The 288358-nt window shown below is 35.4% G+C and overlaps 4 protein-coding genes across 6 annotated transcripts; 3 read left to right on the top strand and 1 right to left on the bottom strand.

The window, feature by feature from the left end:
- The first annotated feature begins 76938 nt into the window (after nt 1-76938).
- LOC127550684 (E3 ubiquitin-protein ligase SIAH1-like) lies at nt 76939-83290 on the top strand. The gene is made up of 2 exons (XM_051979803.1): nt 76939-77657; nt 81364-83290. The coding sequence occupies exons 1-2, from the start codon at nt 77567-77569 to the stop codon at nt 82212-82214; spliced, it is 942 nt and encodes a 313-aa protein (XP_051835763.1). The 5' UTR covers nt 76939-77566; the 3' UTR covers nt 82215-83290.
- SIAH1 (siah E3 ubiquitin protein ligase 1) lies at nt 81366-82214 on the top strand. Its single transcript, XM_051973766.1, has one exon. The coding sequence runs from the start codon at nt 81366-81368 to the stop codon at nt 82212-82214; it is 849 nt and encodes a 282-aa protein (XP_051829726.1).
- A 7906-nt stretch (nt 83291-91196) lies between the features above and the next one.
- LONP2 (lon peptidase 2, peroxisomal) lies at nt 91197-205915 on the bottom strand. Its single transcript, XM_051979802.1, has 15 exons — nt 205504-205915; nt 196126-196360; nt 188448-188579; nt 187479-187601; nt 184560-184723; nt 182774-182868; nt 175437-175695; nt 162052-162193; nt 151622-151772; nt 148699-148825; nt 144297-144430; nt 103759-103901; nt 97728-97935; nt 97002-97192; nt 91197-91643 (listed from the first exon to the last, which is right to left on the bottom strand). The coding sequence occupies exons 1-15, from the start codon at nt 205734-205736 to the stop codon at nt 91422-91424; spliced, it is 2559 nt and encodes an 852-aa protein (XP_051835762.1). The 5' UTR covers nt 205737-205915; the 3' UTR covers nt 91197-91421.
- Nucleotides 200101-283671, top strand: ABCC11 (ATP binding cassette subfamily C member 11). Of its 3 annotated transcripts, XM_051979799.1 has the most exons (31): nt 200101-202806; nt 209522-209650; nt 211591-211718; nt 213979-214137; nt 215319-215466; nt 216104-216337; nt 220953-221126; nt 223343-223490; nt 223647-223795; nt 229090-229197; nt 230188-230454; nt 233898-233969; nt 244518-244642; nt 246206-246278; nt 251741-251944; nt 253129-253263; nt 253373-253457; nt 254699-254788; nt 255762-255865; nt 258051-258251; nt 261493-261719; nt 265917-266054; nt 268122-268308; nt 275724-275813; nt 276171-276215; nt 276399-276588; nt 278597-278756; nt 279185-279263; nt 279507-279620; nt 282772-282936; nt 283227-283671. In XM_051979799.1, exons 2-31 carry the CDS (start codon nt 209552-209554, stop codon nt 283326-283328), a joined length of 4200 nt encoding a protein of 1399 aa, XP_051835759.1. In that variant the 5' UTR covers nt 200101-202806; nt 209522-209551; the 3' UTR covers nt 283329-283671. The 3 variants fall into 3 exon arrangements, with proteins under 3 accessions (XP_051835759.1, XP_051835760.1, XP_051835761.1); XM_051979800.1 differs by lacking the exon at nt 276171-276215 and having other exon boundaries at nt 200103-202806; XM_051979801.1 differs by lacking the exons at nt 200101-202806; nt 211591-211718 and having other exon boundaries at nt 209540-209650.
- The last annotated feature ends 4687 nt before the right edge of the window (nt 283672-288358 follow it).

Raw genomic sequence — 288358 nt, 5'->3', positions numbered from 1 at the left:
GAAGATATTCAGTGTTCATAGCTAGACCTTGCCAATATAATAAAAATGACAATATTACAAAAATCATATACCAAGAGGGTACCTTACCAAACTTCATAAAATTCATTCAGAAAAATGTAAGATCTCTAATATCAAGGGATATGATGAAAATAAGTATGAATGAAAGGGCAATAGCACTACCAGACCTCAAACTGTATTACAAGACAGCAATCATCAAAATAATCTAGAATTGGTTAATGACTAGAAAAATAAGTCAATGAAAAAGACTAAACAAGGAAGATTTAGAAACAATAGAACTAAATTACACAATCTTTTATAAAGTGGAAAACATAAGTTACTGAAGGAAATACTCCTTAATTGATAAAAACTGCTGAGAAAACTGGAAAATAGTTTGCAAGAAATTAGGTTTAGATTACCACCTTACACCACACACTCAATTGATGTGAGATTTTAATAAAAAATATTATTTGTGGTTGATGTCAATTAGTTGTATCTCACTTTTCATAATCCCATTTAGGTTTCCAGCAAAGATACTGGAGTTGGTCTTCCATTTCTTTATCCAGTTTATTTTATAGATGAGGAAACTAATTATTAAGTGACTTACCTAGGGTCACATTGCTGGAAAGTGTCTGAGGCTGGATGTGAACTCAGATCTTTCTGACTTCAGGCTCGCTACTCTCTCTATTCACTGAACCATCTATCTACTTCCTATTATTATAAATGTCAAACGGAATTCAAATGAGATATGAGCAGACACCTCCAATTTACCCCTTTATGGAGATCTAAAAGTATTATACTTTGCACAAGTTTTTGAACTTTTTCAATGTATCTATCAGTATCAATTAGTTGTTTTGAACTTTTCTAAAAAATAAAAAGACTTTATCATATGGGTTGGTCCTTGAGGAAGGGGAGAGGGATGGATACATGGAATATCATGATGATTGAAAGAAACAGATAACATACATAAAAAATAAACAGAAAGAATGGGTGATAGAGTAAGGTTCTAAGAGTATCTTGACAGGCTAGAAAATTGGACTGGATTTAATCAAATAAAATCCAATTGAGTACAACCAAAAAATCAGTTTCACAAGTCCAGACTGAAGACGGTAACCTCCCACTTCCCTTTCCAGTTTCTTTGTACCTCCCAGGTATAGACTCAGCCACACATTGTTGTTCTTAGCTGGGTTATAAGTTATAGCTACTAATATGTTATTGATATCTTATATGTTAATTGAGAAAGTTTTCAAGAGTAATGCCTCCTGAGGGATTTTGCATTTAAAAGGAGACTCTTGAAAACGAATGATGAGGTTGATATTTGGGAGTATAGGGTGCTCTTGTAAGTTAGGTCTTAGATATCTAGAAAGAATTGATCTGCTTATATTCTCTACCTTACCTGTTTATTCTTCTCAGTGATTAGAAACCTAAGACTTAGGGGAACATTCCTCTTGAGTAGCTCCCAAATGCACTATCTCATGCCAAAATTTGCTTCTTTGGGATAACCTGTAGGCAGCCTCCCTTCTGCACACATGTATAGACATGCATGTATAGACATGCATGTTGAAGACAGAGAATTGCTATCTCCATCCTCATCACAAAGGAATGAGTAAATGAATATTTGGCAAGCCATCTCTGAAAGACTGCCAGTCTCTGCCCTAGAGCACCACTTTACTGCTAGTTATCAATCTGGTGGCCCAACATCTGGTGTTTTGTTATTTTTTCATCTTTCACAACCAACTTAAAATTGATTTCTTCACCATCATAACCAGTCTGGCAGAGTTAAAAAAAAAAAAAAGGTTTTAGACAGTCTCTACCACAGGGTAAAAGTTCCCTTCAGGGAAGTTTGCATTAAAAGAACTCTTAAGTTTGAATGTGTTATGGACTCCATTGAAAATCTGGTGAAGCCTATGGACCTCTTTCAGAATAACGTTGTGTTGCCTACATTCATATTTGAAGGAAATTCCAAGTTTCAGTTAGAGATTGGTAAAAATAAAAATGAAATATTTTCCCATCTAAATTCACAGACCCCTTAAAATTTACCCACCTTTATATAGAGGATTGTGATTTCAACCTCATACTTTGACTTTGGAAATCAGCCAAGACCACAATCAGGTCAACACATCAAAGATTCAGATGGAAAAATAGAGGAAAAAACCAATTGATTTTCAAATTGTTTTCAAATAACTTCAATAATAATAATAATAATAATCTTTTCTATAGCATGTTACAGCTCTCTAGGCACTTTTCTAACAAAAAATCTGGAAGATGAGAAATACAAGTAGCATTATTCCAGTTTGACAGATGAGAAAACTAAGACCCAAATGTATTAAGGGATGGTTCAGCTAGATAGATGTCAGAGCTGGAGCTAGAACCCAGGCTACTTGATTCCCAGTCTTGGGATCATTCTTCTACTTTCTAATACTTAAATACCCACCTCAATTCAACATTCATTGAGCATCTATCTGCATATGCAAGTTTCTGAGAGAAGCCCTGTTTTTTGTTGTTTCAGCAGCATGCTGGAGACACTGACACCTTGAGCAGAAGATTCCATATGATCTCAGAATAGAGTGTACATATACAAAGTCACCAAGTTACACCTGATAGTGACTTGAACCCTTCCCAGTTTTCTCCCCAAGAGAGAAGCTAGTTCATACAAATGAGCAGCAAAAACCAACTGGCTGCATACCAAGACACACAGATAACTGCTAATGGTGATCTTATTCCTCCCTACCAACTCATCAATAATTCCCTTCTTACCTTACTGGTCCAGTGGGGCCTCTCATTAACAATTACAAAGTGAGAAGCCAAAAAAAGGGAACAAATTACATGGTAACAATGGGACTTAATTTAGAACCACTTAAAGAATTGGCTTTATGAGACATTATTCCCTCTGTTATTTCTGAGTTATGCTACTGAGAATTTGAAGGTTCCACACAGTTAAGATTTTCAATTATAAGTAGGAATGACTTTCCAATTGGGAGATTTAGAGATGGGAGCAATTAGTTTGCCCATTAGAACTGAGGAGCTTAAGGCCACAGAGGCTCAACATCTCTTCCCCTGCTTGCTTATCATTTTCCTCCCTGAAAATGTGTCATGATTAAAACTCCAAGACAAGGGCACAAAAAAAGGATTGAACCTAACACAGAAGTTAGCAACAGGTGCCTGTAGAGATACCGTTAATGTGAGCTGGGAGAAATTACATATATGTCATCCGGAGGCTGGAAAGAATTAACCCCCAAAGCCCAGTACACACATGCACTTCCCAGGGGGCATGCTTGAAATCTCTCAAGATCTCTCTGTCTCTAACATTCTTACCTTTGTATTATATTATTATACTTATTGTCATTGTGGTTAATAATAATAATATTTCCTGGGGATAAGCAATTTTGCAAATATTTCCCAGCTAGCTCTAGCAGGTGCTAAGCTCCAGGCATATTTTTTAGGCTTCAGAGGTCAAACACACACTGCTTTTGCTTTGGGTGGTCTTGGGGGAAACAGTTGGTCAGAGACAAGTGGTATCTAGCTACTCTCCTTACAGCAAGCAGCTCTAATATAAATACAAGATCTTTCTGTTTAATTAAATAGAGAAATTCAAAGACTTGTTGTTCTATGATATACAACTGGGATTAATGGAGCCAAACCCTAAACCAGAAGTTGACTAAATTTGCAACAGGTCTTACTAAAGCTTTTAAGAAGGTGAAACCATTTAAGATCATATCACAGTATTCTCTCATTTTATCTTAATAAGGGGAATGAGCTCTAGACTAGGGAAATAATTTAAACAAATAGAAGGGCAGTAGGTGATGCAATTAAATGAGCACCAGTCCTGGAATTAGGAGAACATGGATTCAAATGTGACATTAGAAACTTGACACTTACTGGCTATGTGACTCTAGGCAAGAACCCCAATTGTCTTGCAAAAACTAAAACTAAAACCAACATAATTTGATGCATTGGTTGTGGACTCTGACTCCTGGCCTCAACTCCCACCTCTGACAACCACTGCCTATTCAACTTTGGATAAGACTTTGACTTGCTTTGGACCTCAGTTCCCTCATATGTAAAATAAAAGGGTCAGACTAGTTTCCAGGACCACACTTCCAGGGGAAGAACCAAGATTAGAACTCAAGGTTTTTAACTCCCAGCCAAATCAGGATTCTTCCCATGATACCATATTGTTCGTTTCCATAGAAGTTATACTGGTCCTGTGCAATCCAAGACCCATCCTTTGACCAGTTTTAATTGGACTGGTACCTTAGGAGCTATGTTTGGAATCTAAACTCTGTTCATAACATGGGAGGCAAAACAAACATCTGGCCAAGGGAACAGCCAGCTGCTAGAGAGGCAAAGGAAACAGGTTCACTTTGGGGGTGGTAGAAATATGCTATAATTTGGCACGAAAATGAAGCTATCTCTATATAGTTACAACACATCTGGATGAAAAAGGGGAAATTTAGTCATTTCCCTGGATATTTGTTTATAGAATACCCTAGTTCTGGACATTTGAAAATGTGTAAATACTCTGAATTGGTTTTTTTTTCACCTGACAGCCAAAGTAGAATTGAAGGCTTTAATTGGTTTTTGCATCATTTCACTACTACACTAATAATGAAGGCCAGGCACTTGCCAGGTTCCTGCATTTCCCAGATTATCAAGCCCAAGAGAGGAACATTTATTACAGAGAACCAGAACTGCTCCCATTTGAAAAAGTAGGCTTTCTATAAAAGGAGTGGACCTAGACTCCTTTTTTTTTTTAATTTAAATTTTATTTTATTTAATAATAACTTTGTATTGACAGAATCCATGCCAGGGTAATTTTTTACAACATTATCCCTTGCACTCGCTTATGTTTAGATTTTTTCCTCTCCCTCCCTCCACCCCCCCCCAAGATGGCAAGCAGTCCTATAAATGTTAAATATGTTGCAGTATATCCTAGAAACAATACATATTTGCAGAACCAAACAGTTCTCCTGTTGCACAGGGAGAATTGGATTCAGAAGGTAAAAATAACTCGGGAAGAAAATCAAAAATGCAAATAGTTCACATTCGTTTCCCAGTGTTCCTTCTTTGGGTGTAGCTGTTTCTGTCCATCATTTATCCATTGAAACTCAAGCCTCTTTGTCATAGAAATCAACTTCCATCAGAATACATCCTCATACAGTATCATTGTCGAAGTGTATAATGATCTCCTGTTTCTGCTCATCTCACTTAGCATCAATCCATGTAGGTCTCTCCAAGCCTCTCTGTATTCATCCTGCTGGTCATTTCTTACAGAACAATCATATTCCATAACATTCATATACCACAATTTACCCAGCCATTCTCCAATTGATGGGCATCCATTCATTTTCCAGTTTCTAGCCACTACAAATGGGGCTACTACAAACATTTTGGCACATACAGGTCCCTTTCCCTTCTTTAGTATTTCTTTGGGATATAAGCCCAATAGAAACACTGCTGGATCAAAGGGTATGCACAGTTTGATAACTTTTTGGGCATAATTCCAGATTGCTCTCCAGAATGGTTGGGTTCGTTCACAACTCCACCAACAATGCATCAGTGTCCCAGTTTTCCCGCATCCCCTCCAACATTCATCATTATTTTTTCCTGTCATCTTAGCCAATCTGACAGGTGTGTAGTGATATCTCAGAGTTGTCTTAATTTGCATTTCTCTGATCAATAGTGATTTGGAACACTCTTTCATGTGAGTGGTAATAGTTTCAATTTCATCATCTGAAAATTGTCTGTTCATATCCTTTGACCATTTATCAATTGGAGAATGGCTTGATTTCTTATAAATTTGAGTCAGTTCTCTATATATTTTGGAAATGAGGCCTTTATCAGAACCTTTAACTGTAAAGATGTTTTCCCAGTTTGTTGCTTCCCTACTAATCTTGTTTGCATTTGTTCTGTTTTTACAAAGGCTTTTTAATTTGATATAATCAAAATTTTCTATTTTGTGATCAGTAATGTGGACCTAGACTCCTAATGATCTCTTTAGGCAGCTTTTCTCAACACTTTTTCCTCTCCTTTAGTAACCAGGAAAAGATGGGAGGAGCCTTCAGCAACTACTCTTCTATTTATGGGAATATAAATTTTAAAAAATGGAGAGACAGCAGTACATAAACCTACACTTCCCAAAAAGCTCTGGCTGGAAAAGACCCAGCTGATAATGAAGCAGGAACAGCACCTCTGGATCTAGTAGCCCATGACTGAGAGATAAGATAGCTATTTGGGTCTAGGCTTGATTCTTAGTGTCATTAGTTTAGAAGCAGAAAGGATCTTATACATTATTTCATCCATCTTGTTCCTTTTCCAGTTGAGGAAATTGAAAGATTAAGTGAGTTATGCAGAGTCACATGAGCAGTAAATAGTAGAATCAGGATTCAAAGGCAGATCCAATACTTTTTCCTATTGTACCACAAGCTAGCTAGCTGAGTGCGTGGTGATTATGAACAAATGACTTCCTTTTTCTGAGCCACAGTTTCCCTCTTGCCCTCCATAAAAGAAAGAGTTTGGACTGCATAATATCTAAGATCTCTCCAGCTCTAGCATTCTGTGTGTTTGTTTACTACATATGTATAAGTGATCCCTATAGGAAAGGACAAGGAAAAAAAGGAATTGTTGTAGTTTTTGTTGTTCACTCCTGTGTGACTCTTCATGACCCCATTTGAAGTTTTCTTGGCAAAGATACTGAAGGAGTTTGCTATTCCTTCTCTAGCTCATTTTACAGATGAGGAAACTAAGGTAAATTGGTTAAAGTTAAGTTTCTGCAAGGTCACATAGCTAGGGTTTGAGGACAGTTTGGAACTCAGGAAGATCAGTCTTTCTGACTCTAAGACCAGCACTCTATCCCCAGTGCCATGCAGCTGCTTTAAAAAACATAAAGAAATGAGATTCTCATACTTGGGAATGGAAAGACGGGGGTGTATGCAGAAGAGAACAAGTGATAGATAATTTAGACCCTTCTACATGCAGTAGAATAGTCTCCAGAAAAAACACTCTGTGATGGCCAGGGAAGAAATTCTGCCACTATCATTGAAACAATGAGAATTTTATCTTATCTTCTGTGGTATTTTGTACTTTTCAAAGTTCTTTCACAGGCAATGAGTCATTTTCTCTTTGTATCGATATGTGGGGCAATAAGTTGTTATCCTTATTATCCTTAGGCGGGAAGATAGATGCAAAGTATTATATGAAATAATTAAGGGACTTACCCCAAATCATATTTAGAGTCAGAAGCAGTCTTTCATTCTAGTCCATACCAAAAGGAGAGAGTCCCCTACTACAAACAATCAATGGAGGGAACCCTTGTCACAAAAGTAAAATCACAATCATCACTGAGGGGGTGGAATGTTGAAGTCCCCAGGGAGTCCCAACTCCTTTCTCCACTCATCTAAGCACTCTCCATGGAGGACAGCTCTGTGTCTTTCAGGAGAGCCTATTCTACCATAGCCACCACCCACACCTGACATGCCATTGCTGTTGTCCTGACAAGAAATCAGTAGCATGAAGCAGTTTAGGTAAAGCTTAAGGCACTCAATGAGAGAGAAAGAGAGAGATTTGTTCTCAGTCCTGTCTGACTCTTCATGACTCCATGTGGGGTTTTCTCAGATAATTCTGGAGTGGTTTGCCATTTCCATCTCCAGTTCATTTTACAACTGAAGAAACTGAGGCAAACAAGGTTAAGTAACTTGCCTAGGGTCACATAATTGATAAATGTCTGAGGTCAAATTTGAACTCAGGACTAATTACAGGGCTGGCACTATGCCAAGAGAACAGAGCAGGAATTGTAGTCTTTGTCATTGGTTTCCATGGCAGGTGCCCCTCCATCCATTTCCTTGCTGCCTATGAACAGTGCCAAATGACTAATGGAGAGTTTGAAACACTATAGTCCTGTTTCCACTTGCAAGCTCATGTTAGAAAATAGGAATTCATGTGCAAACAACAATGTGTGTCTAAGTGGAGTGAAACAAATGCATACCCTGTGAAGGAGATTATTCTTCAACTGAGAGCTTGAGTGTATAGACCACTACAGTGAGTTAACTTTGTCAGAGTCCCCTGGCTAATATAAATGTGAGGCTGAATTAGACCCTGATGTAGCTTCATAAGTTCTCCTGCCAGGAAAAAGACTTCTCTTAAATTTCTCTACATTTAAACCAAGTGTACATTCTGCAGTCACTGCCCCAAGGAGTATTCTTCAAAACTCAATTCAAGTCCCACATTTCCCCCATAGTGTTCCCAGTGAACTCTCTGACCCCAGCATACTTATACACACATTAATTTGTCACTTGGGAGGTGGGACACCTCTCATATTGTTTCCATGTATTATTGTTGATCTATCACTCTGTTTTTTTAGCTCTTATTTTGACTCCTCTCCTTGCAATTTCTTGATAGGAATTGATTATATACTTTCCCCACTTATCTCAAGGCTATTGAGAAGAAAATGTCTTGTAAAACTTATAGTACTGAGTTTCTATAGAAACTATGGTTTATTATACAAGCTATGATTTCTTAATAGTATTTCTTAATAAGAATGATGATGATGATGATGGAATTTGCCTGACTTTTTAAAGCTTACAAAAACCCTATGAAAGAAATAATGTAAGTATCATTATCTCTATTTCACAAACAGGGCTCTGAAAGGTTAAGTGGACATTTCCAGAGTTGCCAAGTCCTAAAAGCCAGATATGAAGTTAGGTTTCTGGGCTCAAAGTCTAACCATCTATACACTTGGCAAAAAGTGCCTTTCAGTGCCTAGTACATAGTGAAGTTCATATGGTAGGTGCTCGATATTGTTTGTTGAATAAATAAGTGAATGTATTCTAGTGAGCATGAAATAGTGAGCATGAGTACCCCTCTGAATCACAAGCGTCCATCTAGGGAACAACTGCGAGAAGCTGCTCCCTTCTCTTCTCCCTTTTGGAAGTTCTCTGAAAAGCATCCAGGGTAATGCAGAGTTCAGTCCAGCATTCACAGTAGGAAACAGAAGACAAATACATGCATGTCTTTCCTAATTCTTAAGATTCAGTGAAAGGGGATTATGAGAAAAGGAGTTGTTATCTAGATGCTGAAGTAGGAAGGAGGTAGATTTAGATGAACCTAACTGAGGAAGAAAACAGTGACCTGTTTGTGTAAACTATATAAGTGTCACTGTGGCTATATGGATGAATGCTGAGAATTAGTACGTCTGGGTTCAAAATCAGCATCAGACACTTACTAGTTGTTCCATCAAGGAAAAAGTTGCTTACCCTCAAAAACCTCAATTTCCTTATCTACAAAATAGGGATAATAGGTATGACTCAAAAGTGAGCCAAGAAGTATTTTGCAAAACATATCTAATATTCAATTATCATTATTAAAGAAGTATTTTCATTGTGTGGAGGGTGGGGCTGTGAAGCCAAGGGGTAAAAGAAAAGGCTGAAATAGAGATACTTGAAATCCTGAAGCTGGGAAAAAACTATACCCCCAGCAGTGGTAATTGCTCTCAAGGGAACTAGTGTCTTGCTTTAGAACTGTTAGTTGAAGTGGAGCTAATAAGAACCATCTGCTAGAGGAGAGAAAGAGGCAAGAGCAAAGCAGAGTTGAGGATGGAAACGGTTACAATGTCAGCAGAAGATAGTGTTAGCAACAAGAGTCCCATAACTTTCTGGCTATCTCTACATCATTCTGCCTGACCCTCCATGATTATCATCATTTCCCCATTAAGAAAATGGTGGACTCCTCTCTTGAGATACTGGCTCTGATAGATAAGTTTTTTAAAATCACATTGACTTGGAGCCAGGCAGTCATTCTACTTCTTGGATTTAAGGGGCAAGCAAGGTACTCTGAGCAGAGACAGGGGTCAGTTTGTACCAAGCAAGTCAAATTATCACCACCTCCTATCCCTTAGATCTCAGGGGAGCTTGCCCAGGATCCTAAGTCCAAGAATCCTGGGAACAGCAACATCCCCTCACCTTTCCTTCTCAACAGTCCTGCTATAAACAGCCAGATGATGCCAAGATCCCCAAGAGGGACAGAACAGCCCAGACCATCCCTACTCCCAAGACGGGTCCAAAAACCAACACTCACAGAAACAATTTCATGAAGATGTATCCTGGTAATTGCTTCAGTAGGTGATTTGATCAAAGGAACATAGATTTAGAGATGGAAGGGGGCTTTCAGGTCATCTTGTAATTTTCTCTTTATTCAGTTTAGGAATATTAACTTGAAGCAGAGGAATATTAACTAAATTTTCTAATCAAAATCAGGAGTTGAATCCAGATTCTCCAAATCCAGCAATCTTTTTGTTGCACTAAACTGCCTCCCAAAGGCAAAGGAGGAAAAATGGCAGTATCAGAAAATCTCTTCCTCCACTTCCCCTTTTAACTGACTCCAAGACTGGGATAAAGTTAGGAAATTTTTTTTGTTCCCTGAAACTTTGGGTGGGGATCCTGGAAGAGTAACCTTTAATTTTGTAGAAAGAGGGGCAGTACAGTCTGATGGGAAAAGTATTGGACCTGAGGTCAGGGAACTTGGGTTTAATTTCCTCACTCTGACTTTTACTATCTGAATGATCTCTGACAATTACTCAGCTTTCCTAGGTCAAGTTTTTTCATCTATAAAATGAAGAGTTGAATCAGATGGATTCTCACTTTCTTCCTTCCAACTTTAAACCCATGATCTATTTTCCTTCAGACCTTCAAATCTAGGACCATGAATTTGGAAAAGACAAGGGGTTGTGATTTTAATCCTGAGAAGTGGGACTTCTGTTGTCTGGTATATTTGCCCAGCCTGACCCTGGCTCAGACTCAATATCTATTTCATATGCTGCATGATGGAAGCCACAAGAGCAGAATATCATGTACTTACCCCAGAAAAGACCAAAATCTCAACACTCTGTGCCCAACTGCTAGAAAGTTTCTGTTCATGAAGTGGAATGGTCTATGATCTCCAGATTGCAAGCTCTTTATCTCTTTCCCTCTGTAGCTAGATCCTAAGTAGCTAGATCAGGAGAACATGAGTGTCTTGGACCTGAAACAGAGGCACCCTGAGAATAGGAAGCAAAGAGGTGAAAAAGGTTGTCAACCAGTTCTCTCAAGTCCCTATCTGGTTCCTGCCATATTCTACCAGTTGAAGTAATGCATAGGGATTCAGTGTTAGTCTCATTTTGTTGACTTTAATTTGAACTTTGTTTTCATTGAAAATAATGTATGAATTTATTTGCAAGTTGTAATCAAAAATACCTAAAAACTTTGGCCCTTATTTTGTGCCTCTCTAAGAAAAGTGTTTTTAGCCATTTGATAACTTGATATATCCCACAATCTAGGACTATAGGGAAAGGAATAAACATTCATTAGTAACAAGTGTACATTAGGCAATGTTTTAAGCACTTTACAAATATTATCTCATTTGATTACAGGACCATCTATTTCAAGATAGAAGGGATCAGAGGTCATCTAATTCAATCCTCTCATTTTACAGATAAGGAAACTAAGGCCTAAGGAAATAGAATGATTTATCTAAGCTCACAATATGATAGAGGCTGGGATTTGAATCCAGACCCTCATATTTCAGAGTACTCTTGCATCTGTTTGGGATTCCCATTCTGCTTTGGGATTGATAGACCCCATTCTTATTCACTTTTCTCTATCTTTCATTTCTTTTCCAAAAAAACTGGCTGGCACATATTACATTTTTAAAAAATTAAGTAAATTTAAATTGCCTTTATTTTTGAACATTTTAAAGACTTCTCCTTCACATTCCTGAATTTTGTTAAAGATCCTCAACAGTGCTGCAAAACCACTGCTCCTAGCTAGGAATTCCCTACACCAAGCTAATATTAAAACAGGAACAAAGAACACCTTTTACATTTAAAGCCTTTTACTTTTTACATTTGGGAATTGATGACATTTCCTTATAAGTAAAGAACAATGTACCTGGAGAGCCCAGCATTTGACGCCCCAATGAAGATAGGTTCATGCATAATCATTTAGTGGGTGAGCTGCCTTCCTCTTATGTCTGCTTGACAAGGTGTAAAGTCCTCATTGCCCCACTTATAAGACCTTTGTCTTGGCACTGACCCAAGTTAATTAGTTCATATTCTTGGATTTGTCCTGAGAAAGGGAGATGTACAGTGACTAGAGAGGGTTAGAAAAGAATAGGTCAGATAAAGAGGGAATATATAAAGACATATTTCCTGAACAGAGATATGCCAACCATCAGTCCAACCCTAGACCCTCCAAAGGAACTGAATGGTTCCAGGAATGACCATGTGGATTTTAACACTTCATCTAGGAACTAGACATAGACTAAAGACATAAGAGGGAGAAAGTGTGTGTATCTGTGTGTATCCTGTGTGTATCTGTGTGTATCTGAGCATATCCATTACTGAAAAAACTCAATAAATAATGATAAGGGGATGATGAAGTGACAGCTACATGCTATGATCATTATTATCACATTTTCTTTTCTCATGAATTTTTTTTTTCCTGGAGTATCTTCCCAACATTTTTCTGTCTGTTCAAATCTATATGTGTAATTCAGTGTTCATGCTTCCTTAGTGAAGTTTTCTAATCCTTACTGCATTTAAAACACACAGCCTATATGCTTTCTTGTTTCTCTAATTGTTTCATGTTTATTTTAAAAGTAATAATAGTACATATTTTTTATTTTTTTTTAAGGTTTCCGAGGCATCTTCACAATGATCCTGTGAGGTAAGTAGCCCAGACCCCATAACAATACAATACCTTGCCCACAGTCACATAACCAGAGGCTAGATTCTAAAAGATGTCATCTCACTACAAGTTTTCAGCTCTTCTCCTTCTTTCCCTTCCACTTAGGTTTCTTTGATAAGGTTCTTGAAGTGTCTAGACTCTTTACAAGTTTTCACTTTCCAAAATGCCTCAAATCATTACCTTCATTGAAAAGATGAGGAAAATAAATCTCAGTGATAAAATGATTTGGCTAAGTCTCACAGATAAAAAAAAAAAATGTTGGTGTTGGAATTCAAACGAAGGGTTTCTGACTCAAAGTTCAAGACTCTTTCCACAAAAGAAACAGTGACTCTGACGCTGGAAGCCAGAGAATCTAGGTTCAAATCTAGTAACTGATGTTTACTGACTCTATTATGTTGGCAAGTCAATTAATCTCTATTGTCCCAATTTTCCTCATCTGTACACTATATATTTACATATATTATATAAGTAGGGGGTTAGACTAACTGACCTCTGAGATCCTGTCCAGCTTTTGCTCCATAATTCATTCTGCCTTTCTTAATGTCTTCAGAGGTTGGTTGAGCTTAAGAATCGGGTCTCTTACTTTTCTGGTTTTCCTGAGACAAGAGGATCAAAGGAATTAGAATAGCTAGAAGCAACACTAGGTCCAAAATCCTCATTTTAAAGTTGAGGAAAATGAGGCTTAGGAAGATTAAATGATTTGTCAAGAATTAGTTGTATAAAAGTTAGAGACAAGATTCACACCAACTTTTGTGATACTGTATCTCACACTGTGTGCATTCTAGCCTGCTGCTCTTATAGAACAGCTCAAAGATGTTTGTTAATTTCAGGAAAAGCTTCAGATCTGTGTTCAACACAGATGGAGGGGGAACAACAATAATGGTTTTTAAATTAATTGTTCCTATTCAATTGAAAGCAAATTACAATACTGCTAGTTCCAGGAATTTGTCCTTATTTCTAGAGTTTTGCCTTTAAACCAGGTTTTCTTAACTTTAATCTTAACTTTTGATGTCCAAGGACCCCTTATTTGTTTGGTGAAGTCCATGGACCCTTTGTCAAAATAATGTTTCTAAATACATAAAATAAAATACAAGGGATTACAAAAAACCCAACTGAATTCAGTTATGAGAATATCAAAAGTTCCAACTTCACAGATGCCTTGAAATCTATCTGCATTCCTCTTGGGGAATCTGTGGACCCCAGAATAAGAATCCTTGCTTCATACTCATAGTGAGTTTATAAAGTTTTATTAATTACTTATACTTTATAACTCAGGGGTCTTATTAAATTTACATTTGGCCCTCTGGCTATAGGTTTGGAACCTAAGAATAGTGGAGAAAGACATCTTAAATACAAAAAAGATTTTAAATAGATGGATTGACTTAAATATATAGCTGTATATTGAAAAGAGTCCTTATGTGATGAATTTACTACCCATAAAAAAGTCACTAAACCTCTCTGGGCCTCAGTTACTTTATTTACAAAATAAGGTGACAGAACTAGATGACCTTCTAAGTCTTAATCCTGTAAGTCAGACACAAAATTTGGCCCCAAACATCTTTGTTACTTCCACTCCCAGAACCTTTTATAACATGACTAACATGAGGAATCAATGAGACAACACATGTGGAAAAAACTTTGTACAGAACAGTGCCAATATGCAGTATTATTTTTTTATTATTAAATATTGAAGCCATCTGGCATAGTGATAGAGAATTAGAATTAGAGTCAATCAATAAACAATCATTAAGGACCAACTATTGGCCAGGTAATGTGCTAAGCATGGAGCACTGTCAAGAAGACCTTGTTTTAAGTCCTGTCTCTCATGCATATTAACTGTGTGACATGGGGAAGTCCCCTAATCTCTTAGTGTCCTCAAATCTCTAAGACTCTTACATTACAGATAAATAATTATCCATTTTATCAATGGATGTCCTGAAGAGCCTTTCTCTACTTAAAGTGCCTAGCCCCTAACCTTTTGGGGGTTATGGCCCACCAGGATGATACTGAAGTAGAAATTACCATCTTGAAAAGTTATGGATCAAATTTGTAAAAGCGAATAGGTACTTTTATGATTGTACTATCTACTGCAATTGCAAATGCAATCCTCTTTTTGAACAACTCCATTCCTGAGTGTAAAAAAAAAAAAGTATTAAACATGATTTATTGTAATCCTCTTTGCTTAAACATTGAGTTGAGATTTTTTTTGAAATACAATTGCTTGATGCTTCATAAATTTGCTAGTCAAAATGCAAAGTTTTTCCTTTTTTTTTCTAATTTTTTAATAAAGTTTGGACTTTCACTCTAAAATAACAATAGCTTCCATTAAAATCATTTTCAGTATATTAATTTTCAGCAGATTGATCATCCTATGATAATTGCCACCTCCTAATTTCACTGATGAAATAATAGCTTTAGGTTAATTATGGGAACTATTCCATCACAAGTGTACCCCTTAGATAACAACCACCTACATCTGAGGTCATTGGGGGTCAGAGACAACTCATGATTACTGAAAGGACCAGTCAAGAGCTAAGCATGTAAGCTTTGGACAATTAGCACTCAGAAAGGACTATCCTCAAGAGCTCAGGCTCATGATGCTTTGCTAGTTGGCACTCATAAATCTTCTAGAATGAAATGAAAAGGGCCTCACTTATAAGGACTGATAACAGAAGCAGAACTTTTCTTTTTAAACTATGAAAGTAAGAGCAATCCAGCCTCAAACCACACTGCTGCCAAAGAAGTCCTAGGACTTTTACATGGATATAGGTATCTGTAATATTGTAGAGAAGGTTCATCCAGTATTAAAATAAATTTTGTAGATTCAGAAGAGTGTATCTTTCATTTGAAAGTACCTAGTGGGGTTATGAGCAACACCAAGATCGGAACTGATATAATTAGCTCTATGAATTTTGAACATGAAGGCAGTTTCCATCAAGGAAGTTGATAAAATCACAAGTATGTACTCCCCAAAAATTAAGTGTAAAAATAATTATTATAGTATGAACATCTTCTTACATTTACTTCTTCCCGCCAATAATATTTCAATTTTCAACTACATTTAAAGATGGTTTTCAACATTCTTTTTTTTTTTCCCTGAGGTAATTGGGGTTATGACTTGCCTAGAGTCACATAGTTAGAAAGTATCAGTACATGAGGCCACATTTGAATTCAGGTCCTTCTGACTTCAGGGCTGATGCTTTCACCATTCATTTTTATAGAATTTTTGATTTCCAATTTTTCTTCCTCATTTCCTTATCTATTTTCTTCTTATGAAGACAGTAAGAATTACCTTTTAAGGTAATTGATGTTTTCAGCTAGCTAGCTAAAGATACACACACACACATACACACACACACACACACACACACACACATATATATTATATCTATCTATATGTATATAGATATAGATATATATTGCTGAAGCAATTGGGTTAAGTGACTTGCCCAGGGTCATATAGCTAAGCAGTGCTAAGTGTCTGAGACAGAGCCCTGAAGTCAGGGCTAGTGCTCTATCCACTGCGCCACCTAGCTGTCCCAACTAAATATATTTTAATAATTCTGAAGGTTTATTATTTCATCAGTGTGTTGGTAATCCAGCTTAGTGTGATCTTTGAGAACTTTCACACCATTGGCATTGCCTTCAAAACCCAAGGTCACCTATTCCAGTGTTAGGATTTAAAAATTTCCAATGTTAGGAAAAGTACTTTATTCACTAGTCAATTCTGCAGATGTTGTTTTCCTACTGAATATATTAAAATTTCTGTCTCTTCTATAGGGTTGTCAGAAATGGCTATCAGCAAAGTATTCTGCTTTCAGACAAACTCAGCCAGATTGTCCTGCCTAAATTACTATATCCTTAACTTTGTTTGCTTCCTTCCTGAAAGGTAAACAAGTACCTGAGTAAAAATGGGATAAGGTATGCTATCTGTATTTTTTCTTGTCCTGTTATGAAGTAGAAACATCACACCATAATTATCTCAAATATCAGTTAGGAGGTATTTGGGGGTTTTAACTGTAGTAGTTTTCTCCTTTAAGACATATTTAGGTTATATAACTTATTTCTTATTTTAAATGATGACTGTCCTTGTACCTGCACATTATATAGCTATGCATATTATGTGGCAAGACATATATTTATTTAGGAAGGTGGCTATTCAGATGACAGCTTTTGTTTGTTCACTGTCAGGGAATGTATTGTGTTAAAACTGAAATTGTGAGGCCCCTGTAACATATTTAATTTCTAGTCTGTTTTTTTTTAAATAATTTTTTATTGATAGAACGCATACCAGGGTAATTTTTTACAGCATTATCCCTTGCATTCACTTCTGTTCCGATTTTTCCCCTCCCTCCCTCCACCCCTTCCCCCAGATGGTAAGAGTCCTTTACATGTTGAATGGGTTGCAGTATATCCTGGATACAATATATGTGTGCAGAACCAAACAGTTTTCTTGTTGCACAGGGAGAATTGAATTCAGAAGGTATAAATAACCCGGGAAGAAAAACATAAATGCAAGCAGTTTATATTCATTTCCAGTGTTCTTTCTCTGGGTGTAGCTGCTTCTGTCCATCTTTGATCAATTAAGGCTCTCTTTATCAAAGAGGTCCTCTAGTCTGTTTTTTATGCCATATCCTGCCTGAAATAATTCAGAAAATAATTATTTTTATGAAGCTGAAGGGTAATTTTCTCTTGGAATCTCTAAAAACGAATTGCCTTTTTTAATGCTACCCTTAAAAACTGAGCTGATGTATTTCAAGTACTTTAAAAGGTTTTCATAGTCTAGGATCAGGGGTCCTCAAACTTTTTAAATAGGGGGGTCAGTTCACTGTCCCTCACACTCTTGGAGGGCTGGACTATAGTAAAAACAAAAACTTTGTTTTATGGGCCTTTAAATAAAGAAACTTCATAGCCCTGGGTGAGGGGGATAAACGTCCTCAGTTGCTGCATCTGGCCCATGGCCCTAGTTTGAGGACTCCTGGGTGTTTAGGTTTTACTGAGTTTTGACTCCCATGTATCAGTTCTATGAGTAACACACAGATCATCATTTTTTAAGTATGAGAACTGTATCTTATGAAGAAATCCATAAGCAATTGATATGCTGAAATTTCTAGACTCACAACATGGAAACTTTTAGAAGTAACAGTAGATATAATCTACTTTAATGCCTCTTTTTATAAAACAGAAAACTGATGTCTAAAAAAGGGAAGTGATTTATTCAAAGCCACATGGCTAATGTGAATTACTCAGTGTGTTCATTTCCCTTCTAATACTTGTAATAAATTTATGAACTTTGTAACTCTTTATAATCTTTACTAGAGGATGAGCAGGGATAGTGAAAGTGAAATCAGTTCATTTTGTGATTGATAAGCAGTAGATTTCCTGGAATAGGAAGAAGGAAACAAAAATTTTATAAAAGGAAACTATTCAATTATATGTGGATTTTACTTATTCATATTTTGCCTATTAAGAACTGACTCTTCCCATCTTTGATATAAACCACTAAGTCTGTTGTATGTGTCTACATGCAATGGTTTTCTAAGATATTCTGACTGAGTTTTTGGCTAAATGTACCATCAAAGTTTGTCTATGTATCAGTAGAAGCAGAATTATAAATAGCAAAATATTTGCACCTCAGGTAGCACAAACTAAGCATACCTTCAAATTTGTTTATCAAAGGTAAGGAGAGATGAAAGGTAGATTTATGGCAACCTTGAAAGCCAGGGATGCTTATGGCAACCTTGAAAGCCAAGGATGCACCCTTCTCCCACATACACATATACGAGAGCTGAAACCACCTGCTATAGTTTTCCATTACTCTCTGGTTCTAATAGTCCTAAGCAGGTTTTGTTGATTTATTTGAAATAGAATAATCACAATTTTTGTTGTTCATGGTTTTCAAATAGTCTGATAATTCTTAGATTATTTTGCTTTTGACTTACTTTCCAGGTAAGCTGCTTTTGATAATATATGCCTTACATTTCTTCTGTTGTATTACTTGTGGATTCATAGAATCATTGCTTTCTGACTGACTCATAGTTTTCTGGCTTATCATACTCTTTCTCTCATTCTTTCCTTCATAGATCTTATTTAATTTAATGTTATATTTTGAATGATTTCTTCCTGCCTCATGCTCTTGTATTTCTTACCTTCTTACTGAGTAGAGAAAGGGAAAAAAATCTATAATGGAAAATAAAATAAAATGGGAATATTTTTTTAATTGAAAAATTAAAGATGCAATATTATGCATAGAGTAAACACTAAAGAAATGTTTACTGAATTTAAAGGGGAAGAAAACCCAATAACTTATTGTTTGTGAGAAACATATTTGAAACATAAAGATTTATATAAAGTGGAAAAAAGGAACTGGAACAAAATTTGTTATGCTTCAGGAGATCCAGAAGATCTCAGTTAAGGTAATAATAAAAATAGACATTGCAGATTTGAACATTTCACAATCCCTTCACTCCTGGTCAATAAACCCCAGTGGTTCCTTATTGCCTTTATGATAAAATATGTCTCTCTTTTACTTGTAAAGTTCTCTATAAAGTATCTTCCCACCTTTTTAGAATTCTTATACTCTACATCCTGACTTGTACTCTGTGATATGATGATACTGGATTCCTTGTTTGTTCCTTCCACAATGACATTCTTTCTCCTGACTCTGGGCATTTTCACTGGCTATCCCCCAAGCCTAGAATTCTATTTTTCCTTATCTCTCCCTCCTGACTTCCTTTAAGTCTCAACTAAATTCCCACTTTCTACAAGAAGTTTATCCTAATCCTTCTTAATCTCAGTACCTTCCCTCTGAAACTACTCCCAATTTATCCTGTGTACATTTTGTTTGAACAGAGTTGTTTTCCTGTTGTCTATCCAACTAGGCTGTGAGTTTCTAACATGGTTTTTTTTGGCCATTTTTGTTTTTGTTTTTAAATTCCTAGTGCTTAGCACAGTGTCTGGCACATGATTAAGTGATTAATAAGTACTTGATTAATAAGACCAAATGACTGTCACCATGTTTGGGCTTTAATTGTACAGTTCTCAATGTGCTGCCTGAGAAAATAGAAATAGCACTAAAGAAATCTGATAGGAATTGCAACTAGACCAGATGACATACTCACACATATCCATCCTGGAGGCTATACAATTTGAATCACATTGAGGGGAGATTACAAAAGGTTTAGGAAAAAACCATAGGCCTTACTATCAATTTTTATAACTTTATATGCAAGTGAAGGATAAAATTGGGTGAGGGAATTAAAATTGAATTTTTAGTGTGAACATAAAGGCAAAGATTGAAAAAATGGTATTTGAACTCATAACAGTTCTTTCATGTTCTGCCCTGGAAGGACTGTGATATTTAAAAGTTCATCACACTTAATAAGTATTCATGGGTTAGAAAAACAATTAACTTAATGGCAAGGCAAGAATCAGCTATCTGAGAGAAAAAAACTACAAACACATGGAAGTAAAACCAATGCCTAGGATCACTGTACTTGCTCATACTGGATTATATTCATCAGAGATCTTCAGGGCAACAAGTTTCCTTATGTCAATATGAATTTTATCTATTCCATCAATAAGGGTGTGAAAAAGGCCTGACACAAGCCATAGTACAATCCAATAGGGAAGCGATGAGAAACTGAATGTTAGAGCTTTCTCTCTTGCTGGCTGTTTGGAAATGAAGGAAGATGGGGAAAGGTTACTATAGGAATTGTAAATCTTGCAGGTTGGAAATGCATGCACTGGCACATTGATGTAAATTTTGATGACATTTTTACCATTTTGAATACAGTCATACAGTACATTATTTTTAGTGACATTAAATGAAATATATATATAGCAGGTGAGTAATGAGAATGTCCAGAGAAATTTCTTTGAAGAATGTACTCATATTCTCTACATTTGACTAATATAATAATCCAATGCCACATAGGAAAAAGTGGAGTAAAGGAATGTATAATAAGTACCTGCATTAAAAATCTTAGAGAAATATGAGCAATTTAGAGGATACCCTCAAAAAACCTTCTAGTTCATATAACATATGAAAACATGTATAAGAAAATATAAATAACTATTCATCTGAATGTCTAGATTCTTATGTTTCCAAAATCTTTATAAGAATAATCTGCACAAATAACTGTTTGGACATGTATAATAATATTGTATTTAATTTATACTTTAACATATTTAATATGTATTGGTCAACCTGCCATCTGGGGGAGGGGGGAGGGAGAAGGAGGGGAAAAATTAGAACAAAAAGTTTGGCAATTGTCAATGCTGTAAAATTACCCATGCATATAACTTATAAATAAAAAGCTATAATTAAAAAAAAAGAATAATCTGCACATATTCTTAGGTATAATAATACCTCTTTGGTATAAGGAAAAAAAATAATTCTCTACAGTAGATCACATTGTTACAATTATACAACTACCCAAAAGTATAGAGAATACGTGACCCATCTAGGCTTACTGTTTGTTGTGACTATAAAAAGAACTTGATAAGTAGAGCAATATACCCTCTTTAAGATTTTCTTTCAACAATGTTTTACATTAAAATCATATGCAGCAATAGATATTTTCATTCTACAAATCTATGATTATTAACATAAAGCAAGCTAAAAAGTGAAGAGACATATTCAAGAAAGATGACGGTAATCATTATGAAGGAGGTAAAGAAAGGGTTTAAATGAAAAATAGTTTCTCTGTAGAAGTTGTGATCTTTCAGATGCTCTTGTTTGTGTATGACATTGTGTGTGCCTATAGCATTACAAAGACTCCAAAACTGGATCCCATAATCATTCAAAAGAAATTGATATTACCATGGACCTAGAAAAGGCAAGAGGATACAAAATATTTGTGATTTAGACTGTTAGGCACCTGTAATACATATATCTTAGGCTGATATTGCAGAAAGATAATAAAGGTCTGAACAAGAATAGAAGAGATTATCTAAATTGTCTTTGTGGTGTTTCATGGCACCTTTACTATGCGAGATCCCAAGCTTTTCCTTGAAACAAAAACTCATCTTTTTAGTAATACCATTCTTCTAGTTATGCTAATCGACTGAAAATACCAAGTTGCTGAAAAATTTATTGTTGGTCAGCTGACAATGAAGAAGTACATGGTTCATGGTATAAATATACTATAGTATATTGTGTCCAAAATTTAACTAAAAGAAATTAAAGATATAATCAGAAATCTTTTCTAATAGAAAAAACAAACCAGATATGTAGTGAGGGAGGGATAACTTATGTACTGGAAGGGTAGCTTAATGTCAAGAGATATAAAACAAGGTTATTAGAATCAGATGGGTAGATCCACAGTGAAGGATTTGTGAAGAAACATAGACAAAAGTCGCACAGAATGAAAAGACGTGGGTAGATTTTAATCTGTATCACTGGAGAAAGCAACTACATTGATGAGATCACAGATCCATCAAAATACTGAATCAGTAATTCAACTTGGTACTCAGAATGTTGAACATTCTTTGAAAGGTCTAGTAGAGAATCTGTTAGGCAGAATAACCTGAACTTTGTGGAATATGGGCAGAGTGTAAAACATTTTCTAAGGACCTAAAATGATAATTAAAATGGAAAATAACATTTTGTGTATTAATATAGATTTTGATTGCAAATATTAAGAACCTTAACTATTGTATAATAATGATTATACAAGAAAATAAGATCTATGGAGATATATTATCAGGAGAAAATGTATCATTTGGATGATAGATTTGTTCTAAGACATTTATACTCTCTTATTCAGTGACTTAATTAACAATCCAATGGATAGAAGTGTAGTCTAAAATGTTACTGACTTTTACAGAGGAGCAAACCTGGACCCCTTATCAAGTTTCAACCAGCTAAGCTAAATAACCATCAAAAATAAGTATCTAAATTGATTCCTCCTGACTAATTTGATTTTTGGCCTAATAGGGCCTACTTCTGACACATCTTGTTGTATGATTCTTTACAAGTCTCTCACACACATACACACACATATGTATGTAAAAACTACTTCTTTTCTAAGAATGACTTAAAATATAAATATTAAATATATGAGGGTATATTCTCATCCACAATAATAAGATTTTTTTTCATATCTCTAAATCCTTCCTTTAAAGAGGAATAACTTCCTTATAATTCCATTTTCCATCAGCTGTTCTGCTTGGCTTTGACTTTTCACTTGGCTTTGAAAGACTTAATATACCTTGTGCCAGGTACCCCTTTTCAACTTCCTTTTGTGTATTAAATTCTTATAGTAGATTGTAAACTCTTAGAGGTAAGGGACTGTTCTTTTCTTATCTCTATCCTCATTGCTTAGCACAGTATCAGGCACATAGCAGGAGGCTTAATAAATGTTTCTTAAATTAATTTGAATTGAATTCGTATGTTAGCTCTCAGAATTATGAAATGGGGGAGACAGTCTAATGCAGTTAAGAAAATAAAAGGCTGAAGATTCGGAGTCCTACTTCTGCTCCAACTAACTTTATGATTTTGGACAAGTCACTTAACTCCTCTGAGATTTAGCTTCCTCATTTGTAAAATAAGAGGTTGGAGTAGATATCATGGTCTCCTTTAATTCTCAAGTTCTTGGGTCTAGATTCTAAGATAGGCTACCTGATCTGAATTTCTGGAGAATATCTAGAGAAAAAATTGACTGATTAGGTTATACAATTTCTCTTTTTACCTCATCTGGATTTTTTTCAGTCTTTTTCAGTAGCAGAAATGACAGCAAAGTTTAAGGACTCATATTTGTAATGTGTGGGAGTTTAAAGTGATGTCACTTCATACCAAGCACTATCTACCTGCCAAGGAAGGGATTATATGAAGAAGGCAGTTTTCTCTCCAAACTGGAAAGGCAAAAGAAACTACATAGGCACAACTAGTTTCTCACAAATGTTGAGAATTACATCAGCACATCAGACCGGTGAGTACCCAGCTAGTGTTGATTGATCCAAACAGGTGGACACAAATGCTGACATAGAGAGGAGACTGGGAGAAGAAAAGGCATATGCAACCACCTTTTAGTCTCTTTCTGAACATTGCTCAAATTTACACAATATTACCTATAGCCTATTTATGATTTGTTGGTGCAAACTGGGCAATCAGATTATAAAACAGTTTCATTGAGTCATACAAGTGACAGATAAGCCTGCATTGCAGTACTGTCCACACTCTAGTATTATATTGCATTTTGGGAAGCACTTTGTATGAGAGGATCAGTTTAGAATATTTTATGCAATTCAAGAATTTATTTTCTTCATTTCAATAGCATAATGTGTTTTTTTAAAATCTGATCTTGCAAAAAAAAAAATTTCCTTATAGAAAAATATACAGAAAAAAATACAAAGTATTCTCCAGTTTGGAAAAACCTGAGTCAGAGGAAAATAAAACATTTGATATAAAAATAAAGGGCAGTATTAATATTACCTGCAAGGTTCTTTCTAGCTGTTACATTCTATGGTACTTGAGTATCAAGATATAGCCCTGTAAACTAAGAGTTAAAAAAGAAACACTAGCACTTTGGTTTTAGAATTCATCAAAGCCAAGAGATTAAGTTTGGAACTTTGATGAATCAATGTTCTAAAATTGGAAGATAGGTAAAGGATTCCTCCAATTCCTCTCTCTCCAAGCATGCATCTCCCGTGATTCCCCTTTTTGGCTAGGTGAAAGGGCAACATGTTTTCCAAGGCTAATTGGTTTCAAAAACTCTTAATGTCATTCAGTTAAACTGTTCAATTCAATTGTTTCTTTAACTGAATGGATTAGTTCAATTGTTATTTTTTGTTCCAATATGTAGCTGAGAAAAAAAAAATTTCATTATGAAAGGGTGCCCCTAGTTCCGGTTAGACTTGACTTTTTATTTTGGGTGGATAAAATAATTTCATATACGCCAAATCACAGTTACAAAAAACTACCTGGTGGCACATTGGATAGAGTGCTCATCTTTATAAGTTCAAATCCAGTCTCAGACACTGTCTAGCTGTTTGATTCTGGGTGCGTCACTTAATCCTATTTATCTCAGTTTCCTCATCTATCAAATGAGTTGGAAAAGGAAATGTCAAATCATCTAGTATCTTTACCAAGAATGAGATCAGATACGACTGAAATGACTGAACAATAACTACAAAATTTGCCCAATAGTTATTACAACTAATATACTATTTATTACTACTATTACAACAACAACAACTACTACTACAACTACTACTATTACTATTACTACTACTACTACAACTATTACTATTACTACTATTACCTACTATTACTACTATAACAACTACTATAACTACTACTATAATTACTACTACTATTACTACTATTACTACAACTGCAACTATTACTTCTACTACCACAACCACTACTACTACTACTACTACAACTACTATTACTACTACTATTACTACAACTACTACTATTACTTCTACTACTACAACTATTACTATTATTATTACTACTACAACTACTACTACTATTACTACTATAACTACTACTATTATTACTACAACAACAATAACTACTACTACTACTATAATATTAACAATAGCTGACATTTGTTTTAAGACACTTGTGCTGTAGAAAGTTTCATGACTCCAAATAGAAAAGATAGTTCCTACTGACGGCAAATCTTTCCATGTAGTCCCACTTATTAATGATCCTGACTTAATCAAATTCTGTATCAAATTGCCACCAGAATAATAGCCATTCAAAAAAAATTGCCTAGTCATCTGAATTTCAGCATGAGGATCCTCCTACAGATTGCCTGGCTGGCTCAGTTGATTAAAACAAAGGACTAATGAGACCAAGGTCAAGGGTTCAGCCTTTTCTGGGACAGTTGATCTTATTCTCTCAGTGTTACACCTATGGATTGCATCCCTAAAGCTAGATAAGTTCCCTGATTCACTAGCATCTGATAAAAGTATATAGGCGGATCAGTGCATTTCATCCCTCCTATTAATTAAAGTAAGTCAGATTTCACTACCTACTAATGATGAGTCTATATCATTACCCTCATGTTTAAAGGATGTTTTTTCTCCTGCAGTAGGAAAGAAAGATAAACCAATTAGTTCAAAGGAGTGGAGGGAGGAGTCAAATTAGTGACCTTGGCCTCCTGGTTCTAATCAAATATTTCTGGTAGGCTTATTGAGGGAACCAAGGTCTGCTGGTTTCTGGGTTTTAGGCCAATTCATAAATATTTCTGGCCTCTTTTTTTTTCCTCCTCCCACCTATTCTCCTGGTTATTAGAGAAGATCTTGTGGCAAATAATCATAAAAATACACAAGAGGAAGAGGTCATTTGTTGTTATTGTTTGTTGTTGCTATACAAGTGTATGAAAACAGAAGGAGCACAGAATACCAAATGAGCTTCCTTTTTTTTTTTCCTTGGAGTCAGCTATAAAATTGGTAATACCTTTGTGCTACAAAACTTAATATTGTTATGCTAATATGGGTTTTTTTTGTGCTACTGTTCAATGTTATGACAGTCTCTAAATAAAATCCCTTAGCCACATTACTGCTTTTTTTGTACCATACTGGAATACCATGAACAGGAACAAGATAAATGTGTGTCACCTGGGGCTATTCTGTTGTGTCCTAGGGGATCACTTCAGGATTGTTATATCTTTGCTGCTTCTTTGGGTTAAGAGATAGAAGCCAGAAGTGTTATATGGTAAAGATGGGAAACTTAAGAAAATGTAGGAATATAGAGCTGGAAGGATCCTTAAAGACTAGCCAGTCCCAAGGCATTTTAATTTTCAAAGGAATCTGAGGTCCAGGAAGAGGAAATTATTTGCTTAAACTAGTAGAACTGGGACTAAAATTCAAATTTTCAGACTCTAGCTTGGTTCTTTGGTGTAGATGAAGGACTAGAAAGGACTAGAAGGACCTCTGGCAATCTCTTCCAGTCTGAAGAAAATGTTACTTTGTGTTCTTCATCACTTACCCTACTGTCCAGCCACTCAAATGAGTGGCTCTATGAGATGCTATTGACTGGGGTTCTTTTCTTTGTCTGTAAAAGTGAAGGGAAGATTCCTGAGATCAAGTTCTAAAGACTGAGATGGTCAAATCTTACCCTTAAAAGTGTTTCTTAAGCTCCCCCTCAAGGCCTGCATTAATTAGTTTAATGGATACTTTTATATAACTCCAGTCACAGGAAACCAAAGTACAATATTTATTTGAATTTTGCATTTACTGATGATGTTTCACAAATGTTCATCCTTTTTTTTTTTTAATTTTTATTTAATAATTACTTTATATTGACACTCGTTTCTGTTCCGATTTTTTTTTTCCTCCCTCCCTTCACCCCCTCCCCTAGATGGCAAGCAGTCCTTTATATGTTGGATATGTTGCAGTATATCCTAGATACAATATATGTTTGCAGAACCGAACAGTTCTCTTGTTGCATAGGGAGAATTGGATTCAGAAGGTATAAATAACCCGGGAAGAAAAACAAACATGCAGATAGTTCACATTCATTTCCCAGTGTTCTTTCTTTGGGTGTAGCTGCTTTTGTCCGTCATTTATCAATTGAAACTCAGGTCTCTTTGTCAAAGAAATCCACTTCCATCAAAATATGTCCTCATACAATATCGTTGTCGAAGTGTATAATGATCTCCTGGTTCTGCTCATTTCACTTAGCATCAGTTCATGTAAGTCTCGCCAGTCCTCTCTGTATTCATCCTGCTGGTCATTTCTTACAGAACAATAATATTCCATAACATTCATATACCACAATTTACCCAGCCATTCTCCAATTGATGGGCATCCATTCATTTTCCAGTTTCTAGCCACTACAAACAGGGCTGCTACAAACATTTTGGCACATACAGGTCCCTTTCCCTTTGACTCTAAAGTCTTTATATCAGAAAATTTGTACTCCTGGCTATCTTCATTGCCATAGTAATAAGGCCCCAGCAGGTGTATAGATACATAATGTCCTGCTTTATCCCTGAGTACCCTGGGAAAAAATGTGATAGTCCCAAACTTTGTGTTTTCTCCAAGAGAAAAAAAAATACATAGCATAAAAGATAATAATTTGAAATCTGTTTGACTAAGCCTTTATCATTAATATAAAGCAGTATGTTGTGATGAGAAATACTAGACTGGGAGTCTGTCTTTACCTCAAAGTATGACTGAGGGTGGTAATTTTGCACAGTTCTAACTCACTTAAATCCAATTCACTTGCAAGTCAAGACATCATCTTCCAGATGTCTTTGGTCTTCTTTGATAATGAAGGATAAATAAGAACAATGACCTATACCCAAGTCATGTTTTCTTCTCTGGATTTCAGTTTCCCCATTTGCAAAATGGATTGATTGACAATGATTCCATTCAGTTCAAGACAATATGCCATATATGGGCTTTGGATAAACTCCAGGATCTCTTCTAGATTTAAAATTCTGAGAAAATGATCTCTCAATGCCCTCCCTGATCAACCATTTCATTTCCTAATCTAGGTACCCCTTATCTCAGTTTTCCAGATATAGGCAAAATACTCAGGAAGTTAGGAGAAAGTGACCTAAAATAACTTAAATGAAAGAGTACTTATTACTTTGACTCAAAAATGTCTCATTTCCTTATGCCATGAATTCAGGAATTCAATATGTACTGAATACCTGAACTCCATTGTCACTTATATATCTAAAGAATTCTGATTAAATAAGGTGACTTAATCATCATTAGTGCATATATTCCCCAATAGAACAGAGACTAGATACATTGCTTGGGAGCACATAATAGTTTTTCTCTATATAATTTATTCATTTATTTATTTATTTTATTAAAGCTTCTTATTTATAAAACATATGCATGGGTAATTTTTCAACATTGACCTTTACAAAAACTTTTGTTTTTCCCCTCCTTCTCCCCACTCTCTCTCCTAGCTGGCAGGTAGTCCAAAACATGTTAAATACATTGAAATACATATTAAATCCAATATACATATACATATTTATACAGTTATCTTGCTGCACAAGAAAAATCAGATCAAGAAGAAAAAAACTGAGAAAGAAAACAAAATGCAAGCAAACAACAACAGAAAAAGTGAGAATGCTATGTTGTGGTCCACACTCAGTTCCCATGGTCCTCTCTCTGGGTGTAGATATCTCTCTTCATCATTGAACAAGTGGCAATGGTTTGAATCATCACATTGTTGAAGAGAGCCATATACATTAGAATTGATCGTTGTATAATCTTATTGCTGTGTATAACGATCTCCTAGTTCTGCTTTTTTCACTTAGTATCAGTTCATGTATAAAGCTAACTCCAGACATCTCTGAAATCATTCTGGTGGTTGTTTCTTACAGAACAATAACATTCCATAACATTCTCTATATGAAAATTTAGAGGACAATTTAGAAAAGGCACATTTGACAAGAAAAGCTGAGAAATTTAGGTTTTGGAGCATAAAAATAATTAGAACTTTCCTAATCTTAAGGGTCATAAATGTCTTTAGGAAAGGCTATTTCTGATATTGCCTCTGATTTCTTACTGAAGTCCATCATTCACCTCTGAAAATTCATAAGAAAGTTGTAAACCCAGAGCATGAAATGGAAAAGTATAGTTTGAAAAGATTTCAGCAATCAGAGAGAACTGATATCTTCACCAAAGCATGGGGTATGTGTTTTGTTAAGTATGTATGTATGTATGGTGTACATATATAGAGCTTTGTTTGGAAAGTGAGTTGCACAAACAATACAAATAACAAATATACTAGGGTAAAGCTATAAAATATAGGGCTTTGCCCCAAGTTGGAAAATATAGAGGACTTCAATAGTATTGTCTTGAATTGGGTTTTTTTTCTAAGTACCAACTAGCCTTGGCTTTTTCTTTAGTACTGCAAATTCCTTCTTTTCTTTTTTCTTTTTTTCCTTAATATGTTCTTTTTCTAAATACATGTAAAGATAGTTTTCAACATTCACTTTTTTAAGATTTTGTGTTCCAAATTTTTTCTCTCTCTCTTCTTCCCCCCTACCCAAAATAGCAAGCAATCTGATATAGATGATACACATATAATACTTTTAAACATATTTCCATCTTTGTCATATTGGGCAAGAAAAAATTAGACCAAAGTGGGAAAAATCATGAGAAAGAAAAAGCAAGTAAACAAAATAAGATGAAAATACTATATTTCAATCTACATTCAAGCTCCATAGATCTCTCTCTGAATGTGGATCCCAAGTCTACTGGGACTGTCTCGGATCACCACGATTCTAAAAAGAGTTAAGTATGTTATGGTCAGTCATCACATAATCTTTCTGTTACTATGTATGATGTCCTCCTGGTTCAGCTTACTTCACTCAGCATCTGTTCATTTAAGCCTTTCCAGGCTTTTTTGAAATAGTCTAGTAGGTTCTTTCTTAAGTGGATTTTCTCTTCTGAGGTACACCATGGGTGCCTCCCTTTTCCAGATCTACTCCAGGTACAATAATTGATCTGGGGATCATGACAAAATTGAGTAGGGGAACCTTATGTATCCCTAATTATGATGTACTTTAATCTCACTGATAATAGTCATACTTCTCTATAATAATTAATTCACTAGGCACATATTAATCATTTGAAATGTACAAAATACTATGCTGACTGAATAAATGGTAAACTAATAAGTGCTATATAGATGAGTAATTATTATTACCAGGAAAGCAAAGAAGTTACAATTCTTGACCCTGAGGAATTTTTAATTTAGTTGCAGAAAAAGATATACAATTGTATAAAAGAGAGTCCTTGAGAAGTTAGGTCAAATTGTATACTGAGTATCAAGAAGCTGAAAAGTCAATAGGGTGATCAAGACTGGCTTGCCAAGTAGTCACTAAAAGCAAGTTTCCTGAAAGTAATCTCTGAGCTAGGTCTTAAGGTAACTGAATGACTTAGATTGTCTGGTGAAAGGCAGGATAAAAAGTTCTGGAAGATGAACATTATGATACAAATAGGAAGGGATAAAAATGTTGGGATATGTTAAAGACAGGTGAGGATGAAGAAAAATTAAAGATGAAGTTGGGGTATCCAGATGACCAATGATCCTACTTGAATACTAGGCTGAGAAGTTTAGATTATATTTGATAGGAAATATGGAACTATCATAAATTCCTCATCAGAGGAATGATCAAAAGATAATAAAGTTTAGATCTGGAAGGGACTTTATCATACACATATGGTGTTTAATATTAATTGGCAGCTATTGAACTGAAATAGAAAGATGGAGAAAGGAAAGGGGAAAGGGGAAAGTAAGGAAATCAACTAGGAAGCTTTGTAATAAGATGCAAAGTGGTAGTGGACATAAAGTTCAAATGTATGTAATAATATGTAGAAAGAAAAAAGCAGTCCTCTGTGACTGATTGACCTATGCAGAAAGAGATTCTTCTTTCCAGTACAACAGTTCCAGATAGCAAATGAGCAGAGAAGGGTTTTTTAATTCACATGTATTGAGGAAGTAAGAAAAGACCACATTGTAAAATTTGGCTCTTAGAGTTCAGCAGAGTTCTGAGGCTTATGGCTTCCTGTTGACATCTATCATGCCCTAAATCTTCACAGAAGAATAGAATTCTGATGCAATAGGCACTAGGTCCTAATCACAGACCACATTGTCATTTCTCTGAGGGAGACATTGCCATCTCTCTTTCAGGCAAGTTCTTCAAGTTCCTTCAAAGAAGTCGACTCTGCCTATATATAAGACCTGATAGCAGTTTACACTTCTCCAATTATCAGGTTTCATTAGCTAAGGAACAGATTAAACAACAGAAGCCCCTAATAACTTTAGTTATATATTGTTTTTCAGAGCCAATGAGTATCTTGCCAAAATAAAGGATGAGATACTGTGAATATCAGTTTCTTTTTCTCTGAGTGTGGTGTAGATAAATTGCTTGTAAATTGCTTTAAAAATGAAAAATATTGAGAATTATTGCTGTATAAAATAAATAAGAAAATAAAATATCACCTTAGGTTATTGGTACAGAAATAGTATAAACCAAGGTTATAGTTTCAGATTTTTCTGAGAAAGTTCACATTTTATATTATGTGGTGATATATACTCAGTTCCCACAGTTCTCTCTCTGGGTACAGATGGCTCTCTTCATCACAAGATCATTGGAACTGTTCTGACTCATCTCATTATTGAAGAGATCCATGTCCATCAGAATTGATCATCATATAGTCTTTCTATTGCTGTGTATAATGTTCATATAAGTCTCTTCAGGACTCTCTGAAATCATTCTGCTGATTATTTCTTATAGAACAATAATATTGTTAACTTATTCAGCCATAATAACCTTAACTTATTCAGCCATTCTCAAACTGATGAGCATCCACTGAGTTTCCAGTTTCTTGCCACTACGAAAAGGGTTGCCACAAATATTTTTGCACATGTGGGTCCCTTTCCCTTCTTTAAGATCTCTTTGGAATATAAGCCCAATAAAAACACTGCTGGATCAAAGAGTATGCACAGTTTGATAACTTTTTGAGCATAGTTCCAAATTGCTCTCTAGAATAGTTGGATCCATTCACAGTTCCACCAACAATGTATTAGTATCCTAGTTTTCCCATATCCCCTCCATCATCATTATCTTTTCCTGTCATTTTAGCCAATCTAAGAGGTATGAATGGTACTTCAGAGTTGTCTTAATTTGCATTACTCTGATCAATAGTGACTTAGAGCATCTTTTCATATGACTAGAAATGATTTTAATTTCTTTATCTGAGAATTATCTTCATATCCTTTGACCATTTATCAATTGGAGAATGACTTGAATTCTTATAAATTTGAGTCAGTTCTCTTTGCTTGCAGTTTGTTTTCTTTCTCATTTTTTTTCCCTTTTTGATGTGATTTTTTCTTGCATAGTATGATATTTGTGGAAATACGTATAGAAGAATTGCACATGTTTAACATATATTGGATTACTTGCCATCTAGGGGAGACATGGGGGGAAAGGAGGGAAAAAAATCCAGAACACAAAGTTTTGCAAGGGTGAATATTGAAAATTAGCAATGCATGTGTTTTGAAAATAAAAAAACTTTAATTAAAAAAAAAGAAAATTAAAAATACTAAACAAAAGCTAGTTAGTAATGCTATTGAGTTAAAAAAAGAAAGTTAACATTTTTATAAAACAAACCAAAAAACTAGATTATAATCTTCCTCCTCCACCAAAATTAAAAGTAATGCGTTCAAAATATATTCATACTGGACTATTAAGGAAGCTAAAAATACTGTTCCTTGATTAGGAAGCTAGAAAAGTATTGTTATTGACTATTTATTGGTAATCAAAAAAGAATCAATCACTTATATTTGCAGAGATGATGCCACTACAAAATTAGCAAACAGATATTTGATGACTTCCAATAGTAGCAAGAAAATAGAAGCCCATGAGATTAGAAAATAGAAGCCCATGAGATTAGATTTATGTAATCATGTAGTTCAACAAATCTACTCTTAGAAATGATCTAAAAAGACACATATAACTGTGCTTTAGAAATTTTACTATACATACCTTTTCAGTAAATTTGCACAGATACGTTCTCATTCTTTTTTCAGATGGTCTGTGGTGGGAAAGGAAAGAAAAGGGAAGTAGGAAAGAAAGCAGAAAGAAAGCAAAAAATGGGAGAAAGAAGGAAGGGATAGGAAGAAATTTAAAAAAAAAGGAGGGAAGAAAAAGAAAATAATTAAAGAATGAGAATCATCCTGGAATCTCACTATAATACCACTTACTATATTAAGCGTAAAGAAGATCTCTACTCCACTGTAGCCCTCAACTGATTTTTTTTCTCTCTGTCAGGGCATTGGAACATTACCAGAAAAAAGTTTCTGATTCTAATACTATAGATTAGAATGAAGTGTGTACTCCTTGGAAGCCAAAGACATTATATTATTAAATATATCAGAAGAACTTCCTTATAACACAACATTGGAGCTTTGTAGATGAAAAATAAAAAGGCTCATCAGCCAATGAGGAGGGAAATTTTATGAGTTTAAGAAAATAGGTAAAAGAAATTCTAATTAGATTCATCTGATAACCTAAAGCCCCATGAGAGTAGGAATAGTGTCTTACATATTTTTGTATAGTTGTATCCTATTATCCTACTCAGGACTTTGCACATATTGGTTGTTTAATAAATATTTAAGATAGGATGGGAGATGAGCAGGAAAAAAATGAATGAAAAAGAATTGGTTTTTGCACAAAACTGAGATAAGCACTCGGTATTATGTCCATGATAACATAGGAGTGGCACATAGAAAGTAATGTTCATGATCTGTCCAATGAACTTGATTGTGCTTATTTTTATTTGGGGCCCAGCACAAGGGAGTTACAGTCATCCTGTGCTTGAATGAAGCATAAACATCAGTATCCTCAATTAAAACAGAACAGTCCAAATAAGTCAAACTGGAAGTTCAGCAACTGACCAGACACAAAATAGACCTGGTAGTTTCCTGTGATGCTGTGCTTCAAGGCAAAAATTTTAGGACTTACATATATCATTATAGTATAGGCCCATAGAAAGACTTCTGGATTGGGAGTAAGAGAACTTGATTGCAAATCCTGATTCTGCCACTAATTTTGTATTTCACTGAGGAAGTTTCCAGCTTTAATTCTATAAACCTATGTGTTTTATATCTGACTCTTATATCAACTTCATTTAAAAAAAAAAAGTATATAAATCTCACAAGATACCAGACAAATCAGTGCCTGATTCTTATTCCATGTAGTAAATTCATGGCTGAAAAACCTGGTATTGCAACATTTAGCTTAGTGTCTAAAGAAACGGGTCTATTTACAAAGAATACAGTAGTTGAATGACATTTGAAAATCTGCCCACACAAATTGGTTCACATACTTATAACAGATACATTTCCAGACTGTTTGGATTTTCAGGAAACATTCAAAGAAGCCTAGATCCTAGTTTCGGTTTCACTGATCATACCTGAATGGTCATATAATATCTCAACTCCTTTTCCACAATGTTTAATAGAGTTGGTTATGTGGAGTATTCTACTTCATAAGCTAAAGAACATATGAAATTATAGTAAATAGATGGGTTTGAAAAAGAAAACATGTTGGAGATGTTTTCAGAGTGTCTAAAATGTAGGAACATGCCTTGCAGGTACCTCTTGTCTCAAAGCTCCTATACTAGTATTTAATTAGAAGATTATCCTAGGTCAAGAAGTGCTCTGTATTTGGCTAGCTGCAAAATTATCCTTGAGAGATGTTCTTGTAGCCATTCACCTACAGTGAATGCTTAATGGGTACTAATAGTCTAACATGGAAGGAATCTCAGAAGTTTTTTAAGCATTGAATGCCTAGTGATTGCTTGATAATGGTCTAGTTATAAGTAGATGAGTTAAAGGTTCTTTCTGATTTTGTGACCTGGTTTTATATCAGAAAAACAACATTATGGTTAGTTCAAGACACTAGAAACAAATAATAATCATCTGAATTGGTTTAACCAAGGTTGGCAATATTATTTTGGGATTTTTCATTTTGCTAATTCATTTTCGCTTGATAGACAATAGGACTTTGTACAGCAACCTCTCCTCTCTTCCCCTTTCTCTCCAACAATCCATAGATCAACCAATGCTTTAGAAATACTTAAGACTTTGCAAGTGATTCATCGAAAAACTATGGCCAAATGGAGGAAAAGACTAGAAATGAGTCTCCTAAAAATCCAAGGATTATACATAAAGTAGAAAATTACAATGTATATAATCAATTCAACACCATTAATGTGGGGGACAGGATAAATAAACTTATAGTCAAAAAAGAGATTGTAACCTTGTAATTGAGTTATGTCTAGATGATCAAGCATAATAAAACGAGACAAAGGTCATTTCAGACACAAGTTCTGATTATTGGGGAAGTTATATAATCATAGGCTGTCAGAGATAAACTGAGATTCATACAGTTTAAGAGACTTACCTAAGATCATACAGCTAATAAGTGAGTAGCAGAGTTGGAAATAAACCAGGTTTTCTGATTTTTAGTACAATCCTCTAATGTTTAAGGATTTGAAAAAAGTTTCATTATCTTTACATAGGAAGCAAATATGTACAGTTTATACTTTTGTGTATGCAGAATAATCTAGAAACATAGAATCCATAGGATTTTAATACAACCAGTTAACATACTGTCATCAGAGATCTAGACTAATTCAGGGAGATCATAGGATAATGAATTCTTCTGTTCTAGTAACTTGGTGAAGACATAACTAAAGTAGGATTGTAATTCACATGGGTTCAAGGAGTCATGATGCCAAGGAACATTATGGGTCCTTAAAGTATTAATTCAAGTACTGACTACATGACATTATATCAGTGGCAGAGAAAACTGAACCTTTGTCTATAAGGAACATATGAGTACAAACATTACACAGATCTAAATATGTCACTAAAAATCTGTATTATTGACCTATAAAGGTTATTAGCAAATCATATCTCTAAAACATTTTCTTAAAATATGGATTAATCAGTCTCATTCTGGGACTTAATCCTTTAAAATTCATGGAAAAAAAATCATTCAAATAAACCAAAATTAAATAAACCCTATTTGATCTCAGAAATTAAAAGTGTTGGTAAAAACAATTTATTACTATGTTAGCCTCAAGAAGTCTTATGCCCCTGAATACAATTTACAGAGCTTTGGATTAAGAACAAAAATCAAAACATAGTGGTATGTTATTCTAATGAAATGAGCTAATTGCACCATTTTCATGCTGTGTATCCAGCTTCTCTACCAACATTGTGTGTATCTTCCCAGACTTTCAATGTGAAAAATGGGAACTTCAAGTACTACTAAGAGTTGAAGGGAAAAAATTGTTTCCAAATGTAGAAAGTAATCTCCTAGAAGCCAGGGATTTATTTTATTTTATTTTTGGTCTTTCTTTTTGTGTTTTCAGGCCCTAGTATCTTGCTGATATTCAATGAAAGCTTGTTGTTTGTGATGGATTACAAAGAGCCTAACATTTATTTCTTTGCCTCTCAGGGATTAGTTTTGTCCTCCAGACCAAACAGAATAATTCTAATTTTTGTACCCTAATCTCTCCTCCTGGATTGAGATATTGGGATTGGAGCTTTGATTTCATTGGTATAGAGAATTTTGGTTTTGGGAAATTCCCCAAAGTGATTACAGATCCTTTTTACTGTATAGTTTAAGAGAATGGTCAAAGACACTAAGAGTCTGTGACTTGTACAGGGTCACAGCGGGGATGTGTCAAAGGAAGCACTTTAAATCCAGTTTTTGAAAAAAAGGGAGGGAAGAAAGCGAAGGAACCTGTCTGTTCATTCAATAAACAATAACCACTAAAAATGCCATGTGCTATGTTGTCAGGTGTGCCCTAAATTCACATACAAAAGGCATGTAGTTTCAACCGGATATAAGAAAGATATACTTCTAAGCTGAGATGTAGTTCTGGACAGTTTTCATGAACCTCCCACAAAAAGACAGTCTTGCACAATGCTCGAGACCAAATGATTGTACTTCTTGCTAAGGTACAAGTCTTGAACCTACTTGCAAAAGTCACTGGAGGTAGGCAAAGAGATCGAGATCTTGTAAATAGTTTTAAATGAAAAGGAAAAATTGCTTCAAATTTAGCCTCGAGATCCGAGGATTCGGAGAATAGCATTCAGCTCTCCTTACCTCTTTTCAAAATAAACTCTAAGGCCCTCGAAGTAGCTGACGATGGTGGAACTACGGTGAGGGGGGGGGGGGAAGGGGAGTCACATTTGGGTGTGGTTTCCCTTCAGCTTTAACCGACGCAGTTTTCGGTGTTTGTTTTTTTTAGGTGAACAAGAATGGGGAGGGGTTATTAAACGACGTGAACAAAAGCTAGTATAAAGACGGCGGAAGGAAAGGGGCAAGGGCTCCTCCTTGGGAAGACAGGGAAGTGGGACAGGAGGGTCGGGGAGTGACCCCCAAAACAAAACCCTTCCGTTTCGCAAGAATGCATCTCCATTGAGTGGGGAGGGAATTCCAGGGTGGGGTGATGGGCGGATGCCTCTGACAGGCCCTGGGTGGGGGAGGGGGACGGAAGCAGTCGCTTCTCCTTTGATGGGAGACGGTTGGTCCGAAGCGGGGAGGGCTCTGTTGTCTACGTGAGTCTGAGTGGGGAGCAACGGTCACCGAGGCAGCCGAGATACTAACCGCCACCTGTGGTGACCCGAAGCTCGGGCTGCCCAGACGGAGCCAGGGATTTCTGCGCCTGCGCATTCTTCTCTATCTCCCTCCTCCCCCCGCCGCGCGCTCTTCAGCTCCCTCCTCTCGGGGCCGCGCCTTCCTCTCCAGGGCCGCCGCCGCCGCAGTGTGTGGTATTTAGCGGGAACGCGCGACAGGCTCGAGCACGAGCGAAGCGGCGGCGGCTGGGGAAGCAAAAGGAGCCGCGGCGGCGGCGGTTGCAGGGCGCGCTCTCGAGAGGCGGCAGCTACAGCGGCGGCGGCGGCGGCGGCGGCAGCGGCAGCAGCGGCGGCAGCGGCAGCAGCAGTAGCGTGTTCCGTCGGGCGGCGCCGCGGCCTCTGTGTGAGGGGGAGGTGGAGGCGGCGGCGGCGGCAGCGGCGGCGGCGGCGGCGGCGGTGGCGGGGACTGGAGGCAGTGGCGGTGAGGTGGAGGAGGAGGAAGAAAAAACGGAGGAAGCCGCGCGTTTGAGACGGAGCGAGAAACGGGGCCCCGGTCGCGCTCTCCGCCCACCGGTAAGTGCGGCCCAGCCTGAGGGAGGAGCCGGGGGATCCAGAGCGGGGGGTGCTCGGTGGGGGGGAGGTGGCGCCGCGCCGCGCGGGGCTCGGGTCCGGCTAATGGCGGCGGCCTGGTTCTCCGAGGAGAAACCGCCGCCTCGCCGTGGAGGGAGGGAGGAAGGGAAGGAGGACAGAAGGGAGAGCAGGCCTTGCCCGGCGCAGCGAAGCCGCCCCCGCGGGCAGTCTACGGTCCCTGGCCTGTCTTTGTCTCCGGCCTCGAAGTGGGAGCGAGCCTGGGCCTCGCGGCCCAGTCGAGGCCGGCCCCGCCCCGCCCCCGGGGTCGGATTTCCCCAGTCGCCGGGGGCTTTCCTCGGCGCCTGGGACTTGAGCAGACTTGAGGTGGGAGTTGGGGAGGGAGGTTGGTCTGGAGAGCCCTGGCGTCCCCGAGCGAAGGAGAACTGAGAAACGCTTTGCCTCGGCCCGGGCTCCCGGGGAGGCGGGCCTCGGCTGAGGGGGAGGTGCCGGCCGGCCTCTGCTCGGCTTCCTCGTGCGGGGCTTTGTTGTGATGGGGCCGGTGTTTGTGGCCAACATGGCGGAGGTCAGCTGAGTCTTGTACCGTGAGCCACCGAGCCGTCCCTTACCTCCCTCCACCTGGCACCCTCCGACGCCCCCACTACTTCCCTCCTTCTGGGGTTATGGTCTTCATCTTGCTCTCTTCTTCCAGATGTCCCAAACATCCCTGTAACGTGGGACGTTCTTTCCTTTTCTTAATCCTGTGCTTTGTATTATTGTGCGGTGCAGAGAATGCAGTCCTTTCTTTAATCTTTTCTAGATCTGTGAATGAATGGATTGCTGAACTAAAAGATTTGGCCTTTTAATTTAAAGTCCAAAATATCCCTGTCTTCTGATCTTTTCTCGGCTAGAAGTTTGAAACAGTTGGCGGGAGGCATTTATTTTTATCCATGGCCATAATCCGAATGCCCTAATCTCTCAATTGTTAGCATGTATTTAAGGGCCCACTGGACATTTTAAACCCCCTCCTTCCCCCCCGCCTCCCCCCGCCAAGCCCACCCCGTGAGTAATGGAAGGATAGTTATCATTGATTAGACTTTTACTTTAATAGTAATTTTGAAAGTTGAATTTTTTAAAAAGTTGAATTGTATCTCTATGAGGTCTAGCACATGTTATTTTAATGAACTAGGATTGTAGATGTCTTAGTTGAACAAACTTTTGATAAACAACTGCAAGTGTGTATTTGCTGCTTAATATGCCGTGAGTGTATAAACTAGAATCTATAAATCAACATTTTAAAAGATTTCATTGAGTAGTAGGAAAGTAAGAAGCTGTGGTTGGAGAAGCTAAGACTTATGGGGGTGTATGATCTTGATATTTGACAATTTATTATAATTTTGATTTTTAAATTTATTTAAATAGACTCTACCAATTATACCTTGAAGGTGAAAGTCCAGTAGCCCAAAATTAAGGATTACTTACTTCACTTTGCAACTTTAGCCAAACTAATAATAAGCAAAGTAGGACAGGTATCATTTAGTGAAAAGAGCTGTAGTCTTAACCTGTTTTTTCAAGAAGGTACACAATACCATAATGTAGATTTGTGAAAATATGGTAATTTTGTTTTTGTAATAAAAGAAAGGAAGTAGGTTTAAGTTGTAGTAAAAGGATTTTTGATTAGATGTTAGAAAATAATTGTGATCCTAGGAGTTACAGGATGAAAAAAATCCATTGCTGAAGCTTACTGTGGAATTTCATTTTCTGGGAATTTGAAAAATGGAATAGGAATTATGCAGAACAGGTGTTTGGCAAATGAAGAATTCATTACACTGGGAAAAGGGGTTTTTTCTGTGTTTATGATTGGGGAATTTGCTTTCAAGAATTCATTCAATAAACATTTTTAAGAATCTGCTCTTAGAGCATTGGAGAGATACAAAGTTTAGATAAGTTGCCTTTTCTTGTGTGACTGATAGTCTGACAAATGATAAAAAGACAGGTACAATAGCCAGAATTTATATAGTACTTTAAGGTTTGAAAAGAAAAGTTCTTTATAGATAGCTCTTTTTATCCACTTAATTCTGAGAGGTAGGTGCTAATATGTAAAAATATAATAAAAATAAATAAAATTACAGTTAACTGTAAGTGTAATATGAAAACACTAATTTAAAGACCATGGGGGATTTTATATACATTGGAATTTTTGTTTACGTATACATATTTAAATATATGCACACATAGTTGTTTAGTTTTGCACTTTTATCTGTGCGATGAGTTATTGATGAATTCAAGTTTACAACTGTTCTGCAATTTATAGTTTGAAAGAATTGCCCTGGGACTTGAGAAGCTAGGTAACTTGTCCCAAATTATATAATAATTAACTCAGGTGGTCCTCATTCCAAGGGCAAAGTTAGGTTGGCTCTCTATTCCCAATGTTATTCTGCCTACTTTTTTACAGGAAAAGGAAGCCTAGTGCCTTCCTATTATGATTATTTAAAATTTAGCTTGTTTATAGCTTGATTGTACATAGTTGTTTGCATGTTGCTTCTCCCATTCGACTGTAAGCCCTTTGAGAGCAGGCACTGCCTTTTATTATTCTGTTTCTTTAGCAGATTTAGCACATTGCCTAGCAGATAGTACTTTATGTTTATTGATTGAAACTGGAATAATATTCCCAAAAGAAAGGAACTAGGCATTATTACTATGTGGAGGAACTGGGCTAAGGACTTTACATATTTCATTTGAATCTCACAACTTGGGGGGTTAATACTATTATCCTCATTTTACAGTTAAGGAAACTGAGGCGGACAGGTCAGTCAGCTACAGACTTACCAATTCTATACAGCTAGTGAGTTTGAATCTGATTTGAACTCAAGTCTATTCTGGATTTTATATATTCAGCTTCCAATGTAATATTTTAGTAGAGAAACAAATATTTCATTTTATCTAGTGATCATTTCCCAAAAACAATGATAAATTTAAGTGAAAAAGCAATATTTGTTAATAAATAAATGCAGGCAACTTCTTGGGTTCTAGAAACTGCCTAAATTAACCATGGAATATGTGCCAAAGTTTATTGTACCTGTAAGCAGGATTGTGTATTAAGAACAAGATTAGAGAACCTCAGGAGTTGGAAAGGACATCATAGGTATCTAGTCTAATTTATGCCTGAACAGGAGTCCTTCTCCAACATCCCTGACTAATGGTCCTTCTCTCATTGCTTAAACATTTTAATGAAAGAGAACCTATTTTTTGTTGTATGTTTTAAGAATCAGTGTAATGAATGTCATTGGGATAACGTACCATTGAGGGGCAAAAGTAAGTTTACATAAATATATTATTATTCAAGGGTGGTGATAGGTAGGATATTATATTTTGAAACACTTTGTTGGATTTTGGTATGTTTTTTCCTAAGGTTTGGACAGTATCTATTATAAAATCAAGATGATGTTTCTTCATTATTAAATTTATTTTTTCACATCCTCAATGATGGTGTTGCATGTATAATGGTATGTATCTCTCACTTAATCAAATACAGTCCATATTTTTATGGATTTACCATGAAAGATAAATATGGTTTTTATAATAAAGGAATTTTTTGACAATTCCTTGAACTTTTTAAAGCCATTAAAATAGAACTTAGTTTTCTATAACTTTTTAGGAAGACACTTGTGAAGAGGAACAAAATATTTCCTGTCCTAAAAGAGCTTACATTCTAAAGCAAAGTAAAATTGATTTAATGTATAGTCAAAAGTGTAGCATGTACAAATACTTATGGTAGTACAAGTTATGTTCTAAAAAAATCTTTAGTGCATTGAAACAATGCATAAATTTATAAATTGTTACTATTTATTTCTGCCTGTGATGATTGTGTATTCTGTAATATAGGCTAAAGTTATATCAAAATGTAGTTTTCTCCCTCCCCCTTTACAAACATTGACAAATTGGAATAGGGAGAGTAGAGTAGGCAACATGAAAGTAAGACAAAGTAGCAACTTAATTTAATGGAATCTTTCCTAATTAAAAGGTTATAATATAATTCTTTAATATAAAAGGTTCAGCTCACCCAATTACAAGGAATATGTTATTGAATGTATTTTAAAATATATTCAGGTTCTCTATTTTGGCCAATTGAGCTAATGGTCTAAGAGGAAAGACTTTCAAAGAAGTTTAACCTCTGACTCGGAACTGTGGGACCATAGACAAGTCATTTAAGTTCTCTGAGTTTGTTTTCTTGTCTGTACAATATGGGAGTTGAATTAGATGATTTCTAGTAATCATAAATAGAATTTAGGGAGAATGATGAATTTTCAGAATGATTCTGAAATCCTATTAAATACTTTTTGACCAAACTTTTGTTCTCTTTAAATACATTTCATAGTACTATTCTTAATTTTTCCTTTGAAACATGGACATTTATAGCTCCTTAACTATTTTATAAACGTTTAGGCGTTTTTACCCGAGTAGAATAATCAAGAAAGCCATTGGGGTGAAATTATTCTGGGGGTTGTATTACAGCAATTAAAGTAGTATTCTGGGGTAGGGTTCAACTGCAGACTGGAAGTTCCCACATTGCTATGTTATACAGTATTAATAAAAAATTTTTAATACCCATTTTTACAGTATCAGTTATATCCTAATATCCTTTTCCCATTGATCCTTCCTTGTTACCAAGAAAAGCATAAGCAGAATTGATCAATTTAGTAGCAATAGTGTATGCCACATTCCTTATCTTAATCAGGAGAGGGAATGTGTTATATTTTGTGAAAATATAGATTGTTGCAGTTAATATGGGCTCATTGACCTTTTTTTAGTGTTTCCATTTGTGCATTCATTTTAAACCAAACATTTTAATTAAGCGCATTACTAAGTGTTAGACTAAAGGAAAGCAAAAAGTAGTCTCTTCTCCCAACTGCTCACCCTAAGGATTTTCACTGATTGTCCCTCCTGCTTTCTGCCCCCAGTTCTTATTTCCTGTCTTCAAATCTCAGCTAAAATCTTACGTATAAGAAGCCTTCCTCCTGAGATTACTCTCCAATTTGTCTATTTCTGGTGTTTAGCATAGTATTTAAAAAACTTTTTTTTTCCGATTATATAATAAAAGTTTAATTATACATTTAAAAAAATTTCTCCATCTCCCCCCTCTCTTAAGACAGTAAGAAAATTGATAAAAAGTTATGAATGTATAATCAAGTAAAACATTTCTATATGATGTTATGAAAGAAGAAACAGGCCAAAAAAAGGCCTTGAAAAATCTAAAAAATGAAAATATTATTTAATTTGCATTCAGATTCTTTGAAATTTTGGATATGAATAACTTTTTTCATGAAGAGTTCTTTGGAATTGTCTTGGATCATTCTGTTGCTGAGAATAGTTAAGTCATTCACAGTTGATCACACAGTGTTACTGTATACAATGTTCTGGTTGTGATCACTTCATTTTGCTTCAGTTCATGCAAGGCTTTTCAGGTTTTTCTGAAAGTATACTGCTCATCATTTCTTATAGCACAATAGTAGTCCATTACACTCATGTCTCACATCTTAATTCAACTATTCCCCAATTGATAAGCATTCTTTTAATTTCCAATTCTTTGTTCCCACAAAAAGAGCTGCTATAAATATACAAATAGGTCCCCCTCCCTTTTTTTTCCTTAAATCTCTTGGGGATATAGATCTAGTAGATAATTGCTGGGTCAAAAGCATATGCAGTTTGATTGCTCTTTTTTAAAAATAGCTTTTTATTTTCAAAGTACATGCAAAGATTCATTTTTATAAAACCTTGTGTTCCAAATTTTTCTTTCTCCTTCCCTCCTCTCTAGACAACAAGTAATCCAATATAGGTTAAACGTACAGTTCTTCTAAACATTTTCCACATTTATCATGCTGCACAAGAAAAATCAGATCAAAAAGGGGAAAAAGTAAGAGAAGAAAATAGCAAACAACAAAAGTTAAAAGACTATACCCACGTAGTTACCATTCAGTATCCATAGTCTTCTTTTTGGATGCAGATGGCTCTTTTTATCACAAGTGTATTGGAATTGGCCTGAATCATCTCATTGCTGAAGAGAGTTCATCACAGTTGATCATCATACAGGCTTGTTGCTGTGTATGATGTTCTCTTGAGTCTACTCACTTCACTTAGCAACAGTTTATGCAAGTTTCTTTAGACCTTTCTGAAATTATCCTGCTGATCATTTCTAATAGAACAGTAATATTCTATTACATTCATATACTATAATTTATTCATCCATTCCTCAACTAATGGGTATCCACTCAGTTTCCAGTTCCTTGTCATTACAAAAAAGTCTGCTACAAACATTTTTCCACATGTAGAACCTTTCCCCATTTTTAATGATCTCTTTGGAATATAGATAGTGAAGGGTATGCACAGTTTGATAGCCCTTTGGGCGTATTTCCAAATTGCTCTCCAAAATGGTTGGATCAGTCCACAGTTCCATCAACAATGTATTAAGTGTTTCAGTTTTCCCATATCCCCTCCAACATTTATGTTTACCTGTCATTTTACTCAATCTGACAGCTGTGTAATGGTACTTTAGAGTTGTCTTAATTTGCATTTCTCCAGTCAGTAGTGATCTAGAGCATTTTTTCATATGACTTGACTAGAAATGGGTTTTAATTTCTTCACCTGAAAATTGTTCATATCCTTTGATCATTTATCAATAGGAATGCCTTGTATTCTTATACATTTGAGTCAACTCTCTATATATTTTAGAAATTTGGATTTCTTTATTCAGAGCTCTTGGATATAAAATTTTTTTCCCAGTTTACTGCTTCCTTTCCAATCTTGGATTTTGTTTATACAAAACCTTTTAAAATTTTTTTTTTTAAATAACTTTTTATTGATAGAACGCATGCCAGGGTAATTTTTTACAGCATTATCCCTTGCATTCACTTCTGTTCCGATTTTTCCCCTCCCTTCCTCCACCCCTCCCCCAGATGGCAAGCAGTCCTTTACATGTTGAATAGGTTACAGTATATCCTAGATACAATATATGTGTGCAGAAACGAACAGTTTTCTTGTTGCACAGGGAGAATTGAATTCAGAAGGTATAAATAATCTGGGAAGAAAAACAAAAATGCAAGCAGTTTATATTCATTTTCCAGTGTTCTTTCTTTGGGTGTAGTTGCTTCTGTCCATCTTTGATCACTTAAAACTCTTTTTATCGAAGAGATCCACTTCCATCAGAATACATCCTCAAACAGTATCGTTATTGAGGTATATAATGATCTCCTGCTTCTGCTCATTTCACTTAGCATCAGTTCATGTAAGTCTCGCCAGTCCTCTCTGTATGCATCCTGCTGATCATTCCTTACAGAACAATAATATTCCATAACATTCATATGCCACAATTTACTCAACCATTCTCCAATTGATGGGCATCCTTTCATTTTCCAGCTTCTAGCCACTACAAACAGGGCTGCTACAAACATTTTGGCACATACAGGTCCCTTTCCCTTCTTTAGTATCTCTTTGGGATATAAGCCCAGAAGTAGGGGGCTAGCAGTGGCTAGATCAAAGGGTATGCACAGTTTGATGACTTTTTGGGCATAATTCCAGATTGCTCTCCAGAATGGCTGGATGGGTTCACAACTCCACCAACAATGCATCAGTGTCCCAGTTTTCCCACATTCCCTCCAACATTCCACATTATCTTTCCCTGTCATTCTAGCCAATCTGACAGGTGTGTAGTGGTATCTCAGAGTTGTCTTAATTTGCATTTCTCTGATTAATAATGACTTGGAGCATATTTTCATATGTCTATAAATAGTTTCAATTTCTTCGTCTGAGAACTGTCCATATCCTTTGACCATTTATCAATTGGAGAATGGTTTGATTTCTTATAGATTAGAGTCAATTCTCTATATATTTTGGAAATGAGGCCTTTATCAGAACTTTTGATTGTAAAAATGTTTTCCCAGTTTATTGTTTCCCTTCTAATCTTGTCTGCATTTGTTTTGTTTGTACAAAAACTTTTCAATTTGATATAATCAAAATTTTCTATTTTGTGAAAACCTTTTTAAATTTAATGTAATCAATTAATTTTGCATTTCATAAATGTTCTCTAGTTCTTCTTTGGCCAAAAATTCCTTTCTTCATAGACTTTGGATTTAAACTGTTCCTTGTTCTCCTAATATGCTTATAATACCACTCTTTATGTCTAAATCATTAACCTATTTTGACCTTATCTTTGTATAGGGTGTTAGGTGTTGGTTAATGCTTAGTTTCTGCCATACTAATTTTACCAGCAATTTTTCTCAGTGAATTCTTAAGTTTGGTTTTCTTTTGATCATTGTTCCAAGTTGCTCTCTAAAATGGTCAGCTAAGTTTACAACTACAGCAACAATATTTTAATGTTCCAATGTTCCCAGTCCTCTCCCAACATTTGTAATTTTTCTTTTCTGTCATATTAGCCAATATGATAGGTGTGAGATGCTATCTCAGAGTCATTTTAATTTGCATTTCTCTAATCAATAGTAATTTGGAGAGTTTTTTCCCTCCCTAAGCCTATTGTTTGATTTCTTCATCTGAAAATTGCCTGACATATCCTTTATCAATGGGAGAATGACTTGTGTTCTTGTAAATTTGACTCAATTCCCTATATACTTGAGAAATGATGCCTTTATCACAGAAACAAGCTATAAAAATTGTTTTCCCTCTTTCTGCTTTCCTTTTAATCTTGGTTGCATTGGTTTTGTTTGTGCAAAATTTTTTCCCTGAGGCAATTGGGGTTGTGACTTGCCCAGGGTCACACAGAGCTAGAAGTATCACATGTCTAAGGTCAGAGTTGAACTCAGATCCTCCTGACTTCAGGGCTGGTGCTCTATCCATTGTGCTACCTAGCTGCCCCTTATGCAAAACTTTTAAAATCAAAAATTATTCAATTTACATCTTAAACTCTTTTAAATATTTTTCTTCTATAGATCTGACAGCTAAATTTGCTTATGATATTATTTCTGCTGTCTAAATTATGTATCCGTTTTGATCTTACCTTGGTATATGGTGTAAGATGTTAATTTATATCTAGTTTGTCATATTGTTTTCCAGTTTTACCAACAGTTTTTGTTAAATAGTGAATTCTTGTCCCTGTAAGTGGATTCATGATATTTATATCATTTCAGTAGATAGTCTGAAGGTGCCTCTGCATGTTTTTGTACAACTTGTGAGCGAAGAGTGGTTTTTTACCTTTTTAACTAAAAATTATATTTTAAAATGTACAAAAGCAAGCCTCTGGCCAGAATTGACTTGCAGGCCAACTGTAGTTTGCTGACCCATGTTTTATAAGTCTTTGTCCTTTCAAGTGGGATCCCTAAGTCAAAATGTAACTATACTGATATTCCAATGGGGCATCATTGGAGGAGAGAGACATGGTCTGTTTAGGATATTTTAGTATTTTCTTTTTTTTTTTTAAGTTTCAATTAATTTTACCAACTTGTTTATGTACTTTTACAGTAATTTCTTTTTTCAAACAGCATTTTATTAAGCTGAACTCTGTGCTTAGGTACTGGGAATACAAAGACAAAACTCAACAAAATAGCCCCCTAGAAGGAGTTTATATTACAGGTTTATATTATGTTTCATCCCTTCAAGGGAATAAAGGCTATTTTGATGCCAATTTCAAAGTCAATTAAAATATTAATGAAACTTTTTTATTGCAATGATCTGAAATTTTTTTTTATGTATACAAATTCAAGGTAATAAAAGATCTTTCCTTGTCCTTGATGAATTTATAAGATCAGGCCCATTTAATTTGCTTACCTTTGATTCTCATGCTATGTTAATTCTTTTGGGGGTAAAATAGTTTAATTCAGTTCTAGTAATTAGTCATATAATACATAGTTTTACATTCAGCATCATGGCGTTTACAAGAATTTTAGCTTTTTGAGGTAATCACAGTGTGTAAATACTGGTAAATTTGTACTTATGGATTATATATAATATAAAAATTGTTGAAGAGTTTGGATGTATATCATATGGCAAACCTTATTAATGGTCTTTTTTGGGGGGGGAGTAATTTTGGTAGGCACAGAACGTAATTTATTGTGCTTTAACTCTAGCATCTTATTTTGTATTTCTTGAGATACTACATATGATTACAATGATTTTTGGATCCCTTTAAGGAAGTTAGGAAATGGTGAGAAAAGGCATGCAGTCCTGCCTCAGACTCTAAGAAAGTCACTTAATGTCTGTGCTATAGTTTCCCCATGCAAAATAAGGTATTTATATTACTTTATTGGTTTGCCCAGAAGAAAGTATATTGACAGCATTCATAAATAAGATTTATTAGTAGAAACTGGAAAAGAGTTGCTTCTATTTCTAATTTAATATTAAAAGGTCTTTTGGATTTGTGAAGTGGGAAAATCATTTGTTTGGCATAGGGCTGTCAGAAACAAATTATTTAAACTCAAGATTTTCTGCTTAGTACAGAGATTGATTCTTATGCTATTTTTGTGTTATAGACTCCTTTGCAAAACTGGTGAACTCAAGGATCCCTTCTCAGAATAATATTTTGAATATATAAAGAATTACAAGGATTATATTGGTTCCATGCCTGGAATTCTTTCCTTCCTCTTTGCCTCTGCTTCCTGTCTTCCTGTGTGTGTGTTTTTTTTTTTTTTTTTTTTTTTTTTAAGTTTCAACTAAAATCTCCTGCAAGAAGTTTTTCTGGATTTCCTCTTAATGCTAGTTCATATCTTTGTGTTTGTCTCCAATTTATATTCTCTGTCTCTTTCTCATATATAGTTGTTTGAATGTCTTTTTCCTCACTAGATTATCTTTTTAAGAGCAGAGACAGTTTTTCACTTTTTGTACCTCCAGCATTTTGCCTGGTACTTTTAGGTAGATGTTTTAATTTGTGTTGACTTGGCTATTGAAATGCAGTTATCAAAAAAGTTTTTTAAAAGTTAATGGACTTTAATGGTTTAGAGATAAATCCAAAGGGCAGGATTTTCTTGGTTTATTGATAATCTCTCTGTCCCCAAAGGATCAAATGTATTTGAAAAGTGTTTAGCACATAGTAAGTCCTTAATAAATGCTTCTCTCTCTCCCCCCATAGTATTCAAGAAACAAAAAAGAAGATAACAGAAAATATAATTACAAATGTCAATGTTACAACAGTTTTAATCAGTTACAGGAATATTAATGTTTGGTGGAGAATGGAATTCCCTTGGGAATGATGTGACCTGAAAATCAGGATTAGGTGGTGGTCAACAATATTGATTGCCATTCATGATGAAAATGAACACAGTCCAATTTGGCTATTAAATAATGTTTAAGAAAATAACTTCAAATAATGACATTGGTGGTGAAACCCATACCACAGATGTTTGAGGAGTAGATGGATGGTGAGGAAATGGAAGATTGTTGTCACTGTTACATTATTAAGTGCCTACTGTGTGCCAGGCACTGCTAAATGCAGGGATTATGAAGACATAGATAGCATTCAGGTTTTTCAGAAAAAAGAAAAAAAAAAGTAGGGTTGGAAGGACTCTTAGAAGCCATCTAGTCTACCTTCTTCATTTTACAGATGAGGAACAACCCAGGGAGATTACCTGATTTGGCAGAGATTAGTCTGGTTAGGTAAGCATCAGAGGTGGGATAGCTTAATTGATAAATTTTTGCATATTTAGTTTTATTTTTGAAAAGAGGAGACTGGTTGAAGTTACTATTATAGAAGCAGCAATTACAGGAATTAAAATCCAAGGAAAGGGTACTACTCCTAGAGACGGTAAGGAAGAAACCTTTTTACACTTGGTTCCAATATAAAACTTGAATTTTAATTCTAGACAGATGAATATTCTTCAGTCTGCAGTGGCCTTGGGGAAATTTGGGGCTGCTGTGGAATTCAGGGCCAGACTGAGGAAGTTATGAATATGCAATTAAATATTTCCAGGTTCATATTTGAGATTTACTTGAGAATGATCCTATACTGTAGTATTACCTATCTCCCAAAGATCTCTTAGATTAGGTGTGGTGACTGAGGGGTGACACTATTGTGTAGGCTTACTTATAAAGCAGAATTAATTTCTGTCTTTGTTTAGTCCTGTATCTGAAGAAATCCCAGAAAATACCTGTGACCTTGAGAAGTGATTTAATCACTCTGGGTCCCATTTTTTCTTCATTTTTTGAAAAGGGGATTTGACTATATATTCTTTAAGTTCTTTCAGTTTTAAATCTTAGATTATCGGGTTGTAACTATGGATCAGCCCTGACCTATTTTTTAGAGATGAGGGAATAAATGTGTAAGCCCAGGATTCTAGATTCTACTTTGTGAGCTTCCTATGGGGAACAGTTGTTCTCCGCCCCACTTGCCATCCCACATAAGAGGGAAGAAATGAATAAACAGTTCTTAGGATGTTTTAATAGGGTGTTTTTTTTTTTTTAAAGCCATTTCCTTACTTTATGTTAAACTCTTAAAAACATGCTGAAAATTTCTACTTTAAAGTGGGAGATGACAATACATGCCATCCAATGAGCAATTAAGAAGAAAAGTCTGCTTTTTTTCCCTCCTGCCTCTGCCAACACTTGAGGGTTAAAAAAAGAAAGCCCCTTTTTTAAAACAAACTTATTAGAGGACTATAAAAATTAGAACCCATGAAGTTAAAAATTTTATGAATTCTGATTTTTTTTATGAATAACTTTTAATGTTAATATTCTTGTCATAAATGAAGGCTAAAATGTGATGTTTTTTGGAAGGAATAGTGAAACATCTCATTGAACAAAGATTTTTTTCTAAAAGAGTTTTTGCAAAATGCTTTCTGTTTTTAATGTGGAGGTAGATTATAGAGAGTTACTTTAAAGTGTGAACATCCTTGAAAAAAAGCTTGGTAAGATTTTAAACTATTTTCTTGTTACTGCTTGAATGTTTTACATTTTAAGGATACTGATTTTATAAAACCAAGTTAGCACAAATCACTTAGCACAAATATTCTGTTACAATCAAGTTTTTTATCAAGTGTTAAATAATACTTGAGATGAAAAGTCATTGTTTTGTAATTAGCTTTGAAAATGTCATTTCGGTACTTGTCAAAAGTTCACCTTTTAAAGTTTCTTTAGTGTTCTAGTCCTTCCTTCGTTAAATATGCTTAGTTAAAGGTATTGTGGAGAAAACATTGAATGTGGAGTTAGAAGACCTAAGTTCAATTTCTGACTTGTACTTTGAGTAACTTTCCTAAGTTATTTAACCTAACCAAGTCCCCAGACAAAGCACTTTTTAACTTTAAAGTGTCTATAAATGTCAGCCATTACAAATATCCTCTTTCTAGGAAAAGAGTGAAGTTATCTGAAAAGTAAAAAGCAATGGTTAAATCATTTTTTAACGTATCATAAAGCATTGTGATTTATTGTCATATATAAAGTCAGTAAGAATATCTATAAAGTATGCTTTATTTAACATGTAAAAGTTGTATTTTTTTCAGTGACCTATTCTTAATCTTTATATGAATGTAATCAAAATTTTTCAGTGACTTGGCCAAAAAATACTTTTGATTATGAAAATCTGCAATTACTGTGGGAGCATGGAATAACTCTGTTTTATATGGGACCAAGGGAAATTTTGAGCAAATAAAAGAAATTCAGCCTATATTAATATTTAGTAATTGTTTCAAGTAATAAGTATTAGTTCTCCATCCTACCTTTCACCTCATGTAAGAAGGAAGAAACAAATAGTTCTTATGATGGGACTCAAGGAGATAGAGCCCTAGTACTGTTTCCTTATAGATCTTAGAATAACAACTTTGTGTTCTGCCGTAATCATTTGGGTTTAGAGAATGATTTAATGCTATATATTCCTCTTCTCTATATATTAAGATCAGATGCTGTTTTGTTACACAGGAATATAGTTTTCTAAGTTTATCATCTTCTCTTTAAAGCTCTTTCCCTAAATTCTGCTATGTGGGAAAACTACTTATTATTCCCTTATCTCTGTTCCTGGAACAGTTTATCCTTTAGCCCCAGAACCTTCAATTCAGTATTCTGGACCTACTTTGTAAGTTCTTTAGATGCAAATGTGGGAATGAAATGAAATTCTGTTCTCAAGGTGTCAGTATAATAGAATAAGATATGTGTATAGAAAACTGCAATAAAGATCAAAACATAAATGACAAGAAGAGATAAAGATTAGGGAATGGAGAATATCATTTTTCTGGGAATGGATTGGGATGGATTCATGGAAATGATGGCAGCAGAGGTAATTTTTAAAAATTAAGAGAAAGATTTCAAAAAGCAGATGGTGATGAGGAGTAATTGTAGCAATGGGGACTACTGTGCTCTACTGTTAAATATAAAGGTAGGAAAATGAGCAATATGGAATCAAGAAATAGTTACTTGTGCCATTTTTCTATTTAAATAGCTAGGTTGATTGTTTATAAAACATAGCTATTAAAGCTGAAGATACACACACACACACACACACACACACACATTTCAGTGAGCCCATATTCTTATTGAAGTGAATATTCCTTTCATAAATGTTGAAGTGAGTATTCCTTTCATTGGTGGAGATTGCAACTCATGCATGCTTTTTCTTCTTGTGAAACTTGGCCATGTTTTTCCATAAATCTTTCACTGAGGTTCTGAAAAATTTGCTAGGAGCCTTTTTAAAATCTCTTATTACATGAATATCATTGCAAATATATAACCATTCTATCATTTATACCTTACTTTCATTATATGATTAATCTACTACCATTTCCAGTGATACATCCTTTTCTGCCTTCTTGACGCTTGCAGTTCAAAGTTTATAATGTGGTGCAGCCTATTTATGCCAACTCTAAGTCTCTGTTGCTTTTTGAGTGACCCTATTATTTTAATTCCATGGACATAATGATATTCCATGATTCATAGCCAAAATTACCAGCAGAGAACTCAGATACTCAATTGGATTTATAATCTCATTGTTGTATATGTTTTTTAGATCAAATACTATCTGTGTTTGCACACTCCTTTTGACTTTTGTCCATGTCCAGTCATAAATTTATCACAGGGCATCTACCCAATATTTAAAAATTTAAGATTCGATAGTACATAAAATGCTAATGTAGCCCATAAGCTGTGTCCATGGAATTTTCCTAAATTTTGCCATGTGACTTATCAGCCCATCTTTTTTGATTATACATGTCTTTGATGAAATCCTTTATTATAGCTATTCTTTGTTATGTACTGTTTTCTCATAAATGCATGTGAGAGCTTCTGTGAGAGAAAATATTGTAGAATGTAGTATGATATATGTATCCTAGGACTTGATGAATATAGTATCTCAGAATTTGTAACTATTAAAAAATATGGGCCTTAGTTCCTGAGAGTAGTTTGGGGTAATTTAAAGGATCTGTGATTTTTCTAAAGCCATTCAACTCATTCTCCTAGATTAATTTTGGGACCAACTTGTGGTGTGATAGATGAGCTTACTATGTTGTCCATTTCATTAATTGCATGTCATAGTCTGGATAATAGATATTATTTATCCACTTGATTTACGTGTGGTGAGAACTAACTTGAGTGGTTATATATTTTGTCCAGGAGACTTTGCAGTATTTATTTCAAGGCTTGATATTACCAGTATGATGTCATACATGGGAACATCTGAAAGACTTTACCTTCCATAGAGAATCCTTTTTTGACTAGTACTCTTCACTGTTCTTCTATGGCGTAGATCACCAGTTTGGTGAAAATACTGGAAGAACATTGGATTTTGTTTCAGGGAGAAGCATTAAAAACGCTGCTCCCAAATACATTGACACTGCAGAGAAATTATTAACCATTCTCTCAGTATTAACATGAGATGAAGCATAAAATGGTGAACACATAAAGGTCGCCAGTGGGTCATGGAAGGCATCTTAGTGCATTGAAGAATTCACTTCAGACTATTATGTCCTTTAGATCTAGATGAGGCAGCTTGGTGGTACAGTGGGCAGAGCATTGGATTAGGAATACCTGAGTTCAAATCCAGCCTTAGACCTTTTTGGTAGGTTTGTGACAAATAACTTGTTGACCTCTATTTGCCTAGTTTCCTCAACTGTAAAAAGGGTATGGTAGCACTTTTCTCCCAGTATTGTTGTGAGGATAAAAATGAATAATATTTTAAAGTGCTTATTAGCACAATGCTTAGTGTATAGTGAATACTATATTAATACCTATTATTAACAGTTATATCTTTACCTGTTTGTGGATGACATTGTGTTGGTTACATATATATATATCCCTATGTAACCTCCCAAATGATAACAAAAATCACTTGAGTTCAACTTAGTTATCACAGCAGGAAAATGAACAAATCACGTTTATATTCCAGTATAAGACATTTGAATGAATTTGGAGCACAGATATTGCTGATAAGTGATGAATTGATCCTAGAATATATCTTCAATTTAGTGTAAAATGGAGGTTTTATAAATTGGTCAATGTTATTTCTGTCTCCCATGATACAATATTTCTAAATGAAACAGGATTTTAGGGTTCAAAAGGCCATATATATATATACCTATTTGATTATCTTACATTGTCTTAACAGTGCTGATCAAATGTTGAGGAATATCTAACTGTATCCACCTCCTGACAAAAAAAGATTTGATTCAAGATGCAGAATGAGGCGGGTATTTCAGATATGACCAGTGTGGAACTTAGACTATGCGTATTTATTATAAGAGTTTTCATTTTCTTTCCTCTTCCTTCTCTCCTCTCTCCCTTTCCCTCCTTCCCTTCTTCTTAACTTTTTTCTCTCCTCTCCTCTCTTCTCTTCTCCCACTCCCCCAAGTCAGTTGGGGTTAAGTGCTTTAATCTCACTCCCCCAAGTCAGTTGGGGTTAAGTGCTTTAATCTAGTACTTGATCCACTGCCTATCTTGCTGTCTCCTACCTTTTTTTAATTAGGTAGAGAGGAGGGATCTGAGAGATGGAATTTCCTGTTTCCCTCTTCCCCTTTCTCTCCTTCAATGAGAAAAGGGTAGAGTCATTCTTAGGTAAGTAGGACAAATTGGAAAATTACATCTTGAATTTACTTAAAAAGAACAAACAAGTTGCATATAATGGGGATTGCCAGTTTGATGCACAATCCTCTCCTATTTTACTTTGTATATGGAAATGTTTATTTTATTTGATATTTAATTTAAAAAATGGCTGGGAGGGAGGGGAGATCTGGCAATCTGTCTACACTGAAAGCATGTAAAACTGATCTTACTTTGTAACACTGTATCTTTTTCCTAGCCATGCTTTTTTCTGCTTGAATTTGGGACTGTGATTTTGTTTGTTTGTTTGTTTACTTATTTATTTAAATTTTTTGCAGCATTATCCCTTGCATTCACTTCTATTCCGACTTTTTCCCTCCCTCCACCCCCTCCCCCAGATGGCAAGCAGTCCTTTACATGTTGAATAGATTACAGTATATCCTAGATACAATATATGTGTGCAGAACCGAACAGTTTTCTTGTTGCACAGGGAGAATTGAATTCAGACGATATAAATCACCCGGGAAGAAAAACAAAAATGCAAGCAGTTTATATTCATTTTCCAGTGTTCTTTCTTTGGGTGTAGCTGCTGCTGTACATCGTTGATCACTTAAAGCTCTCTTTTATCGAAGAGATCCACTTCCTTCAGAATACATCCTCAAACAGTTAATCCTTCTTTAAGTAGCCTAGATCTTAGGGTTTAATTGTCACTCTTTCTCTTCCTTCCATCCAGCCACCACTTTGTTTGAAGTGGCACAAGGGAGCCTTTAAGCTTACTCATGATCACTTCATTGTATTGCTAAAAGTCACTTTCACATGTTTTGGGAGATCTAGATCTGTGATTTTTTTTTTTTTTTCCAGTTTTGGGAACACTTCGAAATTTTCTTTACCAATGTATATCTGGGCCTGCTCTATGATTTATACTCTCATGAAGCTCTTATAAAGAACTTCTTGGAGTATTGAGAAACTGATTGAAGTGATACAATGAGGTATCATTGAATACCTCATATGAGGTAATATTTGAATCTTTATATGTCTTAATTTCTTTTTTGTAATTTATAAGATTAAAATTTTTGAATTTTTGTAAAATTTTATTATGAATTTTACAGATGAACATTTTCATATAAAAAAAGAGTAAAAGAATTATATGACTTGACTTTACTAGTTTCAAGAGAAACAGAGCCACATAATTGGCTAGTTAGGACAATGTATGTCTCATTTCGTACTGTTAGTCTATCACTCTGAAGCACAATTCATTGTCAGTCTTTTGGAGTAATAATTGATTACTCTGTTGATTAGAGTGAAGTCTTTATAGTTGTTTTTACAACATTGTATTGTTCTGATTTCTTCACTTCATCAGTTTACACAGTTCTTACGTTTCTTTGAAACTACCTCTTATAATTTTATGCAGCACAATAATGTATTTTGTATGTTATAATTTGTTCAACTATTCAATTGATGATGAGTACCCAGTTTGTTTCCAGTTCTTATGATAAAAATGCTCCTATACATTTTTTTTGTTCATATTGGTTCTTTTCCCTCTTTGATCTCTTTAGGTTTATGCTTAGTTATGATATTGCTACATCAAAGGATTTGCAGGCTTTGTGACTTTGGGGATGTGAACCAAATTACTTTAAAGAATGGTTAAGGCTCTTCACAGTTCCACAGTTTTTTTTTTTTTGGCGTGTATTTATGTGTTGTCTTCCCATTGCCCCTATAAACAATTATCATTTTCATTTTTTGTATTTTTGGTAGTTTTTGAATTTTATACACTTATATCAGAGCTCAACTCTATCTGCAACTCATTGCTACCCTTCTAATAACAAATTAATAAAAATATTTTTGTAAAGTTAAACCAGTGAACTAGTGAAACTAAGGAATAATTCTATGAAAATAGAATGAATATCTTGTAAATGAATCCCTTATTTTCAGGTTACAAAGCATAGTTTGAATCATATCTGCAAATATTTTAAGTCATTTGGCTCAGGAGCATGTTACTGACTGAAATTTCAAAGAACATAATGAAGTTGTCTATGGCTGTGGATGGATTTGTTAAGAGAGTGGAGCAGTGCTTATTGGGCCAAGTGAAGCTATGTCCTGGTGGTGATGTCTACAAAGAACACAGAGTTTATATTACAAGAGGAAGATTATATGCAAAAAAGTAAAAACAAAATAGATACAGTGTAGATAGAATATAATCCGATTAAGGAAGGCATTAACAGGTGAACTCCCTGGGAAATGCTCCCTCCCTTAAAGAGGTTCTTGAGCTGACTCTTGAATAAAGCCAAAGAAACTAAGAGGAAAAATGAGGAGACAGCATGGCACTTAATCAAACAAAACTGGAGATGTCATATTTGAAGAACTGTAAGTAGAAAAGTATTGTAAAATGCATGGAGGAGAATGTGAAGTGTAAGAAGACCAGAGGGGAAATAGGATGATGATAGGTTATAAAGAGTTTTAAATGCCCAACAAAGGAGTTTGTATTTTATCCTGGAAGCCCTTGGAGTTCTTTGAGTAGGACGGTGTCATGGTTAGATCTACGCTTTAGAAAATTCACTGGCAGCTGTGTTGAGATCTAGATCAGGGAAAATCAATTAAAGACTATTGCAGTAGTCCATGTGAGAAATGTAGAGGACTTGAACTAGAGTAATAACTGTGAGTGGAGTAGAGAGGAGGGAAAGAGATGTGTATGAGTAATGGCAATAGATTTGGCAATGTAGAGTGAACAAGAATAAGGAGTCGGGGGTGATGCCAAGATTAGGAACAAAGTTGGAGAAAGGTGAGACCCAAAAAAATCTTGGAAAATTTAAAGAGCGGAAAAATGTCACCAGCTGGGGCGATTATGGAATGTTCCTCAGATAAGAATTTTGAGAAATGGATGGGGCATTGTCTTTTTGAATGCATAGTAAGGAAACTTCATAAAGAGTGGAGAAAACAACCAATAAGTCAAATTTGGCAGGAACCGATTTTCTAATTAGTATTTTCCTGACTCCTAATATTATGTCTATACTTTTTTGTTTACTTACGTTATCCTTTTAGTGGAATGTAAGACTCTTGAAGCCAGGAAAAAATTTTTTTTTTGTTTTTATATTTTCAGTACCTTGAATAGTTTGTTGCAATAAATAATTACTGAATTGAATCAGTAACATAGGGGAACAGTTTTCAAAAGACTGAAAAGATATATTAGAGCCAAGATTATGGAAGGCTTTAAAGTATCTAGAACTTAGCTCAGCATCTGGCACATAGTAAGCATTTAATTAATGCTTATTGGCTAACTATCTCAAGAAGTTTATATTTTATCCCAGAAGTATTAGGGAATGTTTGAAGGTTTTTGAGAAAGGAAGTGATATTATCAGACTTGTGTCTTAGGAAGCATATTTTGTCAGTTGTGTAAACATTGTCTTTGTTAGTATTTCTTTATTTCATTTAAAAAGTGGAGGATTTATGAACCATAATGGTGACAAGGCATATAGACAGAGGTTGTGGAGCTTAAATTGGCAGGACTCAGTGACTAAATGACAAGGAATATTTTTAAGTGTAATATTGGCTAGTTGGAAGTCTAATTTTTGTTTCTGTAATCTGCAATTAAGACTTTTCTTTGGGTGCTCTTTCTTGGGTATGGATAGCTTCCTAAAGGATGTGCCAACAAAATAAATTATCTGGCATGTCTGGAATATTAGTGAATGACAGATAATTGTCCTTAGAGGATCAGCCTAAGTTCAGAAAGTTGGATAACAGATAATTAATTGATCAATTATTCATTCATTTATTGAAATTTTATTAAAATTACAAATTATCTCAAATTGAAATTATTCAATTAAATTATATTTATGATCTATACTGATATATTATGTTTACTTATAATTGTGTTATTTATAATTTACATTTTATCTTAAATTATTTAGAGATAACTTAATTTGAATTTAAATTAAATTTGATCAAAATAATTTTTGAAATTGTTCATTCTTGATGTCATGATGTCAAAAGAATGTTAGGAAAAGCCTCTGACCTAGCATGTAGCGTGGACCCACTGTTGCAAACTGTTGATGGTAGGGTGTGAAAAATATAGGCATACAGAATAGGCAAACATTAGTGTTTTGTTATCTGTATTGTAGAAAGGAATATCCACATTGATGGATCTTTGAATATGCCTAGGCAGGGTTGACAAATTAAAAAACTCACTCAGAAACCTGTAGGAAAAGTTTATCTTATTAAATATTGCATCTTGAGAAAATACTTATACCCCCAAATAAAGCCAGTGATATATATTATATGGTTTGATTTTTGAATCATAAAAGTATATAACTGACTTGTTACCATTACTCTTTTTGAATATTTTGTTGCACATGTGTGTGCCTGCACATGCATACGTGAATGGGCATATTATTAGTTGATATAACTTATGATCCAAAAGAAAATGTGGGTTTTATAAGGAAAATGTATTTTTTAAAAATAGACTTTATTGTTTATCTTCTGTCTTTGTATCACTTATACTTGTCATACACGCTTCTTTCTCTTTCTAATAGCCATTTCTTATAACAATGAGAAAGGGGAAAAAATAGTTTAGCAAAACTGAATTATCTAAAAACTGATCCATCTCTATAAGGGGAGAGAGATGTATTCTCATATCTCTCAGGCCAAATTTGGTCATTGAAATTTAATAGCATTCTGTTTCACTCATTTTTGTTATTACTGTTTCATTGTATTAGTTTTCTAGTTCTTTTGCTTTGCATCAATTGATGTGTTTTACTAACCTGTATTCATCATATTTTTCATTGTCTTTGAACACTGCACAGTAATCTTCAGTTACCTTCATCTGTTGCAGCTTACCCATTTCTCAATAAATGATCACCTATCACAATTTGTTTAGCTGCCCGTCACTTCATAAGCATCTGCTTTCTTTCCCGCTCTTTGATGTTTTAAATAATCTGATATATATGGGATCTTTCTTTTTTGTATTTGACCTCATTAGAAAATATTTCCTAGCAGTGGTAATCTGTGGGTCAAGGGGCATGGATATTTTAGTTCTTTATTTGCACCATTTCAAATTATTTTTCCTAGACTGGCTAAATCAATTCAGTGGCTAGTAGTGTGCCTTTCTTTTTATAGTCTATTCACACATTGACTATTATCTTCTTTCCATTTTTGTCAGTTTTCTGAGTGTGAGGTGTGAAATCTTAGAGTGAGTTGCTTTGATTTGCATTTGTCTTATTAGTGATTTGTAGCATTCTTTCATAGGATTATTATTAATTTTTATAAATTACCTATCTTGGAGATAATCTTTTATAAGTTACCTATCTGTTGGAGATACTGGATGCAAACTTTTTTTGCTTTGGTTTATGGCTTTCTTTCTTACTCTAATTACTTTGTCATTCATCTTTTCCTGGTTGCTCTCTTCTCTCTAGATTTTCATGACACTGATCTCATAAGTTCTCTTTTGATGACCCTTCTTAGTCTCTTTTGTGGCATTTCCACTAATCATGGATATATCCCAAACTCTGTCCTGAATCTTCTTTTTCTATATTCTCTGACTTGTTACTTTCATCAGCTTCCTTGAGCTCAGCGATCATCTTTATGCACATCTCAAGTTTATATATTTAGACTTAAACTCATTCCTGACCTCCATTTTCCTATTTCAAACTGTCTGTTGTATGTCTCTAACTGATGTCTCAAATTCAGCATGTCCAAACCTATCCTTGAATGTCTCCTCGATTTTTCTCTTTTGAACTTTCCCAGTATTACTGAGTGTTTCGCTATTCTCTGTTATCTAGATTCACACTTAAAAGAGCTTACTTAGGCCCACAACCTTTATTTCTTCGTTCTCAATTGCATGCGGTCTGTATCCCTACTACTCTAGTCTCCTCTTCCCCATCTATTATGTTGTCAGAAATTGTTGTTTCTACCTTTACTACATCTCTTATATTACCCCTTTCCTCTCCCCTCACCCTTGTTCAGGCCCTCAGCAACTCAGGCCTAGACAGTTGCAGTAGTTTTCTGTTGCCTCAAGTCTGTCCCCACTCTAGTCTATATTCCACTCAGCCCCCAAAATGATCTTCCTAAAGTGTAGGTCTGATCATGTCAACTCCACTTCCCCCAAAATCATTAAATTGCAGTGGTTCCCTATTGCCTTCAGGATCAAATATAAAATTCCCTGTTATCCTGTTAATAATAAGCCTTTTACACTCTGGCTTATTTCTACCCTTCCAGTCATAATTTATACCTGTGCTTGTGAGAATAAAAAATAATAATAAACCATTTCCTTCACTGGTCTTCCATCCTTTACAACCATCATCAGCCTTTACATTTCATATTCTTTGACCTACTTTCCACAGGACCATCACCATAGCTCTTGCATCTTTTATCTGAATTATGAAACAACTTTCTAATCTGGCTTTCTTTCCACTCTAGTTTATTCTCTATATAGTTACCAGTGACTTTCCTTTAAAAGTTAGAAATGATCATTTCTTTTACTCAATACATTCTAATAATTCCCTGTTACTGTCAGCTATCTATAATGTTCTTCCCTCTCTCACTCCTAACCAGTCTCACATTTCTATACTTATACATTGTTTCTCTTCATGCATACTATGTATGGTTTAGCCAACTTGGTATTCTTAAATGCTTTCATATATGGCACTGTGCCATGTCTGTTTTCTGTCTTCTTGATACCTTTTGTATTATCTGTCCCTTGATTCTTTAAAAGAATTTTACTTTTAGAAACCTTTGTTTCCACTAAGATTCACCTCAAAACATTGTCTTCTTCATAGTGTTTCCTGATCTCTTAATTGCTAACCCTTTCCTCCACCAATTTTGTATCTGTGTATTAGAAAAATATGTACATGTATTCTCTTAGTAGATTGTAAGTTCCTCTAGGGAAGGGTTTTTTTCACTTTTTTCTTTGTAGGTCTTGATACACTAGTTTAGTGCTTAACACATAGTAGAAACTGAATAAATGTTTCATAGTTGATCTTGTGATTGTTTTAAAGTATTTGAAAGGTTATCATGTAGAATAGGGAATCAGAATGCATACTTAAAAGCAGGGGAATGGATGCTGCAGAATTAGAAAGTAGAATTGATCATCTCAGAATATACTTACCCTAGGAAACCATCCTAAAAGAGGAGATGAGAAGACTTCATTCAGGAATATTGTGGAAGAGATATTGTTGAGGTAGGTATGTTTTGGGCCAGATGACTTAAGAAATCTCTTCTGATTTTGAAGTCCTTTTGAGTTTAGCTATTAAGTCAACTTTTCCTAAAATTCACAACATTGATTGTTTTTATTTCCCAATTGCTGGTAATTGCTCCCAATTACAATTGATTTTGTAAATTGAAATTGTCTTAGCATGACAAGAAATTATCTCTGTGATACGTCACACCTACCTCTCCTAAGTTCTAGTGTATACTTGGCAAAACATGTAGGCTAAGTAGAAGGAGCTTGAGTTGAAATGTCAACTAATATAGGAAATTAGTATGCTCATTTTATGTAAAAGTGTAATGTGGTCTAAGCAGAATTAAGTGAGTTGTCCACAGTTTTGAAATGGAAGAATGAATTGGCTTATTTGGGGATATTACCTAAAACTTGGCTTTCAGTAGCTTGGGATTCTGAAATAATGAATCAAAGAAAAGTTTTTCTGGTTTGGATTTCTTTCATTTATTATTTCCATTTATTTTTGTATTATGTAAATATTCCCCAATACATAATTAGGTATTGTAATATTGACAACATTTTTAATCTCCTAAAGATAATGATTATAAGACTGTTCATTGTTCCTCTGCTTAAGTTCTGTTGGCTCATTGTAGTTGGGAAGGTTGGAGAAGTATAAGTTTGACAGGTCCTAGTGTGTGTGTGTGTGTGTGTGTGTGTGTGTGTGTGTGTGTTGGACAGCTTATATATGGTACAGTGGGTAGAATGAAGTCAGAAAACCTGAATTCAGATCTGTCTTACTACATTAGCTTTGTGACCCACTTAAGTCTTCCTGCCTCTGTTTTCTTATCTGTAAATGAACAAGAGAAGGAAATGGCAAACCATTTTAGTGTCTTTGCCAAGAAAACCTCAAATGGGATCATGAAGGGTTGAACATGACTGAAAACACCTGAACAACAAATATGTCTATATCTCTTTCTATATATGTATGCTTATCATAGTGCCTGAGCTAGATTTTACATGTATCTTCCCAGTGTCCAGTAGTAGAGTTATTATTGCACATAATAGGGGCTTAATAAATGCCTTTTCAACAAAAGGATTTTTCTGGGTGATGTGGGAGAAGATGATGACTAATTTAGTGTCAATATCTTATTTATGTAGTGCTTTATGGTTTACAGATTGCTTTCTGAAAAATCTTGTGAAAGAGAATAAGTATTGTTATCCCCATTTTACGGATGGGTAGTTTCCAGAGAAGTGAGGTGATTTGTACAAGATCGCAAACTAATAAATGGTGGAACCAGTAATTGAATGCAGATTCCCTGATTATGTAATTATTCTACCTTATTAAAATAAAGATCCTTATTTTACACTCGCTTCTATTTTTAATAGTGGAGATAATTACACAACTAATTTGCAGTACACGGAAAAGTATATCATAGGAATCATTAATAAAGGTGTGGTCATTCAGAATAGAAAAGAATTTCATACTAGTTGATAGGATGACTTCATGGAAAAAGAGGTAGCATTTCAAAGGGTTTTTGAAAAGAGGAGTAAATATTTTTGGCAATTAAAAGTTAGAAAATGGTAAAAAAAAAGATTTTGGCTAGAGTATAGTATATGAAAAATAATAGCTTAAAATAAGAAGTAAAAGGTAGGTTGGAGCTGGATAGAGGGGCACTTTAAATTGCATATTAAAAACTTTGGATTTCATTTTGGTTGGTAAAATTTTAAAACAATGATAGAATGTGATAGATTTAATTGGGGAGGGGGAGTTGTCAGAAAATCATAGTAATAGTCTAGCTGAGAAGTAATTAATGTGAATCCAGAGTTATTGGAATTGGTATGGAAAAAATAAATTACATAAATCACTATGAATAAAGTGACTTAAAATTATCTAGTTAAGTGACTTGGAAAATATAATTTAGAGCATATGATTAGAGAACTGCTGTACTTAAGAGATCATTTGGAGGCTTTCTAAGATTGAATCGTTTTAGTACTAAGTGGTAACTTTTGTGGAAGCCAGCAGTCTTAATCCTATATGAGAATCAATGTATTTTTGATAGATTTAAAGTGATGTTGCTTATGGATTAGTTGTATCCTACTCTGTGTGACTCTGTTTGGGTTTCTATTTGGTAAAGATAGTGGAGTGGTTGTATTTTCTTTATCCAGTTCATTGTACAGATGGGGAAACAGAGACAAACAGAGTTAAATGAGTTGCCCAGAGTCACATAGCTACTAAGTATCTGAGGACAGATTAGAACTTGGGTTTTTTTGACTCCAGGACCAGTGCTTAACTGCCCAGATTTAATGTTAGAAGAGCTCAAAGGTAGGCTGGGTAGAACCACCTTTTTTTTTTTTTTTTTTTTTTTTAAATTATAGCTTTTTATTTACAAGATATATGCATGGGTAATTTTTCAGCATTGACACTTGCAAAACCTTTTGTTTCAATTTTTCCCCTCCTCCCCACCCTCTCCCCCAGATGGCAGGTAGAACAATACATATTAAATATGTTAAAGTATATGTTAAATAAAATATATGTATACATATCCAAACAGTTATTTTGTTGCACAAGAAGAATCAGACTTTGATATAGTGTACAATTAACCTGTGAAGGAAATCAAAAATACAGGCAGATAAAAATAGAGGGATTGGGAATTCTATGTAGTGGTTCACATTTATTTCTCAGAGTTTTCACTGGGTGTAGCTGGTTCAATTCATTACTGCTCTATTGGAACTGATTTGGTTCATCTCATTGATGGAAGAGGGCGATGTCCATCAGAATTGATCATCATGTAGTATTGTTGTTGAAGTATATAATGATCTGGTCCTGCTTATTTCACTCAGCATCAGTTCATGAAAGTCTGTCCAGGCCTTTCTGAAATCATCCTGCTGGCCATTTCTTACAGAACAGTAATATTCCATAACATTCATATATCACAGTTTATTCAGCCATTCTCCAATTGATGGGCATCCACTCAGTTTCCAGTTTCTGGCCACTACAAAGAGGGCTGCCACAAACATTCATGCACATACATGTCCCTTTGCCTTCTTTAAGGTCTCTTTGGGACACTGATGCATCAAAGGATATGCACAGTTTGATAACTTTTTGAGCATAGTTCCAAATTGCTCTCCAGAATGGCTGGATGTATTCACAATTCCACCAACAATGTATCAGTGTCCCAGTTTTCCCACATTACCTCCAACATATTCCACATTATCTTTCCCTGTCATTCTAGCCAATCTGACAGGTGTGTAGTGGTATCTCAGAGTTGTCTTAATTTGCATTTCTCTGATTAATAATGACTTGGAGCATCTTTTCATATGGCTAGAAATAGTTTCAATTTCTTCATCTGAGAATTGTCTGTTCATATCCTTTGACCATTTGTCAATTGGAGAATGGCTTGATTTCTTATAAATTAGAGTCAATTCTCTATATATTTTGGAAATGAGGCTTTTATCAGAACCTTTGACTATAAAAATGTTTTCCCAGTTTATTGCTTCCCTTCTAATCTTGACTGCATTAATTTTCTTTGTACAAAAACTGTTCAATTTGATATAATGAAAATTTTCTAATTTGTGATCAATAATCTCTAGTTCTTTGGTCATAAATATCTTCCTCCTCCACAGGTCTGAGAGGTAAACTATCCTATATTATTCTTATTTATTATCTCATTCTTTATGCCTAGGTCATGAACCCATTTTGATTTTATCTTGGTGTATGGTTTTAAGTATGGGTCAATGCCTAGTTTCTGCCATACTAATTTCCAATTTTCTCAGTAGTTTTTGTCAGAGTGAATTCTTATCCCAAAAATTGGGGTCTTACACTGATACTAGTCTATTTCTTAGCCAATACCAAATGATTTTGGTAACCTGCTTTATAATATAATTTTAGATCTGGTACAGCGAGGCCACCTTCATTTGATTTTTTTTTTTCCCCCATTAGTTCCCTTAATTCTTGACCTTTTCTTTTTCCATAGTAACTTTGTTGTTATTTTTTCTAGGTCATTAAAATAGCTTTTTGGGAGTCTGATCGGTACAGCACTAAATAAATAGATTAGTTTAGGTAGTATTGTCATCTTTATTATATTTGCTTTTCCTATCCAAGAGCATTTAATATTTTTCCAACTGGTTAGATCTGACTTTATTGGTGTGGAAAGTGTTTTGTAGTTTTGCTCATATAGTTCCTGATTTTACTTGGCAGATAGATTCCCAAATATTTTATACTACTGATAATTACTTTAAATGGAATTTCTCTTTGTAATTCTTAATTTAACTGTTGGATTTTGTTAGTGACATATAAGAATGCTGATGACTTATGTGGGTTTATTTTGTATCCTGCAACTTTGCTAAAGATGTGGAATCTTTTTAGTAGAATCTCTGGGGTTCTCTAAGTATACCATCATATCATCAGCAAAGAGTGATAATTTGGTTTCCTCATTACCTACTCTTAATTCCTTTAATCTCTTTCTCAACTTTTATTGCCGAAGCTAGCATTTCTAATACAATATTGAATAGTAACGGTGATAGTGGGCAACCTTGTTTCACTCCTAATCTTATTGGGAATAGTTCCAGTTTATCCCCATTACATATGATGCTTACTGATGGTTTTAAATAGGCGCTACTGATTATTTTAAGTGAAAGTCCATTTATTCCTATAATCTCAAGTGTTTTTAATAGGAATGGATGTTGGATTTATTTCTGCATCTATTGAGATCATATGGTTTTTGTTAATTTGGTTATTGATATGGTCAATTATACTAATAGTTTTACTAATAATGAACCAGCCCTGCATTCCTGGTATAAATCCTATTTGGTCATGGTGTATTATCCTGGGAATGATTTTCTGTAGTCTTTTTGCTAATATTTTATTTAAGATTTTTGCATCAATATTCATTAGGGAGATTGGTCTATAATTTTCTTTCTCTGTTTTCAACCTACTTGGTTTAGGTATCAGTACCATGTCTGTGTTATAAAAGGAATTTGGTAGGACTCCTTCATTCCCTATTTTTTCAAATAGTTTATATAGCATTGGGGTTAATTGTTCTTTAAATGTTTGGTAGAATTCACATGTAAATCCATCTAGTCCTGGGATTTTTTTCTTAGGGAGTTGATTAATAGCTTGTTCTATTTCTTTTTCTGAGATGGGACTATTTAAGAAATTTACTTCCTTCTCTTTTAATCTGGGAAGCCTATATTTTTGGAATGTAGTCATCCATTTCACTTAGGTTATCAAATTTATTGGTATAAAGTTGAATAAATCAAATTATTAGTCTTAAAAATGAAAAGGGAGTAAGTATTAAGTGTCTGAAGTTGGATTTGAACTCAATTCCTTCTGACTCCAGAGCTGGTGCTTTATTCACTGTGTTATTCAAAGCTGCTCTTTGAATATTTGTAGTAAGATAGGATCGTCTTTGCAAGTGTATCTTTATCACTGCAGCTATGCCTGACATGTACATGTGTACACATATGTATCCATGTGTTATTTATAGTTTAATATAAGTATATTACAAATTTAACCTCTCTTTAAATTCTGTGTAAATTCAGTGGTTTCATGTGAAAATTTTGTGTTAGTATTTTTGAATTTTTAGTTATAGATTTGTCCAAGAAATAATTTAAATTGTGAATAGCAGTAAAAGTCTCTGGTTCCTGAGCTATCCAGACTTCAAACAATTTCTTAAAGAAGCTAATTTAGCTCTGCTTATTAGTGGTTCTGTAGGCAGCCAAATTGGATGAGACTTGTGGAGACTGCAATCTACATATTTTGGAATAGTTGTTTTAGTTCCAGAGGAAAGAAGGAAGATCAGTGAGGAATTGTATTTTGATTTAGTGTAAAGAGGGATTTAAGAAGTAATTTTTGGGACAACTAGGTGGTACAGTGGATAGAGCACCAGCCCTGAAGTCAGGAGGACTTGAGTTCAAATTTGGCCTCAGACACTTGACATTTCCTAGCTGTGTGAATCTGGTCAAGTCACTTACCCCAATTGCCTCAGCAAAATAATAATAATAATAATAATAATTTTTATTTATATCCTTTGTTGTTAACTTCTTAATTTCCCATATCACTTTTCCACTGATTTCCCCAGTGAATCATCTTATAGGACAAAGATTATTGAGAAAGTGAAAAAATATCAGCAAAATCAGTGATATATGCCATCTCTACATTGGCAAATTTCTTTCACTCCCTTCTCCCCGTCCCTCCCAAAATAAAGGAGTTAATTAGGGATAGGTACCTTCTCATGGGGCCAAGATTGCTCTTTTTAATTTTTCTGTTGTTTGGTGGTGGTGGTTCTTACTGTTTGTATTTCACATGTGAGAATTCTTTGTGTGTTTGTATTGTGCATGTGGGTATTTTGGGGGTTCTTCTTTCCTCACCATATTAGTTGATATAAATCTTTTTATACTTCTGCATTTGTCATATTTATATATGCAGAATACATATATACATATGTATATAAATATATAGCAGAATAATATTCTATGACCTATTTTCCATTAAACATAACCCCCTCCCCAGGACACATATTTATATTTTGCCTAAATGTGACAAATACTGTGAGAACTAGGTACTGAATGTGATAATCTTAAAATAACTTTAAAAATGAAATAGACAAGAACACCTACTTGGTGGTAAGAGTGATTTCCGAATTTACACAGTCTTTGTATAGTTAGATTATTGAGTTGTTAAAACAAGGCTAAAAATCGATATAAATTTGGGAGAGAATAAAAATAAGATATCGAGTACAATTAAGACAATTCCAACATGACATATTTTGACAAGTTCTTGACAGCAAAAATGAGAATGAATTAAAAAAAACTGGTGTCTACACCAATTGTCAGTGTTTCTTAAGGAAGTTTTAACTATTGCATATCAGTTGTCACAAGATGATGAGAAGAACCTAGAAATCACTTAACCAGCAAAAACATAATCCTAGCCAAACAAGGTTGAGACATTGGTTTAGAGTATAAACTGGTTTGCAATTTTTTAATACAAAAAAAATAACCCCCCCCCCAAAAAAAAATCCACATCATTTCTGTGTATAAAGCACTATACAAAAGACTATTCATCATGAAACCATGAATCTACATTTCATACTGTTGTTTTTCTTTTTAAACCACTATGTAATAAATGGTATACATTGTCTTCCTCAGTAGCAAGAATACAAATGAGAAGATATGGATATATAATTGAATGTTCTCTAACCTAATTTAAATAGGCTGTTGATGCAAAGTAAGAAATGGTAAAGCAGACATTAATACAGAGTTAACATTTCAAGAAGTTGTTGCAACCTAATTAATATAAACAATTTAAAAGAGTGGGACAACTAGGTGGTACAGTGGATAGAGCACCAGCCCTGAAGTCAGGAGGCCCTGAGTTCAAATGTGGCCTCAGACACTTACCACTTCTAGCTGTGTGACCCTGGGAAAGTCACTTAAACCCAACTGCCTCAGCAAAAAATAAATAAATAAATAAATGAAGATGGTCAGTTCATAAGAATGTAGAAATCACTTCATTTACCTAGTAAACATTTTTATTTTCTTGTTATTGCCATAATTCTTTGCATGGCCACACCTGTTTAAAATATAATTTTTAAAATTAAATTTGACAAGATAATGGTAGAAGGTTATGAGTAGTCAAGGAAAAACACATTTTAAAGAAAAATTGGTAAGAGACCTAAACAAAATCACCCTGAGGATATTTAAGAATGAAAGTGGAACAACAGAATGAAAAATGGAAATGAATGATAAAAAGATTTTTAAATTTTTAAAAAAAATGTTGTGGATAAGTTTTTTTTTAATCATTTCCATTTCTGAACATATTCTTTCACTATCCTGAAAACCATGTCTTGCAAAAAAAAAAAAAATATAAATAAAGAATTGGTGAAGGAAAACATTCAGCAATACCAACCTACACTTTGATGGTATTTGATGATGCATGTGTATTTTCCCACATTCATATCCCTTCCCTTCCTTATCTCTCCCTTTCCCAATTCCCCCAAGAAAGTATATTTCTTTAACTTTTCTCTTGGGCCAAACTAGGTCATTATAATTACATAGCTCTCAATATCTTTTGGAGGGGCTGGTCTTTTAAATTTATATTGTAGTCATTTTGTGTAAGTAGTTTTTCTTGTCCAGCTTATTTGGCTTCACTTTCTATATGCCTTTTCATTCCTGTTGATTGTAAAGGTTTTTCGAATAAACTTTTTCATCACCAGAAAATGACTTTTGAATCCCCACAGCATTTGTATTTTTAATAGCATTGTCTCTAATACAGGAAGGGATATTTGTATTCAAAATGAATAAAAAGCTATCCTGCTGTTGTGACTTTATCTGCATTTTTTTTTTCGGCTGTGCACTTTTAATTTATTTTTCCTCCCTCCCTATATCCACCCCCTATTAAAAAGTTGTACCATTAGGTAGTGTGGCGTGTGTGTGTGTGTGTGTGTGTGTGTGTGTGTGTGTGTGTGTGTGTAAATACTATACATGTGTTTATCAATTCTTTCTCTGGAGGAGAATAGCATCTTCCTTTTAGTGTGAGAAACAATAAACCGTTATGTTCCCATGGCAGAAGAAAACCGGAAATAATTCAGAAAGAGCAGGAGAGCTCCTGAAACCAGTTGAAACTAGGTAAAACTGGACAAAACTAGTTGAGTAGTTAAAAAAAAAAAAAGCTGAGAGTAAGACAAAGTTCAGGGCTAAGCTAGAGTACAAAATAGATTTAGGAAAATTAATTTGGCAATTCTATGAGAAGGATGAAAAAGTTAAGGAAGGAAGAAACTTAAGGACTTTGTTTATAACTGATATATGCACAGCACACACTATTTTTTGAAAACCTTTAAGGTTGTGTTCTGCCTTACCAGTGTTTTGATAAAGAAAACTTAGATCTTGTATTCTCTTAGCCATTCAACTGCATGTCTATTTGAAATTCAACTTACAAAAAAATTTGAATAGGAAAATAGGAATTTATGTAAGTAATTAATATTCTGTGATTGGGAGGTGGGGAAGGAGGAAGGAAGACATGAGGTGATGGTAATAAAAGTTCAGTTCTTCCTCTCCTATTTGTTAACTTTAATGCATTTTCTTCTCCTTCTAGCAGGGTTATATGATCTCCATTTCCCAGTACATGCCCCTGCCTTTTGTCTTCCTCAGCCTTAATCACTGAATGGGTGTGGCTTCAGTCAAATTTAATCCTGTTCTGAGCTCTGTTGAAGACCTTAGCTTGAATGCCAATGCTTCCTATTGCATCCAGGGCCATCTTCAGTCATCCTGATCTGTATCTTGCCACAGGACCAGCATGGCTCTAGAGGGGAAAGTGAAACAGTGACCTTGCACAGCCCTCCCTTGCTTAAATCCAACTCACTTGCATGTCATGGCATCACCTTTCTGATGTGGTCTTCTTCAAGAATAAAGTACAAGGGGCAACTAGGTGGTACAGTGGATAGAGCACTAGCCCTGAAGTCAAGAGGACCTGAGTTCAAATCTGGCCTCAGACACTAATATTTATAGCTGTGTGATCCTGGGCAAGTCACTTAACCCCAATTGCCTCAGCCCAAAAAAAAAAAAAAAAAAAAAAGTGAAGGACAAACGCTAATCTCTGCAAAGGAGGAAAAGAGGTGTAGTTTCTCATTTCTTTTGCGCTTGGTTTCTTTCTGTTTCCTTTTTGCTCTTTGTTTTACATTATTGTAGTTGTTTTGTATATTGTTTTTCCTCATTCTGTATCAAAATAGTTTTGTCTTCTCATACATACTTGAATTTTTAATATTTTTTATGTGTAGTAATACATAGTAGTAGTCCATTACATTCATGTAGCATCATTTGTTTAACCATTCGTCCATTAATTGGAATCAACTGCTATTTTCTAAGCTACTCTAAAATATCACTATGAATATTTTGATTCATATGGAACTTTTCTAGAAAGGAAGATTCCCCCCCCCTTTTTGATACTTATTATTACAGTGGTGATTAATTATTGTGAGTCATGAATATAATAATTTCAAAATAATTAAAGTTGAGGGTCTTCCAAAGGTCAGTGAAAAAGTGAACAGTTGTGGGTATGAGTAGACTGTCTCAATATTTCTCGTGCAAATAAAGATGTAAGAAATACATGATCTGAAAAAAAAGGTCAGTCTATAATTGTGAAACCAAAGAACAGAACAGTCCAAATGTCCCATTCTTAACCATACATGTGAAGAAAACCTAAGGAACTTTTCAAAAGATAAGTCTTGGATGAATTGCAGCTGGTTCTATCTGAGAAAGAGAAAATTACAGATCCATCAAAGTAAAGGTCCAAGATAAAAATTTTAATAAAAATGTATCAGATAAATCATAATAGACTCCTATAAGTATAGAGAAGTAAATAGAAATTGGTCTTGATTAGTTTTAGTGAATATACTAGTTTTTTTTTTTTTCTCCTTGGGGAAGAGGAATATAATTTTTGGGACATTTTAATTAATTTAACTTGCTTAGTAGAACATAATCCTAGCGCTAGAATGCTGTCTGGCAAATAAAGTCCTTATGTAATAGGATCTTGCACTAAAAGATTTTCTTTTAGTAGATGTAGGAAAAGGCTGACAAAAAGACGTGTGTGTGTGTGTGTGTGTGTGTGTGTATGTATACATATATGTGCCTTAAAAAAAAAGCTCTTATGTTTGAACATACCTTATGACTCCTTAGGGGACTCCTCATCTTCTTTTTCACTAGAAGTCCCAGAGAACTCTTTAAGTTAAAAAGCAAAACAAAAATTAAAAATCATTTCGCCGCTCCTCCCTCCCCCCATTTATTTTCTTTCCTTCACACTCCCTTGCCCTCTTCATTTCCCACCCCCAACCCCTCCCCAAAAAGAAAAGAAAATTGTAACATGTATATAGTAAAGGAAAATAAATTTCTATGCTATATAAAAAATCTATCATTCTGTATCTTGAATCCATCTTTCAGGTGACTAGGATATTTCATTATTGGTACTCTGGGAATCATTCAGAATTGTATTCATCATAATTCTTAATATCTTTTACAGTAGTTTAAAGTTCTTAAAGTGTTACTGTATTAATTATTTCCTGTCTTCCTAGCTTTATCCTGCATCATAAAAGTCTTTAACAGAGTTCTCTAAAACTCTTTTATCATTTCTTATGGAACCAGTAGTATTCTATCACATTTGCCTTTATTCCCAACTCCAACATGGACCCCCTCCCATGTACCAGCAAAAGTCTTAATATAAGGACCAGGAAAACCTTATATGCATTATTCTCAAATACTTTGAAAAAGCCTCATACAGTTGATTCAGCACATTTCTTAAGTTACAAAGTCCCAGTCTTTGGATAGGGCCCAGAACTACTTTAGGTGGTAGGTGCAGAAATCACTCTCTCAAAAAAATTATACAAATTAAACTTCAGTTTCCACTATCTTAATTTACTGTTTTCTTTTCCTCTCTCTTTAAAAATTTTGAACTTGAAACACCAAAAAAAAAAAAAAATCTTCACAGCATAGTAATACAAAGAAGATTTTGTTTGAAACTGAATTTAATACCACTCGTATGGGGAGAGGGGATATGTAGTTCTATTATTTCAATATGATCTTGACTGCTTCTTTCTATGCATTAAAAAAGTTCCAAATTAAAATTTCATTGCCTTCAGTGGCTTGCAGTGGGGTGGGGTGGGAGAGCATCTTTTCTGCTTTGTTAAGGCATTGGAAATAGGGTTAGAAAAATCAGGCTTTGGCTGTTAATTTCCATACCTCATTTTATAATTGCATATCTGATGCCAGTTTTTAATGCAGATATTTCTCTTTCTGTTGGCCCATATCATTTAAGGAAGCAGTGCATCTGCTAATTTGTTTGATCCGTTATTGTAGGCATGTTGTAGTGTTTATTTTGGATTTTTGATGTTTATATATTAACATATATATGTATGTATGTATGTATGTATATATGAAAAAGTAATGGAATAATGTGGAATAACTTTTTTAAAAACTCAAATTAATACAATATTGCAAATGAGTTATAATAGCCAAGATGATGATGGCTAATTTGAAACATTTACTAGCTTTCTTACCCCCTTACCTCTTCTCCTTTTTGCAACATTTTGATTTGACTATTTGTAAAGAAAAAGTTGATGCATGAGGTATTATGAACAGAATAATAAAGATATTGTTTTAAAGAGCAGAGCAGTTTTCATGTATAAAATTGCTTGAAGAGTTAATCAGTGGCTCTTTTTGGAGGCATTTGGCAGAATAATGGAAAGAACCTTTGGCCCAAGAATCAGAGAAAAGACTTAAACATCGTTCACAGCTACTTTGGTATGGCCTTGGACAAGTTACAAGTCCCTGGGCCTGATTTGTAAAATGAAGAGATTGAACTAATGGCCTCTGAGAAAATTTACTTGCATTTTATTTCTTCATTTTTTCCTGATTTTTGTATAGCAAGATAATTGTATAAATATGTGTGCATAAAACAAACCAAAAAAAATTGCTTTTCTCTGGGCCTCAGATTTCTTATCCATAAAGTGAAAGAATTGATTTAAATAGCATTTTAGATACTTCTGCAATTTGGAGTGCAAATAATTTGAAATTTCAAATAATGAAAATATTGGAATGTAATGTAAAATTTTATTGATTATCTTTCTGGTTGTATTAAGATTGATCCTAACATTAATCTGTTTCATTCAACATATATACACCAATATTTAAAGGAGATATGGGAGTTGAGTGAGGTGGAGAATTCTTAGAACTTTAAAGATATGATTGAAATTTTGATTATTTAGCATTTTTAAAGTGGATAATCAAGAACTACTATGCCGGGTTCATTTTTTTTTATTTTTTATTTTAGATATATGTTAATGCGATGTTAGCCAGAGTGTTTTTTGATCTTTTTTCACAATAAATCCATTTAAAGAGTTTTATTATTACAGAAAGGATTCCTTATTTCATTCACAAAGGTGAGAATTCCATTGATGCAGATTGACTTAGTTACTAATTTTATTAATCTTGCTTTAAAATGAAAGTTGCTTGAGCATAAAATTAATTTGGATTTGGATTTTAGATCTCTAGGGCTCTGTGTCTGTCATGCCAATTTCTTCCCTTCTGTCCCCACTTTTCACTAAAACAAAAGCCAGGGGCAGTTAGGTTGCACAGTGGATACAGTACCAGCCCTGAAGTCAGGAGGACCTGACTTCAAATGTGATGTCAGACACTTAACACTGCCTAGCTGTGTGACCCTGGGCAAGTCACTTAACCCCAATTGCCTCGGCAAAAAACAAAAAAACATAAAATTGAGAATTGTAGAGAACCTAAAAATCAGCTAAATCAAAGTCCATTATTTAACAGATGGGTTAGCTCGATGTCACAGTGTTGGGCTTAGAATTAGGATGAGATTCATCTTCTTAAGTTCAAATCCAGCCTCAGATATGTAGTAGCTTTGTGATTTTGAGCAAGTCTTTTTCAGTTTCTTCATCTGTCAAATCAGCTGGAGAAAGAAAGGACAAACCACTCCAGTTTTTTGTTTTTTTGTTTTGCCAAGAAAACTAACTCCAAATGGGGTCATGGAGAGTTGGACACCAATGAAAACAATTGAACAACATAATTTTACAGATGAGAACATTGAGGGAAATGATTTAATTCCCTTAATAACTAGAATGTATCTTCTTTAAGGTTGAAAAAGTGTTTTTACAAGTATTTCATTTTGTCCTCATAACTGTGAAGGGTAGATGTCATTATTATCATAAAGTGACTTATTACCCAGTCACATAGCAAGTGTTGGATTTAAACTCAGGGCCTCCTGATTCGAAGTCCAATGATCTTATCCACTCACACTACCAGGTGCATAGCAGAGCTCCAGTTGCACCACACCACAGAATCCTCATTCTAGTTTAGCCCTCCATCTACCCCTAATCATTTTCACCTGTATCAAGTTTTCCTCTGCAAATGTGGTAATACTTAGAATTTCTGCCTTAATTTGTCTTTAGTAACTAAAAATTTCATATTACACCAGAAAATAGTGAATATGAAATTGAACCAGCAGTTTAACACTTCAACAATTTTTTTTTCTTTGAATCTGTTTGTCCTTTCTAATCCTATTACTCCAAGAGATGAACTTTTAGTAAAGTTTATATTTTTGGTATAAGGTGCTGATTAATTCAGGATAGCATTGTGTCAAATAATTAGAAGTTAAAATCCAGAGAAGCAAACTGCTAACGATCTAAAGACGTTAAAGGTTGCTCTGTTTTGACCTAAACTCCTCTCCATTGAACCTGCACGTTGGTTGCTCTTGTGAGTTGTTGGGATAGCCTTGCTATTAGGGCGGGCCAGATTTTCTGTACCGCCTGTACCTGGTTTGGCCTGTTTTTAGTCCGGACTGGCCAGCGTCTCTGGCTCGTAGGCTTCCTTCCACTTGCTGTTGATTTGCTTGGGTGGAGACCGAGCCTAAGGAAGAGGAACTTGCCTGGCACCTCCCATTCTTCACGTGATATTGCAGGCCTAGGTAGTGGGCAGCTGTGTGTCTAGCACACGCCCTTGTTTCTTTCTTCTTCTCGATTGGTTGTGAAACTTGGTTGGGAGGAGCTTGTAGCCAAGCTGGCCGTCGCCCTTGCTCTGCCTTGCTTGCTAAAGGCAGTTACCGCGGCGAGAGACCGATCCAGTATCTAGTAGATAGCTTGCTTTCTTTTTTTTCCCCCCCTCCTCTTTTTCTTTTTCAATTGATGATGGAGTAGGAATCCTCACAAAAATCTTTTTCGAGGTGTTTTATATGACAAAATTAAGGGAAGAGGAAAGAGATTTACAAGCCAAAGATGTCCCAGTGCTCGGAGAAGGCAGTACTGGAAGCTTTCAATCTGCATTGTGTAGGAGACTTCTGCAAATTCCAGTAAGCGCCAACTCGATACAAGTCTTTTGAGAGGAAAGTCGCCACTTTTCTGTTTGTACAGCAGGTGTCCTCTTTTGGGAGATGAAATTCATGAAGAATGACGAATATCCCTCATCTCTTAGGAATCTGATCCTTTCCGGGGATTGACGCTTCCATGTCTGGTTCCCGGAGGTATCCAAGAGGTGCCTCTGTTATGAGTTGTTTCCCTTTTTGCGGGGAGAAGGGGGTGAAGTCTTTGGCTTCTCATGACGGGGAAACCTACTCTTCGCTTTTTGTATTCGTGGAAGAGAGTTTTGCTCACATGTTTACCAGCATCTAGGACAAGAAAGAGAAAAGGTATCCAACTTTTGAATTTTTTTTTTAAGAGATGGGCTTTCTCTCCCTCTTCCCGTTTTTAAACAGTTAAAAAAACAACAACAACTGTTGCACTGCTTTAGAATCAATGGACTTTTAAAATTACTACTTTAACACTTTTATTTAAAGTTTAGAAATAGAATTTTTTTAGACTTTCCTTCTCAGGTATAATGGAAAGAATGCTGGAAAAGGAGTCAGAATAACCATCTTCATTACTTCAAATACTACTAACACTTAATCTAGCTCTATATGTGTGACATGTAATGTATGACAAGCTGCTTCACAGTTTCCCCAGTTTTATTTATCACCTCAGTGAAATGAAGAGTTCCTCATTAAATGGAGTCTAAGATTTCTGTTATTAAAAGTGCCAATCTGTTTTGTGCCTAGGTGTTTTATTGCCCATCTTTTTTGAGGCACTTCATCCTAGTTTGCCCCTCTTACGACTGTGGTGAAATATATCCGACTGCTCATATATTCTTTATGTATGTTAACTTTGTTCTTTAGATTAGCTGCAGACTTGAATATCTTTCCAGTATGTTTCAAGAAAATACTGTGCTATGTTTTCATTTTATCATCGGAATTAGAATCATGCTTTGTTATCTTACTTTAAAAAAATTTATGGAAAATAAGTATGGTAAAAAGACTATTGAAGTTGTAGGTTCTAATCTTGTAATAAATAATTTTTTTCTCATAAAAATTCAATTTTGTTTTTTAATATGCTGTCCTATGTGAAATTTGTGAAACATTGAGGTTAAGAAGCTGGTATAATTAGAACCTGTGTCTGACTAGGCATTTGTACTAAATATAAATTAACTACTTTTTGAGAATGGAAACATAGTTATATTTAGTTATTTATAGGGAAGATGATGAATTGATATAGTGCCTAAAAATCACTTTTCTTCTTGTCACTATTTACCAAAACACTTCTTAAAGATAGGTTTCTAATGGATGTGCAAATGATTTTTATAGGCTAGATGGTATAATGTTAACTCTGTTGTTGTATGACTTCTGACAAAATTGCTGTATATACAGTTAATGAAGAGACACAAACCTTACACAACAGAAAGTGACAGTCATTGTAGACATGACAAACTTTTTTGTCACTGGCACTTGCAACAAAACAAAACTCCAGTTATAATTGATTTTTGACATGTGTTGAGTTTTATGTGATGTTGAACCAAAATATAGCTCCATTCATATAGTAACAAACTTCTGTTTTACTTAGTTATGTTTTTTTTCTTCTCTTTATTTCAACTGTGGAAAATAATTTGTGCACAATTGGCTAGAGATCTACACTATAATATCAGAAGAATGGTGTGATAAGAAGACATAACTATTCTGTCCTATTGCAGTGGGGGAGTGGGTTTTTGGCTGATAGAAAAAGAGGCTTCTTTATGTTATAGTTTATGGCCTCTTGGCATCACTCTCCATTACTGTCAGTCTGGGAGAGGGAGAGGGAGGAAAGGGACAGGGACAAGGATAGGGAGAAGAGGGAGAGGGAGATGGAGAGGACAGGGTGAAAGGGGAGGGGGAAGAGAAAGAAAGAGGGAGAGGGAGGGGGAGGAAAGGGAGAGGGAGAAATGCAGAACAGTGGTAGAAGTCTTTCAAAAGTTATTAGTGATAAAAGGTGGTTAACTGAAGACCACACTCTAAAGGAACCTTAGGATGTAATGAATGTTTTGCTTAACATTTACCTCAGAGTCTATCAATAAGTCTCTGACCCTTCTTTCTCCTTTTTCTGACGCTTTTTTTTCCCCTATTCTCCCTTTGCTTTCATTTCTTTTTATTGTTCATAACATGAAATGAAAACTTAAAAAAAAACAAACCCTGTTTGTCTGTAATTTCATATTATACATATGCCTTCCACTTAAAATAAAAATGAAATGAGTTAAGAAAAAAATTAAAAGCTAAACCAGTATTAAACTATATATTTTTTCTGTTGATCATTGACCTACAATTCAACATTAATCTATGTTATGTGCAAAGCACCATTCAAGAAATAAGGTTCCCATCCGTGTGTGTTAAGTGTGTGTATATAAGAGACAGAAGCAAACAGATACACAGAAACAGAGGTGTAATTGACAGAATGAGGATGTTTTCCCCACATCAAACGAGGGCTAGTTAAGTATAATTCTTAGGAGCATTTTGTGATCACTTTTTGGCTACTTCCCAATAGTAACTCTGGCATTGTGTGTTACTGAGTCAGTTTGTAGGGAGGTAAGGGCATGGTAGAGCTTCTAGCCACCAAAGGCTGTAGTGGACTTCCTCAAAGGAAGGAATGTATAGTAGTGTTTGTTTCTCTGAAACAGTTTTTATTTTTTTACAATCTTAGGCTTTTGGAGCTATTTTGATCCTTGACAATCTAATTGAAACTCTCTATAGATGACAGTAAAGACCTGACATTTATATAGCTAATGGCAATGTTTGAGATAAAAAATAAAGTCCCTTGGCTAATGTACCATACAACTTTTTCTTTTTTGGGGGGGAGGGGACATTTAAATATGTAAACATTTTGTCTTTCAAGATGTATTTTTTTAAAAAATTATTTAAAAATTTTTTTTGTTGATTTTGATTTCTTTTGAGTTCTTCCAACCCTTTAAAGCCCCATTTTCTGTAAAGGCCAGAAATGATATTAATTACACATGTCAAATCATGCAAAACATATTAACCATGTTGCAACAATAATACAAGAAAATTATGCTTCTGTGTGCATTCACATTCCCTAGTTATCTCATGAAGTAGATAGAGCATTTTTCATCATAAGTCATTTGGAATTGTCTTGGAACATTATAGAGCATTTTTCATCATAAGTCATTTGGAATTGTCTTGGAACATTATATTGATCGGAATAGTTTTTAAGTCATTTACAGTTGCTCATATGTTATTGCTACTATCAAATACAATATTCTCCCAGTTCTGATTGCTTCACTTTGCATGAGTTCATATAAGTCTTCTCAGGTTTTTCTGAAAATAACTTTCTTATAGCATTAGTGATATTCCATCACAGTTATATATCACAGTTTGGTCAGTCATTTCCCTTTTGAGGGCATCTCCTCAATTTTCAATTCTTTGCCACCACAAAGAGCTGCTAAAATATTTTCATACATAAAAGTTCATTTCTTTTCCTTTTATTTCTTTGGGATACAGACCTAGTAGTGGTCTTGTAAGTTGTATTATCATTGGAACTTAAAACTCTTAGAGTTGTTAAGATAGTTCCAATATACTCACCTCTGAGTAATTTTTATAGCACACTGCATTTATTGGAATTATATTCAAGCCCCCGTTAAACACACACTTTCTCTTTTCTCTCCTTTCTTATACAAACCATTTCAGCTAAACATTTTAAAGAAACAAAATACTACATTTAAATGGGTAGTCTTTGGTTTAGGAGTATAAAACATAGTAACACTAATTGGAAAACATAGCAACACTAATTGGCAGAGTACTAACACTTTGAAATCATTTAGTTTCTGTGTACTATGAGTTTTAATGAAAAATAATTGTTTGCTTCTTAGAATTGGCTTTATTTCTTTTCAGTCAACTTGTGTGATTCTCAAACTTTTCAAAAGTTTTGTATAAAAAATAATAGGATTTCTAGATGTTCAGAAAACTTGTTCATTTTAAGGGGGGGGGGGGAATCCCATGGTAAATTCTTGTGTATGGTGACTTTTTCTTCATTCTATTACAGAAATGAGCCGCCAGACTGCTACAGCCCTCCCTACTGGTACTTCCAAGTGTACACCATCGCAGAGGGTGCCTGCATTGACTGGCACAACAGCATCAAACAATGACTTGGCTAGTCTATTTGAGTGTCCCGTCTGCTTTGACTATGTGTTACCCCCAATTCTTCAGTGTCAGAGCGGCCATCTTGTTTGTAGCAACTGTCGTCCAAAGCTCACATGTTGTCCAACTTGCCGAGGCCCGTTGGGTTCCATTCGCAACTTGGCTATGGAAAAAGTGGCCAATTCAGTACTATTTCCTTGTAAATATGCCTCTTCTGGATGTGAGATAACTTTGCCACACACAGAAAAAGCAGACCATGAAGAGCTGTGTGAGTTTAGACCTTATTCATGTCCGTGTCCCGGTGCTTCGTGTAAATGGCAAGGCTCTTTGGATGCTGTAATGCCACATTTGATGCATCAGCATAAGTCAATTACTACACTACAGGGAGAAGATATAGTTTTTCTTGCTACAGACATTAATCTTCCTGGTGCTGTTGACTGGGTTATGATGCAGTCTTGTTTTGGCTTTCACTTCATGTTAGTCTTAGAGAAACAGGAAAAATATGATGGTCACCAGCAGTTCTTCGCAATTGTACAGCTGATAGGAACACGTAAACAAGCAGAAAATTTTGCTTATCGACTTGAGCTAAATGGTCATAGACGGCGATTGACTTGGGAAGCTACTCCTCGATCTATTCATGAGGGAATTGCAACAGCTATTATGAATAGTGACTGTCTAGTTTTTGACACCAGCATTGCACAGCTTTTTGCAGAAAATGGCAATTTAGGCATCAATGTAACTATTTCCATGTGTTGAAATGGCAATCAAAAGTTTTCAGGCCAGTGTTTAAAACCTTTGCATCATTTAATTTCACAGAAGATAGGGTAACCATCTTTGACTGCCAAATATAAACTCTTTTGGTAGATGGAAGCTAGACATAATGAAGGTAAATAAAAGAAAAGGCTGTTAAATGCAGGAAGCAGTTGCATGTAATAACACTAATATATTTAAAAATAAGTCAACAGTAAACCACTGAAAATATATATACACCCAAAATGGGCATCTTTTGTATTAAGAAAGTTGATCCTACAAGAAATGTTGTAAAATAATTATAAACTTGTATTTGTAGATTGATTGTACTGTTGAAGAGAATACTGTTTTTTTGTGTTTTTTTATTTGACTGACAAGCCATGTTGAGCAGTTTCTGACTGCTGCTTTTTCCCCCCTTTGTAAGTCACTACATAGTATTGCTGCTGTTTGTGTATATTTTTTGTGTATTTGCTAATTTTTATTAACTTCTAGTTTTTCATTAAATTTGACTTTCTTTTCTGTAATTCAGGTTTTCTCACTTTTTTGTACCTTTTAAAAGTTAATTACAGGTGTCTTATCTTTTTTGATATGCATAATTGTTTATGGTAAAGTATATACATATGTATGTTTGAATTTTTCTTTTCCCTCACAGTAATCAGTTTGTTAGAAATATTGTTTTTAATTCAACTATTGTGAAGATCTGAACAGTAGAGAGAGCAATTAATTACATTGGAAGAATTGGTCAAAAGAATCTCCTAAAGCAGATGTAGATTTAAAAAAAAATTTTATTCATATCCTCAGATCAGTTTTGTTGGAGGGTCAGGGAAAAATTCTGATTAAAACATGTTAATGATCAGGCTTTTCTCTCTACCCTTTTACCCCCACTCCCAAAGAATTTAGAAAAAAAAATCAGACATTTTGTTCAAAAATTGTTCTTGTATTATTAGTTTTGGAGAAAAAAGGCATTGTCATACAGTATTTGTAACTAAAAGCAAATCATTTGTTTAAAAAGGCAGTCTGGGGGGAAAAAGATGTTTTTGGTCTTTTATAATTGTCATTAAAAATATCTGGCAAACTAAAAACTTGTGTGTTTTACTTTAGTGCAGTTTTTTAGTGTTATTGCATCCCCAAAGTTATCTTTCTCCTGTTTTTTAGGTTTTCTTTTTGAAGTAGCATAGTTATTGTAATGCACAACGAGAATGCAGTTTTTATTTTTTAATCATGTAGTTAACTCAGTTACTTAGAAACTTATCAGCCAGATTTCTTTGTTATTCTCCCTGCATCTGCCTATTTTTACTTAAATCAATTTCTTCCTGGTAATTCCACTGGGATGACTAAGGGAAAAGAGCACTTTCCCCTGGTATCCTATTAATAATGCAGCACTATAGTTAGTTAGAAATTTATGCTATCAATGACTGAAGTAAACTGAAAAATCCTGAAGTTCATCAGAATCAGAAAATAATGATCATTGGAGTTAGTCATTTTGTTCTAATTCTTTGAACATTGGTAATTTATAATGTGCATATAATAGTATATATATTCTTTGAACATTGGTAATTTATAATGTACATATAGTATATAGTAAGTATACATACATACACACACACACACACACTCACTCACACACACACACTCACTCTCTATTAACTAAAAGACCTATTCCTAGTCAGGCTGAGTAGCACGATTTTGTTACTTTGTTAAGTTGAACATACCCCCTTCTTCCTCCCTCCCCCCAAGTTGCTCAGCAGAAACTGAATAAAGTGAAGTTTTTTGGTTCATTTTGTTGCTGTCGTAGAGCAAATAAGGTTCATAGCTAGATTGCTTAGAAGTGTGATGGCTGTTTTGCTCTGAGACAATAAAGAAGGTGGCTGCATATTTAACAAATTTGTTGGTTTAATTTGATGTTAATGGACTGTGAAAGTCATTCATTTAAATTTTATTATGCATGCACCAAGTGGGGAAGTCTAGGCTACTGATATCATTTGTATAGGGAGATCTCCATAAGGAAATGCCCATCAATGAAGATCACCAACTTCTCTGCTACTTATGTTAGTTCTGTGGTACTATCAAGTGACTTTCCCAGGTTATACAACCAGAGGTTAAGACTTGAACATAATTCTTCCTGATTGCAAAGCTTGTTCTTTAACTATTATGGTGCTAAACTACCATGGTGTTGCCTCCAAACTTATATATTGTACAAAAAATTCAAAATTGGTCAAATAACTTAACTGGCTTATGAAGTATAGATCTTGAAGTACTTAAATTTATCATGCTAATATTGTATCCTTAATATTTCTTTCCCTCACTGATTTTAAATATACAATCTGGCTGGTATCAGGAGAGGAGAAAAATCACATCTCTCTTTTTTTTGGCTGTTACAAATCTTTGAATCACTATAAATGAATCACTATAAAATGTGGTTTACTATGGTCACAAGAGTATTTTCATATCCACACTCTCATTGGATTAGTGGCCTATCCTTTGGGATAGAGTAGGAATTATAGCCATTTAAAAGATGTGCAGATAGAAAACCAGAAGATAAGGGTATTTTGCTCAAAATGCCAACAATAAATGGTACTTGGGACTTGAACCAAGTTTTTTTTTTTGCCTATGTGTTATATTATACCATGGTACTGTTGACATACTCCAGTATTTACTTTTAGGAATCCTGTTTTGTATCTCTATCAAGTGATACTGTTTTTTAAAAAAATGTTCACATTCTGGTGTCCTAAGTAATCTTGAGATAGATATCGAGATCTCTGGTACTTAACTGCACTTATAATGTGTCTTAGTTTGTGTATAAATTTTTATTTTATTCAGTTTCCATAGTGGGTTGATGGACAGATGAAAATTATGATTAGGAAATCTATTGCTGTCAGTAATGCATTTGCTTGAAGACTAAATTGTTCATTTCAACTATTTACTGCAACATTTATGTTTTTATACTCCCAACACCCACAATTTTTTACCCCACTAATGCATAGCTAACTAACTTGCTACATTTGTAGTTGTTTAATTATGCCTTTGTTTTAAGCAAGTTAATGGACTATAGTAAATTGTTTCTATTTCTGTTGCTTCCCTTATTTTCAGTGAGTCCTGTGCTGGTGAAAATTAGCTTGACAGCAGTGAGGAAATAGATTCTGGTAGATCACCATAAAGGAAGTGACACAGTGGGCAGCATCAATGCCAGCTTTCTCCTCACATGGATTTCTTTGGATAAAAGTACTTCTAGGGGTAAGAGAAGAATTTGTTGACTCCGTCCTGTATAATGACTTTATCCTGCTAAAAGAAATGGGATGAAGACCACCAATTTGAGGAATTAAAATAAATGACAACAGCAACTTCATTGCCCTATAGACTTAAATTTGTAACAACTAAGTTAAATTATTTTTTTCATCTTGAGAGTATTGACTTCCTTTTCTTTGGCTTTTTGTGAAAGAAAGATTCTTTTGATTCTAATGAAAACTTAACAGGCTTTATTTTAATGTGCTAAAATCTCATTTCTGTTCAGGATGAAATCTTGACCAGTGTTTAATATTTGGTTATGAAATTCTGGCTTTAAGTCAGATATGTTGCTATAATCTCTGAATTGAATAAAAGGGAAGTAATTTAACAATATAACATAGCAGTGAAAAAGAGCATGATTTGGCAGAACTTATACCAATATTGGAGTCAGGACTTGAGTTCAAATCTATCCTCAGACATTTAACACTCAGTTGTATGATCCTGGGCAAGTCACTTAACCCCAGTTGCCTGGGAAAAACAACAAAAACCTACAAAAAGACAGTTGAAGTAACTGAGACAGAATTTAAAGTGGGAGTAATAATAGTTAACAGTGTTGGTATAAGGATCAAATGAGATATTTTAAAAGTGTGAAATGCCTGGCCTTAGAAAGTACTTAACATAATTTTTATCATGGTGCTACTACAGTGGAAATTAGAGCTGAATAGTTTTATTTTACATGAGGAAACGGGGACTATGAAACACTAAGACTTTACTAAGATTACAGTGGGCAATATGGCCCCAGTTATTGTTTGAGTTGATTATTCTCTGGGGCTTGGATGACCATAGGTTGTATATCATTGCTTGAGTAGGGAAACATCTAAAAATTCATCTGTAGTCCTCAAATGATTGTTGATTTCCTCCTTCTACCCTACCCTCCTCCCCCAATCCTTAAAACATTACTATAGTTTTCTCTCATTTGGCATGAAGAACTTGTCAGTATTGCCTTTTCATGGAAATGTTCATTTACAAAGTACAGAGCAAATACAGCAAGCACAGTGAGAGATTATGGAGAATATTTTTAATTTAAGTTCAGGAATGTGCTAATTAAATTTGATTTAATTTTTTCCTTTTAAGTCACAGGAACTTTGAATTTGGGTCTTCATGTTTGAAGAATTGAACACACTGATCTCTGCACAGTGCTAAAGGATGACAGTATACTTCTTGTCAGATAAAACCTGATTATTTTCTCATGATGCTTTTTGTTTTCAAAAGCCCCAAAGGCTTATTGTGTTAGCAAGAATATATAAATGCTTGGTAGGGATAAAAATACATGTTAAGGTCAGTGTAAACCACATTCCTTTTATTGTCTTTTTGTTATGGGTGAGACTGGGCTAAGGTAAGAGCATGGCAGTATAGTTGGTAAATTTAGGCATTTAATTTGTAGAATGTAAATTAAACTGATAGTGGATTGCTGAGTGCTCTCATAAGGGGTGAATAATCTTAAAGAGGAAAGAATATGTAGTAGATTTTTCATTGTTGCTGTAGCATATATGCACACCAGTGTTGCATGATCTGTAGTTTGCTTGTAACAATTAAGTAACAAGAGGATCATCCTCACAACTAGAGTTAAATTTGTGCTTTTGAATTTGCAGGACAAAATATCAATCAGCAAGTATTTAAGTGTCTACAATGTGTCAGCATGGCTAAAAGAAACTAAAGCAGGGTGTTCCGAAGAGAAGCTATGAGGTCAAGCCATAGTTTCTTATAAGCTATTCTGCCCCCAAAGAGCTTCCAGCAATTTGCTGCAATAATGATTGGGGGAAAAGAAGCTCAAGATAAATCCAGACTATAAAAAAAGTACCAAAATACCTACAAGCAAAGCCTTGAAGAAAAAGTTGCCTACAACATCAGTTAGAATTCCGAGAAGAAAATGATGTAAGAATTAAAAAATGCTATTATACGTGAAATGAGAGTGATAGAATTGGGGGTTGGGGGGAAGGAAAAGGCTTGAAAAGAACTAATATCTTTGCACAAGAAATATGAAACCTGTCCCAAGTAACAGACTGAAAATTAGAATGGACTAAATAAAAGTTAAAATTCAGTGAGAAAACAAATCAAATTTAAAAATCCAAGAAAATGTAAGGTAACATCAAAAACTGGAAACTGGGTCAGAGAAAACAGTATAAAAGTCATTGGTCTCTAGAATCCCATGATCAAAAAGAGAAACCAAATCACATGCATTTCAAAAAAATATATAAAGAAAATTTGCCTTAGTTAAAACTAGAAGGCAAGGTGAAAATAGAAAGAATCCACTGATTACCTCCTGAAAGAAATTCTAAAATTAAGATCAAGGCAAAAAATCCAGAGCTGCTGAGTAAAAGAAAAGGAATGCTGCAAAGTTAAGTACTCACATACTAGTTAAGATCCTGTAAAATATAGCAGGCACTTAAAGTTCTTAAAGAGTGAAGAATACAGAATGTGATATTTCAGAAGGCAAAGGCTTACAAGAATTTATCAATAAAACAGTATAATTTTGTAGGGGAAAATGATCCTTGGTGAAACACATCAAAGACTTAGAGAACTGAAATACAAACGTGAGTAAAAGAAAGCATAAAAAGGTTTACAAGTGAGTGATTGGAAAGACATAATGGGGGAGTGGAAGGTGATACAAACAACTTCTAACAATTTATTGCCAGCTGGGTTCAGAAAATTAAAAAAGATGGAGGTCCTGAGAGTGATCCGCTCATTTATTTGTTAAATGTTCTGATCTTAAAAGGAAAAAGGGAGGGGGAAGATAAAGAAAAAAGGAATTGGATAGGTATTTAACTCATATTAGAAATCTGCCATGAGTGCACTGGGAACAAATGTCACTTGAACATTGTTACACATTGATCAAGAATGAAGTAACTGACCACAACATACATTATACCAACAATGCTGTTTAAAAATTTTTTTAAAAAAAGATTTTAAACTCCTGTCAACATATTGATACTCAGTGATTTGGAATGTTTCTTGCTTACTGATAGAGAGGTGATTGACTAGAGAGTGAAATACATTTTAGGATAAAAAGTATTTTGAGTAAGTATATCTATGGCTGTGCTACTCTTTCCTTTTACATCTCCCTTCCTATCCACACAGACCTTCCGGGAAGGGAGAGGGGACGCTTAAATGGGGGGGGGGGGGGGGGGAAGGTTTAAAAAATGGCTTAAAAAAAAAAGATCCTATAAATTATATAGATTGAGGGGAATGGAAGGAGGGTGGAGGAAGGGGGGAGGGGAGAGGATAAGGGAGGGACTTGGGGGAAATGGGAGGGGTCTGGCTAGTGGAATAGAAATAAAGTAGTAAATTTTAGCATAGATAGGAAACTAGAGAAACACACACAACTAAACGGTAGAATTTATTGGGAAAAAGTAGGGATAGTAATCATCGATCTCAAAATCAAAAGTCAAAAAAGATAATGTGTCAGCCATATTAATAGTTTTTTATAACTATTCACAACAGATAAGTATAAGGTTGAAATAATGCAGGGGTATAAGAAATTGGTGGGCTTTAGAAAAATATGGGAAAATTTGGACCTACCGAGGTTGATAGCACTTTCAGAGAAACAGACAAGATGTCTATAATACAATATATACATCTATCTATATATATATATACATTAATATCTATGCTTAACTAGCCTGCTTGAGGGAGAAGAAGGGAAGAAAAGGAAATAAACTGCAGAGCAGAGAAGAAAACCTACAAGAAAGCAAACAGACAGTTCTGAATACAATGTGTTCTGTTATACTTTATTGAAATGGAAATTTTTTGAAAATAAAAACCGCAAATAAATTGATGGACCTCAAATTAAGAAACATTGTCCTAAAGGTTTTTATTCAGGATGTCTAATGAAGTCACTCTTAGCGACTATTCTGATTCTTTTTGCTCTTGTAAGAGAGCTGCAAAGATGCTCCTAGACTCGGGGGGGGGGGGGGGGGGGGGGGCGTGAGGGAGGAGAGGGGGGATAATTCTGGATAGTTCAAAAGACAGTATTTGTCCCCTTGGAGGACCTACCATTCATGCTTTGTATTTCTTGGAACGTGTTTTTTGATCCTTAGTAATTAAATGCTGTTGAATCCTCCTGCACCTGGACCAGGAAGCTGCAGTTCAAGGTTGACCAACAGAAGATCTCCTTAGCTGCTATCAGGAAAATATTCCCAAATAAGGTGTAGTTCGAGTGTCCTATTGTTTCTACACACTCACTTTCCAACTGAATCAAGCTGTTTAATTATACTGGGAGCTGGAAGGATTGAGATGGATTTACCTTTCATTTACTTGGTCTGCAACCAACCCTCCTCCCTTTCCTGCTCTCAGGGTACTTTTTTTGGTCTGTCAGTTTTCTTCTCAAGTACCAATGGAGAGAAGTCTCTGTACCACTCATAAGCCCTGTAATGAAACTACTTTTAAATATTACAGTAGTAAGTAATATTTAGTAAGTAATTTTCTCTCTTTGGATGGAAGATAGAAAAGCTGAGTAGCTATTAGTAATAATAAGAGTGAAGAAATAGTATAATCAAATATTTTGAGTTTGAATGAAAGGTATATCTTTAAAATAGTTTTAATTGCATAGTTTTATAATATGGAGTTCTTGGTAATTGTATTTCAATAAAATTGTTTATTGGGGGAGGGGGAGAGGGTGTGTGTGTGTGTGTGTGTGTGTGTGTGTGTGTGTGTGTGTGTGTGTTATTTTTTAAGGTGGTTTCAAAGTGATTTGCCCAGAGTCACACAGCTAGTGAATGTAATTGAAAGTCCAAGGCTGCATTTGAACTGAAGCCCTCCTGACTCCAGGGCCAGTGCTCTATCCACTGCACCATCTCTAACACCCCCCCTTCCATTAACCATGCCTAAAGTGGAAGCCAGCTATGTAGACCAAATGCTCACCAGCCCTACTTATCTTCATAGTGGATAAAGTCCATGAGAGTAGAAAATTATAGCCTGAAGGGCACAATTTAAAGAGCTGAATTTAGAAATTAAAAGATAATTTTTTTAAAAGCAATCTTATAAAGTGATGAGTCAAGTCTTTGAATACACACACACACACTTTTTAACATATTTAACCTGTATGGGACTACCACCTGCCCTCTAGGAGAGGGGGTGGAGGAGAGGAGAAAAATTGAAACAAGTTTTTGCAAGGGTTAATGTTGAAAAAATTACCCATACATATGTTTCGTAAATAAAAAGCTATAATTAAAAAAGTTTTATATATATATGTGTGTGTATATATATATGTGTGTGTATATGTATATACGCGCCACACTTTAGAAGAATATATCATATAAAATAATAAAACCAAATCGTTAAGTGAACCTTTTTAATGTGTAAAGTAATAGATCTTATGTTATCATTTAGGAATTATTAACTTTGGCCTTTTTTTGTATGCATTAAGAGATCCTGAATGAATCTCTTATGACTGATTCACTGAAGATTAGATATGACAGACATTACCTGAATAAGGGAAAATGACTTACTTAAACTTGTTTCATTGATCAAGGGAGTTCCATTCTACTGCTTGAGGCAACATCTTTACAACTTTAGAAAACTTAAAACACTGGAAAGGAATTTAAATGGGTCCTAAGATCTAGATTGTGTCAGAAGTAGGACTAAAACCTAGGTTCTTGCAGGCTCTTGATAGCAGTTCTATGCTGATTAAGCATAAATTTAAAAAAAAAAAAAAAACACCTAAAATTGGAAGTAAAATCATTCATGTTAATCTGTATAACAGTCTGATAGATTAATATGAGTTTATTAAATAACCATCTGCTTACATATATTAGCCAATACAATCAAAATCTCATTAATTTCTGTTTTAATTAAATATGGTCTATTGATTAGTAACCAGTCAATCAGCAAACAGTAATATACCCTCAAAAATGATTAGAAAGTTTAATTTTGGTACTTCATTCCTGTTTTTAAATTTCAAAAACTTGGAAGTTTGGATCAATTATCTGCTTAAAGTTTACTGTTTATGAGACCAAGCCTAGTTTTGATTGAAAAACCTCCATCAAAAGCTGCATTAAGAACTTCGTCTAGGCAGGTTGCTGTGATAAAGGTCAAATCCTGGCGCACGTTGCTTGGAATCTCTTCAAGATCTTTTTCGTTTCTCTGTGGAATGATGATTCGTTTCAGTCCAGCTCTATGTGCTGCTAGAACTTTATCTTTAATTCCACCCACCTAACAAAAATAAATGGAGAAAAGATAGTTGAGAGGCAATAAGGTAAACTTATCAATAACACATACCCAGCTCTCTGGAATTTTCAGATATATTTCAGAATATTTTGCAATATTCAGTTATATATATTTATATATAGTATTCTGTATAAATAATGGTTATGGGGTTAAGTGAGGAAACCACTTTGATTAATCATCTCCTAAGTGTTAGGCTATTCATTCTTTGTTCTAGAAGAGGACCAAGACATCAGGGAAGTGACATTGTAGTTTTAAGTGAAATAGGTTTTGCAAAGTCACCAGCCTCACTCTCTTCCAGAGTCTTCTGGGTCCAATGGCAAGATACAGACCAAAACGACTAGAGATGATCTTAGATGCATGTGAGAGACATGCCTTTTAAGCTAAAGTCTTAATTTCCCAGGTCTTAATTCGTCTGAAGTAATTAAGGCAAGGTAAGAAATGAGACAGAGAATGACTTTTTTTTTTTTTAATAGTAAAAAAAAAAATTCTTGCAGGGGAAGATCCTCATGGTTTTTAGCCAAAACTGAAATAGCTGCTGCTCAGGATCCATCAGAATCCAAATGTAGACCTTAAACATTCTACAATTCAGTGTTCTTACAAACAATGATGTGGAATGTGAAGGTCAGCGCTAGCATTCTGAATTGTACTTGTATGAGAATTCATGGTTAGTAAAATTGTAAAACTTGCAAAAACTTATGTAAATTCATTTTTAAAATGGCTGAAAAATAGTTTCATGTATTAAAAGATTCTTACGAGAAAAGAATTTGTAGAGGTATGGAAAACATCTGTCTTTAAAATATTTGAAGGTACACCAGTAAAGAATTATATTTATTTTGATTTGCCATTGAGGGCAGCACTAAGAACAATTAAGGTAAATTATTACGTCAAGCAAATTTAGCTGATCCCTTCAAAAAGCTATCCCTAAGTAAGTTGGACAACATCTTGATTGCCCATTGCCGGAAAGAAGGAATTCTTTCAAGTGTTGAACTAAGTATTTAGTCAAGTCTGAAATTCTGTAAATGTTTGTGAATTTATTTTTAAGTTTCAAGGTCATGGGATTTTAAAATGGAAATGACCTTAAATCATTTTTAGTTTAACTTCATTTAGCAGAAGAATAAACCAAGGAAGCCCAGAGATGTAAAGTAAATTAGGGTCTCAGGGATCCATATATGTAAAAATTTGAGAATTTTTTTTTGGGGAGAGGGGACAAGGCAACTGGAGTTAAGTGACTTATCCAAGGTCACACGAGTTTTTAAAAAAACACACCTTTTTTAAGATTTGCCTTTGAGATTTTAAAAGGATTGCAAATGAGAAGTACTGATGAGGTTATTCCCCGAGGCAAGCAGGGAAAGGCACAGATGGGAATCAGCTCAACATTACAGGGACATCCTTTGTAGAGGGAGTGGGTGAGACCTTATCCAATCATGTCAAGTCCCTGAGGTTAAATTTCCCCTATAAAATCTGCCTGTAGCCCACTCCATCTTTGCATGATCCTTTTGGGTCAGTCAGGCAAGTGTTCTGCCTCAAAGTGTATGTCTTCCTATCCCTCATCCTTATAGCTAAACTAATTTTTCTAGGTTGCTAAACTCCTTTATAGACTAAGTTTTCTTATTAGCCAATGTATATAGTTCCACCTCATGGAGTATTTCCTTTCTCCTGTGGGTTAACACTGAGGATCTTGTCTTTTCCATTGTTACTATGTATATTTATCATTTCTGATATCTATTTTACCTCTTACTTTATCAACCTTTTCTCATAAATAAACTATAAATAGGCCATTGTGAATTCATCACATGATTGAACTTCAATATTTGGTGCCAATCAATCATAACACACATAAATTTTAGCCTTTATCAGATTGCATGCTATCTTGGGGAGGGAGAAGGTAAGGGAAGAAAGGAGAGAGAAAAATTTGGAATAGAACAGTCTTACAAAAATGAATGTTTAAACTTTTTTTTCCTTGATTTTTTTTTTTTTTTATAAAAGCTTTTTCAAAACATGCACGGATAAATTTTTCAACATTGACCCTTGCGAAAACCTTGTGGTGTTCCAAATTTCTTCTCCCTTTCTCCGCACGCTCTCCCCTAGATAGCAAGCAATCCAATAAATATGAAACCTATCTATTTGGAAAAAATAAAATACAAGGCAAAAACAAGACACCTTTATGAGTAGTAGCAATTTGAAGATTAATATTGATTTATTCTTGGAGAGTCTACCCTACAATAGTCAGCCTAAAAGATTTTGTTTGTTTGGAGAAAAACTTTTATTTATCATTCCTAAATGTTTTTTTTCCTAATCTTGGAGACACAATCAGTAGGTGGCCAAATGACCCTTCCTACCATTTCTATATGTTTCTGCTTTCTCATCCCCATATCCCTCAGAGTTCTCTCCAGGATCCTCTCCAACTTTAGTCTCCCTTTAATTTTGACTTCATTTTATCATTATTACATTTTCCTTCATCTTAGACATTTTCCTTTAAGTAATTACTGCATATATCTTCTTTTGTACTATTATCACATGCTAGTAGTCCAGGAAAGAAAAAAAATGTGCTTTGCCTCATACTCATCAAAATCATTCAGCAGTATTTACTCTGTGGAGATTCCATCCATTACTTCAAACAAACCAAGACCTGGGAAAGAATTTAACTTAGGGTGAGGCCATCTGCTGCATCAAGTCATCTTGGCTTTTGTCTTGCCATCAGACTCCAATGAGTGGAGGAGAGAGTGAGGCTGATGACTTTGCTTGGCTCTACTTGACTTAAATCCAGTTCACGTGCAAGCCAAGGCATTACTGTAGTAACATCATTGATCCTTTTCGAGAACAAAAGGATGAATGCAAGCTTATATCTTCTCAAACCTTGACAATTCATCAATGTCCAACTCTCATGACCTGTAGTACCGAAACTCGGCTACACAAGGATATCCTCCTTCACTTACACTAGAGGCTCAGAGATCATCTGGGTTCAATGCCCCCATTTTATATGTCAGGAAAACAACGAAAAGGAGGCTAAATAATGTGTCCAAGGACATGAAAGAGTAAATAGAAGCAAAAATTTGAATCCATATCTCTGACTCCATAGTTGGCACTCTAATTTTGCATTCTACTTTCAAGATTAAAAATTAATATTCCTCTGACTGTAACAACGTAGCTTATATTTCTGCTTCAATCCTAAACCTACTCTTTTTCCTTTGTTGTTTGTTGCTTGTTTCAGTCATACCTGACACTTTGTCACTATGTTGTAGGGCTTTCCTGGCAGAGATACTGGTGTGTTTTGCCATTTCCTTCTCAATATCATTTTCCAGATAAGGAGCAGAGGCAACTAGGGTTAAGTGACTTGCCCGGGTCATACAGCCAATGTCTGAGGCTGGATTTGAACTCAGGTCTTCCTGACTCCAGGAAGGCCCCGTGCTCGATCAACTGAGCCACCTAGATCTTCCTATACTTTACCTTTACTTGTGATTTAGAATTATTGCAATACTCATCTAAGCTATTCTTCTTGTTCATTTTCCTAAAAAAAAACCATAAAAAAGCTTAAATAGTAAGATTTTCTTTTTCCACAATCTTGACCTTATTGTTAGTTAACAAGTTCAGTTGTCTACTATACCAACTGACAAAGCTCTAGCTCCCTTTTATCACTGCTCTTCCCTCTGCCAACCTCTGATCCTTAATTTTTTCATTCCTATTTATGCTGCTGAACAATGTTTGTTAGAAGCAATCACTTCTATTCTGTGATCTGATTTCCCCTAGGCTCTTAATAGTATTGCTTTTATTTTTAACTACTATTCTCCTGACACCTGTTGTGTCAAACCATATCTTATCAAATTTCCTATTCTCCTTCTCCTCAGCAAAGGTTCTTAATCTTCTACTTAAGAAAACATCTGTAAGCCCCCATTTCTATATCTCATCTTCTTGACCTCTCTCTTCCATTAGCTTGCTCCCTTGTTCCTCATTCCCCCTTCCTATCAACTAAAAAATGTTCAGCTCTCCCTTAATGAGTAAAAATAATTTTGACTTGGCCATTCAAATTATCTTCTCTGCTAAATTCAGAAAAATCAGTCTATCCTTATTTCACATTTCAGACTTCATCTATCTGGTTCTAAGGTTAATACTAATCTCTTAATTGCAAAACTTTATGGCTTTTTTATTCCTCATCCTTAATGACCCTGTTGTACCTTTTGACAGAGTCCATCCCCTCTTTCCTTCTAAATGGTCCTCCTATCCTTGATTTTTGACTGTTTTCTCCTGGTTCTCCTGTCCATTTCTTCTAAGTCTTCTTCAGGTCCAATTTTTTAACCATGAGTATCCACAGGTATTCTAAATCCTGCTGTTTTTTCAAATACTATGTCTATCCAAATGATTTATTCTTATAAGGATCACCATATTCATCTATAGTTTCCTGAGTACTGTATTACCATCTGTATATAATTCATAAGCAGGATGTCTTCTATAATAAGCCTTTCATATTAAATGTAAACACAAATGGTACTATATCCTCTTCCCCTCCTCAAATTCCTTATTTTTTGTCAAGGGTACCACTTCATTCACTCTGAATAAATCAAACCTGACAAATTGGAGAATCTATTTCTACAACATCTCGTATCATTCTTCTTTCCTACTCACATAACCACTTTCTTAAGTTCATGGCCTTATTATCTTTCATGTGGATTATTGCAATAGCGTTCTGATTGGTTTTCCTGATTCTAATCTTTTCCTTTCCATCTTCTAAAAAGTTACCAAATTGATATTCCTTAAACACAGACCTAACCGTGTAAATTCTCCTGCTTAAGAAACTCCATTGGTTTGCACATGCCTCTACAGGAGACTTTATTTGGTTTTTAAAGCACTTCATAATTTGACTCCAACCTATCTCTCCAGTTGATTTTACATTTTCCCCCTTCTCCCACTTTGTTCTAGTCAAATTAGTCTATTTATTGTTCTCATATACAACATTCCAAGAACTACTCTTCTTTCCCCATTGGTGCCCTTGCTTCTTCAAATTACTTCATTTTTTTCTTTATGCCTTTTGTATTCCCTATTCCCTATTTTGTATAGTTGTTTCTTTCTTGTAGAAAATAAGCTTCCTGAAGGATGAGACTATCTTTTGTCCTTTTTTTGGGGGGAGAGGAGGGAAGGTTAGGAAGGAAGATACCCAGTACTTCATACATCATGTCTGTTGAATTAATTATGTCAAAATTCTTATGACCTGACAGTGAAGGTAAAGATGACAAACCTGTTACCCTTGGATTAGGGGAAATTGAGGGAATTTTGGTGACTCAAACATGGAGAAATTGAGAAAAACTCTTAATTTGAATCAATGCAAATAGATTCCCTCTTGCTACTTACTGGAAGAACAAGACCTCTCAGTGTAATTTCTCCAGTCATGGCTACATCTGAACGCACCAACCGCCCACTAAAAAGTGAGGCAAGGCAGGTTACTATAGTAACTCCAGCAGATGGTCCATCTTTTGTGACAGCTCCAGCTGGGAAGTGCAGATGGATGTCTGTGTTGTCAAGCAGATCAAAACTTCCAGAAGCTATTATTAAAGAAGAAAAAAAAATTAAGTAGAAAATCAAAACCTGTATTTTTCTTGGTCTTTGTACTTGGGACTTTCCCTTTCCATTAGTCTTTTAGAATCATTTTAATATGTTGCTATATTGAGTCCAAAAGCTCTTTGAAACTTCAAATGAGCCAAAGTTGATAGTTATTTTTACAAATAACATTGTCTTCTGAATTTTCTAGCTGTTGTAATCCACATAAAAAATCTAAAGAAGGGGGATGAGAACTTAAACTTTGCATTCTTTTTGTTATCATGTTTCTATACTAAAAATAGGTTAATCAACTCATAAGTGTATGTGTATTTTTCAAAAGTATTTCTTACTAATCACTATCATTATAGGAAGAAATTAATATATAGATGATTTGAGAAGACAGTTCAGTTATAAGGGACTTATTTAATGTCATACAATAAAATAACTTATAAGATAATCTAAGAAAACATCTCATCTGGATGGCTCATATTATAAATCCAAAACTAAATTATATACCATTTCTGTTTAAGGGTCACATACCATTTGTCAGGTGATACTTCTTTGCATTGCTGCGTAGCCAACTGATTGCAAGATGTGCAGACTCCTTCATGACATCTCCCAACTGTCCAGTCAATGTTAACTGACCTTCACCATCCATTCGACTTGCTTCTACAAACATAATCTCTCCACCTAAAGGACTCCAGACTAAGCCTATTGCCACTCCTGGCTGACTCAAACGTTCAGATACCTTAAAAAAAAAAAAAAAATTACCAGGGCTGTACTTAACACTATTAACAATTCTTTCAACATTTCTTTTTTATCAACACTATTTCAGTAAAGCTTTATGCTCTCCCGTCTCACCCCGCCAAGAATTTTAACTACTAACATTTAACTCGAACTACTTACCTTTTGGCTTTCTACCAATAGTAACTTAACTTCCTTGTTGTAATTTGGCATACATTATCTTAAGTTTAAAGAAACTAAATATGAATAATTTTGGCTTTAAGGACTGCATGGGCCAGAGGTATTAACACCTGCCCTGCTTATCAAGGAACAAACCTACTGTTCTAGCTACTCAAGTGTCAATATTATCTTGCATATTCTCCTACTGTTACTCCAAAGCCTGTCTTATTTCATGTACACTGATTTCAAGAAGAGGAACAAATCCATTATATAACAAGAGTATTTAAGAGAAGTGTTCGTCTTGGATATTGTAGACCCTAAGCTCAATGATTGTAGACCCTAAGCTCAATGCAGTGTGAGCTAATGCAAAGCAAATCCTTTCTTCTCTGTAGTATAATCTAGAATTTCCTTTAGGTCTGATTTGAGGCCTATCTACAAGAAGGTATAGCACATCCTCTTTAAATTTCAATTTTCACATTTTCAGAAATAATAGCAGAGGAAAGCTGGGTAATAGCATCATAGATTTCTTCATTTGAAATGGAATGTCTATGGTTCCTTACCTTTTAAAACTTGAAAAGTCTTTTTTTTTTTTTTCCTACAGGAAGCACTTTTATTTGGATACTCAGGATATTGTGATCTTTTAGAGAAGAACCTAACAATTTAGCATTTACTTGGTCATATGCTTTCTTCACTAAAGATGTTCAAAAAGACAAGTAGCAACTCTTGCTTTTTTTTTTTGCTCCTCTTTGGTAGTTCTCTACTACAATCATTTTACACACAATAATTTATATCTAACAATAAACTTCCCCTAATAACTAGTGCAGATCAGTACCATCTCTGCGAGTTAGAGCATCAGAGAGGCCTCAAGGCCAAGGGTACTGAGAACTGAAGGTATTTGGGTCACACAGTTAGTATGTGGTAAAGGCAGGACTTTTTTTTTATCTGACTCAGTTCAGGAAGAGCTATCTTCTCTATTTCTTGCTGTCATGCATTATTTTATAATATTTCCTGCTAACTGACAAAATCTACTTATTTAAAAAATCTAGAGGCAGCTAGGTGGTGCAGTAGATAAAGCACCAGCCCTGAAGTCAGGAAGACCTGAGTTCAAATGTGGCCTCTGACTAATAACACTTCCTAGCTGTATGATTCTGGGCAAGTCACTTAAACCCAATTGTCTCAGCCAAAAAAAAAAAACTAAACTTGTCATTTCTAGTAAGCTGTATACAAAATAATTTCCCAAGCTAGTTAAGAATCTTTCATATTGACCAATAAAGAATATGTTTAAATTTGGACATTAGTCATTAGCTCATTCACTTTTTGGTTAGTCCTTTCTCTGACAAACCTTTCTCAGGTTTTTGATTGGTTTGGTTTTCTTTTTCTTTTCTTTTTTTTTTTTTTTTGCACATCTGTTTCAATAATGTACAAAAGAAACAGATTTAGGGATGGGTGCTAGGCCAATCTGTTATTATCCCACTGTCACTTATAAATGTTTGTTGGATTGGATCATTAAGCTTCTTAAGGGAGACATTTAAATATGCAGAGTTGTGTGTGTTGCACCGTCTAATAGGTGATAATCATGAAAGAAGCATTCAAATTAATTATATGCTATCAATGTTGTCTTGGATGAGTCCAAAGTGCAGACTCTATAGGATGGAGGTTTTGTTGTGTTTTTTTAAACTATTTATTTTTATATTAAAAAAAAAAAAACCCTGATATATTAATGTTCTAAGGCTTATAATGCACTCTTTTCAGAACAACCCTTTGAGATGGCCCCATTTTACAAATAAGGGCCTTATTACATAGGATCACAGGATTTGGAGTGAGAAGGAATTTTAAAATGATTTTAATCAATCTCTTGATTTTACAGATGAAGAAACTGGGTCTTAAAAAAGTTAAATAAGTTGCACAAAATTAGACAAAGAGAATACAGTTCCAAGGCAGTACTTTTTATAGGACATCCTCTGATCACATATCTAGCAGGTAGCAGAGCCAGCGCTAGAAAAAACACCTAATGAATAAGAGCACTTATGTGATTTTTGGGGATACTTCATATGGTTTTCTTTAATAGCTTCCTCTGACTGTATTAAAAATTAGGTGACATAGATGCATATTATTCACTTCAGTTTTCAAAATTTCATTGCCTGTACTGGCTTGATGCTTTGACTTTTCTAAGAAAAGATTATGAAATCAAGGGATTATCCTTAAAAATAGCCTTTGTTTTCCCCCTCTTATGCTATATAATATAGAGTCTAATGAGCATGGGGACTGTAATTTTTTCATTTGCTTTGTAGACTTCATTATAATCTTAACAAAGATAATTCTTCCTTTAAATTACCAAACCAACATTCCTTCTCAAATTCCAAAATAAAAGCATCATCTATAAGATGACTTCCCATGCAACTTTTTACAAATGGGAAATTCTCTTTAGGTTAATCTACCATTAGTAGATTAGTACCAAAATTACAGGAGCTTCTAAATTATAAAAAGGTTGCCATAGGTCACCTACAAAAAAATTGACTCTCCTGATTATCTCCTCCATAATGAATCAGAACATTAAGGTTATAGACAAGGGAAAATGCTTTAAACTTTGCTTAAAATAGAAACCCACAAAGTTGTAAGGGAATAGCTAATGCCTTATTTCTAACTAAATCAGTTTGGAATTTAAGATGTTTCAGGACCAAGCTGTATCAACTGATCCAGTATACTTTTTTTAATCCATAAGGCAAAGAAAATAGGATGAAAACTTTTATTTTAAATTTACAAGATTTTTTTTTTTTCATCAATTATTTGGGCTAACTAGGATTAACTCTCTTTGTATACAAATTAGAGGTATTTTAAACTTTGGACAAAATAGTACCATCCTTTGTTGTGTTTGTGTGAGTGGTTCAATTTAAGAGTTTGTTGATGTATAATTAAAATAAAGTTGGATGATTTCTAAAATCTGAATGGAATCAAGAAATGCAAACAAAAATGTAATACTGATGTTGGAAAGACCAGAAAACCAGATAAACCAACCGATTCTTCTGGCTACAATGACTGATTTTTTGAGATAAAAAACTGAAGAAATTTACTTGGCAAAAACAAGAAATATTTATTTACCTGTTGTTCTAGGCCTCTTTTATAACTGCCAACTACAGTAAGACTTTTCCAAAATCAGAGCTTACTGTTCTTATTTAGAGCTGGCTTAGTATGTAAAGTAACCTATATAGAGTATTGTATAAATTATAATCTGCATCACAAGTCCACAAATATCAAGAACCCATTTGACCTTTATCTTTTGGGAAATTCTATTTGGCTAAAAAGGTAGGTAGTTGACCTAGATCACTAATATATCAGCCATCTTTAAGAGTACTCTCAGCTAGATAGAATGGATCCATGGAGCTAACTGTTACAAAATTCTCTTTGTTGATTCTAAAAAATTCTCTTTTTTATATTCCTGGTAGCTACTGATGGTACCTTGAATTCAAGAAACATCTGTGATTTCATCAGCATAGGGTAGAAACAATAACTGACATTTTATATAGCTCTTGGTTATTATTTCCATTTTACAGATGAAGAAACTAGATCCGAGATAGGAAGTGATTTGCCCTAATAAATGCCAGAGGGTAGTATGTGTATTCAGGGCTTTCTGATTCCACACTCAGACCTTTATCTTCTATGTCACATTCCTTCTATGTCTTGCACAAACAGGAGGAGTTTAGTATACACTTTGACCACTTTAAAAAAAAAGATACTAAAAATGGTATTTTGTCCATTTGGCATTTTTTCCCTAAATATAAGCACTGGGAAAGCAGAACTTGATATTTCAGCTCTCATAGTTTAGATTTTTTTTGTGCTTTTCTCACAAAGGTGTTATGAAAAAGTTAAGAGTTAATGGCCATTATTATTGACCAGACTAGCTAGACAGTTTGGAGGAACCCCCAGAATATTACTTCCTCTGCAAATTTGGGGCAGATCAAAGTTCTTTCCTTTAAGACCTAAGCTATTGAGCTCAAAGAGAAAATTTGGAAAGAGTAACAAGATACCCTCCAGATTCACATAAATACAAAAGTGTTGATTTGCACAGAGAACAAAAACTCCATAAATAAAATGAAATGAAATTCCTTTATGGGGGATTAATGTTTAGAACATTTAAACTCTGCTTATAAAGTGTCTAATCTACTCTTTCTCATAGCAACAAGAGTTCCAGCAATGTCTCCAAAAATAATATCCATAAAAAAGTTTGGAGGAAGTTTGAAGTCTATGTCCATCATACATGGATCATGAATCAGAAGTGGAAGTGATCTCTAAGGTCATCTAGTCTGATCCCTGCATCTAGGGATGTCACCAGTAAGGTGACTGATGGCCAGAGACCACAGGAGAGGATGGGGCAAAGACTGGGATTCAAACTCAAGGCCTCTGACTCCAAATCCATTAGGCTTTCTACTCTTCCACATTAGCAGTATGGATTATGCTTGCATTGTCCTAATCTAATTATTCTTACTGAACTGCTCGAATGTTACAATTAAATTGATTAAATGGATTAAAGTGGTCCCCAATGACACTTAAAGTCAGTATCTTAACCATTTTTAGGGCTTTATAATCTTTCAGAGCAATAAAGCAGAATTTCCTAAAGTTAAGAAGCTTAATGTCCAGAATCCCAAGGTTTTATCTTTGCTTACATGTTCAAATTGATGTTATCCTAAGATCTTAAAACCCTGGAGAAACGCCACTTCAAAGGCACTCAACGTCCTATAAGCAGCTCTAAGTAATTCTGACAGATTTTGCTTTCTATCACACCTGTGCTCAAGACAATCTTTATGTACTGAAAAATCTATACAAATACAAACCCATTTCTATAAAAGGGAACATGAGATAAGGTGGGACTTTAGTCAAACAATTTCCATTGGTAGTCAATCCAAATATCCAATAAGGGTGATTACTTTTTACCACTCACCCTATGATGAAATGAACCTTCATGTCATGAATGAGGTAGATGCATTGATTGTACTTCTGAATAAAGATGTACCAAAAAATATTAACACTTTCCCCTGAAAAGTTTTCCTAGTGGCTTAGCTAATTACAAAAACAAGATAAAATGTATTAAGGAAGACTACTTCATTCACAGACACACACCTATTTCAAGCAACTTCCTCAAGTTCTCATCACCTTTCCAGGTTTGACAGTCTCTTGGAAGCTCTGGGGCTAAGAAGTTTATGTGATGTAGGAAGGAAAGGAAATGGGTGGAGACACATATACTAATTTGAGCCAGGAAGGAAATAACAATAGAACAATATGCTGAAATATGGGATCTAGAATTCAATGGACAGGAATCTTTGGGGCTCATTTTCAAATAATTATTGGGTACTAGCTATCCCCCAAGTAGTAAGAAATCCTAAATTTAAAGCAAATATACACCAAGAATAAAGAGGGGCAAAAAAGATCTGTTATACTAAGGAAAAAATTGTAGCTTTTTTCTTAAAAATGGAATAGGATGGTGGGAAAAAAAAGGCACTGCAGACTAGATTATAGTAAAATCAAATTTTGATATCTCTTTTGTGCCACATGGAAAATAGATCTTAACTATAAAAGAAACAAGAGAAATGACCATTACTTTGAATTCACACCCAAATTTCAAAACAATAAATAATGGCTGGATTAAACCATTTGAGAATAAATAAGAAGTCACCTCCATTTCATACATCGGTGGCCCCAGGATATCTTTCAGTGCATGGAAATCAATTAAGATAGGCATTTCAGGTGGCAGGGCCAAGTCGGCTGTGTCACTGATGGATTCAGGTTTTGCATCTTCCAAGAGATGTTCTCTGCATCCTGATAGAATAAATTTAACAGTCATAAGAGTTTCAGACAACTAAATATGGCATAGTTTAAGCAATTCTAGACTGGGTACCAGAAGATCAGAAATTTTCTTCTAGTCTATTTCATAGCTGTATAACTCAAGGTAAACCACTAAATCCATATTACCCCATAGAGATGTTGAAAATAAAGTCTTTGTGATCCTCAAAAGTATTAAATAAATATATAAGTATTCTGCAATCTGTAGCATTTAGCAGTCTATTTAAAAATACAAATCAGAAACATATCAATTATTCTAAAATAAAATACTACATCTTTCTGATGTACTGAGGCAGAGAAATCCAAATAAAAACTCTGGAAGAGTGTATATATGAACCAACTTTTAAGCATACAGGGACGGATATAAAAGGAGATGAATTTAAATGCACCATTTTTGATGATTTAGCAAAAGCCATGACGTAAGGCTGTTTGAACCCTTTTACATTCTTGATTAAATTGACTAGACCAGGTTTGATGAAGTCTTAACTTTGTAGAGAAGTAATCTGAATTTGGAAAGGGCAGTTACCATATCACATCCTCTGCCTCTTTTGGAAGAGCACAGGTCAGCAGTGATGAAAGCCAAGGAGGAATTCTAATAAGAATCCCTTACAATAAGGAGACAACTCCTTCTTGTCTTCTCATCTGAATAAACCCTGGATTGGCTGATTGCTGGGGAAAAGTATAGACTCACTGAGGTTCAAACTTCTAAGAGGGATATCATATGATGGATGGATGGACTACAGTTGATGAAAAAACATCTAGTACTGTGAAGTTTACAGCCTTTTACATAGAGTAATGTATTTGATTTTTACATCAAATTTCAGTGTGACCAGGAATTAACTCCGTTTACAGATGATTAAACTTAAAGCTCAGAGATATTTAGCAACCTGGTCTCGGTAGTGCAATGGGAAGTGTCAGGCTGGGTGTCAGGAAGACTTGTTTGGCAGAGTTTAGGTGTGGCCTCAGACACAGCTGAGTGACCTGGGCAAGTTCCCCAAACCCTGTCTGCCTCAGTTTCCTCATCTGTCAAATGAGGTGGAGAAGGCACTGGCAGAGCACTCCAGGCTTGAAGAGTTGGGCAGAACTGAAACAAAAACAATGCGGGTCCCGGGTTCTTCCAAGTATAAATCATGTGCTCTCCCTACTACACATAATGTTGCCTTTCTGAGAAGTCCTATCTGAAACAGAAAAGAGGGGGAGGGGGAGGAGCCAGCATCATGAAGTGCCCACTGTGGGCCATGTGTTTGCTAGGGTCTTTACAAATGTTCTCCTTTGATCTGTGTAACATGGTGAGGCACTGGGATGTTACAACTGTGTGTGCAGCTGGATCCTAGTGCACTATCTAACTACAGAAGGAAGAAAAGATAGAAGGAAGGAGAGAGGGAGGGAATTAATTTTCATTTTTGGCCAAGAAATCTAGCTGTTGGGAGTGAGAGAGGAAAGGGGCAGGGCAGAAAATGTTCACCATCATTTATTGAAGTTTTCTAAACCATTCTTCTAATTATTCTATGAGGTTGTGAGTTTTGACACTTGGAACTGTGCCCTTTTGATCTTATGACTTTCTCTTTTCTCTTCCCCTCCCCCACTTCCTACTAGACTATAGGTTTTTGAGAAGTTATTGAGAGCAGAGACCCCATCTTCATTTTTTTTTCTTTTCCAAGACTTGGCATAGAACATCTGCTGAATTTACCTTATCTCTCCCCCTTCCAATAAACAATGTTTTAGTGGTTTTTTTTTTTCTTCAATATTACATGGACACAGAACATCAGAAAGCAATGGCTGTCAGAAAACATTCTGAAATTTCTAAAATAATGTTGGTTCTATTACCTTTTAGAAATAATTATTTTGGAGAGGATTATGGGAAGATGGTGGAGTAAGTCAGAAATTCTCAGCTCTCCAAATTTCCTCCACCAAAAAAACCCCTAAAACCAACCACAGAACATAGCCTCAGAAGGAATGTAGAGCAGCAGAAATAAACAAATCAGACTAAAGCAGTGATTCTCTTTAGACAACCTAAGAAGACCCAAAGAAGGGGCAGAAATTCTGCCCAGAATGAAGTGCAAACACCTTTAGGCCAACTGTGCAGAACCAATAAACAACAAGCCCTGGAGGCAGCTTAGAAACTCCCATCTCACAAAACAGTGTAGAATATAAGAATACTGAAGAAGCTTCCACAGTTAAGGAATACCATCACAGCTATGGCCAGATGCGTCTGGGATGAGCTGCCACTATGGAGGAGTAGGAGATACTACATACGTATCTGCAGTATGATGACTGCAGTAGCAGAGGGGCAGAGAGGACAGCTACCGTGTTTCCCTGATAATAAGACCTATCCCGAAAATAAGCCCTCCCCTTAAGATTCCTCTAAAATAAGCCCTCCCCCGAAAATAAGCCCCATTGAGATGGCTACTGTAGTGAAGGTGATCCCCTGCGCTACACGCTACATTACGGTACCCTCTGTATGCACCGTCTTCCCCCCACCCCCCGGGTGAAACGCACACTGCGCTCCGAGCTGCATCCAATCAGAGCTGCAGCAGTGAGCTCGTCATCCTGTTCTTCCCCAGTGATTTGCTTGCTGGCGCCATTGAGAGCAGTGCCGTGGAGGAGAGCTGAGGCAGGACAACATAAAAACCCGGTATGTAAGCGGGAGAGGGGCACGATGGAGGATAAAAGGGGCATGATGGAGGATAAAAGAAGAACTCAGCCAGCACTCACCGCGCTAAAGAAATGAAGAACTTCCTTGCAGAGAGAAGAATAGATCAAGTAATGATTCCTGCGGGAATGACTGCCTATCTCCAGACCCTTGATATTGCAATAAACAAGCCATTCAAGGACCATTTGCGCATGGAAGTCAATGACTACATTGAAAATAGAATGGAAAGAAATCAGCGTGGAAACTTTGTGAAGCCCTGTCTGCAAGAAGTCGTGACTTGGGTGAAGAAGTCATGGGATAAAATTACTGACAGCTCTGTCGCCAAGGCACTATGAGCAGGTTACCTGGACAAGACATGTTCATTTAAAGAGAGCTATATTGCTGGACATGACAGATTGGGTCCACTTCTTCTGAAGGAAATAGAGGCGCAAGACATCCAGGACGGAATTCAGGGTATGGACACTTATGATGATGTTGAAGAAGATGACATGATCATTATTGAATAAAGGTACCTTTTTTTGTTCATATTTACCTGTTTATTAAAATTGCTGTCAATGTTCATTAAAATAAGCCCTCCCCTGAAAATAAGCCCTCTGGTGTTTTTCTGTCCAAAAAATTAATAAGACAGTGTCTTATTATCGGGGAAACACGGGTACAGTTTGTAGCCATGGTAGGGATCACAGTGGAGACAATGTGCTCCAGGGTGCAAGCCATGGCACAGAGAGTCCAAGCTGAGTTCCAGAACATAACTCAGAAAAGAATAGTAAGAAGAAGGCTTTGAAACATCATTTCCCACACCTCAGGTCTAGAATTGATCAAACTAATAGATGCTAAAAATAAAATGAAACAAAAAAAGTAAATAAAAATGAGTAAGTAAAGGAGAAAGAATCTGATCAAAGAAAGCTACTAAGGGGATAGAGATCAGGGTTCAAATCCAGAAGAAAATAACAGCCTAAAAAGACCCATTCCTTTTTCTAATAAAAATGTCAACTAGTTCCAGGCCCCAAAAGATTTCTTTGAAGAGCTTAAAAAGGACTTTAAAAATCAAATAAGAGGGATAAAAAAAAAAAAATTAGAAAAAAAAGCAGTCCAAGAAAACCAAGAACATTATGAAATGAAAGCCAATCAACTTGCAATACAGAACCAAAACCTTTTTTTTAGATGCACAAGAAATCTTTTAATTTTTTTTTATAATAATAGCTTTTTATTTTTCAAAATACATGCAAAGATAATTTTCAGCATTAACACTTGCAAAACATTGTGTTCGGATTTTTTCTCCCTCTCTCCCCTAGACAGCAAGTAAAAGTATAGGTTAAACATGTCCAATTCTTCTGAACATATTTTTACATTTATCATGCTGCACAAGAAAAATCAGATCAAAAGCGGGGAAAAAAAAAAACACAAGAAAAAAAAAGCAAACATCAAAAAAGATGAAAATGCTATGGTTTGATCCACATTCAGTCTCCATATTCTCTTTTTGGATGCAGATGGCTATTTCCATCACAAGATTATTTTAATTGCCTTGAATTATTTCATTGTGGAAAACAGCCAAATCTATTATGTTCATCATCATATAACTTATGCTCTGCTGGTTCTGCGCAATTCATTCAGTATCAGTTCAAGTCTTTCCAGGCTTTTCTGAAATCAGTCTGATCATCATTTCTTATAGAACATTTATTTATATGCCATAACTTATTCAGCCATCTCCCAACTCATGGGTATCCACTCAGTTTCCAATTCCTTGCCACTACAAAAAGGGCTACTACAAATATTTTTGCACATGTGGGTCTTTCTCCTTTTTTTATGGTCTCTAAGAGGGACTTTCTAAGGCCATAGAAGTTAAAAGGAGAACCAGGATTAAGCTTAGGTTATTTCAGATTGAGAATGCTTTCTGCTAAGCTAATAAATTTATCAATTAATACATTTAAATAATAAATAAAAATTGTAAAAATCATAAATTTACACACAGACACACACACACACACACTTTTGTTGATGGCATCACAAAAGAAAATTGTATGAGGCCAATACTGAATATCTATTAAAGATCAAATAAGAGCCCAGAGGAAGCAAATAAAAACAAGAAAAAGTGAGTGGTGACAGTAGTGTTAAGGGGTGCTCCTATAGCCAAGGTGATAAGATATATTGAAAGAATTATGCAAGACTTAGCAGCTACCACATTGAAAAACCATATCAAATTTCATAAAACAAAACAGCTGAGCTATGACCAAGGGTAGGCTTAAGTTAAGTTTGAATCCCAAATGGAAAAAAAAAAAAGACATTAAATGAACTGACTCAGTTTTTTCGCGTTTTTGTGACAAAAGCAGAATTTAAGAGAAAATTTGACATGTAACAACATCCAAGAGAAGCATAAATATTGAGGATCGATTATAAGGGACAATAAAGTAAAATAATTTACTTCTTATATATGAAAATATTTTCAGTTCTTTTATGATTGTCATTTTCATTTGGGTAATTTGAAAAAAAAAAAGCTTGGGCTGATTGAATATGATGGGGTGATTAAAAAGAAAACCTGTAGAGAGATATAAAAAAGAACAATTATCTCATACAATTGAGGTAAAAAAAGGAAAAATTGCTACAAAAGAAGTTGGGGGTGAGCGAGTATTGTTGAAGCCTTACTTTAATTAAGAATGGGTTAAAGAGGGATTAATGTGTTTTATGTGTGTGTGTGTGTGTATACATATATATATGAAAATGTATATTAAAAAGAAATAAGGGGGCAAGAAGATAGGGAGGGGAGAGAAGATAAGGGAGACATTCTTGGCGGGGTAGATGGGTTAAGGAATAGGAAGGCAAGGTAACAAGTAAAGTAGAGGAATGAGAAGGGATTGGAATAGGGTGAGAAAGATGAGGAAAAATAGGAAGGAGGAAAATATATGAGCCATTATAGCTTAGAATGTGAATGGGATGACTTCACCCATAAAATGTAAGCTGATAAGCAGATTAAAAATCTGTGTGAGAGATAGTAAGGAAAATAGAAAGGAGAAAAATAAACAAGTAATTATAGCTTAGAATGTGAATTGGATGAACTCACTAACAGATAAATTAAAAATGTTAACTGAACAATATGCTACTATCAGAAAATGTTATAAAAATAAGAAATACACACAAACATAAATAAAAATTAGAATTCATTATGAAAAAAAACAAGGATAGTAATCTTGATTTCTGACACAGTTAAAGCCAAAACATTTAATCAAAACAGAAAAATAGGGAAACTACACTACATAGTCATCATATTAATAGTTTTAAAAACTATTTAAAATAACTAAATAGTAAAAAACCTGGAATACTGCTGTGGTGTAGGAGATAATGAGCTAGTAGATTGAGAAAAATATGGAAAAACAGACTTATGAAAGAAGATATTCTTCACCTTCAGAAAACTAGAGATCAAGCATAGTACAATCTTACATAGATGCATATGAATGTATGTCTATATATATATGTGTGTGTATGATTATAGATTCTATGTATATTATGTGTATATAACTACAAGTGTATATATGTATCTGTCTCTCTCTATATATATACCTATACCTATATATGTCTCTAAATATATCCAAGCTTAATTACAGCCTTCTTAAGGGTAAGGGGAAAAAAGAAACTAAAAAGTACACAGTGGAGAACAAAAAAATCTACAAGGAAGTAAGGAAATGAAACTCTGAAAACAATGTCTACTATTTATTTAGATTTTATTGAAATGGAAAATTTTATTACTTTATATTTTGAATCTTCCCTTATATTCTGCAGTACACATGGTAATATTTTTCTTCTCTTTTCTCAATATTTTATATTTAAATTTAAAATAAAAAAAATTTTATTCCATTGTTATATAATCACAAAGCCAGTCGAAGGGGAAATTTGGTGGCCATCTATAATTTGATAAGCAGCTGCAAAGATTCCCCTTTTGCTATGATATGCAGTGGATGTCAGGGACCATCTTCCTAAGTAACAGAAAGATGAAAAATTGAGGGATTTTTCAACAGATCCAGTCAGAGAAGCTTCTAGAAGTGCCATCAAGGCTAGGCCTTGAAAAAAGGAAGTGATGTTGGGGCGTGCATAAGTCAGGACTCTTTCAGAAGAGAAAGGTGAAAGGGGCTTTGCCAGAATTAGGGACCTTTCCTGGATTTCCCACACTGAGTTTGGCGTTGCCTCTTCTACTGCCAGCCTTCACTTTGCCAAAGTCAGTTACCTAATGCAAGCAATGAGGGCTATACTTTCTAAATAAGCCTACTTGGCACTTAAAGCATTTCTTCCTCACCCTGTCAGGAGCCAGCTTTCTCTGGGGTGAAGGAAGTGGAGATTTTCAAACAGATTTCGTTTTGAAAGTTTCCTCTGGTTGCAGTGTTGCCAAGGAAGTCATGGCCTCTGACCTGCCTGTTTAGGACCTCTCCTTCCCAGAGAAGAGGCTGGAAGGGAGCTTTCTGGAGCCAGCAGATACCTGTCTTCCAGGCATCAATGGACAGTGGGAGGGGACACCTGGGGGGCTAATTTTGCTCTGACTAGTATCCTACTCCAGTTTATCCAAGGTGTCTTTTATCTATCAACACCTTCAGTTGAGTCCCTGTTCAATTCAATTCAACAAGTCTTCTATCCCGCAATCCTGAAGATATCTGCTTCCCTCATCTGGAGGTCCAAACATGGATCTTGGACTGCATAGACTGCATTGGACTCCATAGTTCTTCTGAACCACTGTGAGGGGGGAGAGGAGGCCCTGAAGGGGCCTTCTGAGATGAGTTGGGGAGTACAGTTGGGGAGTTCTTCTGATATCTGCCAGATGTCTTGAACTAGGAAAATTGCAGGGGTGGAGGGGGCCTGTACAGCAAGATTGCTGCCTTTAGGATGATTTTCAGCCCCTATGTCTGACCTGGAAGGGCTTCTAGATTCCCTGAGATAAGTAGCTTATTGACAGATCCTGAAGCCATTAGGGGAGTAAGATTGAGGTTGGAATGGAAATGAATGAAAAAGATGATTCACTTTATTCTTAAGAGGTGCATTATTTATTTATTTAAATTTATTTGGGATTGCCATTTGAGACATTTGGAGATACCCTGAGATGTTATTAAACTATAGAATCATGAATTATTATCCTGCATCTTTTAGATTGGGGATATTTCCTTGGTTTCTCACCTGCTATGCTTTTTTTAACACTAAGATGGAATCAAGATAGAAAATATACAATTTAACATATATCCCATTAAAGTTTAAGGTCTTTGCTCTACTGACTCTCTTCTATGCATCTTGAGTAATAGCTGACATTTATAGTACTTTAAAGTTCATAAAATGTCATATCTTTTTCCTTCTTGATTTCTAAGTAGTCTGCAAAGTTTAAATCTCTATATAAATATTAGCTACTATTATAAATAATATAGACATGCTGTGTGCTACTACAAACATCCCAAAGAAATGGTACAACTTGTACTATCTTACTCCATCTTTAAACTCAATCATCCTTCCAGACCTAGTTGAAATCCTAATCATTTTATATAATCTTTTCCTTTCTTCAACAAGCATTTCAATCAAAAAGCATTTATTAAGTATTTACTATGTGATAGACACTGTGCTGAGCACAGAATTTTCTTGCCCTTTTCACAGCATTTCATGTCTGTCATATAAAATCTGGCACCTAATTCTTTGCTTTGTTATCTTCAAATTGTTATGCTTAGGTGCCCAGTTAACTAAACTATAAGCTCTCTCTACACAGGAAAGTCAGGAACCACAACACACACTTTTTCATCTTATGGTAGATTTCCTAAGTCCTAGTCCTATCTTTAATAGCGAGACCTTTGAAAACATGAGTCTCAGTGTTCTTACTTGGAACATGAAGATACTTTTTCTTTCCTTTCTTCCTTCCCTCCCTCCCTCCCTCTTTCCTTCTTGCCTTTCTTTCTATCACACAGTGCTGTTGTAAGGATAAAATCATCTGTGAGGCTGAAAGAACTTTGAAAACTGTATGACAATACAATTAATGGGTAAAATGTACTATCTCTTTGGAAAACATCCACAGTGGGCAAAGGAGGAAGCACACAGCATGTCTAGGTAAATAATAGTAGCTGACTTTTATATAACGCTTTGAAGTTTGCAAGTTATTTAGGATATATTACCTCACTTAAAATTTACAGCAACTGGGGCAGGTAGATGGCATGGTGAATAGAGCACTGGCCCTGAAGTCAGGAGGACCTGAGTTCAAATCTGGCCTCAGACACTTAACACTTCCCAGCTGTGTGACCCTGGGCAAGTCACTTATAGCAACTCTTCAGGTGGGTTAAAACAACACTCTATTTTACAATTGAGGAAACTGAGGATAAATTAAAGGACTTACTCATCTTTGCACATCTAGTGAGTACTAAGAGAAGGACCTGAACCTGATGTTTCCTAAGTCCAAGTTCTTTTGTTTTGTTGTCATTCCTCTGAATTGCATAGGAGGAAGAGGAAAGGTTAATTTTGTTTATAATCTAAAACTGTCACTGGTACTGGGTGGTCAAGGAGATGGGAGAATTTTTCTGCTTTGGCTCCCATCATGGTCAATAACTGAGGACTGGCTAAAACTTTTTGACCTTTATTCACCTGGCAGATTGCTGAATTACATGCTGAGGAACAATTTGGAGAAAGAAGTATCATCATTTAATTAAAAATAAGTTGTAGAAAGAAAACTGCCACCTGTACAACATGAAGTTGTAAATGAAACGGTATTTAGGTTTCATACAATGTATTTAATGGGCTGCAAGTGTTCTGTCTTTTGGGGGTCTGTGACTTGCTTCTTTGAGACCTACTTACTGTTGCCAGTTGATATTATGCTGTCACAGGAGGAAGTAATGCCGAATGGGTGAAAGCCAATCCACAATTATGTAACAACGGTTTCAGGACATCCAATCCTTTGCTATGTGTAATGCTGAATTCAGTACAAGAACTGAGAATTCATTTGGGCCAAGGGTAAGGGGGTTGGAGAATGGGGGCAACCAGCACTCATAATAGAACTGGCAATTTGCCGCAGGCTATAGAAGCGGCAGCTGTACTATGAAAAATTCAATAAAGTCTCAACTAATCTGCACTTCAAAACAGGATGTCATTCAAGCAAGAGACTTAATCTGTGACATAGTGCCAGGATTGCCAAGAGAGACAACAAGCTAGACAGAAAACACAACACACAAACAGGTGAGAACAAGGAAGTACTAGATCTTAAAGGGAATGTACATTTTGAGCCCTTAAAGAAAATCCTATTTTATAATGAATGTTGCAATTCAAAGGGATATTGGACAAGAATATGTCCATGGTCATCTTAAAGTCCCAGGCACAAAGCAGTCAGGTCGAAGGCAGAAGCCCCTTTGCAAGATGTTCACTGAAGAACAATCATGAGTGACAGGAAGAGTGTGGAAGAACCATTCTACCACAGCTATTCAACTTGGTCATTGTTTCCTATGTGTACAATGTGGTAATTTACATACTCTACTACATTAATTTGTGTCATAATGTGGATGGTCAGACAGTCCAGCATTGCCACTGGAAAGAATGCACCCCAAATTTCAGACCTATTCTAGACTAAAAAGCCCACCCTTCCCATTGGAACAATATCATATCAACCAGTAAGTTCTTCTTGAGGACTAAAAAACATCACAGTGCAAGCAGCCAGTGAATCAAAGTAAAAAACAGAGTGGAAAATGCTGTCTCCAGTCTGAAGAATATATGCATGGGAGCACTGCATAATTCTGGAGAATAGAAGGCTATTGATAGGGCTATATTAGCTGTTATCCTTTCCCCATCCCCAAAGGAATGAACCACTAGTGTGTCAAAATGGAAAGTCCCTATAAAGCTTTCACACAGAAAAAAAAGACATCAATAACCACCTCAGCAAAGTACTTTTAAATAAATTAGAGCAAAGTTTAGTATTTGTTGTCTAAAACAAATAAATTCCAAAAGTGTGCTTTTTTTTTTTTTTTTTTTTTTTTTTTGAGAGGGAGGTTTGAGAGGGAGAGATGGAATGTTGAGTTCTTGGGAACATATAGCATGAAACAGTCAGTAAATGAATTTTGAATTTTGGCTGTACCTACAACTGACTCACTCTTTGGCCCTGAGCAAAATCCCTTACCCTCTATGCATCTGGGTTCCCTCATCCTGTGTACTGGGATAATTAACACTGACCTCAAGGGGTTCTGGGAGAATTAAATAATGTTTGTATGGTACCTTAATATGAAGAAATGAAAAACCTTGAATTACATCATTGGATCATTTTTCAAAGTTATAGCCTTTCTAACAAGGTACCAGGATGAAATATAAACTCACATTCCCTTACTATTCACTCTCTAGTCTACTTCACCTAAAGATCAGTCTTCTTTTATCATGATCCTCCCAACAGGTAACTCTGCATGATTAAATCCTACATGTTTTTGCCCCTTTTTGGGGGGATGGGATACTTAGAAGAGTTCCTGGCACATAGTAAGTGCTTAATAAATGCTTGTTGACTGACTTGTCCAAAGTCACCAGAGGCAAAATTAGAAATTCAAGGCTTACTTTTGTATCCAGGGATATATTCAGGAGCTCCAAGGGCTGAGCTGCCAAACTTTACTAGCCTCACAGAGATTATAGTAGTTCATACTTATGGACAAGTTGGGGCAAATGACTAATTAGAACAAGGACTAGTAAGCAAGAGCTATTAATAAATACAACATGAGGACCAAAGATCTTGTTTTGCAATTTAAGTAATGGTCTACGTAGACTGTGTGATGATAGATAACATGGCAAAAAGATTAGTGATTTCTCTAAACTTGTTCTTTTAAAAGAGAAAGTAAAGTAACTTGAGGAATATCTCTCCACTCTTAAAAGGAGAAAGGAGTGATTTTTTTTTAAAGGAAATTTATTGTCACTGTTCCAAATGTACAAAAAAATAGAAAATAACCCCCAATTCAACTCCCTCCAACCCTTTCGATATTTTCCCAACACAAATTATCCTATCTTACCCCCAGCCCTTCCAAACCACAAACAAATCCAATCTTGGTGGGTGCATTCATATCTAAAGAAAAAATTAGAGAAAATTAAACAGGATTCAAATGATATCCCTGCTATCCACTCATCCCTGAGGTACTATTTGCCCCATCACTGATAAATCTTTCTATAAAGTGTTCTGTTTTTGGCTATCTGAGAGATCTTCCTCTGCCTTCTTCTTTTTAGATTTTTCCTCTTGGATCATAGGAGGCTTTGTAGTTTCTTTCTGTGGGTAGTTAATAAAATCACTAACTTCATGGTCACCACCTTTATATTTCTGTGAATTCTGCTTCTTATTCGCTGGAGAGAAATAGATGGTAGGGAAGACTGTGACTACGTGTGTGAAGAAGGCATAGCACTGACTATAGTAGCCATCTTTGCTGGACTTTTCTTCCAATTCTTTGTAGTTGGGGTCCAGGTGTTTACAATGATCACATCAGTGGACATAACCTTCTATCAGAATATCTTTATCAGTACTCATAATTTAATCAAATTCTCAGCTATCACCACCTGCCTGAGTTCCATCACTATTCCCTGGGATAGGCTCACATTAATCTTTTCAGGTTGTCATTAGAGGAATTCTCAGGAATCACTCAAGGACCTTATGGGAGAACTTATCTTGCATGACATATTTCTCCTTTCATAGTTTTTTGACAGCAACAACAGGTCCTCTTCAAAAGGTTCTTTCCAAGTCAAAATCAGAAAGTTTATGGCTAAAAGTTTTGCTACCAGCAACAGTCAAATTGAGTTTCTGTTGAGCTTTCAGGCACTTCTGTGACACCCTTATTACTCTGTTTCTGCAGTAGTTGGATCCTTTTGCATTCATCTCAGAATCCATATCATCATAAGCCACAAGTAGATGCTTGCCTTGGATAAGTCTTTGTTGCTTCTGTCATGGGGCAAACAACAAAAATATTCTTCTGGATACATTTTAAAATTTAACCATTGGATGTCATTTCCTCTGTGTTTTGTATAGTCTTTTCCTCAAATGTGTTAGCTGGATGTGATACCCTAACCATCAGGATTATACTTTTTCATGAGATATCAATACTGGTGTGTGCAAAGTGATAATTCTCCCTCATTTGTAGGTGCTTTTGCAAACTTGAGTGAGATTCATTGAATAAACTTGAAGAAATCTGCATAAAAGTAGCTTTTTCACTAATGAACTTTTCAAAATCTTTTTCACTGATGAGAGAAACTGAGGCAGGTCCTGCTTGCTACTTCTGATTCTTCACCACTTCTAACTCCATATTTATTTCAGATATTTGAGTTGGCAATACAGAAACAAAGAAAAGGACTGGACCTTATAAGAGGTGCTGCTTGATCTTCAAAGAATGATAATGTGGTTCTTAGGAACCATTCTATGAGGGATCATCCAAGAAGGAGGATCAAAGTGAAGAGATCAGTAGTAGAGGTGCTGAGAGAATAAAGATGAGAAAGGCATTTTTGGAAACTCAACAGTTAGGTAAGAGGACCTTACTGGAGAGAACAATGAAGGTGGAATCAAGATGGTGAAAGGACACTTTAGCAACTTCTCTTTAGCTTATCTAGAATATCTCTCACGCATAAAAACACATGCCAAACTGAAGTCTGAGAAGCAAGTTCAAGAAAAAGTCATAGTACATCATTTTTTTTTTCCCCAGCCCAGGGCAGATTAAATAGGACAGAAAGAGAGATCTGCAGACACTGCTGCACTGGCTAGGCAGTAGTAGTACCCAGGGATATTAAAGGTACCAAAAACTTGGTCAGAAAGATATCCCAGGGGATCCCTGTACTAGGACTAGGCACAGATCAGGAACCAAATGGAAGCTATCACCCATTTACCAGCTCTAGATTTCAGGGCAGGAAGGGATGATATAGTTGTGATGGAGAAGAGTCCTACCTGGGTAACAATCAAAGTGTAGACCAAGAAGGCAGTGACCAGATCTCTCTAGATCATACTATTTTGGAAATAGCAAAAAGATGTAAAAGACAGAAGCTTAGGCTGACTAGTTCTATCCACTCACTCCTTAACACAAAGTTAAGAAATAGACTGGAAAATGAGCCAAAACAATGATACAAAAGAACCTGAACATACAAAACTAATGTGGTGACAGGGAAGCTCAAGAACAAACTCAGAAGAAGACAACTATTTAAAAATGTCTACAAGCAAAGGCTTTAAACCCAATAAGAATTCTTGTAAGTGATTTTTTAAAAAAAGGAAATTTTTAAAAAGCAAAAAAAAAAAAAAGAAAAAAAGAAAAGAAAAGAAAATTTTAATAAGAACAGTAGAAGAAAACTTGAGAAAAGAAATGAGGGCTCTGCAAGAAAATTAAAGAGTTAATAGCTGATAAAAAAGGCACAAAAATCTGAAGACAATAACTCTTTAAAAATCAGATTTGACCAAATGACTAAAAAAAAAGTTTTAAAAAGAGTTAAAAAAGATTAATGAATAAAATATCCTTAAAAATTAGAATTGATCAAATGGAAGGTAATGATTCCATGAGATATCAAGAAACAATAAAACAACAAAAGACTGAAAAAATAAGATGTGAAAAATCTCATCAGAATAAATAAGTGTCTGTCTTAGAAAATAGACTGAGAAATAAAAAAAAGTGCCTAGAGATCATATTCCAAGAACTTATAAAGGAAAACTAACCAGATATCTTAGAACCAGAGAACAAAACAAATTTAAAGAATCCAGTAATAATTTTCTAAAAGGGGAAAAACTCCTATTATAATCAAAATCTGGAGCTCTCAGGTAAAGGAGAAAATACTGAAAGGATCCAGAAAAAAATGATTCATAAACTGTGAAACCATAGTCAGGATCACACAAGATTTAGCAGCAACCTAAAGAAAAGGACCTAAGATTACAACCAAGAATAATCCACTTAGCAAAACTGAATATAATTCTACAGGGGGAAAAAAATAAACATTTAAGGAAATAAAACTTTTTCCAGCATTCCTAAAAAAATCCAAAACAGCTGAATAGAAAAATTTGGCATTCAAATATAAGACTCAAGAAAAGCATTAAAAACTAAAAATTTAAAAACCTCACAAATAAATACATAAAAGCAGAAATATTCATCATTTCCAGATTATAATGCAATAAAATCTCATTCAATAAAGGGCATTTGAAGTAGAGATTAAAAATTAACTAGATACTAAATAATCCAAAAGAATGAGTGGATCAAAGAACAAATCATAGAAAGAATCAATTTCCTTAAGGAAAATAACAACAATGAGAAAACATGCCAAAATTTGTTGTATGCAGCCAAAAATAGTACTTAAAGGAAATTTTACATCTCTAAATATTACATCAAAAATAGATCAAGGAAATGTGTATACAACTAATAAAACCTAAAACAATATATTTAAACCCCCAATTAAATATCAAAATGGAAATTCTGAAAAAAAGAGATTAACAAAATTTAAAGTAAAAAACCAAACATTTAACTAATTTAAAAGACCTAAAACCTGTTCCTTTGAAACAAACAATAACAACAACACATATAAACTACTGGCTAATTTGATCCTTAAAAAAAAAAAGGAAGAAGAAAACCAAATCACCAGTATCAAAAATGAAGAGGGAATGCATAATCAATGAAGATGAAAATGAAAGCAATTGTTAGAAATTATCTTGCTCAACTTTATGCCACTAAAACTTTAACCTAAATGAAATGAATGACTATTTGCAAACATATACATCCTCCAGATTTCAGAAGAGGAAATGGAATACGTAAATAATCTCATCTTAGGAAAAAAAAAAAAAAAGAACAATCCATAAATGAACTCGCTAAAGGAAAAAAAAAACAACTTAGGATTAGATTGGATTTACAAATAAATTCTACCAAATATTTAATAAACAATTAATCCCAATACTATAGAAACACTTTGAAAAAATAGAGTCTTACCAAATTCCTTCTATGCCACACATATGATTTTGACACCTAAACCAGGGAGAGCCAAAATAGTGAAAGAAATCTAAATACCAATTTACATTTCTAATGATTACAAAAATTTTAAGTAAAATACTACTAAGGAGATTACAACAATATGTCACAAAAATCAGATCTTTCAAACAAGCTAGATTTATAGTAAGAATTTGGGGCTGGTTCTATAAGTACAATTGATAATAACAAAAATGAACAAAAGTCATAGTATTATTTCAACAGATGCAGAAAAAGTTAAATATAATAATTATTCCATAACAAATTCCATAACAAACCATAGGATCAAATAGGACTTTTTTTTTTTTAACATAACTAACAGATAAATATCTACAACCAATCACAAAGAATTATCTGTAATGAAAATAAACTAGAAGCCTTAAGATCATGCATGAAGGAAGAATGTTCTTTATCATTATTGTTATTCAATACTGTACTCAAAATGTGAAATAATAGGAAAAAGACAAGAAAAATAAACTGGAGGGAAAAGTATGCAAAGAGGAAATAAAGCTTTTATCTTTTGCAGATAATATGATAGCCTATTTAAAGAAACAAAGTCAACTAAAAACCTAATTAAAAGAATGAACTTCTTCAGTAAAGTTGCAGGATATAAAATAAATCCAAGCTCAAAATGGGTATATAATTTAGACATAAAAAATGACAACATAGACAAATGTTGGAGGGAATTTGGGAAAATTGGGACACTGATGTATTATTGGTGGAGTTGTGAAAATATCCAGTCATTCTGGAGAGTAATTTGGAACTATGCCCGAAAAGCTATCAAACTGTGCATACTCTTTGATCCAGCAGTATCTCTACTGAGTCTGTAAGAAGAGATCTTAAAGGAGGGAATGGGAGCTACATGTGCAAAAATATAACAGCTCTTTTTGTAGTGGCAAGAAACTGGAAACAGTAGATGCTCATCATTTGGAGAAAGACTGAATAAGTTATGTCATATGAATGTAATAGAATATTATTATTCTATAAGAAATGATAAGCAGGGTGATTTCAGAAAAGCCTGGAAAGGCTTACATGAACTAATGCTAAGTGAGCAGAAACAAGAAAACATTGTATACAGCAACAAGATTATATGATGATCAACTGTGGTGGATTTGATTCTTTTCAACAATTAGGTGATTAAAGGAAATTCTAATAGACTGGGATGGAAAGTGCTATTTGTATCCAGAGAGACAACTATGGACACTGAATGTGGATCAAAGCATGGTATTTTCATCTTTTGTTGTTTGTTTACTTTTTTCTTTCTTGTGTTTTTTCCCTTTTGATTTGATTTTTTTTTAATGTAACATGACAATTATGGAAATAAGTTTAGAAGAATTATACATGTTTATCCTATATCAGATTGCTTGTTGTCTTAGGGAGAGAGGCGTGAGGAAAGGGAGAAAAATTTGGAACACCAGATTTCGCAAAGGTGAATGTTGAAAACCTTGCATATATTTGGAAAAATAAAATATTATTAAAAAATAAAAGAATGATAGCATAAGGGAATCATAAGTACATGGAAGAAACTACCTGTCTGATTTGTGGAGAAAAGAATTCATAATCAAATAAAGATAGAAGTTTACTGGAAGGATAATTGTCATTAAACAGAACTAAACAGTATTTGCATAAACAAAATAAATGTAGCCAAAATTAGAAGAAAAGGAAAGCGTGGGAGAAAAAAATCTCTTCAGCATGTTTGTCTGACAAAGATCTCACTCTATATATTTATATAGATAACTAAGCCAAATTTATATGAGTAAGAGACATTTCCCTATCAGTAAATGATTAAAGGATATGAAGAAGCAGTTTTCAGAGGAAGAAATCTAAATGATCAAGACTCATAAAAAAAAATTACTAATAATTTAAAAAATACAAACAAAAACAATTCTGAGGTACTCTCATTCTAATCATACTAAGATGACAGAAAGGTTTGAAAATGACATGCTAAAAAAGAAAGAAAATAACAATCTTAAAGGGAATGTGGGGAAATGGGTACATCAGTACACTGCTACTGGAGTTGTGAATTAATCCAATGATTTTAGAGAACAATTTGGAACTATATCTTCAAAGCTATAAAAGCATACCCTGTAATACTCTTACTAAGTCTACCCTAAGAAGACCAAAGAGGAGCATAAATATGTATAATGTTTATAGAAGCTCTTTTTGTGGTGGCAAAGAATTGGAAACTAAGGGAATGTCCATCAGTTGGGTAATGTGGTGAACAAATTATGGTATAGAAATGTGATGGAATATAATTGTTCTACCAGAAATGATTCAGAGGAGAGTTTCAGAAAAATCTGTGAAGACATAAACCAATACAAAGTAAATTGAGAAGAACAGAGAATAATCTACTAAGTAACAAACAGCAACATTGTAAACAATGTGGGAAGAAAGGAGAGAATGTGGAACTGAAAATAAAATTGAATTTAAAAAATATAGGAGCCATAGCGAAAGTATATTTATACTTAACTAAAAGATATTCACATGGAATTTTGCAAATCAGAGGATTTTAACCTGAAAAGAAAGGGGAAAAAACACCCCAACATTCTATGTATATTTACCAAAGTGGATAGCATAGAGAATAGAGACTGCTCTTGTTTTATGTAAATTCACATTATGCAAATAAAATTTTATATAAAGAATTGTGAGAGAAATCCACACCCTCCCAATCTGTTATTTTTACTATATAGTACTGTGTTCTCCTCTCTTGACTCTGACCCCTTAGGCTCAGTATTTTGTAGCCTCTGAGCCCCACCAAAACAAAAAATTAACCCCCCTCCCCACCAAAAAACCCTCTAAGTGAAAGAACTGACCCAAGGAGAGACCTCCATTGCCAAGACTAGAGGCTTGGCTTGGGGCCTCTATAGCTGAGATAGGAGACCTTCGTACTGTTCTACCAATCTGCCGAAGTGCCTAGCCCTTGCATTTCTGGCATCCCTCAAGTCACACTCAAGTGTTGTGTCTGTTCCTGGACTCCCATCTCCATCCTCTCCTATCTTGTCTAGCTCCAATGAGTCTGCCCACCCTACTTCCCCTGCTTTCTCCCAATCCTGAGCACTCCCCTCACTCCTCGTTCTTCCTTTTGGTTCCAAGCAGACCTCCCACGTGGCAGGCCCTGGGTTCTTGCTTCTCTGTCCCTAGCCTTCATGTATCTTTGACCTGACCTGCTCCCTCCATGGGCACGTGGTTCATGACTGGCCACTTATGTAAAGGGAGAACTGTCTAGCTGGTCTTGCCCACTACTCCTAAACTTGTATTCTTGAATGGAAGTAGGGAAAATCTGGGTCCACTAAACATTTATGTTACAAAATTAAAACAGAGCCCTCATTGCTGATGGGCAATCTTACTATACCTGCTTTATCAACTCATCTCACCCTCACAAAGGCTCTTTCAAACCTTTTCTTCCCTTCTCAAATTTCCTAGAGTTCTCCTTCTTCTTGCACTCAGCTGAGAATCTCACCTCATGTATTACAGAAAAAATTGAGGTCATTCAGTTTGAGTTGCCTGTTCCTCATTTCAGATCACTCTTATACCTTTTACCACTGATGTGATCTTACTCCTAACCAGGACTAATAACTCTCACTTGCACTTGCTCAAGTGATCCCATTGTTTTCTGACTCTTTCCACAGACTGTCCCTTCTGTAATCCCTATTCTATTATTTATTTTCAATCTCTTCCTATTTAATAGCAAATTTTCATTTGCCTATCAATATGCCTATGTCTCCCTCATCTGAAAAAAAAAACCCAGCAATTGATCCTTCCATCCCCATTATTTCTTCTGTACTTTGTGACTCTTAGCCTAAACTTTTCAACAGGTGCCCCCACTTTGCTCTCACTTTCATTTTGGTCCCTTCCAGTATGGCTTCCAACTCACTATTCTACTGAAATTGCATCTCCAAAATTACCAAAAAACTTCATAACTGACATATCTACTGGCTTTTTTCTCAATTTTTATTCTGAACCTCTCTGCAGCACGTGAAACTACTGATTGTCACCTATTCTTTGATCTCTTCTTTCTAGGTTTTTAGGATACCACTCTCTTCTGGTTCTCCTATCCAACCTATTTGAATGCTTCTTCTTAGTCTCTTTTGTTGGACACTCTTCTGGACCATACTTTCTAATTCTAAGCATCCCACAGGATTCTGTTTTGGGCCTTCTTGTTTCTATATTCTACTTCCCTTGTTAATCTCATCAGCTCTCATGGATTTAATTGACTATCTCTATGTTGATGACTCTCAAATCTACCTAATCTGCCCAAATCTCTCTGCTGACCCTCCAATGTGTCATCTCCAATTGCCCTTTAGACATCTTTCACTGCAAGTCCAGTAGACAAGTCTAAAACTGAACTTATTATCTCTCCTCCTAAATTCTGTCTCTTCTACTCTGAATTGTCCCTATTACTATAGGACAACAGTACTCTTCCAGTCCCTCAGGTGTAACAACCTTGACTCTTTACTTGTCCTTCCCCTTTCCCTCTTTCCAATCTGTGGTCTATCAAGGTCTCTTTTTTATCTCTACCTGTTGTTTTCATGGCTTCTTTTAAGTCCCACTTAAAATCCTATCTTCTATAGGAAATCTTTTTCAACTCTCTTAATTCTGGGACCTATTAATTATTTTCCATTTTTCCTGAATATAGCTCGTTTGTATATATTTGTTTCTTGCTTCTTCCTTTAGACTGTGAGTTCTTTGAGGACAGGGACTGTTTTTTGCTTCTTTTTGTATCTCCAACATTCAGCACTTATGTGCCTGGCACATAATACGTCCTTAATAAATGTTTATTGATCAATGTAATAGACACATTCAAAAGTTCACACAGGATTCAAAAATCTAAGAAAGGAATCTGCTGATTTTTCTTGTGCAGCACAATAATTGTGTAAATATATATACATATACTGGATTTAACATGTATTTTTTAAAAATGTTTCACATATATTGGATTATTTGTCATTTAGGGGAAGGACTTGGGGAAAGGAAAGGTGGAATTTGGGACACAAGGTTTTGCAAGGATTAATGTTGAAAAATTATTCATGCATATGTTTTGAAAAGGAATCTATAAGAAAACTCACAGTCTCATATGTTTATAAAAACGCAGAAAGTAAAAGTAAGAAGCAAAGTGACTTGTGAAAGATGATGGAGAATGGGAAAATTACTAAAATACTAAAAAAAGAGCAAATGCTCAGATTTTCAAAAAAGGGAATCTATAAACTACAGGCTAGACTTGAGTTTGACATTAATTCCTGCATTATTAAAATGATGGTTAATGAATATCCAGAAACAAAGTAGTAGATCATATTCAACTTACAAAGCTTTATCAAGAATCACGCCATGTCAGACTAATCTATATTATTTTTATTGTTGTGACGGGATTTCTAGACCAGTAAAATGATGTAGATATAGGCACGTGCAAATTTAAGCAGAATATTGGATATGAGTATTTCATGCAATTTCAGATTCAAATATGAAGCGCTCTAGCGGAATACCACTGAGATTTGTGCTTGAATCTGTGTTGTCAAAATTAATTAAAAAAAAAAAAAAGCATTTATTAAGCACCTACTCTGCCAGGTACTGTTCTGAGTGGTGAGGATACAACGAAATAAACTGACATTCTAATGAGGAGACAATATGTAAATAGTGAAGTATATGCTGAGTTTGAGATGCCAATGAGACATCTACTGCTAGATATTTAAAAGGCAGGTGGTAATGTGGAAAAGGAAAATGAAAGACTACAGTGGGAAAAACAGATCTTGGAATCCTTTTCACAGAAGGTGATAATTACCCTTAAGAGAGCAGCTGAGATTACCAAGGAAAATATTATCAAGTGAAAGGAGAGAAAATTCTAGGACAGAGCCTTAGGAAATATACACAGAGGACAAAGCATGTATGCACCAGCAAAAGAGAATGAGAAGGAACAACTGGACAGGAAGAAGAACCAAGGGAGGAACGTCTAGGAAGACAGTATTCAGAATGACATGATCATCCAGTGTTAAGTGTTCCAGAAAGGTCAAGAAGGATCAGGAAGAATCAGAAGAAAAGGCCATTAGATATGACAATTAAGAGATTACTGGTAACTTTGGAGAGGACAGTTTCAATTGAATGATGGAGCCAAATATGCCAAACTGCAGAAAGTTTACAAAAGAGAAAACTGGGCCTAAAAGGTCAGAGAAGCTACCCAAGGTCACAAAGCAAACAGATGTCTGAAGCAGGATTTGAAGTCGTCTATTTGACTCTACGTCCATCTCTATATCCTCAATATACTACTTAGAAGCAAAGAATAGACTAACTTCTGTGACCAATAAATTGGGGGAATGTAAGAAAAAGAGTATCCAGCACATATATTGTACAACCATTTTAATCAATAACTTGGGATGAAGCCATAGATAGTACCTCTATTAAATCTTAATTAGACAGAAAGCTATGAATGATAGGCAACATACTATATCACAAGAGTGAAAACTCAAGAAATTAACTTGGCTAGAACTTGGCTAGTCAGATTTATTAAAATGCAACTGAAAAGGGATAATAAACTTCAGAAGGATATGGTGGAATAGACATGACTAATCAATAGTCCCTCTGAAAAAGATATGGATTGTTAAGTGGACTTAAAGCTCTATCTGAGTGAACAGTGTGTTATGAAAGCTTAGAAAGCTAATCTGATCTTAAATTGCATTAAGAGAGGTTTAATATTCAGATCAGATGCTTTGTTAGTCTGACCACATTTAGAATACTATGTGTTTAATTTTGGGGTATGCATTCTGGAGAGCAATCTGGAATTATGCTCAAAAAGTTATCAAACTGTGCATACCTTTTGATCCAGCAGTGGCTTATACCCCAAAGAGATACTAAAGAAGGGAAAGGGACCTATATGCCAAAATGTTTGTGGCAGCCCTGTTTGTAGTGGCTAGAAACTGGAAAATAAATGGATGCCCATCAACTGGAGAATGGTTGGGTAAATTGTGGTATATGAATGTTAAAGAATATTATTGTTCTGTAAGAAATGACCAGCAGGAGGAATACAGAGAGGCCTGGAGAGACTTACATGAACTGATGCTAAGTGAAATGAGCAGAACCAGGAGATCATTATATACCTCAACAACAATACTGTATGAGGATGTATTCTGATGGAAGTGGATTTCTTTGACAAAGAGATCTAATTCAGTTCCAACTGATCAATGATGGACAGAAGCAGCTACACCCAAAGAAAGAACACTGTGAAATGAATGTAAATTGTTTGCATTTTTGTTTTTCTTCCCGGGTTATTTCTACCTTCTGAATTCAGTTCTCCCTGTGCAACAAGAGAACTGTTCGGTTCTGCACACATATATTGTATCTAGGATATACTGTGACATATTTAACATATATAGGACTGCTTGCCATCTGGGAGAGGGGGTGGAGGGAGGGAGGAGAAAAAATCGGAACAGAAGTGAGTGCAAGGGATAATGTTGTAAAAAATTACCCTGGCATGGGTTCTGTCAATAAAAAGTTATTAAAAAAAAATAAAATTTTGACCTTGAAAAGCTGGAGATCATCCAGAAGCAGGGCACTTAGACTGGTAAAAGTCCTTAAGTTCATGTTGAATGAAGATTAGATGAAAAAACTTGTGCTATTTAAACCTGGATAAGAAAAGATTTAGGAAAGGGATGGCTGCCATATAGAAGAAGTTTTAAGACTTGTTCTAAAAGGCCCTAAAAGTAGAACTAGAAATGAATGAGTGGATGTTGCAAAGAGGTAAATATACTTGGACAAAGTGAAACTTCTTAAAAATTAGAGGTATCCAATAGACTGGGCTTTTAGAAGGTACAGAGTTCCTCCCAAATGGTTTTTTTCCTAGATGATCATTCACCAAGTATGGTTTGTATAAAAAGAAAAGTTTCAGATTCTGGAGCTCAATTTGCTAGCTGTTGGGTTATTTTTCAATCATTTACTCTTATTTGATTTCAGTATTCTAGCAACTTTCTGGTCATAAGGATTTCAGGGCATATCAGATAGTCTTTGGTTTCATAATTGAAAATAATAACAGATATTCTAATAAATATTTATTGTGTCCCACATTTGAAAAGCAACTAATAAAAACAATACATCTCTCTTCAGAGGAATATATAGGGAATACAAGTGTGCAATATTGCTGAAGGCATATAATTTCCAATTCAAATCAAATTATGATCTAATCAAATCATGACTTAAGACTCTCAGAATTTTTTTGTCCTGTCGTCTAGCAGCAAACAATAAAAATCAAAGGAACAAATACCTTTTTGCTCCCTTCCTCAGCCCAATAATAATGTTGTTCATGGGCACAGAGAGATCTTAGCGTTCTTTCAGTTCTAACTAGATAGGAAGAGAAAGTATAGATAAATAACAACATTGGCGTATTGCCCCAAGAGTTAGCTACATGTGTGAGAAGTAGGGCTAGGTTCTCCAGCAGTAGCAGACACAGCCTCATAGGGTTACCACAGTGACCACGAGAGGAAATTACAGCTACAAACTCCTCGGGGGAAGGATTAGGTTTTTCCTCTAAGCAGCTATTGCACAGGAAATGGTCAAATGTCATTTTCCACCGATTTTCCCTTTGCCACAAAAGCATAGTTTGAAGTCAAATCAGATTCAAGTACAAGACTTACTTGGAAAATAAAAATGCAGGACACTGTTTAAAGTTACATAAGAAAAAAGTGTAGTAATAGTTTCGTGTGCTTTGAAGAAAAAGGTATAGTGGTTTAGTACCTCTTAGCAGTGGAAATGAAGCATTAGGAAAATTGAACAGAAAGAGCAGACAATTAAAATTAAGCCTTATGGCAATATCTAGTCTTTTTTCCCTAGTAATGTGAGCCCATCTCAATTAGAGATTCCTTTTCCTTATGAAGCCCTAATAAAACTTTTTTTTTTTTTAATAAGAATTTGTGTCTTCATTGAGCCACCTCTTTAGCTGGATTGCTTATACCATAACTTTAATTTTGTTCAAGGCAAAAAAAGATGTTAAAGTCATAGCATTATTTTGCCTTAATAGCACCATAACTATTTTTTTTCTCCATGAAAATAACTTATATTATAAAAGCTATTATTACATTGCTTAATTTGTTTTGACATGCAACACTCATTTTCTTTTAAAAACTGCATTACTGAGTTATGTTTCAGGAGTGATAGGAAGTTTAGAGAGTAGCTCTGACATGTAAATGCTTATGAGTTGCTTCTCTCAGCAGCAGTTTGGGAGAAAGAGAGTTCATGTACCAATCAATGAGTGGGAGTTACATTGCCATCTCATCTCTGTAATGTGTGGGTACCCATAGCTCCAGTCTGTTGACACACGCCGCTCATCATTGCTCATGTGATAGGGGAAAAGTAATTTACATGATTGCAGGTCTGATAGGGATTGGGTTATTTTTTAGATGTAGTCAATTTTGAAAAGAAGAGTAGATGAAATAAGATTAAAGTGGTTGTTTATGTGTTCCTTAGATGGCAGTGAAATGGTAGAAAGATATCCCTTAAAAGCTCAATTGTCAGAAAGCAAAAGCATAAACCCAGGCAAAGAGGAACAAAATGATTCCTATTTGCAGTTGATATAATGGTTTAGTCCTAGGGAAAAAAATCAAGGAAACGAAATAAAGTATTAAAATACAAAATACAGCTCAACTATCTAAATGTTCAATAAATCTGAAATACCTTCTAATAGGAAAGTAGGAATGGAAGGGGGGGGGGTTGTAATTAAAAAAAAAAAAAAGACAAATGGAAAAATCAAAGTTATTTCTGATAAACTAATAATCTCTACTGTCAGTTTCTAGTTAATCTTTTTCCAGAAAACTATCTTTTCAGGCAGAGGAAATGTATTAAGTGCAACTAAGCTTCAAATTCCTGACAAGTACTACCAAGATGAGTAAGCCAGCAGGTTTTTATTCTAGTTTTTGAGGAAAGTGTTTTTGATGATGAAATTTATGGACTAACTGCACAAAAGAACCTGCATGTCAGTGGCAAAGTCTCTGTGAACCTTTCCTGTCAAAGAGGGCACTGCAGCTTTTTTTTTGGCAGGTGCCACAACAAACACCAGTTAAAGGTTTTAAATAAAACAAAATGCTATTTTTCATGCTGACCAACCAATTGCCAAATCTGAACCATTTCTAATCTATTAGGGAAGTACAACTATTTAGATGAACCAAAGAATCTACAAAGACAACTGCACCAAAAACTAGTTCCCCTTCCATTTGTGACGTGGAGGATGCCATTTTGACAAACTGACACTTTTCATCTCTATTCACTACTTCCTCTCTCTTCCTCCTTCCCTCCCCCGGGGAGCCAGGACAATTGGGGTTAAGTGACTTGCCCAGGGTCACACAGCTAGGAAGTGTTAAGTGTCTAAGGCTAGATTTGAACTTAGGTCCTTCTGACTTCAGGGCTGGTGCTCTATCCACTATGCCATCTAGCTGCCCCTCTATTAACTACTTAAAAAAAAAAAAGTAACAAATAAGCTACAAATTTTGCAACATATGGACTTTAACCAGTTTTTCAGAGCTTAGTCAACAAAACTAGAGAGATGGTCTTCAGCAGACAGCAGGTCAAGCTGCTCTGATTGTAGCACCAAAGACAGGCACCGGCCCTTCTCCACTGCACTAGTTTGGTGCGTTAATGTACCCACTTGATTGGATCATCTGTCATTGCTCGTGTAAGCTGGGATACTGTTCTTAGAAGTTTCATTTAAATGAATCAGTAGTTAAATTTGCAAAGGCCATCTGCCTCATATGAAAAATAAATAAATCAATGACCATTTCTTCTATGCTCACATAACTCAATTAGTAAGGTTGGGTTGATAAAGTATGACAAGGACATATGCCAAAAATTATATCATTTTTTTTACATGATTGATTAAATAAAACTCTGACTTCACATACTGTTCTATAATAAGTTTGTGTGACCCAAAAATTAACTGCTTGCTCTATCATGCTGTAGCTTCTTTTACTGCTACCTTAAGAGCTGATGCTAACCATAAAATAGGAGAGGAATTCATGAACAATTTAGGTATAATATACTGTAACATATTTAACATGTATGGGTCTACCTGCCATCTAGGAGAGAGAGTAGGAGGAAGGAGGGGTACAGTTGGAACAGAAAGTTTTGCAAGGGTCAATGCTGAAAAATTACCCATGCACATATCTTGTAAATAAAAAGGTATTAAAAAAAAAAAAAGAAAGTAAACTGGTATATCTATTAAAAAACTGATTTAAAGGTGAAAGTTCAATATTGATTGATGGGAGTGACATTATATTAAAAAAATTATTTTACTTGTTTGGGTGAAAATTAATGTTTTCCTAGATACAGTTTAGAAAGTATGACTCCAAATTAGTGATGGATTTTGTTTACCCTTAACAGATGTTTGGCTCAAACAAGTTCAACAATATACATTCCAATCAAAAAGAAATTCTCTTACAATAGGCGAACAATGTAGTAACAGCATCAGACAGGCCTAAGCACAGTAGTATTTTTGTCAAATGTATATAGAACAGGTCTATTAGAAGGCTATAATCTCTGGATCAAAAATTTTTTAAAACCTGAGATTGCTCCATCCTCCCCCAATCCATTTAGCTGAGAGGAACTTTACAAAGTGAAGAAGCCCTGAAGACAAAGAAACCATATCAAACAAAGTAACTAGTATATCACTGATTCTCTGGTTTCCTGAAACCAGAATATCTGGAGGGAATGAAGCATACCTATTGCTCCCCCCTTCCCCATGTAGTTGGACAAGATTCAAAATTAGATTCCAGTGTTTTAAGGAATTATATTTTGTTTGGGCTTATTGTGCTCCATAGATTTAAAGGCAAGATTGAGTCCTTAGGTGAAATTAGAATAAGAATATGGTCCAATAAAGATTCAGAAATATAATCTTTTAAGATCACCCAACCAATCGTCTCTGGTTTTCAAGACAAATGAAAATCATCTTTAATTATTTGATCCAAAAGATCTACACTACTTATAAAAATCACACTGCCCAAGATTTAGGAAAAATTTAGTTTGGTTTTAATGCAATCTCAAAATGAGCTCAACTAAAGAAGGGCCAAAGCTCTAACCATAGCAGCCTCTCATACAGTATTAAGAGAAACATTATTTGAGAAATTTTAAAAATATGACATTTCAAGATTTTAATAATCCTCATCAAGAAGCCAAATAATTCTGTCTGTGACTTTAGGGTTTGTAAGCATGTACAATTTATTCTGTATTCTTCTAAATCCAGCCAAAAAGGAAGTTATAGATTTGGGCTTACATTTTTAAGAACTGCAACATGCTGCCAAGCATCAGAAAAGCCAATCTTTTTTACAGTGATCATTCAATGACATGGGTCTAAGAAAGTTTTTGTGGTTCCAAATTTAAAACACAATAAATCATTTTAAAAAGTTAACAAGTATAAAACATAAAATATTTGTTTCAACTGTTATAAAAGGGACTTACATATGGCTGTGGGTGATGTGTATAGAGAGGGCTCAGGACTGCAATTTCCCGCTGGAGACAGAACAAGAATGAATAACTAACTATTCTTAACCATTTGTTCCAAATAACAAACTTAAAGCTCTTTAGGGGATAATCTAATCCATTATTTATGCATTCCAAGAAATATCACTAAGCAACTGTTTGGACACCTGAGAAAAGAAGGAAGAAAGTGATACACTTTCTTTTAAATAACTGGAAAAGAATAAATCAGATTTTTTTTTTTTTTTAGAAAGATACTGTTCTAAGGTATGAAGAAAAAAAATCAAGCTTTATTTGTTCAGTGCCATATTGTTCAAGCTACCAAAAAATTACAATACACAGCAACAAAAATATGATAAAATTCATCAAGACCAAAAAAGAATATCAAGGGAATCAATTTTTTTTTTTTAATGGGAAGGAAGGAAGCCTCACAGTACCAAATCTCAGACTATGCAAAAACTATAAGTCAACAATGTAATACTGGGTAAAAAAATTTGAAAGGCTGATCAGTGGAACAGTTAAAAACAGACTATACCAAGGAAAATGTGCACAAGTAATCTACTGATAAACTGATAAACCAATGATTCCAGATATTGGGGGCATGAACTCATTATTCAACAAAAACTGTTGGGAAAACTAAATTAGTCTGACAGAAATGAGGCATAGACAAACATTTCACAGCATATATCTACATAAACTAAAAATAGTAATGATATCATGAGTAAATCAGTTTAATATGGAAAAAATTACCCACTGGATTTGTGGAGAGGAGAAGAGCTCATGATCAAACAAGAGATAGAAAGTTTCATAGGAGATAAAAGTGGGAGAAAAAAAAAATCTTTGTATCAAGCTTCTCTGATGGTCTCATTTATAAAATATATAGAAATCTGAGTTAAACATATACAAAAAAAAAAAAAAGCCATCCTCTATTTGCTAAATGGTCAAATGATATAAACTGGCAGTTTTCAGAAGAAGAAAGCCAAATTATCAAGAGTTATATTTTTAATGCTCTAAATCACTAATAACTAGAGAAAGGCAAATTAAAATAAGTCTGAGGTATGACCACACATTTATCAGACTTGGCTAAGTTGAAGGGAAAAAAAAAGACAAAAGAAAAATGCCAAATTTTGGGCTGTGGGCAAATAGATACTCTACCATATTCTTGGAAGAGTTGTGAATTAGTCTGACCATTTTGGAAAGCAATTTGGAAGTACAATCCAAAACCTATGAAACTATACAGCCTTTGCATTTGCAATATTGCTACTAAATCTATACCCTCAAGAGATCAAAGAAAGAGAAAAAGATCAATGTGTACAACAATATTTATAACAGCTCTTTTTGTGGCAAATAATTAGAAATTGAGCCCATTAACTGAAGAATGGATGAAACAGATGGTAGAATATGAACATTATGGAATTCTGTTTTACTATAAGAAATTATTCTGGGGATGGTTTCAGAAAAAAACTAAGAAAACTTGTATGAACAAATGTAAAGTGAGGTGAGTAGAATCAGAAGAACAATTTATACAATAACAGCAATACTGTGAATATAATGAATGCTGAAACTCCAACCGACAAAATGACCAGGCACAAGTTCAAGGAATTCATGATGAAACATGATATCCATCCCAAGATGGAGAATGGATGGATTCAAGAATGCCAACAGAAGAGTGTGAGAGAGAGAGTGTGTGTGTGTATTTTGACACAGCTAATTCGAGATTAGATTTATATAACGATACATATTATTTTTTGGGTTTTGTTTTTCTTACCATATCAATAAGAGGGAGAGAGGAAGCAGGAGAAAGAAGAGAGAATATTTGGAAATGAAAATAGAATAAAATTGAATTTAAAAAATCATCAGGATGTTTCAGGATTAGAATTTCACAGAAGATGAAAATAGGGATTGCTTGGTTTTCAATAACTTTATAGTATTGCCACCAGTATGAGAAAGAAATATATACAAAGGCTCATGTTGCAGACTAGAGAGTGGATATATTTCAGGGGTGTGGTGGAAGAATAGCAGAGACATTTTGTGAAAGGGACAAAAGCATCTACTTTTCCCAAAGAGAGAGTTTCCTGACTTGGCTATAAAGGAACAACAAATAAAATAAGATCAAACATACAAGCAGGATAAGGGCTCCAGGCGTTGAGGGCAAGCTCAATAGAAAGAAGCTGAAGGGAAGCAGTCTGGGTCATGCAGCAAAGAGCCCCAGGGAAGCTGAACCAGAGCAAAAGAAAAAGGCTCTGCCTTCTCTTGAAGACTGGGATTTGAAGAAAGAGAGACTGAATAGCAGGAGAGGAAAAGCAAGCCCAGAAAAGGATCTCAGGGGCTTTAAATGCCTGGAGGAAGCAAAAGAAGGGGAAAATAAATCAAAAGTTCCACCTCCCTCCCAATGTGAGTGGAAGAAGATTTAGGATTTTGCTGTGTACCTCCCTCCCCCCATGCTTCCCTGCCTCCTCTACCCCACCCCCACTCTCCCTTCTAAGTGCATTCTCTTTTTCTTTTTTCCCTTTTACAAAGAATTAGCCAATGGTTGAACTTGGTTCCATCAATCAGTATATTTAGACATCTGAATACAGTAAATAGGAAATATACCGCTTTTCTTTTACTTTTTTTTTAAACAATTTTGAAAGTTTACATCTGATTGTTCCACCACCCAAGGTTTTCTGGTCTATTCGGATGAACTTTGAGCTTATCAAGCCATTTCAAATGTATTTAACTCTCAGAAAAGGATAAACTGCCCAACAAAGTATGTGAGTCTGTTTCTCTTCCATTACTTTTGAATTCAGCCTAGGGCTTCCTCTCTTGAAGGAAACCAGACCCTGGAAAGTTGAGATAACAACCAAATACATATAACTCCCCCAAAATGAGTAGACGTTGGAGATGGAGTGCACCAATTGTTATATATGACTGTGATGGAATACTAATGTGCTGTAAAAAATGATGCGCAAGATGCCCTCAGAAGACCTGGAAAGACATGAAATGACGCAAAATAAAATAAAGAGAACCAGGAGAACATTGCATATAATAACAACAATATTGTATAACAATCTATTAATGAATAACTTAGCTATTCTCAGTAACACAAAGGTCTAAAACAATTCTAAAACACTTACTATGAAAAGTGCTGTCCATCTCCAGAGAAAGAACTTGTAGAAGATACTTTTTATTTACTTCTGTAGGTTTTTTTTGAGGGAGAGTCCATGTTTCCTTCTATAGCACAACTTACTCAGAAATGTGGTTTGCATAACTACACATGCATAACCTATATCAAATTGCTTTCCCTCTCAATGAGGGGGGAGAGAGGAAAGGAGAGAACTTGGAGTTCAAAACATGGGGGAAAAAAGGATATTAAAAAAATTAAAACAATAACAACAAGAAAAACTTGTGGACAGAGAGTACAACTGCCAAGCAGACCAGCCAGGATTCATCTGCCAGCAGACAATCCGGGAAATGTTGCTCACCAATGTCAACCTTGGAGATTCAACATAGCCTAGATCTTTGACATAAATAGTTGTGCCTTCTAAGTGCATTCTCTTTTCCTTCCTTCTCCCTTACAAAGAATTAGCCAATGGCTAATTATCAATCTGTCCAAATCAAATCTGAAGCTATTTACATTTGTTACCTATTGCTTGAATTGTTTACTAAGGCAGGAATGCCTTCTTTTTTTTTCTATACTTCTGACTACCTTAAAGGCTCCCTCCTCCAGAAAGCCTTTTTTGATCTTTCTAGTTGATAATTATTTGTCCTCTTTGGACCTCACTTAACATTGAAGCAGATCTCTTTTCTTTTTTCACAGATTTTGACAGAGATGGCCCAGGAGTCTTGGAAGTGGCACTGCCCTTCTACAGTTCCCACCCTTCCCACCTTGTTGCCAGCCCAGACTCCACAGGCATTACTGAGAGGAGCAGTCACTGTGGCTAATGTTCTTCACTACTGACATTAATGCGGATCAATGCTATTGCTGGGCAGGGATGCCCAAGAATTCTGGGAATAGCAGCATCCCTCACAACACTAGCCCTGTTTCCTGCCAAACTCTGGCAGCTATCACTAGGGAATTCACTCTTGTGTAAATGAGGCCTATCAAATGTTTCTGGGGGTAATACAACCCTGCCTGCTGTAAAAGTCACCACTACTGGAGTTCCAGAAAAAGTTCTTGCCACCAAAGTTCTCGATTTTGGCAAATGGCTCAATGTCAGAAACAGGTAAGATTTTATCAGTAGATATGCTTTAAAGAAGAGGCATGACCATTTGCTTAAAGACTATGGACTTTTCTACCTGTCTTCCATTGATACCTTTTATATACACTATTTCTCTCATTAGAATGTTAGTTTTTTGAGAGCAGGGGCTGTCTTTATCCATTCATTATCCCCAGGGCTTAGCATTTAAAATGTTTAAATCCTCATTCATTCAATCTCTGTAACATTCTCTATGACAATTTCTAGAGGACATAGGAGGCATTGTGGAATGAGTGCTGCAGTTGGAGATAACTGGGTTCAAATCTTGACTTTGACCTTTTACTACTTGTGGGCTTTAATAAATTAATTTAACCTGAGTCAATTTCATTTATGAGATGGGGAAGAGACTTGCCAGAATTACAGTGAAAAATAGTAAAGAAAATACTTTTAAAATCTTACAACATTACATAAAAATAAGTTGTTTTATTATGGGCCAAGGACTCAAACTAAACAAACATCCAGAGAGATCAGAAAAAAATTTCTGGGGACAGTGGAACACAGGATCTGTATTCTTGCCAGGGATTTGAGCAAGAATAATTTAAATACTAAAATCTGCTTCTGCTACATTAACTTGGCATGGTCCTAGATTTCTAAAGGCTAAGCAAAACTTCACATTGTAAGTTTTAGTAAGTCCTTCTGAACAAGTCCAGCAAAAGACTACCATTAAAGAACTATCCCACAAGCTCCCAAAGGCCATCTAGAAGGGGTGGAAGGATTAGTACTTGTATCAGTAGAAGGAACATACACACAGATGAAACCACAGATATTTGAAATTCTGAAACAAGTATCCTAATACATGTGCTGCTGGAAAAAAAATAGTATTTCTGAATCTCAGGGGAGTAATCACCACATACAGTAATAGGCAAAAACCAGGACATAGAAAGAACACTTAGGTCCTCGGCTAAAAGCTAGGTTAGAGAAGAATATGAGTTTGGCCACAGACATTTACCTTGACATCTAGAGTAACACAGAAATGAAAAAAGTAACAGAGTATATTTGGGGCACACTGAAAAATCACACAGCTGGTTTGAAAGCAATCAAATAACTCCCATACTGCAAAGGTAAGTATACATATTCTATAAATGTTTCTTTTCTAGCACAGATTAACTAAAAGCCCCACCTGCTTTTTAGACTCCCCTTTCATTATTCAGTATTGCCAGTAAAGACCCCACAAACACAAAGACAACCGTTCATTGCTCAGGGCTTTTGGGCCTGCTCCAAATGGGTTGTCAACCCAAAATACTAGCGTTTCTACTGGTTTTGAAGCCCATGGCCTGCAATTACTTCCCTTTCTGGCAGGAACTCTAAGTCCAGCACTAATTTTAACATTATAAATAGCCCTCTTACTGTATTACTTGAACTTTCTAATACAGCTCCCTTTTGTTCTGTACTCTCATAGTAAATAATCCATTTCATAATGAGAAAATTTCAGCTATTAAAGACCATTTTAACTGTGTCATGAAAATCTTTCTCTTATAGAATCCTCTCTTTTCTGAAAATTTTCTCTAAAGTTTGAGACTAAAATGCTGTGAATCTCAAATGAGGATACCTTATAATTATTTTGTTCATAAATGACAAGCTAAGGTTTATTTTAAAGAAAGATTTTTAGAGCAAAGCAAGTAGGAGAAAAGGACTAACAATGGCTTAGATTTTTTATTTACTCTTTTTAGTTTTTTCATACTATTGCAGAAGACAAAAGTCATTTAATCTACCCTCCTGTTATTTCAACTAAAGTCATCCTAAATGGATAGGAATTTAAAACTAAAAAGACCTTTAATATAGAAGGCTGTGTGATCAATCTCAGGAATTAACCTAAATATTTCAACAAATCCTAGGTATTTTGCTCAATAAAGAACATTCAGGAAAAACCTGTTAAACTTTTTTTAAAATGTTGCCAAGAAAATTATTATATCTAGAAATCCATCTTACCCCGCAAGAAAGTAGAAGGGAAAAGGAATATAAGAAGGGGAGGAGAGTGACAGAAGATAGGGCATACACTGGGGAAGGAAGTGGTAAGCAGCAAAACGTTTTTGAAGAGGGACAGGATAAAAGGAAAGAGAATAGAATGAAGAGGCAGGAAATATTGTTAGCAACAATAATTGTGAAAAGAATTTTGAAGCAAGTTTCTTTGTTGAAATCCTCATCTCTAAAATGTATAGGGAACTGAGTCAAATTTATTAAAAAAAAAAAAAAAAGAAAAAAGAAAGGGCCATTTCCCAATTGATAAATGATCAAAAGATATGATCTATGCCCAAACAAAAAATCATGCATACTCTTCAACCTAACAATACCACCATTAAGCATGTATCCCAAAAGAGTTTTTTTTTTTTTAAAAGACCTATATGTACAAAAATATTTATAGCAGCTCTTTTCTTAGAATAAAGAATTGAAAACTGAGAGCATGCTCATAAATTGGGGAATAGCTGAATGAGTAGGATTCTCTCAGAAAAACCTGAAAAGTTCTCCATAACCTCATGCAAAGTGAAATGTACTGTATACAAAGTAATAGCAGTGTTGTAGTATGATCAGCTATAAATAACTTTACTATTCTCAGCAATACATTGATCTAAAACTACTCTGAAGGATTTATGATGGAAAATGCCATCCATACCCAAAGAAAAAACTGATTCTATTTGAATACAGATTGAAGCATACTTTTCTTAAAAATTTATTTTTCTTGAGGTTTTTTTTTTTTTTTTGGTCAGCTTGGTGGGGAGGGGATCTTGCTTTCTTTTACAACATGACTTTTATAGAAATGTTTTGCATAACTTCACATGTGGTCTTGTCAGTGTGGGGAAGGGGAGAAAGGGAGAGAATCTGGAATTTAGTTTTAAAAATAAATGTTAAGTGTTTTACATGTAATGTAATTGAGAATAATAAAACATAAAAAAAAAAGAAAATTGTTATAGCCTCACAAAATACAAAAACTGTTTGAATTAATCATTGTCTATTTGGAGGCTGGTTTTAAATATCTAATGTGATTATAGGCATTATTAAAAAGATATGCAAAGTAAATTAATGTATGTTTAAATTATATAATTCAGATTATAGTTATAGGAAGATTCTTTTAAAGGTAGTTCCTATTGAATAACATGGTATAGTGGATAAAAGTTGGGTTTAAAGTTTTGAAAGACTTGGGTTCAAGTATTGCTTGGGGCTTCCCCAAGTTATGTGTGATTCCCTGGCAAATTCTTAAAACTCTCAGTGCCCTAGGAAACAAAATTAAATTGTAAAGTGAGGGAGTATTCACTTAAGTTTATGAAGACAGTTGCTTATCAGGAAGAATGGACATGATGAGGGGAAGAAGGAAAGGAAACTGTGATGTGTGTATGTATCCAAATATGTATATATATCTTCTATACACATAGACATGCAGATGTAGGAACAGCAGAACATCGATGACAGAATGCTAGCCTCAGAGACAATTAGACTTAGGTTCCACATTTGCCTGAGATACAAAGTGGCTTTTGACTATATGCAAGTAGTCATGTAATCTATCAACCTCCCAGGTAACTAAGGTGTGGAATAGTTACTGATTTCATCCACACGGATTGAAGGAATTGCCTCATATATTCTTTGTAGAGCAATGAAATCACAAGTCTGAACAGTTCCTGATTACCAGCACACAATACCCATGCCCATGTGCGTCCACACACTCACATGCATACACACACACACACTCACTCTCTCTCTCTCTCTCTCTCTCCCCCCCCCCCCACCTCGTAGAACATAAATGGTATTCCCAAAGTATTTTATTAGAGCAAATATATTCATTCTCTATCTTGACTATTCCCAATTTAAATATAGGAATGACAAAGTCAACTGAATTACCTGAGGATGAAAAGGGAGTCTGGAAATGAATGGCAGAAATGGGGAATCTCCAGATAGATCCCAGCCTTCTATCCAAGATCATGAGATTTAAAAAAATCCTGGTTCCTCCTTCACCTCAACTATGACATAAGAGTATTTTGAAAACTTCAGTTTCATAGTTAGCTATACTTTTCATGGAAATGGAAGGTAAACAAGGCAGAAATAATACAACATAAAAGTTTTCAAAAAAGATTAAGGTCTTGGGATCCAATTAAGAGACTCATTTTTAGAATCTATACCAAGATAGACACCCATGCCCATGTTGGTCTCATCCTTCTCCTATCTCAACTCCTAATACTGGTCATTAGGACCTGACTGAAGTGACAAGGGATGAATTGTGATTTAAGGAAGAAAGTAGGAATTATGAAAATAGATCATTTAGATCTGACTTTTATTTATTCAAGACAGATATGTTTACTTCAACATCTTGAAAAATCAACTAAGTACACACGAAATAGTGAAAATGATGACAATTGAAAGATTTTCAAACTCAAGTATTTTAGAACCAATCTATAAGGCCCAAAGGAATATGGATTTCTTGCAAATATTTAAAAATGCCTTTACAAAAATGCAACAAGTGATTTTAGCTCAATAGCAAGTTAAAAATGTATAAATCTTACTATTTCACCCATGACATATTGATTCAGAAAAGCAACTGTAAAAATATTTTGACAATTCTTCTAAATCCTAAGAAATCACATATTACAGATTGTTGATGAAACAATTCAATTAAAAAACTCATGCCTTTTAGGATGTGAAATGAGAATAGTTTTGTGAAGCAAGTGTTTTACTAGTTCCATATGTGAATAACAAACAGCTGGGAAAAAGCTTTTTCTTGGCTAGACTCTTGACTCTTATTTCAACAACTTCTATGTTAGGATCTACTTTCATACCAATGAAATGCAAGAAAAAAGAATGCTCTTTCCTTAAAGAGATGATACTATCAAGTCTGAGAACTAGTGAAAAGGTATGCAGTAAGAATCCTAAAATGGAAATGTATAAGTCCTTTTGCTTGTAGAGTAGAGAGTAACAACCAAAATCACAGACATCCAGCACATTCTTCATAGTAAAGTCTATCTGGAAAGGCCAAATAATAACTAGCAAGATTAATTTGCTAAAATGGCTCAAGGACTTATGGGAACCAGCTTCCTTGTATTTGAGAAACAAAGTAACAATCCTGGTATGTGTAAGCTTGGTGGTTTTAAAAGGATAAAAATTGCAATATGGGGCAATGCATCTATAAAGGGACACCCAACTTGGGTTTTTGCCACTGATTGCAGTGAGTGGGAAACCATAGAAATTGTTCTCTATGCAATCTCAGAAAGTTGGAAATGTACTAAAAATCTTGATAGGATAACTTAATCATCTGATTGCTCTAAATTGAATAATGCTCTTCTACTAAGGCATCTCAATAATCATGATAAAAAATAAGTCTCTTGGTTCAACTACTAAGAATCCTAAACACAATTATACTTTTAAATGGCTAGATTTTTAACACATGACAAATTTAAAGAACTGGTTATGAGTGGATAAGAGACCCCAGATAAACGCCCACAGTGACTTCCAACTTTATCTTTAATTTATTCTGTGCTGATAATATAATAGCTAACATTTATATAGTAAGGTTTGTAAAGCACTTTACATACACACACACACACACACACACTATGCGTACATACCCTACATGTATATATAAATGTATATACATGTGTGAATGTAAACATGCTCACAAAATCCTCTCAATTTCCAAAAAGCAGTGAACATCACTATATAAACAGGGAATTCAGTAGTATAGGGTATTTAATAGGAAAATTTAACAGATATTTCACAAAATAACTTCTGGGAAAAATCTTAAAAATAATTATGTTTTCACCCCATAATTATTCTTATATAAGACAACTGTAATTTGTGGAGAAAGAGTATTTTTGTAGATTCTGATATATTAAGATTATTAACAAAACAAAATGGAATCCACTTAAACTAACGGGACTAACAAGTGGCTACTGGCTACTTAGGTATTTTTATGGATTTGAAAAATCTCAGTGAATGTAGATTATTAAATCTGCTGGCTGATCTAAAAGGCACACTTTCTTTCTTGCTTATCCCTACCTAATTTCAGAATAATTGGTTTAGAAGAAGTCTTAATAGGCAGCCATTTTAAAAACAAAGGATGAAAACTTAATTATTGTGCCATTAAATGGCATTATGAAGATTATCCAAAAAAGAAAAGATTTAAATGAAAAAAAGTAGCAGATACCAGAGAACATCTTCTACAACTATGTAAATGAATACAATTAAATTCTAAGAAAACAAATTAAATGCAATGGGTGAGGTCGGTATTACCTTTGCTAAAGTAGAAAAGATAACTTTCTTTTAACAAAATATATATTATGAAAAGATAAGATTATATTCTTTTCCTTAACAGTTTGGGGAGCATACATCTGTGGTTTAGAAACACCATCTTTGCTAGCTATATTAAAAACAAAGTTGATTTATTAAATGAAAAAAGAAAAGAAAACAATTTGGAGAAGGTAAATTTGACTTTTTGGTTGGTGATCATTTTTTTGTCCAGTAGTAGATATTTTCAGGGGAAACACTCTTCATATTACATATCAGAGAAATCACAGTCACAAGTAAGAAAAGGCTAGTGACTCTCTAGTACAACCTACACAAAATGAAGCCCCACTATAATACAGGTAATAAATGTTTGCTCAATTTCTGCTTGAAAAATCTTCAAGGAAGGGGAATTCAATTCACTACCTCTTGAGGCAATCTATAATCTTAAGAAGCGAGACAGAAAAGTGGAAAGAATACTGAAGTTGGAGGAAGAGGATCTTGGTTCTCATTTTATTCTGCCACTGACTCCCTGAAAGAATGTGGGCAAGTCAATGTCTTGAGGCCCATTTCTGTAATTATAATGATGGAACTGAATTAGACTAGTGAGGCCTGAAGATTTTTTTCAGGGGATCTGCAAAGTCAAAAATATTTTCATAATATTACTAAGATATCATGTCTAATAAAATGCTCCTCTCTTTTCCAACTACATATTTGTGTGAAGCCATATTTTCTTCAAATACTTCAATTAAAGTCACATATCACAATAGATTGAATACTAAAGCAAGTATGAGAATCCACTTGTTTTATTAAGCCAAAGAGTAAAGAGGTTTATGAAAACATGAAACAATTCCATCCTACTCACTTTGTTGTTGTTGTTGTTTTAGAAAAACTCTTTTAAAAAATGTTATGTTAATATATAATGGATTTGCTCTAGTTATTTTTAAATGAATAAATATTTTTAAAATTTTACCAGTTTTAGTTTCTAATATGATAAATATGAAAAGCTAGAACTCACAAAACAAAAGCTCTCTGGAGTTCTCAATAATTTTTCAAAGTATAAGGGGTCTTTGAGAACTACCTGATCAGATGAATAATAAGGTCTATACAAGCTCCAAATCCATGACTATGATCACAAACTTGTTTACTGTCACATGAAAATGAACTCAATCTTATTGCTGCTATGTAGCACAGGGCCTGGTCTAAGGTTGGGTGGCAAAACAGGAAAACTAGCTTCTTTCTGAAAAAAAGGGATGAAGAATCTTAAAACTTCAGGCAGATCTATTTACTATGACAACAGCTCATCTAATACGACTAATGTCTCAATTATTAAAAACATAGGCTTAGAGCAAGCAAGATAAAATAGCCTGGGGTGGTGGGTCACCCAGATAACCTGGCTTATCAGAATGATACATGGTATAACTATATACTAGTAAGACAGCCACACGAAATTCCAAGTAGTTATCCCTCTTGGAACATGTTTAAAAAATGACAGAAGAGCTCCTTCTCTGACCGTTAGGAAATATGAAGTTTGATGTAATTCATCACAAAATCTGCCATCTTATGAATTATCAAGGGCAAATTTATAGTAGTCACGGTCAAAAGAATGCAATAAATTATCACACAGAAGCACTGACTTTATAAATCTAGAAAAAATTAGTGGGTCCCCAAAGACAAAGCATCCTGTTCTATTCTAACAGAGTCCAAAATATACAATAAAGCCTTCTGCAGTTTAGAAAATAGATTCATCTTTAGTTTTAAGATTTTTCTTGATAAGATGGCCTTAAATAGCAGCCTACTGTGTTCCTTTTATGACACTATAAATGCAATGTGCATGCTCCTTGAGCTTGATTAGGGGCATTCCCTTGTGGTCTATGGGCCCCAGTTCAGCACAAGGAATACTGACCTTCTCCCTCAGTGCCCTCAGAGCGCTCCAGTTTTGTGTCTTTGTGCTGTCCTTCAGCCACTTTCACAGCCACCGCTCGACAAATTGCACCAAATTTTCGATCCAAAGAACGAACGCCAGCCTCTCTGGTATACCTAGTAAAAGGAAGAAAACACTTCCCTTTAGAAAAATACAACCCACATGTTCTTAACTCAGTTTATGTCATCTGCAAAAAAGAAAAGTGGATCTCCAGGTCTACTTGTAAAATAATAGGGTGACATCAAAACTGATATTTATGTTTTTGGGTAGTGACGTGGTGCACTGGATAGAGAAATTGCTGGGCCTGGAGTCAGAAGGATCTGAGTTCAAATTTGACCTCAGATACATTTATTAGCTATGTATAGCTAATACTTGACCTGTGTATGCTTCTTCAGTAAAATAGCAGCACCTTCCTTTAGGGAAAGCAATGCAGTAAAGGCTGCTAAATAAATGCTCATTTGCTATCATCTGCAAATCAATGTGGCCTTTGCTGTTTCTTGGGTAATGATTTTTTTTAATTCAAAGTCTTTTATTAAAAACCTTTAAAAATACTTTCAGACATGGTTTTTGGTAGGAATTTTTTTTTCTTCAGTATACTATGGATTATCTTGTTTTATTATCCTATATTTAGTCATTAATTCTACATTATCAAAGAAAATCTGGCCACATTAAAAACACTTTGGTTATTCCTTTGTAAATATTATGTTTAAAGTTAATACCCTCCTTTGGCACTCAATGAAAAACCCTACAATATTTCTAGACTTGTTTCATGTTTACAAGAGATGCTACATGTGTCTCAAATGCTAATGGCTCAGTAAAACCACTCAAAGAATTACTGAGCTTAAAAAGGGTTTTAGAGACTAACACACCTAGTAGATTCTGATTTCAAATTTGAGCTAAATCTGGATAGGTACTTCAGAATTTAGTGTAGATTTATTTAGTGTAGATTTAGATAATAAAAAAAAATTAGTGATGGAAGGAAACAGAAGGCATAGTTGGACAAATACCTTAGTCTTTGGGAAAGTAAAATTCAAAAAGTACAGGAAAAGTATGGTTCAAGCCATCAGCTAAAGATTTTAATGGAGAGTATAGTTCAACGGAGCAGGGAATACCCCAAAAGTAAAACTAGGACTATAAAATCACAAATGATTCCAATGAAGAAGAAAAGACAAGTGCATTTCTAATGAAGTCCAGCATTAAAAGGATGGATGGGGACACACACGCACTCACACACAAACACACACACACACACACACGGAAGAGGGGATACATGACTAATGCTAATTATGAAAAAATGGAATGGGGTCACAAGAATAGTAATAGGAAGGCTGAGATCCAGAATGACCTAAAGAAAAGGATAAAGGAAAAAAAAATTGAAAGCTAGATTTAGAGTGAGAATATACAAAGAATGGGCCCACCATTTGGGGAAAAAAAATAGTGTAATATTAACAGATAACAGAAAGAAAGCAGAACTATTAAATTTTTATTTTACAACTACCTTTTGTATCGAGGAGAATGATTTACAAACTAGAAAGATTATACTAACCATCACTAGAGGATATGGAAATAATAGAATAAAAAATTTAAATCTCAAAGGGACCTCATTTTATACAAGAGCAAACAGACACAGAAGAGAGTTGGTCAGTTGCCCAGGTTGACCAAAATAATGAGTTAGTCTTGGAGTCAAGATTTCACTACCGTAATTTGTATTCTCTTATCTCTCTTCTTCCTAGCTACCTCTGGTTAGCCATTGATTTCAAATATGCAATGTTGGACAGATTCCTTAGAGAAGATCATACAAGGTGTGAGGGTTTTGTTTTGTTTTGAATCCTTACTGGTATAAGAAATATCAACTGTTGCAAGATAATAAATCCATCTAAAAAATCCGGAAGAAGGTTTCCAATAATATATTACTTTCTATTCAACCGTGATGAAAATACAGAAAGGATAATCATATACTTAAAAATGACACAGATTTGTGAAGGACAGCTAATATGTTGGAGGACTGAATTTTTGATTTCCTAGGTACCAGAAACTCCTAGATAAGGAAACTCCCTCAACCATGGCAAGTCAGCATCTTAGAGTTGGGACTTAATCCAGGTATGCCTGTCTCTGAAGTGGCCTTTCTTATATGGGGTTAAAAAAAAAAAGGCTAAATATATAAGTCTAAGATAGGGGTGAGAGCAGGGAACAGGAAAGGGAGAAGCCAGCTTCAAAGCAGTTCTAGTTAACTACTAAATCAATATGAACCCAACAGTATGATGTGGCTGCTTAACACACAAACACACAGAAAAATCAAATATTAGAGTGAATTTATACAAATGAAGCATTTGAAACAAGGGAAGTAATAGTCAGTCTGATTGTACTGTATTCTGGTCAGATCACATCTAAAATAGCACGTTCATTTCTGAGCATCTCATTTTAAGGAGAGAATGACAGAATGGAGTTTGTTTGAGTGACTAACAAAGAAACAATAAAATCTTCAAAAAACATGCTATATGAAGCATGCTAAAAGAGCAGGTGAGATATACTCTGGATGAAAAAAGACCTGATGCCTCCAAAAAATACCTGAAAGTGCATCACATGGAAGATGGGTAGATACCAGTATTTAAGAAGGCAGAACTAGAAGGATACAGCTTTTTACTTCATGTAAGGAAACATTTTCTAAAAATTACACTATCCAAAAAAAGAAATGCCTTGCACACATCCAAACTAAGTTTTTGTCATCAGAAGTTCTTAAGCAAGGGCTAGATGACTACTTCCTGGACACATTAAAATATTTAGAAAACTAAAATCCTACTACCCTGTATAAGTTCTTACTATGTGCAAGGGATTCAGTGTGCCAAACGCTTGGGAATACAAAGAAAGGCAAAAAACCTAAAAAATAAAACACACAGTCTCTGTCCTCAAGGAGCCTGTCAAGGAGACAACATGAAAATAACCCAGTATGTTCTAAATCAGGTAATTTGTTCGATATCTCAAATGTGTCCAAGGCAGCATATGTCTATATTTTGGGTTGGCTTTTTGGGGGAGGAAGAAGTTAAAGAGTATTAAAAGCAATTTCTAATGCACACAATATTGAATGATCTGAACTGGTACCCACATCAAAAAGTACTTACTTAATTTTTCCCAAAGGCGGTAATTAAGAAATGCCTTACAAATAATAGCTTCCTAGCTAGCTAGGGATACATTCAGATCTATCATCACCCTCTTAATGGAGACAAGGAAGCTGAAAGAAAGTAGCTACATGACTTGCTGAAAGAACCAAAGCATCCACTGGTATTCTCCAATACCACAGTACTATTGGAAGATTATCATATGAAATATCTAGTTTCTCAGGGATGGCAAGATTCACAAAGCATTTTTACAAAACAGGGAATAAAAAAGGGAACTTCTAGCTCATGCTCAGTCTTACTGCTTCTCAGATGAGCTTGAATATATACTTTTAACATGAACTATAAAATATTTCCATTAATAGGGATGCTTTAGATGAAAAGGCAGTCTTAATAAAACCAAATTATTTGGAAAGAAAAAGATTCCAAAAGCAGAAAAAATTTTTCACATAATCTAAGACAGCAATTACTGGAAAAAAAAAAAGGCTGCAAGATGTTTGCCTGGCAGGTTGACACAGCTTGCTGGGTGATGCAATGGATCTGAAACAGTGAGCCAACCAAGCTATAAGAGGCTACTGTCGATAGAAACTGTCTTTGGAGAGTTACATTTTCCATCCAAACAGGCAATCTATAAATCAGGCTAAGGAATTTGCTTCTCAGACAATTTAAGTACTGTGTGCCATAGACCTAAGCACCTGGCAACAAACTTTAAAAACAACCTCCTACCCTAGTCTAATGCAAATTCCTAAGAGCAAAACTCTTGCAAGATTTTTTCCCCCCCTTTTTTCTTTATCTTCCCACTCCCTCTCCACAACTCTAATAAAGTCTATCACAGAAGTAATGATGTTGAGTAATCAAAATCTGATGCATTATTTTAACCTTTCTTTAAAGGATCCTATAGCTTTCAAGAGAATAGGGAGGCAAATCAACTTCTTTATTAGAAGCTCCAAATGATCCACTTTCAATGATCATGCTCTGGAAAGCATGGAACATAGTGATAGTTTTATTCAAGAATTAGGGTCCCATTTCCTCTACTGCAACTGTAGAATAAATGAAACCTTATCATAAACTCTTAGCTGTGGAAGAATTCCCCCAAAAATTCTTCCAATAAATCTCTGCTTTATATTAAACACCATACAAGACAAACAGCTGATGAAACAGTTCTCTTGTTGTTACTCTGAAAGTGAGTAATGGAAGCTGTGGTTTTCTACTGAAATCATTTTTTCAGACTCAAAAGAGTACAAATGAATATTGGTGCAAAGTATGTTTACCTAGTAATGATGTCAAGAGTGGTAACTTGAGGAATCTGAATCTGCTGAGGTGTCAACCCATGCTGTTCCAGCTGCTTAGGAATCAGGTGCCTGTGGGCAATTTCTATCTTCTCTTCCTGTGTATACCCTGTAAAAGGAATGAACCTGTTTGGTACCTAGCCATACAGTGCATTTATCCAGTGTCAAGTTCTTCATGCATTCAAAAGACCTGCAAAACATAAAAGGTTCTAAACTTGGAAGAAGCTATATTTTTTTTTTGGAAAGTAAAAAAAGTCTGCTTTAATCTATAGTCAGACATCCTCAGTTTTTTATTTAGAGATGGATAGCATTTTTCATCTTATGTCCTTCAAAATTGTCTGGATTATATTACTGAGAATAGCTAACTCATTCACAAATGATCATACAATATTGCTATTAGTTTGAACACAGTACAATTCACTCTGAATCAGCTTATGGAAGTCTTTTCAGGTTTTTTCAGGAGCATTTTGCTCATCATTTCTTATAGCACAACAGAATTCCATCACAATCACATGGCACCAATTTGTTCAGCCATTTCCCAACTGATGGTCCTTCCAATTTCCAACTCCCTGCCGTGAGAAAAGAGCTGTTATGTATTTTACCATACATATAAATATTTTGGAAGAGGCTGTTTCATAGGTTAAAATCAACAGGATATTTAGAACTAGAAGAGATCTTAGAGACCAGTTAATACAACTTCTTCATTTTCTAAATGAAGAACTGACTTCGTAAAGTTAAGTGATTGTCAAAATCTAGAAAGTTGTAAGCTGAAGAAATGGCATATAAACTGAGGTACCCTGGTTTCTGTCTACATACTATGCTGGAGGGCTTTCAAAATTTTAGCATTTACCTTGAAGGTAATGAAATTAAATGTTGCTGCAATTTCCAACTTTTCCACATTTATCAAATATTGCATGTCTGCTATCTGGGTGACAAATCTCAAGAAGAAAATCCCTATTTGCAAATAGGGGAAAATTCTTTCTTCTTCTTGTAAACTTTTTCCCCTTATCATTTATATGACAATGGTTAACATCATTTGTTATTTATTGAACAAAACGCCTTTAAAAAACTGGCTATACAAGGGGTATACACACAGGTTGCAGATAGGACTTTGACTCTTATGGATCATTTTAAATTTAGCCTCAAAGATAAAGATAGAGAACCCTATCTGGAGTATCTTTTACAATAAGCTATATAATCTCATTTGGAATAGTTTAATATTTAGTTCTTAAAATGTCAGTTCTACCCACCATAATGCTCTATCTATATTTTCCCTCAAGTCTCTAAGGTAAATCCCTTTTGCCCACACATTTGGCTTGATGCTCTAGGACTGAATGATGAAGATTTGTACAACAATAAAATGGGCTGTTCTCCATCAGTGAAGTGTTCAATTAGAGTGTGAATGACCACCTATGTCAGGGATCTCTGCATGGAGAAAAATTTTAACCTCAGATTCTGGGTCTATGGCTAAAAAATCACAACAACAATAAAAACAAAACTTCAAACAAATGTAAACTGTAACTAAAAGGCATAACAAAATAATTTCTCCCTCCCAACCAGGAAAACCTCACCTAACACTTCTTGTGTTCTTGGAACTAATAAACACAATAGGGAGTTCAAGGAAAGTCCTCTTTAATGAGTTTTTACTATTCTATAGAATACGTACTCCAGAAAGATTACAAAAATTATGTATAGCACCTGTGAATACATTTACATTGCCCTTCAAAGCCTGTAGACACAATTCCCCTGAACTAGAGAACTTCTTCATGATGTATAGCTTTCTTTTACAAACCAAGATTAAAAAATATGAATTGACAGAGCATCTGTTGAACAGAAAAGGAAGTTACTGAAACAGCAGACAAGCTAGAAAACAAGCTGGCTAAACCTGCCAAAGAGAACATTGACATCATCTGTCCACCTCTTCAACAGCTGTTCTGGGTATTTCACTTTATAACAGTATGGCTTATGAAGCCTCTGCATTAACTTGAAGATCCCAAGCAATTTGATCTCATTTGCTTTAAATTATTTTTGTCTCATCCACCATCATCATCTCCATATGTTTTAACTAAATATAGGAGCCTATAGGTCATTAACAAATGATTGGAAAAACCAAATATGGTCCATCCTATATCAAAATATAGTTTTTATATCTCATAATCATTTTTGCTGTGACAAATCTTAGGGAAGCAGGGAGTATTGCTTCAAAGAATAAATATGTTTAGAGAATTTTATTCTCCACAGCTCAATGATGGTTAAGAGGACAAAGTAACAGTCTACAAATACTTAAGGGAACCAAATAACAAAAGTAGGTGCCCTACAATGAATTTAAAATGACCAAAGGAGAAATTCAGCTGTCTCTCAGGAACACTTCTCCTTAAGAGGAAGAACCAGATTACGACGGGATATTCTTCCAGAGGAAAGGGGTGGAAGATCCTTCACTTGATAACTGGGAAACTAACTTCACAATCAGAAGATTTATTTTCAGAAACCCCAACCACTGGTCCTAAAGGAATGAATTCATTCTTTTTCACCTTTAGTATCTATTATTTTAGAAACTGGATAAAAAAGAAATAATAAGTTGCTGTAATATTTTAATTTTATAAGTTTTAACTTATTGTAACTCATATGTACCCAAGAGGCTCTTGGGTTGGGTCTCAAAGTCTCAAGAAAAGTACCTAATTAATCTGCCATGAATTTTGTGATATACTTAGGAAAAAAAATTTTTTTTCTCAGTTAAAAATCCACTTAAGATCGAATCTGAAATCAAATTCAAAACTCCTGAAAGCTTTGTTAAATCAATTCTTAAACAGGTGATTTAAAGAATCACCTTTTAAAGAAAGGAGTATTTACTAGAAGACACAAAGCACAGAGACGCTTGATGTTCTCATTTATGCATCAAGGTTACCTGGCACCTGGATGATTTCCATTCTATCCAACAAAGCAGGTGGAATAGTAGCTGTAGTGTTTGCAGTAGCTATAAAAAGGACTTGGGAGAGGTCAAAGGCCACATTTAGGTAGTGATCTGTGAAGTTATGGTTCTGTTCTGGATCCAAAACCTTGAAGAGAATAAATAATGCAAAGAACATTTATGTCTTGATAAGATGCACCTGATTCAAATTACAAACATAAATACTACACAGAAGAAGCCTACTATGTATATTTTTGCTTGTCTTTTAAGCAACAAGGTTAGTTTTTGGAACACAGAAAGTGAAGCCAGGCTCAGGCTTCAATCTCAAGTCTATTAATGAATCACCATGTGACTATGAAGTCATTAATCCCGCTGGACCTGTTTTACACTTCATAAAATGAAGCTAACACCTCTTACATCAAATGATACATGAAAGTAGGTGGATTTGTATTCAGAAATGCTTGGACAGGAGGTATAAATTATAATTGTAAACTTTTTTTTTTCTGCCACATTATGATGGAGTGAAGGAGAAAATAAAAGACCACTTTAATTGAGTGAATTGGCAAGTATATCCTAATGAACATGTTAATAAAACAAAATAATAACATTTATCTAGAATTTGAAATACATTATCTCATTTGATTCTCACAATAACTCACAATAAACAATGTGTTCAAAACTGCAAGTATGATTATTCTCATTTTGCAGACAAGAAAACTAAAGCTTAGAGAGAGGTTCCATGACTCATCCAAGCCCCATACAGCTAAGTCCTATCCTGGAGGAGAGATATGAATCAAGAGCTTTCCTGATTCCAGATACAGTCTCCTTTATACCAACTGAAACTTAAAAAACCCCAAGGTTTTAAACTCAAGATCAGGTGACTTTCCATGTATGCTCCTAAATTAGGCTAAAATGTGACGCAAAAATGCCCTGCTATGAAACATCAATAAATAGTAACATATACCAAATCGAGTTTTAAAATATTTTATTAACTGCTTTATTTATTTATTTAAAAGGAAAACTGTCATTTTCTTTCAGTTTCTGTTCAGAGTGGATACTATATAAACTCTGTTGGGAAGCTCATATTGAACTGCAAAGAAGCCACAGCCTTTAATAACTATAAATACCTTCTAGCTTTCTCCTGGCATGTTGGACATTTTCTGAACAAACTTTTGTTTTTAAAGACCTGGTGGGAGTAAGCAGGCTGTGGCACATTACCAATGAGTATCTGCATGCAGAAAGTTGTGTAAAACCAAGACTCTCAAGCCAAAGCATTGTAAAATACCTAACTCCCCTATAACTGTAGTCAAACCAAATAGCATTTATTAAGAAGTTACTATGCAGGTAGGTCTTGTGCTTAACACTGAGAGGACCCCCCCCCCCAAAACAAAAAACAAACAAAAAAAAACAACAAAAAACAAAACTTCTGTCCTCAAGTAGTTCACATTCTAATAAAGAAGACAAAAGTTAGATAAATAAGTACATTCAAGATATTAAGACAGTTGCTGGAAGATAATCTGAAAGGGAAAGGCATTAGCATCTAGGAAGAAGTTAATAACCTTTGAGCTAAATCTTGAAGAAAGTCTGGGAAAAGGAGACAGAGGTGAATGAGCAGAGCAACTCAAGGATAGGAGATAGTGGGTGCAAAGACATGGAAATAAGAGATAGAGTATCCTGTTCGAGGAGCTCCAAGGAAGTCAGTTGAAATCAGCTAAGATAAATTTGTAATGGTCTCTGTCAACACAGTTCTGTGATTTACCTCAGTTTTGATGTTCAGCAGCACATAAGATAGTTGGTAGAAGTAATCTAAGGATGGGTCAATGACAGGACAAGGGAACAAGGGAATTGAGGATGGAGGACAATGTCAAGTTGAGTTGATTCACTAACAGACTAAGATAAGAAAGGAGAAGTGTATGGCCAAGGTAGATGGTCTAGAAAAGGATGGGATGAGAATGATGGCAATGGAGATCACAATGAGGACAAAGAGCATGATTAGGCATAAGGAAAAGATAAAATGATAGAATGCTATGGTCAGATATGCGAATTTCAGAGTTGATAAAACATTGTTAGAACCAAATACAACACATAGGTATACAACAAAATCAGAACCAAATTAAGAATAGTCAGGGTAAACTAGTGACTTCATTAACCAGAGATCTAGCAGTTGAAGAACCCAAATTATCCCTATGAAAGATCAACAAAGAACATTAATGTCTATACCAGGAGTCCTCAAACTTTTTAAATAGGGGTCCAGTTCACTGTCCCTCAGACTATTGGAGGGCCAGACTATAGTAAAAACAAAAACTTTGTTTGTGGGCCTTTAAATAAAGAAACTTCATAGCCCTGGGTGAGGGGGATAAACGTCCTCAGCTGTCGCATCTGGCCCATGGGCATAGTTTGAGACCCCTGGTACAGATATCAAAATATCTGTGCTTTAGGAAAAAAAAGACAAAGAATAGAGAACATCCATCTAATTTTACAAAGCCTAAATGAAAAGGGAAGGAACTTTGCTAGGACAATCTACAGCTCTTGATTTAATTCTGAATAGGTAAAATATAAGTAATTCAAAAGAACCATTTTTACTTCAATGGACTTGCTATTGGAATTTCCTCTAGAAAATTATCAGAGAAATGAATAAAACTGAAAATTTGGAGGCTATGTTATAGCTTCCATGTCCATCCCATTGACTCATCCAGGGAAATACCAACCTTGGCAGATATGTAAATTAATTTTAAGACAGCTAATAGAACTATCTATGCTGGCAAAGGCATTGAATACTTCCCCCAAGCAGCTCATAGCCAATGTTAAATTAATGTTACTTCACATTAATACTGAAAAAGCTTCATCAAGACTGGCATCAATTGAGTGACCAAATACCACTTAGTTCTAAGTATTTCCAGACAATCACATGCAATCTATGCCACTTAGGAGCAACTGGACACTTCCATTACCGGTACCCTGGGGCATTCCTAATATTATGAGCTCATATGACTGAGAATTCTTGATGAGATGAACCATAGAAAACTATTTTGCCCTTGTCTTTTTCATAGTCAACTTTAACAATAACTGTCACCCTCCTATCACAATTTAAAGTTTGCAAATCACTTTCCTCTCAACCACTGCATAAGGTAGATACTTAAAATATTATATAGGTGAGGAAATGGAAATTCTGAGAGTTTTAAGTGATTAGTTTGTAATATAACCAGGTTAGTAAAGTTAGTATGTGAGGTCGATTTTGAAATCAGGTCTCCAGCCTCTAAAACTAAGACTGATGCATTCTTCATTGTAATATACAGCTTCTCATCTAAAAGAGATACAAAATAGGGATAAAATTCAAAACAAATGAAAACACCTAACAAAAAGATTACTTTTTCTTATGTGAAAAACACTGTCTTATTGAGAAAGATTATATTGAAACAAAAGCTTTTATAGACTAGATCTGCCCCAAAGAAATGCAAGGAAAGGTTATAGTTTGTGTAGTGAAGTTTTTGCTTATTCAAATCACATACTGCCAGGGTTCATTATCCTTACCCAAAGCAGTTTGCTAAAAGGCAAAACCTTTTAAATTTACGATTTAAAAACAAATTATCTTCTAACAAGTTTATAAAAGTTGGTTTCAGAGTAAAAATAAGTACAATTTCAATAGTTCTTACTATTTATAAAGCCCAGTTACTTTAGTGTTATCAAATATGTTGCCTCATTTTACCCTCACAGCATTTGTGAGTTAAGTACAGTTGATATTAGTATACCCATTTTACTTAGGAAGAGACACAGGCTGGTAGATACACCTAAGACCACTAATGGCAAATTATGCCATTTTATATATATATATATATATACACACACACATATATATATATATATATATAATAAGGCTGTTACAAAACAGGACACAGTAGTAACATGAAATCTTTGAAAGGAACACAAAAACAGATGTACACTGAAAAGTAACAGTGATTACAAGTAACACTCTGATTCAATATAAGATAGTGGTGAGGAAGAAAGTATTGCCATTATTTGGACCAATATGGTATGTGGGCAGAGTCAAAACCAAAATTCAGATCTATTACAGACTCAGAATACAATGCTGAGAGAGCATCTGAAGTACATTACTAATAAATGAATAAAAACATTGTCAGCCCAACTGACCTCTAAGTTTCTTTAACTTTCAGGTATCACAGTCCTATAATGAAATAGACTATAGCATAAAACTTATTTGTTGTAGCATAGTAGAAAAGGCACTCAATCCAAAGTCAGTAGACTCTGTCTGAATTCTGTCTTCTGCATTTACCAACTGCATAATAATAGGCAAGTGACCAGCTCTGAGCCTTAATTTCCTCATCTATAAAATGGGATATTAATAGTTCTAGTGTCCACTTTATAGGGTTGTTATTGTGATTAAATGAAAACGTGTGTGTGTATAAAGTTTTATAAAACCTAGTTACACATAAAAACGTGTCACACAAATTTACTACTCTTTAATCTTTTTCACCTAATAAACTCCTGTTTTTCTCATCTAACGCTTCTCTATGCTTATTTCCAGCTACATGATTGGTGTTACATTTCTATGTTTATCTTTAATGTTACTTAAAATGGAATCTAAGCATGTCCCAAATAATTGTGCATTGTTGTCAAGAGAATTTATCCTTTCCATTAAGATATGAATATATTCCTTGTCCTAAGTGATACAAACTATGTTCATTAAGAGTGCTTATAATTAATTACACACTCTCCCCCAACCTAAGCATGCCTTAGGGAATTAGATAAAGAGAAAGCAAATAGTAATGTTCAATTTTCACCACTATAAATCTCATTAAAAACAGAAGCAACATTTTGGTTTAGAACTATGATTACAACACATTAAAGGCAAACTTTTCATCAGAACTGGACAGTAAATCTCTCTAGACTTATTTTTGCACAGTCTGGTCCCCTTATAGTTTTCAATTATAGTTTTCAATCATATAATTAGGCTGGCCAGGTACCTAAAAAATCAAATTTATAACTGACTTTATGATTTTGTCATGTAATATAATTCACATACTATCATTAAACCAACATCAACTGTCAATGATACTTCATTACTGAAAAGTCTTCTTGCACTCCAGGAGTGAGATTACAGCCATTGGGAGCCTACTAATGGCATTTCTCAGTCTACTGGAGTTTCTTCTCAGTTCTCCCAAGAGAACTAGGTATAATATAGCCCCCAGAGCAGAAGCTTAGCATTGATTAATGGCATCCTAATTGAGGACAATCAGGAGGTTTAGTTGTGAAGCTTCCTTTAAAGGTAAAGAAAAATGCAAGAGCATAGAAAGATAAAAATTTAAGAGAAAATCTGAACATCTTAAAAACACAATAAGATTCATTTATTGCCCATACTGTATGGGGCAATAAAATATGACCCTTGTGTAAAGTTTCCAAAAAAGAATAGGTAGGAAACACAAACTTACCCCCAATTATGATATGATTTAGATTAAACACCTTCATTTTAAAAACAATCATCTCCCAGAGAAGGTTGGACTAGGGAACAAAGAACAAGTTTGCCTTTAGGCAGGTTATTTAATTCCTTAGTTTCAGTTTAGCCAGATAAATAAGGATAATAGTAGTTTCCCTATGTACCTCACCAGTAGTCAAGATCAAATAAGATATTTCGTGAAAGTGTTTCATAAACTTTAAAGCTCATACAAAGGAAATGGGCTGTAATATGCTCAAGAAGAAATCATCTATTAAAGAAAAGACGTATACAAAATGAAGGGCAGTGGTGCTAAGGTTACCCGAGTGTGAATTACTTTAATCAGACAATCATCCAGCTGAAAGAGTTCTAAGGGAAAAGAAATTTTGACAGAGGTAAAATTAAACACACACACACACACACACACACACACACACACACACACACACACACACACACACACGTAGAGAGTCAGGGCAGTATGAGAGTTCCAAGTCAGAGAATTTAGGTCTGGATGAGGTGTTAGAGATCATTTAGTTTATTTCCCTCATTTCTCCAGATTAGGGAATTAAGTGTCAAAGAAGTTATGTTTCTTGCCTCAAACACCTAGACTTTCAATAAAGCTATGATTGAAAATCAGGTCAATGGCTTTAAAGTCTAGTGTTCTTTCCACTATATAATTACTTTTTTTTTTTTTTTTTTTTTTTTTAGAATTTAATATTTATAAAATGTTTTTCCTTCAAAGCAACTCCTATGAAATACTTAACACTAGTTTGATTCTCATTTTACAAATAGGAAATGGAAACAAAGGTATTAGCTCAGGGTCACATGGGTACAAGGTACTGAGCACTGCAGCCAGGATCAACCCAAGACTCTGGATTTCATTACTCTCAGAATCAGAGAAGACAGAAGGCGAGAAAGGGATTCAGAAAGGAAGTAAGGCAACAAAAGAAGTTTGCACAGTTTCTTAAATAGAGCCCTGACAGAAGTTTGAGTTAAAAACTAGTGACAATTTAAATAATTCTTTTTTTAAAAATCTAAGAACTAGTTTGGAAAAACTAAAATTTTAGCTTTCCCTAGTTTAGCCTTTTCCTGCTAATTCAAGCTGGGTTACCCCAGGTGAAGAAAACAAAATGTTGATCGTCTGGGGTATGTCAAGTAGTGCTAATATGCTCACAAACACAAAGTTAAAGTGTGTATATTTTCCAGAAAACAAAATTCTATGCAGACTAAGGATGTATTAGTTATTTGAAGAGTTCCACGTTATGTAGATTTGAAAAAAAAATTCCCTTCAGTTGATTAATAGTGCTTGTTACCTTTGTAGAGTATTTATGGAATCAAAACTATTTTTACCAATTTATCTAAATTTAATAGCAAAAGTTTGAATTTTGTACAGATTATAAAGATGGAAAAATTTAATATATCTAATGCAAAATGAACACTTTAGGGCAAAATAACAGCTCTGTAATTTCCTGCTTGAATGTTCAAATGCACACAAAGACAGCTCTGTATCCAGTATTTTATTACTACCAAACTGACTGAGCCCCAGGAAAACATAATTGCCTGTCTTTAGACTTCTTCTGATTTCCCTGCTTACAAACACTTACTTTCAAGTAGTTGCAGCCATTTCTATCTCCTCTCAACTAACTTTCAACAGAGGTCATCTAAATATAGAATAAATATTCCCTTGTTGACGACAGTAACTGGAAATAGGAAGATGTCCTATTTTACTTGAGCAATAACTCCATAGAAGTACAAGAACCAAACAAGGCCTGCAAATTTACGTTTCGAGGCTCAACTGAAGCTCCCCTACAGGCAGAGCGAGGTTATTTAACAATCCATTCAGCCTAAAGGAAGGGGATCCTCACCTCCAGCACATGTTCTCCTCCTCCTGGATCACATCAACACTTCTGAATCCAACCTCCAGAAATTTCTAGGCCAGCCACCAAATGCTCCAGAAAGCCTTCCCCATTGCCTCCAGTTACCTTTCCATATCTGTCTTCCCAACAAATGGAAACAACCACAACCATATTTCTCTTAGCATTTTGTAAGGACATATATCCTCTTTGTATTCATGATTTAATATGTCTAAGGTATTACTGGACTAAGTTTTTATGGCAGAGTCTTCTTTTTCTCTTCCCATCTGAATGTTCCTTCTTAGATCAACCAATATTGAACAGTGAGTACCCTCCAAAGTTCTCTCATGGGCTCTTTTCTTTCTATATAATTTAACTCAGTGATCTCAGAGTTCTCATGTACAGCTTATCTCTATGCAGAAAATTTCTAGATCTAGCTATCTAGTCTTAAATATCATTCCTAAATTCCAATTCCACAGTTCCTGCTGCCTGCTGGACATTTCAATCTGGATGTCCCCTACATATCCCAAATTCAACATGTCCAAATAGAATTCATTCTTTTTCCAAAACCTTCTCTCTTCCTAACTTTCCTATTAATGTCCAGAGAACCATTAACCTTCCAGATCACAACTTTGGCATCTTCCTCAAATCCTCACTCTTCATTCCCCTCACACACATTTTTATCTCTAAAATATGATCCTTTCTCACCATTCACTTAGCTCAGACATTCCTCTCCTCTCACCTGACAAATTATAAGAATCTTCAATGAGGCTTCCAGGTCTCAGCTCTCCTCACTCCAATATACCCTCCATATACCTCTCCATAGAAAGATTTTTCTAAAGCATAAGTGTAACTATGCTACCTCCCTAAACAATAAATTCCTGTAACTTCCTGTTACTTTCAGGACAAAATATAAATTTCTCTTTTTGATTTTTAAGGTTCTTCCAATCTGGTCCCTTCATACCCTTTTCCCTGCCTTCCCATACTGGACAGTCCAGCAATTCTAGTTTATGTTTTCCTAAATATACTCCATCTCCCATAGCCCACCTCCAAGCCTGGAATACTTTCCCTTCCTCATTTTCACCTCCTGAAATCCCTCATTCTTTTAAGACTCAGCACAAATGCCACCTTCTACAAAAAGCTCTGTTACTATGCTGGACTTTCTCCTTTCCCATTCCTAGACACTTGAGGTTTTCTCACTAAGGTTATTTCCCCTTATGTGTTAACTTGCACATACTTATTTACATGCTGCCTTCCTTATTAATATCCAAGTTCTTTAAGGAGAGGGAAGCTATTTAGGTTTTTGTCTTTTTATTTTTTATTTTGGTTTTGCCAGAAGTACTTTGGATCTAATTTTGCCTTTCTATCCCCAGCATCTATCACAGAATTCTGGCACTTAATAATGTTTGTCAAATTTTAATTTTATTTTTGACAGTTTTTGGTAAAAAAAAGAGATAGTAATTAAAGTAGATGTAGTCAAAATTTCAATTTTACCCTAAGATATCTGCATGTAACAAAGTTTTAAAACTTTGGATGTATATGGAATTCAGTTTTAATAATACTTTTAAGCTGACTTGTTTTATCTCTGATTCTATATACTGTGTCAGACAAGATGATCTGGCTTGACATGGCAGCTGCGTCTGTATCTATATCAGGGAATGCATATATATATCTGGATAACTGGCCATCCTGCATGCAATAGGGACTAAGCTGTCATCTACTGCTTGTGAATGTTCAGTGGACTAGTTTTAGGACTGCCCAAAACAATGCTTTTTAAATATTTCAGTACTGGAGTATCTCTCTCCTACTGCTCCCCTGCCCCCAAAATGCTCTAGAACATTGTAGACTATGATACTATAACCTACCAAACCTACACAATGTCCCAATATGAGTTAGACTGTCGATAAGTTATCTGAATGCTATATGATATAAGCTACTATGATTTTTTTTATAGTTATATGAAGAATAGGATCATAGATCTACAATTAGAAGTGATCTCAGAGGTTACATAGCTATTCCAACTTCCTCACTTTACATATGAAGAAATTGGGGATGAGAAAAGATTGGGACTTGCTTAAGGTCACCCAGCTAAGTAGGTGACAGAAGAGGAATACAAAGTCAAGTGTGACTTCCAGTTCAGCATTCTTCCGCTACACTGTACCTTCCCAGAGAAGCCTGGGCCATATTATCACTGCACAGAAAACAAAGGAAATTGAGTCAGGGGCCTAGATAAACTAACTGCTGCTTCCTCATTTAAGCTGACCACATGATTGTGCTTTAGAGAAAACAGGCAAAGACAAACTCCTGACTAACACAATAGTGTCATCTTCTCCTTCTAATGTAGATGGTCAGCATCTTTTAAAATCTTCTTAAATCATTAATATTACTGTTCCATGAGCAGAGTGTTCAGTAAAAAAAAAAAAAAAAAAAAAAAAAAAAAAAAGAGTACACCATAGGGACCAATCATTTGCCTAATGAGCACTACTACAAGTCTGATACTGTTCTAGGCTAGGGATTAAAAGATAAAAAAATACAATTCTTCCAAGCTTATTAGGGAAAAAATAATGGTGTCTACAAAGAGTTGCTAAAGAGCAAGTCAGTGTTTAGCAGCTGTGCATCTCAGATCAATGCTACCACGAGTCATTCTGTGAGTCAAGTCCTCTGTGACTGATACATCACCTCAGATTCTTTGAGCTCACGGGGGTAATGACAGTTCTTGGAACGAACCACCTCTATCTATATTACTATTTAGGGAATGGTTCAAGTCAGAGAAGAAAAAGATTTTCTCACAATGCAAATGGTGCTGATAATAAACTGTTTAGAACACAGCAAGAAAACTGAGTGAAAATAAAGGTCATGTTCATTTTGGTGCCTAGTGGTTTCAGGCTTCACTATGAATTAAACTATATAAACTTTAAATGTCATCAAGGTGAAATGCACTAGAAATAGAGAACCTACAAAAAAACAGAAGCATCTTTTTTATTTATGTAAAATTGTCTCTCCGACCTGCACCAAAACATGTATGGTTCCTTTATTACAAAATTTGTATTCTATGAGCTCAATCCCTTATCTTCTAATATTCCTTAGCTGGGATTTGTAAACTAAATTCTTCTAAGTCTTACCTCAAGCAGGGCAGCAGCAGGGTCTCCCTGCAGACTTTTGCCCAGTTTATCAACTTCATCTAACAGGAACACTGGGTTGTTGACCCCAACAGTCTTCAAGCCATTGATTATACGACCAGGCATGCTGCCAACATAGGTGCGTCTATCAGGAACAAACAGCAAATTCCAAACAATGATGTCAGAAGGCAAGAACAGAGCTTTTAGAAATCATCCATTTAGGACTATAATACAACCACCTTTCAGAGTACTATACTATGATAGAAAAAAATTCTTCCTATTTATTTGTAGTATACAAATATTATATTTGATACTATCATTCACTCAACCATCAAGCATTTTTTATTTTTTTATTTTTTTTCTTTTATTTATTTATTTATTTATTTTTAAATTTTATTTTATTTAATAATAACTTTGTATTGACAGGATCCATGCCAGGATAATTTTTACACGACATTATCCCTTTCAATCACTTATGTTTCGTTTTTTCCCCTCCCTCCCTCCTCTCCCCCCCCCCCCAGGATGGCAAGCAGTCCTAGATATGTTAAATATGTTGCAGTATATCCTAGATACAATACATATTTGCAGAACCGAACAGTTCTCTTGTTGCACAGGGAGAATTGGATTCAGAAGGTAAAAATAACTCGGGAAGAAAATCAAAAATGCAAATAGTTCACATTCATTTCCCAGTATTCCTTCTTTGGGTGTAGCTGTTTCTGTCCATCATTTCTCCAATGAAACTCAGTTAAGTCTCTTTGTCAGAGAAATCCACTTCCATCAGAATACATCCTCATGCAATATTGTTGTCAAAGTGTATAATGATCTCCTGGTTCTGCTCATCTCACTCAGCATCAGTCCATGTAGGTCTCTCCAAGCCTCTCTGTATTCATCCTGCTGGTCATTCCTTACAGAGCAATAATATTCCATAACATTCATATACCACAATTTACCCAGCCATTCTCCAATTGATGGGCATCCATTCATTTTCCAGTTTCTAGCCACTACAAACAGGGCTGCTACAAACATTTTGGCACATACAGGTCCCCTTCCCTTTTTTAGTATCTCTTTGGGGTATAAGCCCAATAGAAACACTGCTGGATCAAAGGGTATGCACAGTTTGATAACTTTTTGGGCATAATTCCAGATCGCTCTCCAGAATGGCTGGATTCGTTCACAACTCCACCAATAATGCATCAGTGTCCCCGTTTTCCCGCATCCCCTCCAACATTCATCATTATTTTTTCCTGTCATCTTAGCCAATCTGACAGGTGTGTAGTGGTATCTCAGAGTTGTCTTAATTTGCATTTCTCTGATCAATAGTGATTTGGAACACTCTTTCATGTGAGTGGTAATAGTTTCAATTTCTTCATCTGAAAATTGTCTGTTCATATCCTTTGACCATTTATCAATTGGAGAATGGCTCATCAAGCATTTTTTAAAAACCTACTATATGCCAGGTGACAATACAGGCTCTGGAGAGCAAAATATAATGAATGAAATAATGCCTACTCCCCAAAAGCTTGCTCTAATGAGATGAGCTCACATTCGATTATCATATGTAGTATTAAATCTTCTTCAATGCCAAGAACATCAGATCTTCATTTTTTAAAAGTGATGGGTTTCAATAGCAACTTCTGTGACTAGGCAGTTGTGGAGGCATTGGGGCACTGGATCTGCAGTCAGTAAGACCGAAGTTTTTAATCCAGTGAGCAGGTTAACTATGAATTACTGAAAATGTATAACTCTGAGATTTTCATTTTGAATGATTATTATATGCTGATCTAATAAAATTTGCAACATATTGATGAGACACAGGGTCCAAACCCTGACAATTTTGATCTGTTAATAAAAACTGTAACTTCTACTTATATGCACTATGTGATACATCCAAGTATAATTAGATTCATCAATAAACATTAAAATTCCATAAACTATTTGGTCACTTTTAGAAAAGAGCCATCTATACTATTTTCACTAGTGTGCATATAACAAGAAATGTGAATAAACTTATCAAAATTAATTAAAGAAAGTACCCTTTTAACAAAGCACAGGAAAATCTTGAGAGGAAGTGCTGTATGATTGACCCAAGGTATCTCTCTAAGAATCTAAGTCATAAGCAAATGGAAGCAGAAGTAAGGAAGCAGAAGAAGGAAAGGCCTATAATTGCAAAATCAGAGACTGGAACAAACTTTGCTAACTTTCATAACATTTTTGTAGCCTAAAACCACACCCAAACCAAATATTGTTGCTAAAAGAATAGAAAATGCTGACTGCTCAGAAGAGATTGCTACACAATGTAGTGAAGTGCAGCAGCCATCTCTTGAGGGACACAAAGCAGATGCAAACATTGTCTGTCACATGATCTGTAAAAAGTCAGCCAGAGTAAACAGTGTGACTTGGGAAAAGACAAGGAAATCTCACAACACTGTGAAGATGCTTTCATATTCAGCAAAGGTGACAAATGTAGGAAATTAAATGTTGTAAAGCTTGTCCAATGAGAGTAAGGTAGGAGAAAATTCAGATTTATAGTAACATGGGAAGACAGAAGATGTATAGAAAAGTGAGATCTTCAGAATTATTTCCTTATATTTATTTCCTGGGAGGGCAAGGGAAGCTGGGTGGTACCAGGCCTGGACTCAGGAAAACTTTTGTTCAACTCCAGTCTCAGGCCTTAGTTTTGTGACCCTGGGCAAATCCCTCACTCCATTTCCTCACAAATTGAGCTAGAGAAGGAAATGGCAAATTGCTCCAGTGTCTCTGCCCAAGCCCCCCATCCCTGCCGCAAAGTGGACATGACTGAGAAAGGGTAATCAAGTCAGTAAAGATGGGAAAAACCCAAGCTCACTTCTGAGTTTTTGACATAAGAGTTGCATACAGCATGTAAGCTTCTTGAACAATGGGAATCCCAATTTCCTTATTTATGAAATGGAGATGCTACTACTGTCAGTATCTACTTCTTTGTGCTATTATAATGAAATCACTATAAACCTGAGAAAGTGTTATGTGAACATGGGGTATGATTGCTATGAAACAACTGTGGAGAAGAAAAAGGTATTTACATCTCATGTCCTTTAAAGGTCATTTACTGATGAAGTGTTAATATTCTTTTTATGGAAATTTTTGATAGGTAGCCTTCCAAAACTGTTTTGTGTCAGCTTAAAGCCTATGTGGAGAAAATCAAGGATTTTACAGCTTCCCTTCTTTCAGAAATGATTATTAAACATTTTACACACATACATATGAATGTGTATGTACACACACATATACACACCTCTCACATCATAATATACCATATATGCCGTATACATCATATAGTATATTCAGACTATAGTGAGATGTCACACACACACACACAATCTCGCTATAATGCCAAGCTCCCTAATCACAATTTTTCAGTAACCATGTACTGCTGATAGAGAAGTACAAACTTGGTAGCCAATCGAGGTCCTACATAATCTGGCTCCAATTTGCCTCCAACTTTAATATGTAGTTTTATTCTACCCAGATTCAACATACTATTCTCAACTGGGTCTTGTGTTTTCTCTTTTCTGTAGTTCTGCTTAGATATTCATAAGGCAGTTAGGTGATGCAATGGGTAGAATACTAAGCTTGGCATCAGCAAGAACCGAGTCCAAATCTTGCCTCAGATACTTATTAAAGCTGAATGATCCTAGACAAAATCACTTACCTTTTATGCCTCAGATTCCTTACTTGTCAAATGACAAAGGGAGCAGGCTAATGGCCTCTAAGATCCCTTCTCTTAATCTTTGATTAAGATCTTTGATCTTGGAGCAGCTAGGTGGTGCAGTGGATAGAGCACCAGCCCTGACGTCAGTTGAAGCTGAGTTCAAATCTGATCTCAGACATTTAACACTGCCTAGCTGTGTGACCCTGGGCAAATCACTTAACCCTAATTGCCTTGCCAAAAAAAAAAATCCTTGATCTTATAACCTAACCTAGAATATTCCCTGTACAATAGATCCTCCCTACCCATAGATCAAGTCTCAGAACAAATCCTAACCTTTCCATGAAGGTATCTCTGATCATTTTGGCTGGAAGCAATCTTTTCCTTCTCTGAAACATTATGGTAGTTATTGTCTCAGCCACTTCTTTGGAATTCAGCATTGCTCATATGGATGTCTGATATTCTCAAGTAGCAGACACTATACCTTTAATTCTTCTTTCAGTCCTCAGTATTCAAACAGTGCCAGACACATAATAAAGGTGTGGGGAATTTATTGATTGGTTAATGTCCCAAACAAAAGCCTATTTATCCACACACACACACACACACACACACACACACACACACACACACACCCCAGATCAAATATATGTCATGTCCAAAACACAATTCAACCACTCTTATTAAGGGGGTACAAAAGAATGTTTTATAGGAGAGAGTGTTAATGTCACTTCGTTAATACCTCCTTTATACCCCTTTAAAAGTCCTGGAACATATCTCTCATGACCATTTTAAGAAGAATCTGTTTTCTTGAATAAAGCACAGAAATCAGCTCCAACATTAGCATTATTCAAAGTGGGCAAGCTTCTATGAATATTTCAGAACTCCAATCAGCACTTGATGTTCTAAAGTCATTAAATAGATTTCTAATTCTAGTTTGTTACTTTTACAAATGTACACCACCAATCTTTTAAAGAAGGGAAATTGTCAATCCATCCTCTGAAAATATTGGCTGCCCGTAGGCATATATAAATTGAGTTTTATAGAAAAAAATAGCTATGACATGATGATTTAGTTTATCAAAACCATTGTATAAATAGGTAATATGGTGACCTAGAATTGGAATTGGAGAACCAGGGGGCAATATTAGTTTTGCCATTAATCTATGTGACAACAGGTTGCACGTGACTCAAACTTTACTAGTTTAGGTCTAATACTAAGCAAAGTTAAGTTACTTGGTAGTCTAGGTTTTTTTCACTTTCCATAGGAGAATGATCTATCTGTAGGTTATTCAACAGTTCATAAAAGGAGATTTGGTCACATCACTTAATTTCTCATGACCTCAGAGTTTTGGTCCATCTCCCTTCCTTCTAAGCAAATTATGGTACCTTCTAGATTTAAATCTGTAATCCTGTATGACTCTTTTTAAAGAAGTAGTGAGCTGAAATGAGGTTGTGGGTTTCATCTACTTAAAATGTAGTTAACTATACATCTTTGGGTAGCATGTCAACTTGGTCAAAAGTTAGAGATCTGAACTGGAAAAAGAATTCTACTCTAGTCGCATGTAAAGTGTTAACACCTTTTTTTCCTAGTTATTAGGAGAGTTAGACCCAAAGGACTTTAACTTGTTTAAAAATACTCTCTTAAAAGAATGATACCCAAAGTAGGGTAGGAAAGATAATCCACCAGGATGTGGGAAGAAAATTAGAATATTTGCTCTTTATGTTATAAGAAATCAAATTTACCAATACTTAATATGAAGACTGACATTATCTGTCAAAGTGCTTTTCCTAAATTCCACATCTGACTACATCAGTCCACTTAATAAATTCTGGTGTCCCCCTCATCTCCAGGATCAAATGTTCAATCCTATTTGGTGTTCATAACTTGGCCCACCATCCCCTCCTTTCCAATCCTCATACATTTTCCATTGCCCCCATGTACTCAGCAATCCAGTGACATTGGCCTCCTCATTATTACTTGAATAAGACATTCCATCTCCTCATTTCAAGTATTTTCACTGCCTGTCCCCAATCCTGGAATGCTCTGCCTCCTGACTTCTTTGGCTTCATTTAAACCCTACCTTCTATAAGAAGCCTTTCTTGGGGCAACGAGGTGGTGAAGTGGATAGAGCACCAGCCCTGAAGTCAAGAGGACCCGAGTTCAAATCTGGTCTCAGACACTTAACAGTTCCTAGCTTTGTGACCCTGGACAAGTCACTTAACTCCAATTGCCTCAGCAAAAAAAAAAAAAAAAAAAAAGAAAAAGAAAAAGAAACAAGAAATAAGCCTTTCCTGATCCCTCTAAATCTAGAACTTTTTCCCTGTTGACCATTTCTGATTTATTCTGTATACATTCATTTGTACAGTTCTTTCTGACCCTATTTGTTTAAAAAAAAATTTGTAATGCAATACAACTGACATGAAGGAAAATGGAAATTTGCTATCTGGATTTCAATAAAAATTTTGTCTTGCAGTATGGCCCTGAAAAATGAACAGCAGGATTTAACAAGTGTAACTACTGATAGACTTTGTCCTTGTTAATCTGGGAAGCTTGGCAAGGTAGACTTTTCAATTAGATCAACTATTAAAATTAAGTTCTGAAGTGAATTGAACTTTGACCCAGACTTCTGAACTGTTTTATTGCTGCATTCTTTTTCATTTCTATTTTTGTGTTTTATAATGTACACATTAGTATGTTAGCATATGCATATAAATTATAAATGAATATACATATACTTTAAGTCTTTGCTAAAATTTTTTTTTAAACTGATGGAGGAATAATCAAGAAAAGTTTGAAGAAAACTCAAAGAAGTTGAAAAGAAAAAGAAAAGTTCAAAAAGAAAACTCAAAGAAGATTTCGTGCTTCTGTATATGGATTTCATGTTTTGTGATCCAATCTGATCTTTATAATTCATATAATTCAATACCAATAACTTTAAAACATATCAGACAGAAGAGCTAGGATTCTGAGCAACATAGCAGTAGATATATTAGAAAATTACTGACAAATCTCACAACAATAAATCAGCTAAATACTATTTGGCAAATAAGATACTTTGAGGTAACTAAATAGCACAGTCAATAGAGTGCTGGAGTGCTGGGCCTGGAATCAAGAAGACTTGAGTTCAAATAACATCCACATTCCAAGGTGGTGAGGCTCAGATGAGATAATATTCATAAAACACTTAGTATAGCACCGGGCACATAGGTAATTAAATATTTGTTTCCTTCATTCCTCCCCAAGGGGAAAAAATCTGGTAAAAGTTACCAATAGTCAGAGAAGTACCATACACATTTCATTTCTGTAACCAGTTTGCTATTATTTGCTAAAGTAAAAACTCCTTAAAGGCAAGGCCAAGATTACTCTGTTCTGAATAGCCAAAACCATTCTGTTTTGAACACTGCATGATTCATTACTACTAAGTGTGACAAAGTATCCAGGAGGAAAGATAAAATGATAAGTGCAAAAGTTTTGTTTCATATGACTTGTTACACTAGATCAATTCTTAAACTGGCATCCATGAACTTGTTTTTAAAATATTTTGTAACAGTATTCAAATATAACTGGTTTCCTTTGCATTACTCTGTATTTTATTTTGTATATTTTAAAACATCCTGAAAAGGGTTCTATAGGTGTGACCGTATTATCAAGGGATCCATGGCACAAACAAGATGAAGAATTTCTGGTTTGAAATCTTCTGCTAAAATACGAGTCTAAAGACAATGGTGAAAAGTATTTATATTCTCATAGCATTCGTCCATACATGACACTTCACTAATAGGTACCAAAAATTATTCACATGAGATCCATATTATTTGCCAACCCCAAGTCTACTTTTCTTGTCATGAATTTTAACTTGGTTTTACTTTATGGTTTATTATATGCTTTCTAGAAATAACTACACAGTTCTAATGTATCAGACTAATTAGTAGTAAATTAAGGACTAACTATTTATAGCCCCCCCAATAATCAAATAATGATTTTACTGTCCACTCTAGATCTTCAAAAAGCTTAAAAATGTTTTCTGGTTTTAGACCACTGCTAATAACCATCAAAATATAACCCTCAGGGGCAGCTAGGTGGTACAGTGGATAGAGCACCTGCCCCAAAGTCGGGAGGACCTGAGTTCAAATCTAGTCAGACACTTAACACATCCTAGCTGTGTGATCCTGGGCAAGCCACTTAACCTCAGCAATGAATGAATGAATGAATGAATGAATGAATGAATGAATAACCCTCAAACACTTTTAAGGAATAAAGCATCTATTTATTTGCATTTCATTTTCAGTTAAAAAAACAAACAAATATGTGATTTACTTGGGGTAGGTAACATTATCTACAACTACAAAACAATCTACAAATACAAAACTGCAACTGCTCTCTAATAGCCTTAGCACTCCCAGTGATAGGAATAGGGGAGACTTAACTTGAGAAGTCACATCTTCCTAACTCCAAGGCCAGATCTCTAATTTATCTTCCTCATGATGCTGCATTCTGCTATTGTGAATATCAAATGAGATAAGAGCTTTTACACCTTCATTTTCAGTGAGAAGAAATTTATTCCCTATATTCTATTGATAGTTTTTAAAGCTCACATTCAATTAAAGGGCTCTTTCTGATCAAATCTGCAAAATTTCTTAAGAGATTACTATGTGTAAAGAGATTCCCCTGCCTCATATCTTACTGGAAAAAATTGGAGGCCATTCATGATCTACTGACACTGGCCTTCTTTGTTGTCCCTTGAACAAGACGCTCAATCTCCAGAATCTGTGCCTTTTTCATTGGCTGTTCCTCATGCGTGGAATATTCTCTTCTTATCTCTACCTCCTGGTTTTCCTCAAGATTCAGCTAAAATCTCATCTTCTGTAATCCCATCACTAAGCTAATTAACCACTTAAAAGAAATGGGTACAGAAATATTATTAATGTAAACACACCACCAATGTCAGACAACTGAAAATCAAGGGGAAAAAATTTACTTTCTTTAGTTTTTTTTACTCCCTAACCCCCAAATCATGAAACAATGGAGAAGGGTTGATTTTTTTTTTTAAACTATTCCCAGCTGACTATATAGTCCTCCAATAGATATCTGGATTAAATGGATAGAGATGAAATTGTGCATATGAGAAAGGTAAGTCACGAAAATCAATGTGATGCATTTTAGAGAGCTGGGAGATGCTTGATAAAGCAGCTCTGTTTTTCTCTGGCTATTTTAAGACAACAGAACAGTAGTAGCTACAGAAAAGCTAAGAAAACAAGAATTCACATGAATGCCAATAATAAGCATGTGATGAGTACAAAACTAGCAAGATATGGATATTTCCAAAATACATTTTTTTGGATTGTCACATGGAGTCAAATGTAACCCCCAAACCCACCCCATGTCTGCAATCTGACAGATATACTACTTTTCCTTCTGGAAGGTACAGTGACAAAACTGAGAGCTGCAAATGTCTATTTGTTATCTTCAAATAAAATGTTTTCAAATAAACTTTCTAAAATTTATAACTTCTGTACTTACGGAGGTATGTAGGCAATACAATCCAGTGGCATACCAATAGGTAACATTAATGACATGCTGAATGTGTTAAGTTTCTTAGCACCTATCAGTTACAACTATAATCTATTTATTAAAAAATGAATAGCTGGTGGATGTTAAATCAAAAAATCTTTTTAGTGGTAAAAATTCCAGCTTTTTTCACTTGTTTCTTAAAATAAGAGACATGATGTTTAAACAAATATTTTGACCTCCACTTTTGCAAAATTATTTATAATGGCTCTTCTTTTATGGGGACAAAGAACAGGAAACTAAAGGGTATCCATCAATGGGGTGACTGACCAAATTATGATATATGAAGGTAATGGAGTAGTACTGTGTTCTAAGAAATGATAAAGGAGATAGTTTTAGAGATATTTTAGAAAACTAGTATGTACTAATGCAAAGTGAATTAAGTAGAACTGGAACAATTATCCAAAAACAACTCTGTAAAGACAAACAACTTTGAAAGACCTAATAACACTGATCAATGTAATAATCAACCAATTACTTATAATGAAACATGTTACCCCACTTCCTGATAGGGAATGATCTCTAGTTTTAAAGTAAAATACATTTTTTTGGACATGACCAAGGTGATTTATCTTGTTTGATTATCATATTCATTTGAAAGGTTTTGTTTTTGTTCTTCCAAATTGGGGGGGGAAGGAGAGAAGGAAAAAGAAAAACAGAGGGGCAAGGTAGAAAAAACAGATTTTTATTCGTTGAGAAAATAAAATTACATTTTTTAAAAAGCAAATATTTTTCCTCCTGATATAGATTGTTGCCTTCACATCCATGCAATTCTTTTGGGGTGGGAGAGAAGAGTCATTTAATAATCTCATTTAAGTCTTTATTTACTGTAAGCAGTGGAGCCACTCAAAAGAAAAGTCAGTCAATTCAGATCTTGAAAAGAATGCAAGTTTCATGCCTTTTGCCAAGTAATTTTTAAAAGAGGGAGGAAATAAGTAAAGGAATCATATAAGAGGATTCTATATAATACAGGGGAAAGAGAAGGAAATACTGAAGAAGACAAGGATGAGTAAATCAGTGATGGGGTTTGGGGATGGTTTGCTCTTATATGAGTGGTGATCAATAAAGGGATAGAGAAAATATAGGTGGTGGGAGATTATTAGCCACAGAGGTACTAATGAGTGACATATGAATAATGAAGCTTACTGTGTACAAAAGGGGTAAGGGATGGGAAGCTATTCCAGCTTAGTTTTACAGACAGGAAATTGAGACCCAATGAGGTTTAATTATTTGCTCAAGGTCATATAATTTATAAGTGGCAGAGATGAAACCAGATACCTCTGACACTAAATCCAGGGCTGTTGGTAATCCACTAGGACTGTCTCCCCTTCCAAAAACATGGGTGTGGCTTAAGTTTGATCTCCGAAAGAAAATGATATCATTTTTATTTGGATAAAAGCAAGTAAGTTGGAATTCAACAGTAAACTAGAATTTAAATATTATTTAATCTATTTTTCCATCTATATCAACATATGGTTTGTTTCTTTTCTATATCTGAAGGTTTTTTCAGAGCCTTCCCACCAAAAAAAAAATCTATTTTTCATGGTCTTGGCACTCAGTAAGAAATACATGTTTTAATGTGATGTGCTTTAAAAATTTCAATTGTTTAAAAAATACTAACAAAAGAAAAAACATGTTGTTTCTAATTTTTAGCTTATCCTATTTGGGGGTCGCTACTAAAAGATAATACTTTTGCCACTCAGTGTGAAAGGAACTGAGAAAAGCAATTGGGTACAGAATCATGTAAAATGTGATCCTATGTGTTTGTCATCTTCCCCGATTTCATATTCAATATTTTACTACCATCACCACTATTCCCATGTTGGCAATGGGGAAAAATGAATTCTGCGCTGCTTTCACTCCAGATCTTCAAGCCATGGGATCAGAAATTGTTTTCTATGTTGCATAACTGAATCCAACATGAATAAGGGCACATCCTGTCCTAGAATTAGGTACTTCTGAAGAAGTGGTTTTTTTCTTCTTCTTCCTTGTGAAAGTAAACAACAGCCTCTAGTGGCTTATGTGAGAATTAACTCTCAACTGAGTAAAAAGCCTTATTCACTGAAATTTTTCTTTTTTTTTTTTTAACATGTGGAAAATTTTACTTATACAACCAATCAACAAGAATTGATCAAAAGCTTAATAAGTATCAAGCACTGTGCTAAGCACTGGAGGTCCAAAGATGAAAATGAAATTGTTCTTGACCTCAAAGACTATACATGCTATCAAGGGGATAAACATATACATCTATAAATATATACACAATAATAAGAAAATAAATGACGAGCCCTAAAAACCAGGGGAGATGGGGAGAACAGTCAAGAAAAGCTTCCTATAGAAAGTAGTGCCTAAATTATGATTTGAAGGAGTAGTTCTTTGCCCTTTTCTATTCAACCTAGTAAATGAAAAAGTCATCAATTATCTACTTGGATAAGGCAACTTCTATTGTAATGGAAAATGAAATATACACAAAATAAAGCACTCAAGTTTAGAGACAGTTTTCTACTTTTCAAATACTTTGCTTGCAATATGTTCATAGCATAATCTACAGATCTCTTTGACAGTTAAACAGTGATAGAGACATCTTAACTTTATGTTGTAAACACACTTTATCATGTTTTTTTTTAATTTAAAAAACTGATAATGAGTAGCGTAAAAGTCAATGTTAAAGCAAAGGGGTCTCATAGAGAGCAATAAAGTGCTATTGAGTGTAAGCTATTATTGGGAAATAAGTCTTGTATTTGAAAAATAAATTACTTGCTTGCTCTTATAACCAAGGTGTCATAAAAGTTCACAGATAAGCCTTGCTATTACTTACATTTTTATGTACTAAACAACTCTTCTCCATTTTGAAGTTTAAACAAACAAAAACTCAAAATAAAAGTCATTTAAATTGAAGTAAACATAAAAAAGATTCCCACAACTTTTTTATTTTTTAATTATAAAGATTATAAATTAACGTTAGTTGTTCAATGGGATTTTCTCAGTATAGAAGATATCGGATAGTCTTGATAAATGTATCACATTGAGAAATCCTTTTCAATTCTCAAGGTGTTAAGGAGCCCCCTCAAGTGGCAATCTAGACAGAATTTTCTTACTCTACAAGCAGCTACCTAGCCTGTTCCTTCTTTCTAATCCTCCCAATGAATGAAGTAGTTAGAATAACATGGCCATGAAGTATGGTATGAAGTGTGAGATAAGGATGAGGTAAAAGGAAGAGAGTGCAAGGGGAAAATACAAAGATGAAATTAGAGAAAAAGAAGAGGTTGGAGAGGTCAAATCACAGAAACTTGAGGCATAAGAAGGCAGATTTTGGGAGAAAAGGGGTCAGGCTTATGTAGGGGCAATCCTGATATGAAATCTCCCTCCACTGATATAGATCACTATTATAACTACATGTTATAACCCTGGAGAGTTGATGACTAAGTCAAGTGACTTTGTCCATAGTCTCACAGTCAGTATGTGTCAGAGATAGACCCTGAACTCTGGTTTGAATTTATGCAGTCTTTTATCCACTATACTCTTGTGTTGTTTTATTAATTTTAATAAAGGAATATTTATGCCAAGGATACTTAAGTTGTGCATAACTATGCAATCAAATGGGAAAAAATGAAATTATAGACTATATTTGTTGAATGAAATTAGAATGCTATTATGTATGCAATAAATGTCCATAACTGTTTAAATGTAAGCTGTCATTCATACCATTAAATGGTAGCATGGGAGAAAGGTCTTTTGGTTGGTTAGTTTTGTGCCGCCATGAAAAACATAAAACTTTTAAGAGCAGAAAAATTCACATGCTCCTAAATTTCAGGAGACATCCTGATCCAAAGCAAAATGTGTTGGTCTCTGGCCTAATGAATCATAAAGAGAATGTTATTCCCAGCCCTGAAGAACTTGATCTTTTACTCAAATGGAACATGAAGAGAGAGCTGGTGAATCTGTCTCCAACCAAGCTGAGACATTTTAAAACCATCTTTTAAGAATAATTTGGCTATGAGATTGTGAAGATAATCAGCTAAAGAAATGGCGCATTAACAAAAAGGAGCCCTTTAAAGCAGGGTTTTTTTTTTTCTTCCTCAACTTTTAAAAAAGCCAGATGACAGCTGAAAGAGTGAACTAAGAGAAATACCTGTGTCCTCGAATGTCCGATTGATCACATACACCTCCCAGTGCAATCCTGTGAAATTCTCGACCCAAAGTCTTTGCTACTGATCTTCCTACACTTGTTTTGCCCACTCCAGGGGGGCCAACAAAGCAGAGGATCGGGCCCTTCAGGTTGTTCTTCAGCTGCCTGACAGCTAAATATTCCAGAACCCTCTTCTTCAATTTGTCCATGGCATAATGGTCATTATCCAGAAGAATTCGGGCTGCCCGGATATCAAGGCGGTCTGTCAAACAATAGAATTGAATAAATATGAATACTCAAATCAACTATCTCATTTTTACTTCAACTGAAGAAGCCCTTTCAGATTTGATTGCTGAACTGTTATTAGAAAATAGGACAGACCAAGAAAAGACTGCAATTTTTTTCCCCTTGGTAGGATGTCTTAAGGGAGGTTCAGAACTGGTTCATCTATATAATGGAGGCTAGCAGCAAGAGAATGTACTACTGTAATCTCTATCTTTTTAAAGTATTGTAGATATTCATTTTCACTTGAGAAATGATACTTTGATCTACAGATTAGCTTTTTGGGACAGAAAATTTCTCAAGAGAATGCAATTTCTATATAAACTGTATTCCAACTTTGTTTCCCAACCTAAGCATTCTTAAATAAGTGTATTGCTATAGTTGTATATTAACTTTATATATTATTTTAATTTTATACATTTCCTCCCATACCTAGAGATCTATTCCTTAGAACAAAAGAAAACAAAAAGTTATCAGATGAAATATCATCAACAGTCTTGTATATCTGTGAAGAAGGGAGGGAGGTGCATTTTCTCATCTTCTTTGGGACAAACTTCCAAAATCAAGTTTTCAGAAAGGTCACCACTGAATGACTTAGCACTTAAAATCCTTATATGTTAAAAAAGCTATCGCAAAAGTCGAAATGATTGGTGATAAAGGCCTGAGCTATGGAGATAGTCCAGTAAATATAGAAAAGGGAGTAGATGTAAGAGAAAATGTGTGGAGCTGGAAATCCATAGGAACTGATAATTGATTAGATATAGGAGCTAAGGGAAAGTGATGAGTTATGAGAGGCTCTTGGATTTCCAAGTTTGGTAATTTGAAGGCTGAGAGTGACCTCAGTTAAAACAGGGAAATTGGAAGGGGTTAAAGAGAGAAGACAAAGTAAAGATAGCAAATGCTAATAAATATCTAGTACTACTGCATAAATAAGTAAAATGAAAACATGAAAACAGAGCCAGCAACTTGTTGAAACAATAAGACTGCAATTTTAATCTGTTTGACTCTCTACAACTCATCATTTCATGGAAGTCATTAACATCACAACATAGAATAATGGTTTACTGAAAGAAGAGAAGCCCAAATATGTAATTATATTTGTAAAGGGATTTGGGGCATCACGAAAGGATTTTTTTTTTTTTTAACATCCATATATCAGCGTTTGAAAAATAACAGTTTGTTATTTTGAAACCAACTCTCAGACTGCTTAACAGTAGTTGAGCCAATATTAGGCTGTGGTTTGCTGTTTCTTTAGCAAAAATACAATCACCCCCCTCACCAAACAGACAGATGAGTGACTCTTAGTTGATGGAACTGAATCAGTCTGGCAGGACCAGCTTCTTCAGGCTATGTAGGATGTTATCTAAACTGGCAGTGAAAGAAACAGGATCTATCTGGGATCTGATGAAACAATGTCTAATTTACTTGGCTGAAAGGTGATTTGGAGGGCAATTTAGTCTAGTCACCTATGCCATTTCCCCAAAATTGGGCCACATCAAAGGAAGGACCCCATTTACTAGAAGTCATGTCCCACTATATTCATCTCATATATGTCTTCCAGAAAAGATTAGCATGATTGAAAATGAATTTCTGTTTCAGGTATTAGTTCAATGCCAATATTCCACTAGAGGGCAATATTTCTTCATAACAACTTCCAAAAAACTAGACTCAGGTTACTTGTTGATCTGTTCTTAAGTTCATTTTGACAATGCACTGTGAATCACTTCCTGAACTGAGACTTATTTTAATCTAGCAAAAATGAACATTAGGTTCTCAGAGACTAAGATAAAAGTCTGACTAGGCCTTTCTTATACAATGTATATTACAATTGAAAGTGGCAAACAAACCTCCAAACTTAGTCTTAAGTCTAGCATTCAAGGCCCTTCATAAGATGATTCCAGATACCAACAACTTCCATTTAGAACTTAAATGCTGTCTAATCTAACCATTAACTAAAGAGAAATATCTCCTATAAGATTCTTCTTAATGTACAGTTGGAACTGTTAGTTTTTCTTAACAATAAACCTAAGTCTGCTTCTCTGCAGCTTTCTGTCACTGTCATTGCTCCTAACTTTGCCCTATAGAACCAAGAATATAAAGTCTAATTTTTCTAGATGACGATTTTTCAAATGAGCTAAATGATTAATGTCTCCTCAACTCTACAAGATCTTCTTAGTTCCTTCATTGGATCTTCATAAAACATTATTTCTAGCCCTCATCATCACTTATATCTTTCTGTAGATACACATAGTATACAGAACTGGTCACAATGTTCCTTCTTATTCTGTGCAATTCTTGCCCCATGTCTCTTCCTTATTTCAAAAAAGATGTATCTAATTTGAGGAAGCCTTCCTTTGGTCCATATTTCATGAATGCTAGTGTTGTACTTGGACTGTCCATCTTTTATTCCTTTTGCTGCTTAGCCACCTTCTTTTGTAGTCTGTTAATTATTCCTACTTATTCTATAGAAAGCTATATATATAGCTTTCTCTATATATCTGTTTCAATATTGTCTTCTCCATCAGATTGCAAGCTCCTTGAAGGCAGAAACTGAAAATTAAAAAAGACTAATGAAAAAATGATGTCATTTTAAAAGTTGCATTAGAAAAAGTATAATAGAATATAGTCACTGTGATGCTCATTTTTCTGAGCTAACTTCTGAGGAAGTTAGGAACTACTGTTCTTATAATTTGATATCTTAAAAACTGGCAGGAAAAAACCATTTCCCCCCATCCCATGCATGGATAGCCATATAAATATATGTTGAAGAATCTCTGTCATTTTCCTACACAAAACTAACAAAAGAACCAAGATAATATATTTGCTTAATAAAAATAAACAACCATAGTTTCTCTTATGCTGAGAACATACTACTAATTTTGTTAATTAACAATTATTGAGTGAATTCATTACTTTCCTCAAAGAATTTAACAACTATCAGTACAGGGGCATACAACATTCAATAAGATGTGGTTGGGTGCCTGGGTGAGGGAAGCTGGCAAGAAAAGATTTAAGTTCCAGTTATTAAAAACCATATGCAAATAAAATTATTCTGAAAATTATGAAATACATTTAAATAAAACTTGCTGTTGTTTAGTCCTTCAATTGTGTCTGATTCTTCACAACCCCATTTAAGATTTTCTTAGCAAAGATACTGAAGTGGGTTGACATTTCTTTCTTCAGCTCATCTGACAGACACAGAAACTGAGATATAGAAGATTAAGTGGTGTGCCCAGGTTCATACTGCTAGTCAAAAGTCACACTTGAACTCAGGTTTTCTTGACTCTAGGCCTTGCATGCTAGGCAACGAATCATCTAGCTGCTTTCAGAATGAATCTTATGCTGAAGGCTGACTAGCACCCAATTTACTTAGGAGAAAGAACACTTTAGTCAAAGATAAAAAGGGCTTAAGTTCCTAAAAAAGCTTTAAGCAATAAGGAGGTAAAATTCAAAAGAAATTAAAAAAAAAAAAAAAACTTGTTTTGTCTTCTATGCTGTCTTTTTATGCAATTCCTTTCTTGAAGGGAAGAGAACTGTCTTTTAACACTCCTTTACCATGTACTATAGACCAACTTACATGGCTAGATCTTTTTGCTTTGCACATAGTATGTGCACAATAAAAAATTACATTTTTTAAAAAAGGTTTTTTTGAAATACATTTTTTATAAACATGGAGGGGAAGGTCTGTAAAAATTTGGATATTTGCGAATAGTGTGATAAACAGGAATCCTCTCCTATTTTCTTTAAATAGCCAGAGAAAGTTAATGTGGTTTCCAATGGTGGAATTATTGAATTCTTTCTCTTTTTATTTCATATCTGTTGCAAGGATTGTTAAATTACGACTAACACAATTTATTTCATAATGCCTGCTTTGCAGTTCCTTATGACATGCAGAAAGTGAATTTACTTTTTAGAATTTTGCAAATGCAAGTGAAATTCTTTTTCTGGTTAACACAAACTTGTATTACTTGCGAAAATACATTTGCACATATACATGACTATACTAATAAAGTTTTTCCCTCCTTTGCCTCCAGATCAGGATCTTTATGTACTAAAAGCTTATTTCTTGTTCCTCTGTATAATCAGAGTTAGTATTCATGTGTACAATACCAAAGGGAAAATTTATAAGCATGTCCTCACAATTGACACAGCAACCCACTAGTGATGGTCGGGCAAAAGAGAATCAGAGAGTCAGGCTTCTATGGAAAGGTTTAAATCCATATTTACTGACTGCTATACCAAATGCCTTATGCCTATAACTCTTATGTTTTCATCCCTAAAACTAGCAGAGGCAGCCCCAATTATAATCTTATAGATAACTAGGTCTATCAGTCTCATAGCATTTGGGATCATAGAAAGATATTCCAGATTCCCCTTATTCTTATACTTCTCAACCAATTACAGGCCTCAAATATTCCCAAACGTAGGTCTGGAAATATCTTGTTTACTACAAATCAATATTCCAATACCTTCATAAAGGACAGAGTACCCCTAAACAAGTCAGAAATAGAACTTTTCATGTAGAAGAAGGGAAAGTTGGGAACCTATATTGGGAGCAACCATCTCAGTACTACCTCACTATGGATGCTAGTTTAGAGAACTACTGTTCCTTTCCTGGCCTGCCACCTTAGCTGACAATAAATGAGAAAATCTCTTCTACCAGTGCAGGTCAGCGCCCTCTCTGTGATTCAGTCACAGAGTCTCCAAGAGCTCAAGTTCAGGGTCTGGCTCAGAGTCACACTGCTATTATATCACAGGCAGGATGTGAATCTAAGGCTCTCAGGATGGCTTTTTGTAAACAATGCCACATTGCTTTGCTGCATAGAATATTCTGCAATAAATCTCATTTGGATACACAAAAGCCTCCTCTGCCTTCCCCAGAGTGGATACTGAGTGACCACAGTCACTCATTTGGATAGTACTCTATGATCAAATGTAGGGAGTGATATGGTAGGAGCCACTGATCTTTTTCTCATATAAAAACCCCTGGGAGGAAGCTGAGTTAGAAAAAAAAAAAGTTCAGCTTAACTTCCCCAGAAAACCTACCCCATAAAGATGTAGAAAACACACGAGGCAGGGTTCTGATTGGGAAAGCCAAGAAAACAACAAAATGAGTCACTTTTCCAGCCTGGGGTGGCTCAGGGACACAGAGTCAGATAAACAGGTCTGGTGGCAATGAGGATAGGGTCTGGCCAAGAGTATGCCACATGTAGAGCATGCAACGCCCAGGGACTGAGACAAGCTGGGCACTGGGGCAGTAAGAGAGCCCTGAACAAGTGTAGTATGCAGGAATAGGTGCTGTCTGGCAGTTCTGCCACCCTGTGCACAGTTCTAGGTCAGATCAAGCTGAGGAGCTATTCAAAGATATGACAGTGAGGATAAGTTGCTCCTTCATTTCCTCTGAGCAAAAAGCAAGTTTGGAAGCAAAAAGTAGCTGGATGGTTCAGATCTCAGAAGCACAGCAGGCTATTAATTCTAGCCTCTACTCCAGCTGGAAATCTGCATTGCAATAATGAGTGCAGGAGTCCTAAACCAAAGGGGAGTCTATGAATCAATCACTCAGAACCTGTGTAGTATTCTAGTGGGTAAAGAACGACTCAATCCTGCAGCAGCTTACTAAAGCTGCAAACCAAGGACATTGAAAGACCCAAATCTGTATCAGGAACCTGTAAAACTCAGACCAGGAAGGCAGTGAAAATATTATACTTTGGGTCACATTATATCAGGGGCATTGAAAAAATGAAGGCTCTTCAGCCTAAACCTTAAAAATAGAAAGATTTTAAAAAGACAGAAGCTCAGGTCAGACACTCTCTTCTAGAAATACATAGAGCTTAGCACTAACACAGTCCAAAACCAAGAAAGAGGCTGGAAAAATGAAAAAACAAAAACAAAAACATACAAAAAAATTCCCAAGAATCCCATCATAAAGAATTATAATGGCTGGGTAGGACAGATCCAGAACACAAGAACAACTTGAAAACATTTAAAAATAAGCAAAGAAAAGTGCAAGTTTTTTTAAAAGCTGAAAAATTAATTTAAAAGTCAAATGAGAGTGACAGAGGAAAAAATGGGAAAAGAAATGAGAATTTTGGAAGAAAAATATAAAAAGAGAATTAATTAATAGCTTGGGGGGAAAAAAGTACAAAAGTTTTACCCAAGAAAATAACAATCTGCAAATCAGAATTAACCAAATGGATACTAACAATGTCATGAGACAAAAATTTATTAAAATAAAGTCAAAGACTGAAAAAAAAATTGAAGATGTATAGTATCTCATAGCAAAAACAAGTGACCTGAAAAACAGATGAAGTAGAGGATAATTTAAGAATCATTATTTGAAAGCCATGACCTAAAAACTCCTAAAATTCACACAAGGCCCTTATTCAAATTGTAGCGGTAAGTGGCTCTAATTCAACAGCTCTCTCCTTCACATAATATATATATATACTAGCCTAAATTGGCCTCTTTACTGTGACTGAACACAAGATTCCACTCCAACTCCGCCCTGTTCCTTTGTACAGACAGACCTAGCCCTCCTTACTCTTTTCTCATTGCCACCATGAATTTTCTGGGCTTCATTCCTCACTTAGCTCATGTGCTATCTTCCCCCCACTGGAAACTTCTCAATTGCTCTAATTGTTGGTGAAATGCATTTAAATATTAAGGACTAACTTGGCATCCAATCCATTCAGAAAAGAGAAAGAATACTTGTCCTAAAACTAACTGTAAATAAGAATAAAAAAACTTCCTAAAGGAGGTTTAAGTAATAGGGAAGGAAAATTATATTTTTCCTCCTCAATCTATAATGTATATACTTAATCTTTTTACTTTGCCCCTCATCCTGCTTAGAACATTATTACCTGAAAGGGCAGGGGATGTTTTCTGTCTTGTCTTTTGATTCTTTAGATACCCAATGGAATCTTTTACACAGAAAGCACTTAATAATATTTGCTAGAGTCAAAAAAATTAGAGGGCGGTATTTCCAAAAAAAAAAAGTTTTCAGGAATTTTTCAGGTCAACAATTAGTCTTTGAGAAGATACTCTTCTTCCAAGCTTACCAGTTGTGCTCTTGTTCCAAGGCAATTCCACCATAAGTTCCAAATAATTTCTAGTCAAGGCATATTCTGGCATTGACTGAGGCATTTTTTTCAGCCTGCTCCCAAAACAAACAAGAAAATTTATATAAGAAACAAAGTCATAAACATAGGCAAACTTACAGCAAAAGCAATGTCCAATTTTCCTTTCTTGACCAAAAGAAGCGGGGACATTTATTTTGGGAAGACAGGCCAACATGACAGAGCTTAACTACACCACATGATTTCTGAAAGGAGATGTGTTCATCTGACAGAAAAGATACTTTCTAAGCATGTACAGAAGATCACTTTTTTTTTTTTTTTTTAAGAGACTACAGTCAATCTCAATTATTCTCCTTGAAAACTAGGAGCAAAAAAAGACCCATGTGCAATTATATATTCAAAGTCATATTAGTGATATTTCCCAAGACTACCCAGAAATAGATTCTTTGAGTAAAATATAACTATTTACTTGCTCCCTTGATTTCCTCTATCACTAGCAAGACTTATGTTCCCATCCATATTCAACAAAATAAAACTTCCAATAACTAGAATTCAACTAATAAGAACTGTTAACTGGATTTTAAAAACATTAGTCTTTTAGAAAAGGTAATTGCCATGAAAATAGGTTAAAATCAGATATTTATTTTTTCAAAAAACCAATCTCTAGAACATTCTCGGTGCCAAACACTTGGTACAAGATAAATTTTTAATATCTGTTGACTGACATCATGAAGTTAGCACAGTATCTTCTATCCCTTCTCTATCAACAGTATTGTATAATCATCATTAATGACCTGGAGGTGCTTCCTGAATCTCAAAGCCTCAATTATATTCACTAGGTTATATTAAAGCAAGAAAAGAGATTCAGACTTTTAATAAAGGTTTTTTAAAAAGGGTTGAAACAAAACAAAACAAAAAAGGTTTTTGATCTAATCTTGAGATAATCTTCTTTTTTTTTTTTTTTTTTAACTTGGAACAGTCTACTTAATGAGCACACCAGTTAATTGAGGTTTTACTATACTATGCTATATCCTGAACAAAGTTAAGCAAGACTTGCCCTTAAGAGTTTACAAATTAAAGATGACAATAACATTTAATGAACATACAGACAATGGAACAAATGCTAAATAAATCAAAGTATTTTTTATGTCTAAGCAAAGTTAGGTGTATTTTGTGAAGTGACAAAACAGAACATAGAAGTTGCTGAGTATTTAAACAGTGTAGGGTTGAGGAGTGAGTCATCGCTGGTCTTCAAGTAACTGAAGAGAAAACAAGATTATTGTTAATTCTGGAAGAGACTATGAAACGATGGATTATACAATGACAGATGCACAAGGAATGATGATGATTCAAGACTTTCCTGGGATGGAGAAGGTAGAAAACTGAACTCAAACTTAGGAACAGCATGCCCAAATAATGAAGAGGACATTGAATAAATCTGCCTAAAAACTAAAAAGATGAATAAGGCATTAGAAGACAGTAAGTGTCCTAATCTTTCAATTCAATTTCATTAAATATGAGCCTTTATGAAACAACTACAATATCCTGGGCACTGGGAATAAAAAGACAAAATTAAAACAGATCTCTGCTGTCAAAGATTTTATATTCTGTACTCTTTGAGAGCAGGGCAGAATGGTAGAGTTCATCAATAGTTTCAGTTCGGACAGAGCACAGACCCTGAAAATAGGACTATAAACCAATGAAACCACAAAAAACCTTTTACAAAAACATAAATAAATGTGTCCACCTTATTTGTACCCAAACCCACCTCTTTATCTCTTTGACACAGACTTTATGAGCTTGCTCTGGCATGCTAGATGTTCGGATTTTCTTTTCTAACATGACAATGTCATCATTATCTTCATCCTCATCTTCATCTTCTAAAGTTCCAGGAATGTGTGTAATCCTCCTAATGGGACGTATAGCTATAACCTTAGAGATAAAACAGAAGCATAACATTACATATTCTTTATCTTTATCACAAGAGTTAATACCTAATTACATAGGGGACAAAGGGCTATATGATTTTCAAACAATAACATGAAATTAATCGCCATTCACACTTACATAGCACTAAGATTTATAAAATGTTTCCTTCACAATGACCCTGTGAAATAGATATTGTTCCCCCATTTTATAGATAAGGAAATAGGTAGAATGGGCAAAGTAACTTTTCAAAGGCACAAGTCTAGAATGGAGGGAAATTATTTTTACTATATAGGATAATAAGCACTAATCAATTATTACTGTTGTACCCAGAATAGACACAAAGTTTGGTGAAGTGAATATATTCTTCCCCTTCTTCCAAAAGATCTTGGCCCCTTTTACCTTTGCTTCAGAGCATGCACAGTTCTTCATGTTCAAGAAAAACAAACATTTGGTCTTGCAGACTTTCTCTAGCTCTCATTCTATTTTTTTCTCCCTTTTTTTCGCTGCTATGTTTTTCAAATGAATCATCTATACCCATTGTCTGTCATTTCTTCATCTCACAAATGACTTCATATTTGTCCCAGATCACTTCTACTCCTACCACTCTAATGAAATTGTATCTCTGAGCTGAAAGATTTCATTTGGATTTGTAAAATCCCTGACAAAAGCATAACATGCAAGGACTGTATTTTTATTAAGTGAATTGCCAGCGCTTAGCACAGTGCTTAAAGTATCATAAGTGCTTAATAAGTATTTATTGAATTGAATAACTTGGCCCTAAACTTGCAGGCAGGTGGCACAGAGGACTAAAATCATCTTCCTGAGTTCAATTCTGGTCTCAGACACTAGTTGTGTGAGCCTGGGCAAGTCACTTAATCCTCATGAGTTCAAATCTAGCTTCAAATATGTATTAGCTGTGTGACCCTGGGCAAGTCACTTAATCCTGTTTTTCTCAGTTTCCTCATCTATAAAATGATCTAGAGAAAATGGCAAATACTCCAGGATCTTGGTTAAGAAAAATCCAAGTGAGGCCACAGCTAGACTTGATTAAAAATGACTGAATAACAAATATATATTTAAGTACTTCTAAGAACTTCTAGACTGATCTAGACCTCAGTTTCTTTATATGTCAAATGAGTTGAAGAAATAATCTCTCAAGTCACTTCACAGAGCAAAATGCCATACATTTCTATAATATACTTAGATTTTTAAAATACTTCTTCCTAATTCTTATATGCTTTTACTCCCAAAATATTTCTAGAACACCCTACTGCTTCATGCTACACTCTTGTTCAGAAGCATCCAATGCTTCAAATATAAAAGCTAAATCACTGTTTCTCAAAACCCTCCCAATTTTATCTATTATCTATTATGCCTCAGTTGCCACCTACCCTTGCTCCTCTGGGCCCTTATTCCTGCTGGTGAATTCTCCCAGGAACCTCCAGTGCGGGATTCAACAGACTACAACACTATACCCCTACTAGGGTACCCCCCACCACTTTTCAACTCTTCTTTATATGCTATCATTCCCCAACTAGAATATCCCCAATTCCTTTGCATTCCTAAGACTAGGCAGAGTACCTAAAAACAGGGGTCCTCAAACTACAGCCCATGGGCCAGATGCAGCAGCTGAAGACATTTATCTCCCTCACACAAGGCTATGAAGTTTCTTTATTTAAAGGCCCACAAAACAAAGTTTTTGCTTTTACTATAGTCTGGGCCTCTAACAGTCTGAGGGACAGTGAACTAACCTCCCCTATTTAAAAAGTTTGAGGACCCCTGACCTAAAAGAACCAGAGTGAAAGTGACAGGATTCTGATCTTGGATTTGTACTAATGAGCCATTAGTTCTTGAGTATGTCCCTTTCTCATGAGTAAAATGAGAAAACTTAAGACCAAATTTCTGAAATTCTGAAATCCCTTTTAGCTTTAACATTTTGATTTTATTAAATATATCAACAAAATCTTGGTTATCTGGGACTGTTAGAGAACAAGTTGTTTTAAAGGACTGAGTTTCTTAAATAAAAAAATTTACCCATTATGCATCAAAATGGATATTTAAAAAACATTTTTTTTTGATGAAAACCTTTCTGAAGTACACCACAGTTTGCTGCCATCTTAAAAATAAGGACAATAAACATAATTAAATCTAGTTTTGATGACTAGATATCATCATTATGAGATTCAATTATTGTACCGTGCATTAATATTGTGATACCTGTTGGACCTGTTTTGTTATATAAAGCTGTAGAACACACAGCAATTTTTTTTAAAAACAGTTTCTGTCTCTTATTTCATTGTCAGGCTGATGCTTATCCCTTCTTGCTGCTATAAATATGCCTAGCCATAGCCTGTTCCCCTTGCAATTTGCTAATTCTTCTCTGTTGCAGGCTTGCAAAGTACTGAACCAAACTTGTTGGAATTATGTATAAAATAAGAATAAATAGATTCTGAATGAGGACCTGAAGGGGATCTCAAAGGAGATTTGCTGAAAAAACTTTGTGCCACTCTCCCATTCTTCCTGCTTCCACCCCCACCTGTTTTCCCCGCCTCCTGCCTTATTTCCTGGTTCTTATTTGCATTCTAGATAAGTAAAATTGCCAAATAACCGAGTTCTGGGTAGGAATGACAATGTAGAAACTTGGAGATTATTAAGAATTATCAACTCATTCTTAATAAAAAAAAAAAACCATCTAGAATCTCGGGGGGGAGGGGAGAGGAGAAGTGGAGAAGAGAAGAAGATTAAAAATTGGGCTTACCCGCTTATCATCATCTTGTTTATGTTTTCTGGTTTTCTGAAGCAACTTAAGGCCTTCAATTTGTCTTACCAGCAAAGGTATGGTCATTTTGAATCTCTCTTCCAGGCTCACAGCATCCAAAATCTGACAAAATATAATGAATTTAATGAATATTGTCTGCTCATGGTATTTTGGCAGATGTACCTTTCAGTACCTATACATGGCCCATCGTCAAAAAAAGATACAAATTTTTAAGAAAGAACACAGACACAGTCAATACAAAATAAAGAGGCAATTTTAAATAATCAGTATATATTTTGAAAGATTATAGTTAACACCTTCAAATAAATTTTTACCAAAATAATGAGGACATTTCAGAGGATTCCATATTTTCCTCCTGAATAATGTTAAATGGAATAAATTAAAATGGAATAATATTTTTTACTTTCTCCTCTTTCTAGTAATATACATTTATAATCCAGCATAATGCTATCATCCCACCAGTGACATTTACATAACTCCTCCAAGTTTCCAAAATGCTTTGCATATATTATCATACAATACAATAGCATTATACATAAGATAGATACTATAAATATACTCAATTTATAGATACGGAAACTGAGGTTTAGAGATAGAAATAACTTGCCCATGGTCAGATGGCACAGACATAGAAGACTGAACCCAGATTTAGTCAGTGACTCTAAACTGGCCCTCAAGCTACAGTGCCATGCAATCCACACCACCTCTCTAAAACATTTCAAAATAATCAAGTCTTGGGTAAAAGAGTAAAGTATTTTTCAGTTATAAAATAAGAAAAATGGTACATTATTGAAAAGTTATGTGACAAAGATTTCTGGGAAGCATTTTAATCACTAATTCCAGTTACTGGTAATTCATTTCTAACAATAAGGCTATTTAGTCAAAGTGCAACCTAGTTTCAAATTAAAAGAAAGAAGGAATTTGGAGTTCATAATGGGAGCACAATACCTGAAGCTTCTCTTTGTTACTTGTGCGGATAATTGAAGTGAGGATGTCTGGTAACGCTTCCCTTGGCAGACTGTCTAAAAGACGTCTCAATTTAGCAACAGCAGGAACAGACATATCCAACATTTCAACCAGCTAGAAATCAAGAAAAAGCACATTTTAAAATGTGATCTGGCATCTTTTCTGAATGACAATGAAACCTTTCTAAATTTAGGTTAAACACTTGGTAATTGGGGAATTTTTTTTTAAAATACTAAAAATTAAAATAATATAATAATAAATTAAATAAGGTAATGATTAATAAAAATTTTAAAGTAGTGAAAATAAATTATTTCAAAAGAAAGATTACTGATTAAATAAAAGAAACATCTTTTAGACAAATTTGAGTGACATAAAGAATATGACCCGAGATTTTTCAAAAATCTCAATCTGAATGAAAAACAGAAAGGAGTTTTGTGTTTCCTTCTAGTATTTATGAATAGTTTTTTTGTAAATATTCTTTGATTTATAAAGAAGAAGGTATACTTAAACACTAGGAATTCTTTGAGTTAGCCGGAGATACATAAATTTTCCTCCATACATAATTTGACTCCAGAAATATGGAGTCAAAGAACATTTTTGCCTTGAAGCCTCTCTTTCCATTCCTAGCAAGAAAATGCCACAAAGAAAAGCATTAAGATTTATGATGATAGTATTTCTATAGTGACACACATATATATTTGCATATATACACACACACACGTTTAACGTTAAATAAACACATTAATTTGATGCTCATAACATCGTAACAGACAGATGCTCTTAAAATGCCATTTTTTCAGGTGAGGAAACTGAGACCCAGAGTTATAGTCACTTATTCAGGTCACACAGTATCTGAATCAGAATTTGAACACAGGTTTTTCTGACCCCAAGACCTAGCTGCCCCAGATTTTTTAATATTATTTTATTTTTCCAAATTCATAGTTTTCAATAGTTACCCTTGCAAAACTTTGTGTCCCCAAATTTCTCCCTTTCTCTTCCCTCTTTCTCCTTCCCCAAAAAGAAGGCAGCAAACAATCCAATATAGGTTAAACATATGCAATTCTTTTAAACATATTTCCATGTTGTCATGTTGTACAAGAAAAATCAGATCAAAAGGAGAAAAAAAATCACCAAAAAAAGGGGAGAAAAAACAAGCAAACAATGAACAACAAAAAGATGAGAATGCTATATTTTGCTCCACATTTGGTCTCCATAGTTTTCTTTTTGGATGCTGATGGTTGGATCACTGAACCACTGAGAAGAACCAAGACTTTCATAGCCGATCATCATGTATTCTTGCTGTTATTGAACAATTATTCCTGGTTCTGTTTGTTTTACTCAGTATCAGTTCATGTAAATCTTTCCTGGCCTTTATGAATTCAGCCTGTTCGTCATTTTTTGTAGAACAATAATACTCCATTACCTTTATGTCCCACAACCTGTTCGGTCATTCCCCAATTTATGGGCATCTACTCATTTTCCAGTTTCTTGCCATTTACAAAAAGAGCTGCTACAACATTTTTGCACATATGGGCCATTTCCCCTTCTTTATGATTTTCTTGGGATAAGAGCCAGTAATGGTACTGCTGGGTCAAAGGGAATGCACAGTTTTATAGCCCTTTGGGCTCATGTCTTCTTTCAAGCCATGCTTATCCTTCATAATTTTGCAACATTTATTTTCTAGTTTTTGGTGTTGTAGTTATTCTTTCCACTGGGATTCAGTGGGATACAGTTTTCTTGACTCTCCTTACCTCACTCTGTATTAGTTCATGTAGATTTTTCTATGTTTCTCCATACCCATCATATGCATCATTTCTGATAGCACAGCAATATTCCATTACATTTATATTCCATAATTTTTTAGTCATTCTGCAATTGATGGGGCATCAGTTTCTAATTCTTTGCTATCACAAAAATTGTGCTACAAATATTTTAGAATATATGGGGATTTTCTTCTTCCACTACTGGGTATAATGGAATCTCCAGGACAAAAGTAGACATTTTAGTCTCTTTATTTACATAATTCCTAACTGCTTTCCAGCTCCATTGCATTGGTGTGCTTATCTTCCCAGAATCCATTCGACATTGATTATTTTCATCTTCTGATACTTTGAAGGACATAAAGTTAAAGCCTCAGGAATGTTTTGATTTGCATTTATCTTGTTATAAGTGATTTGGAGCATTCTTTCACGAGGTGGTCAATACTCTACAAATTCTTTGGAAAACTTATCTTTTGATCACTGATCTACTGAGGAATGGGTTTTAAGTTTTTATACACATATACATACATCTATGTTAAATGTTTATACATATATATCTACATTTATATATATCTTTGATACAAAACCTTTATCAAAGAAACTTGATAGATATTTTCCCCTGTTCAACCACTTCCATTCTCATTTTAGGTGCATTAATTTTGTCTATGCAGAAGCTATTCAGTTTCATGTAATCAATGTTATCTATCTTTTGTAACTGTCTATTTCTTGTATTGTTAAGAATACATCTCTGTTTTATTTCTATGATCTACACATCATACACAACTATATGCTCTACTTCTAATTCTTTTACAATATTATTTTTAATAATAACTTGAATATTTATTTAAATGAGTTGTGAAATATGGTATAAGATGTTGGTTTAAGACTAATTTCTGGCAAACCACTTTCCAATTTTCCCAACAATTTTATCAAATAGGGAGTTAATTTTCCTAAAAATTGTATGATTTCTGCTTTATCAAACACTGGCTTAGTAAGTTTCATTGTTTCTGATTCTTCCTTATCCTATCAGTTCCAATGATATATCTCTTTATTTTTTAACCAATACTAGATGGTTTTGATGATTGCTGCATTGTCAAGGAAGTCTAAAAGTCCCATTCCCTCTTAGTTCCTATCTCTTTTCATCATTCCCTCTAATATTCTAAAACTTATCTTCCAAATGAATTTTATGATTATTTTATCAAATTCCATACAGTATCTCCTTGATAATTTAGTTGGTAATAAATATGAATCTTATAAGGAAAAACTTTTTTTAAAACATTTTTTTTCTTTCATTTATTTATTCATTTATTAGTAAAGCTTTTTATTTACAAAGCATACACATGGATAATTTTTCCAACACTGATCCTTGCATAACCTTTTGTTCCAAATTTCCCCTCTTCCCCCAACCCCCTTCCCTAACTGGCAGGTAGTCCAATACATGTTAAATATGTTGAAATACACTTTAGATCCAATATATGTATACATATTTATACAGTTATCTTGTTGCAGAAGAAAAATCAAATCAAGAAGGAAGAAAAAAAACTGAGAAAGAAAACAAAATGCAAGCAAATAACAACAGAGAGTGTGAGAATGCTATGCTGTGTTCCACACTCTGTTCCCATGGTTCTCTCTCTGGGTGTAGATGGCTCTCTTCATCACTGAACAAGTACAACTGGTTTGAGTCATCTTACTGTTAAAGAGAGCAACGTCTATCAGAACTGATCGTTATATAGTCTTGTTGTTGTGTATAATGATCTCCTGGTTCTGCTTATTTCACTTAGCATCAGTTCATATAAGTCTCTTTAGGCTTCTCTGAAATCATTCTAATGGTTATTTCTTACAGAACAATACATAATTTACTCAGCCATTCTCCAATTGATGGGCATCCACTCACTTTCCAGTTTCTTGCCATTACAAAAAGGGCTGCCACAAACATTTTTGCACATGTGCATCCCTTTCCCTTCTTTAGTATCTCTTTGGGGTATAAGACCAGTAGAAACACAGCTGGATCAAAGGCTATGCACAGCTTGATAATTTTTGAGCATAGTTCCAAATTGCTCTCCAGAATGGTTGGATCTGTTCATAGAACGGAAAAATTTCTTAACAATTAGAGTAATCCACAACTGCCTCCCTCCTCAGTAGGAAGTAGAGATAGAAGGGAGACACAGATTATGGGATGGGAATACAACATATGCTACTGCACTTGGGTAAAGTGATAAGTTTTACTAAATTGCTTTTCCTTACTTTTAGGCACACATTCCTGTTCAGATGAACTTCAAAGTCCTTTCTAACTCAAATTCAATTATTCTGGAATTTGGACAGAATTTCAAAAATTCATTTACTCTATTTCCATCCTAACAATTAGTTCTATTTCAGTTACCACAAAGGATAGCAATTTTTTGCATGATCTTTTAACATTTACTGGCACGATCATGCTGTGCTAGGAACTGAATAGCACATAAAGATATAATCCCTAGAATCAAGGAGCCCTTGTTCTCAGATGAAATGATAAGCATGCATCTATTACTCATTCTTTTCTCATTATTAAAAAAGTGGTAAGTCTTGCATTTAATATAGAGAAAACTACACAGAATTTTAGAAGATGAAAATTTTCAAACTAATCTACCTACTATGAATGTGGCTCTTAAAGATGATGAGAAATACTAAAAAGAAAGTCATTTAAAGGTAATTTGGTGGTGTAAATTAGCAGAGATAATGTAAAATAAATATTTTTTGCTTATATAATGAACCTCACCACATTTTACATCATTAATAAACTTAACATGCAGTAAATCTTCTTTTTGCCTCAATCATTAGTTTTACATGACTTGACAGTGAGTTCACAAGATGCTGACATATGTCCTCTAATTCTTAATAATGAAACTAAAATTATCACCCTGGATATTATATGTAGCTTTAATAAACAGTTCATTTTTCCAAGTCTAGCCTTGATTATAGTCCATAGGTTTTTAATGGGGTTTAAACTGGACATTGAAGTTCCTAGAGCATTGAAGCATTTTTATTTCCACCTCTTGGATAAATGTCTTATTAACCTTTCATGATATAGAACACAGTACAAGGCCATGCTGCAACATTCCATTGTTATATGAATATTTCTATCATTCTAGAACAATTCTGTTTCTCGGTATAGCAATATAGACATCAGAAATCATTCTTCCTTCAACAGGGACAAGACAGAAGACTAGTGAAAATTTTGTAAAAACCTGAAGATTTATTGAGTGGATGTTTTAGAGTTTGATGCAGATACTAAATCTTGCCTGCTTATGAAAACAGTTTTGGTATAATCTTGAATTTAAAAAAGTTTCATGAGTTAAAATGACCACTTCCCCCCAAATTTCAGGACAATACTCTATGTGTAATTGTAAACATTTTAAATTCATTGTGAGTTTTTTTTTTTTTTTTAAATTGGTCTTTTCCAACTGCAAGAAGCCCACAATGCATTATCTGGAGAGGTTCCTCTGAAGACATTTGCTTATTTTATGAGGATTGATTAGGATGTTTTGTAAAAATCATGTTACTTCCAGAAGTTTTTTGTTTTCAACCACATTTTCTTATGCTTTGATGTTAATAATCTTGCCACAGTGAGGTCTTATCTGACTTTTTTTTTAATTAAAAAACATTTTTTGTAATATTTAACTTCTTCACCCTGAGGGCTACTACAGGAGCTCTAATAATCAGGAAGTGTACTCCTTAAAGCTAAAACCTTTACATATTTCCTTGGAGCAAAAGTCACTCTTAAAAACCACAGAATTAAAACTATTTAAAAAAAGAAAGAAAAAAAAAGAAAAGAGAAAAAAAAAAAAGAAAGCAACAAAGCACATGTGAAACACCAAATTCAGCAATCAGTGGGCAGAGAATTATCTAAAAGTAGAGAAATCAATTTAACCTGGTTTTATCTGGTCAAGGTCAGACTTCTGGTAGTTAGTAGAAACACCCATACTGTTCACAAAATGAAAACCATTTCAAAATTATTTCTTGTTCCCAATAATAAGCAGATCAAAGCTAGCATTTATGTAGCACATTTAAGATTTGTTAAATACTTTACATATATTATCTTATTTAATTCTCATGGCAACTCTACTAGGTAGATACTAGATCTTTTACAGATGAGAAAATTAAGTCTGAAAGGAGAAATGATTTGTCTAGGATCACATAGCATAAGTATCTGAGATTTTTATTTGAACTCAGCCTTTTCTGCACAAGTCTGTCATTTAGCTGCTTATGGAAAAAGATATACAATGCAATGAAGGTAGAAAGGACAACACTTAAAAATTGATTGGATATAGGGGTGAGATAAGGAAGAATCAAGGATGACATCTAGATTTGAACCTGGGTGACTGGAAACTGTACAGTGACACAGAAGCCCAGAAGAGAGAAGCATTTTGGAGGAGAGAGAATGAGTTCAGCTTCGGACACATGGAATTTAAGGTATCTATGGAACATCCAGCTCAAGATGTCCCAATAGGCAGGTGGAGATGTGAAGACAGAGATGAGAAGAGAGGTTAGGGCTAAGACAAAGAGACTTTCACATCTTGATTGGCTGAGGAGGGATTAACCCATACATTAAAGTCTTCAATATGAGACCAGGAATTGAGGTAGTAAAGGAGAATGTAAGCTAGGTACATTGAGAAAGGAGATTGTTCTGAAAAGAATGGCGAAGAATATAGTGTTCTGATGACCAAAGGGCTATAAAATTGTGCATACCTTTGATCCAGCAGTGTTACTACTGGACTTATGTCCCAAAGAGATTTTAAAGGGGAAAAAGGAACTCACATGTGCAAAAATGTTTGTGGCAGCCCTCTTTGTAGTGGCAAGAAACTGGAAACTGAGTGAATGTCCATCAATTGGAGAATGATAGAATAAGTTAAGGTATATGAATGCTATGGAATATTATTGTTCTGTAATACTAACACATTTCTTTAAAGAGAAATGAGGCACATGTACTTAAAAAAACAACAGATGACAGTGTTGACAATGGGAAAGTCATAAATTTCAGCATCTGCCATTCCAAGTGTTTACTAAAAACCATAGGGCAAAATTAGCTTACCAACACTTCCATTTGAGTTGAGAAAAGGCAGAGATCCCTGAACTGTTTCAACTGACATGATTATGAATGTATAAAACTTTTCTACTTTTCCAATTAATTAAGTTTTTATTGCATTTTGAAAGGAGTTCCATTCATTTCAATTCTCACCAAGAAGATACAGAAAATTTTCACAAGACTTTAACTTTCTCTCTTAGCCCTAAGTTTCATATATGAATTTAGCATATGTAAAAGAGACTGTGTGTGTCAGCAGAACAGCACTCAGTCTCCAGAGTTTGTTTATGGATTTTTTATTTTTTCCAAATTAATCTTTTAAGGTTGGAATTATGATGATTGTGAAAAACTGGTAGTTACAAGAGAAGTTGTAAAAATCCATTTAAGTCTTTTTTATCTAATGAACTTAATAGTATTAAAAATATGAATACTTCAATTCACAGAGAAAAGAAGGTGGTGTGTGAAATTTAATTTCTATTATGCAGTTTAAAAAGCTGAACAGTAAATATTAAATATAGCATGGTAATGACAAAAATGCTTGCCAGTTATGTGACTTCTTCTGCACCATTATATATTTCCTAAGTGTGTTGCTGGTCCCATATAGAGACTTTTAAGGAAGGGAAAAATACACCTCATCAGTATAAAGTTTGCTTTTTGTACACTACGGATTAGAAACAATCTGGGTCACCATTATCACTTTAAAAAGTCATTTTAATTCATGCTTCCCTGAAATGCCAACAAAGGGCATAAAAGCTAATCATATTAGCAAAATAGTTGTTGGCAATAGTCTGGAAAGATAGAAGGAAAAGACTGTGCTTAAGAGGAAATTAAAACAACATACCTGAACTGCGTATTTATAGAACTGTTCAGAAAGTTCTCCAAGTTCCTCTGGGGCATTAGATGGGCTGGGAAATTCCTCCAGTCGGTCCAACTGTTCGACTTCTGCAACAGGATATGGTTTCTCCTTTACTACTTGAACAATTTGGAAGCGGCAGAGACCTGTGATGAGCAAAGTATAGTGGGGCTTGGGCCAGTTACTGCCCACCACCTGAACGGCCAATGCAGCTGTCCCAATCCTGAAAAATATTGCAAAAGTCAGTGTTACAAGCATGCAATAGAAAAGCCCAGAATTTTACTTCCAAAACAAGATTCCTCATAAGATTATCCAAAACTTAAGAATACTGAAGAGTGAGAGGAACATTAAAAATTGCATCTGGTTTTAATTTCAAATCTGAATGTGTATTTCATAAAGCAATAATAACAATAATGATAAATAAATAATAATAAAAATGATAAAATGAAATAAAAACTAGATGGAATTGTCACACACTACCTATTGCTTGAGCAACTCTAGAAAATGGCCATATCAATTCTGTACGTGCAGATGTTCTTATGATGTAAAAGGGGAAAAAGCATTCTACATTGTACTATGATGCCTTTTTTTTTAAATGAAGAGAAAATAAATCTACAAATGCACAAATGGAACCTATTTAAACATAAGGAAACAACTCAGAGATTAAAAACAAGTAAAACATCTTTTTTTTTTTCCCCTCAAGCTCAAGAATAGTGAGTTCAGAGACCAATAAGAAAATAGGTCATAAATCCAGTTGGATAGGTAAATCCTGTGTAGCTATCCTGCCTCTATAGACATGGTTTTATTTGTACATAAAGAAACTAGTACATTATAATCTTCATGAAAGGAGGGACTAGGTCTTAACTAAACTTCTGTCTAAAATCTGACCTTCACCACACTCAGCACAGAGCTATGTACATCACAGGTATTTTATAAACATTTACCATATGAAAAATAAAAGACTTACTAAAAATAAAAAAATAAGACTTATTAAATAGTGAAAAACCTTAGTGGAATTTTTTGAGCTTAGTAGTTCCAGTATTTTTATTTTATTTTAAACCTATTTTAAAAGTCAAAATATTATGGGTAAAGAACAAATCTGAATTTGTCCAACCAGAAAAGTGTGAGTTTTGATCAAATACAAATGCATGTAGAAAAATTTGATAGATGTGCTTTTTAACTTAAAAACAGCATGGGGAATGGAGAAAGATTTAGTCTTGGGAATGTAAAAATTTAGGCTCAAGTTGTACCCTGGGCACCTCTGGGTTGTATCCATTTGGATAACTCTTAACCTTGTCTCAGTGACACAGACAATTCTTTAAAAGAAATAGCAGAATTAATTTCTGATTTACATAGATAAGGACAGTTTTTTTTTTACATCAAAGAAATGATATGATTTCTTTCCCCCATAAAGAATCAACTAATTATTCCCAAAATATGAATTCATATTTAGGTTCTCTGAAGTAGACTTTAACCCCAAACTGGCATCTCTCCACTATTCAGCACATTTTAGAGCTTCATTCCCTATTATCAGTGACATTAATTTATGTAGAAGGATAAAAACTGATGATAGTATCAGCTTTGGCCAAATATATTTAGAAAAATAAATTTGAGGAGAGAATTAGATAAAAATAACCTAATAGCAGAAAAATAATTTGGAAACTTTATTTTGAGTTATTTGTGTCATGTTTCTTCAAGGCAGACGATCAAGTGTTTAAAATTAAGAGTCAACTCAGGAGTGTTGAGAAAAGTTGTAGTCTAATTAAATTAACAAAAGGCCAACAAAATGGAATCTAAGAATAGGAAAAGTCCTAAGAAATCAAGTCTACCTCTTTATTTTTTGTGAGAAAATTAAACCCAATTAATTAACACCCAGTTAATTAGTCTACTGTTTTTCTACAATGTCATGCAAATGAACTATAGCCAATGTTTGTTCCAGATTTTTCTCATTAACGTTTGCACAATTTTCCTTGTGCACACTATACCACATAACAGGAAATATTCACAGGTAAGGAACCGGATTCTTGGCCCAAGGGGTTTACATACTAGAACTCAGGGTGTTTGTAAAGGAGGTAAGACAAATTCAGAAATACCGATTCTTCCGTTAAGATACTTCACAAAAAGATAAATTTGGAGGACATGACTTTTCTGTCTTAATAATATCAAAATGAGGATGGCACCAAAAGATTAATTTACTATATTCCTCCTCCTAATGAGAAAATTTTGAAGGTCTAAAATATTGATTCTTTTTCTGAAGTCAAACAAGAAAACTCATTAGAAGACATACGGCTTTGCATAATTTTCTCAAAGACCAGAAGATCTCAGACTGCTGTGGTAAGTGACATTTTGGGGAGGGAAGGTCCAAGGAAGAATGTCTTAAGTCAATCCTTATTTTAAGCAACTCCAACTTTACATTAGTACATTAATTTATACTTTTAAAAATGTAAACAATAAGTAAAGTGAAGTCTCTTTTAATTTAAAGGTTTGGTGTTTGTTTTTTTTTAATTTGATATATAAAGAATCTGCATTAAAGTCTCGCAATAATATTCATCACGGCATAGAGATGAGTCTGGGTGTTATAAAAGCCTGTGTCAGTAGAACATACATTTTAGAAGGTCCAAAAAACTGAAAGGTTTCAGCAGCTAGTAGATGGTACACCTGTGAGCTGGGAATAAGCCTTACTAAGTGTAAAGAAGATAATCACCAAAATGTTAGCCACCTTTTTTGGCTATCATAGCTACTTATAAAAAAACATCTACTAAGATGTAGAAAACTGTAACCCCTTAAACAGAGGGGATACCCACAACCGTAAAATAAGAAATCTTTGTACAAATATGTACAAAGGGTACAACAATGAGTGACTCATTCACAAATAGAACAAGTATGCTTCTATTAACTTTTTTTTTCAGAGATCTGATTGCATATGCCATATGACTGGGTTTTTAAACAAACCCATCAAAATCCATCCAGTATTAATAAATATCCACTGTTGAGAGGAGGGTTTATGTTATTTTGGAAGGTTGTATTACATTTATCTAACAATATTACCATTATTCAAAATGCACATGGAACTCCTTGGAAACTACTTTATCCACATCCTTTCCAATGTTCTCAGGTAGATGAGGTTCAGGATTTGAAGGTGAAAATGGTGTTAAAAATCAATTCTGGTAAATTCAAGTAAGGTCACCCATTTTAGGCAAAAAAAAAAAAAAATTAAGGAAGTATATCTATAAAATAACATTAATTTTATTATGTTTTACATAAACTGGCTCTGAAAGTACCCAAATGAGGAATTCCAAATGCTATCCTCCCTAGAATAGGTGTAACCTCAATAGTCATCAGTGCTGATGGTTGTTGAACAAACAGTTCTAATCCTCCTCTCACAACTATAATGGACTTTTTTATTAAAAAAAAAAACAACACATGGGAGGGGGCTTATAATTCTTGTTGTCCCCTTATGTACTGAATATAAAGATCTAACCATATAAAGGCTTAACAAATTTTTGTTCAATGAAGGCAGTCAGGAACTGAAACTACTACTTAGATTATAGACATCTAACGAAGATTCTAACATTCTCACACACAAAATCTACATTTAAATTGCAGGTTTGGAGGAGGAAGAATAGTAGTGGCCATGGTTTAAAAAAAAAAAAAAAGTGAATGTGGACCATCAATTATTTCAAAAAAGTTTGAGTAGATATCATTTGAAGTGGCTCCTCCAAGACCTAGAAGAATAGGTTAGAGACTGGCAAATGTAGTCAGTGTTCATTTATCCTAAGATATTCTGCAACAGGAACCAGTTTTGTAACACTGAATAAATTTTTAAAAACCCAAAAAACAAAAAAACCTATCTATTTGTTTATGAGATAATCTGTCAAGTGGATCCCATTGGGTTAGCTTGTGTTACTTGGCTTAACTGCTTCAATAGTGTATGAATTCTGCTGAATCTTTGACCTGCTCATTGATTGGATTACATTATGTGAAAGGGACAAGGTGGGGGAATTCTATGAAAGGAAGTCCCAAGATGATCGAAGCATCATTTGTTCTGATGTTACCAATTTGTCCTTGAAAATTTTAAATTTTGCTTTGGAAAAATTAAGTTGTATAATCTTTTTTTTAAAATTATGATAGCTTTTTATTTACAAGATATATGTGAGGTTAATTTTTCAACTCTGACCCTTGCAAAATCTTTTGTTCCCATTTTTCTCCCTCCTCTCCACCCCCTCCCCCAGATGGCAGATAGTCCAAAATTGTATAACCTTTTACAAAGACAGTTATATGTAAAGCAAAATAGAGATTTCTCCATTAAATAAATTTCACTGTATTAAGAATTAAAACCCAATGGAGATCTAATCTAGCCCTTCCCATGGCACAGAGGTGACCTTAGCCACTGATGATTATATTGACAAATGTCAATATTTCATCAAATGGAATTTTTAAATAACAGACTAATCATGTCTTTTGCAAAAGAAAACTAGTAAATTTGACAGCTCCCATCACCAGGTGGTCATAAAGGGTCTATAGTGAAGCAATCAGACAAAAAGCATTTTTAAGTGTCTACTATGTGCTAGGCACAATGCTAAGCACTAGGGATACAGAAAAAGGCAAAAAAAAAAACAAAAAAAAAAAAAAACAAAAAACAAAAAACAAAAAACCCAACCCCTGTTTTCAAGAAGTTCACTGTCTAATCTGAGAGATAATATGCAAACCACTATGTTAATGGTTGAGGGTAAGGTATAAGAAGACTAGAAAGGTGAAAGAATGACAGATTATGAAGGGTTTTGAATGATAAAGAAAGGAATTCACATTAGATCCTGGAGATGATGGAAACCATGGAGTTAACCAAGCAGTAGGGTGACACAATTAGACTTCAGGAAGATCAATTTGACAGTTGAATGGAGGAGGGAAGGAAGGGTGGAAAGGCTTGAGGCACAGAGTTTAAGCAGCAAGCTTTTGCAAACAGCTCCAGGAGAGATGAGGAGAGGCCCTGCCAGCATAGTGGCAGTGTGAGAGGAGTGAAGGATGGACTTCATAACTGATTGAATGGGAGGGTGAGAGAGAAGGCAGGGTCAATGACTAGCTCAGTGCCACATCTGGGTAACTGTAAAGATTGATGTGCCCTCCAAAAGAATGGTAGTTAGAAAGGCAGGGAGTGAAGGGATATGGAGATGAACTCATTTTGGACATCTTGAATTTAGAATGTCTAACAGGCAGCCAAAAATGTGACATCTGAGATGGAAAGAGAGGTCAGAACTGGATAAAAGATCTGAGAATTGTCAGCATATAGATAACTGAATCCATGACAGCTAAATAATCTACCTATGGGAATCCAATATTCTGTTTATGAAAGTGTTAAGGGCAAAAAAAAAAAAAAAAAAAAAAAAAAAGAAAGTGTTAAGGGCATCAGCAGACTGAATGTCTCATACTGACAAAATCACAGATATTTAAATTAATGAAGACTTCAGCAAAAAATATAAAAATTGAGGGCCTTGGGGGGGTCATCATAATGTAATCTTTCCTACACTCCTTAAGGTATTTGGCTTTCTGTAAGGTACCTTACTTCTGTCTATAAAACAAAGCATTAAGAGGTTAGTTAGTATGAGTCATTTTAAGGAGATGATAAAGAAACAGCGATCTTGTAACAAAGATGACAGTTATTAAATTCAGAAATGTAACCTGGATGACTATGGTTGTTAGATACAAACAGATCTAAGATTTTAAAAGGTCTTGACAGTCCAGAATTTCTAACGAAAATGAAAATGACTATAAAATCTATACATTTAGGTTAAAAAAAAAAAAATCTCACATACATATAGAAAATGGTAGAGGGAGGCAGCTAGGTGGCACAGTGAATAGAGTAGAGCACCAGTCCTGAAGTCAGAAGGATCTGAGTTCAAATCTGGTTTCAGACAACTTAACACTTCCTAGCTGTGTGACTCTGGACTCTGGGCAAGTCACTTAACTCTAATTGCCTAAAAAAAAAAAAAGGAAAAAGTAGAGAACTGGCTCAACAACAATTAGGGGGGAAGGTGAATCAGAGAGGGGAAAGAGGGATTTCTGCTGACTCCAAACTTGTAACACTTTGTGAGCAAGTGTTCAGACATAGACTGAAAGAGCACTTTCTACATGGGGGAGTTTAGATTAGATGATCTCTTAAGGTTCTTGTATAATTCTCTGTTCTATAATATGATTCCACCCCACAAGAAAGTAAAGTGGAGAAGCTGGACTGGAGGACCACAAAAGAAAATTATAGAGTTGAGTACTTTCTATTTTCACCACTAAGAAAATAATAAGTCATCCAGGTGCCACAAAGAGTACAATCTCATTAGGCAGGTAGGTGCAGGATGTCCTGTGGTGCCAAGATGGCCAGTCCCGAAACTGTAGAGATGTTCTGGTGCCTTTCTCAGAAGTTTATGTACTTCTGGCACTATGCCTGAACTACTGGCATGTGGAGGGGGTAGCCATGCTGTTCATAGATAGTAGCTCAGGTAAAGCAGCAACATCCATTTTGCTCAGTGTGGGAAGTATTATAGGGAAGAGTATAACCTCTGCTGCTCCCTGAAGTTTGCCAGAAACCGTCACTTAAAAGGTATGGGGGAAGTGAAGGAACAGAAGAAAGCCATTTGTGCCTCTGGTGTTCTCTTGTGATCTGAGAAAACAATTAATTGGGTAAGTGAAAGATTTTAGTGTCTGGACTTGGATGAGTATTGGGTGTGACATTTGACTAAGAATTTTTTTCATAGTGTTTCCAAGTTTAGATCAGAAAATAAAAAACTTTGCGACTCACTATTTCAAGGAATTATCTGACATCAGAAGACCAGTGCTCAAATTCTGGCTCTCCTACTCACTAGCTGGGTTACCTTGTGCAAATCCTTAACGTCTTTGGGACTCAGTTTCCTCACCAGTAAAATGAGGGGCTCCCCCTCTAGCTTAAAATTGATCCTATGTGCTGATGATTGAAGGAGGTGACAATCCTTTTCTGGAAATTTAAGAATAAACAGCTATTTTTTAGGGTATCTTAAATGGGCAGAAAGCTGGACTAGAACAATCAGCCAACCAGCATACTATGTGCCAAGTGATTTAAAAGGATCTTAGGACACTATGAGATTGTGTCAAATATAGAATCTCTAAACAATAATAAACATCTAACTAAAATCATTATTTAATCATAATAGCTAAAGTAATTTCTGGCTAGGAAACAGATTAAACAAAATGCAGGTATTAATTTATATGTTGAGCTTTTTTGTTCCTAGGCTTTTTTACTCATTATCAGAGTATTTTCTGTATTAATCAATATTCTTAGAAAGCAGAACCTATTTGTACCTTTCAAAATTTAGCTTCAATGCCTTCAATATATATTCACAGAATATAAAAATATGATTGTTTTTATACTGAGTGTTGGTAGATTGGTAAATATGTAATTATATGTTAAAACGTCACCATGAAGGATATACAGAAACTAGCAAAGACACTGTACATGAGCATATCGATCTAAAATGGAGTAGAAGACCAGGTGCACTGGAACCAGAAAACTTGTCTACTCTTAACTTTTTTTTTCTATAGTCTTTGGAGAAATATTTTATTTCCAGAAATGAAATACAAAGATTTGGGAGGAATGAGGATACTAATTGCAAAGAGGGAACACTCCATATTTAGGATCCAGGCTAGACCTGGAACTAGAAAAGACCTATGAGATCACCTAATTCAAATCCCTCATTTCAGAACTAAAGAACCTGAGCCTCAGGGAAGTTCAAAGCCCTTTAAGGAAATCACAGGCAGAATGTGAACCCAAATTCTTTTATCTCAGAACCACAGAAGGGTAAGTGTAAGAAAAGGAGAAAGTGAGAGGTTAAGCTATCTGGTAGGAGGGAGAAGAAAATGGAGCAGTTGGAAACAAAGAAGAGCTGTTGAAAAAAAATAGAGCAGAAAAGGAGTTGGAAAGAAATTAGGATCTAAAGATGAACACAGGAAATATGACAGAGAAATCTGCCTTAGTGTAGGGCTCTAAAAGGGAAGAAGAAGCTGCTGCTAGTCCATAAGAAGCCCCAGGTTACTACTGGCTAAACTGGAGATAATTCTCAGTTCTAGGAGTTTGTCTAGGTTTGACCTATTTCTTCATTATCACCAATCCTTTTCAGCTGGGTCCCTCTACAAGCAGGTTCTCTATTTAGAAAAAGACAAGAGTTTCTAGAGTCTATCCCCTATCTTACCAGCCTGGCTCTGGAACAGTTTACATGGACTACCTGAAATTTTTTAAGGTTTTTAAACTGCTAGTCAGCTTGGTAGAGGAGGCATGGGAGCCTTAAAATGGCTAACAAGCAGAGAGAGAGAACTATAAGACTTATAGGAAGAGGCAGCAGCAATAAGGGAAATGAAAACTATTTTCCCTAAGGATGAGAGCAAAGATTTGGAACTAAAAGATATGACCAGATTAAAATTAATTTGGAGTGTTCTAGATGAAGGGGAGAAAGGATTGAGAGGGATTAGAAAAAGGTTAAGTCCTTTCTGCTCTCTAGACTTAGTTTCTCTAAATATAAAATGCTTATGAAATGTAAGATTTAAGAATACATGAACTTCAAGGCACATTCAAATTTAGGAATCCTTGGCCTTGCTCTCTCCAATATCTGCCTCAAAGTGCTATAACCTGTAATGCAGGATACAGAAGTTACATAAACACAGAATTTCAAAACTGGAAAGGAATGCAGAGTTCATCTAGACCAATACCCTTTTTTCAGAATTAGAAAACTCTTAGTGGTCAGTTTTCTAAAAAGCCCAACCCATATCCGAAAAAGAACATAACTCCTCTAACAGCATTCAGCTTTTACTGGAAAAAACTCAGTGATTCGTCCAACTGTCTAAGCTAATAGGGCGGAAAAGCCCGAATTTAAACGCAGGTCCCAGGAACTTGAGTGCCTCTCAGCAGGGTGTCCCATATTGTACTCTTTTAAGACAGCTTGTATAAGCCAGTGGCAGCTCTTCTTCTATATGATCCCTCAGATCTGTGACTTGGACTCTCTGGGTCTAGGTCTCCTCTTTTGTGAGAGGATTGAACAATATGACCCAAAGGGCATAGTTCAGCTGTACTATGCTGCTACGACTCCCAGTGTCCCGCCCTGGCCAGCGGGAGGCTCTCCGGGTCTCAGTTTCTTTATCTGTACGAAATAGAGCATGGGCCTAAGTGGTCATTCTATACGGCACCTTCTAGAGTTCCAGCTATGCTCTTAGGGAAGACTCCCAAATCCTAAAATCCCGAGCCCAACCCGCGGGGAGGGGGGTGGGGAGTGGAAGGGCTAGGGAGTCTACAGCGTCACTTTCGCTCCCTGGGCCTCAGTTTCCCTAGACAGGCGGCCGCCGTTGCTGGGCTACCTGTGCAGAGGCGGCAGGTCCTGCGCGTCGCTGGCCGGGTCCGGTGTGTTGGGGATGACGCCTAGGATGGTGCTCTGCAGCGACGTGCCCTTGAGCAGGCGGCTGCGCACCAGCTGCAGGTTGCGGGCCGAGTCCACACTGGTGCGCATCGTGGAGCCGGGCAGCAAGACGCCCTCGTGGGTTAGCAGCAGCGGCAGGCGGCTCGGGATCTGGATCGCGCTCACGGACGACATGGCTGCGGCTAGCCGGCCCGCCGTGGGGCCACGATCCCGAGTCTGGGAAGCGACTGCGCGGCCAAGGCGAAGGTCGGGGCGGGGGATGGGGGGGTGGGAGGGGAGGTGGATCCACAGACTGCCGCGGACAGCCGCGGACAGCCGTAGCAGCTTCCGCCCCCGCGCTACGGGCCGCGGCACGGCTCAAGCCCTACCGTAGCCACCGCCCCTTTGCGCTGCCTGCCCCCTGCTGGAGCTCCGAAGCTGTAGCAGCTCTGCTCTCATAAAGATGATCGCTGTAATTATCCTAATAGAAGAAGCAGAATCTCAGAATGACAGCCGAGAGTGATTTTAGAGATTATCCCGTCCAGCCACCTTCATCTTTAAGTGGAGGAGAGTTACCAACTCTTAAAAGAGACTTGCCAAATATTACACAAACATAGATTAATTAAATAGTGGAGTTGGATCAGCTGTCTTGCTGTGCCAGGACTTCATGTTGATTGAGAGCCTGCTGTGCAAGCTTTGTTAGTGCTGGCCAAGGACGGCAGAAGACGGCCCTGCCCTCAAAGAGCTCAGATCTCCCGAGGGAGACCCTGGGGTGGGTTAGATTCAAATGTGAGCATTTTCACTTCTGACATAGGCAATCAATCACAAATCAAAACCTAATCTATTTTGTTGATTGGCTAATTTTAAGAAAGTGTTCATGCAAATTGTACTTTAAGATAGATGTACATTCATTTCTCCTTTCTCTTGTTAATCTTTTACTAGCATACCCCTCTAGTTCTCTATAAGCTTTGCTTGAACTAAGCAAGAATGAATGCTTTAGAAAGGTCAGGGAATGAAGTCATCACCACATAGGCCAATAGCAACACCTGACTTTTATATATTGCTTTTAGTTTTGCAAAATGAGAGCACATTATCTTTTGTTCTTCAAAATAAGCCTGGGGAGAGAACATGCAAACAACTATAGGCATATCTCTGAATTAATTTGGGTTTGGTTCTAAACTGCCAAGGCAATAAAGCGACTCACACAAAATTTTTGGTTTTCCAGTTTTCCAAACAATAAGATTTGTTTACACTATACTGTATTCTATTAAGTATAAAACAGTAGTCTAAAAAATGCATATTCTTTAATTTAAAATATTTTATTGCCAAAAAAATGGCTAATCATCATCTGAACGTCAGAGAGTTATAATCGTTTTACTAGTGGAGGATTTTCCCTAGATATTGATGGCTGCTAACTGCTTAGGGTAGTGCTTGCTGAAGGCTGGGGTGGGTGTAGCAATTTCTTAAAATAAGACAATGAAGTTTGCAGCGTGGATTGACTCTTCCTTTCATTTAAACATTTGGAGGCCATTGTGGGGGCTATTAAATGTCTTAATTTGAATATTGTTATTCTCAGAGAACAGGGAGGCCTCAGAAGAGGGAATATACACAATATTTGTTGTTCTTTATCAATTAAGTCTTACATGGGAGTGAATTGTGGTGCTCTAAACAATGACAATAGTAACATCAAAAACATTGATCACAAATCACCATAATAGATATGATAATGAAAAAGTTTGAAATATTGTGAGTTACCAAAAATGTCACACAGAGACCAGATATGAGCCCGTGTTGTTGGGAAAATGGTAATAACTGACTTGTTCAAGGCACAATTGCCATAGACCTTCAATCTGTCAAAAACAAAACCAAAAACACCACGATCTACAAAGCCCAATATAGCACAGTGCAATAAAATGAGGTACACTTGTATGTAAAAACAATTTATGTAGTACAAAAATAATGATAATCAGCAGAAGGAAGACACTTCCATTAAGGGGGATAGGAAAAGGCTGTGTAGGAAGTAAAATTTTAGTGGGGACTTGAAGAAGCCAATGGGTGTGGAAATAAAGAAGGAAAACATTGGAAGCTTGGAAAATGGACTTCACTGAATTTTATAGATGGGAGGGACTTTAGACAATGTCTACTCTAACCCCCTTTATTTTACAGAAGGACAAGCTGCATATCTAGAGACTAGGAAATGATTCCCAAGTGACCAGACCCTGTTTTGACCCAGGGCTCAAATCCAGGTCCTCTGACCCCAAGGCCAGAGCTCTTGGGAGTCTTGCTGATGAGGTTTGGGGTACAGTCAGACTCCCTTTGTATCAGGCCACTGAATGAGGGGGGCTGGGTGATACCCCAAAAGTATACTGGAGTTACCACCAGTGTCACGAGTCATCTCAAAAAAATCTGTAGATTTAGACATCTTCCAAATCAGGGGGCAAAGATTTTATGACAGTGGTAAGAGCAGGCTGAATCCATAACAGTTTTTAGCAAGGGGGAGAACAAGTTCCCTAACAGCAACCAAGAGGAGGATTCTAAGTGGGGGATTACAGAGTTAACCCTAAAAGGAGTTTTGGGTCCTAACAAGCATTAGCTATTGTGACCCTTAGCAAGTTGACTAATCCCAAAAATTAGTCAGTGGGGGAGGGGGATTATGCCATTGACTGGCAGGTTAACCCTAAAAAAGATTTAGTATCCTAAAAAGAGTTAGCAGAGATCTACATTATGAGCAGATCTCTTATAGGAGAAATATAACCTCAGGGGTCTGACAGCCTACTTTTTGGCTTTCTGACTGAGTACATAACTGTGGGATTATGATGGTTTTGTCAATGCAAGGAATTCAGCTATGAATTCTGAGACCTCCACCTAAGGTGGAGTTGTAATCAAGTCCACTTAAACAAAAGGGCCCTTTAAGGGCAGCATGAGCCTGTCAGTGCTCCCTCCTGCTTGCCTCTCGGAGTATCCAACAAGGCTTCCAGATTGTCTACAGTAACTCAGGCTTTCTCTGCCAGTGCCCATCCAGCTATCAGACTCTCAGCATTGCAGGAGAGAGAACACTGGTGAAGGGGGTCAGAGTTCCATTCCTCCCTGCACTTATCACTGGGTGACCTGGGACATGCTCTTACTTTTGCAGATCTCAGTTTTCTTTTATGGAACATGAAGACAGTAATATTTGTACCATCTACCTTGTAAGGCTATTGAAAAATACTTTATGAATATCAAAGCACTATGAGGGTGAGATATTATGTCAAACAGTTGATATTACACCAACCTTGTATCACGGAGAGAGAGGCATTACAAATCCAGGCCCTGGAAAGAGAGTGCAGTCTGGCAGTGACAGAAGAGGAGACCTAACTTTTACAGTGCTCTGTGGTGTTGGAGTGGGGAGCTATGGGTTTGAAAGTCAACTTTAAATTATAAATTTGACTTCTAATTCTGGTGGGGTTCTGAGTTAGGAAGTGGTAGTGAAAGCCAGGGAAACTAGAGATGATCTAGTCCAATTTCCTCATTTTATAATTAAAGGAAACAAAGCCCAGAGACCACAAATGACTTGACAATATTGAGGTCAGAATTCAGCTCTTCTGACTTCTTGCCCAAGGTGTGTTCCACATCACATTAATCGGATAATTTCCCAAAGCAGCACCTCTCTATACAGTTTACTTAACCACATGCAAATCCACCCACTTGATACAAACTTTATATAAATATAGACATACACTGTTACCCTTGTGATCTTGCTCTTTTGGCTTCCTATATATAACTTTCAGCTTTCCATTTATCTAGAAATGGAACAAGTAGCCTAGAACAGGGCTTTGCATATTATCAATGAATGTTTACTGAATGAATAAATGAAAGGGGAGAAGGAGCTGACTTACTTCCAATAGTCCCTATTGCCATTTCCTTTCATTATAAAGGTTGTTGGGTTGCAACAGGGAAACCCTGAAGATTCCTCTCTGTGATTTCAGCATCTTTCATTACAGGAAAGAAAGAATTGGCAGAACTGATAGAAGATGCCCAGGAGAAGGAAAGAGTGGGGTCCCAATCCCACTAGTGGCTCTGTAAACCTTGGAATGGACTTGGAAGATAACATGGTTTATGGCCTCACTTATGTAAGAATACTCTGATTCCCTGTTCCCACACAGCAAGTATCTTATATGTATAGAAGGAATCTCATAATTGGGTTACTTTTACCAAGGCTGGTCTGATTTACAAATATTTAAACTAAAAAAGATCTTGAAGACCATCTAGTCAAACCACTTTATTGTGGATGCTGAAATTGGGACAGAGAGGATTAGGTCACATATTTACAGAATCTAAGAGTTGGAAAGGATTTAATCTTCATTTCTTTAATACCTCCAGCAAGCCTCTCCTTGAAAATCTCCAGTGACAGGAAACACTCCTTCCTGAAGCTGCACATACCATTTTAATTGTTGGGAAGATTTTCTCTATATCAAACCTAAATCTATTTCTCTGTAATTTTCACCCACTGCCCTTAGCTCTGCCCTTTAGGTCTAAGCAGAGTGAGTCTAATCCCTTTTCCCTGTAACTGTGAGATCAAAGAAGGATTTTATGTTCAAAAATTTTTTCCATTATTTTTTATGGTATCTAAAATGACATTATTAGTAGTTTATTCCTTTGGGTTAACAATGGCTACCTCTAGGCTCAGCTTTTAACTGTGTGACCCTGGATAAGTCACTTAATCCTCTTTGCCTCAGTTTCCTCTTTTATAAAATGAATTGGAGAAGGAAATGGCAAACCACTCCAATGTCCTTGACAAGAAAATCCCAAATGGAGTTACAGAGAATAAGATACAACTGAGGAAAACATTGAACAGCAACAACTTTGAGTTGTTGAATCAATCAGATCCTTTCCTCTGATGGAAGAGGAAGTCAAAATAATAGAATGTTAAGGCACTTTATGCTTATTAGAATGAGTTGGAAACGGTTTTAGAAAATAACAATTCATATTTATTTAGCACTCTGAACTTTACACAGCACAATCCCTACAAAAAACTTATACTAACTCCATTCTACAGGTGAAGAAATGCAGGTTATAAAGTTGGGATAGCAATAACTAGTTCAAATAAACATGTGACAAATTCACAATGGCCATTCTCTTTGCCAAAACGAAGGTTTATTTAGGAGAAGATTTTATAGACAAAAATAAGAAATAAAATAGGTGCCTAGTGGCAAATATGAAATAGATTTGAGAAAGCATACAGTTAGGAAAAGGCAAGTTTCCCAGGGGAACTCACAGTTAACCAGGAGAAAGGATATACTCCATGGGGTGGGAATAAGCCACTGACTGTAAAATATAGATCCACAGAAGAGTTTGGCAGACTGTCAAGGAAAAAATACCTCAGTGCATACTCAGGTCTCATGATATTATTCTTTTAATGGATTCTTCCAAACTCCTTTCCTTAGTAACCCCCTATTGCTCTCCTAACTCTATTTCATATTTGCCATTCCTAGTACTTGTTTTATTTCTTATTTTGTCTGTAACTCTTCTAAATAAACCTTCCTTTTAGCAAAGAGAATTACCATTGTGGGGGCAGCTAGATGGTACAATGGATAGAACACCAGCCCTGACATCAGGAGAACCTGAGTTCAAATGTGGTCTCAGACTTTCTAGCTATGTGACTCTGGGAAAGTCACTTAATCCCAATTGCCTCAGCAAAAAGAGAGAGAGAGAGAGAGAGAGAGAGAGAGAGAGAGAGAGAGAGAGAGAGAGAGAGGGAGGGAGAGGGAGAAGGAATTGCCATTGTGAATTTGTCACCTGTTTATTTTGAACTAGGTATTGCTACCAGGAGTTTATCATAAGCTGTGAGGACTGGTGATGATTTGCCACAGTTACAAAATTAGCAGGTTCAGGATGACTTTCAATCCAGTGGCCTTTCTATCAAGCCAAGTTACCTCACTGCCTAGCAAGAGGTAGAGATGTCCATTGTATTTCCCCAGGACAATTCTTAAATGGGGGGAAATGGGATGGGAATAGCAGGTGGGACTCACAGAAATGTATTCATAACTTACATTTTTTTTTAATCTCTAAGAAAAAATTCACCTTTGGGGATAATTATTGGAGCCCAGGGCCTCATAATAAGCCAGAAGGACAGAAAGCCCTCTCAGATGGGAAATATCATGCTTGGAAAACGATGATCCCAATTCGCCCCAAATCAAAGTAAGTGGCTTAGTAGCAATAGGGCAGTTTCCATCAGTTTCTAATTCCATTTAATTAAATAAATATTTAAGTGTAAGGGTCCCTAGATTCTGGTACAATGGATCACTGAGATCCCAAGGGAGATGAGGAAGGGAATATATAATTGTTAAGTTTCTATTATGTGCAAGGAACTATGCTAGGTGCTTTACAAATATCTAATTATCTCAAAGTTCATTTGAGATAATTCATTTATTTATTTATTAAAAAATATATTCAATTATTATCGATAAAAGAAGATTTCAAAGGGATTAAAAGTAGTTAAGACGTTAGACTTTGAGTCTTGTTATTTCCTGTTCTTAGCCTATTACCTGGCACATAGTAGATGCTTAATAAATGCTTATTGACTTGATTGAAAAACAAGCAAGATGAATCCTTTTCAGGACTAAGCCATCTATGAGGTACTCTGTTTTTTCTCTCTTCCTCATAGGGTCTTCCCTTTAATGGCATCTTTCTCTTTACTATAGCTAACTCTGATTAGTATGCTACATTCCATAGATCTAACCTGCCAGTCAATGGCATATTCATGCCTTACGGCATAATTCTTTAATGGATTCTTCCAAACTCCTTTCCATGGTTAAGGAAATTGTTCTCTCAACTCTATTTTGTGTTTGCCACTCCTGGTACCTATTTTACCTCTTTATTTTATCTGTAACTTCTTCTAAAAAACCCTATCTCTTGGCAAAAAAAGGAAGGAAGGAAGGAAGGAAGGAAGGAAGAAAAGAAGGAAGGGAGGAAGGAAGGAAGAAGAAAAAAGAAGAAAGGAAGGAAGGAAGGGAGGAAGGAAGGAAGGAAAAAAAAGAAGGAAGGAAGGAAGGAGGGAGGGAAGGAAAGAGAGAAGGAAGGAAGAAAAGGAAAAGAGGGAAGGAGGGAAGGAAAGGGAAGGAGGGAAGGAAAGGAAAGGAGTGAAGGAAAGGAAAAGAAGGAAGGAAAGAAGAAGGGAAAGAAGGAAGCAAGAAGGGAAAGAAGGAAGGAAACAAGGAAAGAAAGAGGGAAGGAAGGAAGGAAGAAAAAGAAAGAAAGAAAGAAAGAAAGAAAGAAAGAAAGAAAGAAAGAAAGAAAGAAAGGAAAGAAAGAAAGAAAGAAAGAAAGAAAGAAAGAAAGTTAGCTTGCTGAAAGAAGACAGCAAGAAGATTAGAAATACATGAGGAGATTCCTTAGGATCTTAGGAACTTGCCACCAAACTCCTAAAATTTTTATTTGAAATACATTCTTTTGTTGAGAAAGTCAATAGCTAGGTCCCAGATCAATTCACAAAAGATCAAAAGACCTGCACCATAACATCTTTAGCAACAATCTTCGATGGTGGTATAGGGGATGAATTAAAGAAAAAGGAAGAAGAAAAAGGAAGGAGGAGGAGGAGGAGGAGAGGGAGAGAGAGGAAGGAAGAAGGAAGAAAAAGAAAGAAGAAAAAGACATTTATTGTTAAAGTGTATGTCCATTGTAAGGATTCTCACATCTTTTTTTAAAACAAAGATATTGCTCTTGTCCAAAAAATTCACAATTAGGTCCCAGATCAATCCACAAGTCCTGGGATAATGAGTAGGGATGATTTCCAAATGCAAAGATACTCAAGTTTCAAATTTTACCTAGCCATATATTAAATTCCATTGTCCAGATCTAGTCTCTGTATTATTGTATATCCAAGAAAAAAAAATTGTTTCAAAAGAGCTTTTTCTTAATTGGCAGAGAAAGTATAATGTTTAGGTTTTTAGTCAAAAGATCAGGAAACTCAGTTCAGTTTCTTCACTAGATACTTATCCTAAGTTCTGCATCATCCCTGGCCACCAAGACCTACTCACATACACAGAACTACGAGTGCTTTAACCTTCCCTCTCATACCCTATGCCCCCTCATTACACTGTCACCACACTGGGGATTTTTCAAGATTTGATATAAAAAAAGCCACAGGTTAGAAAACAATGGTTAGATGGGCGGGTAGCACTCGGTGTACAGGAGTCTTTTAGAAAGACTGTTTTATGATATTATAAAAGCCTCTTTCATTTTCCCTGTACAGACCCTCCACATTCTTCATATTGAAAGGTTATCTAATTAATATAATTGCTACTGGGAAATGAATTCTCTTTGCAATACTGGTGACATCATTATTCCCTGTGCCTGAAGACTCTACAGTCAGTTGTACAACAGTACAACTCGGTCTTTCAAGGATAGGATGAAGGCTTTATTAACAAGGTTTTCCTGTTGCTTCTGACTTCTTTCACAGGTCCTCCATGGCACATCCTGTGGATGATGCTGGCTTGATCTCTTACCTCACTAATTCATGGCTAACACCTCTCATGATCCAGGGCTTCCAGGAACGACTAAATGAGCATACTGTGCCTCCTCTATCCATACACGACAGCTCAGAAAAGAATTCTAAAAGGTAATAGTGACAATGCAAAACTTGTCATGTTGACCAGGTTGATCAGTTCTTGATGGAATGGTAGACAGAACTCTAGAGTGATAGATAGGATATAATCTCCAAAGGCAAAAGAAGGAATCCTCCCTTCTCTGGTTTAAAAGAAGGCTTCTCAAGTATCATTCAATAATCATTTCTGGAACAAGCATTTGACTAGAACTCTGAACCAGTAGTCAGGAGATAAAGCATAAACATCACTTAGCTATATTCTGTCTCAGTTTCTTCCTTTGTAAAATAAGAATAGTGTTATCCCTTTCCTATTGAACTATTGCATGGAAGATTGTTTTTTTTTTTTTTAATAGCTTTTTATTTACAAGATATATGCATAGGTAATTTTTCAGCATTGACAGTTGCAAATCCTTTTGTTCCAACTTTTTCCCTCCTTTCCCCCACTCCCTCCCCCAGATGGCAGATTGACCAATACATGTTAAATATGCTAAAGCATAAGTTAAATACAATATATGCATGCATTGCATGGAAGATTGTTATGGAAATGAAATAATTATGGTGAAACTGCATTGAAAAATATTATGATAGACAAATTGACGGTATTTTATCTACTTTCCTAATTTGATTTGACACATCTGGTCAGGAAAATTCTGGTCTATAGATACTGTTCCAATGTCTTCCTTACCTGGTACCTCTGTCTAAGCCCTGAGTTTTCTGCAATAACTCAAACTTGATGTCTTCTGGGAATGCTTATTGTCAAAATAATTATTCATGACTTCAGTCATTTAGAGTTGGGAGAATAAAAAGAATCTTTACAATGAACATACACTTTAACAATAAATTTCTCCTCCTCTTCCTCCTCCTCCTTTCTCTTCCTCCTTCTTCCTCTTCTTTGTCCATTTCCTCCTTCTCCTTCCTCTTCTTCCTTTCTCCTTTTTCTTCCTCCTCCTCTTCCTCTTTCTTCCTCCTCCTTTTCCTTCTTCCTTTTCCTTTTCCTTCTAGCTCTCATGCCATCTAGCTGCTAGTAAGAGATAGAATTTCTACTTGAAACATGGTGATCAGACTTCATGCTAGTGTTCTTTTTTTTCTTTACCTCTCTTAATGGCCAGTGATCCCGCCCAATTTAATATCTATGCAGTGCCTGCAATATTTAATTGTCCCTTAAATGCAAAGAATGAGTATGGTTCTGTTTAAAGGCTTAGATACCTCTGGGAAGAAGAAGTTGCAAGATATGGTTATGAAAAAGCTTCTGTGACTCGTGTGCTCTTCAGGTTCCAGAGAACAAGATTTTGCTTTGATGTGTTGGCAAGCATATTCTTCAGTATCATGAGTGTCTTAGGACCAGTAAGTAATGGACTTCATCATGTTTAAGGGGAGAACATAATGCAGAAACTGAGCAAGCTTCATTTCAAAAGCAATGCCTTGGGTTTTCCCACAATCCATTTCTGAATTCTGAGTGAATTCAGTGGGTGTCTTGAAACCAGTACAGGACACTTGAGATTTCAGGTAATGTCTGGCCAATGAAGCAGCTTTAGAAATGATTCTTAAGGAAATATCTGTTTCTTTGGGTGTGTGACTAGTAGCTTGATATTGTCCAGAATAATTTCTCATTGGGTTTAGTATTACTTTAGGAGGAATCTCTACTTTTAGAGGTTGACATTTTGATGGATATCTATCATATCCTTTCATGAATGTTTCTTCATTATCACCAGTACAGATACAATAGGCTAGATGTATCATTGATTTAAACCAAAGATTCTTAACATGAGGTCCACAGACCCCATTACCTAAGGGGGAACATTATTTATAAGCTTCATCAGACTAATGGCTTATAACACACCCACAAAATAGGGTCTAAAGCTGCCCAGCATTTCTGGTATTTTGTTTACTTCATCAAATTCTGATATTTCAGAAGTGATAGAATTCACGATGATGATACATTGAAAGAGCTTTGCTATACAGAATTCCTTTCTGTTTCTAGGTGCTACTTGTGCCAAAGATCCTTGAAAATAGTATAGATGTATCTAAGAATCTTTCCTATAGCATCGGACTCTGCTTTGCTCTTTTCTTCACTGAGTGTTTAAAGTCTCTTGGCCTGTGTGCATGTTGGACCATCAACCATCGAACAGGAGCAAGATTGAGAACAGCTGCATGTTCACTGGCTTTTGAAAAACTCATGGAATTTAGGTCTTTAACCCATATTTCTGTTGGAGAAGTAAGTATTTTTTTGACTATATTTCTTAAAATCATGAATCTAGAGCTTCAATGGATTTCTGAGACCCTCTAGTCCAACCCCCTCATTTTCTGGACAAGGAAGTTAAAGTTTCCAGAACTGCTTCGAGCAATTTTTCCAGGGTTGCAGAACTACTATGCATCAGAAGTGAGATTTGAAACCAGATCCTTCAAATTCAGCATTCTTTGTCTGCTAATAAAAACCACAGGCCTCTGAAAATCTCCAGGGCTGCTCTACAGAGCTGTTGGGTTGTGTGGAGGCAGGATATATTGCTGCATGTGAATTAGACACAAGAGGAAAAACAAAGGGAAAGGGGGAGAGGAGGAAAGGAGCTGGGAGGAAGGAATTAGGAAGAAGAGAAAAAGCCAAAGTAATTAAGTCTTATGGTAAGCAGTGGAATTGGCATTAAACGTCTATCTTAGGAGCCATTTGGAAACTCTAGTGTCATCACTATAATTTGTCTATATCTAAAAGAGACCATTTGGGTTTATGGAGCTTGAATACACTTAATGTGAATGTAGTAAAAATCTTTCCTCCTCATCTTCCTTCCTTTTCTTCTCTACATAGTCAGCACATAGTCAGTCAGCCAACAAATAGTCAATAAACATTTATTCAGCACTATGTTCCAGGCATTGTTCTGAGCACTGAGATTCAAAGAAAAAAAAAAAAAAAAAAAAAAAAGACAGTCCTTGTTCTTAAGGAGCTCACCATAAAAGCAAGCTGAATACAGGACAAATGGGAGTCAATGAACAGATGGAAGACAATAGAAATAAGAGGAATGAGTAAAGTGCCTCTAATCTAGGAAGAGTTCTCCTCCCAGTGGCTCAAGCTCTTTCTATTGTTGTCTGGATTTGGATGATAGACAGGCTTCCTTTTGTACTTGTTAAAAGGAGGGGGTCGGATACTTCCCAATGGGTGGAGCCCAGAAGAGAGCTCAACTCAAATTTGCATTAATGTCCACAAACATATTTACAAAGAAAAGGAATCTATTTCAGAAAAGCTTTCTGAAAGGCCTTTACAAATGGTAGAGCCTGAATCCATGACCTGGATTCCAACACAGGAACCAACAGGGAGGGCCTAAATTAAATCAGAAGCATGACTTTAAAAGAATCAGATAGTGGCTCTACAAGAAAAGAGCTCATTTCTTATGCAATTATTGAGTGCCAGTCATGTAACAGAGTTGATGGAAGTGTCAGTGTGACAAGGAGGAAATATATAGAAAGTTTAAGATGTGGTCTCTGCCCCCAAACAATGTACAGTCTATTTGGAGAGAGTGATGCTCTGGAAAGGGTCCTGTATTCGGGAGTCAGAAAACCTTGCCTTAAGTCCTGATTGTAAGGACTCTTTGTATCCCCACTTGTTTAGCATAGTGCTTGGTATCTAATAAAGGCTGAATAAATGTTTGTTTATGAACTGACTGATTCTGCTATTTACCTATTGTGTTACCTTGGATAAGTTATTTCTTTATGAATTCTATTTCCTCTTCTACAAGCTGGATAGGATGGTATTTATATTATCTATTTTACAAGGTTATGAGGATCAAATGAGTTAATGTATATAAAGTATTTTGTAAATCTTAAGTGCTATCAAAGTTATTATTATTAACAAGTCATTTTATTGTCATATTATTATGACAAATATGAAATCATATTCAAAGTAATTAGCCACATAATTCTCCATGATATTCAGCTGAAGTGTACCAGTGGAGTGAGTCATGGTGGTAGTATTGAAATCAAATTTGTAGTAGATAACAAAAATATTTTTTTAAAGAGTAGAAATAGAAACTTTGCATCACATAATTCTATTTTTTTTTAAATTTGAAAACTTAAATACAAAATAAGAAAAGACAAAGTAGAAAAAGAAAGAAAAATGAAAAAAAAAATCACATTGTCATGTGCCCTGACAACATCAGGGAGGATTTAAAATATGTAACAATAAATTTTCATTTCAAGAAAGTATATATAAAAATAGAAGACATTGTATTCATGAATGTCCATCTTTTCTTTGCTTCCACATAGATTATTCTTTTGTTCTCTGCTGTGTACTTTTTAATTTTACTTTTTTTCTTTTTCATTCCCCCTTAAGTCTACTTAAGCAGACTACAGTTAAGCACATATATTTGTATGTATCTATATACACATACATATATACACACACATATACACATACCATACCCATATATGTATATTTATATATACACATATATATGCCTACATGCACACACAAATATACACATACATAGATATGCATCTATAGCTGATATATAATATAGATTTCTCTTTTGAATTTGACTTTATCTGAGATCAATGATTATTAATCCTACTTTTTTTACTAATAAATTCTACTTCTAATCATTGTTATTGTATTTGAATATCTCTTATTTGCTATCCCTGCTAACTCTTCTACTTTAATTCTACTCCTTAAATTGCCTTGCTATTACTTAATCTCTCCCCCAATGGATCCCTCTCTTATCTTATCCATATCTCTTTCCCTCCCTCTTTATTCCATTCCTATTAATCTACTCATTTTGTCCATTGCTATAAGTCTATATATCCTTCTACACCCCATCTGATTCTATTCATATAACATAATTACTATTTTTACTTTTTCCTAGACAGTTTTGCTTTTTAGAGTCAGATCATACTCAGCTCTGCCCTAATCTTTCTTTTGGACTACATAATTATTGATGTCAGTCTAAGATATATGGTTTACATTTCCAAGTATAAAATATAAACAGTTTGTCTTTACAGAGTTCTTTGAAATGAGCATTTGATGTTGGTTCCTTTATGTTAAATTTTCTATTGAGTTCAGGTTTGATTGAAACAAAATCCTGAAAATCTGGGAGTTCACTGAAAGTCCATTGGGGAGGGGTTAATATTATACTTACTTTTGCTGGATATAATATTTTGGTCACAGGTCTAGTTCTTTTGATTGATGATAAATAATATTCCAGGACCAGGATTGATTCTAAATAATATTCCAAGATCTTCCAGGTCTTTTAGTGGAGCTAATTGTAAATCCTATACAATTTTAATTGTAGCTCCAGCATGTTTGAATTGTTTTGTTTTGTTTGTTTCTTGTAAAATTTTCTCTTTGATCTGGGGATTTCAAAATTTAGCAATAATGTTTCTATGTGTTTTCCTTGTAGAATGTGTTTAGAGTGGTGGTCGAATTTTTTCTATTTCTACTTTCCTCTCTTGGTCTATCAATTCAGGACATTTTTCTTCAATTATTTCTAGCATTATTGTGTCCTGCTTCCTTTTTTTGGTCACAGCTTTCAGGTAGTCCAGTTATTCTTATATTTTCTCTTCTTAATCTGTTCTCCAGATCTGTTGTTTTTTTTATGTTTCACATTTTCTTTTATTTTTTCATTCTTTACATTTTATTTGTTATCTCTTGGCCTCTTATAGTTTCACTGGCTTCCCTTTGCTTAATCTAATTTTCAGAGAATCATTTTCTTCTTTAAAACTCTGAATCTCCTTTTCTAATTGGTTGACTTTCTTTTCATAATCTTCTTGTTTTTCTTGGTTTGTTTTTATTTTTATTTTTATTATTTACTTTTTCTCAGTCTCTCTCATTTGAAGTGTTTATACTTCATACTGGTTAATCTTTGATCCTAGGGTCTTTCTTTGGGTTTTCTTGGACTGTTTGAGGAGGACTCTTATTCTACTCCGAGTCATATTTGTTTTTCACCAGTTTATATTCATCCTGACACAATTTTGTTTTGTTTAGGGTGGGGGAAGGAAATCTGGAGAGCTTGGAATTTTCTGACCTACTCTGCCATCTTCTCAGAATTTTACCCGAAATCACATAATTTCAATTCAAATAAATATAAGACTGGAAATAAGAAAGCATAGCAACACAAATTTAAAATACACACATATACACATCAATATCTATTACCATATAAAAATGACAACAAACAAAACAAGTATTACATAAGTGAAACAAGTTGAGAATCATCCCAGGTAAACATATGAGCAACAAAGCTAATTGATGCTTTTAATAGAGACCATATATGTAATAGCTAAGGAATATAAAATAAAGGGAAAATCATTATGGATTGGATTGATCAGGACATTGAAGATTAGTTAGACTAAGAAAAGAGGAAAAGGCAAAGGGAATACTTGAAATAGGCATTTTTGAAGTCATGGAGGAGGGCATCAGAAGAATAAGAGACATCTGAGATGAATTAACTTGATTAGAGTAGCAGTGGTGGGGATAAGTTTTGGGTTAGTGGATATTAGAGAGGAGGAGGAAGCCAGCTGCTAACCTGAAAATTCTGAGGGAGATTTTTATCCAATGAGTAGTTTTAATAGTAGACACTATAGGTCTTTGAGCTAGAGAATGAATTATAAAAAGTCTTCTTTTTCTAGATTCTATTTTTTGCTCACTCCTTTCCTCTGTAGGGAAATATGAGTATTCCTTCTAGGTTTATGCTGGAATTGAAGAAAAAAGAACATGGGGCAAAAAGAATCTTATTTCTTCTTCATCTCTAGAACATTTAAGAAGATCCTTCTGTCTCCAAAACAGAGAACTGCTCCCTTTGCTTGGTACACTCACAGATTCCCATATATTTTGTATTCTTATGTTGCAGACCATTAGCTTTTTTACCAGTGACATCAATCACCTATTTGAAGGGGCTTGCTTTGGTCCTCTGATTACCATCACATTAGCAACAATAGTTGCTGCTTCTGCTTCCACTTACGTCACTCTTGGTCCCACAGCATTCCTAGGAATTGTCTGCTACCTCCTGATTTTTCCCCTGCAGGTAATGTACTTTTTAAAAAATCACTTCACATTGGACTGTCTCACTAGGGTAGCTCTTGGAGTCTTGGGACCCTGACACATTTTTGAGAAAAATCTTTCTTGACTACTATTTTCCCAGTATAGTTTAAATTTAGTTTTATCCAACAAAATTTGACTTGGTACCTTGTAAAGAGTAGGCACTTAATAAGTACTTGCTAATTTGAATTCTGTTCATGAGAAACAGTGAGCATGATACTTAGAGTTAGAAAACTTGGCTTCAAATACCTGCACTGCCACTTCTATAATATGGGGATAGCATTAATTATCTTTGCTACCTCACAGGATTGTTATAAAGATGAAAACAAAAAAGAGGTGAGAAATATTTTGTAACTATGAAGTTCTATGTAAAGTAAGAATAACAGCATTTTAAATTTGACCAGACTCAGTTGTAGCCTACATGGAATGATAATTCCTCAGTTCTACTTGACTCACTGCAATATTCATTCATCTTCAGATAACCCAGGAGATATGTTTGCATATTTCTTTATTAATTATTAATATTGTAACTTCATTCTTAATAAAGAATGTTATCTCTGAGTTCCCTATTCAAGTTTATTAAATTTTACTCTTTTAATTATTTGGAGAAATTTTGATACAGTAGATAGGGTACCATAATTGGAAGCAAGAAGATTTGGGTTTAAATTATGCTTCAGATGCTCATTAGCCCAGTGACTGGGCAAGTCACTTAACCTCTCTTAAAGTTTTTCATTTCCTCATCTGTAAAATGAAGAAGTTGGACCAGATGGCGTCTAAAGTTTTTGACAGCTCTAAATCCTATGAACTTCTTTTTTGATTAGCAATTATTCACATATCTTTATATATAAAAACTCCTAATTGTCTAGGTTTAAATAAATGTCAGACATTGACTATGTAACTTAATAGGTTAACAAAAAGAACACAAAGATAAATAATTATTTGTAATAATTTATCGATAAGAAGATAAGTCTGTGGTCCCCTAGCATAATAACTTCTACTCTTTATTTCTTCTTACTTCTGAAACAATCCCATCATTGAGCTTTATTAGATGGCAGCTGAAGTCATTCAAGAAACCTTATTTAATCATAAAATATAAAATGTATTCAAAAAATTAAAAGTTAAACTTCATCTTCTTGGAGAATAAGGTGTTTTCAGTCTTCAGTCATAACAGGAAAAGTCTTCACAAATGTCAGTTAAAAATCAATTGCTTTACAAATGATTAAAATTCAATCTCTTTACAAATAATGAATACTCCCTATCTGCTCATACACAGTTTATAAATAAAAATTAGAACTTGTATACTTACCAATGATTTCTTAGAAAGTAAGTTATTTTGTCATTCTTCAAGATGCTAAAATCTTGTGAATAATAATAATATCCCCACAGAAGATGTGATTGAAGCTAGTATTATATCTGAAAAGATAAAATTCACTACATTTTAACAGGTAGGAAATGTGTGATTGATGATATTAGTCATTTTCAAATCATGCATTGACGTGTGATCTCATCATTATAGCAAAGTAAATAATAAATTCAAAGAGAAAAGAAAAGATACTGCATGCATGTTTATTAAATTCTTTACAACCTATTTAATCAAGCTGATGGTACTGAAAAAAAGGGAGGAAAGGAATAGATAAAGGAAAAGACATTGATTCTGATGTTAAAATTTCCAATGGAAATTTAATTGATATAAACAGTTGCTACCATCAGGATCTCAAAAGACCCTAGGAACTACCTCACCAGCAATCACTTGGTCTTGTTACCAAGAATAGCCCAGGACAAAACCAATTAAAAATATAGACTCATTTGCAAAATGTTATAGAGAAGGATAAAGGATTTTGAAAAACAACAAAAAGAGCAGTGAAAAACAGTATCTGTAGAAAGCCTGTTGTGAGAATCAATTAAGCTAAATCATCCCAAGTACTTTTTCCAATTAACTGGGAAAAAAACAAAAAAATTTAACAGATATGCACAAAGTGATCTACAAAGAATTATTCCTATCCTTAAGGATACCAGAACACACACCGTACCTCAAGACTCTAAAAAGGATGTCAGTCAGATGAGGTTTCTAAATCAAGTTCTAGAATTTCTGTCTAGGAATATCTTTGACTATCTCTATGTGTAGGACAAAATTCTCAACCTTGCTTTAAAATATTCTCTTGTTAGTGATTTCTGAACAATATCATTCGATCCCAACTACAGGCAGTTTTGACCAAGATTATTGTGAGGTTACAACATAAGACTGCTGAGGTCAGTGATAAGAGAATCCGAATCACAACTGAAATTCTCACCTGCATTAAGCTGATTAAAATGTACTCTTGGGAAAAACCGTTTTCAGCCATCATTAAAGGTATGAAAAGGGCATGTTTTCATATAGAGCCTTATAATGTCAATTTGCTTCAATGTTAGATCCTTCAGAATTATTGACTTCTACCTGGAATACTGTTGGGATTATTACACATTTGTCTTTTTTTTTTTTTTTTTTTTTTGTGTGTGTGTATTTAAGCTTTAAGAAGCAAGGAGCAGAAATTATCGGAAAAATGTGGATTTCTTCAGAGCCTCAATACTTCTGTTTTGTTCATTGCACCAACTGTGGCTACTGTTGTGATGTTTCTTGCCCACACAGGTTTAAAGCTAGAACTCACTACATCAGTAGTAAGTGTTCTTAATATATTTCTTTTCTCTCCTTATTCGTCAGTAAGAAATTGAATTTCCTTATGTTTCTTCTCTAATTTTTGCCCTCTGAGATTTCACAGCCATATTGCCTTTATTCAAACTTTTAGGGTTTTTTTGTACTGAATGTATATATGAAATTTGTATATGAGTATGTGTGTTTATGTATATATAGAAGTAAAGGGATTCAAAATTGTATTTTCGTTGGTACTGGAAAAATTTGCCAATGATGGATATCAGCAAGCTATCTGTAATTCAAAATGCATTGAAAGTTAAGTCAGTCATTCATTGAATAAACATAAATGCCTAACATGTGCTAAGCACTGTGCTAAGCATTAGGATTACAAATAAGAAAAAAAGATAGCCCTTGCCCCTAAGAAGTTTATAATCTAATGGGGGAAGACAAGTACAAAAGGAAACTGAATGAAGGTTTGGGCAGAAGGTAGTACAATGGAGTCTAAATCAAGGAATGAAGAAATGAAGAACTGACTATTTTGGAAATCTCTCTTTAAAAAGAATTTTTGCGAGCATTATTTTGCTCTGTCCTGCAGCTCTCTAATCAGAAAGGTTAAGAAGGGTAGAAATTAGATGTAAACATCAAAACTGATACAACCTCACTAGATGAGATCTCCCTGGGGATGATGGGATTTCCTGGGAGCCACAATCATGATGGAATCCAATTCAAAGAATGCAGCTGATGGGAAATGAATTAATTTGCCTTTGTAGCTATGTGTGAGAGTCAGACTGGAACCTAGCTTTTCCAGCCTCTATCCACTTTTGACATTGCATCTCGCTGCTTTTTGATCCATCCCTTTTCCAATTCATCCTCCACTTGGCTACCAAATATATACTACTAAAGTATAGATCCAATTCTGTCACCCTCCAATCATGATTCCTTTATAGTCCCTGTGATAAACTAAAAACTCTGTTTCTTCCTAAGATCCTCATAATTTGGTTTCAAACTATACTTCCAAATTAATTGCTCATTACTTTCACTTGACATTCTATGCTCTAGCCAGACTTCTGTTCCCTTTACTGCTTCAGGGTCTTTGCAGAGGCATCTGCTATGGCTCATGAGAATAGACCCCAAAATCTGAGTTTTAGAAAGAAATTTATTAAGTCATTTGGAAGAAGAGAGTAAGCTGGAAAGAAGTATAGTTTCCTTCCTCCAGCTTCTGGTAGGTTTATATCACGCAGGATTTTGATCAAGCTTCTTGCCCAAGTGACACACACAAATAAATCATTTGATAGAGATATAAGCAGAGCTTCTTAAACTTATTTTACTTGTGAACGTTCTTTTGCCTCAAAATTTTTTATGAGACCCCAAATAGCTAAGTATGTAAAATAGGTATACAAATCAAACATTTACCAATAATAAATCATAATTTCACAACTTCCACATTTGGTTATGACACCTACTTGGGGTCAAGCCTCACAGTTTAAGAAGCTGGGAGTTATGGACCCTAAACAAATCCCGGATGTAGGGATCTCAAACAAAAATGTTTGGGGTAGATCCAGGACCTGGAAGAACTCAAGATACCTTATAACCATCTGCAGCATTCCCAGAAAGTTACTGGGGTCAGGAGACTTTCTGAATACAGATCATATCAAGTTGGATTTAAATTCATGATTTTTACAAACAATATGATAAATTATTTTTCCTTGGAATTTCTCCTTTTTGGACTTTTCTAAGCCTGATATTCTCATAATAGTGAAAGCATAATTAGAGAAGCAAAAAGCTGTGTTATCAAAGGGAGTTCATTAAAACAACTTAAACTAATGTCTAAAGCTTGAGTTAATTCATTTAAGAAAGAGTAGGGGCCAGATTGATGATAAACTTTTCCTGATGTCTCATAATCAAGGTATAAATTTGAATAAGTCTCAGGAAACTTAAACTTACAATCAAGAAACGAGTGTAGTGTGGCCAGAAATATCACAAAAATTATAATCCCATGTTTCAGTGTCATAAAAGCTGAACAAACTTAATTAAGAAACAAACCTTGTTCAACAGACTCTATAGATAAACTAAGTCAGATTATAAATTAAACTACTTATAGGACTCACAAAGGACTGATTGAGAGGGAAGATTTATATATCACCAAGGTAATCAGAGTCAGGGAAAACTTCTTATACAATTAACTAGGGAATAACTAAATGATTTGGGGGAACTTCAAATTTCCCTTTGGCTTCTATCTGAGGAATGTCAAATAATTAACATTATTATGCCATAAATCAGGTTTTGATCATGTGAGATTAATAAAAACAGAAAAACAGGCTTTCATCTAGACAAAAGTTGCAGGAAGAAAAATAAATTAAAAAAAATTAGGGAATACCACTCTTCCAGACAAACATCAATGCTGTGAAACAAAAAAGCCAAAGTGATACAATAATGATTATCAATGTTAAATAACATTAAATAACTCACTCCCAATATCTATTTAATCAGAACATTTCATCTTGATTCCTATGTGTCATATGTCCTAGTTGTCTGATCCTTGGAAAAATCTTCCTTTGGAAATTCTGTTTTAGACCTTGTTCTCAGGGCAGCTTTGGAGGAACCTCCTTCCAACAGATCCACTTCTCTGATTCCAAGACATTTATATAGATTTATAAATTCTGCTAAAATCTGCCAGTAACAAGACTCGATACAATTTAATACAATTTCCTAAATTTGGTTTCCAAGTAACTTATTCATGTAGTGAAAACCAACTCAAACCTTATGGAGCTAGTTCTATTATAAGAAGAGCATCAAATTAGAGATCCATAATTCACCTGAAACTTCAGAGAATTTCAGTTTAATATACCACTTGCTCTTTCTATTTATACCTATGCCTTTTATCTGATATGGTTAATGCCATCAGCAGGCTAAAGGAAGAATCTTTAAAAAAGATACATGAGAGCCTGACTTGCAAAATATACCCTTCTATCTCTTAATATTATGAAACTTCAAAATGAGAAAAATGATTTATAATTATTAATGCAATTTTATATGTAAAATCCTTAACTCAGTTTTGAGACTTTGTTACTAAAATACACTCAGGTATATCCTATGAGAAACATCTGAAGGCCAATCATGTATACATACATACATACATTAGAAGTCTAAGAACTAGAATATAAATATATGTGTATATTTATATTCTAAGAACTAGAATATATAAATATACACATATATTTATATTCTAGTTCTTAGACTTCAAATAGTCTGTTGCTTTCTCAAAGTTTACTATTTCATTACATTTAAAAATGTTTACATTATTATTCTATTCCCCTCTTCTGAGGATATATATTATCTTCATATAATGCTGAAAGATACTTAAAGAACCTAATCTTATACATGAATATATAACTATTAGCAAAGCAAGTATAAGAAATTCATTTTTCTTAGTTGCTTAGGATATGGAGTTATTGGCAAATTCAAATTAAAAACAGATCTTTCATACTTGCATCCTATTAGAGTAAATCAGATGTTTTAGTATTAATTTATTAATTAATAGATTTACTATTGCAATAACAAAACTTACTTAGTTTACCTACCTTGATTATGGAAAGTTGTTGTGAAAGATAAAAAGAGGGACATGATTATGACAATGTCAAGACTTCTGCTTCAAGGGCTCAGACTGATCTGATAAAAGCCATAACAAAGGGGCAAAAATCACTTAGCTCTGAATCAGACAATCTCAATGGGAGAGATAAATATGCAAACAGCATATACAAAGCAAGCTATCAACAGGAAAAATTAGAGATAATCGGAAGGTACCGCAATTAAAAGGGATTAAGAAGCTGAGATTTTAGTAGGTCTTAAAGGAGGGCAGGGAGGCCATCAATCAGAGTAGAGGATGGAAGGTGTTCCAAGCATGGGGCACAACCAAAGAAAATGCCTGGAGCTGGGAGATTGTCTTGTTCATGGGCCAGCCAGGAGATATATAGAAACTCCTATTTAAAACCAGTGTGGCCCATCTAGCCTTTCCTCCTCATTTTGGCCCTATGATTAGAGTGTGATGTAATCAGATGCCTGAAGGCAGTTAAAATGTAAGGACTTATTGATAGAATGGAGAACCTTCTTATTGAGGGAAATGAAGGCATGGAAACAAGTAAGAAAAATCTTCTCTGATAGCCAAATGAGGTATTCCCAAAATAAATAATAGAAGAGTGGATAAATAATATAGTCTTGGCAAGGGCTGAACAAGATATGAATTTACAATGGCTGAGCTCATTTTACCAAAAGGGGGTCAAAAGCCAAAATTAACACTAAGAAGTCAAACAAGCAAACATCAATAAGGGTGTCTTGTTCATTTACTTACTATGTGCTCATTGCAATGGGAGATTCAAAAGAATTATAAGGTAGAATCTCTTCCCTTGATGGGCTGACTAGTTGTATAAATTAGACATACATCTTCCTAGCTAATCAGGGAACACCCTATATGTTATATAATCGATCATGTAATTATCATAACATAATTATATATTATTACATATTACATTATATAATACATACCATATAACCAAAGGTTAGATTATATGTTTTGGAGTATAAGTGATGTAAGAGATCGGAATAAAACTAGAAAAGTAGAGGTTGAATTTGATAATTACTATGATCCCTTCCAGCTCTAACATTCTTTAATTCTTAGGTGGATTGAATTTGATCATGGAAGACTTATTGTACAAGGTGGTCCTTGAGTTGGCTTTGAACATTGGGATTTGAAAAGGCAGAGAAGAGGGAGGAAGGCATTTGAGGCAAAGGAAAAATGATGAGAATAAAGTTTTAGAGCAGACTAAAGAGCAGTAATATTTCTGATGTCCAAGGCCAGCACCACAGAAAGACTGAGGATGTGGAACATTTCCTTTCCTCCTCTATCCTTTCTCCCAATTCCACAGACTCCCTAATATTCTAAGGCTTCACCAGATTGGCCCACCATTGGGAGAAGAAGTGGGATAAGCACAATTCAGAGAACATCTCACCCAGAGGGAAGCATAAAATTTGGTAGCTTTTTATTTTAACTAATTTTTCTTACTAACTATCCTGTTAAATGAATAAAAGTAGTGTCATGCTAATCTAAATTTCAATATCCTGGAACAAAGTCCTAGTTACCCTACCATATCTGCAGATCTGCAAAAATGAAAGAAATTATAGTTATCCCAATGGCAGTATCACCATCCCAACACTGTGAAGTAACCCAACATAGTAATGTAGACCTGCAAGGCTATTTTTTATGCCTTCATAATAAGAAGCCCTAAAATAATGAACATTTTCTCTTTTCTTTTTTCTTCTTGAGGCATTTACTGCTGTGGCAACCTTGAATACACTGAGGCTGTCTGTTTTCTTTGTACCTTTTTCTACCAAAGGATTTACGAATTCAGAGTCAGCTGCACAGAGATTGAAGGTAAACTTTTTATTGTTAGTTTGGCATATCATTTGGCAGTGACTTTACCATCAAGAACATCTTTTCGGTGTACTCTTCCCTTAACATGTGCAGTCTACCCAATTTTAATTCTTTGCATTGTTCAGGAAAGGTAGTCTATATAGAATGGTACCAAAACAAACATTTCTTAGTCTTTCCACTGATAAAAAAAAAAAAAAAAAGCCAAATCACATGAATTTTGACTCCATGAGGACATTACAGTGATTTTTCAAAAAGAAATGAGTTGATATAAGATGCTAGTGGAGACTTGGATTCTAATTCCAGTGTGATTGTTGACTGTGTAACAGTGAGGAAATCACTGTCCTTTTCTAGACCTCAATATCAGGCTTAGAAATCTGAGGTTTCTTCCAGTATTAAAATGCTATGATTTTGATCTATGTCAAAATTTAATCAGCATTATTTATAGAAAAAAACATTTACTCAATATTGAATAGAATAAGAGAATAGTTAAGATTTTAAAAATTAACTTTTAATCACTTGGAAAACTAGTAACAGTATTCATTCACATGGCAAAACGGGTACTAATTACAAATTATTCTTATGTAATTATCAAACTGGATACAACAATATAATATCTCTATTTAGGTGTCTCTTTATCTCTTTCCATATATAATATAGGAATGTATCTCTATATCCATAGCTATATACATCTTTGATAGGTATAGGGAATAAATTTGTTGAATTCATTTGTATCATGAATTTTGGTAGAGGGAATTCCCTCTAAGATTTTAGGTCAGCCAGCACCTTTTCTGCAATTATTTAGCCTAAGAGTGTTGCTCCTATCTATATTTGAAAATAATGAAATGATTCTATCATCTGGACTGCCACTCAGTGAGAGTGACCATTTCTCTAATTTGTCTTAATTGGTGAGTTTTTAAAGTTCACTGAAGCTGTATTTAGTGAGATTTCTGGCGATTCTAAAATGAATTTTTCTTTGTATTTTCTTTCTAGAAATTTTTCCTGAAGGAATGCCCTGCATTTTATGTCCAGGAACTGAAAGGCTCTGCTGCATTGGTTTTTGACAATGCCACCTTGTCTTGGGAATGGAATGATAGTGGGATCTGCAATGGAGCTATGGAGATGAATGGAAAGGGGGACTGTGCTGACAAACCTGTCATGGTGTCATCTCAAGTGAAGAATCAGAGGCTCAGCCAACTTGGAGAGAGAAAGACCAGCCTGGGTCCAGTGTTGCACAATATAAACATTGTGGTACCAAAGGTAATGTCACACATTGCCCACAGAACAAAATAAATGCCATCTAAGAATCCGAGGTCACAGGGCAGGAAGAGACTAGAAATTATTGAGATTCTAGACCAACCTCTCTAATTATTCAGGATAAGACTGAAGTGAGAAGTATGAAGGAACTGATCTAAGTTAACACAGCAACTTAGTAGTAAAACTAGAATAGGGATAATAGCATCTACCTCCCAGAATTGACAGTTAAGTGAAATAATACTTGTAAAAGTGCTTAGCACAGTGCCCAGTACGTAGTAGGTGTTTAATAAATGCATACTTGCAGAGTTTAGAATTGGGACTTAGGTACATGGAGTATAGAGAAGAGGCCGAAAAGGAGCATTGAGTACAGAAGATCTTGGTTTGAGCCCCACTCTCACAAAGTTGTAGTGGTACTCCACTTGCCTCATCTGTAGAATCCTTCATTAATATCTTTGCAGTTATAAGTCTTATGATACACCAAAAAGCACAGTTTCTGCCCAGGCCCTACCTTGCACAAAGGCAAAGTAGATGGAGTAATGGCATCACATAGAGTGACATTGAGAGTGCTTTTGGCGGCTCCAGGAGGATTCTCTTCCCCCATTATCGGGCCCTTTTAGTGTAGTTCTATTACCTAAAAATCCCTGAAGAAAGTCAAGGAAGCTAGGAGAGATGAGGGAAAAGGAATTCCAGGCATTGGGGACAGCCAGTGAAAAAGCCAAGAGTTTGGAGATGAAGTACTGTATTTGAGGAAGAGCAAGATGGTCAGTGTCACTGGATTGAGAGCACATGGAAGAGTAAGGCAGGAAGGTAGAAAGGAGGAGGATATGAAGAGCTTTAAAGACCAAACATGGGGCTTTATATTTGATTCCAGATTTAATAGGAAACTGTTGGATTTTATATAAGAAGGGCTGGTGGGGAGGGGGGGAGGAGGCAACATGGTCAGACCTGCATTTGAGGAAGATCCACTATGAGTGGAGGAAGAGTTGGAGAGAGGAGGAGGAAAGAGGAGCTATTTATTAACTAAATAAAGGCAGAAAAACCAACCAAGAGTCTATTATAAACAGCTTGGGTGGAAGGTAATAAAAAGCTGCCCCAGAGTGGGAGCAATGTCTGAGGGATGTATACAGGAGATGTCACCAATGATGTAGATGACAGGATCAATGGCTGGTTGGCTGTTGGAGGGTGAGAGCATGAAGTCCAGGATGGCACTAGCTTGTGAGTATGGTAGTATCCTCAACAGAAATAGAGGAGTTAGGAAGAGGTGAAGGCTGCAGAGGATGTTAATGAACTCAATTTGGACATGTTAAGTTTAAGGTATCTGTGGGAATCCATTTCAAGGTGTCTAAAAGGCAAAGATGCAAGACTAGAGGCCAACAGAGTTGTACAAGTAGATCTGTACAAGTAGATCTGAAAATCATTTGTATAAAGGTAATCATTAAAACCATGGGAACTGATGAGATTCCCAATTGAAATAGTATTAAGAGGGAAGAGAAAAGGGCCTGGGCCAGAGCATTGGGGGATCCCAACTGTTAGTGGATGGCACAGATGAAGATCCAGCAAAGGAGACAGAGAAGGAGAAGTCAGATGGGTTAGAAGAGAACCCGGAAAGAGCAATATAATGAAAATCTAGAGGAAAAAAAAAAAACAATATCAAGGAGAAGAGGATGACATAGTGTCAATGATTATGCAATATATGAGAAGTGAGAAAAGGTCATTAAATTTAGCAATTAAGAGATACCTAGAACTTTGAACAGAACAATTTGGGTTGAATGAGCATGGAATCAGATTGCAAAGAGTTAAGAAGAGAGTTAAAGAAAAGGCAGTGAAGGTATCTATTGTACATAGCTTTCTCACCTTTTGTAGCCATAAAAGGGAGGTAAAATAGAAGAAGACAGCTAAGAGGGATGGATGGATCAAATGAGGATTTTTTGAAGAAGGAGAGAGATATAGGCATGTTTGTAGGCAACAGTGAAAGAATCAGTAGAGAGGGAGCAATGGAAAATTATTGAATTATTTATTTAGTATTTTATTTTCCCCCAGTTACATGTAAAAACAATTTTTATCATTCATTTTTAAAATTTTGAGTTAGAAATTCTCTTCCTCCTTTCCCACTTCCTCTCACTGAGGAGGCAAACAATTTTATGTAGGATATATATGTGTAGTCATGCAAAACCTTTTTCTATATTAGTCATATTCTAAAAGAAAATATAGACTAAAAACCCCCCAAAAAGTAAAGTAAAAAATTATGCTTTAATCTGTGATAAGACTCTATCAGTTCTTTATATGGAGATTGATAGCATTTCTCATCATAAGTCCTTCAGAGTTGTCTTGAATCACTGTATTGCTGAAAATAGCTAAGTTATTCACAGTTGATCAATCATCTTACAATATTACTCTTACTCTGTACAATACTATTCTGGTTCTACTCATTTCAATTTGCATCAGTTTGTATAAGTCTTTCCAGGTTTTTCTAAGGATCCTGCTCATCATTTCTTGTACCACAATATTATTTTTTACAATCATACACTACAGCTTGTTCAACCATTCCCCAATTGATGGAAATCCTCTTAATTTCCAATTCTTTGCCACTATAAAAGAGCTGCCATCAATATTTTACTCTATATAGGTCATTTTCCTTTTTGCTTTTTAATCTCTTTTGGGATACAGACCTAATAGTGGTATTTATGGATCAAATAGTATGACTATAAGGCTTTATAGAGCTTTGGGCATAGTCTCAACTTGCTCCACATAATGATTGGATCAGTTAGCAACTAATGAAAGATCATTGGGAGAGGAGGGATGACAGAATAAGCAGTCTACTAAAGACGATGGGATAGAGTGAGCCTTGGGACAGAGAGGTCCTATTGAACAGGTCACTGATCCTCCCTAAACTTTAGTTTCTTCATATATGCTTCAAATAAAGCAGACTAGATCAGTGGTATCAAACTCAATTAGAATTGGATTGTTGATCCATATGTAAAGATCCCTACTAATGTGATTTCAATGCACCAATCACCCTTTGGGGGAATCTCACAGCTATGAGAAACACAGTCTGTGTGCATCACGGACCCAAGAAGTCCCAAAGTATACAGGCGCCACTGGCTTTGTGGATTCTAGTGTAAAATACATCTTCAGCTTTATTGTAACATTCCCAGGCCTCGGGATCCTCATCTATAAAATGACTGGTTAGACCAGGTAGCTTCTGAGTCCCCTTCCAGCTCTGGGTCTATGATACCATGATATTGCCATCCTTCAAAATTTTTCTGAAAGGATTTTAAAACTTACTGAGGGGGTTGGAGAAATGATGGGAGGACAATTGTTCCCTCTTCTTGATGCTGTGGCTGTACTGACAAAATGTAGGCACACGGAAAAGGTTTTGGGTTGTAGTAGTTTGGGGGCTATGGAGAGCATCATTCAACACTCATCTGTTTTCATTTGTCTTGCAGGGGAAGATTTTAGGAATTTGTGGAAACACAGGAAGTGGAAAGAGCTGTCTATTATCGGCTATTCTAGGGGAGGTAAGTGAAATGTTCCAGTGCACCATTTCTCTTCACACAGATCTAAATACCTGCATGGTATCCCTCACCACACCCGAGTCTTCTGGGTCAGTCTTGCCACCATGACACAAAGTCCTTGATTTGCATGTGGTCTCTTCTATTGGACTGTATGCTTTCTGAGGGCAGGGTCTGTCTTTACCCTTTTTTTTGGGATGTCCCCAGCACTTAGCATAGTGTCTGGCAAATAAAATATGCTTGCTAAATGCTTATTGACTAATGAATCAATGATCTAAAGTTAACTCCTTCAAAATTTCATCTTATTTTACTTTTCCCCCTCATAAACCAGCTCTGTGAAGATACCTCTGTGAAGATATCTTTTTAAAAAATTTTTTTAATTTTTTATTTTATTTAATAATAACTTTATATTGACAGAATCCATGCCAGGGTAATTTTTTTTTTACAACATTATCCCTTGCACTCGCTTCTGTTCCGATTTTTCCCCTCCCTCCCTCCACCCCCTTCCCTAGATGGCAAGCAGTCCTTTACATGTTAGATATGTTGCAGTATATCCTAGATACAATATATGTTTGCAGAACCAAACAGTTCTCTTGTTGCACAGGGAGAATTGGATTCATAAGGTAAAAATAACCCGGGAAGAAAATCAAAAATGCAAATAGTTCATATTCGTTTCCCAGTGTTCTTTCTTTGGGTGTAGCTGCTTCTGTCCATCATTTATCAATTGAAACTCAGTTAGGTCTCTTTGTCAAAGAAATCTACTTCCATCAGAATATATCCTCATACAATATCGTTGTCTAAGTGTATAATGATCTCCTGGTTCTGCTGATTTCACTTAGCATCAGTTCATGTAAGTCTCACCAGTCCTCTCTGTATTCATTCTGCTGGTCATTTCTTACAGAACAATAATATTCCATAACATTCATATACCACAATTTACCCAGCCATTCTCCAATTGATGGGCATCCATTCATTTTCCAGTTTCTAGCCACTACAAATAGGGCTGCTACAAACATTTTGGCACATACAGGTCCCTTTCCCTTCTTTAGTATTTCTTTGGGATATAAGCCCAATAGAAACACTGCTGGATCAAAGGGTATGCACAATTTGATAATTTTTTGGGCATAATTCCAGATTGCTCTCCAGAATGGTTGGATTTGTTCACAACTCCACCAACAATGCATTAGTGTCCCAGTTTTCCCGCATCCCCTCCAACATTCATCATTATTTTTTCCTGTCATCTTAGCCAATCTGACAGGTGTGTAGTGGTATCTCAGAGTTGTCTTAATTTGCATTTCTCTGATCAATAATGATTTGGAACACTCTTTCATATGAGTGGTAATAGTTTCAATTTCATCCTCTGAAAATTGTCTGTTCATATCCTTTGACCATTTATCAATTGGAGAATGGCTTGATTTCTTATAAATTAGGGTCAGTTCTCTATATATTTTGGAAATGAGGCCTTTATCAGAACCTTTAACTGTGAAGATGTTTTCCCAGTTTGTTGCTTCCCTACTAATCTTGTTTGCATTAGCTTTGTTTGTACAAAGACTTTTTAATTTGATATAATCAAAATTTTCTATTTTGTGATCAGTAATGGTCTCTAGTTCATCTTTGGTCACAAATTTCTTTCTCCTCCACAAGTCTGAGAGATAAATTATCCTATGTTTTAGGTATCTTTTTGTAAAAAATCAGAGCCAGTATTTTTAGGCAGGATGATATGGTAGACAGAATATTGGAGTGGAAGTCATAAAGCCCTCCATTGAATCCAGCCTCAATTGTGTGACTCGATGCAAGCCACTTAAATTTTCTATCAGTCTGTCCACAAGCATTTATTAGCTTACTGTATGCCAGGCATGGCCTAAGTCACAGAAAAACAAATACAAACAGAAAGAAAGTTAGCATTCTAATGAGGGAAGCCAGCGTACAGAAAGAAGCTGAAAATGGGGTAGGGAGAGTGAGGGGAGTGATGCTGCAGGATGAGACTTAGAGGGAGAGACAAAGAGAGGAGCCCAGCAGTACAAAGGCACTTTGGGGTTGTGAATTCCAAGCTGGAGCCCTCATTTCACCATGATAAGATTTCTGGATCATGATAGAAAAGTCCTGACCTGACCCTCATTCACCTCCGCTGGAAAGTGAGGAAGGCAATACACGAGCTAAGGAGGCTGTGGTCAGTGCAGCAATTTAGGCAAAGTGCTCCCCAAACCCTGATGCTTGTTGGCATTCAACTGTTTCAGTCACGTCTGACTCTTCCTCACCCCATGGCGGGTTTTCTTGGCAGAAATACTGGGCTGGTTCACCATTTCTTTCTCCAGGTCATTTTACAGAGGAGGAAACTGAGACAAACTGGGCTAAGTGACTTGTCCAAGGTCACACAGCTAGGAAGTGCCTGAGGGTGAATTTGAACCTAGGGAGATGAGTCTTCTGAGTCCAGGCCTTGTGTTCCATCTATTGTGTCACCTAGCTGTACTTTTGCAAACCTTGCAGGACTATAATAATGTATACCACTACTACTACCACAACTACCACCACCATTACCATTACTACCACCATTACCACGATTACTACTACCATTACTACTACTACTACCACTACACCACTACCACCACCACTACCATTACTAGTACTAACACTACTACTACCACCACTACTGCTACCACTACTATTATTACTCCCACCACCATTACTAGTACTACCACTATTACTACCCACCACTATTGCTACCACTACTACTATTACTATCACCACTAGCCCCATTACTAGTACTACTACTACTATTACCACCACTACTGCTACCACTACTATTATTACTCCCACCACCATTACTAGTACTACCACTATTACTACCCACCACTATTGCTACCACTACTACTATTACTATCACCACTAGCCCCATTACTAGTACTACCACTACTACTACCACCACTACTGCTACCACTACTATTATTACTCCCACCACCACCACCACCATTACTAGTACTATCACTACTACTACTACCACCATTATTGCTACCACCACTACTATTACTACCACTACCACCACCATTACTACTACTACCACCATTATTGCTACCACTACTACTATTACTACCACCACCACCACCACCACCATTACTAGTACTATCACTACTACTACTACCACCACTATTGCTACCACCACCACCATTACTACTACTACCACCACTATTGCTACCACTATTACTATTACTACCACTACCCACCACCATTACTAGTACTACCACTACTACTATCACCACTATTGCTACCACTACTACTATTGCTACCACCACCACCATCATTACTAGTACTACCACTACTACTATTACTATCACCACCATCACCATTATCACCACTACCACTACTACTACCACTACTAGTACTATGACCACCATCTCCATTATCACCACTACCATTACTACTACCATTACTACTATTACTACCACCACCATCACTATTACTGGTATCACCACTACTACCACTACTATCACTACTACCACCATCACTATTACTATTACTACCAGTACTACTACTACTGTAGTAGCATTTATTATTTACAAGTGTTTTCTTCACAGCAAACTTGGTAGGAGCGAGGACACAAATATCTTCATTTAACAGATGAGGAAACTGATATTTGGAGAAACTGAGGAACTTGCCACTGATCACATGAGTAGTAAACACCAAGGCTGGAGTTTCTCTTCAAGTCTTGACTCTTGAATTCTGTGTTGTTTCTACTGTAGCACACTGACTAGTTGATCTTGTTACTAAATTTAGGTTTTTGTGTTGGAGATTCAATTGGATTTAGAGAAGTCCACTTTTTTCCTTTTCTCCTTCTCTTTTTAAATGTGTTTCTATACATTTAAAATATCCTGGTATCAGGTGAACAACAAACTGCCTTGGTGTAGGTTTTGCAAATTTGCCTTTAAGTTAAATGGCAAATTGATCTTCATGTACTTTTGACTTCTCAAGTCTCTTCATAACTATTATATCACTGGATCTTCCAAATAGCCCTTGGAATTATTGCTTCTATTTACTACAGGAGAAAATGGAGGGGGAATAATTGTCTGAATTCACATAGTCAGACAAAACCATGTCTAGAATCTGGGTCTCCTATTTCCTAGTCTTTTGCTTTGACCTTTAAAAAACTCCTTACTGAGGTGGTGAGAATAAGTGTGCCTCTATAAGTCACCTAACTTTTTACTAAGGGAAATTTAGTCAAGGCCCTGGAAAGAACAATCATTTCATAAACAAGCATTTCTAAAGTCTTTGCTATATGTCAGGCGCTGTGCTAGGTTTGGGGGCTATAAATACAAATAATGAAATAATCTCATAACTTACAAGGGTCTAACATTTTAATGGGAGAGAGAGTAGGAGATGATGTGTGTCACTATAATTACAAACAGAATAAATATAAAGTCAGTAAATGATCTTTGATCTACAGACCCACAATGGGGAAAAGTTATATCTTTATTTCAATATAATTGGCTTCCTTTATAATCCTACATATTTTATTTTATACATTTAAAAATATTATTCTGAGAAAAGGCCCATTGTTTTCATCAGATTGTCAATGGTGTTCATAACACAAAAAAGTTAGAAACCCCAGAGATAGAGGAAAGGTAGAATTTTTGATTAAGGATATGGAACAGTTATGGATAATGGTGTGACCATTTCTATGTGTAGTTTGAGATGGAGTGAATAAACAGGCCATGGGGGACTGAAGAGTTTTAAGGAACATCAGTATGTGAAAGTCCCCTAGTCTAAGAGCAAAAGTTTTTTTTTTTTCTTTCCCCTTTTCCCTTTCCTCTGCTTTCCTTTCCTTTCTTTCTCTGACAAATACTTCTGACAAATACTGCTATTATGAATATTTTCATAAAATAAGTCTTTTCTTGCTGTCAATAACTTCTTTGGGAATAAAGATTCATTAGTGGGATCAATGGGTTAAAGGGTATGAACAGTGTTGTAACTTTCCTTGCACAATTCCATTTGTTTTCCAAAATATTTGGGTTAATTCAAAGTTTTACCAACAGTGCCCTTATAATCTTCTCTAAAAGGAGTAGCTTTCTCTAAAAATGTATCTTTTCCTTTTTTAAAACATGCTGACAATTTAATTGGTACATAAAAATTTATAGTATCATTATTTATAATAGTTAAGAAAAACCAACAATTGGAGAATTACTGAATAAATTATGCTAAACGTAATATTACTATAATATGAGGAATGATGTATATGAAGAATACAACACAATATAAGAATTCTTGCATAAAGTGAGTTAGATAAGATAAAATAGAATGAAAAAAAACAGTATCCGAGTTCTACAACTATGTGAGTGTAAAGAAAATTTAAACAGGAACAAAAATATGATCAAAGGCATGAGATAAGAGTGCACTAATTTAGAATATAACATTTATCCTCCAATTCAAAGTATCTAAAAATCTCTTGTCAAGAAAAAAGACTATCACTTTTTTGGGGGGAGAGTCTAGATCTCTGCTTTCATATTGACAAAATCCCTTTTATTAAGGCAGAACAACTATTTTGCAACTTCTAGGCATAAAGCATGATGTCACTGAGTCATTAAATGATATGTGTAGTGTCAGTTGGGATCAAAGCAGGAACTTCAGACGAGATTTTTCTGACTCTGAAGCCACCTACTGTCTACTAATTTGTGCTGCCATTGTGCCACTAAAACAAAGAGTAGAAACAAAAGATGAAGAAATATATAGTTTCCTCCTTTTGTTGCTGAAGTGGGTGACAGAGTATGTAGAGTGCTATTTGTGATGTCAAATGAACACAATGAAACAGGGTTTCTCTGCTTAAATTTTCTTATTGTAAAACCCATACAAGAGGAGATTTAATGAGTAGTAGAGGAAGGAGGAGTGACATGTTTAGGAATGATTGCGATGTCAAAACAAAAGGCATAAAAAAAATTTAGGCAAGACATTTAACCTCTAAAAAATAAAACTTTTTTTTTTTTTAAAGGAAGGGGTTAGGTTAGATGGCTTTTAAAATGTCTTCTAGCCCTAAAATTTATGATCTTATTTATAAAAAGATGGGCTTCACAGGAGGAATAAGCCTTGGGGGGGGAGGGTAGCCAATTGATGATTTTCTTAATCCATAGTCCAGCATAACACATCTTTCCTAAAAAGGACAATTCTCCTATTTAATGATCAATATGTAATTCAATCCTAGCAGCATAACTTCAATGGGGGTGGGGTGGGGAGAATAAAGAACACCTTTTCAATATAACATTGTAATAGTAATGTAATGGAAATAATCCTGATTTTGAATCAAGAAATGAGGTTTTAAAAATAGATTTTAATTAATATCTTTTGTTTTTACATAACCTACATTTACCCCTGTATCCTTTTCTCCATCTCTTACCTAGAGTGCCATTCCTTACAAGCAAGAATTTTCTTTTTAAGGAAACAAAAAATTCAGCAAACTAATCAACACATCAAAGAAAAATCTTATGTTATAATGCAATGTTTTATACCACCTCTGCAAGAAATGGGTCAGGAAGAAGACTTTTTTCATATCTCTTTTTTAGAACCAAAGGAAGTTAGATAGTACAGTGAGATATTTGGCTAGACATGAAGTTAGGAAGACTCAACTGGCCTCAGACATTTACTAGTTGGGTGACTCTGGGCACAGTCACTAGCCCTATTTGCCTTAGTTCATCATATGTAAAATGAAGTGAAAAAGAAAAGGGTAAATCATTTTAATATCTTTGCACGATCACAAAATGATATCACAAAGAGTTGGACTTGATTCATCGACAATTAGTCATTATAATTTTGTAACCTTCCATTTCAGTTGTCTTGTGATTGTTTTTTAATTTACATTGTCATGGTCATTGTAAATTTTGCTTTCCCTTTGTTTACTTCACTCTGCATCTATTCATACAAATCTTTCCATGCTTTTGTGTATAATGTTGTTTCTTATAGCATAGTAATATTTCATTCCATTCATGCACTATAATTGATTTATTTATTTATTTATTTTTATTTTATTTTTTATTTAATGATTACTTTATAATGACAACATTATTCCTTGCACTCGTTTCTTTTCCGATTTTTTTTCCCCTCCCTCCCTCCACCCCCTTCCCTAGATGGCAAGCAGTCCTTTATATGTTGGATATGTTGCAGTATATCCTAGATACAATATATGTTTGCAGAACCGAACAGTTCTCTTGTTGCATAGGGAGAATTGGATTCAGAAGGTATAAATAACCCGGGAAGAAAAACTAAAATGCAGATAGTTCACATTTGTTTCCCAGTGTTCGTTCTTTGGGTGTAGCTGCTTATGTCCGTCATTTATCAATTGAAACTTAGTTAGGTCTCTTTGTCAAAGAAATCCACTTCCATCAAAATATGTCCTCATACAATATCGTTGTCGAAGTGTATAATGATCTCCTGGTTCTGCTGATTTCACTTAGCCTCAGTTCATGTAAGTCTCGCCAGCCCTCTCTGTATTCATCCTGCTGGTCATTTCTTACAGAACAATAATATTCCATAACATTCATATACCACAATTTACCCAGCCATTCTCCAATTGATGGGCATCCATTCATTTTCCAGTTTCTAGCCACTACAAATAGGGCTGCTACAAACATTTTGGCACATACAGGTCCCTTTCCCTTCTTTAGTATTTCTTTGGGATATAAGCCCAATAGAAACACTGCTGGATCAAAGGGTATGCACAATTTGATAATTTTTTGGGCATAATTCCAGATTGCTCTCCAGAATGGTTGGATTCGTTCACAACTCCACCAACAATGCATTAGTGTCCCAGTTTTCCCGCATCCCCTCCAACATTCATCATTATTTTTTCCTGTCATCTTAGCCAATCTGACAGGTGTGTAGTGGTATCTCAGAGTTGTCTTAATTTGCATTTCTCTGATCAATAATGATTTGGAACACTCTTTCATATGAGTGGTAATAGTTTCAATTTCATCCTCTGAAAATTGTCTGTTCATATCCTTTAACCATTTATCAATTGGAGAATGGCTTGATTTCTTATAAATTTGAGTCAGTTCTCTATATATTTTAGAAATGAGGCCTTTATCAGAACCTTTAACTGTGAAGATGTTTTCCCAGTTTGTTGCTTCCCTTCTAATCTTGTTTGCATTAGTTTTGTTTGTACAAAGGCTTTTTAATTTGATGTAATCAAAATTTTCTATTTTGTGATCAGTAATGGTCTCTAGTTCATCTTTGGTCACAAATTTCTTTCTCTTCCACAAGTCTGAGAGATAAACTATTCTATGTTCCTCTAATTTATTTATAATCTCGTTCTTTATGCCTAGGTCATGGACCCATTTTGATCTTATCTTGGTATATGGTGTTAGGTGTGGGTCCATGCCTAATTTCTGCCATACTAATTTCCAATTATCCCAGCAGTTTTTATCAAATAATGAATTCTTTTCCCAGAAGTTAGGGGCTTTGGGTTTGTCAAACACTAGATTGCTATAGTTGACTATTCTGTCTTGTGAACCTAACCTTTTCCACTGATCCACTAATCTATTTCTTAGCCAATACCAAATGGTTTTGGTGACTGCTGCTTTATAATATAATTTTAGATCAGGTACAGCTAGGCTACCTTCATTTGATTTTTTTTTCATTAATTCCCTTGAGATTCTCGACTTTTTATTGTTCCATATGAATTTTGTTGTTATTTTTTCTAGATCATTAAAATATTTTCTTGGAAGTCTGATTGGTATAGCACTAAATAAATAGATTAGTTTAGGAAGTATTGTCATCTTTATTATGTTCACTCGGCCGATCCAAGAGCACTTAATATTTTTCCAATTATTTAAGTCTGACTTTATTTGTGTGGAGACTTTTTTATAATTTTCATGCACTATAATTTATGTAGGCATCCTCAACTGATGAGCATCTATTTAGTTTCTAGTTCTTTGATACCACAGAAAGTGTGACTATAAATATTTTGGTATATATGAAGTTTTGCTTTTTGTCAATGGTTTCTTTGGAATATGTACATAGTGGTAAAATCAAAATATAGGGAGATTTTAGTCACTTATTAGCATAACTCCAAACTGTTTTCTAGAATGTACCAACTCACAGCTCTACCAATAATACATTAGTATTCCTCTTTCTGCAATTTCTCCAATTCCTGTCCTTTGTCATCTTTGCAAATTTTGGAAATATGAAAGGAATCTTAGTATTGTTTATGATTTGCATTCCTCTTATTATTGACAGAGAGCATTTTATATAGTTGTTAAAAGAAGGTAATTCTTCTTTAGAGAACCATTTGTTCATGTTCTTTGACCACCTATCTTTTGGGGAATGGTTTTTAATTTTATAAATTTCTGTTATTTATAAAGCTATATGTCAAAATCCTATTTGATGCAGTTTTTTTTCACAGTTGACCACTAAACCTAGATGCATTAATTTTGTGTTTGCAAAAGCTTTTCAATTTAGTGTAATCACAATGATTTGATTTTATCTTTTATAATTATCTCTTATTTAAGAATTTCTCCCCATGTGAGTTGTTTGTCTACCATATTCCTCTTGTACTCTTTGTTCTTACTCACCCTCCCTACTCATAGTGTGTATGTTTGTGGGAGCGTGTACCCTAAATTTATGGCAATGAAGGATAAATGTCCTGGTTCAAACTTCTTCCATTCTATTCCAGTAAATGCTTGTGCTTTGGAATAGAATTCTTGTCCTCTCCAGAATCTTTGCCAAGAAAATTGCAAATGGAATCATGAAGAATTAGATAGGACTGAAATTAGAATGAACAATAATAAGAAATGTGAAATTTTAATCCTGACTCTGCTCTTTGTAGTTGTTAAACTCTCTGAATTTCAGACAATAGAGTACAAAAGAGTATTGGATTTGTACTCAGAGACCTCAATTCAAATCCTGTCTCAGGTACTTACTATCATCTGTATGATTTTGGGGGAGTTATAATTTAATCTCTCTGGACCATTATTTTCCATTCTCATCCTTACAAATAAGGACATTTGGCCTGGATTTCCTTTAATTTACCATTCAATTTCATATTTATGAGTCTATGATTTGGAAACCATGGAGTGCTATGAGTATATAAATTATAATTCATTTATACCTTCCCCTACTAATTTATGATCTTTCCTAAAATAACCAGACCTTCTTCCTCCAAAGGAGGAATTTTAAAAATTTATTTTTTAATCAAATTAAAAATTTTTAAAAATCATTAACATTTAATCACTGTCAGAAAATAGCACAGTTATGTTGATATAATGGGGTAGAAGATATTTAACATCTTTAACCAAAAAATTGTAGAATTTATTCAGTGCTACAAATTAAACATGAATAGTAGTGTTTTTATTTTATACAACTCCCTAGTTTGTTCATTAGGACAGGTTTTATTCTCTCCAGTTCAGAAACAAAAAACTTGGGCCCTGACAGGAAAAGTCACTTACTGAAGGTCGCACTGCTCAGTCGGTGGTAGGATGAGTATTACACGGATATTGGTGTGCCTTCCCCACCTGCCATCCCCATCACCTCACCAGTGCCTTACATTAGTTCTTATGTTGGCTATTCCTTCTGCTACAGATGAATTTACACTCTGGGTCTGTGGGGGTGAATGGAAGTCTGGCCTATGTGCCCCAGCAAGCATGGATATTCAGTGGGACTGTCAGAAGTAATATACTCATGGGAGAAAAATACGACCAAGCAAGGTATACTTTGGATATCATTTTGTGGATGTGAGGGGTCAGAATGACCACAGGTGTGCTCTTGGGGTGATGTGTCTGGGGCAGATTGGGGTAAGATCCCCAGATTTGTTAGGCAATGAAGAACTAAACACAGATCTCTAAATTGCACTGAGAAAGGGAGAACTCACATCAGAGAAGTTAAAGATCTTTGAAGGAAGTATGTGTCTTCCTTGTTCCGTCCCCATGTCCACCTCATTCTTTCTGGCATTGGAAACAGGACTACATGTTGTGAGTGAAAGGAGAAGTATGTAGGGAGCAAACCTCCAAAGTCTATTCCAAAGATATACTTCATGGGGTCTTTACAAGAGACTTCCTTAACTTCGGGGCTAAGATTTGCCTGGCCACTTGGTTTGTTACAATTTGATTTTGGAATATTTTTCTTTCTTTACCACCCTCCTCAAAAAGGTACTAGATGGCTCATATAGATGCTTGTACATGTGTGCATGGGAGGCAGCATGTTGTAATAGGCAGAGAGACCACTCTGGAGTCAGGAACACTTAGTTCAAGTCCTGTTTTAGACATATAATAGTTGTGTGGCCATATATAATAATTGTGTTAACAACAGGGACAAATAACTTAGCCCTTTAGTGCTCCCTAGAGCTATACATTATTAATGATTTATAGTTTCTGCTTCAGTGGAAGGAGTCCCTTTGTCAGGAGTATCTAATCATCATATATGTAGCTTCCCCTTCTACTCCCATCCTTCCATCTATCCATGGATGTATTGTAGCCAGTTCATACTGGCTTATGAGAGCTAATTTTTACTGTAAGCATGTATATCTCAGACATTGGCAAATGTTATAAATCAGAGCTTGACTTATTCCTTTGTTAATTGTCTCAACTTAAGAAAGTATGAGCAAATGTTAATACGATAAAACTTAAAATTATCATGGTCCTTATGGAGAGTCAGTGGTTAAAAATATTTACTATTTAAATATTATCCTAATTACATACACACATATGCATGTGTGATACACATGTATGACATACATGCATGTATAATACATATGAAATATATGTATAAATGTGTATATATCTGTATCTATCTATAGTTAGCTAGATGGCATAGTAAAGTGCTGAGTCTGGAGTGATTTTTCTGAGTTCAAATATTGCCTTGGACCCTTACTAGCTGTATGATCCTGAGCTGTTTGCTCCAGTTTCCTCATCTATAAATGAGCTGGAGATGGAAATGACAAAGTACAATCATAAAAATGTTTAATTTATTTATATAAATAGAATATATATAAATAAATATAAATTTAGGATTATTTAATATATATTCCTATATATACCCTGCATATGTATGTATGTAGGGAAACTGACACAATGGATAGAGAGCTAGCCTTAGAGCCAGGAAGACCTCTGTTCAAGTCTCATCCCTGACTGGGATAACTGTTAGTGACATGTTTTGTGGAATCAGAAAATTAGAACTTAATAGGGGAGAGATTCACCTAAGGTCACACAAATCGGAACCACAAATTGACAGAATTGAAAACTGCTCAATTTCTATCTTTTGGTTTTCCTCAGATATCACCAGGTGATCTATTCCTGTTCACTGAAGAGGGATCTGGAAATTTTGCCCTATGGAGACATGACTGAAGTAAGTGGCTAGATATTAGGTCACAACTGCCTTGTTAATGATGCGTTCAGATTATAGAATCTCTTCCAGATATCCTTTCTACTCTCCCCTACTCTGCCAGAAGCAAGAATCTACCCAACTGTCTTCAGATCAGTGGGTATATAGAAATCTTTCTCTAGGTGAGGCAGAACATTTCCCAACTTCCTAGAGCCTTCTCTACTCAGACTAGAAGCTCTGTCCCTTTCTTTAGTGATCCTCAAGCCTTTTCTGATACCTTTCTTTCCTGATGTTCCTTTAGAGAAATCAGAACTTAATTTATCCTAGGTTCTGAGGAAGATCAAATCCATCTTCCAAGTCATCTTCAGATCTCATCTCAGGATCAAACAATGTTACTCTCTTCCTACCCCCTTTACAAGTTTTTTTTTTTTTTTTTAACTCATCTGAATGCAGTATAATTATTCTGACCAAACTTGGCCCTAGAGAAGACATGAAAAAAATTCACTCTTTTCCTTTCTTTGCAAAGAAGGGGGACTATAGGTATGAAATATTTCATATACTATTAGACATGGTTTCTGCATTGGTTGGTTTTGCTGAACTATTTTTTTTTCTTCTTTTAAAACTCTTCATTAGAGAGAATGACTTCCTGGATGGGGAAGTAGAGAGATATATTTGGGAGTTTTTCTGTTTCATTTTAATATTTATTTTTTGGGGTATTTTAAATTTTTTGTAATAATAGCTTTTTATTTCTCAAAATACATGCAAAAATAGTTTTCAACATACCCCTTGCAAAACTTGTGTTTCAAATTTTTCTCCTTCCCTCTCCACTTTCTCCCTTCCCTAGACAGAAAGTAATCCAATATAGATTAAATGTGTTCCATTCATGCAAATATATTTCCACATTTATCATATTGTACAAGGAAAATCAGATAAAAAGGGGAAAAGTAAGAAAGAATAAAACAAGCAAGCAAACAATTAACAGCAAAAGTGAAATACTCTATTGTGAGTTATAGTATTCAGACTTCATAATCCTCTCTCTGGATACAGATGGCTATCCCCATTATGACTCTATTGGAATTGGCCTGAGTCACCTCATTGTTGAAAAGAATCATGTCCATCAGAATTGGTCACCATATAATCTTTTTGTTGCTTTGTACAGTGTTTCTTGATTCTATTCACTTCACTCAGCATCAGCTCATTCAAGTCTCTCCAAGCCTCTCTGAAATCATCCTGCTCATCATTTCTTATAGAACAATAATATTCCATAATATTCATATACCTTAATGTACTCAGCCATTTCCCAACTGATGGACATCCACTCAGTTTCCACTTCCTTAACACTATAAAAAGAGCTGCTACAAATATTTTTAAACTTGTGGGTTCTTTGGGGAAAGATACATTTGGAAATGAATATGATGTAAAAAAAGGCATCAATAAAAATAATGTCATTTTAAAAATTCTCAAGAGAGCAAAGAGAAGATCCCATGACCATAAGAGCACCACATCAAGAGCAGGTCTAAATTACAGTTTTCCTAGGCAAATTTAGATCACACAGTGGCAGCTAAACTGAGGTACTTCTGGCTCCAGGTCCAGTACTCCACTCACTATACTCATTATACCCATTCTGTGATGCTATTAATTTTTCTTTTCTTTCCTTGGAGGCTAGTTCCTTGGAGGGCTCGGGGTCAGCTAAAGTCAGGATAAATTAAAGTCCTTGGTCTTTAGGGGGAGAAGTGAAGGAGACAGACAAACTGCCATGAGGCTTGCCAATGATGTATCCTGGATTCTGGAGTCCAGAATCTCCACCTTTCTCCTCCTTGTCCTGCCCCAAAGTGACTCTGGCCTCTCTCACCCCACCTTCTGATCCTTGCTTACCATTATCTTAATACCAAGCATTCCAGCCAGCACCAATTTTGGATAAATGAGAAGAGCCATTTATCCAAACATACCCTAATAGGGTCATTGTCTCACTCGAATAGGTAATTAGCCTTAAGTATTCGTTTTTCTGATTCAAGCATACCTTTCTGGAGTTCCAGCCCTCTACATCTCCTGCTTTCTTTGTTTTAGAATACAGGTGATCACGCCTCCCCTGACTTCTCAGGAAAGGGGGTTAAAACACCAAAGGGAAGTGGGGAGTCAAGCCAGATATTGTTAGTGGGTTTCTGGGCCGAAGGGTCTTACTAGAAACAGGTATTCACAAACCCATCAGCATGGGAGGTATTACACAAGTACATAGCAATAAAGCACAGGCTAGTAGTGATGCTCTCCCCACAGCTGGTGCAGGCTCAGTATGGTGTAACAAACATGAATTGTACATGCAAGTAGTGATATAACAAACAATATGAATCAACATGGTGGTTGTAAAAGATTTCCAGAAGTCCCAGAAGGGGGGTATGTAAACAACAGTCACACATGCGCCTTCTTTAGCAGCCAGGAGATAGTCCAAAACCAGTCTATTGTCCATTACTTCATGTGTTAGGGAATCCAATGATCCCTGGAAGTTTTTGAAGTCCTGCGACAGTCTTTTTATGTGTTAGGGAATCCAATGATTCCTGCAGATTTTGAAGTCCTGCAACAGTCTTTATCATTTCTCAGAAAATCCAATGATTCCTGAGGGTTTTCAAATCCTACAATTTTTGATGTCTATGAGTCAGTTGCCATCACTGCCATGCTCTTTAGTGGTGGGCACAATCAGCAATGGAACTACCCGATGTAGCTTGTATCTTCTTCTTTGTTTCAAGGGTCTGCTTCATCTCTCTCCAATGGACAAGGCGAATATGGCTTGTTGGCACCCATCTGATTTCTTCTCCATCTGTAGAGATACAAGAAATCCCTTTTCCCTAAGCAGTTAGCCTATCTGGTCCCTTCCATTCACCACTTTCTGGGTCTCTCCACATCACCTGGTGATTATCTAAAGATAGTGGAGCTGCTCGCACTGGACATTGCCCTTCTGGTGGGTTATAAAACTTGTCTGCCGGAGCCAGTGCATCTTTGTCAAAATCAAGAAGTTAATAGTATAAAGGGCTAGATTTAGAAGTTCTCTAGGGTTATTTGTGGCTCCCCCTTTCTTTTGTTTTTAGAGGAGCATCTTAATGCCTCTGTTTCTCCTCTCTATTGCCTGTCCTTGAGGATTAAAAGATATGCCAGTGGTGTGTAAAATCTTACACTGTGCATAAAAGTGTGCAAAATGTTTAGAAGTATATGCAGATCCATTATCTGTTTTTATTGCTTGTATACCCATAATTGCACACCCATAATTGCAAATGCTTGTATAAGGAATTCAGTGAACACTCGGGCTGTCTCTTTTGCTGTTGGTATTGCAAAAGTGAATCCCGAAAAGGTATCTACCACAACACGGAGAAAAGACAAATGATCAAAAGATTTATAATGGGTCACATCCATTTGCCAAATTTCACTGGGTCTCAAACTACAAGGATTCTTCCCTGGAGGCAGTGTAAGAGTGTGGAAAGGAAGACAAGCTGTACAGGCTTTTACTATGCTCCTAGTTTCCTCTCTTGTTATTCCAAATTGTAAATGTAAAGCACAAGCAGCTGATGATATTTAGAGATTCTTAGGCTACCTGAAATAAAGGGGTATTGGCCAACATGGTTAGAAGGCTATCTGCCTTCGAATTACCATCAAAAATAGGACCCGGAAGTCCACTATGAGAGTGGACATGCAAGATATCTTACCTGGATGCTTTCTCACTTGCTCTTGAAGTATCTTAAAGTGCTGATATATATTGGAAGCTACAAATTTTATTTGGGCTGTGGCAATTCTTTGTACCACACCTACTGAATAGGCTGAATCAGATATATTTTCATCTCCTGGATAATAAGTAAGAGCTAGAATTATTGCATACAATTCATTCTGCTGAGTGAACTGAAAAAGAAGTTCTGAATACTCTCTTTATAGTTAAGTCACGAGAGTATAGAGCACAAAAGTTATGTTTGGAAGCATCTATAAAGATAATTGGTCCTTTTAGAGGAATTTTAGAAACCTTTTCTTTAAGAATCCATTGCCAATTATGTATTAGTTGGGTTATCTTTAATAGAGACCCTTGTGTAAAATTTGGAGCTTTGGCCAATAAAATTTGCCACTCTGAGATGGTTTCACAGCATACATTAATTTGTGAATTGGTATAAAAGGTATATATCTTGTCAGGCCTTATCTCAGATAATTGTACTGTTCACTTAATGGCCTTTAATAAAATTCTAGCCACAAGCACTAGGTAAGGAGTAAGGCTTTGTGCTGGGAAGTTCAACCACTCTATCATGTTGTCTCCTTGATGAAGGACTGCTGTGAGTGCCTCTTCTGTGGCAAAAAAAAAATCCTTTGTTTCAAATTCAGAGTTCTGGCCTATAACAGAAATTGAATCAGGACCTTTATCACTGTAATATTCATACAGATGGGGCTATTCATACAGTTGATCTCCTACCAGTTTCCAATTATTTGCCTCTATTTTTTTTTTCCTTGAAGAACCAAGGCAACGTGCATTCTAATGTATCCAAGAGTCCACCGATCTGCTCCCAACAAGCAAACCTTGCCTCTTTATTAATCTTGAGTATGCTTCCTGTAGATCTCCCTTGGGGTGGGGCTGGGGGAGAATCTTTTCCTAATATCTGCCCCATTTCAGCTAGAAAACAAGAGTTACTAGTTTAGCTCTTAACAAAGTAAGTTCCCTGTTTGTCTATTAAAATGCTCACCCTATTTCCTGGTTACCGGGGACTTCTTCAGTGAAATTCAGTGAAATTAATTAAATTGGGTGATAAAATGTGGCTAGTTCCTTGGAGGACCTCAGGGTCAGCCAAAGTCAGGATAAATTAAAGTCCTTGGACTTTAGGGGGAGAAGTGAAGGAGACAGGCAAACTGCCACAAGGCTCACCAATGATATATCTTGGATTCTTGAGTCTTAAGTCAGCAACCTCTCTCCTCCTCCTGCTGCTGCAAAGTGACTCTGACCTCTCTCACCCCACCCTCTAATCCTTGCCTATGATTATCTTAACACCAAACATTTAGCCAGCAACAACTGTGAGAAGAGCCATTTATCCAAACATACGCTAATAGAGTTGGTCTCACATGGAATAGATATTTAGCCTTAAGTGCTCTGCTGTCTCAGATTCAAATACACCTTTTAGACTTTTAGCCCTCTACATTCCTTCTTTCTTTTTTTGTTTGGAGGTTTGTTATTGAGGTTAAGTGACTTGCCAGAATCGCACACCTGGTAAGTGCCTGAGATAAGATTTGAACTCAGGTCCCCCTGACTCCAAACCATTCTGCTTTGCCCTGCCAGCTGTCTGATCTGTCTCATGTGTCTGATAGCTGGGCACTGGCACTGGCCATCTGGGCCCCTTATCAACAAGGGTTTGACTTAAGCAAGAGCCTGTCAGGGCCACTCCCCCCAGGACAAAGCTGTGGAAGAAGTAGCTGGAGCGTGTTCCCCATTTGCCTTTGCTGGTCGTTCACCTTTCTGGTTCTTCCCACAGATTGGGGAACGGGGCCTCAACCTCTCAGGGGGCCAGAGGCAGAGGATAAGCTTGGCACGCGCTGTATATGCTGACCGTGACATCTACCTGCTGGATGACCCGCTTTCTGCGGTGGATGCCCATGTTGGGAAGCACATATTTGAAGAATGCATTAAGAAGGCACTTAGTGGGAAGACCATGGTTCTGGTGACTCATCAGCTGCAGGTAACAAGAACTAAATCTGGTATGGCAGTAGCCATTTGTTGAAAAAAAGCTGATTAACTCAAGTTTTATATGAACCCCAGCCCCAGCATGATTTAGTCATGTCAGGCAAGTGGCGCATTCAAAGATTTAAAGCTGGAAGAGAATATCGTACAGTATCAGGCCCAACTCTGTCATTTTACAGATGAGGAAACTGATACCCAAGAGGTTAAATTATTTGTTCAAGATAGCAAAACAATAAATAGTAGAGCCAGGATTCAAACCTCTGACAGATTATAAGAGGTATAAGAAATGCAAATTTTATTTACAATATCGGGGGAAGGTAAACTGGTAAAAGACTTTTATGGGCTGATAAAATTTGAGTGCTTATCTCTAAGATGGAATTGGGCTATCTGTCTTCAGGTTTATAAAGGCACTGATAGTCTGATATATGATACATGAAGATGCTGATGGTCTGATTTTATGTTCTTAAATGGAGTACACAAGAGATTCGGATTAAAAATAAGGAGGAAAGTCTTGATGATGGAGGAGAGTGTGAGATTTCTGATCCTAAAGATTTTCAGAAGAGTACAGACAATTATGTGTTCTAGGATTATTTTGATATCTACAAGGGGCAGTCTCAGCTTACAAAATTAACAGGTTGGACTCAGTGAATTCTCCTGCTCTATTCCTACCATTCCTTTCACTGTGCTTGATGCTTTGATTTTCAAGAAAGACTGTTGCCTTAATTGTTACACAGACCGAATATGCACATATTCTTTGGCTCTTCTCTGAAGTACAAAGGCCCAAATGAAAGACAGCCAGCATGGTGAGAAGGCAAAAAGACTGGAATGTCAATCAAATGGTGTGGATTCTAGCTATGAATCTGCCACCTTTACCTTGTGACTCCTCTCTTGGCTTGGTTCTCTGTCCATAAAATTAGGGGGTTCTCTAAGAAGTCTTCCAACATTCTATGGACATTCAATGAGGACATCCACCTGCTTCCAGACAGAACTGAATCCAATCCATTAAATTCACAAAGACCTTCCATGAAAGAAAATCTTTAATCTCATCTAGAATCAAGTTAAAATACTATTGATATTGTTAATAAGAACAATGTCATGAATAATGATATAGCATTTAACTTTTTTCATATTACTTTCACATCTGCCATTTGATGTTATCTTCTCAATTTCCTTTTTCTACAGTATTTAGAATTTTGTGACTACATCATTTTATTAAAGGATGGGAAAATAAGTGAAAGTGGAACTCACGATGAATTATTGCAGAAGAAGGGACAATATGCCCAGCTCATTCAGAAAATATGTGGGGAGACTGTACAGGTAATCTCTACTGTCCTTGAAATAAATCCCTCAACCTATGCTGCATGGAAAGAAACTGTGCAGTATTGAGGTCATATATCTGTAAGAAACTGATGCCTTTCTTCCCTAGAATGCAACAGATGGGGCTAAAAATATAGCAGAGAAGACAGAGGTGGATCTCTACTCCCAGGAGGGATTCTTCAATGAAAACCCAGGTAATGCTACCTTTAAGATTCCTTTGAGAATAAGTTTATATTATCCAATATATCTATATCTATATCCATCTATATCTATATCCAGATAATATATCATCCAAGGCTTAGACCCTTTCTTTCCTTTAAATATCCAAATCCTTCTTGTTGCTCTTATTTTGTTAGTGATTATGATTGTCCTTATATTAAAAACAAAGAATCCTTTTTTGAGGGCAATATTCCTTATCCACTTCAATGTGGGTATGAGGTGATTAAGGGTATGGGGCTTTTGAGTCAGTGATAAGAGATTAGAAGACAATGTGGCATAGTGGAAAGGGGCCTGGACTTCATGAGATCTGGGTTCAAATCCTTTTTCTGATATTTATGAGCCATGTGACCATGATAAAAGTCACTTTACTCTTCTGCACTTCAGTATCTTTTTACTGAGAAATAAAGGGCTTTCTACCATGGACCATGCTAAGGAGATGGTTGCTTCCCCAGCAATGGGCCAGGGCAAACTCAGAGCTATGAGTTCTGAGGCTGGCTCCATCCTCTCCTTCTGGTATTTGAAAATCTCTCTTCATCTGCTTGAGGCAGAAGATGCCCTAATGGCCTGGCATGACAATCCAGGTTTATTAGACTTTCCAGGACTCAGACTTATGGAAAGGATGGTATTTCCTTAGACTGCATAGGGACTTCAGCATTTGTGTCATGAATGAAGCACACCAAGAATGTTTCAGGTTGTCTGGCAAGGCTGATTTTGGCTTTCCAGTAGCACCTTCTCTTTCTAGGTTTCTCCAGCCATAGTCCATGGTAGAAAAACCTTTTTTTCTCTCATAAGAAAGCCTCATAGCAAAGTATCCATTTTCTCTTGGGACTTTTGCCTTCCTCCTCCTTTTCCTCTAAGAATATCAGAGACAATTATGTAGAACTCAAAGCCTAAGAAATAAAATGAAACACTTGTAGAGAACCTTCCACTGATGAATCTTAATGAAAGAAAAGGTTAGCAGTGCTAGACTAGCTAGCCTGAATCTAGCACCCTCTAACTCTGTGACCATGGACTTTACTTCTTTAAACCTCAATTTCCTTATTTGTAAAATGGAGTAGTAGTACTTACACAATCTACTTTTTATAGTCATTATGAGGAAAATGCTTTTGTAAAACAATGTTCAAGAAAAGGCAAATTGCTATTATTATGCCATTTTATAGGAGAGCCAAGTGGTAGGAGGCATAACAGAACTGAATGTTTTTTCCTTTCTTTGCAGTGTTAGAGACTCAGCTTACTGAAAAGGAGGAAATGGAAGAAGGTTCCCTGAGCTGGAAAGTCTATCACTATTACATCCAGGGAGCAGGAGGTAGTGCCATTCCTCAATGTCTTGCCTTCCTCTTTAGCTGATGCTCCCTACGGGCAGGTACACTAAATGCCTGGTCTTGGTGCAACAGCTAGGATGTCGCAGTGCTCTGTAGCAAGAATACTATTTTGTCCTTCTGTGTATTTCTAGAAGGGCACATTCAGGGGAAGAGGATTGGGAGGTGACTCAAGCTGTTCCTAGCCTTCCCTTCCTTCACTTTCCTGTATTCCCTCCCTGCTGTCAATTAATCAATAATTTACTAAAATACCTACTTGGTGCTTACCTCCATGGTAGTTGCTATAAGAGAGACAAAGAAATATTAGATGATTCGTGCCTTCAAGGAAATGACACTAGCTGGGGAAACAAACCACATCAATATGTAAAGATATGGCTTGTGAGGGGTAGGGATGGCCAGAGTAGGTTGCATAAAGAAGGTGGGGTTCAACTGGGACATTATGGATTTGTAACAGCAAGATAGAGATAAGCAGATTGCAGTTTAAAAGTGTGGGCATATTATTGGTAGCATTGGATATATTGAGGAATGTGGTAATTATGAGAGAAATGTTGGAACTGGGCCTCATTTTAGCAACTCTCCTGGTATTCTTGTGAGCAAGGTGGGCTGGATGAAAATATGGTTAGTAGACTTGGGTGAAGCCATGGTTACTCAAAGGACTGCACCTAAAATAATGGATCAGTATCAACCTGGATGGAGGTCCCAAGTTGTGGATCACAGCATTCCATTACAGCCTTACTCTATGATCCCTTACCCAGTATTCCCTATCCCCATTTTCAAAATTCATCCTTCTTGTCCTACCATTAGGGCAAGATATTCTAGATGGACAAAAGGTTCCAAGTGGGGAGGACTGAGAATTCGGGAGCCAACTCTGTCTAGTCAATTTTGGAAACTGGATTCTGATAACATCTTTTAGTTCCCCAGAACTAATCTTTGCTTATCTTCCCCTCATCCACGCTTCAGGTTATATCATCACTTTCCTGACTTTTTTTATCATGATGGTGAATGTCAGCCTGACAACCTTCAGTTTCTGGTGGTTGAGCCACTGGCTCCATCGGGGCTCAGGGGTAAGTGCAGTGAGGATGATGTCCTGGGGGCTGGTTCTGCCATGAAGAATGAGGCACTCTATGCACTAGCCTAGGATAAAACTAGTCTGCTAAGTCAGTACTGGCAAGAGGTGAGCATGGATGCACAAGGTATACACATCTCACACAGCGCAACAACAATCGGCATTTATGAAGATCTGCTTTGTGCCAGATGCTGTGTGAGGCGTGGGGAGTGTGAAAAGCAGTCCCTGCCTTCAAGTAGCTTATAGTCTGCCAAGTTATGTAGCTCAAAGAATTAGGAGTCAGGAGACTCTGGCCAACCTAACAAATGCATAGAAAGAATATGTGACTGCTTGTGTGTGATCAGAAAGACGTCAGAAGTCACTCACATCCCAAAAATAACTCCCCAGGTGATACCTTAGATCCCACTATTAACAGCTCTTTCCTTTGGGTTAAATGTTACCTTTTCCTTATGGATCGGTTTTTAAAATGCACATGCCTGCAGAAGGAGATCATGTACTATCTCTTAGAAGTAAACACTTCTATCAATTCACTTCTTCTCTGATGTAAGGTTTGGAAGGTAACATGGTATAATGAGAAAACAAAACAAAACAACCCACTGGACCTAGAATCAGGAGGTTGGGGTTCAATAATCTACTTTGACACTTTTGAAACTAGGACTATAGAAGTCACTCTCCCTATCTGGGCCTCAAGTTTCTTATTTGTATTATTAGTATAATAATACTACTAATAATAGGCATTATCTACCTTCCATAGTTATTGTAGGAGAAAAGAATTGTAAACCTTAAAGTGCTACAGAGATGTAAGCTTTTATTTTTATAAGGGGAAGAGCATTAGAACTCTAGGTGGGGTATGTACATGGGCACAGAAAAAGGTGGAAAAAGTCCAGAAAGGCAATATGGCTAACCACAATTTTTCTGAGGGCTAGCCAATGCTGCCAACAAATAAATGTGCCATCCTAAATAGCCAAAGCATTTTACCACTTTGAATCTCAATTTCATCATCTGTAAAAGAGGGTTAACAATTCCTATCCAGACTGACAGTTTTGTGTGAATATCAAATTAGGTAACAGATGTGAATATGCTTTGAAAAGTCTATGCCTATAATCTTGGGATGTTCCAAGATGCTCCATGAAATATTAGGATGTCTATTCTGATCTTCAAAGTTAATACTGCTTGCTGCCCCTACTACTTCCCTTTATGTAAGTCTTATTTTTCTTCTCTTTACCCCATCCCTTCCCACATCTCTTCACATTTGCTTATTTTGCATGATGGTTTCCACTGCCTAAATCTATCATTTTCTCCTTATTGTCTACATAAATATCATCCATATTGCAACTGAATTAATATTAAGGAATTCTGGGTGGCAGCCCTGACTCATCGGGGTAGATTAGTCCTTTTTTAAAAATTTTATTTGTTTATTTATTTCAGAGGATCAGTTCAGATCTTGAAATGAGTTCAGCTTCAAAGTGACAAAATAACCTTTCAACTCCTGGAAAGGGCATTTAAATGCATGACTTCATTACATGTAGTAATCTCAGGAAAAAAAGTTAGTGAAATAAAGAAACTTAAAGAAAAGGCAGTTCCATTTAGGTTTTTTGCAGCAGTCTGAAAGGGATGATCACACAATGTATTCTACATATGGTTATTTGACACCATTAGAGAAAAAGTGAAGAATCAGATATGCTCCCCTCCTTCCTGGAACTTTTAGTTTAGATTTAGATTACTATAGCAACAATAACAGAACATTCATATAGTGCCTTAAGTCTTATTTTTTCTTAATCTACAATGTCAAAAGCATGATTGGACAGGGAACAAGAGAACAGTTTTCCAAGCACATCATGAAAGAAGGTAGAAGCATTGCTATTATAGTAGACAAGCAGATCATTCATATGAGCATAAAATCTACCTATCTTCTGGAAGAGAAAGTGATTTGGGAAATTCAGATTAATGTAATCAGAGAAAGCTAGTCAGAGAGAGTAGTCAGGAAGGGGTGTATCTTGAGAATAGAGTTTAAAAGGTAGAGGAGCAAAAGGAAGGCATGGAATGATTAGAGATAATCTCTAATTGGAGGAGAGGATTTAAAAAAGGGATTTCATAGAATATAAAGTCCTGATTTCATTTGAATAGGAAATAAAAATCTTGTCTCCTTTTGCCATTGTCCTTGTCCTTATTCTCTCTTTAAGGCTAGTAACAGCACCAGGATCAATGGAACAAAATACATGGGCCCAGGAAGCCTCTTGGACAATCCCCAGATCCATATTTACCAAATAGTGTATGGAGTATCTGCCCTGGCACTGATTTTTACGGGTGTCATGTCATCGGACTTTTTCACCAGGACTACAAGGAAGGCTGCCACCGTCCTTCACAACACTCTCTTTATGAAGGTACAGTAGCTATGGCTTAGGTCTTTTAGCTTGACTTTGCTCTGGAGTCACAAACTTTACAGAGAAGGGAAGAGGGAGAAGTGATTAGACAAGAGAATGTGCACAAGGGTTTGAGTGGATTGCAATTTCAATGACTCAGCAGCAGGACAAGACAACCAAAAAAGTTAAAAGAGTTTCTAGTATGTTGAGTGTAAAGAAGGTGACAGTCCTGCTGTACTTTGCCCTGGTCAGACTCTTTTACATTCAGATCTGGCACTATAATTTTACATTTTACAAAAGCATGGTGTGAAACCAAATGCATCTGGAGACGTACAGCCAGGTGGTAAAAGGCAATGGTAAATAAGGCTGGTAAGATGGTAAGATGTCATATGGGGTTTGGTTGAAGGAACTAGAAATGATAAACCTAGAGGTGGGTGGGCACCCATCATAACTATTTTCAAGTATCTGAAAGGTAATCATTTTGAAGGATTAGGCTGTTTGGCCCCAGAGACAGGACACATAGTAAGGAATACAATTTGTAGAGAAATAGATTTTGCCTAGCATTATATTTTGCTATTTATATTTTAAGAATTATTTCTTTTCCCATTCTTTCCATTCCTTTAGGGCATAATAAATAAAAGATGAAACTTTAGGACAATCAATTCTATTTAAAAAATGAAAATCTTATCCCAATGAAGTATATTTTCTTAATCCCCCCCTTTCCTTCCCCCAACTCCATTCTTTGCTAAATATCTATTTCTCAAACAGAGTATCAGATGGATTATCTGGACACTAGAAATTCCTAATGCAGAAAGACCTTTTCTGGGCAGAAGAATCTGTGGAGTCCCAAGTTTTAAGTACCATCTATGGAAATCTGGATTCCAAAGTCATCCTTCATATTTTCAAGATTCCTATCAGTTTTCATTCTTCTGACCAAACTGAACAATTACCCCTCCCCTGGGAATTTACAAACCTATTCAGCTCTAGGGATTTCAGCAACAACCCAGTCTCAAACTATACAATAGACTGTCAGTTGACTTCCAAATAAAGATTTTTTAAAAAAATTTACTCATATTTTTACTTATTTTTTATTTTTTTCCTTTCTTTTATTTTGAAAAAAAAATTCTTTACAACATTATCCCTCGCACTCACTTCTGTTCCGACTTTTTCCCTCCATCCCTCCACTCCCTTCTCTGGATGGCAAGCAGTCCTATACATGTTAAATATGTCACAGTATATCCTAGATACACTATATATGTGCAGAAATGAACAGTTCTCTTGTTGCACAGAAAGAATTGGATTCAGAAGGTAAAAATAACCCGGGAAGAAAAACAAAAATGCAAACAGTTTACATTCATTTCCCAATGTTCTTTCTTTGGGTGTAGCTGCTTCTGTCCATCACTGATCAATTGAAACTGAGTTAGATCTTCTCTTTGTCGAAGAAATCCACTTCAATCAGAATACATCCTCAAACAGTATCGTTGTTGAAGTATATAATGATCTCCTGGTTCTGCTCATTTCACTTAGCATAAGTTCATGTAAGTCTCTCCAGGCCTCTCTGCATTCATTCTGCTGGTCATTCCTTACAGAGCAATAATATTCCATAACATTCATATACCACAATTTACCCAACCATTCTCCAATTGATGGGCATCCATTCATTTTCCAGTTTCTAGCCACTACAAACAGGGCTGCTACAAACATTTTGGCACATACCGGTCCCTTTCCCTTCTTTGGTATCTCTTTGGGGTATAAGCCCAGAAGTAGCACTGCTGGATCAAAGGGTATGCACAGTTTGATAACTTTTGGGGCATAGTTCCAAATTGCTCTCCAGAATGGTTGGATTCGTTCACAGCTCCACCAACAATGCATCAGTGTCCCAGTTTTCCTGCATCCCCTCCAATAATCCAAATAAAGATTTAAAAAAATTTTGATTGAGCATGTCTCTCCTTGCCCTTAATATTACAATGTAATAATGTAATCTCCCTTATGTAGCCTTGCTTGGCCACTTTCTGGGCTTGGCTTCAGGCTCTCAAAAGACTGAATAATATATGCTTATAGCATGGGAGATGACTTGTTGATTATAAAAACATGAACATACTTTAAGCAAAGCATAAAGGGGCAGAATGATATAACAGCAATAACAGCAATCTATGAAAATGTATCTGAAGTCAGAGAATCTATTCTTGAATTCTAATTCTGTCCAAAATACTGATGTGATTTTTAATGAATTATTTCCCTTCTCTGGGTTCCAGTTTTCTAAGATGTAAAGAGAAGGGATTGAATTGGACCATCTCTTAAGATTCTTTCTGCCTCGGAATCTGTGGACTCAATATAGTCCTTTCTCCTATTGTGTTTTATCTCTTCTTCCTCTAAAACCCTATAGTACGTTGTACCTTTTCTTTGCATTTCCTCACACTATTTTGTTCTTTACTAGAGTTCTTATTTTATCCTTCCCATTAATTATACATTTTGTAAGGACAAGAGGATTCTATCAGATTTAATCTTTTTTATTTCCTCTACCCTGCACAGGACCTTGCACGTAGGAAGCACTTTGTTAAAAATGGAAGTTAAAATTCAGAACTAGCTGTGGCAGCATTGTTGTACATTATGTGTTTGGTTTCCAGTTTAAATACTTGTCAGATGAATTTAATTACAAGAACATTTTATAATCCAAATTAAATCCATTAATGTTCATTAATGGTTCAAAGATTTTATTTTTTCTTCTTAACTAATACCACTGACTTTATATTTATTTCAAGGTGAATTTAAGAAGTCATCAACTGATTAATGAACACATATTTATTAAATATCTATTATGTGTCCAGCACTGTTGACAGGCAGTGAAAATACAAAAAAAAAAAACCCCCAAAACCTACACATACACACACATACAACACACACACACACACACACACACACACACACACACACAAAGAGTTCTTGCTTTCAATAAATTTACATTTTGTAAGGAAATGGAAAGTTTAATTAATCAGTCAACAAGTATTTCCTGAGCACTTACTATATATATATGGCAACTAATGAAAAACAGTTGAAGGAGCCCTAGATTGGAACTCAGTAACCTGGATTCAAGTCTTTGCTGCTTCTATGCCTGTGGGCAAGTCACAACATCTTTTAGGACCCTCAGATATTTTCTTTATAAAAAACAATGGAGTTGGATTCAGTGGTGATTCTGTGTTCTGTGATTCTGCATCTAGGACCTCTCACAATGCTGATGTCAAATGCTTTTGTCTCTCCACAGATTCTCCATTGCCCTATGAGTTTTTTTGACACAACTCCTAATGGTCGTTTCTTGAACTGTTTTTCTGGAGACTTGAATGAGTTGGACCAGATGCTGCCAATGGTTGCGGAAGAATTCTTACTTTTGTTTTTTGTAGTGGTGTCTATTTTGATCATTGTGATCATACTCTCTCCTTATTTCCTGATTGTTGGAAGCATCGTTGGTATTATCTTTTTAATTTTATTTCAGTGAGTAGGTTTCTCAGTCAACTTGGTTTTATGCTTCATAATTTTGGGATGAAAAGTGCTGCATGCTTCATAATTATCATATTAGTAAAACTTGCATCTTGTGGTTAAAGGCCCTAACTCTATATGTAATGGATTAGCATAGGAAACAAGAGAGAATAGTACAAGGTAAAAAAAAAAATTATTAGGGACAATTAATGCTAGAATATCTAAACTCAATCCTGGCCCTCAAGGAATTTAAAATCTATTATTGGAAATAACAGAGAAATTGAGATAACTACAGTGCAGAATAAAACATAAGTGAAGTTTAAAGCAACCAAGGAGAATGATTTTGGAAGTAGGGAAAGGAATGAAATGATAAGCAAAGAATGATGGCAATGGATTGTAATTTTGAGAGGAGGAAGTTTATTTAAGATGAACATAAGAATTATCTGGTTCATTTTTTATCTTAATAAAAGTTAGAAAATAACAGAATTCTACAAAATATCTGCCAGATAGCAGTATGACTTAATAGAGAAGCCAAATCTGAATGGATGGTTAGGAAGAATAGGAGAGAGAGTAGTTTAGGCATATGGAATGATACAAATAGAAGCAAGGAAATTAGGTATCCTAGGATATGTTTTTGGGAGAAAGCTCCTGCTGTTTACTCCAAAAAAACAATAAACTTCTACTGTATGGCATCATCTTTGCTTTATAGCAGAAATTCACAAAGTTCCTTCAGCCATTAGATCTTTCCTTTTCCATAACTCCAAGGCTAACCAGATGGAGTAGATGTACCTAGCCAAGCTAGAGATCAGGATTTACCTTCAAAGACCAAGCCCAACTAAAGGCAATATTCCTTTTGAGGGAATCAAGCATCTAATATCTAGTGAATTTATATTTATTATCATTACCTGTATTTGTATCATATTGCTCTAGTCATTGATCTGATCAATCAAAAATGTGTTTAGTACTTATGTGCAGAATACTATGCTAGTGAAAAGGGACATACAAGGTTTAGCTAAGATACATATTTTGACTTCGTAGAGCTTAGAGTCTAGCAGGGTGAAAAGACAAATGTATAGTTAAAATACATGTTACTACCTGTTAAATGCATTAGAGTTGCAGAACAAATCGAGATGTGAGGCCTCAGAGAGAAGCTTATTGCAAATATGGGAGTGAAGAGAAAGCCACATGGAAGAAGTTAGGCTTTATAGAATGAATAGGAATTCAATAGAGAAGAGGGAAAAAAGCGATATTTCAGACATAAAGATCAAGTAATCAGTCATGGGGAAGAGAATATAAAGTATGTAAGGCATGCTGGCAGAAGCAAAGAGTTGTCCAGTTTTACCTTGGAATATGCAAAGGATATGAGAGAAGGTTGGAAAGACATACTGATTATATTAGGTCTTGAATAGTAGGCAAAGAAGACTGAATCTTACCTGGGAAGAGACAGGGAGTCACTGAACTGTTTTGAATAGTAGAATTCAGTGACCAGATACATGTATTAGAAGTATTATTCTGACAGGACTGAGTATACTGGAGAGGGGAATGTATAGAGGCAAGGATACTTCTCAGAAAGTCATGTGAGTAGTGATTCTGATGGGTGTTATTATGAAGGCTTGTACTAAAGTGGTAATAGTGGGAAGAGAGAGAAGGAGAAGGATATGAAAAGATGGCCGAGACAGAATTGAAAAGAACTTGTAATTAGTTGAATGTGACAGGTGAAGGAGACAACAAAGGCAAAGGAAATTCCACGTTTACAAACATGGGAGACAAAAATAGATGAAGTCTTACAAATGAAGCTGGGGGAAGAACGGCTTGGACAGGTTGAGCTTGACTTGTGATATTTCATTGAACACATGGGGGGAAGAGTGAGAACCAGGCAGTGGGGTTAGCTTAGTGGTAGAGGAGGGTGCACAGAATATTTGGGTCCTGCCTGCTAGTCCAGGGTTTTGCTGAGCTGGATGCTTCCTTGCCTTTGCATTGTAGCACGTCCCCCAGAGCCAGGCTCCTGATGGCTCTGACCCTTAACATTATTATTTCATTACATTTTGAATCACCACATTGGATTTAAGCCAAAAAAGTTGAATTCTTTTGAGAATCTCTGGGAAGTTGTGGAGCAAGTACTGGGGACAGACTCAACCCTGTGGTTCTAGACCTAGCTCTGTCCCTTATGACCTGAATGTCCTCGGGCAAACATCTTATTCCTCTGGGCTGTAAAATCAACATCCTTTTCCTTGGTTCATCTCCACCACTTGATTTCTCTGCCCTGGACCTAGGGCTACTGAACATCACCAGAAAAAATCATAAAGTGACTTCAAATGCAGTAAGTTTGTTGTGAAGTGTTATGTAGGCCCTCACTACTATTTGAAAGCTCATTTAATCTATCCATATTGGCTCATTTCATGTTCAACAGCATCTATTCTAAACCTTTCCTTTTCTTCTTTCAGTCTTAATTCCTCCTCCACCTCCTACCCTGACAGCAAATGAACTAACCTCCTACTAAAATGAAAAAATTGGAGCCATCTGTCACAAACTTCCTCAACCCCCCTTCTTCTTAATTCCTCCAATGAAGGATCACTAGCATTAACATTCCCCACTCTTTCTTCTTCCCCTCTGGTCATAAAAAGAGGTATCCCACTAAGTTAACTCTCTACTTGTGCCTTTGATGCCAAGATCTTGCTTCCATATTCGTCTTACCCTTATCCCTTTTCACTGTCCTCTTCCTGTTTGCCTACAAGTAAGTCCAATCCTTAACAATATTGTTCTTCTACCTTATTCACTCACTAGCCTATCACTCTCCTTCCCTTCACTGCTGAATTTATTATAAAAATTGTTTAAACCCATTGCTTCTATTTTACTACCTATTACTCCTTGCCCCTTCTTTCTTTAGTTCTTGCAAATTTGGCTCCCATTTTCACTATTAAATAGAAACTTCTCTTTCTGAGGTCACCAGCAATCTCCTAATTATGAAATAAAATGATTTTTCTTTTGGTCTTCATTCTCATTTCTCTCTCTGTAGCGGTTGATATTGTTGATCATTTCTTCCTACTGATTCCTTCTTTGGCTTCAGAGACTCCACTCTCTCCTGATTAACCTGCTTTTTAACTGCTCCTGCCCTGATTCTTTAATATGGATGGTCCTTGGGAGTCTTCCCTTTTTTCCTTTATGCTTTTGCTTTTGGCAATTTCACTCACTTCTATGATTTTAACTGATGCTTTTTGCAGATGATTTACAAATTCATTTTTAGTCTGTGAGTTCCAGATTTATGTCTCCCACTAGAAGTCCTACCTCTTATCTTTCATTGTCTTTCTTATGTATAGATTTGTTCATGTAATTTTTCTGTTCAACAAATTTTTTTCCTACTTTATTCTACTTTAGTACAAGCTTCATAGCATTTAGAACTGAAAAGGATTTTCAAGATCATTTAAACATCTTATTTTGTATTTTATCTACATATTTTATAGGGTGTTGAGTCCAAGAGAAGTAATGGCACTTGCCCAAAGTCTTACAGAGAATATATAGCAGAGCTGGAATTCAAACTCAGGATCTCGAATTCCAAATACATAGCGCTATTCCACTATACCATTTTGCCTCTCAATCCCTTTGCCTGACAATTAAGGCTCACCATAGTCATCATCAACAAAAATAATCAATCTAATTTCTCTCACATTATCCCCTCCATATTGGATTACTTTCTGCTTCCTGCACACTCCTTCCTCTCCCTTGCTTCTGTCTTTTTTTCAATTGTTTCTTTATGCCTAGAACACCATCCATTCTTTTCACCTTTTGAATTCCAATCACTTAACGTCCAACTTAAATTCTTCCTTCTCCATGCAGCTTTATCTGGTTGTTTTGATTACAATGATCTTCCCCTGACATTACATAGCTGTTTTTCTGTGCCTTTTTATAATAATATATATTAGCAATGATTATTTTTTAACTCTGTATTAAACTGTGAACTTCACCAGGGCAGGGTTTATGTCTTATCTAAACTATGTATTTTTTTCATCACTAAGGCACAATGATTTCATATAACAGGTGCTCAATAAATGTTGTTTAAGTGAATGAAGGGGTTGGACTGAGATGACTGCTAATGGACCTCCTGTCCCTACAGTGCTATAATTCCATTTTGCCACCAAGCCAACCAGGAGTATGCTTTGCCTGGGAACATCTGATATTTAGAAAAATATGTAATTGATCCCTCTTATTGTTCAGAGCTTTCAAGAAGACCATCAATGTGATCAAGAGGCTAGAGAACTATAGCAGATCTCCACTCTATTCTCACATCATTACGTCTCTGAATGGCCTGAGCTCTATACATGTCTATGGGACAGCCAATGACTACATCCAAGAGTAAGTCTTTATAAATTTGTTCCTGGGTCTGAGAAATGGGAGTGGGGGAAGTATGTGTAGAGAAAATGGTAGAAGCAGACATAACTTTCCCCCAGAATAGAAAGCTGGTCTGTCAGGATGACTTGGGTCCAAGTCCTGCCTGTCAACATGTGAGATGTGTGACCCTCTTTGTGTCTTAGGCAATGATTGGAGTTATATCAGTATCAGAAATATCAGAAATATGCACTGGTTAGCATGGAGGAAGGTGGGATTCCTCACCTGGAATTCCCAGCATTAATGCAAATATACTGGATCCAAAGTAATTCTTTTTTTTTTTTTTTTTTTTTTACTGAAAACTCCCCTAATGCTTTACCATAGTGTAGGTGTAACCCTGGGTTGTGATTATGCCAGAAAAAACATAAGTTCTGGCAGATTCTCTGAGCAGAGGGCCTGTTATCTACCTGAGTCTGTCTTCAGAGGACCATCCTCACTATGTTTGGAGAGACTCACAATTCAAGAGGTTGGGTACCAGTGGATGAGATTTTTGGCCGCAACAACAACACCCATAATGATGAAACCTGGATTTTTAAAAAGTATTGAAGAAGTATCATTTGGGTTCATCCCTAGAATCACAAATTTTTGGAGATGGAAGGGATCTCAGAAGTCCTCCAATCGAATTCTTCCTTGATAAATGAACTCTGCCTCTATAACATCTCCAAAAAAAAAGTCCTTTAGGAGAATCTAGGTAGTGCAGTGGATAGAGCACCAACCCTAGAGTCAGGAAAACCTGAGTTCAAATCGAGCCATACAAGCGGTGTGATCCTGGGCAAGTCACTTGACCCTGATTGCTTCCCCAAAACAAAGTTCTCTAGCTTCTTGCAGAAGAGTTCCAGTGATGATGAGCTTAATACTTTATCGTTATACAACTCTGTTTAGAAAACAGGGTATCTAATAAATACTTAAATTTTGATAAAAATAATAGGGACTGATATTCCATTAAGTGAAAGCATTTTCCCCCATTGGATTCGTCCTTGCCCTTCTATTCTTATATCATTTTCTTTAGAAATTTCAGTTCTACCAATCATGGGACTTCCATTCCTACTTGGATTGGTTACAATCACTGAATGAGTATCCACTGTATAGTGAAGTATGACAGGTATTGTAAGACTATTCAAAGGGAGGAAGTAACATAGCCTTTGACTTCAAAGAAGCCACAATCTCATGAGGATATTAAAGAGAATACAGAACAGAGAAACACAAGAATGGATTCTTACCCAATTCCAGACAGAACCACACACTAATGGATCTTTTATCTGGTAATTTGTAAACTAGAATTCAATATTAACCATATACCTAAATATAATGGTGCTTGAATCCATAATAATGAAGAAAGAAGAAAAGTATTTGGTGTAGTTATAGGGTTATACTTGATTTCTGTGTAGCCAGACACAGATATTGATGCAATTGGGGTTAATTGACTTGCCCAGGGTCACACAGCTAAGAAGTGTTAAGTGTCTGAGGCCAGGTTTGAACTCAATTCTTCCTGACTTTAGGGCTGGTGCTCTATTTAGTGCACCAACTAGCTGCCCCTGTGTGTCTTTAGCAAATCACCCACTTTTCCTGGGTGACCGCCTTTGTAAATGAACATTGTTAGATTAAATGTCTTCTGGGTAACCTTTGGCTTATTTTTTGTTATCTGTAAAATGAGTGTTGGACTAGATGACTTCTGAAACCCTTTCTAGCTTTAAAACTCTGAACCAGAAATCTTAGTCTCCTCTCTTTAAGGCCAGTGATTTTGCCATTCTACCACATACCTTCCTAACCAGAATATCTGGTTACTTAACTCTGTCAGATAATAAAGTGCTTATTGTACACACATGAGTGTGAAGTCAGTACCGGGATGCCCAAAGATTGGATAGCTAATCTGGAAAGGTTTCATGGTAGAGATGAGGGGAGGGCTTGATGTATTAACAGCCTCAGAGGTGGGAGTGGGTGAGTTGTGAGCTGGAGGTGGTATTGCAGAAAATTGTTAGAGACGGATTTGATTTGCCTGATTAACACTCCCACAACATCTCTATCTCTTTCTAGATTCAGAAGGCTCACAGATAACCACTGTAACTATGTATTCCTGTTTGTGTCTACGACACGTTGGATCTCATTGAGACTTGAGCTCCTAACCAATCTGATAACCCTAGCTGTGGCCTTGTTTGTGGTTCTGAGTCCTTCTTCTATAAGCTATTCTTACAAAGCCATGGCCATGAGCTACGTCCTACAGGTGAGCCTGGTGGTACATTGTTACATGCCTGGGATAGAGACTCATTAGGGATTTAGACTTACCTTGATCCATAGGACTGATTGACATCTTTCTAGTTTAAGGGGCTTAGTGTGTGTTGATTGAGAGAGGGGTCTTGTGGAGAGAGAGAGTCAGAAGCAGAAGGTTCCTGCTGAAGTAATATAGACATAATCAAGTCAAGATCAATAAATAGGAATTATGGTTTGGTAAAACTAAAGGGCTAGAGATGTGATGCAGTATCTAAAATAGAAATCTTCAGTTAGTAGTTTTTCAGTCACGTGCAACTTTTTGTGATCGTATTTGGGTGTTTTTTGGGCAAAGATACTGGAATGGTTTGCTATTTCCTTCTTCAGATCAATTTACAGATGAGGAAACTGAGGTAAACAGGATTAAAGTGACTTGCCCAGAATGATAGTTAGGAAGTATCTGAGGCCAGATTTGAACTCAGCAGATAGTTCTTCCTGATTCCAGTCTCTACTTCTGCATTACCCAATCTACTTTATCTGTTTGAAAAGCTCTTCTTGCTCTTCTCTTCCAGGCTAACCCAACTCTTTCAAATTATATTCCTAGGGCAGTATTTGAAAGATTTACTCTCTTGGTTATACCCCCTCCCCCTTCACCTCCCTTATATGCCCTAAAGCTTATTAATGTCCTGGAAATGGTCTTCATTTAGTCTAAGATTACACTGATGTTTTGGGCTGTCATATCACAGAACTGAACCATACTGAACTTGCAGTCCAGCTAGGATTTCTGGATAGCCATACTTCTCCATATGATGTTGGATTTCAAACCCAAATATAAGATTTTATATTGTTCACTTTAAATTTTTATCATATTAGACAAGAGGGCTCATTGGATCATAGATTTAGATCTGGAAAGGACCTCAAGTTGTATATGGTTCAATCTCTTCATTTTGCAAATGAGGAGCTGAATCCAAGAGAGGTTAATTGATTTGTCTAAAGTCACATAGATATTGTCAGCCAGGATTTGAATCTAGATGTGGCTTTTGTCAATGGGCTCAACATTCTGGCCTCCTCAAGTCTTTAGATCCCGACTCTGCTACATAGCTGTATGTCCAAACTCCATGTCATCCATAAATTTCATATATTTTGATTGATAAAAATGTTGAACAGAAAAGAGCCAAGAGCAGAAGCTAAAGAACTCTTTCCAAGCTGACATTACATGCATCAATGATGTCTCTTTGAAGCCAATTCAATTACCTGCAAATCTTGCTAACTGTATTATTGGCTCATCTACATTTCTCTACCTTGTCTGTAAGGAGAGCCTAAAAGACTTAATGTTTTGCTAAATTTGATAATGCCTTGCTAAAACTTATTTAAAATACATAGAATTCTCTATATCTATCAAATATTTATTTATTGTTATTAGTACATGTCAGGCACTGTGGTGGAAGCTAGGGATAGAAAGACAAAAATGAAAACAGTCCTTGTCTTTGAGGAGCTTACATTCTTTTTTTATTTTAATAATTTTAATGTAAATCTTTGAACTGTATACTTTTCTTTGTTTTCTTTAACAAAGGATCCTCAACATAATTATTGAAATATATAACAAAACAATTCTGTGGTTGATTCAATATTGGACGATTAAACCATTCATAACATTCTGATGTGATCCTATGATTTCTTAGAAATCCATATGGTTCTCTCTTGACACAGATTTTTATTCATTTTCTCTTTTCTTGCAGTATTTATTCATAGATGTCTTTACTCTTTTTTTTTATTATAGCTTCTTATTGACAGAACATATGCAGGGGTAATTTTTCAACATTGACCCTTGCAAACACTTCAATTCCAACTTTTCCCTTCCTTCCCTCCACCCTCTCCCCTAGATGGCAGGCAGACTCATACATGTTAAACAAGTTAAAGTATATTTTAGATACAATATATGTGTATATATTTATATAGTTCTCTTGTTGCACAAGAAAAATCAGATTTAGAAAGGTAAAAATAACCTGGGAAGAAAAACAAAAATGCAAGTAGTGCACACTATTTCCCAGTGTTCTTTCACTGGGTTTAGTTAGTTCTGTTCATCACTGATCAATTGGAGCTGAATTGGACTCTCTCATTGCCGAAGATAGCCACTTCCATCGGAATTGAGAAGAGCTTACATTCTAATGGAAAAGACAAAAGGTACATCTAAAACTATATAAATTGTAATTATTGATGGAATAAATACAAACATATACAAAGTAGTTAAATACAAGTTATTTTTGGAAGGAGAGTAATGGCAGTTGAGGGCATTGGGAAAAACTTCCTGGAGAAGGTACATTTAAGTTGCACCTTAAAGGAAAAGAAGGATTCTGTGAGATACAGGTAAGGCATTCCAGGCACACTGCAGAGATGCAATATATATTGTTATGCATGGAAAACAAAGAGACAATTAGTTTTGTCTGCATGGAAAAGTATAGGAGAGAGAGCAAATATGTACAAGGATGTTGAAAACATAGGTTGGACACAAGTTGTGAAAGGCTTTAAAAACTAAAGAGAAGCATTCTTATTTTATCATGAAAATAATAGGAAAAAAATCATAAAAGACAAGGAATAAGAAGTAACTAGAGTTTATTGCTCAAGGAAATCAAACTGTCACATACTCAATTAAGAAAATTATTTTGGTGATGGTGAGTAGGATGAAATGGAATGAGGAAAGACAAATCAGGGAGACCAGTTAGAAGCCTGATGTATGTATGGGGTCAGCTACATGGCACAGTGGATAAAGCACTAGCCCTGGAGTCAGGAGGACCTGAGTTCAAATCTGGCCTCAGATACTTAACACTTCCTGGCTGTGGGACCCTGGGCAAGTCACTTAACCCCAATTGCCTCAAAAAATAAAAGAGGAGAAAGAAGAAGAAGAAGAAAAAAGGAATCTTGAAGCAGTAATTAGACATGAGGTTATATATAGGGGTCTGAATTCAAATGTAGCTGTATGAATGCTGAAAAGAGATAGAGATGTTGTAGAGGGAAAAACTGCAAGACTTGGTAAGTGATTTAATATGTAGAGTGAGAGATAATATTGAGAAAGATTAGAAGACTTAGAATAGTGATTATACCTTTGACAAATAGGGAAGTTTGGAAGAGGGCTGCAGAGGGACATATTGAGTTCCGTTTTGGACATGTTGAATCTGAGATGTCTCTAGAACATCCACTTGAGATGTTCTGATATAAAGTTAAAGCTCAAGAGTGAGAGCAAGACTGAATATATAGATTTGCCAAGAGATGATAGTTAAATCCATTAGAATCAATGATGAACAACTTTAGTGAAGGAACATGATATGAGCCAGTAAAGGAAAATAAGAAGGAAGAGTGGTCAAATGGGTAGATGATGAACCAGACTAGGAGGACGGTGGTACTCTCAATAGAGACAAGGAATTGTGGTAGAGGAATAGGCTTTTGGGGGGTAAGAGAGAGAGGGAAGATTATGTGTTCTCTTGAATTTGAGATGTCTATAGGAATCCAGTTTGAAATGTCTAATAAGCAGTTAGTAATATGGGCCTGAAGCTTGAAAAAGACTGAACAGCATGTACAAATCAGAGAGTTATCTCATAGAAATGGTAATTCAACAGTTGGGAGATTATGAGGTCACCGAGTGAAAGTTATAGAAAGAGAGGAGATAATCCAGGTAGAATTTAGATGTATACCCAAGATTAAGGGGTATAATATTAACAATGAGTCAGCAGAAGACACAGAGAATGACTGATATCCTGACCCACAGTGTAGTGCTTTCTCTAAAATGCTACATAAGACTCTTTTGTTTTAATTCCCAATTTCCCATACTGTAATTCCTTTGCTTCTTTTTCTGATTTCTTTGGGCCTCTTTCATAATAACTACAATTTTGTAGTGCTTTAAAGTTTGCAAAATGTTTTAAAAATATTACCCCATTTTATTTTTACAACAACCTTGAGTGAGAGATGTTATTACCCCCATTTTACAGATGCAAAAAAAAAAAACTAAAACAGATAAGTTAAATGATTTGCTCAGGGTCACAACTAGTAAGTATCTGAAGCTGGATTTGAACTTTTTTTTTGAGGCTTTCTTGTTGGAGTTCAAATGTTGGGTTCTTGTTCTTCTCAAAACACAGCCGATTTAGCTTAGAGCCCTCCGAATATCTCCAAATCCAAGGGTTTTGTCCTTCAGCCTCTACCTCTGCTTTCTTCTGCCTCCAGCCAGCACAAAGATGGAATGAATCTCTTGTCTCCTTCACTTGGAGCTCAGCTAGCTTTCTGGTGAGTCTTTCAGACCAGCTTGGTCTCAGTGGGGGAAGTGCAGGAGCCCAGCCACCAACTACAGTGGTGGGAGATGAAGATGAATCTGGTTGTCCACTGAATTCTCCACTCGTAGCTTTATCCTCTGAAAACTCTTCTTCCGCCACCAGCCAGCCAAATGGAAAATATTCTGCCTTGCCTCAGAGAGAGAGGGCTTCTGGCGTAATTCCGCTGAAATCTCTCAAAGTGCTCTGTGTCTGCACCAGAGTGCTCCTCTCCAATCTAGCTGAACTCTCTTCCACGACCAGCCAGCCAAGTGGAATATATTCTTGAATAGCTCTCTCTTCACTGGCCTTATATCTGAGTCTTCTGAGAGAATGGGATTATGGGTTTTCTCCCATAGTGCTCTCTGGCCCAAAGAGCTTCAAGGGAGGTGTGAACTCACAAAGGTACAAAGTTTACTTTGTGAAGCTGGTATACTTGTGAACTCCAATGAGTAAAGATGCAAACACAAGCATTGTACTAATTAGTTCTACTTAGTACCTTGTTTCAGGTTCTGCCCAAAACATCTTCTTGTAAGATTAAATCAACTCTAATTAGTTAGCAATTTGTAAAGATTCCAACACTTTCTGATTCCAGATCTCATGTCAGCACTTAAGCAGTTTGTACACAGATTCAAAGAATCTTAGTGAAGGAAGAAACCTTAAGAAATTATCTAAGTAGGAATGCTCAATGATATCCTTGACAAATGGTCATGCATGTGTTTAAAGATCTTTAGTTAATAGGAACTTATTCTGCTTTTGGAAAGCACTAATAATTAAGATATTTTTCTTACATTAAGCCAAAATATCCTCTTTCCACTATTTACCCCCATTATTCCTGATCCTGTTCCCAGAGGCCAAGCTACCCAAGTCAAAAGTCTTTTTCCACATGACAACTCTTCAAGTATTTGAAAAACAGTGCCTATATCTCTGCTAAGGTTTTCCTCTACAGATATCTCCAGTTCTTTGAATTGATTTCATATGTCATAGTCGTTAGTCTTTTCACTATTCATCTTCTGGATGACAATGAGAGAAGTCTGTTGTCCTCCTGGGGTGTGTGTGGAGGATATGATTAAGACTTGTCAATAGGACAGGACCAATAAGTGAATTGTGACTTCTTTGGAAAAGAGAACAACCAAGTAAGGAAACTCCTTCTCTGTTTGTCTTTATCCACTGGAGAAGGAAATAGCAGCCCACTCCAGTATTTTTGCCAAGAGAACCTCATGGACAGAGCTGTAGTCCAGGGTGTCACAAAGGTGTTTTCATTTGAACAATTTTCTCTGCAATCAAGCAGCTGAGAGAGCTACCCAAAACTCCATCTGATAATATTTTTCTTATGTGAACTGCACACTGTGTCCCACTAATGATATAGTTCAAACTCAGGAGGAGGGGCTTCCCTAGAAGACATAAGAGAGGATCTCAGTTATAAGGAAGAGTGCTTTTTTCCCCTCTCTTCAAGAAACAAAAGTCTGTTTATTGAGGCCAGAGCTGAGCACTCTGGCCTGGCCCAGGAACAACAAAGTTGCCTCTGTCCTTGAGAGAGTAATTCATTAACTGTCTCCCTAAGGTATGAAATACTTTTTCTCCACTTGGCTTGGAGTCTGTTTTTTCTTTTTGCTCTTAGAGGTTAAAAAGAACTCAATGTTCTTATATGCTCATGCTCTACCCACGCTTCCAAGCCTATCAGCTTTAACATAATAGGCACCTCCCTGATACAGTACACATTCATATGCTGACACTACAGACACCTACCTTCATACCACACAAGTACACACACACTTTTGGAATGCATACGTTCATAGGCACACACATTACATGGCGTGCACACAGTCTTGTGTGGTTCCCCACGGGATGGGACCAGAGCTCTCTGTTACTCCAAAACAGTTTCCATGATCTTAAGCCTTCTACTCATTCTGGAGGAGGCTGCCAAGGTTTCCTCTCCTAACTGCCCTGCTCCATCTATCTCATGAAGTCTTCTATTCCCCTTTAATCTGGAAACTTTAATTTAATAAAATAAAAATTAAAAGAACATTTGAATTTCACTTCTGCTTTTTACTACTTATGCAGCCTTGGTGCTTGTTGTTGTCATTTGTTCAAGAGGACCATGACATCAGGGAGGTGATGCTATGACATGCAGGTGACTTGGATTTAAGTGAGGGAAGGCAAATAACTTCTGTGAGTAAAGCTGGCTTGAAAAGAGTCAGTTGAAAGACTCATTCCTTCTTCCCTTCCCTCCCTCTCTCCCTTCCTCCCTTCCTTCCTCTCTCTTTCTTTTCCTTCCTCTCTTCCCCCCTCCTTCTTTCCCTCCCTCTTTTCCTCCCTCTGTCCACATACCTAAAGATTCTCTTAGAAGCATTTTTTTTATTCTTTTGCACCTCTGAACCCTCTTAAGATATCTCGGGGTTTACTGGCTAGATTGTTTTTTAGGGATCAGGTCTTAAAACAAAAACAATCTGATTCTAAGTGGTCACAAAAAAGTTCTAAGCCAAACCCCATTTGGTTATTGCTTGGGTCCTGTTTGACTCAGATTGAATGTAAATAGCAATCATTTCTGCTTTGACCAGAAACCCTGCAGGTCTTCCCTCCCAGATTCATTCATTTATTGATTTAGATTTTAGGGGACTAGGCTAAAGAGGAGATTCTTTGCCTCAGTTGCTACCTAATTTTAATCACAGAATGGGTATGGCCTCAGTCAAACTGAGACCTGTTAAAGATCTCAGCTTAAAAAGGCCAAGGTCTCCCACTGCATTCTGGGCCATCTCCAATCATCCTGATTTGCATCTGGCCATTGGGCTCAGAGGATCCTGAGGAGAATATGAGTTGGGGGACCTTGCCCAGCCCTCCCTCACTTAAATCCAACTCATTTGCATATCATGGCATCACTTTCCTGATGTCATGGTCCATGGAATGAAGAACAAACAACAATGCAGCCTTATGCATCTCATCTTTATCTTGAAGCTACATTTTTCTAATCTGTAAAATAAGGGAACAGGAAGAGAGTCTTTCTCAGCCCCTCCCATCTCTGAAATCCTATAATGCTCCCTTAGGAATGTGGAATGATAGAGTATCCTATCTCTACCTGTGTGGGACAGAGAAAGATTTATACTTAGAGTATGGCATTTCTTTTTCATTCCAGTTGGCTGCAAATTTTCAAGCTTGTGCAAGATTAGGTTCAGAAACAGAGGCCAGGTTCACTTCTGCAGAGAGGATACTCCAGTATATGAAGGTAGGAAGATTCAAAGTAGAGAACTACTACTATGTGATCTTTTTCAAAAGTCAGCTAATCAACTGCCATTTGTCTATTAAATGAAATAAATGTAGTCTTTGCCACTTCATCAACTCTACTTGTTCCCACTTTCTCAATCCCAATGTCTTGTGTCTAATCCTCCCAGCATCCTAGGGCCTCCTTCAGTTCTGAAGATTTTCATTTAGTCTCCTTTCTGTGTTCCCCCTACCCTAATTCAAACCAATCCACTTTGAAGGCTTTCAGGGTCCCACTAACTGCCTGAAGATTATGGTTATTGATGGCTTAAAATCCAATGAAGTAAATCTATTCTAATAGGTTATTATGTTATCTTTTCAGGTAATTATCAGACCTTCAACCAATCAAAATGCAGCAGGCCATAAGGTGTAATTTTCAATTGTGGAGTTTTCTGACTGCCAAGGGAAATATTTCTAAGAGGGAGATATAGAAGAATCTTTTAGCACCTCCTAAATCATAGCTTGTTAACAGTTGGCCTTGGGCTACAACCTCTGGGATAGGGAGAAGGAAATTATAACAATCACTTTCTTTTTCTTTTAAAAAATAAAGCTGTCGGTTCCTGAATCCTCTTTACACATCAAAGGGGTGAGCTGTCCCCCAGGTTGGCCACAGCAAGGGCAAATAGTCTTCAAGGATTATCAGATGAAATACAGAGACAATACACCAATAGTTCTCAATGACATCAACTTGACCTTTTACAGCCAAGAAGTGGTGGGCATCGTGGGAAGAACAGGTTCTGGTGAGAGATTCCTTCAGCTTCCCTTTTGCCCATGTTCTTGAATCTGCAGGTAGTCAAGGAGTAAAAGTCAGCATCTGCTGTTATTTCTTCTTACTTTCTCTCTTTATTCCATAGAGTTACAGAAAATGAGAAATGAAAGGGACTTAAGAGATCCTTTTGTGCACTCCCTTCCTTTTGTTGAGGAGGAGGAGAATCAGAAAGGTGATATTACCTGAACAAGGTCACATAGCTTGTGAGTGGCAAATCCAGAACCAGAATCCAGGTCTTCTCCCTCTCAGTGCAGTGTTTTATATATTTTAGAAGCAAAAGCAGCTTCTTGGCTAATTACTTATAACCCTTCTATACTGTGAATGTTATGGTGGCAGAGATTCTGCCTTATTTAAATTTCAGTTCTCAACCCATGTTTATAACAATATCACCTAACCAGTAGGAGGTTAATAGTTTTATTATTATTATTATGGTTTTTTATTTACATTTTTATTTACATTTTTATTTACATTTATTTATATGCATGGGGAATTTTACAGCATTGACAATTGCCAAACCTTTTGTTCCAATTTTCCCCCTCCTTTCCCCCTCATCTCCTCCCCCTGATGGCAAGTTGACCAATACATGTTAAATATGTCAAAGTATAAATTAAATACAATATAAATATACATGTCCTAACAGTTATTTTGCTTTACAAAAAGAATCGGACTTTGAAATAGTGTACAATCAGCCTGTGAAGGAAATCAAAAATGCAGGCGGACAAAAATATAAGGATTGGGAATTCTATGTAGTGGTTCATAGGCATCTCCCAGAGTTCTTTCGCTGGGTGTAGCTGGTTCAGTTCATTACTACTCTATTGGAACTGATTTGATTCATCTCATTGCTGAGGATGGCCACGTCCATCAGAATTGATCATAATATAGTGTCATTGTTGAAGTATATAATGATCTCCTGGTCCTGCTCATTTCACTCAGCCTCAGTTCATGTAAGTCTCTCCAGGCCTCTTTGAAATCATCCTGCTGGTCATTTCTTAGAACAATTTATTTATTTAGCCATTCTCCAATTGATGGGCATCCACTCAGTTTCCAGCTTCTAGCCACTACAAACAGGGCTGCCACAAACATTTTGGCACATACAGGTCCCTTTCCTTTCTTTAGTATCTTTTTGGGGTATAAGCCCAGTAGAAACACTGCTGAATCAAAGGGTTTGCACAGTTTGATAACTTTTTGAGCATAGTTCCAAATCACTTTCCAGAATGGCTGGGTGTATTCACAATTCCACCAACAATGTATTAGTGTCCTTGTTTTCCCACATCCCCTCCAACATTCCGTGTTATCTTTCCCTGTCACTCTAGCCAATCTGACAGGTGTGTAGTGGTATCTCACAGTTGTCTTAATTTGCATTTCTCTGATTAATAATGACTTGGAGCATCTTTTCATATGACTAGAAATAGTTTCAATTTCTTCATCTGAGAATTGTCTGTTCATATCCTTTGACCATTTATCAATTGGAGAATGGCTTGCTTTTTTTTCCTTTTTTTTTTAATGGCTTGATTTCTTATAAATTAGAGTCAATTCTCTATATATTTTAGAAATGAGACCTTTATCAGAATCCTTGAATGTAAAAATGTTTTCCCAGTTTATTTCTTCCCTTCTAATCTTGTCTGCATTAGTTTTGTTTGTACAAAAATATTTCAATTTGATATAATCAAAATTTTCTATTTTGTGATCAGTAATGATCTCTAGTTCTTCTTTGGTCATAAATTCCTTCCTCTTCCACATTTTTTTTTAAACTAACTTAATTATTTGTTGAATCGGATCTCTGGGCTGGTACAAATCTAATGAAACAACCAATCCTTGTCCTCCAGTGCCTACAAATACAGTGAGTAGTTCAGGAGTTAAGGTTTCCCTGTGGAGCTGGCTATCTAGATTACTGTATAGCCTTGGGTTTCCTTGCAGGGCCAGTGAAGGGCTTCAGCATGAAGGTGGTAATGGGACCATTTTACTCTTCACTTCTGCAGGAAAGTCCTCTTTGGCAGTGGCTTTATTCCGGCTGGTGGAGCCTGCTGCTGGCAGCATCTATATTGACAACGTTGACATCTGTAGCCTCGGCCTAGAGGATCTGCGGTCCAAGCTGTCAATCATCCCTCAAGATCCTGTCTTGCTATCAGGCACCATAAGGCAAGACTTATGCCTAGAATTTAGTTTAATTCAGCAAGCATTTAGTTAGCACCAACTAGTGCCAAACACTGTACTGGGTAGTGCAAAAATAAAAGCAAAAAGGGGAGGCTTATATCCTATTAGGCTTTAGATTGCATCACCACAGAAAGCATATAGTCCATCTTCCATCCTCCATCCTTCCATTCTACAGAGGAGGAAATTTAATTCCAGAAAAGGGGAAGCCAGGACTAGAACCCAGGTTTCCCATGCCAGTTCTGTCTCTATTACATTATGTGTAGTAGAAGAAACTTTTCTCAGGAGAATGTTTACAGTATTGTATAAGACAAATGAACCACATTTGAGATAAATGATCCAACATTTGCTCCCTAGTTTTCCTTAACATGCTTCATTGATAATTATTGAAAAAGTATTTCCTTGTTGTATGGCAGATTCAATTTAGACCCCTTTGAAAGTTACACTGATGAGCAAATCTGGCAAGCTTTGGAAAGAACATGCTTAACTAAAACTGTGAGTAATACCAATACCAAAAAAATTTTTTTAAACAAATGAACTTCTTTGCTTTGGGAGATTTGAGAAGGGTTGCTATGATCTAACTTATATTGCCTTTCTGGAAGACGTTTTCAGGATAAGCTAAACTATGTCCACATGGCAGTGAATGTATATAAATAAAGGCTAAATGAGGCAGAACCTGCTTCTGCCCCTCTTTCTGGGAGTGGTGCTCAGAGTAATATTTGTATCTTTGTGTGGCAGATTTCAAAACTCCCAGAAAAACTGTTAGCTGAAGTTGTGGAAAATGGTGGAAACTTCTCTGTTGGGGAAAGGCAACTTCTTTGCATAGCTAGAGCCCTCCTGCGCAATTCCAAGGTAAGGAAGGAGCAAAGAAGGACCATAGCATCATAACTAGAGCTAGAAAGGTCCTTAAAGTCATCTATTTCAGCCCACTTAATTTTACAATTTGAGAAAACTGAAACCCAGAAAGGTTAAGTAACTTGCCCACATGATCTATGTTAGTGGCAAAACCTAGATTCAAATCTAGACTTTGACTACAAATCTAGTACACCAGAACAAATACTCCAAATTGTCTTTAGGAAATGGAATCAAGATGGTAAAGTATCAAGAAGTATGACCAAGCTCTAGTCCTCACTTCCAGGAGATTTAGAAAATGCAACAAACTGAGTACTGATTAGAAAATAAAAAGCAAAACAAAATAGTTTTTATAAATGAACTGAGAAAATAGAGGGGTGAAAACAGGAAGAGAAGAGATATGAAGAAATAAATGAAAAGGGAATTAACTGCTTGGCGTAAGAAATATAAAACCTTACCCAATTAACAAATTCCCTGAAAATGGGAATGAATCAAATAAAAGATAATGATTCTATGAGACTGAAAAAAATGGAAGAAAATGTGAAATCTCATAGAATAAATAACTGAACAAGGTGAAATAATTTAAGCATCACTGGTCTGTCAGAAAGCCATAACCAAAACAAACAAAAAACTTAGACATCATATTTCAAGAAACCACAAAAGAAAACTGCTAAGATCTTTTAGAACTAGAGGGCAAAGTGGAAACAGAATCTTCTAGTCGTCTCCTTAAATAACTCCCTAAATGAAAATTCCAGGAATTCAGTGCTTCTAGGCCAAAAGAAAATATTTTGCAAGTATCCAAGAAGAAAGAATTTAAATACCAAGGAGCCACAGGAAGGATCACTTTTCATTTAGCAGCCACCTCAAGGAGCAGAGAATTTGAAATACAATTATTCAGAAAGCAAAGAATATGAACATACAGTCAAGAATAACTTAACCCCCCCAAACAGGATACAATCCTATCAGGCAAAAAATATGAGACTCTAATCAAGTAGAAAACTTCCAAGCATTTCTGATGAAAAGACCTGTGCTACCTAGAAACTTTGAAATGCAAATACAGGAGTCAAGAAAAATATCAAAAAAGGGGACCACAGAAGGAGTTTAATTAGACAGAAGACTTGTGAGTGGTTCTGTTAAGTTTTTACTATCTTAAAGAAGAATGTAAAGAAAAGGGAAAATACAGTAAAAAGGGAGAGAAGAATGAGGAAAAGTATCTTACATAATTGGGGTGTACAAACTGAAATTTATACAAACAAAGTGAAGGAAATGTGCAATAATTGTAACTCTTATCTAAACTGGAAGAAGTAGTACAATTGTATATAGAAAGATATTTCACTCAACAGGGAAACAGGAAGGAAAGAAAAAGGATAAAAATAAGGGAATAAGAATAAAAGGAATAAGGGAATTTTGAGGATAGATTAAGGGAGGGATTATCCTAGCAAAACAAACTCTAACTAAGGATGTACAAAAATATTTCTAGGAACTCTTTTTGTAGAAAGTGAAGGGGTGTCCATTAATTTGGCAACAATGGAACAAGCCATAGTATATAAATGTGATGGAATACTGTTGTGCTATAGAAAATGATAAAAGGGATGATTTCAGAGAAACCTGGAAAGACTTGTATGAATTGATTTAGAGTGAAGCATACAAAAACAGAACAGTTTTTGCAATTATAATATTACAAAAACAAATATCTCTGAAAGACTTGGGAACTTTGATTGTGACTAAGCATGATTCCAGAACTAATGATGAGATAAAACACGCCCCTAACTTTTATAAAAAGGTGATGGATTGAGAGTATGGACTAAGACATTTTTTTAGACTTGGTTAATGGGGCAATTTGTTTTGCTTGACTATACATGTTTGAAAGGAGGATTTTTTTTCCTTTGTCATTTTATTGGGGAGGGAAGAAGAAAATACTGACTCTTGTTAGTTAAAAAAATTAATTTAAAAAACATCATTAAGAGATGAAAGAGCTATAAGCCTTCTGAAAAGATATTCACTTTCCAACTTTTTAAGTCTCTTTTAAATGTTATTTTCATCTATGTAATTCTCTTCTTTTCTCTCAGTTGATCACATATTATGTCTGTCCAAGTTCTCCAATCTATATATAGAAATATTCTTGATACAATATTTGCCAATAATAATAACAGTAACTGATTTGGAATTGTTTCATCAATTGTTTCATTAGGAAGGGGGTTGATATGGCAATAGAGTTAACTTGGATAAGATGTCATATGATATAGAATTAAAAATAGGTTGTGAATGACCAGACCCAAACAAAAGAGGAGGGGAAATAGTTCAGTAAAGTCAACATATCGATAATATAAAATATCATATGTAATAGTCTATATCCATAATTCTCTATTTCTATAATGAAGGGAAGGAGATCAAGGAGGATAGTTTAATAAAAAGAAAAAAACAAAATTTTAAAGGAATGACATTTAGGTTGGTTTCAAAGTTGGGTAGATCAATAGGCTAAGAGGAGAAGGGAGCTTACATAGGATATTATTAGCAAAAGTACTGAACTGAGATAATATAGGGAATATTGAGGGGACAAAAATATTCAAGCTAATTGTGCATTACAAAATACACAGAAGAGAATAATATGAAATGAGGTTGGAAATACAGAATATTTCCAGATTTTGTCATCTTTGAATGCTGCCTGGAAGAATCTGTACTTTAATCAGCAGGCAGTAAGGAGCTAATGAAGATTTTAGAGCATAAAATTAATATAAAAATTTATTTGCATGGGGGATAGTGTAAATTTTTCCTTTTATATAATTTTTGATATATGAAAATAATTAGTTGTTTTGGGGACATTATAAATCCTTAGGGACTTTGTTATGTACTGTTATTGGTTATGTGTTGTTAGCTGTAGGTGATGCACTGGATAGGGAACTGTGTCTAAATTTAGAAGATCTGAGTTCAAATTCAGCTTAGACACATACTAGTTAGATCACCCTGGTCATATCACTTAACCGTTTAATAGCATCTACCACCCAGGGTTTTGTGACAATCAAATGAGATGATAGAATTTTTAAAGCACTTAGCGCAATGCTGCACATAAAAGGCACTTAATAAATGCTTATTCTCTTTTTCCTTTCTTCAGTCTGAGATCCAAGCATATTTTCTATTTTTTTATTATTAGATCATATTAATAGATGAAGCTACTGCCTCCATTGATGTGGACACTGATGCCCTGATCCAGCACACAATTCGAGAAGCATTCCATGGTTGTACGGTACTAATCATTGCACATCGCATCACAACTGTCCTGGATTGTGATCGCATCTTAGTCCTGGACAATGGAAAGGTACAAAGAACTTCCTGGGACCAAAGAGAGAGAGAGAGCAAAACTTAGAAGAAGGCAAAAGGGCTTCTCTCTTTCAAGACAAGTCATGACTAATATTCTAAAAGTATATTAGCATCAGAAAAAACCCTAAAAATTAGCCTCCATTTTAAAGATGAGGAAACTGAAATTTATCAGGGAACACTGAGATAACACAGTGAGGTACTGGTGGAGCTAAGATTTGAGCCAATATTTCCTGATACCAATCCAATATTTTTCCCTACTCACTTTTTTTTCTTCTTCCTATTTCCTAGGTATTGGAGTATGACAAACCAGAAGTCTTACAACAGAGACCTAATTCGGCATTTTCAGCTTTGCTGGCAGCAGCACATAAAAACATAAAGTTAGAACAATAGTGTATGGGAGAACTCTAAGTGGATCTGGAGTTCAGAGATAGAACTAGTTCAACCACTGAGCTCTGAAATCCTCAAAGCAAATAGAGATATTGATATAAATACTCCAATGAACTTAGTTTATTCAGAAAACCAGATCATGTTAGCATTTGAAGATAATGTTAGAGCAGAAAGGACAGTTTTTTTAATTTAAAAAAAAATTCAGTACTTAAAAAAAAACACTAACTAAATGAGTATTTCTATATATAATATGGAAAAGGAAAGGACTGTACATGAAACTGAATCTCTATGATGTAGAGCTTGCTTTTCTTTTTAAGGATACAATAAAATCAACATCTAACTTTGACATTGCCAATCTGTAATTCATTCTGGCTTTCTTTCTCTTCTCTTCTAATTTTATGTGAAGGGAGTAGGGAGAAGAGAAGAAAATCCTATCAGCCATTTACTTTTCCTTTCCAACTCAATTCCTCGGTCCCTCCCAAAAATTGAAGAGAAAAAAAAAACATAAAAAAACTTTGTAACAGACAGTAAAACATACAAATTTTCACATGAATATTAAATAAATATTTCATTTTACAACTTGAGTCCAATACTACGTTGTCAGTAGTTTGGCTAGTACTAGCCAAACTAGTATGCTTCATCATCAGTCCTCTGCAATTGTGATTAGATATTGACTAAGAGAGGCTTTGGTTATATTCTCAAAATGTTAATATGTTGTCTCATTGTTTAATTATCTTTGACTCACAAATTCTTTAGGATTGACTTATTTAGTCTCCAATTACTTTTTTTTTTAAAAGAGGATTTGTCAAAAGCAGTATGTTTAATGATTCATACATAGATTTTTGAAAGAAAATAAAATAATGATAACATTAACAGTCATCTTTGTTATTTTCCATTTATATCAGCCTCCCAAGAAATAGATGATGTTGTTTGAACTACTCACAAAATTTTCATGTTCCTTAGTATTCATTCTTTTTTTTGAAAACAATGTATATTATTTATTATATAGGTTTTCTTTTTTTTTAAATTGAAACTTTTAATTTTCAAAATATTTGCAAGGATAATTTTTCACCACTGACTCTTGCAAAACCTTGTGTTCCAATTTCCCTTCCCTTCCCTTTCACCCCCTCCCCTAAATGGCAAATAATCCAATATATGTTAAACATGGTAAAAAATATGTAAATCCAATATAGGCATACATATTTACATAATTATCTTGTTGCACAAGAAAAATAAGGTAAAAAAATGAGAGAAAATAAAATTCAAGCAAACAACAAAATGCTATGTTATGATGCACAGTCACTTCCCACAGTCCTCTCTCTGGGTATAGATGGTTCTTATCATCACAAGATCATTGGAACCAGCCTGAATCGTCTCATTGTGGAAGAACCACATCCATCAGAATTGATCATCATATAATCTTGCTGTTGCCATGTATAATGATCTCCTGGTTCTGCTCATTTCATTTAGTTTCAGTTCATGCAATTCTCCTCAGGCCTCTGAAATCATCCTGCTGATAATTTCTTATAGAGCAAATAATATTCCATAACATTCACATACCATAACTTATTCAGCCATTCTCCAACTCAGTTTTCAGTTTCTTGCCACTACAAAAAGGGCTGCCACAACATTTTTGCTCATGTGGGTCCCTTTCCCTCCTTTAAGATCTCTTTGGGATATAAGCTCAATAGAAATATTGCTGTATCAAAGGGTATGCACAATTTGATAACCTTTTGAACTCTAATTACTTTATAATGTTTTTTTCAATAGCCTCTTATTAAAGCTATTAAGTGTTATTTTTATTTCAATGTGTTCAGTAAAGTATTTGTTAAATATTTCTGCTTTTATGCATTAGTTTAATAGTTTTTACATGCTATGATGTACAATTTTTGTAAAAGTTCCATACAGTGATGAAAATAGGTATATTCCTTTCTGTTTCCATTGAGGAATTGCCAGAAAGTGATTATATCTAATATATCTAAAATATAATTCAGGGCTTAAATCTCTTTCTTGTTTATTCTTTGGTTAGCTTTATTTAATCTTGAAAGGGGCACACTGAGTTCCCCAACTCTTATAGTTTTACTGTTTCTATCACTTATAACTTAATTTTTACTTTAAATATTTTGATGCTATGCTATTTACTATATTTATGTTAGGTATTGATATTAATTTATTGTCTATAGTGCCTTTAAGAATAATGAGTTCCTTATTTGCTTCTTTTAATCAAACCTTTTTTTCTGATCCCTTTTCTGAAATTGATTGCTGCCTCTACTTTTTTTAGTTAAGCTGAAGCATAATTATTTTTTCTCCAGCCCCTTATTTTAACTCTTTATATTTCAAGTATTAATCTTTTAAGTTTCAAGTGTGTTGCATATACACATACATATGTGCACACGCACCCATACCCTCAACTTCTCCTCACTTTTCCCTACTGTTTTCCTTTTCCCTCTCATTTTTTTCTTTTAAGTTACTAAAAACATAACAAACTATTCTTAGTCTCTGTCTTATTTAATACCTTCTGTGATCTCTAATGACATTAGAAGTCTGAGAGAACTTCCCCCCCTCTTCCTGTTGTAGAAAATAAACTTAATCTGTTTATTGTGCCTTCCATTTATTCAAATAAAATTACTTATCTATTTTTCTCTTGATGCCTGAATTTGAATTTCATAAATTTCTCTTCAGCCTTGCTCTTTCCCTCAGGAATATGTGGAAGTAATCTATTTCAAAGATACTCTGCTTCACCAATATCACCATTGCTCATAAGATTCTATTGTTTGGTTGGATATTATTCTTGATTGTAATCCTAAATCTTTTGCCTATTGTAATAATGCTTTCTTAGCTCTATTCTGTGCTATGGTCGTAGCTACTAAATCTTGTAGGATCCTGACAGACTATTTGGTTCTTGAATTTTTTTCTTTCTGACAACTTGTTGTAATTATTTTTTCCTTTGGCAAGGGAGTTCTAAAGTTTTATTTTGGGGTTTCTCTCAAGGGGTGACTAATGAATTCTGTTTTCATGTTGTTCTATAGTATAACTAGATCTATGCAGTTTTCATAATTTCTGGAAATGTGATATTCATGCTTTGTTTTTTAGAATCATAGTTCAATGATTCTTAGATTTTTTTCTTGACTCATTTTCTAGGCTGGTTATTTTTTTACATGAGATATCTGACATTTTCTTTCATTTTAAAAAATCTTTTGATTTAAATTTTTTTTTTGTTTTCTCATGGAGTAGTTGAATTCTGTTGAGTTCACCTTAATTTTCAGTGAGCCAATGACTTGGATGTGACTTTCTACCTCTTCTGTTGTTGTTCAGTCATTTCAGTTGTGTCCAACTCATCAGGAATCTATTTGGGATTTGTTTGTTTGTTTGTTTTGGCAAAGATACTGCAATAGTTTGCCATTTCCTTCTCAAGTTCATATTACAGATGAAAAAACTGATAAACAGAGTTGAGTGATTTACCCAGGGTCACACAACTGGTAACTATCTGGAGCTGGATTTAAACTCAGGAAGATGAGTCTTCCTAACTCTAGATGACATTCTATCCACTATGTCATCTAGCGGCTGTTCATTCTTTTCTCATGTCTTTCCTATAGATATTTCAGTTCTTTTCAAATTCTTTCCTCCAAAGGTCTAATTTAATTTATATTATTTTAAAACTTTTGCTTCATTTCTTCTAGGAATTTTAGTTAATCCTGTGACCAAGTTATAGAGTTATTTACTTCTTCTGGGATGGTGTATTGGGAGTCTCTGATTTCATGATAGCTCTTTGTTGTTGGTATTTTTTTATTTACTAATTTTTCTATCTTTTCTCTGAAATTAGGACTTTGTGTTAGCCTTAGACTATGTATCTAGAGTTTTAACTTTGTGTTAAACTATATACTTGTTTACATTTTAAAATTTTAAAAAAATATTTCTTTATTTTTAACATTTTTTTTTAAAAATGTTAAATTCCAGATTCTTTTTTTTCCCCTCTCACAACTACTTTATCCACTGAGAAGGCAAACAATATGATTATCAATTATATATGTGAAATCATATAAAACATATTTCAATATTAACAATATTGTAAAAAAAAGCAAAAAAAATTTTAAAAATGAGAAAATTATACTTTAATTTGCACTCAAAGTTTACTAGTTCTCTCTCTAGAAATGGATGTTTTTTTTTTCATTATAGATCCTTTGGAATTGTCCTATTCCTTGTGTTCCCCCATCATATCTCTTATCTCCTCCCTCTCCTCTGTCTCTATTGGGGCATTTGTCTATACAACTGAGTATGTGTGTGTATTCTCCCTTCTTTAAACCAATTCCAATGAGAGTAAGAATCAAGCATTTCTTGCCACCCCCATTTTCTCCTTTCATTATAAAAATGCTTTCTTGCAGAAAATATTTGTCTCATTCAACTTCCCCCTTTCCCCAGTGCATTTCTTTTTCTCATCCTTAGATTCTTTTTTTGGAGATCATCCCAACATAATTAACTCATACCAATACTCTCCATGTATGCAGACTAACTACTCTAATAACAACAAAGTTCTCAGGGGTTATATATTTCCCATATAGGAATGTAAGAATGTAAACAATTTAACTCTGTTGAGTCCCTTATGATTTCTCTTTTAAGTTTACCTTTTTATGCTTTTCTTGAGTCTTCTATTTGAATGTCAAATTTTTTATTCAATTTTGATCTTTTCATCAGGAATGCCAAAAAAGTCTTCTATTTCATTAAATATCCATTTTCTCCCTAGAGATTATATTCAGTTTTGCTGGATAGGGAATTCTTGGTTGTAATCCTAGTTCCTTTGTCTTCTAGAATATCATATTCCAAGCACTCTACTTATTTAATAAAGAAGCTGCTAAATTTTGTGTTATCCTGACTTTACAATAATAAATTGTTTCTTTCTGGCTGCTTGCAATATTTTCTCTTTTACCTTGGAGCTCTAGAATTTGGCTATAATATTCCTGGAAATTCTAATTTTTAGGGAATTAATTTCTTCAGTGAGCTTTTGTATCTCTTTTTTTCATTTGACCATTTCTATT

This window comes from Antechinus flavipes, chromosome 2 (genome assembly GCF_016432865.1).
Source record: "Antechinus flavipes isolate AdamAnt ecotype Samford, QLD, Australia chromosome 2, AdamAnt_v2, whole genome shotgun sequence".
Lineage (NCBI taxonomy): Eukaryota > Metazoa > Chordata > Mammalia > Dasyuromorphia > Dasyuridae > Antechinus > Antechinus flavipes.
Note: the sequence above shows the minus strand (reverse complement) of the source record. Positions and strands in the feature narration are given on the sequence as shown.

What these genes read in the sequence shown, in the direction of transcription:
- LONP2 (XM_051979802.1), bottom strand. Translation starts at nt 205,736, where the DNA reads ATGTCGTCCGTGAGCGCGATCCAGATCCCGAGCCGCCTGCCGCTGCTG. An exon ending in CACCGATGTATGAAATGGAG is followed by an intron (nt 97,936 to 103,758) that starts GTGACTTCTTAT and finishes TTTTTTTTTAAG; the next exon opens with GTATCTGAACGTTTGAGTCA. An exon ending in GAAGTATCACCTGACAAATG is followed by an intron (nt 97,193 to 97,727) that starts GTATGTGACCCT and finishes CTTTAATAATAG; the next exon opens with CTTCTGGAAGTTTTGATCTG.
- ABCC11 (XM_051979799.1), top strand. Translation starts at nt 209,552, where the DNA reads ATGCCCAGGAGAAGGAAAGAGTGGGGTCCCAATCCCACTAGTGGCTCT. An exon ending in TATGTGGGGAGACTGTACAG is followed by an intron (nt 253,264 to 253,372) that starts GTAATCTCTACT and finishes TTTCTTCCCTAG; the next exon opens with AATGCAACAGATGGGGCTAA. An exon ending in GGATACTCCAGTATATGAAG is followed by an intron (nt 275,814 to 276,170) that starts GTAGGAAGATTC and finishes TTATCTTTTCAG; the next exon opens with GTAATTATCAGACCTTCAAC.
- SIAH1 (XM_051973766.1), top strand. Translation starts at nt 81,366, where the DNA reads ATGAGCCGCCAGACTGCTACAGCCCTCCCTACTGGTACTTCCAAGTGT.
- LOC127550684 (XM_051979803.1), top strand. Translation starts at nt 77,567, where the DNA reads ATGACGGGGAAACCTACTCTTCGCTTTTTGTATTCGTGGAAGAGAGTT. An exon ending in TAGGACAAGAAAGAGAAAAG is followed by an intron (nt 77,658 to 81,363) that starts GTATCCAACTTT and finishes ATTCTATTACAG; the next exon opens with AAATGAGCCGCCAGACTGCT.